Below are 273,033 nucleotides of genomic sequence, written 5' to 3' on the forward strand. Positions count from 1 at the left end.
GTGATGGTGCAGGACAATGTTGGTAGGGGCAGAGCTGTGTTCTATGCCATGGTGAGGAATGAGATGGCTCAGATGCTGGACGAGATTGTGGGTGTTTTTGTCGATTTCATGGGATCCAGCGCCTGCCGCGTGAGATCAGCCATTGTGGATAAAGACATCAATGAGATCAATGCGATCAGGAAGCATCTCCCAGCTGCACCCATCCTGCACCCATCAGAGCACTGCACGTGGACACACTGCCACCTGTTCCCTCACCCATCAGAGCACTGCACATGGACACACTGCCACCTGTTCCCTCACCCATCAGAGCAGTGCACATGGACACACTGCCACCTGTTCCCCATCTGCCCTTGAAACAACCATGCAGAGCCTTGTGAGACTCCGCAATTGCCAGCTGCTGCCTGTCAAAAAGAGAGGGTGTCCAAAGGGGTCAAGCACTTGGGGAACATTCAGCAAGAAGAGACTGAGCACTAAAAGAAACAAGCATGCCGTGTCCAGTGGTAGCACGAATGTGAATGCTCTTGCTGCGTACACAACCGGTGAGGTGGGAGTGCAGCCACACCGTTCTCCATCCTCAGTGTTGCTTGAAGGCAAAGGTAGATAAGAGTGAAAGAAATGGAAGATGATGCAGATAGTAGTAGGCAGGATTAAATGGGAGCGTATGGGAAGGCGCAGAAGTAGCATAACCACTAGCAGGGAACAGCTGGGCTAAATGGCCTGCTTTATGTTCATAGTCCAAAAGAAATGTGCTTCATTTTCCAGCACCCTCACATCATTCATGTTTTCCCTGAGAGCAGCATTGAACCATCACGAGATAGGGGCAGTTACATCATCCTGACTCCTACAGCTGAGGTGGGTACTAAGTGATTCATCGGCGGTGTTATCAGTACATGCCTATTCTTTTGGGCCTCCTTATCTCGAGAGACAATGGATACGCGCCTGGAGGTGGTCAGTGGTTTGTGAAGCAGCGCCTGGAGTGCCTATACTGCAGAACATAAAGCATACTCAACGTCATTGGAGAGAGGGAAGCTCTGACACTGATTTGCTTTATTTCTTTTCATGTAAAACATGCCGTCGAGAAAACAATCCTTGAGACTTAAGGTCAGCATTCAAGCAACGAAGGCATCTGGATCATGCTGTGGAGCTTGTCACGATGTGGAAAGGAACATTGCATTTATGGATGAAGTGGGAGCGCACATTGGGATGCGCTTGGGGGACATTCACCAAGAATAGACTGAGCTCAGACTCTTGTGACTTTGCCTTCTTCACATGGACAATACAGTAGTGGAATAGAGGGCCAAGCGTTCATTCACCACAAGGCTCTCCAGGAACAATCTCTTTAGCTGTGCATAGCAGAGACTCGGCCTGTCTGTCTCACGGGAATGCTGGCAACACAACACTCATGTATCCATGCACAGCAGTTCCTCGGATGCTTAATGAACTTAATAAAACTTCTCAATAATTAAACCCAGAATTGTTGAGGTTTTGTTTTGGATGCTATTTCCCCGACTTTGCAACTGCACTTCAGATATTAAACTGTGGTGGAGGGGTGGAGGTAGGGGGGTAGAGGGAGGGGTGGGTGAAGAGGGAGACGGGGGAGGGGTGGGGAGAGGGAGCATGCAAAAGGCAGGGACCAGACAGTTGCAATGCCTGAAGTACTGTTGAGAAGTAGGGGTGAAAGCAACTGGATTGGGATTTGCAGCTGGAGGGAATGGCTGGATGGAGAGGGTCGGAAGCGAGAGGCCGTAGAGAGCCGCGGGGAGCGAGCGGCCGAAGACCTTGGTGTCGCCGGGTGCGGGGACCGGCCGGTAAGTCTTTTGCTGTTGTGTTTATGGTGCATGCACAGAAAAACGCACTCCTCCTCCGCTCCGCTGCTCCTCCCCCCCCCCCCACCCCCCCCCCACGCTTTCCCCCCTCCACCCCCGCTCCCCCCCCCTCTTCCCCCCACACTTTCTCCCCACCTCCCCTTTCTTCCTCCCCTCTCCTCCCCTCCTCCTCCCCCCCCTCCCCTCCCCTCCTCCTCCCCCTCTCCTCCCTCTCCCCTCCTCCTCCCCCTCTCCCCTCCTCCTCCCCCTCTCCTCTCTCTCCCCTCTCCTCCCCCTCCCTCTCCCCTCTCCTCCCCCCTCCCTCTCCCCTCTCCTCCCCCCCTCCCTCTCCCCTCTCCTCCCCCCTCCCTCTCCTCCCCCCTCCCCTCTCTCCTCTCCCTCTTCCCCCTCCCTCTCCCTCTTCCCCCTCCCTCTCCCCCCTCCACCGCCGCTGCTCTCCCCGCCCCCCCTTGCGCTGCTCTCCCCGCCTCCTTCCCTGCGCTGCTCTCCCCGCCCCTCCCCTGCGCTGCTCTCCCTGCCCCTCCCCTGCGCTGCTCTCCCCGCCCCCCGCTGCTCTCTCCGGCCCGCTCCACTCTCTCACTCCGGCCATGTATGCTGCCACGTGTTTGTCAGGTTGCCTCTGTGTGATTCTTTGAGCAGCGCCATCTTTAGTCCTGGCAGCTGCTCCAGTCGCAAGCTGTGACGTTTTAGTGGCACATGCTGTATTTGCGCATGTGCCACTACAGCGCCACCTACCGATAGCGTTGTCAACAAATGCAGTCTTGAAATTTTCACCCCAGTCCTGGGTAGCTGCAATATTCAACAATACAGGCAGAAATTTTACACAGTTTTTTTCAATGTTTTATACTATATTAAATAAAATCTCTCCGCTATGGTGCTGTTTGGGATGAGGCTTTTGTTTTTGCTAGCACTGATATTTGTGTTAGGCCCAAGAAGAATAAATATGCAGTATTTTAATGCTGTCCTTGGACACTGCAGCTGGAGCCAGTCAGGGCCGATCATGGTAATGATTATTCAATCAGATGCTGTTCATTGGAGATTTGACACTGGAAAACTCTTCCACTGGCAATGCGACAGCAACAACTATCAAGCCTGCCATGGGATGTATGGGGGAGAGAAGATATTTTATAATCATTTTTAAAATTTTCCTGTCTATTTCTGTAATTGTTTTGAATATTTTTGCTTTCAAACATAGTAGACTTACTGGGTTAATGATCTGTTTATGTGCTGTAACATTCTAAGACCTTAAATTATTGCCAGACTTCAATAATACATGCTGCTTATAAAATGATCTGTTGAGATGAATGGTTAAAATGACTCATTCCTAGGTTTCATTAGTTCCTTGAATACTTGTCTTCTACCTTATTAGTTAATGTTGATTCATCTCCCTTACACTGTCAATCACCAACCTCCAATCATATCATTAGTACTTAAGTTTTTAAAATCAAAATAACTGCAGGAATAGACGGAGAAACAATCACATTTAAATTAAGACTGCATTTGCTGACAACGCTACCGCTAGGGGGCGCTGTTGTGGCACATGCGCAAATGCAGCATGTGCCACTAAAACGTCACAGACTGCGACTTTAGGCAGCTGCCAGGACTAAAGATGGCGCTGCTCAAATAATCACATGGAGGCAACCTAACAAACATATGTCAGCACACAATGGCGGAGTGAGAGGCACAATTCGTCCCTCTCCTGGTAAGACTGGTCCATTTTCTCTATGGGGGTGTTAGCTTTTTCTCTGAAAAGTCAGTTCACAACCTAACATATATACTTACAAACAATTACATATTCTCTTCTTAGGCAGTGCTCCGGGAACGAGGATGACTTTCTTCCGCTCCAGGGTTGCGGGTCTTTAGGTGACTGAAAAGTCCAATTTTGGATCCGCACACTCTGCCACAGATGGGGCAGGTGGTGTTTGGTGAGGCGAGTGAATGGGATGCTCGAATTTCTGAACGTTCCTTCCACTGTTTGCATTTGGTCACTGCCTGGGCATGTCGACATTTATCGAACTGGCTGGCACCTTCACGGATGCTTCTCCATTTGGGGCAGTCTCAAGATTCCCACAAATCAGTGGAGATGTCACATTTTTTTAGGGAGGCTTTAAGGACCTCCTTGTAGCGTTTCCTCTGCCCTCCTGGTAGCCTCTTGCACTGACGGAGCTCAGAGTAGAAAGTTTGTTGCGGGAGTTTTGTGTCAGGCATGTGGACGATGTGGCCCGCCCAACATAACTGACTAACCATGACCAATGTCTCGATACAGGGGATGTTGGCCTGAGAGAGGACACTGATATTGGAGCGCCTGTCCTGCCACTGAATTTGTAGGATCCTGGGGAGGCACCGCTGGTGATATCTCTCCAGGGCTTTGAGAGATCTGCTGTACAGTGTCCATGTTTCCGACATACAGGAGGGCAGGTAACATGGTGGCCCTGTTGACCATGAGCTTGGTGTCAGGTTTGAGGTCTTTGTCATCAAACACTCTTTTCCTCAGACGACCGAAGGCTGCGCTGGCACACTGGAGGCGATGCTAAGTTTCGCCGTTGATGTTTACCTTTGCTAAGAGGAGGCTCCCAAGGTATGAGATGTGATCCACATTGTCCAGTGATTCGCTGTGGATCTTGATAATCGGAGATCACTGTTGTTCTGTGGGAGCAGTCTGGTAGATGACCTTTGTCTTCTGGATTTTTAGCTTAAAGCCCAATCTTTCATACGCCTCCATGAATGCATCTACAATGGTTTGAAGCTCGGCCTCTGTGTGTGTGCATACGCAAGTGTTGTCAGCACACTGCAGCTCGATGTCAGAGGTTGGCGTGGCCTTGGTTTTGGACTGGAGGCGATGTAGGTTAAATAGCTTCCCCTTCGTCCTGTAGAGTAGATCTACTTCCACAGGGAGCATCAAGGAGATGAGGTGGAGTGTTGCGGTGAGAAAGATGGAAAAGAGCGTTGACGCGATGAGACAGCCTTGCTTGACCCCAGTTTGCACTCAGATTGGGTCAGTGGCAGAGCTGTTGGCAAGGATTACAGCTTGCATGTCATCGTGCAGCAGGGGGAGGATGGTGATGAATTTCTCTGGGCAGCCAAATTTGAGGAGGATGATAGAGTCGAAGGCCTTTGATGTCAAAGACGGCCATGTATAAAGGTTGTTGCTCCCTACATTTTTCTTGGAGTTGTCTTGCTGTGAAGATCATGTCCACTGTGCTTCGATGGATAGAATCCACATTGTGATTCCGGTAGGAGCTCTTCAGCCACAGGGAGGAGGCGGTTGAGAAGGACTCTTGCGATGACTTTCCCTGTGGTGGACAGCAGGATACCTCTCTGTAGTTACCACAGTCGGTCTTGTCCTCTTTTTTGTAGATGGTCACAATTACGGCGTCTCGGCACTCTCCTGGCACGCTCTCCTCCTTCCAGATGAGGGAGACCATGTATTTGTGTCGAGTGCCTCTCTGCTATATTTTAGAATTTTGGCGGGAATTCCGTCTACGCCGGCAGCCTTTTTTAAAAAATTCATTCATGGGATGTGGGCATTGCTAGCTAGGCCAGCATTTATTGCCCATCGCTAATTGCCCTTGAGAACATAGGAACATAACACTGAGAAGGTGGTGGTGAGCTGCCTTCTTGAACCGCTGCAGTCCATGTGAGGTAGGTACACCTACAGTGCTGTTAGGAAGGAAGTTCCAGGATTTTGACCCAGTGACAGTGAAGGAACAACAATATAATTCCAAGTCAGGATGGTGTGTGACTTGGAGGGGAACTTGCAGGTGGTGGTGTTCCCATGCATTTGCTGCCCATGTCCTTCTAGTTGGTAGAGGCCGTGGGTTTGGAAGGTGCTGTCTAAGGAGCCTTGGTGCATTGCTGCAGTGCATCTTGTAGATGGTACACACTGCTGCCACTGTGTGTCGGTGGTGGAGGGAGTGAATGTTTGTGGATGGGGTGCCAATCAAGCGAGCTGCTTTGTCCTGAATGATGTCGAGCTTGAGTGTTGTTGGAGCTGCACCCATCCAGGGAAGTGGAGAGTATTCCATCACACTCCTGACTTATGCCTTGTGGACAGGATTTGGGGAGTCAGGAGGCGAGTTACTCGCCACAGGGTTCCTAGCCTCTGACCTGCTCTTGTAGCCACGATATTTATATGGTTACTGCAGTTCAGTTTCTGGTCAGAGGTAACCTCTAGGATGTTGATAGTGGGGGTTTCAGCGATTGTAATGCCATTGAATATCATGGGGAGATGGTTAGATTCTGTCTTGTTGGAGATGGTCATTGCCTGGCACTTGTGTGGCGCAAATGTTACTTGCCACTTATCAGCCCACGCCTGGATATTGTTCAGGTCTTGCTGCATTTTTACACGGACTGCTTCAGTTGTGAATGGTGCATTGTGCAATCATCAGCGAGCATCCCCACTTCTGACCTTATGATTGAATGAAGGTCATTGATGAAGCAGCTGAAAATGGTTGAGTTTAGGACACTACCCTGAGGAACTCTTGCAGAGATGTCCTGGAGCTCAGATGATTGACCTCCAACAACCACAACCATCTTCCTTTGCGCTAGGTATGACTCCAACCAGCGGAGAGTTTTCCCCCTGATTCCCATTGACTTCAGTTTCGCTAGGGCTCCTTGATGTCATACTCGGACAAATGCTACCTTGATATCAAGGGCAGTCACTCTCACCTCACCTCTTGAGTTCAGCTCTTTTGTCCATGTTTGAACCAAGGCTGTAATGAGGTCAGGAGCTGAATGGCCCTGGTGGAACCCAAACTGAGCGTCACTGAACGGGTTATTGCTAAGCAAGTGCCATTTGATAGCACTGTCGATGACATCTTCCATCACTTTACTGATGATTGAGAGTAGATTGATGGGGCAGTATTTGGCCGGGTTGTACTTGTCCTGCTTTTTATGTACAGGACATACCTGGCAATTTTCCACATTGCCGGGTAGATGCTGGTGTTGTAGCTGTACTGGAACAGCTTGGCTAGGGGTGCAGCAGGTTCTGGAGCACTGGTCTTCAGTACTATTGCCGGAATACTGTCAGGGCCCATAGTCTTTGCATTATCCAGTGTCTTCAGTCGTTTCTTGATATCATGCGAAGTGAATCGAATTGACTGAAGTCTGGTATCTGTGATGCTTCAGGAGAAGTCCCAGAGGGATCATCCACTCGGCACTTTGGCTGAAGATTGTTGCTAATGCTTCAGCCTTATCGTTTGCACTGATGTACTAGGCTCCCCCATCATTGAAGATGGGGATATTTGTGGAGCCACCTCCTCCAGTTAGTTGTTTAATTGTCCACCACCATTCACGGCTGGATCTGGCAGGACTGCAGAGCTTAGATCTGATCCGTTGGTTATGGGGTCGCTTTGCTCTGTCTATCGCATGCTACTTACACAGTTTAGCATAGAAGTAGTCCCTGTGTTGTAGCTTCACCAGGTTGACACCGCATTTTGAGGTGTGCCTGGTGCTGCTCCTGGCATGCCCTCCTGCATTCTTCATTGAACCAGGGTTGGTCTCCTGGCTTGGTGGGAACAGTAGAGTGGGGAACACACTGGGCCATGAGGTTACAGATTGTGGTTGAGTACAGTTCTGCTGCTGCTGATGGCCCACAGCACCTCATGGATGCCCAGTTTTGCACTGCTAGATCTGTTTGAAATCTATCCCATTTAGCACGGTAGTAGTACCGCACAACACGATGGAGGGTATATTCAATGTGAAGACGGGACTTCATCTCCACAAGGACTGTGCAGTCCTCATTCCTACCAATACTATCATGGACAGATGCATCTGCGGCAGGCAGATTGGTGAGGATGAGGTCAAGTATGTTTTTCCCTCACCACCTGCCGCATACCCAGTCCAGCAGCTATGTCCTTTAGGACTCGGCCAGTAGTGGTGCTACCGAGCCACTCTTGGAGATGGACATTGAAGCCCCCGCCCCAGAGTATATTCTGCGCCCTTGCCACCCTCAGTGCTTCCGCCAAGTGGTGATCAACATGGAGGAGTACTGATTCATCAGCTCAGGGACGGCAGTAGGTGATAATCAGGAGGTTTCCTTGCCCTTGTTTGACCTGATGCCATGAGACTTCATGGGGTCCGCAGTCAATGTTGAGGACTTCCAGGGCAACTCCGTTCTGACTGTATACCACTGTGCCGCTACCTCTGCTGGGACAGGACATACCCGGGGATGAGGTCTAGGACATTATTTGTAAGGTATGATTCCATGAGTACGACTATGTCAGACTGTTGCTTGACTAGTCTGTGGGACAGCTCTCCCAACTTTGGCACAAGCCCCCAGATGTTAGTAAGAAGGACTTTGCAGGGTTGACAGGGCTGGGTTTGCTGTTGTTGTTTCCAGTGCCTAGGTCGATGCTGGGTGGTCCATCCGGTTTTGTTCTTTTTTATTAACTTCATAGCGGTTAGATACAACTGAGCGGCTTGTTTGTCCATATCAGAGGGCATGTAAGAGTCAACCACATCACTGTGGGTCTGGAGTCACACATAGGCCCGACAGGTAAGGACAGCAGATTTCCTTCCCTAAAGGGCATTAGTGAACCAGATGGTTTTTGACAACAATCAACAATGGTTTCATGGCCATCATTAGACTAGCTTTTAATTCCAGATTTATTAATTGAATTCAAATTCCACCTTCTGCTGCGGTGGGATTCAAACCCATGTACCCAGAGAAATACCCTGGGTGTCTGGGTTATTAGTCCAGTGACGATACCATTACACCACCATCTTTCTTTTGATCTCATGTCAGGCTGGGGTTGTGCTGTGGTCGTGGCGGGTAGCATGCTGTGGCAAGTGGTCGAGGGCACTCACATCAAGGACTGAGTCGAGATTGAGGAGATCTTTGAATTATATATTTAGCACAATGTTGAACAACCAAAATGATATATAAAGACAAATGAATAAAGGGGGTTGATTTCTTAGGGGCCTCACATAATTATAATGCTGTATAATTTCATCATTTTAAAAGCATTCATGAAAAAACTCAGTCTGTAAGAAGGAATTTATCATTTTTAAGCTATATATGTATTGCTTGATTATTGACACCAGGTGGAACTACAGAGCAACACCATGTTACTTTACTGTAGTACCCGAGTCCTCCCACTAAGTGGTGTGCTGAAGTAATTCACTTGAATTTTTTGAATTACAAGAGCTGGTAGATGATGGCCAGATAATGGATATTCATCTTGAAAAATATACTGTAATGCTATGAACTTGGTACAGAAATTATTCCATTATCAGTGTGAATTAATTGTTAAGTTTGTAATACAATCCTGCTAAATTGTAGTTTGGTGTCCTATACTGCTGCTGGTCAAATCCGCAGAAAGTGGATTACATACAATACCCTGGAGATTAATGCCACATCATATGTCACAAAGGCATACAGAAGTCAATGTACTTATTGGCATGAGTCAGACCTGGTTTAGGCAGTAAATTCAAACCAATGGATAGACTTCAGAGAATGGGTCTGGGTGAAATTTGCAACATACACTAGACACTATTCAACTACGATTGTGTTTGTATCTGTGCATATACAATAGTTTCCTGAATGTTGTAGGGAAGGAAAGCAGCAGAACTACAGCCATGTAAAGCACTGTCAGCTCAAGTGAAGCAGTATTGTTTAAATAACCTCACTCGCACTGATACAGCTTGGGCAAATATGGTAGAACAGTAATATTAGGAAACATCTGATGCAGTTGCTTGCAAGAGAACTGTGTCCAATGTGAAGGCAGACAGAATCCGAAATGAAGTTGTAAATTATTATTATTTGGCATACGAACATACGAATTAAGAGCAGAAATAGGCCATTTGGCCCCTCTAGTCTGCTCCGCCATTCAATAAAATCGCGGCTGATCTGTTTGTGTCTCGAATTCCACACTCCCATCTACCCCCAATAACCTTTGATTCCCTTGCCTAACAAGAATCTATCTACCTCCGCCTTAAAAATATTCAATGACCCTGCCTCCACCACCTTCTGAGGCAGAGAGTTCCAAAGTCGCACAACTCTGAGAAAAGAAAATCTCCTCATCTCTGTCTTAAAAGGGCTCCCCCTAATTTTAAAACAGTGTCCCCTAGTTCTGTACTCACCCACAAGAGGAAACATCCTGTCCACGTTCACCTTGTCAAGACCGTTCAATGTCTTATAAACTTCAATCAAGCCTCCCTTCTCTCTTCTAAACTCCAGTGAAAAACAAGTCCAGTTTGTCCAACCTTTCCTCATAAGACAACCCGCTCATTCCAAGTATCAATCGAGTAAAGCTCATGATGTGGTCTCACCAATGACCTGTTATAACTGAAGCATGACATCCTTACTTTTATTTTCAATTCCTCGCATAATAAAGGATAGTATTCCATTAGCCTGCTTTATTACTTATTGTACCTGCGTACTAACTTTTTGTGACTCATGCACCAAAACACCTAGATCTCTCTGCACCTCGGAATTCTGCAGCCGTTCTCCATTTAAGTAATACTCTGTTTTTATTCTTCCTGCAAAAAGTGAACAACTTTACATTTTCCCACATTATACTCCATCTGCCAGATTTTTACCCACTCACTAACCTATCTATACGGGCTGCAACTTCCTTATATCCTCTTCACAACATACTTTCCTACCTATCTTTGTGTCATCTCCACATTTAGCTACCATGCCATCACTCCCCTCATCTAAGTCATTGATATGATGGTAATAGGAAACTGGAGTATAGTTACCAGTTGCAAAAGCTGTAACTTGATAACTGTGCCAAAGAAGTCTCCCAGGAATCTTACCCGAGATGCTCTTGGCTGCCACAAATTTCTGTGGTATGCATGCTGTTCTAAGGAGATAAATCAACTATTGCTTAATAATATCACTTTTTTGGATACTGAACATGTGATGTTAAAAATTATTTAAAGTGAGGACTAATGCCCATATGTATAAGAAATATTTCATTATTAATCAGTCATTTTTGATACATATCAGTGTTATAATTTTTGGAACTAGTGTAAATCATTAACAATGAACATGATGCAATCACAGGTAAATTTTAGGATTTAGAAGCATGTAATTTTTAAAAATGAACTGAAAACTTCGTCAATTGCTTAATTGGCAATGGCAGCATGAAATTGAGATAATAGAACAGTCAGTGCCCTGTTTGGGTCTTAGTCTGCGTTGAGTTAGCTCATCACATTTAAGACTGAGATGAGGAAGAATTTCTTTACTGGTGGTGAATCTGTGGAATTCTCTACCCCAGAGGGCTGTGGAAGCTCAATCGTGAGCATGTTCAAGACAGATATTGATAGGGGATATGGGGATAGTGGGGAAAAATGGCCTAGAGGTAAATGATCAGCCATGACCTTTGAATGGCGGAGCAAACTCGATGAGCCGAATGGCCTACTCCTGCTCTTATTTCCTATGATCCTATCACAAAATAAAGAGCAGTGGCAGTGCTATAATTAGCCTCACTGTTCCTGGATTATGGAAGTAAAAATCAGCTAAAGTTCATGTTTTTGCTCCCATGACCTGTGCTGGAAAGTGGATTTGTGAACATCAGATAAGGATGGGATGAGACTGTCGGTTGAGGTCAAATATTCTGCTGGCAGTCATTGCCGAGGTTCACTTATGAAGTTTACCTGGTTACTCGAGGCATTAGAGCAGGAATGTCAAACGTACAGCTAGTGGGCCCGATCCAACTCGCAATACTGTTTCATCTGGCTGACGGGCTGCATGTTTGACACCCCTGCACTAAGGCCACGAGAATCCAGCAGGATGTCAGTGAAACACTGCAACCAGAAAGCACAACTACTTCTTCCATAAGAAAGTCACTTTGAAGGAGTGACAGGCTAAATGTCACTATTTGGAACAAAGCACAAGCCTAAAGGGACAGCAGTGTGTTAAATCAAACCAACAACATTCACAATCTATATTGTAAATGGAACAAGTGCCCTGATGCCTAACCGGAAAATTGTGTTCAGTATTCATTTGTCATTGGATATAATATAGCAGGAGCCTAGTAAGACATGGCAACAGATGGTATTTGAACAACTGAGTCCAGACTTATGAAGTGCTGTTTCAAGATATCAATAAGATGCTTGATAATAATCCTGGTTGTGGCATGAGAAATGTTCTGTTTTATTTGCAGTGGAAAATGGGTGTCACAAGCCACAGCTGTCTCGGGTAGCCTTGGTTTCTGGGGAATCTACTTCTATTTTACATTACTCTTTAAATAGGGCCTGCAAAAATAAAGGCATCGCAAGAGTTTTCTCAAACCAAAGAAAGAACTTGCATTTATTTACCACCTTTCATGACCTCATAACATCCCAAGCCACTTCACAGCCAATTAAGTACTTTTCAAGCATAGTCACTGCTTTAATATAGTGAAAGAAGGGATTCATCTGCATAAATCTGTGCAGATGATTGCATGTCACACTGAGATTTTAAAAAATCCCATTTGGGTCATTTGAGAAACAGCAATATGCACAGGAACCCAAATGCCAACATGGCTCCAGTCAATAACCTTCTAACTAGAAGTTAGTAGTTCCATGTTGCAGCTGTTAATGATAAAAATAATAATGTTGGCCTTACGAAATAATGCAACCATGACCTCCTTGCCCAGTCTAATCAGCAAACTGGCTGACAATGTTATTGTCCTCAGTGCTATTCTGGAAGGAGTCCGGTTCATAAAAATTGCCATGATGTATTTGAAAACCACGAGCAGTGTTGTGCAGCTCTGTCAGCATCTCCCTGCTAAACCTCAGGGTTCTTGGGCATATTACTACTGTTGTTACTGTGCCCAGTACATAGGAATAACAGCAGGTCATTTAGCCCCTCGAGCCTTTTCCGCCATTCAATGAGATCATGGCTGATCTCTACAACAATCGAGTGGCGGGGCTTCAGTAGTACACCTCACCTGCCACCTGGGATCAAGGGCTGTCTTTTCCTGCCCTTGCTGTTCACCTCTGCCAAGTATGATAAACACTGAATGCACACTGCAAAATGAGCAAAAACCTGAAATATGGAAAGAGGAAATTTGCAGCTGCTTACCTTTTAATGAAGACTCAAATTTTCATATTGCAGCCACAATTGGAACTGCAAGATGGGGCACTTCATTACAGAGTGCCTGATCTGTCAAGCCTACCACATCTATCGCATTGGCACTCAACCAAATAGTCTTAAAACATCAATATTTTAATGGGCAGTAAGCAAGCACAGGACCACATTCCAACATTGCTGGGTGCTCTTGCACATATTTTCACTAACAAATTTTAAGCCCTGCAGGAATTTCCAGAATGCATGATACATGATACATAAAGTAACAGTAATAAATATTCCAAGATGGAAATTATTATCTATTCAACTGATTTGTAAAAATAGCTGGAACAAGGTAACTCATCTACTTATTACATTTAGGAAATGATGACCTAACGGGTACTGCACATTTCAGAAGATGCTAGAAGATTTCAGGAGGCACCATGACAGGAATACCAACCCTGATAAGAAACATTTTACACTGAAGGGAAGTTATTAATCATACGTGACTAAAGAGGTCTGAGTCACATTTTGCAGATGTATTAAGGTTGCCAACCCTCCAGGATATTAAAGATTAATCATCTGGGCACTTCGACAAACAAACTAGTAGGAAAATCATGAGGGCATTAAAAAAATTGTTCTTTTTTCATTTTCTTTGAACATTTTAATTTATATATTGGAGACAGAGGGCTGAAAAGGCTATTTGAGTGGGTGGGGCAGTTGCAGGCAGGAGGTAATTTGATGAAACCTCCAGCAATACATCCGTCCAGAATTGGCAACCCTATGGTGGGCATCAGTCACTGAATAGTGATCAGAAGCAGGGACTTTGGTCAATTATTCTCCCCTTGATGGATGAAGATTGTTGACACCATTTTCAATCATTTTTTCCACCCAACCGGCATTTGTTTAAACCAGGCCACATACCTGGGACCTTTCTAGCTTCGTGTCATTTACCCCTGAGCCACTGGACAGGCGCGATTCTTTAATATGTTATCACCAACGCAAATACTCTATGCTTTTGCAGTAACATAAGATGCAGTTTATTTATTCATTCAGAGTTGCAAAATGCATGCTGCACAACCCTGTAAATATATAAAAAGGTAATTATGTCTCCCTCTTCCAAGGCTGAAGGTGGTACAGTTCCACATGCACCAGCAGTCCTTCAGTATTTCATCCAAGTGGCAACTGATTATATGCGAGCTCAGACAGTGGGGGTTGACAGGTATAGCAGAGTTGATTCTGCCCAGAAGACTTGCATTAACATAGCACATTTCACAAGCTCATGAGGTCCCAAAGCATTTTACAGCCAATTAAGTATTTTTGAAGTGTAGTCACTGTCGGATTGTTGGAAATGCTGGAGTGCGAATGGAATCCACCGCATTCTGACTCAGTGGCCATAATTTTACCAGGCCTTTGGGGATGAGTTAGGAGGCGGGAGGGTGGCAAAATGACACAGGAAGATGTCAGGGTGGTGCCCGACGTCTTCCCAATACCAGGCAATTTTGCCAGTGCGGGAAAGGTGGTAGATCAGCTGCCCACCTGGAGCCCAGTTGAGCCACTTAAGTGGTCAAATAAAGGCCACTTCCTGTCTTTGCGGGCATTTTGCCTGCTTCACAGGGCCCTGTCAGTGCATGGGTAGACTGTTCAGTGAAACATGGGGTTCCAGGGTGTTGTCCTCCTTTTTGGGTACTCTATGGTCCATGGAGGGACCCACTGCCCCCCAAGCAACAGCACTGCCTTCCCTCAGTGACCCCCCCCCCACCCCTACCCTGGTTATCAGGGCCTGTATGACTGGCTGGCATCCCCAACCCCAGTTACCCCTCTTCAAGGGTGCTTTGGCTAGTGGTGGTGCTCTGAGGCTGCTGAGCTGCTGGCCCTCCGATTGGGCCAGCACTTCTTTGTGGCAGGCTGCCACCTTGAATTGGTACGGCAGCCCTGGTGGCGGCCACGTAATTGATCAAGAATATGCCTCCCCGGCTCCCACCACCGGCTGAAGCAGGGCCACCTCCAGGGATAGGCACCGACATGTTGCACCATGGAAGTTTGACAAAATTATTGACTCAGCCGCAAACATGGCAGCAATTAAGCTGTATATAAAGTGTATAACTAATCTAATGCCATCAAAAACACAGTCTGATTTAAAACACATTCTTCCTTTAAATAATGTAGCTAAGCATACAAACATCAATGGAGGGCAGCACAAGTGTATTAACTAGCTAGTAAGCAAAATGTGAATTACTGTCATTGACAGAATAAAACTAGCTACACCATGTTGTGGGGTAGTAGATCACAGAATCACAGAATTGTTACAGTGCAGAAGGAGGCCATTTGGCCCTTCATATCCACACCAGCTCTTCGAAAGAGCAATTTACTCAGTTCCATTCCCCCACCTTCTCCCCGTAACCCTGCACATTCTTTCTTTTCATAGAACAGTCAAATTCCCTTTTGAATGCTTCAATTGAACCTGCCTCCACCACACTTTCAGGCAACGCATTCCAGATCTTAACCACTCTTTGCGTGAAAAAGTTTTTTCTCATGTCACTTTTGCTTCTCTTACCAAATACTTTAAATCTGTGCCCTCTCGTTCTCAATCCTTTCACGAGTGGGAGCAGTTTCTCTCTATCTTCTCTGTCCAGACACCTCATGATTTTGAAAACCTCTTATCAAATCAGCTCTCAGCCTTCTCTAAGGAAAACAGCCTAACTTCTCCAATCTACCTTCCTAACTGAAGTTCTTCATCCCTGGAACCATTCTCATGAATCTTTTCTGTACTCTCTCCAATGCCCTCACATCTTTTCTAAAGTGTGGAGCCCAGAACTGGAAGCAATACTCCAGCTGAGGCTGAATGAGTGTCTTATAACTTCCTTGCTCTTGTACTCTATGCCCCTATTAATAAAGCCCAGGATTTTGTATGCTTTATTAACCACTTTATTAACCACCTTCAATAACTTATACACCCAGGTCCCTCTGCTCCAGCACCCCCTTTAGAATTGTATCCTTTATATTATATTGTCTCTCCATGTTCTTCCTACCAAAATGAATCACTTCACATTTCTCTGCATTGAACTTCACTTGCCACCTGTCTGCCCATCCCACCAACTTGTCCAAGTCCTTTTGCAGTTCTACAATATCATCCTCACAGTTCACAATGCTTCCAAGTTTTGTATCATCTGCAAACATTGAAATTGTGCCCTGTATACCAAGGTCATTAATATATATCAGGAAAAGCAAGGTCCCAACACTGACCCCTGGGGAATTCCACTACAAACCTTCCTCCAGCCCAAAAAACATCCATTAACCACAACTCTTTGTTTCTTGTCACTCAGCCAATTCCGTATCCATGTTACTACCGTCCCTTTTATTCCATGAGCTATAACTTTGCTCACAAGTCTATTGTGTGGCACTGTGTCAAAAGCCTTTTGAAAGTCCATGTACACCATGTACAGCATCGACCTGAACAACCCTCTCTGTTACCTCTTCAAAAAACTCCAGTAAGTTAGTTAAACATGATTTTCCCTTACGAAATCCATGCTGGCTTTCCTTAACTAACCCACATTTGTCCATGTGATTATTAATTTTGTCCCAAATTATTTTTTCTAGAAGTTTCCCCACCACCGAAGTTAAACTGACTGGCCTATAATTGCTGGGCTTATCTTTACACCCTTTTTTGAACAAGGGTGTAATGTTTTCAATGCTGCAGTCCTCTGGCACCACCCCTGAGTCTGAGGAAGACTGAAAAATTATGGCCAGTGCCTCTATGATTTACACCCTCACATCGCTCAGTATCCTTGGATGCATCTCATCTGATCCTGGTGCCTTGTCCACTTTATGTACAGACAGCCTATCAAATACATCATCTTTATCAATTTTAAACCCTTCTAGTGTCTGAATTATCTCTTCTTTCACCATTGCCTGGGTTGCATTGTCTTTCTTGGTAAAGACAGATGCAAAGTATTCATTTAATACCTCCGCTATGCCGTCTGCCTCCATGTGTAAATCCCATCTGGTCCCTAATAGGCCCCACTCCTCCTCTTACCACCCTTTTACTATTTATATGTCTATAGAAAACTTTGGGATTTTCTTTAATGTTGGCTGCCAGTCTCTTTTCATTCTCTTTTTGCTTCTCTTATTTGCTTTTTCACTTGCCTTCTGTACCTTCGATGTTCAGCCTTGTTCTCAATAGTATTTTCTACCTGGCATCCGCCTTAAGCATACTTTTTCTTCTTTATCTTAATCTCTACCTCTTTTGTCATCCAGGGAGCTCTGAATTTGTTTGCCCTACCTTTCCCCTTCGAGGGAACATACGTTGACTGTGCCCGAACTATCTCTTCTTTGAAGCCCATTATTCATCTACCAGTTTTGCTACCAACTTTTGACTCCAATTTATTCATCCCACCTCCATTCTCTACCGATTGAAGTTGGCTTTCCCCCAGTTAATTGTTCTGTGTCATTTTCCATAGTCATCATAGTCCAAACCTTATGATACAATGATCACTGTCCTCTAAATGCTCTCCTACTGATACTTGATCCACTTGGCTCACCTCATTCCCAAGAACCAGGTCCAGCAGTGTCTCCTTTCTTGTTGGACTAGAAAAATACTGCTGTAGAAAATTTTCTTGAACACACTCTAGGAACTCTTGCCCCTCACTGCCCTTTGCACTGCTACTTTCCCAGTCTATGTTTGGATAATTAAAGTCCCCCATTATAACTGTCCTATAAGTTTTGCATCTCTGTAATTTTCTTGCAAATTTGATCCTCCACGTTCTTTCCACTAGCTGGTGGCCAATAGACAACACCGAACAATGCAGCTGCACCTTTTTTGTTCCTTAGCTCTAGCCAAATTGATTCTGTCCTCGACCCCTCTGGGACATCCTTTTTCTCCAGAACTGCAATGTTCTCCTTAATCAATACTGCTACTCCTCCCCCTTTTTTCCCATTCCTATCTTTCCTGAACTCCTTGTATCCAGGAATATTTAACATCCAGTCCTGCCCTTCTTTGAGCCAGGTCTCTGTTATAGCCACAACATCATATTTCCACATGGCAATCTGCACCTCACCAATCTTATTCACCACACTCCATGCATTCACATACATGCACATTAACCCTGATTTAGACTTTACTACTTTCTCCCTTACTCTGTCCCGACCTAAAAACTTACTATTCCCTACTCTAGTGCTATCTATCTCGCCCAGTATTCTGTTCACCTTAGTATTCCTCTCTGATATTTGCTCCTGTTTCCCACACACCTGACAAGTTACCAGTTTTGCTTCCCTCCAATCTGAGCACCCTCTCAGGTTCTCATCCCCCTGGCAATCTTGTTGAAACCCTCCCCAACAGCACTAGCAAATCTGCCTGCATGGATATTAGTCCCAGTCCTGCTAAGATGCAACCCGTCCATCATGCAGCCTCATTACAGCCTTGGTTCAAACACGGACAAAAGAGCTGAACTCGAGAGGTGAAGTGAGAGCGACTGCCCTTGACATCAAGGTAGCATTTGACCGAATATGACATCAAGGAGCCCTAGCAAAACTGAAGTCAATGGGAATCAGGGGGAAAACCCTCCGCTGGTTGGAGTCATACCTAGCGCAAGGAAGAGGGTTGTGGTTGTTGGAGGTCAATCATCTGAGCTCCAGGACATCACTGCAGGAGTTCCTCAGGGTAGTGTCCTCGGCCCAATCATCTTCAGCTGCTTCATCAATGACCTTCCTTCAGTCATAAGGTCAGAAGTGGGGATGTTCGCTGATGATTGCACAATGTTCAGCACCATTCGTGACTCCTCAGATGCTGAAGGAGTCCATGTAGAAACGCAGCAAGACTTGGACAATATCCAGGCTTGGGATGATAAGTGGCAAGTAACATTCGGGCCACACAAGTGCCAGGCAATGACCATCTCCAACAAGAGAGAATCTAACCATCTCCCCTTGACGTTCAATGGCATTACCATCACTGAATCCCCCACTATCAACATCCTAGGGGCTACCATTGACCAGAAACTGAACTGGAGTAGCCATATAAATACCGTGGCTAAAACAGCAGATCAGAGGCTAGGAATCCTGTGGCGAGTAACTCACCTCCTGACTCCCCAAAGCCTGTCCACCATCTACAAGGCACAAGTCAGGAGTGTGATGGAATACTCTCCACTTGCCTGGATGGGTGCAGCTCCAACAACACTCAAGAAGCTCAACACCATCCGGGTCAAAGCATCCTGCTTGATTGGCTCCTCATTCACAAACATTCACTCCCTCCACCGCAGATGCACAGTGGCAGCAGTGTGTACCATCTACAAGATGCACTGCAGCAATGCACCAAGGCTCCTTAGACAGCACCTTCCAAACCCACGACCTCTACCAACTAGAAGGACATGGGCAGCAAATGCATGGGAACACCACCACCTGCAAGTTCCCCTCCAAGTCACACACCATCCTGACTTGGAACTATGTCACCGTTCCTTCACTGTCGCTGGGTCAAAATCCTAGAACTTCCTTCCTAACAGCACTATGGGTATACCTACACCACATGGACTGCAGCGGTTCAAGAAGGCAGCTCACCATCACCTTCTCAAGGGCAATTAGGGATGGGCAAAAAATGCTGGCCTGGCCAGCGATGCCCACATCCCATGAATGAATAAAATAAATGCATAGGTCCCAGCTGCCTCAGAACTGTTCCCAATACCTCAGAAATGTGATGCCCTCCCTCCTACACCAGTTCTCCAGCTATTTGTTCAATCGCTCAATTCTCCTATTCCTATGCTCACTCGCACGTGGTACTGGGAGTAATCCTGATATTACTGCTTTAGAGGTCCTGCTTCTCAATCTCTTTCCTTTTTGTTTATTCCCCAGCTTATACACACTACTGAGTCAGCAGCACTTGAGATGGCTTGGCCATGTGAGCCACATGGAAGATGGCAGGATCCCCAAGGACACATCGTACAGCGAGCTCGCCACAGGTATCAGACCCATCAGCCATCCATGTGTCCGCTTTAAAGACGTCTGCAAACGCAACATGAAGTCCTGTAACATTGATCACAAGTCGTTGGAGTCAGTTGCCAGCGATCACTAGAGCTGGCGGGCAGCCATAAAGGCGGGGCTGAAGTGTGGCGAGTGGAAGAGACTTAGCAGTTGGCAGGAAAAAAGACAGTAGCGCAAGGGGAGAGCCAACTGTGTAACAGCCCCGACAACCAATTTTTTCTGCAGCACCTGTGGAAGAGTCTGTCACTCTAGTATTGGCCTTTATAGCCACTCCAAGCGCTGCTCCACAAACCACTGACCACCTCCAGGCGCTTACCCATTGTCTCCCGAGACAAGGAGGCCAAAGTAGAAGACGAATATCTCAGTCTATCACTGTTGATTCCAAATCCATTCTGACATGATAATTGTTAACAAAAAGCTTTTCTGCAAAAAGTTGTGCAGTTGTTACTGTAGTCCAGACTAACCAATTTAAGCCCAAGCCAAATCTGTTACCTGTTAGCAAAGGTGCACTTTAAACATAATGTAATTATATGATACAGACAACTTTCAAATAACATTGGCCACTCAGGTTATATGCCCTCAAACTAGATAGTAAATGATGCACATTGCAGTTACTGATCTTTGACATGCTTGTAAAACTTGTCCTTTAATCCAATTTGCAGCCAAAAAAAAAGTTATTGACTGTTTCGAACATGGTCATTGAAACATAATAAATTTTTACTATGTCTTCCCCAACAGTTTTTAAAACTACATTTTGTTAAGGAATCATAGACAGTTCATCACAGATTAAAGTTTATTAAAGCTATCCATTTCATTGTATTTACTAACTATTGTATGTCGGTCAGCTGCACTCTGTTTTTGCCAATATCACTCAGCCCAATTATACCATACTCTTCTATTCATGAGGAACTTAGTGTTAACTTCTGGAGATTCCTTGTTATTTCTTGCCTTTTTCCCTTCAAAACAAGTTCTGGAACAATGTGATTCCAAATGGATAGCAACAGAATTGTGACATCTATATAGAAGTAAAAGTCCAGCAACTTTTAACATATCACTGAGCTTGTGTCCCAAGTGAAAGTAATGCATGCCAAAGCATAAAAATTGAGACATTCCCTAAGTGGCTTTTGCTATTTTAAAATGGGTTTACATAAGACAAGCCTTTACATTTGTGTTTTAAAATAACTTAGCTGCTTGGAGGAGGGGTGTCCAACCTTTTTGCATGGGGGGGGGGGGGGAGTGGTGGTCACATTACAGTTTTTGTCTTACCTCGGGGGCCAGGGACATAACTTCAGAAAGATAAAGACATTAAAAATGTATCTTACTATTAATCAAAACAACAAATGTGCATTTTTGTGAAGAAGCTTTAAATGAGAAGACTAATTTATTGACTAACTTTCTCATCACTATGTTGGACACTGATTTTGTGATATACCTGGCATTTTTTCTTTGCTTGTACAAGTGGTCAATATCTGCCCGCACACTATTTGTGGTATTGCAGAGTATTCTGAATAGATGTCCATCTGTCAGGAGTGATCTTGATTGCTCTCTTTCCCTCCTATCTCTCTCTCACTTTCTCTCTCTCTGTCTCTCTGCTTCTCTCTCTTCCCCTCCCTTTCTATATCCCCCCTCTGTTCCCCTCCCGCCCATGTTTCCCACTCCCGCCCATGTTTCCCACTCCCTTTGTTGTCCACATCTCTGTGTTGTTCCCCCCTCTCTCTGTTGCCCCCATGTTGTTCCCTCCCCTCTCTGTCATTCCCCCCCGTGTCATTCCCCCCCCCCCCGTGTCATCTCCTCCTCTCTCTGTACCCCACTCTCTGTCCCCCACTCTCTGTCCTTCCTCTCTGTCCTCCCACTTTCTCTCTGTCCTCCCTCTCTGTGTTCCCACTTTCTCTGTCCTCCCCCTCTTTTCCCCCTCTTTTCCCCCTCTTTTCCCCCTCTTTTCCCCCTCTTTTCCCCCTCTTTTCCCCCTCTTTTCCCCCTCTTTTCCCCCTCTCAGTCCACACCCTCTCTCTGACCCCACTCTCTCTGTTTCTCCTCTCTCTCTTTTTTCTCTGTCTCCCTCTACTCTACTCTCTCTTTTTTCTCTGTCCCCCTACTCTCTCCCTCCCTCTACTCTCTCTCTTTTTTCTCTGTCCCCCTACTCTCTCTCTCCCCCTACTCTCTCTCTCTCCCCCTACTCTCTCTCTCCCTCTCTGCTCCTCCTTCTCTGTGTCACCCCCTCTGTGTTGTTCCCCCCTCTCTATTATCCCCCCTTCTCCGTGATATCCCCACTCTCCCTGTCCCCACTCTCTCTCTCTCTCTCTGCCCCCTCTCTCTGTTCCCTCTCTCTGTTCCCCACCCCCCTCTCAGTCTCCCCCATTCTCTCTCTCTGTCCCTCTCTATGCCCCCTCTCTCTCTCTCTCTCTCTCTCTTTGTCCCCTCTCTGTCCTCCCATTCTCTCTCTCTATCTCTCTTTCTCCCCTCTATCTGTCCCCCTCTCTCCCCTCTCTTTCTGTCTCACTCCCCTCTCTGTGTCCCCCACTCTTTCCCCACCTCTCTCTTTCTGTCCCCCTCTCTCTCTGTGCCTTTTCTCTGGCCCCCCTCTCTCTCTCTGACAGTTGCTGAGTTTTAGTTTTAGTTTTAGAGATACAGCACTGAAACAGGCCCTTCAGCCCACCGAGTCTTTGCCGACCATCAACCACCCATATATACTAATCCTACACTAATCCCATATTCCTACCACATCCCCACCTGTCTCTATATTTTCCCTACTACCTACCTATATTAGGGGCAATTTATAATGGCCAATTTACCTACCAACCTGCAAGTCTTTTGGCTTGTGGGAGGAAACCGGAGCACCCGGAGAAACCCCACGCAGACACAGGGAGAACTTGCAAACTCCACACAGGCAGTACCCAGAATTGAACCCGGGTCGCTGGAGCTGTGAGGCTGCAGTGCTAACCACTGCGCCACTGTGCTGAGAGCGGGAACTGTCAGCAGAGCAGCTTTGTGGTTGGCCAACTTTTAAAAAAAATCATAACTGTCAGTTTCACAGCTGACAGGTACTAAGAGCAGAACAGTGGCTTTTTAACTAACTGTGGTTTTCCGGTGGACATTTAAAAAAAAAAATTGGAACCCGCCAGAAAACCACAAAGTAGTCTGAACTTCGGAAGCCGCTATTCTGCTCTCAGCACCAGTCAGCTGTGAAACTGACAGTTAAATTTTTTTTTAAAAGCCAGTCTGGTCGGAAAGAAGAAGCCAATGACGGATTTCCGAAATCCCAATGATGGAATTCTGCCATTTGGCAGAAATTTGTCATCCCTAAAATTACCAGTCACGGACCTCAAAGTCTTTTCCCATAGACACTGGTGTCCGTTTGCAGACACTTTGCTGAGCCCTGGTCACCTCCTGCTTTCAACCCCATCAGTGGGACCTCAGCTGCAACGGAAACAACTCAGCCAACTCAACCCAGCTATTTACTCATGGCTTGCCTGAATTTGATGTCCATAGATACATAGGCCGTAATTTTATCCCGGCGACAGGGGTCCTGGTGGTGGGCTGGAAGGCAGGGGGTCGACCCCGTCTTGGCTCTCTGTCAGACCCTTGGTGGAATTCCATGGTGGGCAGCCAATTAACTGCCCCCCCCCCCCCCTATCAGGGATGCAGTCCCTTGAAGGGATAAGCTCCAGCCTTCAGAGCTGCCAGCCAATTGGAGGGGGCGGCAGCTCTGTGGTACCTGCAGCGCCATTAGGGCCAGTGCCCATTGCAGGTACTGCAGGAGGCCCACAGAGGCAAGGATGGAGGATACCCTAGACTGCAGGTAAGTGACGTCAGGGCCTCAGGCAGGACCCAGCGAGGGTGTGTGGGTGGGGGAGATTGATGAGGGTGGTGGGGATCTTGTTGCAGGGGTGGCCATCGCTGTCAGGGATTGCCCCCAGAGGAGGGACCACCCCAACACCTCCCGAGCCTGCTAGGCGGGCCCCTCTGATGTTTTTGAAATGTAAGTGGACACATGAAGCTGCCCTTGTGGTCATTAATTGGCTACTTAAGAGCCTCAATTGGCCTCTGGGCTGGAAGGCCACTCTTAGCCTTACATGGCGTCAGGAAGACGATGGGCACCCCGCCTAATGCCACCTCATGTCATTTTGTGTGCCCCCTCTGCCTCTGTTCCTGTCTGCAAGGCAAGGATAAAATCCAGCCCATACTTTCAGTGGGGGTTCCTGGGTACCACCTGTCTAAATCTTCTCTCCCTACCCAGTAGATACTGAGAACAATTTTCATGTCCTCAATTTCAATATTTCTGGGCTGCCTCTGTGTAGAGATGGCAGAGATTTGTAGGAATGATAAAAAGGAAATAATTTCACATGGCATAACAAAGATTCAGAATCCATTTCTTCTTATTATAATAGGGATAATGCTGAACTACAGGGGGAAAGAACGAGGCAATAAGATGTTTTGGAACCTGTCACAGAAAGCTTTATGAAAAGAAATAATTGTATTTATGAACCTGAAGTTCTGTTCTTCTCTCTACAGTATTAAACAGAGAAGTACAGAACCAAAGACTATGTTACGCCAATGTGTTTTGTTGAATTATAATTTTCTTTGGTCCACTGGATGGCGATCTGAATTTGTATTTTTTTAAAAGACATTTAAAATAGGATTACTGCTTTCAATTTAAGATGATCAGCTAGTTTGCTACACTGTATGATACACTGCAATGCTTGTGAGGAGAGGGACGAAATGTCTCCTAAGTCCTCAGCAAGAACCAAGATCCAGGAGTTATAGACGAACCGCCTGTTCTCTCAGCAAGAAGAAATGCTGCTAAGTGCTATGTTTGAATCACTGAGTGACTGTCGTGTGACAAGCCCCTCCCCATCTATGGTTTTTAAGCTGGTGTTTTCTCTGCAGCAGAGGAGAAGCAACTGAACTCTGACATGAGCAGACCCCAAGTGGGGTCCCTCACTCTCTCTCTCCATTTCAGCTTGAAAGCTTTTAAATACTGCTTGCTGATTTACCACCTTTGCATACTCTGGCTACAATCAGAAACACTGTTGGAGGAATTCATCCACATTGCTGTCTCCAAGAGACCTACTGGACCAGTCATCTACCTTTTCAAACTAAAAGGCTTAGGACCACTGAATTCAGCTAGAAGCCAGCCGAATCACCAAACTTCACTGACTGTATTGTTAAACTCCAGAAAGCTTGTCATGGAAGGATAATGCTGGAGCCGATCTTTACTCAGTTTCACATTTATTGTATAGAATGAAAGGATTACAAACATGTAGCTCCTCACTCAAACCCTCCACCAGTCTCAGTAAGTGCCTGCTTATAAGTGCTCAAGACCCCAATTAACACCCTCCACCTGCATATTGTTACGACCGGCCACTCCAGTCAAAGCCCCCAATCAAAATATACAATTCTGATCGTGGTGGGAGAAACGCATTGTTAATTCAATCCTGTCCCTCCACAGATTGCCTAGCGTATCGTTTTAAACTTTCCAAATTAATAAAAGACCCAGCCAATTTGGGTGGCGCAGTGGCGCAGTGGTTGGCATCACAGTTCCAGCAACCCGGGTTCAGTTCTGGGTACTACCTGTGCGGAGTTTGCAAGTTCTCCCTGTGACCGTGTGGGTTTCCGCTGGGTGTTCCGGTTTCCTCCCACAGCCAAAGACTTGCAGGTTGATAGGTAAATTGGCCATTGGAAATTGCCCCTAGTGTAGGTAGGTGGTAGGAGAATTGAGGGAAGGTGGGGATGTGGTAGGGAATATGGGATTAATGTAGGATTAGTATAAATGGGTGGTTGTTGGTCAGCACAGACTCGGTGGGCTGAAGGGCCTGTTTCAGTGCTGTATCTCTAAATAAAAATAACAATATAATCAAACAATTGATACACAACTAACACATTAATGTGTATACCTTTTTTATGGACTCTAACTCAACCAATCTACCTTTCCCCACTCTTTAACCTATTTGTGTGTGTGTAAACCTCGAGTGTTGCGTGAGAGTGAAAGTTGCCGTGTTGTTTATTATTTTATTTGTTTGGTTTAGGTACAATAAATTTAACTTCTTTATTTGTTAACTCAAGAAAACTGTCCGATTGGTTCTTATGATCGTAGCAGGGGTGGGCAACGTGTCTCCACATGGACACCAGTGTCCGTTGTAAAAGTTTCGAGGTCCGTGACTGGTAATTTCACAGACGAGAAATTTTCTATTGGCTTTCATCAAGTGGCTTTTTAAAAAATCGCATGTGTCAGTTTCACAGCTGACAGGTGCTCAGAGTGGGATCAGCGCTTCCACTCTTCAGACAAGTTTCGCGTTTTCCGGCAGCTTCTGATCTTTTTTAAAAGCCTGCCGGAAAACCCTGAACTTGTCTGAAGAGTGGAAGTGCTGATCCCACTCTGAGCACCTGTCAACTGTGAAACTGACACATGCGATTTAAAAAAAAATTGACCTGCCACAAAGCTGAGAGTTCCTGCTCTCTGCAACTACAGAGAGAGAGAGAGAGGGGGAGGGAGGAGGGAAGCGAGAGGGAGGGGGAAGAGGGAGGGGGAGAGGGAAAGGGGGGAGGAAGGGAAGAGGGAGGTGGAAAGGGAGGGAGGGAGGGTGGGAGAGAGAGAGAAGGAGGGAGGTGGAAAGGGAGGGAGGGAGGGTGGGAGAGAGAGAGAAGGAGGGAGGGGGAGAGAGAGGGAGGGACGGGAAGAGAGAGGGAGGGGAGAGGGAGGGGAGAGGGAGGGAGTAGGGAGGAGGAGACAGAGGGAGGGGGAGAGGGAGAGAGGAGTGGAGAGGAGGGAGGGAGGGGGAGAGAGGGAGGAGGCATGAGAGAGAGGCAGGCGGAGAGTGACGGAGGGGTGGGGAGAGAAAGGGAGGGATGGGGAGAGAGGGGGAGGGAGAGAGGGGAGGGAGAGAGAGTGGAGAGAGAGAGAGGAGAGAGAGAGGGGAGAGAGAGAGAGGAGAGAGAGAGGAGAGAGAGCAAGGGTGCGCGACACAGAAAGGGGGACACAGAGAGGGATCAGCATAGAGCGACAGAGAGAGACAGACAGACAGAGAGAGAGACAAGTGGGAGAGAGCAATCTGGATCACTCCTGACAATGGCCATCTATCCAGAATACTCCATATTGCTACAAGTGTGCAGGCAAACATTGACTTGTGCAAGCAAAAATTGCCAGGTGTCTCATTAAATCAGTGTCCAACATAGTGACCAGAAAGTAAGTCAATAAATTGATCTTCTCATTTAAAGCTTCTTCACAAAAATGCACCTTTGTTGTTGTTTTGATTAATGGCAAGATAAATTTTTAATGCCTTTATCTGTCCAAAACTGTCTCACTGGCCCCCTATGTAAGACAAAAATTGTAATGTGGGCCCTCCATGTGAAAATTTTGGGCACCCCTGCTTCAAGCCTTTAATCTTGTGTTTTAACATAACCTAGCAGCAAAGGTAATTGCAAATGTAATTCACATTGGCATTGCATGCAACTTTGCTTGCTAGCTAATACAGTTGCACTGCTCTCCATTGATATCTGTATACTTAGCTACTTTATATATAGGGAAAAATGTGTTTTAAATTGGACTGTGTTTCGATGGCATTAGATTGGATATATACTTTATATACAGATTAATCACCCCATGTCTGTGGTTGAGTCCATAATTTCATCAACTATCCATGGTGCAACATGTTGGTGTTTATCCCTGGATCATAGCAAGTAAGTAATCAAACACCTACTGAATTGGCCAATACATCCACTTTAAGAAAGAATTAAACCTGCTGTGGTCAAACAAGGAGAGGGATAAGAGGGAAGCCCTACAACCCCTCCTCACTTGACCATAACAGAAATTTGGGGGCTCACGTCTGGGATCAAACCCTAAGACAAATGGGAAATTGCAAGTGGGAAACCAAATAGATCCCTAACAATAATTTAAAAACTTCAATACAGGTTTTCTTGTGGTTTTCAGTGCTAGAGTACGAAAATGTCTATATTCAAGGCCCATACTTTCCTCGAACAGAGTGAAGTAACTTAGGCCAGGTTAAAAGCCCTCTCTGTTGAAGAGTTGAGGAATGTAGCTGTGCAATTAAAGATTACTATCTGTCCAAAAGCTAGGAAGCCTGAAATCCTAAAACTTGCTGCCAACCATTTTAAAATTGACACTGAAGAACTGGAGACAGGCATAGAATCTGAAACAGACAAAGTAGCATTAGCTAAGGTACAACTAGAACAGAGAAGGCTAGAATTAGAATTCCAGAAGGAGAAAGAGCAGAGAACGTTTCAGGAAAGGGAGAAAGAAAGAGCTTTCCAGAAAAGGGAGAAAGAAAGACAATTCCAGGAAAGGGAAAAAGAAGGAGCTTTCCAAAAGGTGAAGGAGGAAAGGGAGTTAAGGCAGCTCAAACTAGCTAGGGGAAGAACCAATACAACCAGTGAAGGCACCGCTTGTGAGGGAGTTACCCCAGCTCAGGACTGGGTGCTGAGCTCTTAAAGTTCTCTCATTTGATGCCAAAGTTCAATGAGGGGGATGTAGAAGCATCTTTCATCTCTTTTGAAAAGCTTGCACAACAGTTGAAGTGGCCAGTAGACAGCTGGATACTGTTATTGCAAAGTAAACTAACAAGAAAAGCCCATGACATTTATTCACTGTTGCCTGATGAGAGTTCATCAGATCATGAGATGACTAAAAATGCTATCCTGAGTGCATATGTGCAAGTACCAGAGGCTTACCATCAAAAGTTTTGAATTCTCTTAAATCAGCCAGAAGAAACTTACATCAAGTTTGAACGTGTTAAGCAATTCACTTTCGACTGATGGATAAAGGCACTTAAGATAGATTCCATCTATGAAAACCTCAGAGAGGTGATCCTCGAGGAGTCCAAAAACTCGCTTCCCCTTTCCATAAGAAACCACATGAAGGGACGAAAGGTTCCAAGAGCCAGGCAGGCAGCAAATCTGGCTGATGATTATACACTTATTCACAAGTCCTTGCGCCAAGAGAAACCCTTCCCTAGTCACTACAAAAACCTGAAAAGGATAGAAGGTGGGAGGGTGATAGAAGGATGAACAACTATGAGTGAGAAGGGAAAGCTGAAAACACAGGGGGCCCTCCTCAGGTGAAAAAGGAAGACGCTGAGAACAGGAGTAACGCCCGGAAGCCTGTATGTTTCCATGGTAACAAGGCAGGTCACCTTCGAACTGATTGCTGGAAGTTACGGAAAAACCTATAGGTTTAGTCAGGGTACACCAGACCAGTGCAGGAAAAGGGGCCCTGATGGAAAGCACAGCAGACCAGGCTGTGGCTTTAACTGTGGCAATAAAACCCAATGAACCTACCGCTGAGAGCGCGGAAAAAACTTTACAAAATCCCTGAGAGTTACCAGGGTTTTGTGCCCAGAGGAAAAGTGACCCCATACCCCTCAAGTGAGGCAAGTAAGCCCAAGTCATACGTAGGGATATAGGAGCCATCCAAATCCTTTTGCTGGGAAAAGGCATGCCCTTTCCTCTAGAGAGCACATTGAATGCTACTGTGCTAGTAAACAGTATCGGAGGAAAGTATATCGGAGGAAAGCACATAACTTTATACAGGACGTACCTGAAGTGCAATCTTGTTTCAGGACCGGTAACTGTAGGGATTGTCCCTAGTTTACCTTTGGACGGTGTCGACCTGCTCCTGGGTAATGATCTGACGGGGGCGAAGATGGTAGCTTCCCCAGTGGTTTTAGAGAGCCCGAAAGAGGTCAGGGAGACAGAGCAGTTACAGGAAAAGCTCTTTGGCATTTTCCTGACTGTGTGGTGACCCAGTCCATGGCCAAACAAGCTCTGTTAGAGGAGGCTGAACTGGCACTGCACACAGATGATCCTACTGTCTGGTTATCTGAAACCTTCTTTGGGAAGCTAGAGGACACAAAGGATGGGTTAAACAGGTCTTCCTTGGTCAAGGCTCAGCAAGCTGACCCAGGGTTAAAAAAAATATGCACAGACTGCCCAAACTGAAGCTGAAGCAGAGGGAGTTCCAGAGTGCTACTATTTAAAGGATGAGGTGCTGATGAGGAAGTGGAGACCGCCTCACAGACCTGCGGATGAAGAGTGGACAGTGGTTCACCAGGTAGTGGTGCCGCCATGGTACTGTAGGGAAATATTGAGAATAGCCCACGAACATAAGAACATAAGAAATAGGAGCAGGAGTAGACCATTCGGCCCCTCAAGCCTGCCCCACTATTCAAAAAGATCATGGCTGATCTGCCCCAGACTTCAACTCCTCTTTTGTGCCAGCTCCTCATAGCCCTCAACTCCCCGATATTTCAAAAATCTATCTACATCCTCTTTAAATACTTTCAGTGATCTAGCCTCCACAACTCTCTGGGGTAGAGAATTCACTACCCTCTGAGAGAAGAAATTCCTTTGCATCTCAGTTTTAAATGAGTGTCCCCTTATTCTGTAACTATGTCCCCTAGTTTGAGATTCCCCCACGAGTGGAAACATCTTCTCAACATCTACCCTGTCAAGCCCCCTCAGAATCTTCTATGTTTCAATAAGATCACCCCTCATTCTTCTAAACTCTAATGAATAAAGGCATAACCTGTTTAGCCATTCTTGATAAATCAACACCTTCATCCCAGGAATCAGCCTAGTGAATCTCTTTTGAACTGCCTCCAATGCCAGTATATCCTTTCTTAAATATGGGGACCAAAACTGTACACAGTACTCCAGTGCGGCCTCACCAACACCCTGTACAGTTGTAACAAGACTTCCCTATTTTTAAACTCCAACCCCCTGGCAATAAAGTCCAAAATTCCCTTTGCCTTCCTAATTACTTGTTGCACCTGCATGCTAACTTTTTGTGTTTCATGCACAAGAACACCCAGATCCCTCTGTGCTGCACTTTTTTGGAGTCTCTCTCCATTTAAATAATAGTCTGCCTTTTGATTCTTCCTACCAAAGTGCATAAGCTTACACTTTCCTACATTAAATTCCATCTGCCAAGTTTTTGTCCATTCACTCAACCTATCTATATCCCCATGCAGATTCCTATGTCCTCATCACAACATACCCTCCCAGCTATATTTGATGCGTCAGCAAATTTGGATATATTACACTCTGCCCCCTCCTCCAAGTCATTAATATAGATAGTAAATAAATGAGACCCTAGGACTGATCCTTGTGGCATTCCACTAGTTACGTCTTTCCAACCTGAAAAAGACCAATTAATCCCGACTCTCTGTCTTCTGTGTGTTAACCAGTCCTCAATCTATGCTAATACTTTGCCCTCAATACTGTGAACTCCTATCTTGTGCAATAATCATTTATGTGGCACCTTATCAAATGCCTTCTGGAAATCTAAAGTTCTTTTGGGCCTCCTTATCTCGAGAGACAATGGATACGCGCCTGGAGGTGGTCAGTGGTTTGTGAAGCAGCGCCTGGAGTGGCTATAAAGGCCAATTCTGGAGTGACAGGCTCTTCCACAGGTGCTGCAGAGAAATTTGTTTGTTGGGGCTGTCGCACAGTTGGCTCTCCCCTTGCGCCTCTGTCTTTTTTCCTGCCAACTACTAAGTCTCTTCGACTCGCCACAATTTAGCCCTGTCTTTATGGCTGCCCGCCAGCTCTGGCGAATGCTGGCAACTGACTCCCACGACTTGTGATCAATGTCACACGATTTCATGTCGCGTTTGCAGACGTCTTTATAACGGAGACATGGACGGCCGGTGGGTCTGATACCAGTGGCGAGCTCGCTGTACAATGTGTCTTTGGGGATCCTGCCATCTTCCATGCGGCTCACATGGCCAAGCCATCTCAAGCGCCGCTGACTCAGTAGTGTGTATAAGCTGGGGGTGTTGGCCGCTTCAAGGACTTCTGTGTTGGAGATATAGTCCTGCCACCTGATGCCAAGTATTCTCCGAAGGCAGCGAAGATGGAATGAATTGAGACGTCGCTCTTGGCTGGCATACGTTGTCCAGGCCTCGCTGCCGTAGAGCAAGGTACTGAGGACACAGGCCTGATACACTCGGACTTTTGTGTTCCGTGTCAGTGCGCCATTTTCCCACACTCTCTTGGCCAGTCTGGACATAGCAGTGGAAGCCTTACCCATGCGCTTGTTGATTTCTGCATCTAGAGACAGGTTACTGGTGATAGTTGAGCCTAGGTAGGTGAACTCTTGAACCACTTCCAGAGCGTGGTCGCCAATATTGATGGATGGAGCATTTCTGACATCCTGCCCCATGATGTTCGTTTTCTTGAGGCTGATGGTTAGGCCAAATTCATTGCAGGCAGACGCAAACCTGTCGATGAGACTCTGCAGGCATTCTTCAGTGTGAGATGTTAAAGCAGCATCGTCAGCAAAGAGGAGTTCTCTGATGAGGACTTTCCGTACTTTGGACTTCGCTCTTAGACGGGCAAGGTTGAACAACCTGCCCCCTGATCTTGTGTGGAGGAAAATTCCTTCTTCAGAGGATTTGAACGCATGTGAAAGCAGCAGGGAGAAGAAAATCCCAAAAAGTGTGGGTGCGAGAACACAGCCCTGTTTCACACCACTCAGGATAGGAAAGGGCTCTGATGAGGAGCCACCATGTCGAATTGTGCCTTTCATATTGTCATGGAATGAGGTGATGATACTTAGTAGCTTTGGTGGACATCCGATCTTTTCTAGTAGTCTGAAGAGACCACGTCTGCTGACGAGGTCAAAGGCTTTGGTGAGATCAATGAAAGCAATGTAGAGGGGCATCTGTTGTTCACGGCATTTCTCCTGTATCTGACGAAGGGAGAACAGCATGTCTGGAAATCTAAAGTTATCCACTATAAACAGGAAGACAGATTATTATCTGAATGGCTATAAAGAGGGGAATGTGCAGCGAGACCTGGGTGTTCTCATATACCAGTCGCTGAAGGTAGCATGCAGGTGCAACAGTCGGTAAAAAAGGCAAATGGTATGTTGGCCTTCATAGCGAGAGGATTTGAGTGCAGAAGTAGGGATGTCTTGCTACAATTATACAGGGCCTTGGTGAGGCCACACCTGGAATATTGTGTGCAGTTTTGGTCTCCTTTTCTGAGGAAAGATGTTCTTGCTATAGAGGGAGTGCAGTGAAGGTTTACCAGACTGATTCCTGGGATGGCGGGACTGACATATGAGAAGAGATTGAGTTGGTTAGGATTATATTCGCTGAAGTTCAGAAGAGTGAGGGGAATCTCATAGAAACCTATAAAATTCTAACAGGACTTGACAGGGTAGATGCAGGAAAGATGTTCCCGATGGTGGGGGAGTCCAGAACCAGGGGTCACAGTCTAAGGATAAGGGGTAAACCTTTCAGGACTGAGATGAGGAGAAATTTCTTCACCCAGAGAGTGGTGAGCCTGTGGAATTCGCTACCACAGAAAGCAGTTGAGGCCAAAACATTGAATATTTTCAAAAAGGAGTTAGATATAGTTCTTGGGTCTAGAGGGATCAAAGGGAATGGGGCGAAAGCCGGAACAGGCTACTGAGTTGGATGATCAGCCGTGATCCTAACGAATGGCGGAGCGGGCTCGAAGGGCCAAATGGCCTACTCCTGCTCCTATTTTCTATGTTTCTATGTATGTTACACTACATCTACCAGTTCACCTTTATCAACTCAGCTTGTTATATCCTCAAAGAACTCTAGCAAATTTGTCAGACATAGTTTCCCTTTCACAAAACCATGTTGACTGTGATTGTGTTAAGCTTTTCTAAATGTCCTGCAATTTCTTCCTTAATAATGGACTCTAGCATTTTCCAAACGACCGATGTTAGGCTGACTGGCCTATAGTTTCCAATTTTTTGTCTCCCTCCCTTCTTGAACAGGGACATCACATTAGCGGTTTTCCGATCTGCTGGGACCCTCCTGGAATCCAGTGAGTTCTGGAATATTTCGACCAATGCCTTCACTATCTTTGCAGCCGCTTCCTTTAAAACCCTTGGACATAGGCCAACAGGTCCTGGCGACTTGTCTGCCTTTAGTCCCATTAGTTTGTCAAATACTTTGTCCCTAGTGATAGAGACTGTTACAAGATCTTTCCTCCCATTAGCTCCTTGCTTATCTGTTATCTGTGGGATGTTTATAGTGTCTTCCACCATGAAGACTGATGAAAAATATTGGTTTAAATTATCTGCCATTTCCCTGTTCCCCGTTATCAATTCTCCAGTTGCATCCGCCAAGGGTCCCACGCTCACTTTAGCTACTCTTTTTTTTAATATACCTGTAGAAACTCTTGCTGTTTGTTTTTATATTTCTTACCAATTTACTTTCATAATCAATTTTCTTCCTGTTTATTAGCATTTTAGTCATCCGCTGCTGGTTCCTAAAAAATTCCCAATTCTCTGGCCTACCACTAGTTTTTACTGTTTTATACGCCTTAGTTTTTGATTGGATACTCTCCTTGACTGCCTTTGTCAACCAGGGGTGGTTCAACATTCTCATCGAGTCCTTCTTTTTGACTGGGATAAATTTTTGCTGAGCAATATGAAAGATCTGCTTAAATGTCTGTCACTGCTCAACCACTGGCCTTCCCCTTTGTCTATTTTCCCAGCCCGCTTTAGACAACTTTTTCTTCATACCTCTGTAATTGCCCTTGTTTAAGTTGAAGACATTGGTTTGAGACCCGAGTTGCTCGCCATCAAACTGAATTTGAAATTCTACCTTGTTGTGATCACCACCCCTACAGGATCCTTAACTACGATATCTCTTATTAATCCTACCTCATTACACATTACTAGATTTAAAATACAAAGGTGACCGCGGTGACTGCAACAACTACCGTGGAATCTCCCTGCTCAGCATAGTGGGGAAAGTCTTTGCTCGAGTCGCTCTGAACAGGCTCCAGAAGCTGGCCGAGCGCGTCTACCCTGAGGCACAGTGTGGCTTTCGTGCAGAGAGATCGACTATTGACATGCTGTTCTCCCTTCGTCAGATACAGGAGAAATGCCGTGAACAACAGATGCCCCTCTACATTGCTTTCATTGATCTCACCAAAGCCTTTGACCTCGTCAGCAGACGTGGTCTCTTCAGACTACTAGAAAAGATCGGATGTCCACCAAAGCTACTAAGTATCATCACCTCATTCCATGACAATATGAAAGGCACAATTCAACATGGTGGCTCCTCATCAGAGCCCTTTCCTATCCTGAGTGGTGTGAAACAGGGCTGTGTTCTCGCACCCACACTTTTTGGGATTTTCTTCTCCCTGCTGCTTTCACATGCGTTCAAATCCTCTGAAGAAGGAATTTTCCTCCACACAAGATCAGGGGGCAGGTTGTTCACCCTTGCCCGTCTAAGAGCGAAGTCCAAAGTACGGAAAGTCCTCATCAGAGAACTCCTCTTTGCTGACGATGCTGCTTTAACATCTCACACTGAAGAATGCCTGCAGAGTCTCATCGACAGGTTTGCGTCTGCCTGCAATGAATTTGGCCTAACCATCAGCCTCAAGAAAACGAACATCATGGGGCAGGATGTCAGAAATGCTCCATCCATCAATATTGGCGACCACGCTCTGGAAGTGGTTCAAGAGTTCACCTACCTAGGCTCAACTATCACCAGTAACCTGTCTCTAGATGCAGAAATCAACAAGCGCATGGGTAAGGCTTCCACTGCTATGTCCAGACTGGCCAAGAGAGTGTGGGAAAATGGCACACTGACACGGAACACAAAAGTCCGAGTGTATCAGGCCTGTGTCCTCAGTACCTTGCTCTACGGCAGCGAGGCCTGGACAACGTATGCCAGCCAAGAGCGACGTCTCAATTCATTCCATCTTCGCTGCCTTCGGAGAATACTTGGCATCAGGTGGCAGGACTATATCTCCAACACAGAAGTCCTTGAAGCGGCCAACACCCCCAGCTTATACACACTACTGAGTCAGCGGCGCTTGAGATGGCTTGGCCATGTGAGCCGCATGGAAGATGGCAGGATCCCCAAAGACACATTGTACAGCGAGCTCGCCACTGGTATCAGACCCACCGGCCGTCCATGTCTCCGTTATAAAGACGTCTGCAAACGTGACATGAAATCGTGTGACATTGATCACAAGTCGTGGGAGTCAGTTGCCAGCATTCGCCAGAGCTGGCGGGCAGCCATAAAGACAGGACTAAATTGTGGCGAGTCGAAGAGACTTAGTAGTTGGCAGGAAAAAAGACAGAGGCGCAAGGGGAGAGCCAACTGTGCAACAGCCCCAACAAACAAATTTCTCTGCAGCACCTGTGGAAGAGCCTGTCACTCCAGAATTGGCCTTTATAGCCACTCCAGGCGCTGCTTCACAAACCACTGACCACCTCCAGGCGCGTATCCATTGTCTCTCGAGATAAGGAGGCCCAAAAGAAAGAAAGAAAGAGATTTAAAATAGCCTGTTCCTGGGTAGGTTCTGCAATGTATTGTTCTAAGTAACAATCCCTGATGCACTCTACAAATTCTTCTTCCATGTTATCTCTGCCAATCTGATTTGTCCAGTCAATATGCAGATTAAAATCACCCATGACAATTGTAGCACCCTTATTACACATCTCCATTATTTCCTGATTTATACTTTGTCCTACAGTGAGGCAACTCTTCGGGAGCCTATAGACGACTCCCACCCGTGACTTCTTCCCCTTGCTATTCCTTATTTCCACCCAAACTGATTCCACATCAGTTTGCACCTATATCATTACTTACCACCGCACTGATACCTTCCTTTATTAACAAAGCTACCCCACCTCCTTTTCCTTTTTGCCTATTTTACCGGAACGTCGAATGCTCTTGAATATTGAGTTCCCAGTCTTGGTCACCCTGCAACCATATCTCTATTAGCTATCAAGTCATATTCATTTATTTCTATTTGTGCCATCAACTCATCTATCTTGTTACAAATGCTGTGTGCATTCAGATAAGGAGCCTTAAGCTTTGACTTTGTACCATTATTACTCATTCTGGTTCTAATTTCTGCTGCACTCTTCTGCTTCTGTTTTCTGTCCCTTCCTGTCACACTTTGATTACTGTTCGCCTCTTCACTACCCTGCACCTCTGCTCTCTCATTTCTTTTTGATTTTTTTAAACTTCCCTTCAACTGAACCCTTGCCCCCCACTAATTAGTTTAAAGTTATACGATTCGCCAGGACACTGATCCCAGAATGGTTCAAATGAAGCCCGTCCCAATGGAACAGCTCTCTCCTTCCCCAGTACTGGTGCCAGTGCCCCATGAATCGGAACCCATTTTTCCTGCACCAATCTTTGAGCCATGCGTTTACCTCTCTAATCTTATTTATCCTACGCCAATTTGCACGTGGCTCAGGTAGTAATCTAGAGATTATTACCTTTGTGGTTCTGCTTTTTAATTTAGCTGCTCAGAATCCCTCAGCAGAACCTCTTTCCTAGTCCTACCTATGTCATTGGTACCTCCATGGACCACGACAACTGAATCCTTCCCCTCCCACTCCAAGTTCCTCTCCAGCCCAGAAGAGTTGTCCTTAGCCTTGGCACCAGAGGCAACACAGCCTTTGGGACTCCCTGTCTTTGCTGCAGAGAGTGTTATCTATTCCCCCCTAACTATGCTATCCCCTATTACTACTACTACATTTCTCTTTTTTCTCCCCACTTGAATGGCACTCTGAACCATGGTGCTGTGGTCAGTTTGATCATCCTCCCTGCTGTCTGTGCCCTCATCCACACCAGGAGCAAGAACCTTGTACCTATTGGATATGGGCACTGGCTGAGGCTCCTCCAAAGCTAAATTCTGGATCCCCATACCTGCCTCACTCACAGGCACACCCTCCTGTCCCTGATTACAGTCCAAATTTGATGTAGTTAATCTAAGGGGGGGTGACTGTCTCCTGAAATACAGTGTCCAGGTAACTCTCCCCCTCCCTGGTGTGTTGCAGTGTCTGCAGCTCGGACTCCTGCTCATCAACTCTGAACTGAAGGTCCTCAAGCAGCAAACACTTGCCGCAGATGTGACCACCGTGGATCGCACCAGCGTCCACCACCTCCCACATACTACAGCTGCAACACATCACCTGCCCAGCCATCTCTACTCCATTTAATTAATTAATTTGGATGTTAAATATTTTAAAAGTGAATTTCTTAACTGTACTCGACAGTTGTCATAACGTCTCTTGATTTAAACCACTTGGCCAATCAAAAGAGACACGGAAGAGATACCGACCAATCACCTACCTATTTACCTGTGACGTCACACTTCGGATTTGACAGGTAGAAACTGGCAGAATGGGCTCTCCACTGCTGGTTTTTATCTCCTGCTGCCACTGCCCTTCTCATGCAGGCCTGCTGTCTGTGTGCTGGGCCTCCCTCTCTGCTGCTGGTTTTTATCTCCTGCTGCCACTGCCCTTCTCATGCAGGCCTGCTGTCTGTGTGCTGGGCCTCCCTCTCTGCCGCTGGTTTTTATCTCCTGCCGCCGCTGCCCTTCTCACACAGGTCCGCTCTCCGTGAGATTCCAATGGCTGGACATGTCGGTATCAGAAAAACCCAAGCCCGCAACAGACAGCATTTTTACTGACCACAACTCCACAAGGATGTGGTGAGTTCTGTAAGACTTGCCACATGTGCCAGGTAGTGGGAAGCCTCAACCTGCAATAAAAACTGCACCCCTAATTCCCAAACCGGGAACCATTCAGCAGAGTGCTGGTTGATTGTGTGGGATGCCTGCTGAAAACAAAAGGGGGCTACCAGTATCTTGTCACCATTATGGATGTGGCTACCCAATTTCCAGATGCTATCCCTCTAAGAACTATCTCTGCCAAAGCAGTTGTGGAGGGGCTAACCCAATACTTCACCTGATATGGGCTGCCTGCTGAGATCCAGTCAGATCAGGGCACAAATTTTACGTCCAGTACTTTTCAGAAGGTCATGTGTAATCTGGGCATAAGCCAGCTAAAGTCGTCAGCCTACCACCCACAGTCACAAGGGGCTTTGAAGCAGTACCACCAGACCTTAAAGACAATGATCAGGGTATACTGCTAAGGCTACCTCCATGACTGTGACAAAAGATTGGGATTTCTTCTCTTTGCTACCAGAGACTCACCCAACGAGTCCATTGGCATTAGTCCCTTTGAGTTAGTTTATGGACACGAGGTGAGAGGTCCCCTAATATTAATCAAAGAGAGGTTTTTGGGACACAGGGACAAATCTTCCCTGTTAGATTACATCTCCATGTTCCGAGAACGGCTCACGAGTGCCTATGCGGTGGCTCAGGAACACCTAAAAACCTTCCAGACAACTCCCAGGCAGATAAACATGCCAAAGGCAGAACATTTCAGCCCGGAGACCATGTCTTAGTGCTTTTACAAATTCACAGAGAACCATTGAAAGTCCGGTTCAGTGGCCATACAGCGTAATAAAGAGAATTAGTCAGGTGAATTATATAATTGACACCTCAGATCATAGGAAAAAGCAAAGGCTGTGCCACATCAATATGTTAAAACGGTATCACAGCCGGGAAGGGGCCAAACAAGCACAGGTCTGTCAGGCAGTCAGGAAAGATGAGGGCGAAAGGGACAGTGAGGATGAGTTAGAGGGAGGCCTGGAGGATTCCCAAACCGAACCCCCTACCGTTTGGTTAGCTAGCAGTGAAATGTTAGGGAAATTATACACCGTACTCTCCCATTTAAATGCAGAACAGAGAGGAGACCTAACAAGGCTGCTCACAGCATTTAAAGGGACCTGCAGGGACAAACAAGGGTGCACATCCCTAACCCTATGCGATATGGATGTAGGAGAGACCCCTCCCATAAAACAAAATCCCTATCGCCTAGGTCCCAGGAAACTGACCCAGGTTTGGGAAGAAATTCAGACTGAAGACCTAGAAATTAAAGATTTAAATTCTGAAGGGAGACACAGAAAAGATCATAAGCCAAAGGAAAACCTTAAGATCAAAAAGGTTTTAGTGGCAGATTTGGAGGGTGGTGATCGTGGTGGTGACTGCAAGTCGTGTATCCTAACTGAGGAGGAATTGTGGGCCAGGCTGGATGAGCACAGTAAAAAAAAATGTACAAAAACCACTGGATGATTTTCACAAAGTTATGAACAACTTTGAATGAATCCAGGGTTGAGTTCACTGATATAGAGAAACTGGAAAAGTTAGATATTGTAGAAATACATGAGGAAATTCAGTGTATGATGGAGCACAACCTGATTGAGTCCAGTCTAAGTAGTTGGAGTTCCCCAGTTGTGCTCGTGCATAATCCCAGATCAAAAAAAAATGTAGAGTATGGCCATGACTGAGAGAATGATGAGTGTGTGTGAACAATTTTTGTTTAATTTATGGCCTTATAATGAAATGTTCCTTTTGTCACATTTAATTTCACATGATGGGGAGCTATTATGCCAATGTGTTTTGTTGAATGATAATTTTCTTTGGTCCACTGGCTGGAGATCTGAATTTGTATTATTTTAAAAGACATTTTTAAAAGACATTTAAAACAGGATTACTGCTTTCAGCTTAAGATGATCACCTAGTTTGCTACACTGTAAACTACACTGCACTGCTTGTGAGGAGAGAGACGAAATGTCTGCTAAGTCCTCAGCGAGAAACACAACCCATGAAGTTTAAAGGAACTACCTGTTCTCTCAGCAAGAAGAAGAAATATTGCTAAATGCTATGTTTGAATCACGGAGTGACTGTCATGTGACAAGCCCCTCCCAATCTGTGGTTTTTAAGCTGGTGTTTTCTCTGCAGCAGAGGAGAAGCAACTGAACTTTGACATGAGCAGACCCTAAGTGAGGGTCTCTGTCTCTCTCTCTCTTTCCATTCCAGCTTGAAAGCTTTCAAATCCTGCTTGTTGACTGATCATCTTTGCATACTCCAGCTACAATCAAAAACCCCGTTGGAGGAAATCATCGCTATCTCCAAGAGACTCACTGAACCAGGTATCTATCTCTTCAAACTAAAAGCTTCAGGACCACTGAATTCAGCTAGAAGCCAGCCGCATCACCAAATGCAACAGACTATATACCTTTTTTATGGAGTATAACTCAACCAATCTACCCTTCCCCTCTCTGTAACCTATTTACATGTGTGTAAACTCTATTGTGCGTGTGAGAGTGAAAGTTGGCGCATTGTTTATTATTTTATTAGTTCAGTTTAGGTACAATAAAGTTAACCTCTTTCTTTGTTAACTGAAGAAAACCTGTCCGATTGGTTCTTGTTATGATCATAGCAAGTAAGTAATCAAACACCTACTGAATTGGCCAGTACATCCACTTTGAGAAAGAATTAAACCTGTTGTGGTCAAACAAGGAGAAGGAAAAGAGGGAAGCCCTTCAACCCCTCCTCACTTGACTGTAGCAACTAATAAAATGTTGAACACCATTGCCTCAGGCGCTACATTAACATTACCCTTTGTTCTGTTCTTGGAGTAAGGGAGGTGACAAACATGATAAAATGCAGTTACATCTCACAACATAAAGCAAACAGATTGTTGCTGTTGCTCATATTTAATAGAATCCAGCTCAGAGTACCTTTATGAAAAGCAAAATGACCCTGGTTGTTTAATTATTAATTATAATGTCCTACACCTGTCTTAGTCTTTTATGGGAATGCACACTAACTCCAAATTATTTATCAGTACTGTAAATTAAATGGCCTTTTAATATGTTCCAGGTCATAACTGTTCAGAACAGTACCTTTGTCTCTGTCCCATATGGTGAATATTTTTTATCACACAGCAGGAGTCGTACATAATTGTGTAACAGTGGAAGCTGTGTGTAATTGTTAACAGTAATTAAATTATCCGTCAGCTATTTTTAATTGGGCAATGATGTTCAAAGCCAAGAAGTGTTTCTCTACAATTTGAAATGCCAGTTGCTATGCACTGTTGACTGAATCATCTTTTAATGGTAACATCTTCAGTGCGGAATACATTGAGAATACTCCTTAACTCTTCAGCAGATTTCACCGACCAAACCTTTTTCTATGTGATGATTTTATAATGCTCTGTTCTTGCAATGATCCTGTCACTCACTATATCATGGAATTACTTACACCATCATCAAAGTATCTTCTCAGGATTTCCCATTACATTACAAAGCTGTCAGGCTTTAGACCTTGCAGTGTGGAAGTACATCTATGTACCATTATAAAAATGTTGCAACTTTTAAATACATCTTCCACATTTAAATTACATCAAGCATCTTCCAAAACTGAATTTCTAGAACTAGCTGTGATATATCAGACCGTGGCTCAGGTCATCCCCACCTAATGGCCGGGTGTTTGTCTGGGCAACAGGGGTCTTGGCCACCGGCTAACGCGTCAGCGAGAGCCCCACATCACCTCCTCTGGGGAAGGCCCACCGTATGATGTGCCAATGAGGCACTTAAGTGGCCTTCCCCAGGATTAAGGTCCCTGGCGATGTAAGTCCCACCTGCTAAGAGCTGCCGGCGAATCAGAGGCCGAGACCTCTTACACTGAGCAGCGCCACTGTGTAGGCAGTGGCTGCTGTCAGTACTGGACTCATCAGAGGCCCTGGACCCAGGCCACAGGTGAGTTAGGGCGGGAGGGGTTTCGCATGGTGGGGGTAGTGGGGTTTAGGAGGGTCAGCAGCGAGGGCAGGGGTGGCTCTCAGCCACCCACACAGGTTTGACTGGCATACTCCCAGTGTGTGACAGGCTTTCCCGCTGTTGGGCTAATAATGGTGGCGGCGGGATGAGACCCTTAGTTGGACATTAATTACCCACATAAGGGGCCTTAATTGGTGCCAGGGCAGGAAGGTCGTCCACGGGTCTTCCCACCCCGGCCTTAATTTGGGTGGAGGTGGAAATGTGACAGGGTCCCCCCTCCACCATCATCCCACTCAATTATATGCTCTCCACGCCTCCAAAGTCGCCGCGGGGGAAGAGCATAAAATTTCCCACAATCAGTCCAATCTGAAGCTTGAGTTACGATGAAAGGTCATCAGCCTGAAATGTTAACTGTTTCTCTCTCACAGATGCAGCCAGACCTGCTGAATATTTCCAGCATTTTCTGTTTTTATTTCAGATTTCCAGCATCCATAGTATTTTGCTTTTGTATTGCTGAAGCTCGAGTGTGCTGGCTGAATTTGTTTCTTCATTTATATTCCAACAACGGTTGAACGCAGTTCTGACTGGTGGCAATGTGTAATGGAAACATAACAGACAGTTCTGATGAACAGTTATACCCTAAACATCAACCATTCTTCTCTCAAATGGTGATTGACCTGCTGTGTATTTCCCACACCTCCTATTTATATCACATACAATTACATTACCACAGTGCCCTTTATATTAAATACAAAAAACAGTAATTACTATCGCTAACCATAGAGCTAAAATTGTGAATTATTACACCTGTTGGCAGAAAAATAATGATTACTATTGTAACTGATGAGTGAGGTGTTGTGGTCAGAGGATAAGGATTTAACCTGAATTGTCCTCTGAATAGCACAGTAGTGAAATCCATCAATCACACTTGGTGTTCATATGCATATTACTTTTGGTCGACTGGCAGTATGTGTGTAAAGAGCCTTGTTAGTGTCCTCAGCCTGATGCTGAAGACTGAGGAGGCCCCCAGGGGGATTAAAATGATAGGCATGACAGGTTGGTAAGTGCTTCTAAATAATCCATCCAGATTGCTTGTCATCAGAGGGAAATGGGTTACCTTCAGTCTCCCCTATATCCTCCCTTTCCAGAAGCATTCTCACATTGTCATCTGATTGCAGGAGGTATTGTGCTGTCATTAAGCCCAGGTCAAGGAGACACATGGTTGCCATGTGACTTCCAAGTAAAAGATGATCACACAAAAGTCAAAGAAGCTCCACAAACCTCTTTGGTGCCTGTTTTATACCAGTTCCCTGCCTTTTGCTCAGTAAAATGAGCTGTTTATGGAACCATTTACATCTCAGATAATGGAAAAGGATTACAGATAATGGAAACAGTAATTATGCAGATACCATGGGTATAAAAAGAATGGGAATGAAGGTAATGGAAGAAGTAAAAGAATAAAAGATACAGGAAGAAGGAATTTGAAATAATTAGGTAATTGCAAAAAAATTAGAAAAAACATAAAGCGAAAAATGAAACGAAGACCCTTTATATGGAAAAAAATTGAAGGTATAAACTTTGGATCAGAAGCGCCACTGAAACTAATTGCCCTCCTGGGGGCATGCACTGCACTGCCACCCGCTTTCAGTGCGGCCCACACAGTGTGCCACTTTGAGAAAGATGCTCATGCATCCATCCCATGAGCTCTGGAAGCAACGGAATGCATTCTCTCATGACATCGCACAGCCCTACCAACTGATGTGACACCCATTTGCCAATTTTGGAACACGCTAGTCCATTCAATGAATTTGCATGTCACTCACAAAAGATCAAGCGTTTCCTCAGATGGACGCTGCACTCATGCTACTTAATGAATCAGGCACCGAACTTGCAGGTAAGGTAATGTTGAAGAACCTCTGCTATGGCAAAGTGCCTGAAAGTACTCTGAAGTATTTTTGGAGATGTTGTGGTGAGTTCCTGCATTGGCCTGGGAGCGCAGCTGCATTCTTACAGGGAGGGCAGAGGTGTAGGTGACCTGTCCACGCCAAGACTGCAACAGCTAAGGGGACTATATTTGCATTCTCTCTGTATCTGCAACAGCACGAGGAAATGAAGCAGAGGCTGTGGAGAGGGCAAGTTCTGCGCGATGCCCCCTGCCAATTTGGAGCCGGACTCCTCCATGCTCCTTAACAGTAACAGGAGACTGTCTAACAGGCCAACCAATGCATCCAGCATTTCGGTGTGTACAGCCATCAGCGTTCTCCGTATGCCACCCCACTGAGATCCTCATCTGCGACCTCGCTCTCTGGTGAGTTGGCACATGAACCATTCTCTATCCCTGCCCTAGCTGCAGCCCACTGGTGCCCAGAGACTCACCATGTGCTGATCCTAACTCTATACCAGCTTCTAAAGTTCATACCGTGTCAGTATTTGAGCTGGTGGCTGCAAGTGTCAGATCAAGTGATGGTGCTTCTTCTTCAATATTGTGCTGTGGAACTCTCTCCTTCATCTGGGGCTGCTGTGGCTGGGCGGGCAGCAGTTTTTGGGTGTCTAAAAGCATAAAAATCAGAAGGGGAAGGTTGGTGTAAAAGAAGGAGGGGTGGGGTGAAAAGCAAAAGATCCATGGTGTTATGAAAGTGCTTCTATTCCAGTTGGTGTATTTTGTTCTGGGATAAAGAGTAGAGTCTATGATTGACCATATCAGTACCTGGATAAACATTTAAATATATGTTGTGACCTGTGCAGAAGTGGAACTAGAAAAGACAGTGCACTACTCTCAACTCGGTCATAACAATGGTAACACCATCAGCAGCTTGCTCAGCATCCCAGATAGCAGGATGAGGGTGAGTTGGGAGTGGAGAAGGGACATAGGTAGGAATATACTGTCATCCTCAGTGTTCTCAGTGATGTCGGATGCCATGGGCTTGGTTGCAGCTGGCCCCATGATTTGCAGAACCATCTCCTCCATAGGGCTTAGGAGATGCAGGCGGCTTTGTTCCCCACTAGCTCTGCTCTGCTCCCTTCTATTGTGTGCCACCTTGTCCTGCAAAAGAGAGGGCAGAATGTCTGTAATTGTGTAACACTGTGTTTGGGCAATGTGCCTGCCATATCTGAACACGGAGATGTGTGAGGAAGCAAGAGATGGATGTGAGACTGGCAGTATTGGAAGGGTGAGCTGGAATATCTGGGTGTTAGGTCTGAGTCCTGAGTGCCAGAGAGTGCTGGGTGAGTGATGGGGATATGGTGCATTGAGCAGCATGAGATGTTGGTGTTGGTGTGGGTGTGGGTAGGAGATGTCATGTGAAGATGCATTCACTGACTTGACCACCCGTGTGAAGTCATAGAACTTCTTGTGGCACTGCTGTCAGGTCTTTTGGGTCCAGATGCAGGGAATTGACCTCCCTAGTCACCTACTCCCAATCCCTTCTGAGGGTTGTCCTTTGAGGGCCTCCTGGCCCCCTGCGGAGATATGGTTGATCAAGGTAATGCAGTAGATGTTTTATATATATGGGCTTTTAAAAGGCATTCACCAAAGTGCCACACCGGAGTCTTGTTAAAAAGATGAAATTCCATAGAATTAAGGGAAAAGTGGAGGTATAGATACAGAATTGTCTCAGTGAGAAAAAACAGAGCGTGATGATGGATGGATGATTTTCAGACTGGCAGGTGGTTTGCACTGGTGTTCCCCAAGGATCAGTTTTGGATCCACTAGTCTTTTCAATTTTTATAAATTTCCTAGACTTGGGTGTAGGGAGCAGCATTGTAAAGTTTGTAGATGATACAAAGCTTGGCAATGTAGTAGATAGTGATGAGGATAGTTGTAGACTTCAGGATGACAAGATGGTGAAATGGGCAGAAACATAGCACATGAGGTTTAATGTGGAGCAGTGTGAAGTGATGCACTTCAGGGGAAACTAATACAGAAAGACTAATACTATAAATGGCACAAATTTGTAAAGTGCAGATGAGCAGAGAAACCTTCGTGTCCATATACACAAATCCTTAAAGGTGGCAGGGCAAGTTGATAAGGTGGTTAAAAAAGCATATGGGTTACTTAGTTTTATAAATAGACGAATGGAATAGAAAAGCAAAGCGATCATGCTGGAACTTTATTAATTCCTGGTTAGGCCTCAGCTGGAATATTGTAGACAATTCTGGACTCCACACTTCAGGAAACATGTAAACGCCTTAGAAAGAGTCCAGGGGAGGTTCGCCAGGATGTTAGCAGGGATGAGGGGCTTCAGATATGAGAAGTTGGAAATGTTAAGACTGTTTTCCTTGGAACAGAGAAGGTTAAGGGATGATCTAATAGAGGTTTTCAAAATAATGAAAGGTTTTGATAAAGTAGAAGAAGAAAACTATTCCCTCTGGCAAGTTACTCCATAACTAGAAGTTAGAGATTTAAAATCATTGACAAAAGATCTAGAGAGGTGATGAGGAGAAATGTTTTCACTCAGAGAGTTGTCAGGATCTGGAACACTCGACCTGAAAATGTGACGGAAGCTGATTCCATAAATCATTTTAAAAGTACTTGAGGATGAGGAACTTAGTGTATTAGGGACAAAAAGTGGGGATTGTGGGACTAAATACAACTATTCTTTCAAAAAGCCAGCACAGTCATGATGGGCCAAATGGCCTCCTTCCCTCCAGTAAGATTCTGTGAAACCTAGGAAACTCAATTGCTTCCCCACTGGTTCTCACTCTGAGAAATGAGGCCATTGCAGTATTGACTGCGGATTGCGGGAACAATTAATACGCACAGGAAATTCAGAGAAAGTGTTTTAAAGATGCCCAAAAGGCAAAAATGATTTCTACTCAAATTTCCTTGCCAAACAAAATTTCTGTGCTTTATACACTGCTAATGAGCTGAGCTGAAAACAGCAAGATAATTCACCCCTAAAGGTTGTTTTAATTTATTCACTTAAGGAAGGGCCATTTGGAAAGAAAACAATTTACAGTTTCCTAATCGAAATGGATGGCGCTTCGATTTTGAATGTAAATCACGATCTTGGAATCAATAATTAAGTTATATTTCAGCCTACTCACACATAAAGTTAAAAGCAGTTGGTTGATTGAAAATGGTAATATGATTAATGCACAATAAAACCACTGATCTAAGAGAAATATATTCTACTCTTCAGAATCAATTTCTTCATTCCATATAAATATCAAGATAACCTTTGCACACAAAATAAGTTGAATACATAGCACCAGAGCCCAACAGTACAATTCTAGTTTTTTCTTGTTTTCTTGCTCAAAGGAGTGAAATATAAATTTGCAAACGAATGGTTTTTGGTACTCAGAATTAAAACAATGACTAGAATTTCTGGTGTTCATAACATCAATTTGTAATGCATCTTCAACATTCCAAGGCACATCACTGAAACAAAATGAACCCTGCACATTAGTACAACAGTTCAGAGAGAAAGCAAGGGAGAAATGTTACATTTCAAGGAACCTTTTAAATGTGGGTGACAAATAAGATGTTCCTCAGAGTAGGCCTAAGACAGTTCAAGCTCTCCTGAAGGAGAGGGGTTGCACAGGAGGATGGAGTCAGAAGCTGAGGGCATGGACTGGAAAAGTTGCAGAGCTAGGATGGGATGAATCCTGGAGGGATTTGTAAATGAGAATGTGGATTTTAACTTTAATATATTGTGGGACTGGGAGCCAATGGAGTTCAATGGGGACAGAGGTGATAGGCGAGGAGCACCAGGTGCAGGACAGAATGTGGGTGGGAAGTTTTGGACAAGTTCAACTTTGTTGTAAGGTGCAACTATGGAGGTCAGTGAGGAGATCACTGCAGAAGTTGAGTCTGAAGAGAACATAATAATGGATGGGTGTTTTAGCCATGGTGGGAGTGAAGTATATAATATTAGTTAGTTCTTCTTTTGGGCCTCCTTATCTCGAGAGACAATGGATACGCGCCTGGAGGTGGTCAGTGGTTTGTGAAGCAGCGCCTGGAGTGGCTATAAAGGCCAATTCTGGAGTGACAGGCTCTTCCACAGGTGCTGCAGAGAAATTTGTTTGTTGGGGCTGTCGCACAGTTGGCTCTCCCCTTGCGCCTCTGTCTTTTTTCCTGCCAACTACTAAGTCTCTTCGACTCGCCACAATTTAGCCCTGTCTTTATGGCTGCCCGCCAGCTCTGGCGAATGCTGGCAACTGACTCCCACGACTTGTGATCAATGTCACACGATTTCATGTCGCGTTTGCAGACGTCTTTATAACGGAGACATGGGCGGCCGGTGGGTCTGATACCAGTGGCGAGCTCGCTGTACAATGTGTCTTTGGGGATCCTGCCATCTTCCATGCGGCTCACATGGCCAAGCCATCTCAAGCGCCGCTGACTCAGTAGTGTGTATAAGCTGGGGATGTTGGCCGCTTCAAGGACTTCTGTGTTGGAGATATAGTCCTGCCACCTGATGCCAAGTATTCTCCGAAGGCAGCGAAGATGGAATGAATTGAGACGTCGCTCTTGGCTGGCATACGTTGACCAGGCCTCGCTGCCGTAGAGCAAGGTACTGAGGACCTTAGTTAGTATACATATGAAAACCGATACATGCCTATGGATTATGTCATTAAAGGGAAACATACAAATGAGGAAAACAAAAACACCAAGAATGGAATCTAGAGAATACGCTCAAGGTGTAACCTTTGAAATTTTTGAACACATTTATTAGATCCCCTTAACCTTCTCCATTCCATGGAATATTGCCCTAGTTTTTCAATTCTCTCATCAAAACTATATCCTCTCATATCAGGTATCATCATTGCAAATTTATGTATTATTTCCATAGTGTTTGTAACATTTCTATAATGGGGTGCTGAAAACCGCACACAGTACTTCAATCAATATCTTGCACAGGTTCATCATAATCTACTTCCATGCCTTTGTATTCAATACCCCTAAATAAATTCAAAGTCCTATTTACCTCATTCCACTCAAAATCCTGCTTTTAAACATCCGTCTTCCACTTTGAAATTTTACCATTGAAGGTATATTTCCATGTCAAGTGCAAATAGCAGTGGCTATGCCATGGCGTCTAATTGCAACATTACATTATGCCAAACTGGAAGTCACAAGTAACTGACTAAAATTAAAACCCAAACTGAATATATCCCTGATCGTCACATGGAAGATTACACCTAAGGTTGTACAGGACAAAGTTATAGAAAACTGAAGAAAAAATCCAAAAGGCTCTTAAGATATGTTATTTTAGAGAAACTAGTATGAATAGCCTTGACAACCTATGGAAGATTCAGCTGGAGGATGGAGGGATGCTCCCTGCTCAGCAACAGCTTCAGTCAGCAGCTTCAAGAGAGAAGGGGATGTAAGTGGCACAAGGTAAAGTTTCCTCACACAGAAGTCTAATGACAAAAATCAAGAAGAAAGGATTCAAGACATTTTACACAAACAAGGAAACTAGACTTTCAACCTGTGTGACAAATGCATCAAGGAATTCTAGTCAGTGTGGTATATTGTGAAAACTGTGGGCACTGTCACAAATGAAACTGTTCTGAATTTAGAAATTTCAGGTGTAATTCGAGTCTTATTTTCTACTGCCCAGGCAGAAATCCCTGCGCAATGTTTCTTTTCAAATAAATAGTTGATTAACAATGACTGAGTTTATCAATACAAAACTGGAACCACTTTGCATGTGTGCACAATGTACAATGTAACTGGCAGATAAAGGTATGATTTGTTTCTAGTTCAAGAGAAATCATGAAGCAAAGAAGATAAAACAGAAAAACATGAACGTTGAAAATTGGAATTGTTGAAGAAACAGAAGACACTGGAAATACAGAGCAGTTTAGTTGCTTCTGGAGAAGGAGGATGGGTTAATATATCTACCAGGAGTTTTAATGTAACTTAAATAGTGATTTTGAAAAGTCATAAATTGTAGATTTGGCAAAATCTCCACTTCTGTAAAGCTGTTGTCTTTGTCGAAGGTTAGTTTTGATTTGACAATTAAAGTGTTGGATATTAGCATGAAAATTTAGGGAGGAATATGGAATAGTTCTGAATTTTTTTCTCATACTGGGGAGGCTGTTGCCCCTCATCCCTGAAGGAGTACAAAACACAATGTATCTTCATTGAACATTAATGGCTATATTTCCCCCACTAGACTGCCTGAAATTGGGTAGCTTAGTGGAGAAAAATGAAGCAGGGAACCAATTGTTCCAGATAAAATGTTGGGGTTGAGTTCTCTTTGGCAGTTCACTTTTCTCTTTCCACTATACGTGAGATGGTATAGCCACAAAAGTTTTGGTAGTCTCCCAGGACAATGTTGGCTAAAGCTTCTGTTTTGAGACTTGGGGAACACATGTTCCCCAAGCTGCTTGAGCTCGAGCTCAGGATTTCTGAGCTTGAGGGGCAGTTGCAGTCACTGCGGACCATCAGGGAGCAGGATAGTTTCCTGGATCGTACATTCCAGGAGGTGGTCACCCCAGACGCAGTGAGAGTTCAGGATAGTCGATGGGTGGCCATCTGGAAGAGTAGGAAAGGCAGGAAGTGCAGGAGTCTTCGGGGTGTGTGCCACTTTCAAATCAGTACTCAGCTTTGGAGACTGTTGGGAGTGACAACACCTTGAAGGACTCCGGTTTGGACCATGGCACCATTGGGCAAGGGACTGCACAGGAGGGAACAGTAAAGAGCAGCAATGCAGTTGTTATAGGAGATTCCATAGTTAGGGGGACTAACAGGCATTTCTGTAATCGTCATCATGAGTCCAGCATGGTGTGTTGCCTCTGTGGTGCCAGGGTAAAAGACATCATGGAGAGGGTGCAGAATATTCTGCAGGAGGAAGGGAGTGAGCCAGGAGTTGTGGTACATATTGGTACCAACGATACAGACAGAGCAGGTATTGCTGTCCTATGGTCAAAGCTTCAGGAGCTAGGGAGGAAGTTAAAAATTAGGACCTCAAAGGTTGTAATCTCTGGATTACTCCTAGTGCCAAGTGCTAACAAGAGTAGAAATAGGAAGATAGGAAAGATCAATGCATGACTTGAGGCATGGTGCAGGAAAGAGGGCTTCAGATTCTTGGTTCATTGAACCAGTTCTGGGCCAGGAGGCACCTATTCAAAACGAAAGGATTGCACCTCAAAAAGACTGGGACCAAAGTCCTCGTGGGGAGGTTCACGAGTGTGGTTGGGGAAGGTTGAAACTAAATTGGCAGGGGATGGGCACCAGCATATAGGATCATAGGAAATAGGAGCAGGAGTAGGCCATTTGGCCCATCGAGCCTGTGCCGCCATTCAAACAGATCATGGCTGATCATCAACTTCTACGCCATTTTTCCCCACTATCCCCATGTCCCCTTGATGTCATTAGCATCCGGAAATCCATCAATTTCTGTCTTGAACATACTCAATGATTGAGCTTCCACAGCCCCTGGGGGAGCAAATTCCACAGATTCATCACCTACTGAGTAAAAAAATTACTCCTCATCTCAGTCTTAAATGGCCTACCCCTTATTCTGAGACTGTGTCCTCTGGTTCTAGACTCACCATCCAGGGAAACAAAAGATGAATAAGGTACATAAAGGCTTGAGTGTTGGATAGTTCTAGAGAAGGAAGTGGTAGTTCTGGAGAAGGAAGTAGTACCATATTAGAAAGGAGCAGACAAAGAAAGACTACGAGGAATACAAAAACAGGTTTACAATGCATGTATATAAATATACAAAGTGTGGTGAATAATATTGGTGAGCTACAAGTGCAAATAGCCATGTATTTAGGTGTTAACTGAGTGATAAATATTGGCCAAAATACTTATCATTTATGATTTGTTTACAAGCATGACACAATTGCAATGCATCATGTAAACTCCATATAGTTTTATTCTAACAAAAATTACATAAAGCTCTTTCTTCCCCCAATTAATTTAATCAATTTTTTTTTCAAGACATTGCATTTGATGCCATGATTATAATCTGCTGTAATCTATTCCCAATCAGAGGTTTCAGAATCATTGGCTGAATTTTATCGGAAGTGGCGGCCTTCTGATACGAAAGTGTCGCCGCCGAGGCCCCCGATATTAAGTGTGGGGGCACATTTATGTAGAGGATGTAGAGGGGGCGGCTGCCACATCCCAGGCAACGGTTTCCGGCGCCACTGCGCAGGTGCCGGTTCCATTTTTAAAGGGCTTCAAGCCCTTCAGGGGTTTAATTAAAATTTTTAAAGGTTCAGTTGTTTCAAAAATTGCAATAAAATGTTAATTCAACTTTAAATCCCGTCTCCCACCCGCCAATAGGTAATCTATATATAAATTGCCCTCCCCCCCAGAAAAACTTTTATTGATATCCTGAACTTTCCCCCCCAAAATTTGTTACCTTTGACCCTCAACCCCTTCCCACCATCCCTGCAACCAATAAGTGTTTTCCCCACTCCCCCCTCCCCTCCCTGATAATTTTACTCCTCTCCCCTCCCGAGCAGTCTCTCGCCTCGGAACTCCATATGGAGTTGCGATCGACAGTGGTAAAATCGACGTGGGACAGTCGCCGCCAATGGGTAAGGTCATTTACATCTTATTAATGTGAATTTGAATATTTAGATGAAGGCCCCCGCACCAAGGTACCCCGCTGTCGGTAATATGCGGTGCACCTTTCTCGACATCGGGGGTTGAGGCGGGCCTCTCCTGGCACAATTTTACGGGCCCCCCCACTGTGAACCATGGCGTCCAGGGGCTGGTAAAATTCAGCCTATTGAAAAACATGTGTGAAAAACCCCGTCAATTATGAAAAATATGAAATTTACAAAAATCATTAAGGACAAAGGTTCCTCTGAGCGTAATATGCTTTAATATGAAGCCATAGCAACACATGTACTTTCTACTTTTGTGCGAAATACTGCCTGGTATTTTTAAACTCCCTGCTTTGGCATATTGTGCTCTGAGCAATGGATTGGTGCTTGCTTCCTGCTAACTGTTTTCCTGCTGTCTGAAAACACAGCACAATGTGCCTTCTCCTTGATGTTCTCTAATCTTGCTACCCAGCTACATTTTAGAATCATATGAGTTATTCTAACCCCAGAAATGTTAAGAACTAATGAACACCAAGGCCGGAATTTTACCAGCCCCTTGGCAATGGGCTGGGAGGCCGTTTTGCCAGCAGCGGGAAAGCTAGCAGGTTGCTGCCTGTCGGGAGCCAAATTGAGCCACTTAAGTGGCCAATTAAGGGCAGCTTCCCACCTCTGTGGACATTATGCCAACGGTGGGGGGTTGCCGCGATGTGGGGCGACCTTCCAGTTCAACCTGGCAGCCTCCCAGTGGGCTCCGGGGTGGGCACCCCTCCTTTTTGGGCACTCCATGACCCACAGAGGGGTCCCCGGCATCAATAGCCACCCCTATGCCAATGGTCCTGCCTGCCCTCAGTGAGACACCCCCACCCCACCCCCCACAATGGCCAGGGCCCCGGCATCAATAGCCACCCCAGCAGCAACAGTTCTGCCTGCCGTGAGCCCTCCCCGCAATCGCCGGGGCCCCAGACTTGTCTTCGAAGGCGCATGGCCATCGATGTGTCCTCATCCTGCAGGTGTAGCCCCAGCAATGGCCACCGCTAGCAGTGGCGCTGGTGAGGTTACGGAGTTGCCTGCCTTCTGATTGGGCCAGCAGTTCTTGGGGGTGGGCAACAATCCTTATTAGGGACACCAGCCTGGCAGCAGACACTTAATTGGCCATTGCCGCGAATATGCCTCCCCGAGTTCCACCAGCGGCAGAAGTGATTTCACCTTCCACTTTCAACCCTAGCAGCGAGACTTCAGCCGCTGTCATAAAATTCAGCCCCAAGACTCATAAAGAGTGAGCAAAGCACAGACAAGTGAAGGTGGTATCTTTTTTCTCTGCTTAAGCCATGAACTAATCTGTCATATGGGTTTACAAAGATTTATAAGCTGTATGTTTCATAAGGATGCACAATAATCCAATATTTATGTCCCCGTGGTGTTCTATGAGTGATCATGCAGTGATTAACCACCAATATGCTGAACTTATCACTAAAACCTCTTGTAATGTGCACACTGATACTGCTTCAGGAGGTAAACTATCTGCTGGATTATCTTGCTTCTAATTTTAATGTCAATCTCCTTCTCCTTTGTCTCATGGACTCAGTCATCCTCTTCAGATTAGTGCTTTTATAGTCCATTAATAGGAACTGAAGTGACATTGATTCAGTCACCTTATTTATGATGCTGATGTTAATATTAATTAGGTATTTTACTGCACTTTTGCGCAAGGCAGAATTTCATTAGTGCCATCCGATAATGCATGGATAACACAGAGGCAGCAAGGAATGGGGGTAAGGCAATCCAATTGTGAATTAACAAAAAACACTAGATCGTATTATATCAAAATATTTTTTGTGTTTTGTAACTGACATTTTCCCTAGCACATTGTAATCAGTATTTCTTTCAGACAATCGATTAATTCTTTTTATTGATAAGTAGACATATCAAGGTAGGTCTTAACTTTAGGCAAAAGTGTTAAACAGGAGATAGTGAATTTATATCTCTCCCTATTTTTATTTCCATTGAGTGGTAGCTCACTGCAGGTGCAAGCGAAGAAATTGGAAACTTGGCATTAGCTAGACTTCCACTACCAACAAGGTTAAAAATTCTTAAATTTCAGGTATTGCATGGCGCTCAGCTACTGCCAATATGAAAATCCAGCCCAGCGACTGCCCTCTTGATGTTGTGACACTGAAAGAATTTTTTACTGTTAAGCAGAGATGCTAAGCATTTTCCAAGGTCTTTTTTTGCCTCTCTAATGACCTTTTTTTTTTAATGTATTCATCCCAGTGAGACCGTTCATTTTCCTCCATGGGGGATTTGTACATGCCATTTTCCACTTTGGCTCACTTTTAATTTTCGTTCTTTCTAATCTTTCCTTTGATTTATTTTCCTTACTCCTCCTCTCCTAACAGCTGTGACTCATGCCAGTTATAATTCCACAGGCTCTGGCAGCCCTGCAGTTGTGTGATATTCCTGTCCTCATGGGGGTTCACATCCACTGCCAACAGAGTCACTTAGTAACAACCAAGAGGAGAAATCTTGGATAGATGTTTCCCATTCTTAGCCCACGCCTATTATGGTTACTATAGCTCCTCAACAAACTATCTCAGCCCAGCATCACTGAGTCATACAATTCTTATATAAAATTTTTGCAAAAGGTTTTACAAAATTGTCATCAGAGGAACATACCTAGAGATGTCTCTTCCTCTCTTTCACTTGGGCATTAAATAGGGGCTTGGGCAGAGTGCAGAGAAAAATTAGAAGGGGAGATCTCATGCTCATAACAGACTGTTTGACTTTCCATTAATTAATTTAAATAGGAAAATCAGGCAGCTTAAGGGCATGTTTTCCCACTGCCCTATTCTTTTCCATGCATTTCGTCCAAGCAATTATTTAATGCAGAAGTACACATGGAATCAAAGAATAGAATCATAGAATGATTACAGCACAGAAGGAGGCCATTCGGCCCATCATGTCCGTGCCTGCTCTCTGCAAGAGCAACTCACTTAGTCTCACTCCCCTGCCTCTTCCCCATAATCCTGCAAATGCTTTCTCTTCAGATAATTATCCAAACCTTTTTTCAAGGCCTCGATTGAACCTGCTTCCATCACACTCTCAGGCAATGCTTTCCAGATCCTAAACACTCGCTTCATTAAAAAAAATTTCCTCATATCACTGTTGCTTTTTTTTCCCATTCTTAGATCAGTGTCCTCTGGTTCTCAACCCTTCTGTCAATGGGAACAGTTTCTCCCTAACTATTCTTCCCAGACCCTTCATGATTTTGAACTCCTCTATCAAATCTCCTCTCAGCCTTCTCTTCTTTAAGGACAACCTCAGCTTCTCCAATCTAGCCATCTAACTGAAGTCCCTCATCCCAGGAACTATTCTTGTAAATCTTTTCGCACCCTCTCTTCTGCCTTCACATCCTTCCTGAAGTGTGGTGTCTACAAATGGATACAATATTCCAGCTGAGGCCAAACCAATGTTTTATAAAGGTTCACCATAACCTCCTTGCTTGTGTACTATATGCTCCTATTTATAAAGCCCAGGATCCCTTATGCTTGATTAACCACTTTCACAACTTGCCCTGCTACCTTCAGTGATTTGTGCACATATACCCCCAGATCCCTCTGTTCCTGCATCCACTTTGAATTGCATCCTTTATTTTATATGAAGTCTCCTCTTTCTTCCAACCAAAATAAATCACTTCACACATCTCTGCATTAAATTTCATCTGCCACATGCCCTTCCATTCCATCAGCCTGTCTATGTCCTCTTGAAATCTATCACTATCCTCCCTACAGTTCAGAATACTTCCAAGTTTTGTGTCATCAGCAAATTTTGAAATTGTGCCCTATACACCCAAGACTAGGTCATTAATATAGACCAAGCAAAGCAGGGGTCCTAACACTGACTCCTGGGGAACCCCACTATATACCTTTCTCCAGTGCACAAAACAAATGTTCACCACTACTCTCTGGGCTGAATTTTACGCTCCCCCAAAGACCGGGATAATGGCGGGGGGGGGGGGGGGGGCGGTGGCCTAAAATGGAGCGGGAGGCTCCCGGGGCCCTTCCCGACCCACTCCCACCGTCACTTTATACAGGCGACGGCGACAAAACATGGCCCTCCTGCCCCATGCCAATCAAGGCCCTTAAGTGGCCCCAGGCCAATCAAGGCCACTTAATGGCCTTTGCCCACCTCCAAGCGGATTTTATGTGTGGCAAATGCGTGTCCTAGACCTGAGAAAAGCCGCCTGACAAAAGCAGGTGACTTTCTGATGGCCTGGGGGGGTGGGGGGGGGGGGGGAAGCCGTCACGATTAGGCACCCTGTGCCCGACAGAGGGCCGCCCTCGATGCCCCTGTCCTCAAAATTGACCACCCTTGCCTCACCGGGGCCCGACCGATCGCCCCGGTGAGGCAACAAAAGCTTACTGGGGTTCCCCACACTGCTGGGTGCAGTCCCAGCAGTGACCACCGCTCCTGGTGACGCTGTTGGGACAGAGAGCTGCCGGCCTGCTGATTGGCTGGCAGCTCCTACCTCAAGCAGATAGAAGTCCCGCCTCACACTAATTAAAGTCTGGCGACCTGCAAAATATGGGTTAGATCCCCAGGCGAGGCTGAAACGGGTTCGCCACCAACTATTCAATCGGTGGCCGACTCCCTTCCGCCTAGGGTAAAATACTAACCTCTGTTTCTTGTCAGTCAGCCAGCTTAGCATCCATGCTGCCATTGTCCCTTTTATTTCCATGGGCTTTAAGTTTGCACATCAACTGTGCTACCCTCATCAACCCTCTCTGTTGCCTCATCAAAATACTCAATCAACTTAGGGTTAAGCCAATTTGCCCTTAACAAATCCATGCTGGCTTTCCTTAATTAATCCATCTTTGTCCAAGTGACTGTTAATTTTGTCCCGAGTTAACATTTCTAAAAGCTTTCTCACCACTGGAGGTTAAACTGACTGGCCTGTGGTTGCAAGGCTTATCCTTACATCCTTTTTTGAACAAGGGTGTAACATTTGCAATTCTCCAGTCCTCTTGTATCACCCCTGTATCTTAGGAGGATTGGAAGATTATGGCCAGTGCCTTCTTAATTGCTATGCTTACTTCCCTGAATATCCTCGAATGCAGCTCATCTAGTCCTGGTGGCTTACCAACTTTAAGTACAGCCAGCCTAATACCTCCTTTTTATTAATTTTTAGCCCATCCAGTGTTTCAACTACCTCCTCTTTCACTATGACTTGGGCAGCATCTTCTTCCTTGGTTAGTACCTCAGCCATGCCTTCTGCCTCCATGTGTAAATCCCCTTTTTGGTCCCTAATTGGCACTACTCCTCCTTTTACCACCCTTTTGCTATTTATATGCCTATAGAAGACTTTAGTATTTGGCTTTTATGTTAACTGCCAGTCTCTTCTCATACTCTCTTTGCTGCTCTTATTTGTTTTTCTCTTCCCCTCCCAACTTTCTATATTTAGGCTGGTTCTTACATATTATCAACCTGACGTCTGTCATATGCACCCTTTTTCTGCTTCACCTTATTCTAAATCTCTTTCGCCATCCAGTGAACACTAGCTTTGTTTGTCCGAACTGTTCTCCTCATGGGAATCTACCTCGACTTTATCTGAATTATCTCCTCTTTAAAGGCAGTCCATTGTTCAGTTACAGTTTGGCCTGCCAATGTTTAATTCCAATTTACCTGAGGCAGATTAGTTTTCACTCCATTGAATTTGGGCCTCCCTAATTAATAATTTTTACTCTGGATTGCTCCTTGTCCTTTTCCATAGCTGACCTAAACCTTATAATACTATGATCTCTGCCCCCTAAATGCTTCACTACTGACACTTGATCCACTTAACCCACTTCATTCCCCAGAACCAGATCCAGCAATTCCTCCTCCCTCATTGGGCCAGAAACATACTTATCTAGAAAATTCTCCTTAACATACTTGATCAACTCTTTCCTTTACACTATCACCATCCCACTCTATATTAGGATAATTATAGTCTCTCATTATAACTACTCTATAATTCTTGCACCTCTCTGTAATTTCCTTGCAAATGTGTTCCTCTATATCGTTCTCACTGATTACTGGGTGTATTCTATAGATCACCAGTGTAATGGTACCTCTATTATTTCTTAGCTCTGACCAAATAGATTTTGTCCTTGAGCCCTGTAGGATATCCTCTCTCTCCAGCACTGTAAGGTTCTATGTAATCCTTTCTCCTTTCTTTCCTTCCCCATCTTTTCTGAACACCTTGTATCCAGAAATATTTAGCATCCAGTCCTGCACTTTGAGCTTTAATGGCTCTAAAGTCCTCCACTATAGAACATGCTGCATGATTATATTTTTCCACTGTCTTCCAAGTTACAGCAATCAAAAAGTAATTAACATCTTCTATGACAACTAAGGGGAAAGATTTCCTCTGTGTACATGTCACAAAATCATAATCCCATTCTTTATAACTTTTGAATTTATGAACTTTGTAACATATAATGTACAGACAAAATCCTAGCCTTGGTTCAATTGATAGTACACTCACCTCTGAGTCAAGAAGTTCTGGGTGCAAGCCCCACTCTAGAGACCTGAACACAAAATCCAGGCTGACATGTTCAGTTCCTTACAGGAAGAGTGTTGCACTGTCAGACGTGCCATTTTTCAAATGAGATATTAAATCGAGGCTCTGCCTACCCTCTCAGATGGACATACTGTTATGAAAGTGATAGTGTTTTTTTTGCTAAAATATTTTTTGAGGAATTCAGCGTCAAACTGAAGAAATGTTAGGCCAGTTTTTTTTTTCAAGAGAGTCATCAAGGGGACATTGAAAGAACTGGCTTGGCATAATGTTTACTAGTTGTCACATAACACAAGTTAAAAATCAAAAAGAAACCCTGGTAACAGGTGAAGAAGTGCCAGGCACGCCCCTTGATAGGACAAGCCCGGGGGCAACAGAGTGTACATGAAAGGCAGCAAACTCACAAACCTTTGGTTGTAGTGTCAGTGTGTTTTACCTTCTGGAAGGAGATAAAGTTAGCTCCTGTTGCTGCTGAAGAAGTGTCAAGGAAGGAGTTGCTTTCCAGCAACTCTGTAAATGACCCTGAGAAATCCACTGTGTCAATTCATCTCGTCTCCTGTCTTTGAAGAAAGCCTGCTAAATTACTTCTCAATACTGCCAGAAAAGAACTGTTCTAAAAGATCTGTGACCCATCTGCATGTACTCAGAAGTTAGACTGTATGCCAGTTTTGGAGCAACATATCTCATCTGCTGTTTTCTTCAAAAAATGAGCAAGTAATCAACCCAACTGTTTTTTGTCTGTAACAGAGCTCTGGGTGTTAAAAATCCCTTTTATTTTTCCGGTTAACTGGTATGGGTGGGTGGGTGCGTGCATGCACAAATTTAAATTTGTATGTTTATGCTTTATTTCATTACTAGTTAAGATTTGTTCTCTAATAGACTGATTAAGGAAAACTGGTTAGTGTGTACTATTCTGGGGAAAAGAGAGTATATGATGGACTGCATTAGTAAGTGGGAAAATTTAAAATATATGTTGCGACCTGTAGAGAAGGGAGACTAGAATAAACAATGCATTTTTCCAGCCTCAGTCGTAGCAATACAACTTTGAAGAGCAGGGGAGTTCTCTACAGTGCTCTGGGCCAAAATTTATCCCTCAACCAACATCACTAAAACAATGTTGTTACCACATTCTGTTGTGGCAGCTTGCAGTGTTCAAATTGGCTGCTGTGTTTCCTACATTCCAACAGTGACTATACTTCAAATGTACTGCATTTGCTGTAAGTGTCTTGGAGCATCCTGGGCTTGTAAAAGACATTATAGGAATACAAGTCCTTTTGGATTTGTTTAAATATCCAAAATCATTTGCAACAGGCTACTACTTCTCCCTATTACTTACTTTAACTCCTAGAATTGTAGTGATCGCACCTAATAAGTGAACATTTTACAATAAGATTACTATAGCTGTTTAGAAATTACCACATCACCCTGCCACGTTTCAAAATGCAGAGGCCCATCTCATGAGAGGGCAGTCTCAATAGCATTGGCTGCATGTTTTATCACTTAACAATCTGCAGACTGTCTCAAGTCCTTAAACTGCAGCTTTAGAATGATCACTTTGTCACCTAGAATGCTTGATGGCTTTTTAATAGGAAAATCCTGGTATGTTGGGAAGGAAGTTAGTACCATTAAAGTGACAATGATTTTTGAAAAAAAATACATTTGAGTTGAGGGAATTCTTTACTTTTAAGACTTTAGTTTCTTGAGCATTTCAAATACTACACTGCTGCTTGGCTGATGCTGCAGTTCAGTGAGTTTGAAAGAGACAGTACTCTCAAAAATCCCAAAAAATCTGAATACTATATGATGATAATTTACCACATCTGTTATTTGACTGTGAACCCTTTGCAGATATGATGACTTTTTGTTTCATTCCGACAGCTGTAAAATATTTATTTCCCCCAACTTTTCAATCCTGCCTTCTTCCCGCCAGCATAGTGTTGCTCCAGAATTTTCATGGAAAGACTACTCCTCTGCAGGAACATTTTATTTTACATTTTCATTCACTGTGGACTTTTCTCTCATTTTCCAGAGGTTTGGGCCCCTTTATAAAATGTCTAGGGTTGTCTGTGCCTCAGATTACTATCGCTGTGTGAAAACAATTTGCTGGTATGGCAGATGCTGTGATATCCCTGATATCATCCCCCAAGCTTTTTTTCAAAAAGATATGAAAAAGGTAATAGAAAGAAAAGAAAAAAGACTTGTGTTTAGATAGTGCCTTTCTTGACCTCAGGATGTCCCAAAGTGCTTTACAGCCAATGAAATAACTTTTGAAGCATAGTCAGTGTTGTAATGTGGGGAAATACAGCAGCTAATTTTCAATGGGAAAGTTGGTATATGTTGTCAGGTAAGTTTTTTCCTCAGCATCTTTGGCAACGCACAATGAAATAACATTGTTCATGTTGTCACAACAACATTAACTTACATTGATATAGCATCTTTAGTGTAGTAAAATGTCCCAAGGCACTTCACAAAGGCATTATAAAATAAAAATTGACACTGAGCCACGTAAAAATATATTAGGGAGGATGACCAAAAGCTTGGTTAAAGAGGAAGATTTTAAGCTGAATCTCAAAAGGAGGAAAGAACACTTTGAAGGCTGACCTGAAAAACAAAACAAAACAAAACTGCAGAACTAGAGAAGAAGCTGTGAAAAAGCTCCAGAGCTGCTCCGTGAATGAAGGAGGCATGGATTGCAGGGAATCAGCTTGTAGAGGTATTCAGGCTGCACCACAGAGGTGGGTAGTCAGTGAAAAAAAATCTGGTCCAGCAATCGCAGGCTTTAGGTCAGAGAACCAAGCAAAGATCGGGGATTTGGTGAGCAACCCGTAAAGAAGGCAAAAAATGGTCTTCCTAACTGCACTAGGCAGGCCGCACCAGGAAAAGCAAAAGTCCTGAGTGATGGCGGATCGGAGGTTGGCGCCATTACACATGGCGAACAGAGCGAGCAAAAAAAAAAAACCAGAGGCTGCAACACTTGATACTCCAAGTGAAGGAAATGAAAACAAAAAAGTATAGTGGAAACACACCAAAACTGCATGTAAAACAAGGAGGAAATAAATCCAAAGTCTAGCGGCGAGATTTCACAGGGAGAAACGGTGACCATAGCGGGAGCCAGCTTGAGGCTGGAAAGCGCGGGAAACTTCCGAGATGGGAGGGGAAAAAATTTAAAAAGAAGGTCAACTGCATATAAAGCCATGGATCTTAAATTCACAACACCAGACAGGTTTTGGACACATGGAAGGACCAAACCAAACTCAAAACTAGTCACTCTGGCAAAAAAAAGTTATGAGATATAGAGTTATCTCAAATGGCAAGTTCAAATTAGACAGCCAGTCTGAAGCACAGCATGTTGCTGTATTCCATTGGAGCAACAGCAGAAAATGTTATTGCAAGTGTTATGACCAGGTGAGAAATGTATATTGGCGTCTCTTTTAGTCTTCACCTGGTCTTGTTGTAACAGGGCTTTGTTTAAACACACTGTGCTTTGAGCTCCCCCTTGGTGAATCCTTGTTCACCACTTTCCAATTATATGGCAAAGAAATGAGCATAAACAGGCTTTCTTAGGTTTAAAGAAGAAAAGTGAAACTTATTAAAACTTAAACTCTAATTCGGTTAATGTCTACGAATACATGCCATGCCCCACGCTAGAATGCATATGCGATATGCACATGCAAATAGCGACAGAAAAGAGCAGAAGAAAAATAGTGGAGAGGTTTGAAGCAATATCAGAAGAGGTTTTTTTTTTTTAAATAAAATGTGTGCTTTGAGCACGCAGTAGAGTCCTTGATTGTAGGTAGTCTTGCTTTTCATTAGGGCCCAGTATTCTTCTTAAACCTGGTTCACTGTAGGAGACTTTTTGCTCTTGGGGTTCATGTGTCTTCAATGGTTTCTGAAGCTGGTGAGAGCAGACAGGAGAGAGTTGTTTTCAGTCCAGGAGTCAAGAGCTTTCTCAGTTCAAATTCTCTGTGGCAAGTTCAAATTCACAAAAAACCAACAGTCATGTGACTAAACTGGTCTGACCACATTTGTGTATTCAGCCATCTTAGCAGTTAACCTGGAATGCTAGCCTCTCCACCTTCAATGTCTGGTAATCAAAAGTCCATTGTGTATTAAATTGGACAGGGAGTGGTCCCTTTGTCCTTTCCAAGCACTGTTACTATGTAAATGTCTTTTAAATCAGGGGCTTGGCAACCCCTTGTAATAGGCCTTCTTTTCTTCCCAGCAACGATTTTAAAATTTAATGTCCATGTGGCAAAATATCTGTCAGGTGGGGGCCTGCATGACACAAGACACTGCATTAATGAGACATCAGGTAAATTTTATGAAGTTTTAAAAGTCTTTGATAGCTATTTCAACCTGAGGAGCAATAAGATTCTGGAAAGGACAAGATTTAACAGAAGGGTCGAAAAACCAGACGAAACATTTGATGTTTTTATGAATGATCTATACAGATTACCTGAAGGATGTGCATTGTAGAAGGTATTGCCAGAGAAATCTCCAAGCTTGTTTGTGAAGACACTGAGACTTGGATGCTTTAGTGTAGATTGTTTATTGCTTGTTGCAGAGCTTTATCTATCGCTTCTATCAGTGCAAGTGTCTCAGCAGCTAAGGTGCTTTTAACTATCCTCTTTATTTTCTTCATTTCCCAGGCTAATGGACAACATTTGTCATTTCTTCCCACCAAAAATATAATGAACACTGCTGCGCTGGAATAACCATTGGGAAGATTAGCGTATGAGGCATCACTAAAAAATGACCAATTTCATCTCTTCTGGGTCACCCAATGCTGGAACATAGAACATAGAACAGTACAGGCCCTTCGGCCCACAATGTTGTGCCGAACCTTTAACCTACTCTAAGATCAAACTGCCTACATACCCTTCATTCTACTATAATCCATGTACCTATCCAAGAGTCTCTTAAATGTCCCTAATGTATCTGCTTCTACTACCACCGCTGGCAGCGCATTCTACGCACCCACCACTCCCTGTAAAGAACCTACTTCTGACATCTCCCCAAAACCTTCCTCCAATCACCTTAAAATTATGCCCCCTGGTGATAGCCCTTTCCACCCTGGGAAAAAGTCTCTGGCTATCCACTCTATCTATGCCCCTCATCATCTTGTACCCCTCTATCAAGTCACCTCTCATCCTTCTGCGCTCCAATGAGAAAAGCCCTAGCTCCCTCAATCTTTCTTCGTAGGACATGCCCTCCAGTCCAGGCAGCATCCTGGTAAATCTCCTCTGCACCCTCTCTAAAGCTTCCACATCCTTCCTATAATGAGGCGACCAGAACTGAACACAATATTCCAAGTGTGGTCGAACCAGGGCCTTATAGAGCTGCAGCATAACCTCGCGGCTCTTAAACTCAATCCCCCTGTTAATGAAAGCTAACACACCATACGCCTTCTTAACAACCCTATCAACTTGGGTGGCAACTTTGAGCGACCTATGGACATGGACCCCAAGATCCCCCTGTTCCTCCACACTACCAAGAATCCTGTCTTTAAGTCTGCATTCAAATTCGACCTTCCAAAATGAATCACTTGAATGTACATTTATCAAAACTCAATCTTTTCAATGTCTTATTTGCTTTCAGCACTTCCCCAACAGTAGCATGTTTCAGCATGGTGCTCAATTCTAATACATCATAGCAAGCATCTGGCCTAGTTTGTGTGCACAACCAGTTCAACTGCCCAGTTAAGCTCCTTAATTGGTCTAGTCTTCATTGGTTGCAGATTCTTCCTTTTGGGAGGTTCTGGCCTGATTTGTTGGGATCCTATTAACATTCTCTAGGTAAGACTATTGATTTCGGGTTACTCCCAATTTTAAATTCCTGCAGAACGTTATCCACCACAAATTTCTAAAATGCCTCAGATCCTCCCCACAGAAAATTGTCCACATGCATCAAGAAAATGCCTGCTAGTTTTTCTTCATAGTACCAGTAAAACATTGCCGGATCCACCTTTGATTGAATACAACCAGCTTTTAGTAGGACAGATCTAACTGAAAAATACCACACCCTGGATGCATCATTTAGCCCATAAACACACTTGTTTAGCTTCCAAAATTCCCTTTCTCTCTAGCTTCTTTTGGTGGCTTTAAAAATACTTCCCTTTGAAATTTTTCCCCTTGCAAAAATGCTGCCTTGATGTCAGTGGACTTACATTCCCATGAGTGTCACTAAAAGGGCTAGGAAAATCCTCAAACTTGCTTTTCTTTGTGTTGGGGAGTCCGCCGTAACTTCCTGGTCGCCTAGTCGTTCCTCAAATCCCCGAGCGAAAAGTCTGGCTTTCACCTTATATGTACCATCGGGAAGTATTTTCTCTGTACAGACTCATCTATGGGGCAATGCTGGTTGTTCTCTATCTAGCACCTCTGTGCATACGTCAAACTCTCTCCAACTGTCAAGCTCTTTTTGCTTGGCATCCTTTATCAATTTGCATCTAACTTGTTAGTAACCACTAGAGCTATGGTAAGAGCCCCTACTTCTTGTGGCCCCTTGCCTGTTCTCTGGTCCTTGCTGTAGTGAAGCCACATCCCCTACTAGAGTTCCTATCCCTTTCTGGACAACTACTACTCGACCTGTCCCTCCTACAACCAGACTTCCTTTTACAAGTTTGTGACCTTTTCCTTGGACTATGATCATCTTCAGGCCCACTGTCTGAACTTGTACTATGTTTTCTGGCCTTCTACATTTTCACTTCCTTCTGCCAATCTATAGGTCTGACATTCTGTTCCTTATATTGCACATTCAACCAAAGTTTGTATTTCCCTGTGGCCTTTCCTGCCCTTCCTGTAATGGTGGCTTCCCTCCATTCACTAGTCCCTTCTGGCCTAAATGTAACTCTAGCCACAACTTTCAGTAGTTGACCTTTGGTATAAATGGCCTTATATGGATCTTCATCACTTGGTCCATTCTCAGTCAGTCCATTATCTGCCACAATCTGTTTCTCGCAAAGGTTCGACATATATGCATGTGAAGTACATGGTCCAGTGTCCATCATTTGTTCAGATTCTATGAATATTCAGTGCCAATAAGTCACGAGGAATGTACTCCAACAGTTTGGTTGTCATGTTGCAAAATCACCGTTTTACCATCAGTGCCTATAACCTTTCCTGGGCCTCTCCATTCTTTCTGCCCTTCTCTTTTGTAATACACCATATCCCCGGTATCAAAATTCTTTTCTGATGGCCGGATCCGATACCTCAAAGCTCTCCTGATTTTTTGAAACCTCCACCTTAATAAATGCTTTTCTCCCCACATACATGGCATTCAAATGTTTCGCAAAAATTGAACTAATTGTAATCCACACAAAAGCCGGGGGATGGTCCCACATTACCGAAGGTATTTTCGGATTCCTGCCAAAAGCCAATTGATATGGGCTGTAGCCCCCCAACCCTCCGAAGCGTGTTTTTCGCACGTACTGCCTATGCCAGACCAGCAGTCAATTTACAATTTGGCTGGTCTGCTAAAAAAATTTTGGGAGCATTTAGTCAATCACAGCATGATTTCTTTCACAAATCCCATTACTAAGGATTTTCTGCTGCTGTGTGCATTGCTACAATATTTATATTTTCACATATGCTCCTGAAATCATTGGCAAATTCTCCTCCATTGTCAGTTAGAAACCTAGCCGTTGCTCCCAATCTTGTTCCTATCCACCTTTCCATTATCTTGTCCACTATTAGTTTTTGTCTTTAGTATAAATTATCGTCGACAGACTGAATCTAGTCGCCATGTCTAAAGTGTAGAATAAAAATGTTTTTCTTTATCTGAAAACTTCAATTCCATTGCTACGGTTTCATGAAAGTTCCTTGCTAATGGGTTGCGATGGCGTCTCCTGTATTTTTTTTTACAGATATCACATTTTCCACTGATATCTGCGATACGTTTAGTGTAGTCATCATCTATTACCCCTGCATCTTTTAATAGAATCTTCCACCGATAACAAGATGCATGCACAAGCTGTCTATGTAATTTTGAAATAATTTGCCTTTTCTCCTTTAAATCCCTACCCTCGGATGCCATTAATACTTTAACATCCTGCTTAGAAAGGTTAGGTCTCGCTAAAGGAATACAATAATGTCCTGACTGTAAACCGCAAAGCTACAGATTTCCCAAAGACAATCTCATCATGTTCCGTATCCAATTTCATCCAAGCCTTTTTCAGAGACGGTTTACTTAACAGAAAAAGGTATATCACTGGATACTACATCCGTACTAATAAAATGGTTTACCCCTGCTATTTTATACGGAATTACCACTCTTTTTAGTGATTTCAATGTGTTGTCATCAAACCTGAAACAGGTAGAACAGTCATATTCCTTGACCTTATTTCAGTCTTCCTTACTTAAAGAATCCATGTAACACCTTAACCAGTCCACTCCACATACTGGAGGCATACACTTACTGTCTAGTACTGCGCGATTGAACGAATCTGTGACTAGACATTCATTACCGGACTGAAGTTTCTCGTGACCAGTACAATTCCTTCTGATTGATCAGTAGCGTCATCCTTGCTTTCTGAACCTTTGACGTCATGTGTCATCTCAAAAACCCGTTATTCCTTTTTGGACAATGTAATGCATAGTGATACTTTGTGTCACATTGGAAACACCTGTTGACCACCCCTTGGTTATTCCTGGAGTTCATCCTTCTGCCATAATTACCCAATTCCTGCCATCTGTTATAGCTGCCAAAAGGGTCTCTATCTTCATTCGTTTTGTGTATGCTTCTCCTTTCGTACAGATGTCTGGGCCCCATACTTAAACGGCCTCGAAATGCTGCTAGCATTGTATCCTCCACCTTCGGCGTCACCGCTGAAGAGCCTGTCTGCACCATGAAAGCAGCCAGAAAGGAATGTTTTCCCAAAAAATTTTTTAGGGAGTCAGATATCTGAACAAACAGCATATCTTTTTCATTGAATCTAACTCTGGTTAATACCAAGAGCCTATCCATGTTCGATATCCTAGCACAATACAACAATTTGAAGGCAAGTACTGATCTAGGTATTTCCAAGCAGAATCGCTGCAACCTTGCATACAGTCAGCTAAACTCCATAATATATTCTTCTATGGAAGCACCATCTGTTTTTCTAAATTTATCAAAGTCCGACCATGCCTCATATGCACTCTAAGTCATCTTTCACATAAATTTTAATCCGTATATTTCATGAGTTTGTCCAAACCTTCCTCATCACCCAAATGATGAGCCTCTAGCTCCAAGAACCCTTTACTCCTGAACTTGCTTCTGGCAGGAAGTGAAAGTACAAGGGCCATTCCTCGCTTCCTTTTAGGTAAAGACATAACCTGTGTCCATATATCAACTTCATTCTTCCATTGATCGGAAAGATCGGCTTCACAAAACAGCAGTGGAAAATCATATCCCGACATCTTACACTTGGTTTCAGTCATCTTTCTTCAAAAAAACTCCCAACACAGCTTTCGCAACAAAAAAAAAACTCAAATTCTAATCTCCTGTCTGAAAACAAATCTTAGTCTCCAATCTTCACTTTCAGGCAACCATTCTCTGCTATCAATGCTAGAGAAATCTCCAAGCCTGTTTATGAAGACGCTGAGATTAGGATGCTTTGGTGTAGATTGTTTATTGCTTATCACAGAGCTTACTTCTACTCTCCAAACAACACCACCAACCAGTGCTAGCTGGCTCTTCTTAAATATACACACTTGAATACAATTAACTAATTAACACCCAACACCTGTTCACTCTATTATCTTGAACGACCAGGTATTTATCATCCATTAATAGAACTTCAGACCCTAACTGGTATCACTGATGAATCCCTATCAGATTAATTGCAGTGTAAAGAAGACCTTCTAGACAAAGCAATTCAGCTAGCGAGACAAGCTTCCAGAAGAAGAACAGAGCAATCCTGAGAGGTGAAGGAAGAACTTGGTTCAGGAAACTGCCAGCCACCATACAGTTCCTTAATCAGAGGGCTGTAAAAGAAACAACAGAAAAGAAAGTAGACTGAGTGGGTGGGGGGAGTTGGGGAGATGGGGGTGAGTGCAAGACTCCATGAAACCCTGGCAGTTGCTGTGATGCCAAAAAGACACAGTGTCCTGCAAACAAAGCAGAATGCTTCCATTGCAAGAAAATAGGCCATTTTGGGAAGATGTGCCAAAGGAAAATCTCTCCTCCCACAAGTTTGAAAGAAAAAGTCTTCAAGCATAGAATTATTAATGAAGTTGAAACTTTCCATCTGGAGATAAGTCAGAAGACTTCCTTGGCAAGATAAATGATCCTAATCATGCATTCTGGACTGCAGATATATGTGTCAATGGACATATCACCAAGTACAAACTAGACACTGCAACATGTGTAATGGTCTTATCAGACAAAGAACCATGTTTAACAACGCATTACCTGCAATCAACAGAAACTCAGTTACATGGCCCAGGAGGGATTGAACTGAAAGTCAAGGGAAAGTTACAGGCAACGTTCCAGTACAAGGGAATGCAGATACTGGAAACACTGTATGTTCTAAGGAATCAGGAATTCTCTCTCTTAAGTAGAAGAACTTGTATTGACCTTCATCTTATAAGAAAAGTGGAAGAAGTTAAGCAACAAGAATCCCGGAGTCACTTCCAAAAAGACTTCATGAAATTATTTACTGGTCTAGGAAGACTGAAGACTGAATATAGTATTACTTTGTGAAAAGATGCTTAACCAGTGTGTCTTTTCATGCCTAGGAAGATACCACACCCACTAATGGAGCAAGTCTAACATCAGTTAGAAAAATGACCAGGACTGGAGTCAATTCTCCTGAGAGTAGTAGTACAGAGTAGTGTTCGGGAATGGTTACAGTTCCTAAACCAAACAGTAATCTTCGCATTTGTGGGGACTTAATAAGGCTGTGGCAAGAGAAGTTCTTTCAATGTCCTCAGTAGGCGAAAGCTTGGCAAAGTTATCCAAAAGTACCATGTTCACAAAACTTGATATAAATAGTGGTTTTTGGCAAGTTCCGTTGCTTAAGAAGTCAAGGTTATTGACAACCTTCCTTACTCTGTTCAGATGATTTTGCTTTAATCATCTACCATTTGGTAGCACCAGAAGTATTCCAAAGAACTATGTTGAACATTCCACAGGGATCCATATGGATGACATCTTAGTCCATCGTGAATCCATTGAAGAACAAGACCTGAGGGTTAGAGTGGTTTTGAATCGTCTACAAGAAGAAGGCCTCACACTTAATGAAAAGTGTGAAATTTCAAAAACGTCTATTTATTTTTTAGAATACATTGTCAGCAGCAACAGCATAATGGCAGACCCGCAAAAGATGAGAGCCAGGAGAGAATTCCCACTTCCTACTTCTGTCCAAGATCACCAACGATTCCTTGGCATGGTCAATCAGTTAGCAAATTTTTTACCCTATCTAGCACAAGCTACTGAGCCCTTACGACAACTATTAAGGAAAGCTCAAGCATGGGGTTAGGATGCATATCAGCAGCAAGCATTTCAAAGGATCAGGGAAATGTTGATTTTGTTGGATATCTTAGCACATTATAATCCCTCACTGCCAATCACAATTGCAGCAGATGTCACATCTACAGGGATGGGGCAGTCCTTTTTCAAGAACAGCCAGACAAAGTCGAAGACCGGTTTATTATGTGTCAAGAGCATTGTCTGACACTGAGACGAGTTAAGTTGTCATAGAGAAAGAAGTTCTCGCAGTCACGTGGGCTTGTGAGTAATTCTCATATTATATCATTGGCTTAAAGATTGTCATAGAGGCAGACCACAAATCCCAGATTCCTTACCTGATGAAAAGCAACTTGCTAGGATGCCTCCGTGAATCCAGGGATTATGGTTGAGGCAAATGAGGTTCACGTATGAAACGGTATACACACAGGGCAAGCAACAAATGACAGCAGATGCATTGTCCAGAGGTACTGTTGGCCATCTTACACAATAGGACGTTAACTTTATTAATGAAATTCAATCATATTCTCAGTTCACTTCATCACAATGGTCGGCAAGTTCAAAAAAGCTGCAAGAAATTTGTCATGCTCAGATGCAAGATGAAGAATGGACCTATATCCATCAATATTGCAAACAAGGCTGGCTGCAGCAGCATCCCAGTGGTAAGAGGATGAAAATCTTCTTCAAACACAGAAGGCACTTTACAATTGTGGATGATTTGCTGATATATGATGAGAAGCTGGTGATTCCAGATCGACTCCAGGTAGACATCTTGGTGAAAATATACCAGGACCACATGGGTATAACGGAATGTAGAGCACAGGCTCAGTCGTCTGTATGGTGGCCGGGAATAGTGAGAGATATAGAAGTAATTATTTATAATTGCCAGGTATGCACAGTGCACAGACAGAATGAGAGGGAACCTCTTATCTTGACCTAATTCCCAACCAGACCATGGGAAAATCTGGCAATGGATCTGTTCATATTTAATGTAAAGTCCTACCTGATTGTCGCTGACTGTTTCTCAAGGTGGATCGAGGTCAAACGCAGTAGACAATGACAACTGAGACAGTCATTCGAGTGTTACAAGAAATCTTTGCAACACATGGTATACCTGACCAGGTAGTGTCCGATAGTGGACCACAATTTTCAAACGACTACTTCACGCACTTTGCGGAAAACTGTGGATTTGTACATTTTACAATTTCCCCTAGATATCCACAATCTAATGGAGAAGCTGAAAGAGAAGTCAGAACTATTAAAGCACATTTAAAGAAAAATGAAGATTTTCAAACGGCGCTTCTGAAATACAGAACTGCTCCATTGCTATGTGGATTATCACATTCAGAACTGTTGATGGGAAGGACACTTAGAACACAACTTCCCATCCTACCCAAAAAGTTATTTCCAGGGCTAGAAGTCCAGGATTATCAGAGTTCAAGATAGAGAAAAGTCTTATTGAAAGCAACAAGCCTATCATTATAACAGGAAATACCACACCAGGAACCTACCTAAGTTGGGTGAAGGACAAAAGGTATGGGTATGAGACCAAGGCAGAAAAGGAGTAATTCTCCAGAGAGAGGAGAATCAACAGCAATCTTATTTAGTGCAAACTTCAGAAGGTACTATAAGAAGAAACAGGAAGAATCTTATTCCTATTCATCAAAGATGTCAATCAGTCATACGTTTGGATGAATCAGATGTTGAACCTAAAATTCACAAAGCATCGGATACTACAAACCTCAATGAAGGCCATCCAAGTCAAGAATCAAAAGTTCAGAGAAAGATTTCTAATCTTCCGCGATCAAGGAGAGTTGTGAAACCTCCTGACAGATTGAATTTGTGATGGCAGAGACTTGGGGGGAGATGGGTGGCATGTAAAGATAAAAACAATGAATGTATAAATATATATATATGGATAAAGACTTGGGAGGAGATGTAGTATGAGGGTCTGAAAGGGTTAATGATTAAGACCGTGTAAGGAATACCTCCCATCATAACGATGTACGAGATCACATGTGAGAGAGACTGGAGGAAGATGCAGTGTGTCTTCAGAGAAGTCACACAGATTGGTGTGATGCTGTATAGTGAGAATGTAATAAAGAGTTAATGTTCAAAGTACAGAAGACTCTGTAATATCTCTAAACTAGACTAAGTATATTAAGGTGGCAGCAGACAAACCAAACATACAACAGTTTAAAGAGGGAATTCCAGAGCTTAGGGCCTTGGGAGCTGAAGGTATGGCTGCTGATGGTGGAGCGATTATAATCAGGGATGCGCAAGAGGTCTTTTGCATCAGAAAACCTAAATGTTTTACAAAGTAACATAGGAATGTACAGGACCGGCTAAATCCATTCTGATCCATCTGGGCAATCTCAAAGATTAAGGAATACCAAATTCTATTTCTTATATCCCTAAATCACTTTTGGCAAAAAATTCCAGTCCCCATGAATTTGCCAATGAAATGTATCTCCCCACATAGTCCCTTGCATATATTTCCTACTCTCTGTGTGAAATAGTTAAATCTAAATGTTCTTTTTGCCTTCTCTCTTCTAACCCAGTTTTTGTGGTTATGTCTAACAAGTTTGTATTGTTCAATTTATCTTTACATCTTAAGAACTTGAAAACTTTGTTAAGGTAACCCCCAAGTCTGCTTTAAACACTCCCGGTATCTTTAGTTCTGTGTGATAAAACAACACATTTCTACATTCTCTGCTTTCCAAACCCATTTCCTGCTGCAAGTATAAAGAAATAAATTGGCATTTATATAGCACCTTTCACATCCTCAGGATGCCACCAAACCATTCTGGCCATCTGGCTATTCATCTAACTGCTATTTATGGATCTTTGCTGTGAAAAATTTGGTGTTTGGAGGCATCCTGAGGATATGAAAGGTTCTCTGTAAATGCAATTTCTTTCTTTCTGTTATACATTGCAACATCATCTACTTTTTTTAACAAGTTACTTCTTATCCTTATTGACCACATGTAGTAAGGGTTTGCATTCAATTTTTTGTGCAATAACTAATCTTCACTTCGCCCTAACACACACAATGGGAAAAAATCACTAAAACAGTTGCCCAAGTTGTCTTAATGGTGCTTACAGCCCCGCCCTGAATTTTGTGGTCTAATTAAATAAATAAGGATTTCCTGTGTGTAGTTATTCATGATATAGTCATGTTTGTACTTGTGACTAAAAAGTGCCTATCCCAAACTTAAGTGTAATTAGGCAGGAAGAGTTGCTGGGAAGTTTTGAGGCTGAAGCCTGTGGATCTTGACTGCCCGTTGTATGTCAAGATCCTGCAGTGAATCCTAACTGTTTTTATGCAACTTTTCTAAATTGAGCCAGCAATATTTATATAAGTGGACTCAATTAAATGACATACATGCAATACAGTACAACACTCCTATTTTTCCATTTCTCATCTTATGCTACTTTATTGGATTGCTAACGATATAGATGTTTGAACTTCCAAACATGCATTCAGTTTTACTGTCAAGAGATGCCATAGATTTTTGGAGGGATAATTACATGGCCCTTCCTCCTGCCACAACTTTCGCCACAGAGAATTCCCAAAGGGTCTTTCAAGGGATAGAGCTTCTGTCATAGATGGGGCAGAACCAGAGGGACTGAAAGTGCCCATGACCTTAGCTTCACAGATGGTCGAGGCATCCGATAGCAGAAGGAAGAGACATTCAATCTAAGGAGCAGCGGATGTGGGTCGCACCTTTTGGGTCCAGGCTGCTTTACAGGGATTATTTTTTCTGTATGTTGATGCGATTGGCCCTGTAACAAAGAGGGCAAAGGGGCAAATGAAATATTCTTTTTGGGAGGGAGAATTCAGCACACCAGGTAATATCAGATGATGTATTTTTCAGCCTGTTTATCCTTGCTGGCACCTGGGAAACACCCCAGCAGCATGGAAACTTACAAAGACTACTGAAATTACTGGACTCTCACTGATGCTTCATGGAGGTCTCTGATGGATGTGATACAACATAATTGCTTACCAAGGATTTTTGGGGCATTTGGTGATAAAACAAATCATCCAAACTATAAATAATATTTCACTGATGTTGATGTTCACTGCAGGGATTTTAATTATCCAGCTAAGTAGCAGACAGCCAAAGCTTTTCTGTCTGTCATCAGAGCAAAAAACCTACTCTTTACATGTGAAAACTCTGACAACATGAAATTTTCGAAAGAACAGAAACAATGGGCCCAATGGTGCCAGAATTTCTACCCACCTTCACTACCCTGTCATAAATCGCTGGTTCAGCCAATTTAAATAGTTATGCAGACTGTGTAAATACAATCTGCAACATCTCAGATATTGTGCTAAAAGTTGGAAAATAATAAAGGGATGGAAAGTAGGCCCAAAATTGGCTGAGATTCAATTGAAAGAGGGGGGCAGGAAATATCTCAAGTGGAGCAGGAGGAAGGAACAAGGGGTGACTGGCCAGAAAAATATGTGGCAGGGACGGGGGGGACGTAACCTGGTGCTGCTTAAAGAATGCAGTGCAGGAGAAGGTAGACAATTGGGTAGGCAGGATGGCATCATCAAAAAAGTTGAGTAGCAAACTTTAGGCATTCTGACCTGCATGTCCTCATAATAGAGATAGAGAGCAGGAGTAATGGACAGTTTGGAGTCAGAAAGAAAGAAAGAAAGCCACACTTGCACTTATATAGTGCCTTTCATGACCATTGGACATCTCAAAGCGCTTTACAACCCATGAATTACATTTGAAGTGTAGTCACTGTTGTAATGGAGGGCACGTGGCAGCCAATTTACACACAGCAAGCTCCCACAAACAACACTGTGATAATGACCAGATAATCTGTTTTTGTGATGTAGTTTGAGGGATAAATATTGGTGAGGACACTGGGGATAATACCCCTGTTCTTCTTTGAAATAGTGCCATGGGATCTTTTACATATACCTGAGAGGGAAAACAGGGCCATGGTTTAATGGCTCATCTGAAAGACAGCACCTTTAAAAGTGCAGAAATCCCTCAGTAATGCACTTGACTGTCTACCATATTTTTGTACTTAAGTTCTGGAGTGGGACTTGAACCCAAAACCTTCAGCCTTAAAGGTGAGGGTGCTAACAACCACGCTATGGCTGATACCTCAAATGAAAGGCCCACAAAGAATGTCATGCATACTTTGGGGAGTGCGTGTCTTGAACTTGTTTGCATTTGCACTTTCTTGAACCCTGGGACTCCTTTGCCATGCAGGAAGAATTTTAATGACTTCATCAGAAAAGACAAGGTAAGCCATCGGTTCTCCCTAACCCTTCCTTGCAGCCTCATAATATGCGTTGTAGAGGAGTCACAGGAGAAAATGGGGACTGCAACTGGGGAGCAGTACAAAACCAAGCACAACAGCTTACAGAGTCATAGAGTAATACAGCACAGAAACAGGCCCTTTCGGCCCATCATGTCTGTGCCGACCATCATATTTATACAGTGCCTTTAACGTAATAAAATGTCCCAAGGCGCTTCACAGAAACAATAAAAAGCAAAGTATGACACCAAGCCACAAAAGGAGATATTAGGTCAGATGACCAAATGCTTGGTCAAAGAGGTAAGTTTTAAGGAGTATCTTAAAGGAGGAAAGTGAGGCAGAGATGTGTAGGGAGGGTATTCCAGAGCACAGGGTCGAGGCAACTGAAGGCACGGCCAACAAAGATGGAGCGATTAAAATCAAGTACTATGCATGACTAGACTCCACCATCATGATGCCATTCTTTTTCCTGGTGACAACTTATGTGACCTTTAAAGCCAGCCTCCACAGGTGCCTGCTAATGTAGATGTCAGGATATAGGATCAGGCTGCATTTAGAACATTAGAACATTAGAACATTACAGCGCAGTACAGGCCCTTCGGCCCTCGATGTTGCGCCGACCATCTGACCTACACTATTCCATTTTCATCCATATGTCTATCCAATGACCACTTAAATGCCCTTAAAGTTGGCGAGTCTACTACTGTTGCAGGCAGGGCGTTCCACGCCCCTACTACTCTCTGCGTAAAGAAACTACCTCTGACATCTGTCCTATATCTTTCACCCCTCAACTTAAAGCTATGTCCCCTCGTGTTTGCCATCATCATCCGAGGAAAAAGACTCTCACTATCCACCCTATCTAACCCTCTGATTATCTTGTATGTCTCTATTAAGTCACCTCTCCTCCTCCTTCTCTCTAACGAAAACAACCCCAAGTCCCTCAGCCTTTCCTCGTAAGACCTTCCTTCCATACCAGGCAACATCCTAGTAAATCTCCTCTGCACCCTTTCCAAAGCTTCCACATCCTTCCTATAATGCGGTGACCAGAACTGCACGCAATACTCAAGGTGCGGCCTCACCAGAGTTTTGTACAGCTGCATCATGACCTCGTGGCTCCGAAACTCGATCCCCCTACTAATAAAAGCTAACACACCATATGCCTTCTTAACAGCCCTATTAACCTGGGTAGCAACTTTCAGGGATTTATGTACCTGGACACCAAGATCTCTCTGCTCATCTACACTACCAAGAATCTTCCCATTAGCCCAGTACTCTGCATTGCTGTTACTCCTTCCAAAGTGAATCACCTCACACTTCTCTGCATTAAACTCCATTTGCCATCTCTCAGCCCAGCTCTGCAGCCTATCTATGTCCCTCTGTACCCTACAACACCCTTCGACACTATCCACAACTCCACCGACCTTCGTGTCATCCGCAAATTTACTAACCCACCCTTCTACACCCTCATCCAGGTCATTTATAAAAATGACAAACAGCAGTGGCCCCAAAACAGAACCTTGCGGTACACCACTAGTAACTAAACTCCAGGATGAACATTTGCCATCAACCACCACCCTCTGTCTTCTTTCAGCTAGCCAATTTCTGATCCAAAGCTCTAAATCACCTCCAACCCCATACTTCCGTATTTTCTGCAATAGCCTACCGTGGGGAACCTTATCAAACGCCTTACTGAAATCCATATACACCACATCCACTGCTTTACCCTCATCCACCTGTTTGGTCACCTTCTCGAAAAACTCAATAAGGTTTGTGAGGCACGACCTACCTTTCACAAAACCGTGCTGACTATCGCAAATGAACTTATTCTTTTCAATATGATTATAAATCCTATCTCTTATAACCCTTTCCAACATTTTACCCACAACCGAAGTAAGGCTCACAGGTCTATAATTACCAGGGCTGTCTCTACTCCCCTTCTTGAACAAGGGGACAACATTTGCTATCCTCCAGTCCTCCGGCACTACTCCTGTCGACAATGACGACATAAAGATCAACAACAACGGCTCTGCAATCTCCTCCCTGGCTTCCCAGAGAATCCTAGGATAAATCCCATCTGGCCCAGGGGACTTATCTATTTTCACTCTTTCCAAAATTGCTAACACCTCCTCCTTGTGAATCTCAATCCCATCTAGCCTAGTAGTCTGTATCTCAGTAATCTCCTCGGCAACATTTTCTTTCTCTACTGTAAATACTGACGAAAAATATTCATTTAACGCTTCCCCTATCTCCTCTGATTCCGCACACAACTTCCCACTACTATCCTTGATTGGCCCTGTTCTGCGCCCTAACTGAGCCTTCACGTCTCATCCTAACATAAGCCGCCCTCTTCCTCTTGACAAGCGCTTCAACTTCTTGAGTAAACCACGGCTCCGTCGCTCGACAACTTCCTCCCTGCCTGACAGGTACATACTTATCAAGGACACGCATTAGCTGCTCCTTGAATAAGCTCCACATTTCGTTTGTGCCCATCCCCTGCAGTTTCCTTCCCCATCCGACACATCCTAAATCTTGCCTAATCGCGTCATAATTTCCTTTCCCCCAGCTATAATTCTTGCCCTGCGGTATATACCTGTCCCTGCCCATCGCTAAGGTAAACCTAACCGAATTGTGATCACTATCACCAAAGTGCTCACCTACATCTAAATCGAACACCTGGCCGGGTTCATTACCCAGTACCAAATCCAATGTGGCATCGCCCCTGGTTGGCCTGTCCACATACTGTGTCAGAAAACCCTCCTGCACACACTGGACAAAAACAGACCCATCTAAAGTACTCGAACTATAGTATTTCCAGTCGATATTTGGAAAGTTAAAGTCCCCCATAACCACTACCCTGTTACTCTCGCTCCTGTCGAGAATCATCTTCGCTATCCTTTCCTCTACATCTCTGGAACTATTCGGAGGTCTATAGAAAACTCCCAACAGGGTGACCTCTCCTCTCCTGTTTCTAAACTCGGCCCATACTACCTCAGTAGATGAGTCCTCAAACGTCCTTTCTGCCGCTGTAATACTTTCCTTGATTAACAATGCCACACCCCCCCCTCTTTTACCCTCTTCTCTGTTCTTACTGAAATATCTAAATCCCGGAACCTGCAACATCCATTCCTGCCCCTGCTCTACCCATGTCTCTGAAATGGCCACAACATCAGGATCCCAGGTACCAACCCATGCTGCAAGCTCACCCACCTTATTCCGGATGCTCCTGGCGTTGAAGTAGACACACTTTAAACCAAGTTCTTGCTTGCCAGTGCCCTCTTGCGTCCCTGTAACCTTATCCCCTACTTCACTACTCTCAACAGCCTGTACACTGGAACTACAATTTAGGTTCCCATTCCCCTGCTGATTTAGTTTAAACCCCCCCGAAGAGCACTAACAAATCTCCCCCCCAGGATATTGGTACCCCTCTGGTTCAGGTGAAGACCATCCTGTTTGTAGAGGTCCCACCTACCCCAGAAAGAGCCCCAATTATCCAGGAAACCAAAATCCTCCCTCCTACACCATCCCTGCAGCCACGTGTTCAACTCCTCTCTCTCCCTATTCCTCTCTTCGCTAGCACGTGGCACGGGCAACAACCCAGAGATAACAACTCTGGTTGTTCTCGCTCTAAGCTTCCACCCTAGCTCCCTGAATTTCTGCCTTAAATCCCCATCTCTCTTCCTACCTATGTCGTTGGTGCCTATGTGGACCACGACTTGGGGGTGCTCCCCCTCCCCCTTAAGGATCCCAAAAACACGATCAGAGACATCACGTACCCTGGCACCTGGGAGGCAACACACCAACCGTGAGTCTCTCTCGTTCCCACAGAACCTCCTATCTGTTCCCCTAACTATGGAGTCCCCAATGACTAATGTTCTGCTCCTCTTCCCCTTTCCCTTCTGAGCAACAGGGACAGACTCTGTGCCAGAGACCTGCACCCCATTGCTTACCCCTGGTAAGTTGTCCCCCCCAACAGTATCCAAAACGGTATACCTGTTGTTGAGGGAAACGGCCACAGGGGATCCCTGCACTGCCTGCTGGTTCCCTTTCCTTCCCCTGACGGTAACCCATCTACCTACTTCTTTTACCTGAGGTGTGACTGCCTCCTTATAACTCCTGTCAATAATCCCCTCCGCCTCCCGAATGATCCGAAGTTCATCCAGCTCCAGCTCCAGTTCCCTAACGCGGTCTGCGAGGAGCTGGAGTTGGGTGCACTTCCCGCAGATGCAGTCAGCAGGGACACTCTTGGCGACCCCTACCTCCCACATTCTGCAGGAGGAACATACAACTGCCTTTACCTCCATTCCCACTATTCTAGATTCCCAACAAATCTACTGAAAAACCAAACGAAAAAAAAAAAGTCAAAACTTGTTCGCTTAGCAATCCGACGGACTGAACTTTTTAAATAAAAAGCTTACCTTATCAACACACCAGAGTCCTTTTTTTTTGGTTAGAGGAGGAGGGTGGGTGGGAGACACTACACCTGCAGTTGCAAGACAGCCTGCATGAAAATTCTCCTGGGGCTCAGAAGCTCTGAGACAAAGGCCACCTCAATTTCTATGATGTTTATGAGACCACAGGGCAGCCAAGCACAGGTGTTCCTAAGATATTACCTTCACACAGCAGCAGGATACGTTTAAGGACAGCAAAGAGAAGAACCAGGGATAGACATGTGGTAATAAGAAGTGAACTGTGAAGATATGTGTGGCATCACTGCATGATTGGTTCAATGGTTATCTGCTCTGCAAATTGCTCTTGATTGGCAAACAGTAGTAGTGACCTACAGGGAAGATCTTGAGTACGCAGGTGTTGAACACAGTTGGAGCATCTTTCCAGAATGCTCCCAATAGTGACATTTCTAATGGCTCCACTGCAGTTTGGCCATAATACATCATGAACTCTAGCCCCATGAGTTGCCTCAGCATTATGTCTCTAAAAAATGTAAATGATAAACTTAAACATAGATAGTTCATTTCGTAACATAGGCACTTAAGTATGGTGGGCATTTTCTCTCACAAGTAGGATGTCGTCTGACATCAGATGTAGTCTCATACAACTCAGGTTCTTCATCTGAGGTGTTGATGTCGGAATCGGATTCAATGCTTATGAGTGGTGTTTACAGTGCTTTGAAGAATGATGCATTTCTTGTGATGATTTGTGAACCATGCTTAGCAGGGATCATTGATCCTTTTATGCTGGTCACAACAAATGGTTGGCTGTCATAAGGGGTTCTTTGTTTCTCAATATCGTCATCACATTTCACAAGCTCTTTATCTTCGGGCTTTAGCAGTGTAGCTCTAAATTTCATGCTTCGCTCTGCATTTACCTTCATTCGATCCTTCTGTTCTCAATTGCGTTTGCGTACATATTGATCGTTAGTTCCGCGGGGTAGCTGAGGTAAACATATGCCTATAGGATGTGCAAAGAGGAGTGTAGCTGGAGGTTTTTCAGTAGTCGAGTGAGGTGTCGCTCTGTAATTATAAAGAAAGTGATGTAACTCTTGCTTCCATGAATTGTTCTCAGCTGTAACCTTTTCAAGGTTTTCATAAATCTCTCGACTTCTCCACTAGCTGCGTGATTTTCCTCTGAGTGAACCCGAGGTAGGTTGCGAATTTACTGAACCCATCACTGTTGAATGTCCTAGCATTTGATGGATTCCAAACAAAGCGAAGATCTGGTCAAGCTTTGTGATGACTGCTTTCGTTCAAGTTGACATATCTAATTTCACGATTGGGAATCTGCTGTAGTTGTTAGTGACAATGAATAAGTGTTCACTTGTGGGGAAATCTGTGAAATCAACGCTGACTTCAATCCATGGTCCTGGAGGCAGTTTGGACACTTTAGAAGATCATGAAAATTTGACATTGTGGTTGCTTGACATGGCAAACAATGATTGATTTTGTGCTCTACCACAAAGTCAATTCCTGGGAACCATACCTTTTCCCTAAGGAGTTGTTTGGTCTTGACAATACCTTGGTGTCCTTCATGTGCTATATTGACAATACATTCCCTCAATAAATGTGGAATGACAATGCAGTTGTTGCATAATACAAGATCAGATGTGGTAATAGCTCATTTCGAACATTATGAAGACCTTATGTGTGAGCAATTTCCCTTGTAGATGGCTTCTCGATCACACCTTTCCAGTTTTGTGATTCCATAACCTTCATACATAGTTGCAAAGCCTCATCTTGTTTTGTTGCTGCTTTGATGTTGGCTACCTGTAGCGACTTTAGCACCGCATTTAGGCTTATGTAGTTAAGATGTTGTTCAGCAACCTTTCCCTCACGACTAGTAGGACTGACTGTTGGCAGCAGATGTCATGAAAGGTAGTCCACTGGGCTGAGCTTGTCCCACTGATGCTCAACTTGGAACTCAGACTCTTGTAGTTTGAGTATCCAACATTCTATTCGAGTGGATGGTTTGCTATGTGGATTGTTGAACAAGCTCACTCACAGTCTATGATCATTATTATTTTTAATTCACTTCCATATGGGTAGAGATGAAAGTGTAAGATACCCCATGTGATTGAGAGCACTTCTCTCTCTTTGTGAATAATGTTACTCTACAGGTGCCAGAGACTGCTTGAGTTGTGTACCTATCATAACCTCTGCATCACCAACTCGTTCTTTCACACTAAACCCTGTCACCAGGTTTCATGGAGGCACCCAAGATCACGTCGTTGGCACCAGCTAGACCTCATCGTCACAAGGCGAGCCTCCTTAAACTGTGTTCAAATCGCACGCAGCTTCCACAGTGCGGACTGCGACACTGACCACTCCTTGGTGTGCAGCAAGGTTAGACTCAGACCAAAGAAGTTGCATCATTCCAAGCAGAAGGGCCACCCGCGCATCAACACGAGCAGAATTTCTCATCCACAGTTGTTAAAAAAATTCTAAATTCACTTGTAACAGCCCTTCAAAACACTCCTACAGGGGATGCTGAGACCAAGTGGGCCCACATCAGAGACGCCATCTATGAGTCAGCTTTGACCACCTACGGCAAACGTGCGAAGAGGAATGCAGACTGGTTTCAATCTCATATTGAAGAGCTGGAACCTGTCATAGCCGCTAAGCGCATTGCACTGTTGAACTACAAGAAAGCCCCCGGCAAGTTAACATCCGTAGCACTTAAAGCAGCCAGAAGCACTGCACAAAGAACAGTCAGGCACTGCGCAAATGACTACTGGCAACACCTATGCAGGCATATTCAGCTGGCCTCAGACACCGGAAACATCAGAGGAATATCTGATGGCATTAAGAGAGCTTTTGGGCCAACCATCAAGAAGATTGTCCCCCTCAAATCTAAATCAGGGGACATAATCACTGACCAACGCAAGCAAATGGACTGCTGGGTTGAGCACTACCTAGAACTGTACTCCAGGGAGAATGTTGTCACTGAGACCGCCCTCAATGCAGCCCAGCCTCTACCAGTCATGGATGAGCTGGACGTACAGCCAACAAAATCGGAACTCAGGGATGCCATTGATTCTCTAGCCAGCGGAAAAGCCCTTGGGAAGGACAGCATTACCCCTGAAATAATCAAGAGGGCCAAGCCTGCTATACTGTCAGCACTACATGATCTGCTTTGCCTGTGCTGGGACGAGGGAGCAGTACCTCAGGACATGCGCGATGCCAATATCATCACCCTCTATAAAAACAAAGGTGACTGCGGTGACAGCAACAACTACTGTGGAATCTCCCTGCTCAGCATAGTGGGGAAAGTCTTTGCTCGAGTCGCTTTAAACAGGCTTTAGAAGCTGGCCGAGCGCGTCTACCCTGAGGCACAGTGTGGCTTTCGTGTAGAGAGAGCGACCATTGACATGCTGTTCTCCCTTCGTCAGATACAGGAGAAATGCCGCGAACAACAGATGCCCCTCTACGTTGCTTTCATTGATCTCATCAAAGCCTTTGACCTCATGAGCAGACGTTGTCACTTCAGACTACTAGATAAGATTGGATGTCCACCAAAGCTACTAAGTATCATCACCTCATTCCATGACAATATGAAAGGCACAATTCAACATAGCGGCACCTCATCAGACCCTTTTCCTATCCTGAGTGGCGTGAAACAGGGCTGTGTTCTCGCACCCACACTTTTTGGGATTTTCTTCTCCCTGCTGCTCTCACATGTGTTCAAGTCTTCAGAAGAAGGAATTTTCCTCCACACAAGATCAGGGGGCAGGTTGTTCAACCTTGCCTGTCTAACAGCGAAGTCCAAAGTACGGAAAGTCCTCATCAGGGAACTCCTCTTTGCTGACGATGCTGCTTTAACATCTCACACTGAAGAGTGGCTGCAGAGTCTCATCGACAGGTTTGCGGCTGCCTGCAATGAATTTGGCCTAACCATCAGCCTCAAGAAAACGAACATCATGGGACAGGACGTCAGAAATGCTCCATCCATCAATATTGGCGACCACGCTCTGGAAGTGGTTCAAGAGTTCACCTACCTAGGCTCAACTATCACCAGTAACCTGTCTCTAGATGTAGAAATCAACAAGCGCATGGGTAAGGCTTCCACTGCAATGTCCAGACTGGCCAAGAGAGTGTGGGAAAATGGCGCACTGACACGGAACACAAAAGTCCAAGTGTATCAGGCCTGTGTCCTCAGTACCTTGCTCTATGGCATCGAGGCCTGGACAACGTATGTCAGCCGAGAGCGACATCTCAATTCATTCCATCTTCGCTGCCTCCGGAGAATACTTGGCATCAGGTGGCAGGACTGTATCTCCAACACAGAAGTCCTCGAGGCGGCCAACACCCCCAGCTTATACACACTACTGAGTCAGCGGCGCTTGAGATGGCTTGGCCATGTGAGCCGCATGGAAGATGGCAGGATCCCCAAAGACACATTGTACAGCGAGCTCGCCACTGGTATCAGACCCACCGGCCGTCCATGTCTCCGCTTTAAAGACGTCTGCAAATGCGACATGAAGTCCTGTGACATTGATCACAAGTCGTGGGAGTCAGTTGCCAGCGTTCGCCAGAGCTGGCGGGCAGCCATAAAAGCGGGGCTAAAGTGTGGCGAGTTGAAGAGACTTAGCAGTTGGCAGGAAAAAAGACAGAAGCACAAGGGGAGAGCCAACTGTGTAACAGCCCCGACAAACACATTTTTCTGCAGCACCTGTGGAAGAGCCTGTCACTCTAGAATTGGCCTTTATAGCCACTCCATGTGCTGCTCCACACACCACTGTCCTCCTCCAGGCGCTTACCCATTGTCTCTCGAGATAAGGAGGCCAAAGAGACAGGTGCTAATGATCTGCTTGCCATCGCAGTGATTGATGGGTTACCTGTCTTGGCTTTCTGTACAAGAACTACACCTAAGCCAACACAGTAGCCTCTGGAGTACTCAATGCACAGTGCAATTTCAAAACTTTACAACGCTACAATTCCCATGAAAGAAGTTGCTGTATCTCTGCCTTGCTGTAACCTCAATGTGATGGAAATACCCTGGCGAGTGGAGGAAAGTTCAGCACATCTCAACTGCTGTCCCCATGTGATTGAAATCAGCATCTATAGAGACATAGGTAATCATAGAATCTCCTCACCCCAACAAACACAGAGAACAAAAAAGAAATCCAGGGCTAGTAGAGGCAAAGGCAGCTGAATACAACTCCTCCAAACAAATAAGCAACCGAGTATCGTGGTGTTTACCCAGCGGTAGATTGGCTTCACCAGCATTCTCATGGGAAAATGGCGCCTCTGATAAAACAGTGCTATTGAAACAATCATGTGAGCAATTTTGAGCTCTCTCCCTTTCCCATATGACCAGTTTACCCCTGCAATTACCCACCCCTCCCCAGTGAGATTAGGTCATTCACTGTAAAACACCATCCCTCCAGCTGAGAGAGTTTTCTGGCCTTTCCCCTACCCATGCCTCCCGACTGCTCCACCCTTCCCTTTTATCAACTGCCTCCACACCCCATGTCCACTCCCACCTTTCTACCTTCCCCTCATCTCTTACCCTCCTCTTTCTTCCCTCCTCTTTATCTCTTCATTTCTATCTCCTTCTTCCTCTTCTCCTGGTTTACCTGGATCCAATTATCCTTTACCCTCTATCTCGTTTGACCAGAATACTGCACTTCAGGGGTACAGCCATGAAATAAGATACTGCAGGTGCTGAACCAGCATCATAAACTGTAGCATTAAAAATATTCAAACCATGCAGTTAATTCTTGTATGGTCTGGTTTGGAACAATTCTTTTCTGGCAGTCCAACAAGGGTGTGGCTTCCCGACATTCAGTAATGATGCAGAGCTTGTCAGATCATGTTGATCACTTGATGTCCATAATCCACATTTTTCAAAATTTGTGTAGCTTAATCATAGCATGGTAATAATAATGAATGGCTCCTATAGTTTGGTGCTAGAAAGGAGAGCTAACAGCTGATTGGAACATGGGCAAGAGCTTTGCCTGAAGTGCCTCAACTTCCCACATAGAGAATTCTAGATTATTCCTCATAACCATTAGCAGATAAAAATTCTTATAATTTTTCTCCCCCTCTTTTATGATTCATATCATGAAGCATTTGCCTGTTGAAAAATGACTAGTACTCCATTCTAAACATTGAACTATGACATGTAAAAGTAGCCTAGCTTGACTAGGTCTCCAACTTTAATGTTGGAAAATGCTCCTTACCTGCCCTAAGGCTGGCTCATGCTGATAATTTGCCATGCTGGTGGTTGGCTTGGGTTTGGAAGAAAGAACATATGTCTATATGGCGAGGGTATTACATCATCAGTACACCAAAAGCACTTCATATCCATTTAAAAAGAAATGTAGTCATTCTTGTCCAGCAGGTAAACAAAGCAGCCATTTGGCACACTGTAGGGTTTCACAAACATCAAAGGAGAGGAATGACTAATTAAAATATTTTTGATGATTTTGGCTGAGGGAAGAATGTTGTTTAGGTCACCAAGAATCTTTTGACCAGTGCTATGGATCTTTCATGTCTGCCTGAACAAGTTCAATATCTCATCTGAGATGGTAGTTCCAACAATGCAGAACTCCTTCAGTGCTGCAGTCTTCAAATCCTAGATTGGGGCGTGTGGCGAGAACCTTTTGATTCAGAGATAAAAGTACCAGCAACTGAATGAAACCACAATTTTATGCAAGATAGGATTGGAAAAAAAACATCTTTATGAACCTGTGTCCTACCAGAGTGATGTTGCTCTTCACACAAAATTTCCATAAATGTTATTATTCATTTGAACACAATTATCATTTTTAGCCATACCCATCTAGCATTGATGGGAATGATATCACATCCGAAGATCTAATGTCAGCAGATTAGATTAGGTGTAAAAGCAGTTTTGGAGAATGTACAAAGGAAGCCAGCAATTTCAAGGCATGAAACAAAAACAGAAAATGCTGGATATACTCAGCAGATCAGGCAACATATGTGGAGAGAAAAACAGAGCTAACATTTCAGGTCTGTGACCTTTTGTCAGAACTGAATTCAGAGTTTCAGATTTCCAGCATCTGCAGTATTTTGCTTTTGTAATTTCAAGGCATTACCACTTTATCTACTTCAACCTGAGGTGCTGCCTTTAATGTTCTGTAACACTGTATTGCCAAGTGTCTCTATTCTTCCACAGTACTGAGCCTACTTCCATTCTCAATGCAATTACTGTTAAGTTTCAACTGTAACCATGGAGTATAAGTGACACAATTTTGCCAGATATTAGTGCATGCTCTTTCCAACAATTTGGATGCAATCATTGGAGCACTCAATCTGTCAATTTAACTATATTTAAGTAGCAACCTGAGCAGCAACATAAAGATAAGGAACGGTTGGTTCATTCGAACATCCTAGTGAACTGCAGCCATCAAGATTACTTGAACTGGTGCAATGTATTTCCTTCTATTTTAAATGAGAAAGGTAAACCCATTGCAGTGGTTCAAATAAATTACATCTTTTTTTATTCTTTCTTGGGACGTGGGCATCGCTGGCAAGGTCAGCATTTATTGCCCATCCCTAATTGCCCTTGAGCAGGTGATGGTGAGCTGCTGCCTTGAACCGCTGCAGTCCATGTGCTGTAGGTACACCCACAGTGTTTTTAGGGAGGGAGTTCCAGGATTTTGACCCAGCAACAGTGAAGGAAGGGTGCTATATTTCCAAGTCAGGATGGTGTGTGTCTTGGAAGGAAACTTACAGGTGGTGGTATTCCCATGTGCCTGCCGCCCTGTCCTTCTATGTAAGGACAGTGATATAAGGAGTACAATAAGTTCTGAATAGAAACAATTCTTTAATAGAAAAATTTGGGGCCACTGATTGTTTAATCAACACTGAGGGCATATTGACTTGCGGTAATGGCGGCAATGGACTGACCGCTGTGACACCAAGGGTGTATTTCTTGATCAGAAATTATAACCAGCGCTTCCACTGATTACTCAACTCCTGTTGGGATCTTGATGTAGTCTTGTAAAATGCTTTGGGGCATCCTGAAGATGTGACAGTCACTATGTGAATGAAAATTCTTTCTTTGTGAAGGTACTAGTGAGTATAATTTATTCCAAAAAAAAAGTCCATATGGATTTGTGAAGAAGACAAATAGGCGCATACTTTTAATGTATTTTTTATTTGGGTGGATAAAAGAATGAAAGCCAAGTACACACGGATATAAATCTAAATTTATATGACTCCCCAAAATAAGTTTTCTATTTGCTTTGAGCAAATTAAAGTTCAATCCACAATACTTTAATGTTATTTACTAATCTCTAAAGAGATCTGAGTGTGACATTTAGGGTCCTGAGCCAACTCAAACTGGACTTGTTTATTTTGTGTGGTCTGTCCGCCACATGTTTTCTATCATTTCTGTTTTGGTAGAGTTATTGTTCCCATGGAGTGCGATGATGTCTCACTCACTTCCTGTAGGTGTCTGTTGTGGAGCTGAACTGGTCACGTTACTCTCCCCTTCAGTTCATTTCAGTTTCCCGGAGCAGTCAGTGCACAAATCCAGGGCTTGCAGAGAGGGTTTTCAACCTGTGTCTGCCTGTCTCAGTGTCTGCAAGTGCGGGAGAAGAGTTTGCGTTGAGGAGCCTGATCTTCCCAGACGATGGTAAGTGTAAGTGTTAGATCATCTTACAAGATGAAAAGGCTAATATGAACTGTTGCAGAGATGGCGTTATATTGTATCCGCCTGCGTTGCGATTCTCCTCCTGTACATTATTGAGTGAGCCATTCAATGAAGTATGTTGGGGGTCGGGCAATCCCGGCAACAGTAGCACAGGTTCCCAGCCGAGCAATGGCCAGGTACATGCTGTTCTTGCACCTTTAGAGACATGCATTGTGCCTAAGAATTGGCTGCCTGTTGATTGAGCAGGGTACTTGTGTGTGTATACGAAATGCTGTATTGTCATAGGGCCAACAGCCGACAGAATGATGGTCCCTGCACCGCCTACCTTCACACTGGTAAGCATCGATGAAGGAAGCTATTCGGCATATGTAGTCCACCCTTCCACAGCAATCCACTATTTCCCCCCACTCTTCTTCATCACAGCATCCAGCATCTCGAATGATTGCAGAGACTTTGCCTCCCAAACTCTACTTCGACCATTCCAGACATTGGTCAGTCTTTATGTGGAGAAGAGCTGCCTAACATCTGTTCTGAATTTGCCCTTTTATCAAATTGTCCTTATATCTCCTGGTTCTGCGGTCATGGTTTAACTTGAATTAGTGCAAAGGATGAACCTTTTCTATTCCATTTATATAACTGTTAAGTCCACTCTTGTTTGCCTCCTTTCTCAAGACCCAAGAGCCTAAGTTTTTCTAATCTTTCCTCATAACTCCGTGTGTTGACACCCGGGATCAGCCTTATGACTCAAATACTACCTCCAGGGCTGATCCTTCCCAGCATCGGCTTTGAACCATTATTTTAGCCACTTCATTAGTGTCCTGCCCAAGTGTTTGTTCTGTGGTCAAGATGAAATGATATTTGTATACTTTTATAGTGGCCAAGATTAATAGAATCATAGAATCATACAGCACAGTAGGAGGCCATTCAGCACATTGTAGAGCTATTTCAGGCAGCGCATTCTAGATCACAACAATTCACTGTGTAAAAAAAAGTCCTCATATCACCTCTCATTGCAGCCTCTTTTACGTTATTTAAATAGCAGCTTGATCTTTGGTTAGATTTTTCTCATGGTGTACCATGAGCAGGTTGGATATCCTCCTGAAGGATCTGCTCCTGGATCTAGTGAAAGCCACAGTGTACACTGGTCCAAGATGCATAGGATCACCAGGGGTGTCGCTACTTAAATAAAAGCAAAATACTGCAGATGCTGTAAATCTGAAATAAAAACAAGAAACACTGGAAATACTCAGCACGTCTGTGGAGAGAGAATCAGAGTTAACGTTTCAGGTCAGTGGCCCTTGAAAGGTCACTGACCTGAAACGTTAACTCTGCTTCTCTCTCCACAGATGCTGCCAGACTTGCTGAGTATTTCCTATGGTGTCTCTACTTGTTTGCTTATGTTTAGAGCCATGACTGTATGACTATGGAATATGAGTGCAGTTTCCATGGCTCCTTGGCATTGCATGATGACATGAATATTGATGTTGGGAGATTCAGCAATGGTAATGCTGTTGAATGTCAAGGGGAGGTGATTAGACTCTCTTGTTGGAGATGCTCATTGCCTGGCACCTGTGTGGCACAGATGGTTACTTGCCACTTATCAGCTGAAGCCTGAATGTTGTCCAGGTCTTGCTGCATGGGGTCATGGACTGCTTTATTATCTGAACAGTTGTGCATGGAATTGAACATTGTGCAATCATCAGCAAACATCCACCATTTCTGACCTTATGATGGAGGGAGGGTCATTGATGAAGCAGCTGAAGATGGACAGTGCCCTGAGGAACTCCCGCAGCAATGTCCTGTGGCTGAGATAATTTGGCTCCAGTGATCACAAGCATCTTCCTTTGTACTAGGTATGACTCCAACTAGATGGAACAGAAACTGTTGTTGCAAACTTAGCTTTAAAATCATCCATTTTAAATCACTTGTGCACAGAGTAAAAATCACCAGCACCAACAACCAAGTTGGCATCTGATCTCAATGGCAAGTAATTGCCAGGCAACATCCAGAATAACAGCCTAAATCACCACCTGTTGGAATGGCGATAGAGTTTGTTCCATGCTTCCCAAATTATACCTAGAAAGGATTCTTTTAGAATAGGAATATAGTGTACCTATGGAACTGGTCTAATTTGTGATGGGGAAAAGGAAGGATTTTTATCCTTAGCCAGCATTCTCCATGCACTGAACAGTAGCATGGTATGGGTAGGGGGTGAAGACATAAGCTAGGGGATCAGATAATCATTGGCAGGTCAGTACCACTTCTCACACCAGTGCTTGTCTCTTCTCCCCAGCTGATGGCCCATTCCCCAAACAGTATAAAGACTGAATAGATCCTCTCTGCCAGTGGTGTGTTCAGTTTATGCTGTCCCTAATTCCCCAACCCTGTTTCTTTCCATCACTATGCCTCAACTCTTTATATTCCTGCAGTTCAGGTGGATGTTGAAGATCCCCTGGATTAGAGTTTACCTGATGTTCTGGCCAACATCCCTCCCTCAACCAACAGCACCAAAAATAGATCAACTGATCGTTCATTTTGTTGTTTTTGTGGGATCTATACAGAAATTGGATGCCATGTTTATGTACATCCCAGTCATTCCTGTTCAAAGTAATTCATTGTTTTGAGAGTCATGTTAAAGTATTATATGAATGCAAGCTTCCCTTTCTTCCTTCTTACATTGCTTCTGGTTTCTCTGCCCCAATTACTCACTATCTCCTTTTCATGTTTCTTAAGTAAATAACCACACAATGTTTTGGTGTCCTGTTGGTCTCTAACACAGAGAGATGTTTCAATGCCTGCTGCCCCCTGCACAGCCTCTGCCACATCAACTTTCCCTGGTGGAGTTCAACATTCCTCTTTCGGCCAATGCCACCAAAATGCTGGGTGTCATTTTATTGCTGTTGGTTGCATATTGCTAATGTAGAAAGGCTGCCATCCCTAACTTTCTAATTCAGAAGTTACTGTATGTGAAGTGTTTTGAGACATCCATGAGAACTGTGACCATGTGCTAGCCAGTTAAATGAAAATATATTTTCACCAAAGAGATGTTTTTCATTCAGAGCACAGTATTAAAGAAATGTGATAAACAGAGTCACTGGTTCCCATCAACTGAATAAATTGAATTCCATTTTCCTTATGAAACTACCAGTGAAACTACTGGGTTATTTTAACGATTTTTTGGCGGCCACATTACGCAATCCTGCACTTTTTTTTTAACATGAAAACTGCAAATCTGTGACCATGGTGAGAAGTTGCAGGGTTTCCACTTTCCAAGCTGAGCTCTCTAGTTAATTTATAGTATTAGTTTCCGCAGACAATGGAATAATACTTGATGCCTTTGGGGACTGATTGCTGTGCCAATGGATCTTCACTGGAAGTAAATACAGAAGTGGAAGGCGTTCACTTGCTCTGTTTTTTTCATGTGTATTGTTTTTAAACTTTTTAAATGATTTCCTACATTGAACTGTTGTTGGTCATTTTTCTTTTTCATGTAATTGATATTGTGACAGACTGCTGCGTTTACAGTTACCCTTTAGCCCCAGCTGGGAAAAGCCATAACTTTTATTTCCAGAAACTGTTGATTTTTGACAGCGCATCTCCCTACAATGAGGAGCACCCCCACAATTATATAGGGCCTGACTGCAGTGAAGGATTTTCTATGAACGTTGCAGCTTCAAAGAAACTAAACGCAGCGACGATGCTATTTTTAATTCTTAAATGATATGCTACTGTGATGTGGCTTTTGGGTGTTTATGCGAATCTGCTAGTGTAATTGCTGCTTAGTCCTATCGGAGGGCGATCACACTGCCCAACATCCAAGCCAGTTTTATTTGGGACAGAAATATAATTAATTCATTTCCCATAATGTAGAAAAAATGGTAGCAGGTTTAGGGCGCCCAGCAGGTCATTGGTGTCATCCTGTTCGCCCAGCCGCAGGCGCTGCCTCGTAACCAAAGTCCAGTGAAGTGACCAAATGCAGTGACAAGCTGACCATACTCAGCCGCCTGACATTGTTCGTCTTTTGCATCTTCAAAGGAAGCGATTTGACCTATTGTGCCTGCGCCGGCTTTCAGAAAAGTCCCATTCCCCCGCTGTTTCCCCATACCCCCTTTTTTATTACCTTTCAAATATTTATTCATTTCCCTTTTAAAAGCTGTTATAGATTCTGCCTGTAATCCTACTTCTGGTAAAGCTTTCAATGTCCTAAGAATCTTTTGCATAAAAAAAGTATCATTGTCTTCCACTTGACTCTTTTGCTGATGGTCTTTAACTTATACCCTTTAGTTACTGACTCACTAGCCAGTATCAAAACGCCTTATAATTATGCAGACCTGTAACAGACCTACTCCAGGACAGCTGTGCTGCTGCCAACTGCTTTGTCAGCTTCAGTTCCTGGCTTCCTTCAATGAAAACTAGACTAAATTATGGAATTTAACTTCCCTTCAACACCAAACAGTGGTTAAAATGACCCCAATGTAAAATGTAATAACAGCCTAAATATGATTTCTTCTGTCCCAACACATTAATAGCCCAGCAAATAACTCGCCATTGTTTATTCTGGGAGCAAATAAATCCACCACAATCAAGCAAGCATTCAGAGTGAGAGGCGGAGCTGGTCCCCACTGATTGGCGTCCCTTTGCAGTGGCACATGTGCTGAAATGTTGGTGTTGGATATTGCAGGCGCTGGCTGTTACTCATTTATTGTGCCTGCGAGTGGAAGGCGGGCACAGGCAGTTAGTCCCCTGCCTTTGGAAGCCGCACCGGTCTCCTGCGCTGCTGTGAAGGCATTGTCTGTTTCCCGTAACCGTTAATGCAGACTTTAAGGGAATTAACTCAGCCCTGACCCCGAAGCAGCAGGAAGCTTACCAGTTGGAGAAGAGAGTTTTGTTTGGCGGGTTAGGCAAAATCTAAAGAATTGTCGCTCCCTTACCGTTGTGGTTTGTTTTCATTGATAGTCCTGGTCAGTTTCACGTACTGGATGTAGGGAGTAGGTAAGAACCAGTGATTGTTTATTATGGTGCCTGATACAATTCGGTGTGACTGCAGTTAAAACGTGTGCATGCATCTGGATCTGGCTGAAGTTGTTCTGGAATTATAAACCACTGCACTTCAATTGCCCCAAAGCAGGAAGTTTTGGTTCCTGTTGAAAGCCACATGTGAGACGCACTGGCTCACTCGCTGCATGTTATTATATAACCACGCTGATGCCGTGTTTGTCTTGGGAAGAAAACACAAAACTGGACAGGGGCAGCAGCAACGTTTATGTAGATGGTAGAACGAGCAGCCCAGCAGACTGTCTGATCTACCATTGTATTAAAAAAACAAAAACAACACCCGGCGGCGATAAATAATGGCTGGATTTAGCACTGTTTTGCTTTTGGCTTTTGTGAAATAGCAACATTTTACTTTTCACTTGGATTTAGATCAACATTTACTTTTATACGATTCATTTAAGAACATCTCTTTCGACTGGAGGGATTGAACGGGGGAGAGAATGACTTCTGAAGATGTGATGTTTGAATGAGCGAGAGGGGAACCTGCAGCAGTTGCAGAATGAATATCTCTTCATCAAACAGGCTGGCAGGTTGTGCCAGCTGGAGTGCCTTTCTCATTGTAAAGTTGTCCTTTCGGACGGCAGATGCTGCTATGAGTAACTGCCAAGCTGGAAAATCTCAGCCGTTGTTAGCATTCCCCCCACCCCCCACACACATTTAGGATTTCCTGCGAGAAACTACTTGCAGTCTGTCGCTTCGTGTCACTGAATAAACGAGTTTGTCCACAGCGCCAAATCCATTGTCCCAGCTTATATTCTTCTCATGAAGACTTTGTCTCGTGTTATGTTTGTACAGGTCTGGCTATCATATGTTGCCATTCTCCGTATGTTGCTAGATAGTGACCGACTGTTCGGGCACTGGCGGCATCGCAGTCAAGCCCCACCTTGTCTTCCCTGGTTGTGGCGACACTTGTGCACTGATATCAGCTTGTGTGGTGGAGGGGGCACCACTATTGGCCTGTATGTCTATGGGCTAACAGAGGGTCGGGGGGACGGGATGGTGGGGGGAGTGTGGGGGGCGGTGGGGAGAGAAGGACATCCATAAGGGTTTTGTCTCCTGATTGCTTTCTGATGGCTACACTTGTATTTGTGTGGTCTAGGCTGCTGTGAAAAATGGTAATTTCCAGTGCCCATCGGACTATACTCCAACATGAGTCAGTCCCTTTAGGGAGGACAGGAGAAAAATAGAAATTAAACAAATATAAAAATCACTTTGAAGCTCAAGATGCAACGCCATGAGATATTTCCATCACTAATCCCATTCTTAAAATATATTTCACAGTGCCTATTATTAGGGACCTGATAACAGGGCACTTAGAAAATCATAATGTCATTGGGCAATATCAACACGGATTTATGAAAGGGAAATCATGTTTGACAAATCTGTTAAGAGTTTTTTTGAGAATTTTAAGGATTGTATTTATATTTAACTAGTAGGGTGGACAAGGGGGAACCAGTGAATGTAATGTACTTGGATTTTCAAAAAGGATTCAATAAGGCCCCACACAAGGTTATTACACAAAATTAGGGCTCATGTGATGGGGTAAAATATTAGCATGAATTATGGATTATTTTCGAGTTGGCAGGCCATAACTAGTGGGGTACTGCAAGGATCAGTGCTTGGGCCTCAGCTATTTACAATCTGTATTAATAAATTAGATGAGGGGACTAAGTGTAATGCATGCAAGTTAGCTGATGATACAAAGTTAGTTTCAAAAGGAAGTGGTAAGTAGGACACAAAGAGGCTGCAAAAATATATAGACAGAGTAAATGAGCAGGAAGGAACATGGCAGATGGAATATATTATGGGGAAGTGTGAAGCTAGGTAGGAAAAATGGAAAAGAAGAATATTTTTTAAATGGTGAGAGACAGGGAAATGTTGGGAGTCAGAGGAACCTGAGTGTGCTTGTACACAAATCAGAGAAAGTCAACATGCAGGTACAGCAAGCAATTAGGAAGACCAATGTCTTGGGATGAGGGGATTGTCTTATGAGGAGAGATTGAGTCGGTAGGTTCATATTCTCTAGCGTTTAGAAGAATGAGAGGTGATCTCATTAAAATGTATCAGATTCTTAAGGGACTTGCAGGCTAGATGCTGGAAGGATGATTCCCCTGGCAAGAGAGTCTAGAACTAGTCTCAGATTAAGGAGTTGCCCATTTTGGACTGAGATGAGGAGAAATTTCTTCACTCAAAGGGTTGTGAATCTCTGGAATTCTATACCCCAGAAAGTTGTGGATGCTCAATCCTTGAGTATATTGAGACTGAGATCGCTAGATTTCAGGATACTAAGGTAATCAAAGGATTATGGGATACTGGGGGCTGGGGGGTGGATTTTAGGTGGAACATCAACCAGGATGTTATTGAATAGTGGAGCAGGCTCAAAGGGTCAAGTGGCCTACTCTTGCTTCTATTTCTTATGGTCTTATCACCATTCTTTTAAATATTACTATGTGCAAGACTATGAGTGATTTCATTGCCTACAGAGCTGTAACTTTACATATGTGAAAAGCCAGTGTGAATTAAATTGAAATTAAGATTGACCCAGAATGAAATAAACAGCAAAATAAAAGCAAAATACTGTGGATGCTGGAAATCTTAAATAAAAACAGGAAGTGCTGGAAATACTCAGCTGGTCCGGCAGAATCTGTGGAGAGAGAAACAGAGTTCACATTTCAGGTCTGTAACTTTTCATCAGAACTGGACTTTATGAAATAAACAGCGTGTGCCTTTACTGACCTAATGTATCAATAGCGAAAATGTGCTGGGCAAACTATTAGAACTAAAGGCTGACATGTCCCCTGGACCTGATGGCCTGCATCCTAGGGTCTTAAAAGAAGAGGTAGAGATAGAAGATGCATTGGTTGTGATCTCCCAAAATTCCCTAGATTCTGGAAAGGTCCCAGCAGATTGGAAAATCGCAAATGTAACACCTCTATTCAAGAAAGGAAGGAGACAAAAAGAAGGAAACCATAGGCCAGTTAGTCTAACATCTGACGTAGGGAAAATGCTCGATTAAGTGAATGGGCAAAAATTTGACAGTATAATCTGGGAAAATGTGAACTTGTCCACTTTGACAGGAAGAGTAGAAAAGCAGCATATTATTTGAATAGAGAGAGACTGCAGAGGGATCTGGGTGTCCTGGTACATGAATCACAAAAAGTTAGTATTCACGTACAGCAAGTGATTAGGAAGCCAGATGGAATGTTAGTGTTTATTGCAAGGGGAATCAAGTATAAAAGTAGGGAAGTGTTGCTACAGCTGCACAGGGCCTTAGTTAGATCATATCTGGAGTACCGTGTTCAGTTTTGGTCTCCTTACTTAAGAAAGGATATAACTGCATTAGAAGCAATTCAGAGAAGGTTCACTCGACTGATTCCTGAGTTGAAGGGAGTTATTTTATGAGCAGGTTGGGCCAAACCCATTGGAGTTAGAAGAATAGGAGGTGATCTTATTGGAACATATAAGGTCCTGAGGGGGCTTGACAGGATGAATGCTGAGAGGATGTTTTCTCTTGTGGGGGAGTCTAGAACTAGGGACACAGTTTAAAAATTAGGGGTCTCCCATTTAATACTGAGATGAGGAGAAATTTTTCTCTCAGAGGGTTGTTAATCTCTTCCCCAGAGAGCAGTGAAGGCTGAGTCATTGAATATATTCAGGCTGAGTTAGATTTTTGATCGACTAGGGAGTCAAGGGTTATGTGGGGAAGACAGGAAACTGGAGTTAAGGCATAATCAGATCAGCCATGATCTTTGTTATGACTGAGGCGGGAGCAATGCACTGTCAATTCAGTCCCACCTCTCCACAGGTCAAAGCATATTATTAAAGTTTTCCCACCTAACCAGACCACAGCCAAATAAAACACTTTATTAGCCCCCAGAATAAAATACACCAAACCAGGTATCTTTAGACAACAACAAATTAACTATTTATTAAAAAACTAAATCTTAAACACTATTAAGATAAAGCTATGTCCAAAAGAATTTATAACTTCTTATTTATCCAAACCCCCATGCATACACACATACATTCAAAAATCAACAGTTAACCTGATTTAAAAATTGCTGTTTCTTAGGAATAAAATAAGTAGCTGGGTTGTAAGTTCTGGTGGGTTATGTTCCCGGTTGATGAGGTGTCCCAGAGTAGAATAATCAGATGCCATTCAAAGTCTCCAGGTGAATTCGACGAAACAGTCTTTAATAGATAGGCATTCAAAATACATCAGCTGCAGCAGGCATAACACAGTTCTTTCAACGAAGAGTATAATGACCGGTCTACTTGGATCTTCAAATTGGCAGTCCTTCAGTAGAAAATTTCCTGAGAATTCCGGCAAACACAAACAGGCAATAGAGGGAGTCACTTCTGTAACAAAGACTTCTTAGTGTTTCGAATTAAAATGGAATTTATTACCTCCAACAAAGAAAATGTTCTTTCCAGGGTTTTTTCTCCTTAGGCAAAGGAGAGTCCGCACTCGATATAGATTTTCTGCTGAGATATAGACAGCTTCTTTTTTAATAAGCACACTTTGTTGTGTTCTAGTTCAGACTGGTTTCAGCCAGTCCCTGCACACAGTCAAATTGAAAAATGACAGCACATCTCCTGTTGTTGTCTAGGAAACAGGCTTGCTGTGACACACTGTTCTCAAAGAATCCAGAAACTTCTCTCCCTGTCTTAAAGGTACACTGTTTTTTGACAGAGTCTTAAAGGTACACTGTTTTAAACAGAGGAGCAAAAAAAAGTTCCATGACATCTTATTGAACGGCAGAGCAGGCTTGAGGGGCTGAATGACTTAACCCCTGCTCCTAATTCTTGTGTTTTTGTGATGTAATTGTTCTACTTGTGTGTTTTTTCTATAATCACAAAAGCTATCAGTTTTTAAAAAATATCTACCTAGCAATATCGTCCCACAATGTATTTCACTAGGTCAGAGTTTTCCTGTGTGAAATACAATGATAACCAGGCACAGTGAAAATTGAAAAAAATATTGGTTAAAAAGTAACATAATATCTGTGGGAGATTACTCCTAAACCCTTTATGATGGCTGAAAACTAGTTAACTGCCTCATTGTAGTATTTTGATGGGTAATGTTTAAGAAAACTCATATTAACAATTTCAGACCATAATCTCTGCCCTCACATTGTTTTCTTTTTCTTTGCAGGTTTTTTGGTTTTAGTCTTGTTTTTCTCTTGTTTTTACTTTTGGACAGCACCTGTGCAAGATTCTTCCATTCAAACCTCCTCTTGACACATCTTTTGTTTCTTTACTTGTCCCTTTGGCCCTGCATCATCAACTCTTTTGTCATTTAATCCCTTATGTTCTTTTTCCACTCTCCCCTCTTTCACTTGCTTAAAACCTTGTACATTTCTAACTGTTCCCAGTTCTGGTGGAAGGTCATCGATCTGAAACATTAACTCTGTTCCTTTCTCCAGAGATGCTGCCTGCCCTGCTGAGTATTTCCAGCAGTTTCTGTTTTTATTTCAGATTTCCAGCATCTGCAGTATTTTGCTTTCACATCTTTAATGTTTGTATTCATATTAATTGAGGCAACAGAAAGTGTGTTTTTCCACTAGACTGCAGTTCAGGTTCCAGCCAGACAGAATCACATTTACATTACCTGGCTAGGAGTATTATTGTTGTCCGGGAGTGAGCTGTGCGCTTACTCAGAAACAGAGATGAACAGAGCTCTATTTAAACAGTTTAAAGATGTCAATGTTGAGAAAACAGGCATTGGAGAATCTCGGCTTGCTAAACACCTAAATTCAGATCAGGTGCAATTACAAAGTGCTGGAGTTTAATAGACTCCTACGTACTTTGTAATCCAACTTTGAAACCACATTAGCTTTATACTCCGTGTGGTGTCATACCAAAGAGTGTTTGCTCCAGGAAATCTTGATTTGAGGCCATTAGGCCCTGGCTCCAGATTTACAATATTACTTCAGTGTTGGTGCAAGCCAAAACCATTTTGTGCCAATACTGAACTTGTAGTGTGAATACGCAGTGATTTTAATGATTAAATGTTAATACGTGAACTCAGATTAAATATGACCTTTAAAGCCCAGAAACATACCAATAACTGGAGAAGGCAGCAGGAATATAGGTTCAAATTAAAAATCCGAGCACCGAAGTGCAATAGTGATTTTATTTGCTGTGTGACCACCCTTCCCGAATGGCAAAGTGGTGATTGGCAGCATGACATCCCATGTTGTAACACTTTGTGGCAGAATGATTGGGATTAGCAAAGTGACAAACTACCCTGCTATACCAGGAAGGCAGAGATTTCAGCACCTCTTGTCACCGCTTAGCCAGAGTGCAAATGTGGAAACTGATTGACATTCACTCCCCCTCCACCCACTGAACACAGATCACACTCTCATTGAGCACAATTTACCCCATGCCCATTGGGAGAAAAAGCAGGATTCAATTCTCCCGTGCATAACCACCCCTGACCAGAAATCAGACAACCCATACCCCACCCATCATGCATGAGCAGAAATTGACAGCTAATCCCCCTGCCTGAGTGAAGTACAGCCATCAATTTCCACCTACTGAGCAGAAACAAGCATAAAAAACCCTCCGCAACTAAACCAGCAATGAGACCACGACCATGCAATCCTACCCCGCCCCCTCTCCTGGCCATTGAGCTCAAATCAGGGAACAGCCAGCACGGAGCGAAAATCAGAACACAAAGAAACCCCATTCCGAGGAGAAGTCCAGAGTCCTGCAACCCTCCACCCACCACGCCCCAAACTTGCAAATCCTCCCTCAGTCCACCTGCTGTGAAACAAATTTTACCTCATCCAGAAGTATCTCAGCACAATTCCCCCAACCCCACACTGAAAGCCTAAACTCGGACCATTTGAGTAGCAACGATAATGAAGGGTCACTGACCCGAAACGTTAACTCTGCTTCTCTTTCCACAGATGCTGCCAGACCTGCTGAGTGGTTCCAGCATTTCTTGTTTTTATTTCAGATTTCCAGCATCCGCAGTATTTTGTTTTTATATGAGTAGCAAAGATACTTCATCCCTGAGGTCTGAAGTAGGGGTGTTCATGGTGGGGTCAGGGGTGGGGGAACAGCAAGTGTTCCATGAGCCCTTGGATCAGAGGGGGACAATAATGAAATAATGCTTTTTATTTTTGATTACATAATTTAATTGAGAAAAGGTTAAGTGAATTAGGAATGGGGTAAAACTAGTTCAGAGAAGTGGAGGGGGGGGGGGTGGTGGGGGGGTGGTCGCGGGGTGGGCTTTTCCAAGACTTTGGAGAAGGGAGGGTTGGGTGGGAGGGGAACCCTTGGATTGAAGCCACTTTCCTTGAATGAATAACCCCCACTCCACAGAAACTAAGCAGTTGATGTTTTTACAGCAATCTCAATAAAACTGATTTTTTTTTTACATTTATTTTTCCTTAAGTTATTTCACTTTCAGAAGCATGCTATATAATTTGGATTTTGGGAACTCAGAAGCAGCAGGTGTATAGCCTTTCTGAGAGGTTGATGGGGCTGTTAATCATCCTTGGTCTAAAAACAGAGGAAGGAGACTGATAGTCTGTGGAATGTAGCCAGGAGCCATTGTGGATAAGAATTGTTTGATGGTTTTTGTGATATCGCTGTATTGATCTGACAGATGAGGCACGATAGATGTGTAAACTGTAACTGTTGCTGAGGGCAGTTGTGCTAAAAATAAATGAGCTCCTGAAATTATAGGGAGCTTGTTGATGGGGTCCACGTCATGATATGTGTCTTTCTTTCATTAATGTGTAAAAGAAGTCACTTTTGTAACCTGAGGTGAAAAATGACATGGCTGCCACAAAGACATTGCAGTGTTGTTTTTGGGCCTAACTGACTGTGGGGGAAGAATGTGTGAATGCCCCTGGCCACATCTAAAAGCACATCATAGCTGTTGTACATTCATTTGGTGATTATAGGTTACTGCCAATTCGATTGCATTGTTACTTTTTACTGTAATTAGTTCCTTTTAAAATCTTCATTCATTTTGTTAGGTTGTGAGTAGTTTTATCTGCTAACTGTGAATTATTATAGTTGTCAAGATGTTTCTGTACCTTTTTGCATATGGTGCTAATTTGATCACACCAGGATGTGAAAATGCCTAGAAAAGACTGACTGATCCATGTAGTGTGTTCCACACAGTGGTTATACCTTACGCTTCACAATACATACCTCCTCCCCCACCTGGAGTCATGGAATCTCCTGGGAGAGGCAAAAAACTAGATGTTAAAAATCCAGGCCAACTGAGCTGGAAGAAACTGGGAAATTCCTCTCTGACCCCCTTAGGCGATCGAAACTAGTCCAGGAAGTCACCCTAGCTATGAATTCCCTGCAGAGGAAATTGCCGCCTCAACCAGAAACAGGTCCAGCTCTCGCTTGAAGGAATTCAGCACATCAGTGTCCACTGCACAGGATGGCAGCCTGTTCCAGAGACCCACTATTCTCTGGGAAGAGAAGAAACACCAAACATTCAACCTAGTTCTTCCCATCACATAACATGCACTTGTGACTCCTGGTCCTGCCTAACCTATTTAGTTGATATAATTGGTCTCCACAAACACAATCACTGCATCATGAAGTGTGACTCAGTGAGTAGCACTCTCATATCTGAGTCAGAAGATTGTGGTTTCAAGTCCCACTCTGGAAATTTGAGCATAAAAATCTAGGCTGACACTCCCAGTACAATACTGAGGGAATACTGCACTGTCAGAGGGGCCATCTTTCAGATGGGGCATTAAACCTATGCACAGTCTGTCCTCTCAGGTGAATGCAAAAAATCCATGCTACTATTTTGATGAAAAAAAGAGGAGTTCTCCCCAGTGTTCGGGACCAATACTTGTCCCTTAACCAATGTCACTAAAGCAGATTATCTGGTCATTATCACATTGCTGTTTGTGCGAACTTGGCTGTACAATGATAAACCAGTTAGATCATCAGAAGCAGGAACTTTAAGTGCTCATCAAGAGTGGATTTGGTAGCATGTGGGGTGATTTAATTAGGCGAGAGGTGTTTTCTCGGATTCCCGACAGCGGGATATTTTAGAGGAATTAAGTCGGCAGTGTGTTTACGGTGTTCCGGGGTACCCCAGCACGGTGGCGGATTGCAGCTTTGCATTCATTTAAATACATGAATACTCATTATCCTATGCATAGTTACAATTCAGTCCTACCTTCCAGATTAAGTGAATGGTGAGCAATATTCCCAGTTCACAATTGTTTTACCATGACGTACAGCAGTCGGATTTGTGCAGTTGAGGCTTAGATCCATGCTGTTCTCTCTTTAACTCATTCGCAAAACTAATGCCATCATTGGAATGGATGTTTGCCTCCAGGCTCGGCACCAGCAAGGGTGAATCTTCTCAGGGAATGGTGGCGAAGGCATGGGTGGTGTGTACAAGGAGGAGCAGGGAAGGGTACTCAGGAATTAAAGGGTAGGGTTGATCGGGTCCATAGAGGAGCAGGGGAGGGTACTCAGGGAGGGAAGGGTGGGGTTGATAGAGTGCATGGAGGAGCAGGGGAGGGTGGAGTGGAGCATCCAGGTTGTTGAATGGTTGATGTTAATGCTGAAGGTGCATTTTGTCGGCTGCGAGGGTGGTGGGTGGATTAGACCAGTACTGTGTGAAGATATTTGGCAAGGGACTAAAGGGAGGGATGAGTGCTGTCAACGTCGGGGATCTGTGGGGAAATTGAGGGTACTGGCTAGCAGAGGGACCGGTCACAGTCAATGGAGGCAAATGGATTCTGTAGGGGGGAAGGTCAAGACTAATGGGTGGGTATTTGACAACTTCATATGGAGGGGAACAGGACACGGCAACGATGGTCAGGTCGATTTGAGGAGGATCAAGGGTAAGAGTCGGCATGTTGACAGTAACAGGACTAGGAACGGAGGAGGGATGGCATGAATACATTGATGATAACACTGTGCACGGTAATGGGAGGAGGCTCAATGGTAATGAGGGAAGGGTAACGGTAACATTGGGTGGGTCAAGGGTGATGGGCTCAAGCTGGAAGGCTGCAAGAGGAGGTTGGAAGGTGGGGAGATTTGCTCTGAATTCCACACACACCATTTTCTCCAACAATAATGCAAATCCCCTGGCCACTCAAGGATTGCAGGGAGAGTGGGAGGAAACAAACGACAATGGGTGTGTCTTCTACCTGGCTGCAATTTGAAGGCAGATATAAGGGAGCTATTCATTGCTTTGATGCTTCAGCTCACTGGCAAAAGAGGGATGAATTGCCACACTCTGCTTATTTATTGTTTAGAAAAGCTGCAGCGACATGGGTCTCATACACCCAATTTGTTTGGTACCATGGGAAGAACAGCAAAGAGAGAGACTAAGGAGGACTCTTTTCCCTCAACTCATGATGCTTGAGCCAGCAACAGGCAGAGCAAGAAGGTGAGGATGCTCCAAATGATAACATCCAGGAACAACATTATTGAAGACGGGCACTGGCACATCATTGCATCCTCAGGACAAGGACAAATTACCTTCAAATGTCAGAGAGGCAATGCCAGAGACACCTAAGGATATCACATAAAATGGTCACAAAAATTTGTAAGATCCTGCAGCATGACATATAGCTGCTCGGCTTTGGTGGGAATCCCATACCAGTTGCCCTCAAGGTGACTACTGCACTCAATTTTTTTGCTAGTGGGTCCTTCCAGGGATCCACAGGTGACATATGTGGTATATCACAGTCTGCGACCCATAGGTGCATCAAAGAGGTGACCAATGCCCTTTTTCGATGTGCCAATAATTCATCTACTTACGTGTAGACGAGGATAGCCAGGCAGCAAGGTCTGCGGCCTTCGCCGCCATTGCTGGGTTCCTTAGAGTGCAAGGGGTAATGGACTGTACTCATATGACCATTAGAGCTCCCTGGGACCAGCCTGCTGTCTTTGTGAATCGCAAAGGCTTCCATTCTTTAAAAATACAGCTGGTTTGCAACCACAGGAGAAGATTCATGCATGTTTGCACATGTTTCCCAGGGAGCTGTCATGACTCATACATTTTGAGGAACTCCCAGCTGCCCGGAGTTTTCGAGGAACCAGCTGAGGTGGATGGATGGGTGCTGGGTGACAAGGGTTACCCACTTTGTACATGGTTGATGACACCAGGACGTCATCCCCAAAGTGCTGCTGAAGAGAAGTGCAATGCTGCTCATGCATCCACCAGAGCCATCATTGAACACACCATTGGCTTGCTGAAGATGTGATTCCATTGCCTTGACCAGTTTGGAGGGGCTCTTCAGTATGCACCACAGAAGGTGTCACGAATAATCGTTGTCTGCTGTGCCCTGCACAACCTGGCAAATAGACGTGGCAACATTCTGTAGATGGAGGAACAGGAGGAACACCAGTCCTCCTCAGATGAGGATGACTATGAAGAGGCTGAGGAGGAGGACTACAGTGTCATTGATGCAGTCATCGATATGAGGGCCATGGAGGGACATGAAAGGGACATCAGGGAGAACTTAATTTATGCACATTTCAGCCAACCATAAGCCACATCACCAAGGAACATTGGGAGGAGAAATATAACAATTCCCCACAGAAATTCACATAGGCTGAGGTCTTATTCATCACTGCAATCTTAACAAAGTGTTGCTACACTTTCATGTGATTGGGAGTTGAAATCTTCTATGGCTACACACCACTGCAAGCAGTATTAAGTTAAAACTGCAGAAACCCAAAAGTAGGGCATGACAGTAGTGGAAAAAGTAACTAATCATCAATAGGAAAACAGCCATCATTGAAGACTGAAGGCTCAAATAGCAATGAGAAACGGACACTGGACATTTTCTGAGATGCTTTGCATGCATCAATGTGTTCCTGCCATAGGCCTCTAATGAACAACTTTGTTTTCATCCGAAACCAAGCAAAAGGTTTACAAGAGTCAATCAAGTGTTAAGTTAAATAAAGATGCATAGAAAATTATTGACTAGTTGCACAATAGTACATCACCTGTGTCAGCTTCATGCTCAAAACTGTTTCATTTTTCTCTTTCTGCCATTGCTACCCTGACATTAGCAGCTGAGGTGGAGACAGTTTGCTCAGTGCGCTGCCCCGTTGCTGTGGATGACCATGGCAGGCGTCCTCTGGAGGAACGAGGCCTCGATGGCTCCATCCTACAGGGGGTGTGCAGCAATGGTGCTTAACTATCCCCCTTGTGCTGGAGGTAAGTGGATCAATGTCGGGGGGTGGGGGGGGGAGGAAGACAAGACACTGCTTACCCTGGGGGTGTCCTGAGAGGAAGGCCCCAGGGCAGCTGGCATGCGCTGCTCCTCCAGCTGGGTGCACGATGGCATCTGCCTGTCTCCATAAGGGGAAGGGGCACTTGGAGGGAGGTTCAGGTTCCTCATCCCCCCTCTCGCTTAGACTCTGCTGCATGGAGCCCACAGCAACAGTGATGGAGAGCAGATCAGATCGCATATGGCTCGAGTGCTCAACCAAACTCACCATGGAGCTTGCCAGATTCTCGACTGAGGAAGCCATATGCTCAAATGCCTGGGACATGGCAGACGTCATAATTTGCATGGACTCTTCCATGGCACACGCAAAGCCATGCATGACCTCAGGCATCTCCGACATATATTCCACATGGCTTTGCTGCACATCAGCAAACTTCTCATAGCAACAAATATGATCATGGGGCTGAGCAGGGGCCTGGGTCTTGGGTCTTGCGGCTTTCAGACACACAAGTGTGGGTACCTGCAGTGCAGACGCAAACTGAGGCACTTTAAGCATCAGCTGTGCATGAGTCCACACACTTTCATGTGCACGCATGGCTGCAAGACTGAACATGACACTTCATCCTTACACCTTGAGGATCCTGCTTCATCATCTGATATGGCCCTGTCTCCCTCCTCTCTCGCTATTTGGGCAGCCTTCTCTTCAGCCAGTGTCAACACTCTAATGACTGTTACACCTCCTCCTGTATTTCATAAGCTCACTCAGGCTGTTTGCGTATGTGTTAGTCCTGCAGGAGACAATACAGATGGAATAAGAATTCTTTTGTTAAGAATCACAACCATTGTAAACATGCATTGACATCACTCATTCAGGACTGGCTTTCGCACGACACATGAAAGCATATCAACAATGACAATCGTGAACTTTGTGCAAAATCATTCCGTGCATGGCACCAAGGCTGCTCAAGCAATCCAATGCATGCTTTTATTTCCTTCGTTCTTAAAGAGATGGAGCCAGGATGACAAACAGTGGAATAAAGACAGAAAGTGCTGGAAATACTCAGCGGGTCAGGCAGCATCTGTCGAAAGAGAAGCAGAGTTAACGTTTCAGGTCCGTGACTTGTTAGATTTCCAGCATCTGCAGTATTTTGCTTTTACTTTAGTGACAAACAGTGGAGCAGCTTTGGAAAGATCATTACCCTCGCCGATCTGAGCAAGTTATTGATACGCTTGCGACACTGTGCCCCGGTTCTGCGTGTCACCCCATGGTTCGAGATCTCCTCTGCTACTTCTATCCAGGCTGCCTTGGTCAGGAGGAAGGGTCTTCACATTCCATCTGCAGGGAAGAGGAGCTCCTGCCTTTCCCTGACGGCCTGGAGGAGAACCTACAGGGAGGCATCACTGAACCGTGGAGCGGGATGCTGCCTGCTGGCTGACATCTTCTTCAGTGTGGCCGCAGAGATAAAGTACATGACTTGAATTTGGTGCTGGATTACAAGCTTGATTTCAGGCTCCTATTCAGGCACTTATATGAAAGGAAGGCTGCTGACCCTTGAGGCTGGAAACACAGAATGTTTTATATCTATGGCGATCATGGTGCTTGGCCCAGTGATGACAGGTTCCACCAGTGAAAGGCCGTCCCCGGCGCCGAATCCCACGTGTCCCCTGTGCCCATCGCCACATGCTTCATTTACATATAAAATCATGTGGGAAACGGGAAACCTGGCGGATGCGGAAGTTTTGCTGACTCCCAGTTCCGCTGTCGGGATTGCTGCGGGACTATGAAATTCCGCCCATTATCTTTAAAGTTTGTCACTAGGGTGAGACATAGCAAATACAAACACTACATCACAGCATTAAAAAATGAAAGTTGAAATTTTATTTAAAAAGGCACTCTAGTATTAATTATTCTTGGTCACTACCAGTTGAAACTTCAGCAGATTTGTCTGTTCTATTTTTAATTTAGCCAACTTACTAATAGACTTGTAACCAAGGAAATTTGTGAGTAATGTCCATCTTCTTCCAAATGGACTGTAATTACCAGCATGCAAATGATTTTCTTCAAAGTAGAACAACGATGGTTATTATATATTAAAATCATTGGCCGGAATTTTACTAGTCAATTGGTGACAGGCTGGGAGGCAGAAAGGCTGGCAAAATAGCGTGGGAAGGTGTGGGGGGTGTCTTCCTGCTGCTATGCCATTTTGCCAGCGGCAGGAAAGCTCACAGACGTGCCACCTGCCGGGAGCTCGATTGAGCCACTGAGGTCCAATGTTTTGTCAGTGGCAGGAGGGCAAGCCACCTCTGGGGGCGACTGTACTGTGCAATCTGACAGCCTCCCCAGTGTGCTCCGGGGCTGGGGGAGGAGCCTCTTTTTGGGCACTGCATGGCCCACGGAGGGGCCCCCCAGCGACAACGTGCCGCCTGTCCTTGGTGGCCCCCAGCCTTCTAATTGGCTGCCTCTGGGAATATGAGAGAAGGAAATCTACCTACATGTCTCTCCTGACCCACTGTAATGTGGTTGACTTTTACATTTCCTCTGAAATCACTGAGCAAGCCACTCAGTTGTATATGAAAAAGAATGAAACCAAATGGACCACCCAACATCGACCTAGGCACTGGAAATGACAATGGCAAACCCAGCAATAAAAGAAAGTGCTGGAAATGCTCAACAGGCCTGGCAGCATTGGTGGAGAGAGAAGCAGAGTTAATGTTTCAGGTCATACGCACGGAATCATACCTTACAATGTCCCACACACCACCATCACCAGAGGTGGCAGCACAGTGGTATACAGGTGGGAGGGAGTTGCTCTGGGAGTCCACAACATGGACTCTGGACCCCATGAAGTCTCATGGCGTCAGGTCAAACACAGGCAATGAAACCTCTTGCTGATTACCACCTACTGTCGCCTCCCCCCTCAGCTGATGAATCAGTACTCCTCCATGTTGAACACCAATTGGAAGAAGCACTAAGGGTAGCAAGGTCACAGAATATATTCTGGGTGGGGGACTTCAATGTCCATCACCAAGAGTGGCTCAGTAGCACCATTATGGGCCAAGTCCAAAAGGACATACATAGCTGCTAGACTGGGTCTGCGGCAGGTAGTGAAGGTACCAACAAGAGGGAAAAATCTACTTGATCCCATCCTCACCAATCTACCCGTCGCAGATGCATCTGTCCATGACAGTATTGGTAGGAGTGAACACCGCACAGTCCTTGTGGAGACTAAGTCCCGTCTTCACATTGAGGATACCCTCCATTGTGTTGTGTGGCACTACCACCATGCTAAATGGGATAGATTTCAAACAGACCTAGTAACACAGAACTGGGCATCCATGAGGCGCTGTGGGCCATCAGCAACAGCAGAATTGTATTCAACCATAATCTGTAACCCCAAGGCCCAGCATATCCCCCACTCTACTATTACCATCAAGCCGGTGGACCAACCCTGGTTCAATAAAGAGTTCAGGAGGCCATGCCAGGAGCAGCACCAGGCATACCTCAAAATGAGATATCAACCTGGTGAAGCTACATGCATGCCAAACAGCGGAAGCAGCATGTGATAGTCAGGGCTAAATAATCCGACAAACAAATGGATCAGATCTAACCTCTCCAGTCATGCCACATCCATTAGTGAAGGAGGAGGCTCCACAAATACCCTCATCCTCAACAATGGGGCAGCCCAGCACATCAGTGCAAAAGACAAGGCTGAAGCATTTGCATCCTTCTTCAGCCAGAAGTGCTGAGTGGATGATCCATCTTGGCCTCGTCCTGAGGTCCCCAGCGTCACAGTCTTCAACCAATCCGATTCACTGCACGTGATATGCACTGACTGCACTGAAGGCACTGGATACTGCAAAAGCTATGGGCCCTGACAACATTCCGGCAATAGCACTAAAGACTTGTGTTCCAGAGCTATCAGTGACCCTGGCCAAGCTGTTCCAGTACAGTCACAACACTGGCATCTACCCAGCAATGGGGAAAATTGCCCAAGTATGTCCTGTACACAAAAAGCAGCATAAATCGAACCCGGCAAATTACTGCCCTATAAGTCTATTCTCGATCATCAGCAAAGTGATGGAAGGGGTCGTCGATAGTGCTATTAAGTGGCACTTGCACAGCAATAACATGCTCAGATACGCTCAATTTGGATTCCGCCAGGGCCACTCAGCTTCTGACATCATTACAACATTTGTCCTAAGATGGATAAAAGAGCTGAACTCCAGAGGTGAGGTGAGAGTGACAGCTCTTGACATCAAGGCAGCATTTGACTGAGTATGACATCAAGGAGCCCTAGCAAAACTGGAGTCAATGGGAATCAGGGAGAAAACTCTCCACTGGTTGGAGTCATAGCTAGCACAAAGGAAGATGGTCGTGGTTTTTGGATCTCCGTCCCAGGACATCACTGCAGGGGTTCCTCAGGGTAGTGTCCGAGAACCAACCATCTTCAGCTGCTTCATCAATGACCTTCCCGTGCATCATAAGGTCAGAATTGGGAATGTTCGCTGATGATTGCACAATGTTCAGTCCCATTCATGGCTCCTCAGATAATGAAGCAGCCTGCGTCCAGATGCAACAAGACCTGAACAACATCCAGGCTTGGGCTGATAAGTGGCAAGTAACATTTGCGCCACACCAGTGCCAGGCAATGACCATCTCCAACAGGAGAGAATCTAACCATCTCCCCTTGACATTCAATGGCATTACCATCACTGAATCCCCCACTATCACCATCCTGGGGGTTACCATTGACCAGAAACTGAACTTGACCAGCTACATAAATACTATGGCTAAGAGTAAGTCAGAAGCTGGGAATTCTGCGATATGTAGCTCACATTCTGACTCCCCAATGCCCATCCACCATCTACAAGGCACAAGTCTCCACTTCCCTGGATGGGTGCAGCTCCAGAAACACTCAAGAAGCTCAACACCATCCAGGACAAAGCAGCCCGCTTGATTGACACCCCATCCACCACCTTCAATATTCACTCCCTTCACCACTGATGCACAGTGGCATCTAGAAGATGCATTGCAGCAACTCACCAAGGTTCCTTCGACAGCATCTTCCAAATTTGCGACCTCTACCACCTAGAAGGAAAAGGACAGCAGATGCATGTGAACACCACTACCTGCAAGTTCCCCTCCAAGCCACACACCATCCTGACTTGGAACTATATCACTGTTCCCTCACTGTCGCTGGGTCAAAATCCTGGAACTCCCTTCCTAATAGCACTGTGGGTGTACTTACACCCCAAGGACTGCAGCGGTTCAAGAAGGGAGCTCACCATCACCTTCTCAGGGGCAATTAGGGATGGGCACGAAATGCTGGCCTAGCCAGCGATGCCCACATCCCATGAACGAATAAAAAAAACTGAATAAGAGTTTGAGGCAGCAGCCATGTTGGTATCAGTAAGTAAGCAAATAAATGTTCAAGGCTGTCATGAAAATTTAAAGTGCTTAAAAAAAATTCAGACTGTCAGATCCCTGAACTGCATCCCACCTCACTCCGTTTACTGAAGTTGTTTGTGTATCCCTGCACGCTTTAGAATGATCCACCAACCCACTGGCAACTCAGAAATTGGGAGGCTGATTCCCCACCCGGGGGAATCTCAGTGATAATCTGCACAACCATCTCACGCAGCCTTACCAAGGCAGGCTAGCTGCTTCGGTGGGCCTCCCGCACTACACCCTACACCTCACCAACACCGCTTCTCAGATGTTCCTCTACTTGGCTGTGCATTTAGATGCCCTCTTCAAGCAGCTCCAGTATGTTCCCAAATCTGCTGTAAGTCCTTTTCCTCCTTCCTCTTATAGCAGCATCATGTTAACTCACCTGTGGCCATTAGCCACGATAAAGGGTTTGTGGACACACCCTCTAACTGTGTAGTGCATTGGCCTGCTCGATGCAGTAAGCAGCATATCAAAACAGCCCTGCTCTACCCACTGAGCACCATATCCAAACCTCTCTGCCCCTCTCACTGAGCAGCATATCCAAACCTTCCTGCCCTTCCCACTGAGCACCATATCCAAACCTCCCTGCTCTACCCACTGAGCAGCATATCCAAACCTTCCTGCCCTTCCCACTGAGCACCATATCCAAACCTCCCTGCTCTACCCACTGAGCACCATATCCAAACCTCCCTGCTCTACCCACTGAGCACCATATCCAAACCTTCCTGCCCTTCCCACTGAGCACCATATCCAAACCTCCCTGCTCTACCCACTGAGCACCATATCCAAACCTTCCTGGCCTTCCCACTGAGCACCATATCCAAACCTCCCTGCCCTTCCCACTGAGCAGCTCATCGAAACCTTCCTGCCCCTCTCACTGAGCAGCATATCCAAACCTCCCTGCCCCTTCCCACTGAGCACCATATCCAAACCTTCCTGCTCTACCCACTGAGCAGCATATCCAAACCTTCCTGCCCCTCCCACTGAGCAGCACATCAAAACCTTCCTGCCCCTCTCACCGAGCACCATATCCAAACCTCCCTGCTCTACCCACTGAGCAGCATATCCAAACCTTCCTGCCCCTCCCACTGAGCAGCACATCAAAACCTTCCTGCCCCTCTCACCGAGCACCATATCCAAACCTCCCTGCTCTACCCACCAAGCACCATATCCAAACCACCCTGCCCCTCTCACCGAGCACCATATCCAAACCTCCCTGCTCTACCCACCAAGCATCATATCCAAACCTCCCTGCTCTACCCACTGAGCACCATATCCAAACCTCCCTGCTCTACCCACTGAGCACCATATCCAAACCTCCCTGCCCCTCCCACCGAGCACCATATACAAACTTCCCTGCTCTACCCACCAAGCACCATATCCAAACCTTCCTGCCTTTCCCACTGAGCAACACATCCAAACCTCTCTGCCCCTCTCACTGAGCAGCATATCCTAACCTTCCTGCCTGCCTGTGCAGCATTTCGCACTCACACTGATACTTCTGATTTAAACAGCACTCGCTTTCCCTCCCCTCCCCCACACTATCTTCACATCATTCCCCAAGCATTATGAACCATCCCCCCCACTCCACAACTTCCTCTCCTGCTGCTGATCCTTTCTCATCTCCACCTCCACTAAAAATCACTTGGTGATCCTTTACTCTCACGCCAACAACGGATGGAATATTGGAAGCCTCTTTTAAAAAAGAAAAAAACACTTGCATTTATATAACACCTTTCACGACCTCAGGTCATTGCCAATACAACACTTTGCCCTCTGTACTGTACTTCAGCTACTGTTTCTCCCTTCCCCACCACCCCCCCATTTTCCCAGTATGCTTTGTCACTGTTACCTCTTTTCTCCCAACCCCTACTCCTGTCCCATCTGGGCTCATTTATCCACCAGCTCTCTAATGCAACTTGACTTGACTCCTGCATCTAGTCCTGAATTCCCCTGTGCAACGACATTGTAGTAAAATATAATTGTCCAGGCCAAGTGATAGTTTGGTAGCATTTTCTTTTACAGTTGGGAAAAGCAGTGTGTGGGTGAAATATTTTCACTTTATCCAGTGGCTACTTTAGACCACTTGTATTCAGCAGTGTTTAATATAGTCTCCTGTACTAACAGTCACATAACAGCTCACACAATGACTGATTGATTACATTTTCCGTGAATAACGGTTTGATATATTTACGCAACAAGTGGATCCAAAAAAAGTTCTGAATTTAATATGGCACGTCCACGGCTTGTGAAAATATTTCATTGTGTTGGAGATGGGAAATATATATCCATCCAAGAAATGAGAGATGCCAGTACTTTTTATTTTAGAAAACTATTTTAAAAATGTTTAGGTAAAGTTTCTTTTGTAATATTTTAAGGCGAATACTTGTGATGGTTCACTCCAAGACTACTGTATCGTGCCTGCCATTGCAAAGTGTCTTTTTTTTGTGGCCCTTGTGAGCTACTTATGCGCTTGGTGCTTTCATTATACTGTCTAAACGATTACTTGGTAGTTCCAGTAATAAGAGGTCATTTTTTATACTTCACTGTTTATTTTGTTTGGAGATTGTTGCCCAAACCAATTTATATTAAAGTGTTAAGTCACAGTTGACTTGCTTCCCATTCAATCCATCAAGTTTGCACCTGCATTTTCCTCCACATAAGGCACCTATTCTATTCCTACATGTTCCTCCCCATACCCTTTTGTATTTCTCTTTTTAAGTAACAGTAACAGCATTGTGGGAGTACTTTCGCCATATGTACTACAGTGGTTCAAGAAGCAGGCTCATAATCACCTTCTCAAGGGCGACTAGTGGTGGGCATTAAATACTGGCCTTGCCCACAATGCCCACATCCTGAAAATGCATTTTAAAAACCTATCCAATCTACTTTTAAATGACACTTATGGACTGTCCCTCAACAAGTTTGTGGTAGAAAATTATTTTTGTGTCAAGGCATTTTTCGCTAACCTCCCTTAGAAATTGCTGCTCCTGATTAACTCTCATTCCTTCAAGTGTTTAGTAATTTGACCTGATATCACAGACTCCAGTAGTTTACCAACAGCTGAAATAAGGCTAGTTGAGTTATAATTTTCAGATTTGACCCTGTCTCTTGTCATTTTTCAAAGACAGCTGTCATATTTGCAACATTCCTGTCCCTTGCACAGTTTCCTAGCCACACAATTTTAATGATTTATAGTTAAAGCTTACACTATTTCTTCTGGAGCTGCCCCCCCCCCCCCACCCCCACCACCCCCTGCAGGATCCTTAGATGTAAATAATCGAGTCCTTGTGACTTACCTACCTTTATTTTCAGTAACTTCTTTTCATACAACTTTTCTTTGAATAGTAACCTCAACTAACTGCTCTGTAACAGATCTGGCAGTTTTACATCTCGATATCTATTATTTGCTGAATATTTTGCTATTTCTCAAGAGTACAAATAATTTTTGCTAAATTTAGAAATAAATTAGTATATAAGTGTGAGGTTGCAGCTCACTGAGTTTCACTTTTTTGAGGAAGATTTTTTGTTGACTGAGTAAATGAGGAAATATCAAAGAAAAAAAACTTTCCCATTTTACATATTAGAGTGCCTGCCATGGGTTTTTGCACTTTTGCCAATCTGTCTATTTTCAGTGGGCCTTGAAAGTGCAGCAATCTGCCTGTTGGATACAGGATTACTTTTAATTGTGAGCAAATGTGGGCGAGTTAAAGGAATTCTGCAAATGTGTACGCTGAATGATGGGTATTTAATTTTTTAAGTGCTCTGTAATGTTATTTTGTAATTCTCTGTTTAGAAATTGCTACTTGTCCTGGCTACGTTAGAATATTAGTAGAGTAAATTAGAACTGGAATCACTCCCCACTTCTGATCGGAGCCACACCAACCAAACAAACACTGGGCTGGATTTTGTGCTGAAGGCGGGGCTCCACACGCAAGGCAAAAAGACGGGGGAAGCCTGTTTCTGCATTTTTGTGCCCCCCTCCCCCACCCCCACTCCCCCAGAGTGATCCTTCGGTCTTTTTAAATGAAAGTTTCAGAAAGCGGGATCCTTGTCCCTTTAAAGACGGGGATCCCACCTCTATGAGCTGCCGGCCAATCTGAGGGCCGGCAGCTCAGCAGTATCGGCAACGCCACTGGGAGCGGTGACGACTGCAGAGGCCTCAGACCCAGGCCCAGTCGTGGAACCCTGGACAAGAGGTAGGTGAAGTGGAGTCATCGGGGCCAGTCCAGAAGGCCTTGGCGAGGGGCTTGGGGGGTGGTCTTGCAGTCAGGGAGAGGGGTCCCAGGATGTGAATTGGTTCCCAGTGGAGGTCCTCCGTGGGCCACAAATTTCCCGCTGCTGGTAATATCCCAGCGGTGGTGGAAAGAGGCCATAATTGGCTGTTAATAGGCCACTTAAGCGCCTCAATTTGCCTCTGGGTGGGAAGGCTGTCGTCGGCCTATCCCACCCCCAGGAAGATCGCTGGGCAACGGGAAGGCGATTGGCCCTCCATCCTGCTGCCCTGCTGCCTCCCCCCCCACTCGTCATGATACTCCGCACCCCCCACCGCATCTGATCCCGCCTTGGGTGGTGGGGGGGGGGGCCGTAAAATTCAGCCCACTGAGTGGAGACTGCAGCATCTCCCTGGAGGGAGAAGGGAATTGGGTGTGTCATACCTGCTGCCCCTGTTGTCATCTGCATTGCTGGCTTGGGAGCAACTGCCAATCTCTCCTACAGACTGCACAAGAGTGAAGGGCAGGTGCACCAAAGAAATCAGCGTGATCAATTGCATTAAAAGTTGTAAAACAATGCCCTACAACACTCAGCCAGAGCCACCATGCACAAGTCCAGGATGAGTAGGATCTACAGTGAGGGTGCTCTGGCTGCTGCTATTTTGAGGTCCTGTGCACACTCCAGGTGATGAGAGAAAGAGAGCATGTAGTGTCCACTTTGTGCTTGAGGCCAGATTGCACTAAAGCACTTGCAATGTGATGCTAGTTCAAGGGCATCCTGGTGAGAGTGTCTTATGAACATGGTGGGATTGTTCACCAATCAAGAACAGAGTGTCTGTTTTACAAAAAATGTGAACAGAGACAAACCAAGAACATTGAGTAGTGGACTACTCGCACCCCTTGTTAATTGTGTGATTATATGCAGGTGAATGGAGTTAGTTGGAGTTTTAGTTGAGCACTTAAAAGCAGACACTCACTGGGATTGGGCGAGGGGATTTGTGTGAAGAGCTACATGTTTGTAATCCTTTTATTCTGCACAATAAATGAAACTGAGTAAATATAGGCTACAGCCTTATCCTTCTATAACAAGCTTTCTGGAGTTTAACACCCCTCATTCTCCTCCACTCCAATAAAGATACAATGATTTCAGAACTTCTACTGTAACCCTATAAAAAGTGGCTGTCCCACAGCTGTTTACTCGCAATTAAATGGGTAAATGTTAAGTTTGCGTTGCTCCTTATGTGATAAACTAAAGGAACTACCAGTGGTGCTGAAAGTCACATGCACTTTCTCATCATTGGAATCTATCAGAAAATGCGCATTGTTTAAAAATGGAGGAGTTACCAGGAAACATTCGCCCATATTGATCCTTTCAACCATATATCTTTTTATATTTTTTGTCCAAATAATACATTTTGGCAGGACTGTTATCTTGTAAGAATTTAGTGAATGCAGTGTTTGTGCCAAACCTAAACACACTCTTCCTGTAGTAAACTGTGGTTTGACTTTAACAGTTTAAATGACATTAGATTTCAGCAAGACTTCTGTGCATAGTCTATTCTGGGATCTCTTGATAATTCCCCACGGCCTCATTCATGGTATTTCCAACTATTCGCTGTTTACAAGGCAGTATTGGTGGTAAGAGAAAATGAGGTGGAAGGCAACTTCTCTTCATTTTAACCCCAAATGTGGGAATAGGATGTCAATGTAAGTGTTGTCAGGAGTACAAGACTGTCCTGCATCAGTTTGGCTGGTTGCATTGTTTGGTTTAAATTAAAAGGGACTGTTTCTGAAGTTCAAATGCAAACAGTCCCGCAGGGAGAACAAAATAGAGGATCTGATTTCAGATTTTCACAACACACACTCACTTTTTTGACATTCAGCATGAATTTGGATTGACTCCTGAGAACTATATATCCAATCAAATTTTTGTTTTTAAACATTTTCCTCCAAGGGAATATAAATAAAACACTTATGGTATTATTAAATTACCTGAACTATAAATCATGGTATTTTAAAAAAAGTGTCAGAAACAGAACTCTTAATTGGTTGGTGTTCATAGTGTACAGTGCCAGAGAAATGGGTTTGGGCTCCAGTTCTTCACAAAGTTAACACCTAATCCCATTGTATCAGGGACGATGCTGAATAATTTCAAGATGTTTCCTCGTAAGAATAGAAACATCAGAGGATGAGTCAACCAGGGTCAAACTTACACACTTCCTAACAGCTGCTCTATAGAGCTGGGAAGACCTGGCAACAGGTTGCCCACCTATCCTGAGTACAAATGGTGCCAAGCTTTTTTTGTCCTTTCTGAAGGTGGGATTCTTGATGGGCTATAGTTCTGGAGACACCAAGAGCCTGTCAGTCCCTTAGCCTATTGGCTGTTCTTCAGGTATGAGTCTAAACGGCGAGGCTAGACAGTGAGTGTTGTCTGACTATTTGAACATTGGGGATATCACTGCTGAGGCCAGTTATAACATTCTGACTGACACTCAGGCTGAAATCAGCAAACTCTGCGTAGATCAGTGATTAAACCAGAAACATTCCTGGTCTATATCCTTCAGTGGTACACCAAGATACTTTGCAGTTGAACTTTCTCTTACTAGTTTTGCTTTAATGAAAGGTATAGAAACATAAAATGCTTAAGATTGGCAAAGATCAACCAGAGGTCCATCTACTGTGCATGCCTGCTGTTCGACAGTTGTATGCAAGAATGTGTTCCTTTTCAAGATATTTGTCCAATTTTGCCTTGAAGATATCTAAACTACTTGCTTCAACACCCTCTCTTGGTTAAGCTGTTCAGATAAACAATTCTCAGTAATGTTTCCTTACCTCTAGACTGAGTCTGCCTCTTCTCCATTTCAACTCATTTCCCCTCATTTTGGCCTCTCATAGCGATTAAAATAGCTCTCATTGACCTGTGTTTTTAAGCCTTAATATTTTGAATACCTCAGTTGTAGCTTTCCTCAATCTATTCTCCTTTCATTTACTCTTCAACTTCTTTATCTTAATGTCTTTTTGAAACTTTTCCACAACATACTTTTTGTAATGTAGTTTAGTAAACTGCACAAAGTACTATGATGGGGCTAGGCCAATGCTCTATATTTATGGGATAATGGTATGATTAATTCCTTTCATATGCGGTCTATTCTTCCTCTGCTCAATTCCCTAGATGATCAAGTTCCTCTCGTAACTTCTCCCCATCCTCTACTGGACTAAGTAACACCTACTGTTTTGGTGTTGTTATGAAAGTGCCTCTGTGTTTTGTTAAATATATTTTTTTGGATCTATTTTTGAAAGATTGAAGAAATGTTAAACTTTGGGGTTTTCAAAGGGGGTCATGTAAAGGCTACTTGATTTTGAAAAACAGTCCCTGGAAATGTTTTTTAAAAGGGGTGCTGAGAGGTCTTGTGAGGAAAACAAGCCTTTTTGGGAAACCACCTGACTTCCATCTTAATAAACAACAGATAACTTTGGACACCTGGAGAAGTTGTTTACAAAGAAGTGACAGGTCAAGATTGATGGAGGTCAAAAGGTTGATCTCCTGTTGTCTGTTTTGCTTTTGAATTGTTTTGAGTTGGGGTTGAACTGTATAAAAAGGGAGAGAACTCCAAGGAGAAAAGAGAGTTCCCAAGGAAGGAGAGAAGACCACAACCCAGCTCAGCTTTCCAGCACCTCTCTAAAAGACCCTGAGAAGTTCACTGTGACAACTCATCTCGTCTCCTGTCTTTGAAGAAAATCCTGCTAAATTAATTCTGAATGCCACCTGAAAAGAACTGTTCTAAAAGATCCCAGTGGCCCATCTACGTGTACTCGGAGGCCAGGCTGTTTGCCAGTTTTGGAACACAACGTATCTCATCTGCTGTTTCTTCAAGAATGAGCAAGTATTCAGCCCAATTGGGGTTTTTTTTGGCATTAATAGAGCTCTAAAAACAAAAATCCCTTTATTTTTCCGGTTAACCAGTGTATGTGTGTGTGTATGTGAGTGTGAGGGGCTAAGTTAAAAATAGAACTTTAATATTTCAATCTGTGTGTTAATGCTTTACTTCATTACTGGTTAAGGCTTGTTTTATAATAAACTGATAATTTTGTTTTTTATTAAATAAACCCAGTTGGTGTGTTTTATTCTGGGAAAAGTAGAGTATATGATTGACCCAATCAGTAAATGGCAAAATTTAAATATATGTAGTGACCCATGGAAAAGTGGACCTAGAATAAATAGTGCACTCCTCCTGCCTCGGTTGTAACAATGTTAAATGATTATTTTCAGCTTCATCTATTGTAAAAATCACTTATAAAAATGTTGGAGCACCAATCCTGCAACAAGCCCTGGGCGATTTCACTTGTCAAACCTCCCCATCCAAAATATTTGATTCACACAGACCACCCATCATCTTCAAATACGCCCACAAATGGTTGTGTACTAGTTTCTTGGCAATGCCTTATGAAATGTGGAATTAAGTTTCAAGCATATCATATCTACATTCTAAATGTTACGCATACTGGACTTAGTAACATGATTAAATTGTGATTATTTAAAGTTTAAGTTGAAGTTTTGAATGTTAAGTGACTTCACATCCACTCTGTTAAAGGACAAGACAGAAATCTTGGTTACTAGTACAAGAGAGAACACAGATCAAAGCCTTTTATTTGGCAAAACCAGAGATTGCAGGGTAACTCCTGAGAAACAATGGGTTTCACCCTCCAGGACGTTGGGGTTCTAAACAAGTAGTCAGTGATCCTGAAGATGCAAATGTACCAAGCAGCTGTTAATACCTAGGAACAATGGAAGACCCAGGTGGCTCTGTGAAACCAGACTTCTGGACTTTGCATATTGGAACAGGACAATAAGCTATTGACTTTTGAGTCCAGATAAATTTAACAGATTTTCTGAAGGTAGACATGTTGTAGGAAAGGAATCCAGTGGTTGCAGCCTCAAAGCAGGCTGTAAGGAAGACAACCAGCGGTGGTGGCCTAGAGAGAGAGAAAGCGAGAGAGGGCACATCTGCTCTCGGAAGCCTGAGACAACGAAAGGTTGCGAAGACTTGAACCTGTTTTGAAAGTTGAAGCTTGTGGAGAAGTAGAAGATCAGCAGGATCACCAGGAATCACCTTATTCATGGACATCCAGGTCAGAAGTCTTGTAGAAGTGAGCGAAGACGACATTAATTTTTGAAAAGGTCTGGGAGATCCAACCCATTGAAACTGGGAGGAGTTTGGGACTTTTAACCACAAAGGATTTTGCTATCAAAAAGGGCTGTGTAATGTATAAGTGTGGTGTGAGATTTTCAAGTATATTAATAAGTAAAGAAAATACCTTTCCTTGTAATTTGGGGTATCAGCTACTTATAAAGTACTATTTAGTTAATAAGGATTTATTTTAGTTTAGTTATAATTAATGTCTTAAAACATGAAATCTTGTTGTGTAATTTTTTACATTGTTCTGGGGGTTCATATCTCGTATTTTTCATGTAATCAATCTCACTGAGGTTGTAGCACTCTTATCCATCTGTTTTGTTGCTCTATCAACAAAGCTATTAAATTGCCCTGCTATAAATTTCCTTCTTGCAAATTCTTGCTAGCTCTTCCCAATTAGTTATCGAAAATATCGAGAACTCATGAAGCATGTAAAGGTTCATCACAGTGATGGCATTGAGGCCAAATCATTTCTACTATTTAACTTAAATAGTGTCAACAGATTTATGAGCTATTACAGCCATAATTAAATATTTGAAGTCTTTAAAGGACCTGGTAAATGATAAACGTCAAGTTGTTAAGTTGTGGTGTCAATGGTAAGCTCATTTTCTGGAACTCTCCTGTACACTTGTTATATTTTCAGTGCCTCACCAGATGTCCTGTGCTCCATGCCAGGGATCAAACTTATAAGTGAGCTCTTCTTGCCTAAAATTTCAAGTATCAACTTATGCACACAATATTTCATAATGTAACTTTGCCCAATTGTTGCATGAAACAGTTTTGTTACTTTAACTCACTTAATTCAAGTCCTTTGTGTTCTCCAAGTCTTGATAGGCTCCATTAGACCATGTGACTCAGGCTCTAAACAGGTAAAAGTGGTTAATTAAAAGTAAAAATTAAACAACAGAAAATCAGTACAACAGCGATCACTGATGACAAAACTTTGAACTTAAACCTCTTCCAATACAGTCCTCACATGCAGAAATAATAAAACACTATGATCCAGAAATTCAGGCATGCCATCTTTGGAGTTGGGTTGTTGTGGGGGGAGGGGGGGTGGTGGTGGGGGAGTGGGTGGTTGGGGGTGTGGGATGGGGGTGGTGGTTGGACGGTTGTGCAGGTATGTTCCCTGTGCCTGTTGGGTGAATATTGGACCTCCGGCCTTATTATTACAGACACAGCAAGGCACAACAGCCAGCCAGCAATGAGGAGTCAAACGATTGGGTCATGACTAGAATCCAACCAGTCCTCAGATAAGTGGGGATGGAGTCAGCGGCTGAGGGTTTGGGATTGGGGCCAATGGTTTGGGGGGTCGTGTGGCCCAGAGGTTGAGGGAACTCAAAATGTATGCCACTTTCTGTCCGCCATATTGGAGGCTTAATAGAGTGGTTTGTGTCCAAAAAATGGACGCTGTGCAGCCGCATTTATAGGCCCATATTTCAATGACTTTCAATACCTGCATCAGTAAACCGATGAGCAACTTGCACATGGTTTTAATCTACCTCCATGGAGTCTTTACATGCACATCCATATAACAGCCCATGTAGAGAAGAACATAAAGAATAGCAATGATGTAGGCTGCCCATCATTCCCTTTAATCTAGGACAGAGGCAAACACTAAGATATCTTTCACAATTGAATGAAGCTATCAATCATCTGTAAGATTTAAACCAGGCAACAACTGCCCTGGACATTTGCCTCCTACTGAGTCAATTCTCTGAAATGATTTCCTTCCCTTCCTGTGATCAGAGTTAGCTGTTTCGAACACCTGAATGGATGGAGGGATTTGCTAGACAATTAATTACCTTATCAAGTCAAACAAGTGACTTGTCTCCACATAATCTACAAAGAGGCTACATCCTGAATTTTCACCCAACCCAGAATGTGTGTAGCATTATTTTTAAAAGAACATATGTTAACTCTACAAATATAGTAAAATATAGCATTGGTAAAATATTCAATTTTTTTGTCATTCCTTTCTCTGGTCTCAACCTTATATTCAATTTCCTCCATGGCCTCACCCCTCTGTATTGCTGTAACCTCCAACAGTCCCTGCAGGATCTCTGCATTCCTCCAATTCTGGCCTCTTGCACTTCCTCGATTTTCTTCGCTCCATCATTGGTGGCCCTGCATTCAGCTGCCTAGGTCTTAAAACTCTGGAATTCCCTCCTCAAACTACTCCGCCCCTCTACCTCTCTCTCCTCCTTTAAGATGCTCCTTGAAACCTACCTCTTTGAAAAAAGCTTTTGGTCACCTGTCTTATCTGGCTCAGTGTCAAATTTTGTTTGGCAACTCTCCTGTGGAACGCCTTAGGACGTTTTACTACATTAAAGATGCTATATAAATGCAAGTTGTTGAAATTAAAGTTCATTTAAGTTTTAGCTGTTAATGTTTATAGATCAGGATTCACCTACCACTCAGTAAACAGAGTTACTCTCAATATGAGTATGTGGCCTGTGCAACATCAACAAGATAGGCGCTTTTCCCAGAACTGGGCAGGCCTGTAACCATGGTAAAGTTCTTACACGGTCCTTTTATAAGGACAAAAGGTCAAGACCCTTTTATTTTCTGTTTAAAAGAGCATTGTCCGAAAGAGTGAGAAGAGGGGGTGGTTAATACTACTGCTTGCAATAGCCTGACTAATTAATAGTGACAGCTTTATCCAAGAGTGATCAACTGGAAATCTGCTGTTTTATCAGAGTTTGTTTGGAGGGTTTTTGCTGTCTTTGGCACATTTTGAATACTTTGGCAGTTATGGTGGTGGAAGGATTATGAGAGCTTCACTGTTAGCCAGCTAGGCAGTAGTGTAACAGTTAAAACAAGCACTCACTGCTTTTAGTATCTCAAGTTGTGAGTCACTTTTGAAGGCAACATTCAAACATTTCAACCGATAGAGATTAGTCAATTTGATTTAATCAGCTACTAGATGGAACAGTTTGTTGATGCATTTTACTGTTGTGCATTTCCTGGCCAAGAATTTAAGAATAGCACTGACAGATGGTTGACAGCCTACTGCCTCCCAGCACCTCTTGGGAGAGGGAATAGCACAGAAAAGGTACCTGGAAAAGGAGTGTAGGAAAGAGGAAATTATGAACTAGCACTTAAGTGCATTCCTTTATGGTAAGGCCAGAACCTTGCCCACACTGCATTAAATTCTATCAAGTGGAATACCGATTGCGATATCTGGTGTAGCCCTAGTTTATAACCTGGGGCTCAGGGTCAGTACAATCAAAATTGTGGTTTTTTAAAATTGTTATTGTTAATGTTTTGCTTGAGGATTTGAAAATGGATTTCAAGAAGAGTAAATCTAATTCACTCTTTTCTTATGTCGGATCACAACGTATAGTGCTGTTTTGCCTTTTACTTCAACAAGCTCTTAAATGAGGTACAATTTCCCCAAGCAATTAGGCCATTATTTTTACCTAAAATTGACATTAATCTTTGGGGCGGGGGTGGGAAAATATTAAGCAAATCATGAGTCTTAGATATTCCTTGACACCCTCCCCTAATAATAAAGTCAGCAAATGTAAAAAATTGCTTATTGAATTCAGCAAAGTTTGCACACTTTGATATATGGTACACTATAGGTTTTACTAAATGATACTTCAAACACAATGATAGGAATCTTGTTTGGTAATGTACATTTTGGTAGCATTGCATATTCAAGCTTGACAGAGTTAAAGGGCTGAATTTCCCTGCAGGCGTCGGGACCTCGACATATATATGGGTCTGCGACCCCAGTGGTGTCCCAGTCCCTCCCACCTGCATGATCTACCCGGAGGCGGCCACCTCAGAGAGCCCTGTCTAATTAGTGTTGGGTCAATCGGAGTGCCCGAGGCTGTGAGCAGCCGGCAGCCCCTCTGGGAGAGGTGGGTGCTGCCCATGTAAGTGGGAGATTAAAAGGGTGCCTTACGATGGGGGCATCCTCTGAAGGCTTCTAAAATTGTCAAAAGTAGGTGTGGCCACAGCTGCCAGGCCAACAGTGTGGAGAAGGATCCCCTGCACAGTGGCGGTGACTTAATGATCAGCGCAGCTCCGGGAAGGGGGTTTAAAGGAGGCATCGATGGCCCCTGGCCTGACGCCCAGCCCCAGAGGCGATCTGACCTGTACTTTGATTTATATTAGAGGATATGTGCCGGGATTCTTGGCCTGCCATGTTGCTCGACCCCTGGGTGCAGGCCACTGACATTGTGACTGACGGCTGAAGTGCAAAAACAACAGAAATAAAACTCAATCACTTCGATTCAGTTAACTTCACTTTAGCAAAGTCAAAAATGACAAACAAAAATCTAAGGATTAGCCAGTGGTGATTGTGAATGGTGAATTCCAATGCTCTGTTGCTGCATTGGTAGGGGCTGGTAGAACATTAGTAGATTTTTGAACTATTGTGGTCCTATTGGTTGAAATGGCCAGTATTAATGTATAGCTGAAGTCCACATTTCTAGAGCACTCTCAAGTATCATCCACTCAGTAGTTGCATCCTCATTAAATACCAATGAAGGCAAATGCTTCGCATGGTTTATATTGCAGTTTGGGACATCCAGCTGATTGCATTGCATGTCTTTAATTGGCCTTCTGCCGTGTTTATCATCAGTACGGACAATGTGCAAGTGTTTTAAGTTGTAATTTGTTATTCTCAGGAAGAAGCATTGTAAAAGTATATGGTAAGTTGCTACTGAACATGTTTGCATCTAAAGTCTTACTTAATCCCATAGAGATGAACCTAGAGTCAATGTGATTTTCTTCCCAATGTTTGTGTAGGGTCAGTTCCTACACAAGGAGGTAACTCCCTCACTACTGTCTGCTATCCTGCATGGGAGAATGTTGTGTGAAAACAGTATCCAAATCTGTTGTAATGCCTTCTGATTTTTAAGAAGTCTGCTGACATATGTCTAAAGTTGTACTTAAAGAATGGTCACCGATGCGAGGTTTTGGGGCTTGTGGAAGGAGGATGAGAACAAATATTCCTGTAGACATAGAGAAATCAACAGCAATATATAAGGGGATGTGCCAATATAATACAGTTAGAAGATTGTTGGGCTTTGTGGAGCCAATTGTGGGCAGCACCTATAATAGCACTATGGATGTATCGGACTCAGTTATGCTCCTGTCACCTTGGGCTGTATTTTACCATAGGCTTCAGGACCCTGACATCGGGACCAAATGGGCGTCCTGAGCCTGCACTTGCTGCGAGCCAGACTGACAATCAGAGGGCTGGCAACTCTGAAGCCTTGGCAGCCACGCTGGCAGAGGTCGGTGCCCTCAGAGAGGTAAGTTTAAAAATAAACATTCAGAGGGGCAAAGTAGAGAGGCCCCTCAGATCGAAGGGAGGGAAAGCCTCTCCTGATGTCCCATTGGGGCCACAGTACAGTGTTTCCTGCCTTGGGCCCCCTCTTTGGAGATGGAAAATCCTGCTCCAATAGCCCCCTGAATTGGTGTTGGGAGGCCGCCTCCATGAAGCTGGCAGCCTCTGCAGGTGTCGGAGGTGTGGCTCCACCAGTGGCAAAATGCCAGAGTGTGTGCAAAATTGCCCCTAATGGGTTCTTAAATGCTTCATTTAGCTGCCCGCCCCTGTGTCTACTTGGAATTGGACTAATTTCATTTGCGATTTGGCCATTGGAGTTGGGGATTGTGTTCAAACCACACTGCATGTCTTGTTACTTTTTTGTGTATTTCAAAATTATCAATGTAAACACAAATGAGCTACTTTTTGAGAATCTAGTCCTAGTTATTTGGGAAAGAGAACATGTAGTGAAGCCTGATTGATCTGCTGATGGAAGGTAGATGGTCACAAAGTCAATTCCCAGCATATAGCTTGCAAAGTTTTGGCAATGCCACCTGTTGAACTATACAACCAAGTTGTGCTGTGGCAGTGTTCTGCCCAAGGGTAGGTCCTGTGCTCTTTTTCTCCAAGCTGGAGAGATGAGCATGACCAAGGAAGAGAGTGTATGAGGTGATCTCTCATTGCCTTCCTCAGACTGGAATGGGAATTGAACCTATGCTTTTAATGCTCTTCTAAACTACATCCTAGACATCTAGGCAACTGAGCTACCTGCTCCTCTCTCTCACCACCATCACCACCCCCACCCACATTAAGTTGTAGAATAATAGAAAATGTGGCAAGACTCTTACAGCATCCACAACACAAACACATCTCTTGTCAGAAAGTCACCTCTTACAGTGCCCATGGTCTCTGCTCTGTGAAATCAGTAACTGAATTCTAATAAAGATTACTATTGACAATGTTGCTATTTTTAATGCACAGTGTCTTTTCAATGATTAATGTTTGGGTGCAAAGGGATTCTGCCAGTTATATGATTGATAAATTTGTAATGATTGCTGTATAGCAGAGTGAAAAACTCTTGGGGAATGCATGGGGAAAATGTTGCAGTTTTCAAAGGCGTAATTCAGTCTACTAAACTTTTTTTGCACCTGTGACTTGGTTGTGTGGCTGCTTTATGACTTGTGAAAGTAGTCTTGTGTTTGTGTGTTTTTTTAATATATGGAATGTATGTCAAAAATCTTCCAATTATCTGCACTTTGACAACTTCTTCCATTTGTTACAAGATTCAGGTTTTCCTTTGATAATCTCTTGGGTATGGCGCTGCTGATCATTCCCCAAGAGATATGAGCATCCTGTGCTCAGAAATACTGCTCAATATCAAATTACACAATAATGAACCCCAGGGTGTAACAAACAATAGGACTCCATTGTCATCTGAAAGCCACAGGAGATTATTTATTCACTTTTCATCTGGCGCAAAGGAAGATAGTTGTGGTTGTTGGAGGTCAATCATCTGAGCTCCAGGACATCACTGCAGGAGTTCCTCAGGGTAGTGTCCTAGGCCCAACCATCTTCAGCTGTTTCATCAATGACCTTCCTTCAATCATAAGGTCAGAAGTGGGATGTTCGCTGCTGATTGCACAATGTTCAGCACCATTCATAACTCCTCAGATGCTGAAGCAGTCCGTGTAGAAATGCAGCAGGACCTGGACAATATCAGGCTTGGGCTGATAAGAGGCAAGTAACATTCGCGCCACACACGTGCCAGGCAATGACCATTTCTAACAAGACAGAATCTAACCATCTCCCCTTGACATTCAATGGCATTACGATCGCTGAATCCCCCACTATCAACATCCTGGGGGTTACCATTGACCAGAAACTGAATTGGAGTAGCCAAATAAATACTGTGGCTACAAGAGCAGGTCAGAGGCTAGGAATCCTGAGGTGAGTAACTCACCTCCTGACTCCCCAAAGCCTGTCCATCATCTACAAGGCACAAGTCAGGAGTGTAATGGAATACTCTCCACTTGCTTGGATGGGTGCAGCTCCAACAACACTCAAGAAACTCGACACCATCCGGGACAAAGCAGCCGGCTTGATTGGCACCCTATCCACAAACATTCACTCCCTCCACCACCAACGCACAATGGCAGCAGTGTGTACCATCTACAAGATCCATTGCAGCAATGCACCAAGGCTCCTTAGACAGCACCTTCCAAACCCACGATCTCTACCACTTATAAGGACAAGGGCAACAGTCGCATGGAAACACCACCACCTGCAAGCTCCCCTCCAAGTCACACATCATCCTGACTTGGAACTATATCGCCGTTCCTTCACTGTCACTGGGTCAAAATCCCAGAACTCCCTTCCCAACAGCACTGTAGGTGTACCTACCCCACATGGACTGCAGCAGTTTAAGAAGGCAGCTGACCACCACCTTCTCAAGGGCAATTAGGGATGGGCAATAAATGCTGACCTAGCCAGCGACGCCCACATCCAAGGAACGAATAAAAAAAAACTTTTTGTTGGTCGAATATTTTCCTCCAAGTCATCTTGTTCCTTGGACAAGAGGGTGGCAGTCAAGCTGTACCCAACTACTGCCAGTGTCTCAGCTAACATATGCATTGTCAGTCTGATTCAGGATAATGCAGGCTCAATTTATCCCATTTTCCTTAGCCCTACAGGAAAATATCTAGCTTTTATTCAGTGCCTTCACTGGAAAATACAGCTGAGACTAAGAATTTTATATGGAATTATGTCATGTCCCACTTCAAATGAACATTGTTGTGTTCAGTTGCAATGAATACATTTCAATGCAGGTTTGCAAAAATCTCATTTATAAATAAAACAATATAACATTGCTAGGACCTTTTTCCTCCTTCCAAAGAGATTTCTTTCTTCCATTATAGATGCTGCTGCTGTTTACCACACCATATTTTGAAGTCAAACCTCCAACGTTTTAATGTAATATCTCGGGAATGACACACAAAGTTGAATCTCCTACAGAAAATATAAAATACCTCATGCGACAGGCATGTGGGGTTTTAATACTTACTGCCCAGCATTACAGACTGAATCTGGGCAGCCTTGGGAATTGCATTCTGTCCAGGTCAACCTGACATAAAGTCAGTGTAGTTTGTATAAACTCTATATTATAAACTGGGACCGAAGCATGATACCTTCTTTTGTCTGCATTGCACTGAGCCAGGTTTCTGAATGCAGAATGTCATTTAGCCTTTATCGCCCTTCCCACTCTCCATTCTCACTGTGTGGGTTTGTTGCATTTTGGAGCTGGAAGCGACAGTTTTGCTGGTAAGGTTGGAAGGTCAAAGATTTATGGACTAATCTAATCCCACCGGACTTTGAATATTCTGTCAAACGGAAAGACGGCACCAGGGTCACTCCCCAGCCTGAAAGTACTGCCTGATCTTTGGCCATTAGAGGACCTGTAATCAACTGTCAGAAAGGATTTAGAAGTCAGGCTTTTGCAGATTTAAATCAAAACAACGAGGGCAGGATGAACAGAGGGGATGGAGAGGGAGAGCAGGGAAATCACTGGGAAAGCAGTAAATGCTTTTAGATGGCAAATCGGTCACTGTGACTGATACCATTGGAACAGAAGAGCAAATCAAATAGTCGGGTGTTACTGGGGAACAGGTTACACATCATTTACATGGAGCTTCAAACTATACAGAGTTAATAAAGTATGAAGCTCATCGTTGTTCCTTTTCAAAAACTATTTGGAGCACCTTATAGTCTGCAACAAAATGAATCTGCTGAAGGTTCTTAAATCTTCATGGCAGGCAGATTTTCAATAGTTAGGCTTGCGTTGTCAAATTTCTCACAATGTATTTCTTTCACTGCAGTATTCAGAAAGTTTGTGACCAACAATTGGGCCTCTTTTATCTTCATGTAAATGTTTACAAATGTAGAGATTCGCAAATGATGATGACATTTGCCTTAGCATTTCAAGTAGATCTCTTAATTCAAAGCTTGCTTTGTCCAATACAAAAACAGCTTGGATAACTCTCTGCTATTTGGTCAACTGTTCAGAAAGTTCACACCAGGCCCCAGTCTCCTTCAGCATTTGGATACAGGAGTACATTTCAAAGGATCTATATTGTAATTGGGAATTCCTTGGCAGGCAGATCTCCTGGAACAATCTTCCCTAAAGATGAACAGTTGGCATGTTGGCTGCTGAGTGAAATTCATGTGATAAACATGGCATTGCTGTAGTTTTATTGTTGCAAGTGTAGTTATTGTCTGAACCGGCAGACAGCAAGGTGATGCCATTGTCACTTTTGATGTGAAGTGCCTTGGGATGTTTTACCACATTTTGGAGGTGCTATATAAATTGAAGTTGTTGTCATTTTGTAAATAAATGCTATCATGGCAGTGGCTTGCAAGCAACTTGACTTCAATAATGATGACCCTTTAACAGACGGAACTGTTAATTGTATATTAATTGAGTTTAATTGCATTCAGGTGGAAGGCATCAATTGGGGATTCACCTGTGCTCCTATAAATAGGAACAGACTGAAACTGTGGTTGTTGGGTTTGGAGGTGCATGTTTGTAAGCTGTAAATAAAAGCTTATAAGTATGTAAAGATTGGTTCCAGTTCTATCCTTCACCATCTAGCTTTCTGGAATAGAACATGAACCTCCATTGTAATGCCACACACTGTTACTGAAGTATTCAGAATAAATTAAGTATCTTTTACCTTTATTTCAAACTGATCGCACTCTTGAAAATGATCCAGCTGAATATTAACTGAGAGCCTTTAGTTGAAGGGATGTAAAAACAGACATTGACACTGGCATGGTTAACTGTAATGGTAAGTTAACTTAGACAGTTCAAAGATGCGAGAACGGAGTCATGATAATATTAGAACATTACAGCGCTGTACAGGCCCTTCGGCCCTCGATGTTGCGCCGACCATCTGACCTACACTATTCCATTTTCATCCATATGTCTATCCAATGACCACTTAAATGCCCTTAAAGTTGGCGAGTCTACTACTGTTGCAGACAGGGCGTTCCACGCCCCTGCTACTCTCTGCGTAAAGAAACTACCTCTGACATCTGTCCTATATCTTTCACCCCTCAACTTAAAGCTATGTCCCCTCGTGTTTGCCATCATCATCCGAGGAAAAAGACTCTCACTATCCACCCTATCTAACCCTCTGATTATCTTGTATGTCTCTATTAAGTCACCTCTCCTCCTCCTTCTCTCTAACGAAAACAACCCCAAGTCCCTCAGCCTTTCCTCGTAAGACCTTCCTTCCATACCAGGCAACATCCTAGTAAATCTCCTCTGCACCCTTTCCAAAGCTTCCACATCCTTCCTATAATGCGGTGACCAGAACTGCATGCAATACTCAAGGTGCGGCCTCACCAGAGTTTTGTACAGCTGCATCATGACCTCGTGGCTCCGAAACTCGATCCCCCTACTAATAAAAGCTAACACACCATATGCCTTCTTAACAGCCCTATTAACCTGGGTAGCAACTTTCAGGGATTTATGTACCTGGACACCAAGATCTCTCTGCTCATCTACACTACCAAGAATCTTCCCATTAGCCCAGTACTCTGCATTGCTGTTACTCCTTCCAAAGTGAATCACCTCACACTTCTCTGCATTAAACTCCATTTGCCATCTCTCAGCCCAGCTCTGCAGCCTATCTATGTCCCTCTGTACCCTACAACACCCTTCGACACTATCCACAACTCCACCGACCTTCGTGTCATCCGCAAATTTACTAACCCACCCTTCTACACCCTCATCCAGGTCATTTATAAAAATGACAAACAGCAGTGGCCCCAAAACAGAACCTTGCGGTACACCACTAGTAACTAAACTCCAGGATGAACATTTGCCATCAACCACCACCCTCTGTCTTCTTTCAGCTAGCCAATTTCTGATCCAAAGCTCTAAATCACCTTCAACCCCATACGTCCGTATTTTCTGCAATAGCCTACCGTGGGGAACTTTATCAAACGCCTTACTGAAATCCATATACACCACATCCACGGCTTTACCCTCATCCACCTGTTTGGTCACCTTCTCGAAAAACTCAATAAGGTTTGTGAGGCACGACCTACCTTTCACAAAACCGTGCTGACTATCGCAAATATGGCTTACATAGAATTTTACAGAAGAGAAAGAGGAACTGGTCCATGTCGGTGTTTAGGCTCCACATGAGCTCCTTCTACCCTACTTCATCTAATGCTATCAACATATTATTGTATCAACTTATCATTATAGAGTTATTTTTATAGAGTCATTACAGCACAGAAGGAAGCCATTCAACCCATTGAGTCCATGCCTTATTTCAAAATTTTGTTTAAATTCTTTCCAATTTTAGAATGAAATACACATAGGATGAGCTGAAAGTACAGGATCGTAGCTTGTATGTGCTCTCATCTTGATCGAAGCCTGCTTGTGCTTTCCCCTACAACCAGTTACTATAGAAACAATATTACAGTGGTATCTTTCCCCATTTCCTTCATTCTAAAGCACTGTAACATCTTTGTTATGATTTCTGGATGCCATGAAGATCAGAGTTATTTTTAGAAAAAGGTTCCAGCAATGATAGGCTTCTAACCCCACTAGACAATTGCCCTCATTGACATTATTCTGCAAGCAAAGAGGTTGATGTCTTTCCAACAACAGATGATGCATTGTGCGAGCATTTTGAAATTTATGTCAATATTATTCAGCAGTCACGCGGCTGCTTTCTGTAATTTAATTCTTCTGTCTCCCTCTGTTTGATTTATAAGTAAATGTCTTTTCCCATCCTGGAGCATATCATCAGATTCTGAGTCCCTGTTCCCACCCCCGCACCTATAGTCAAGCAGAAACTCATTATTTCTGTGGCTGTCAGATGGTCTCTCCATGGGAAGCAAGATGAAAAGGAGAGAGTAAAGGAGGTGTAGAAAAGAATGAATGTGTGAAAGAGGTATGAGAATGGGAGGACTGCAAGCCAGGTGAACAAGACATAATACATAACAGACTAATAAACAAGGTCAGTGCATGCAGAGTCAGGGAACAGGTAGAATGGATAGCGAGATGGCTGCAAGATAGAAAACAGTGTGTAGTGGTAAAGGGTAGCCATTTAGAGTGGCAGAAAAAGCAAAAAGGACTTGCATTTATATAGCAAGTTTCACGGCCAAAGCGCTTTACAGCCAATGTCGTACTTTTTTGAAGTATAGTCACCATTGTAAAGTAGAAGGTGGAAAATGAGGTCCCACAAGAATCAGTGCTGGGTTGACTGTTCACAATTTATATTAATGATTTAGACATTGGAATCAAAACCTATATTTCTAAATTTGAGGATGACAATGAATTGGGGTTGGGGTGATGGGGAGAGGGCTCGTCAATACTGAGGAGGACTCCAACAAGTTACAAGAAGACATGAATAAGCTTGCAGAATGGGGAATTTCAATACCGATCAGTGTGAGGTTTACATTTTGATAAGAAAAATAAGGAAGCCACATATTACTTGGAAAGGAAGAATCTAAATCGGGTAGAGAAGCAAAGGGATCGAGGGTACAGATACACAGATCACTAAAAGTAGCGACGCAGGTTAATAAGACGATAACAAAAGGAAACCAAACACTCAGGTTTATTTCTAGAGAACTAGAATTGAAAAGTAGAGAAGTTGTGCTAAACTTGTATCGAACCTTGGTTACATCGCACTTGAAGTACTGTGTACAGTTCATGTCGCCATATTATAAAAAGGATATTGAGGCACTAGAGAGGGTGCCAAAAAGATTTACAAGGATAATACCTGTAATGCAAGGTTATACCTATCAGGAGAGGATGGGTCTGTTTTGAGATTGGCAAGTGGTTAAGAGGAACAGGCTACCACCCAAACCAGTTGCAAGAGGAGGCTCATGTCTGAAACGGACTACAGCGGCTGCTCCTCATCGGATGAGGAAGGGCAAGAAAGACAACACCAGCAAAAGAAGTGGCAGATTGCAAAGGAACTGGGGGAGAAGGTCCCCCCCCCAGCTCTGAAACTCTGGAAGTAGTGAAGGGCCCAGCGCACCCCAACCCCAAAGCGCCAAACGCAGTGAGATGCCCAGTGTACCTCAGCTCCAGGAAATCAGGAGCAATAATGAGGAACAGAGGGAAAAGACAGCAGCAGCAGAGGACAGTCCAACCCTCCCTGCTTGGAAGAACCTCCCGATGCCAACCTGATGGAACAGGGCGGCACAGTGGCGCAGTGGTTAGCACCGCAGCCTCACAGCTCCAGCAACCCGGGTTCGATTCTGGGTATTACCTGTGTGGAGTTTGCAAGTTCTCCCTGTGACTGTGTGGGTTTTCGCCGGGTGCTCTGGTTTCCTCCCAAAGCCAAAGACTTGCAGGTTGATAGGTAAATAGCCATTATAAATTGCCCCTAGTATAGGTAGGGGAATTGAGGGAAGGTGGGGATGTGAGAGGGTAATGGGATTAATGTAGGATTAGTATAAATGGGTGGTTGATGGTCGGCACAGACTCGGTGGGCCTAAGGGCCTGTTTCAGTGCTGTATCTCTAAATAAAATCAATAAATAAAACCTCTCACGGAGACCAGGATGGTTTTCTCTGTCCAAAAACAGTGCAACAGTTTGCAAACACTCTGGGTATGCAGGAACATACCCAAGGACTGGAACTCGCACAGACACCTGGAGTGGTAAGCAACATACAGGTTTAATGGGTCTAAAGATTGCCTCCATTAACATGCATAGCATTAATTCCACTACGTGATGTTTTTCGACCTTGGGGTACCTTACCAAGATCAAAGGTAACCTGCTGTTTCTGCAGGAGTGTGGAATACCGCACCTCAGCACCTGCAGGCAATGGTCACGGTGGTGGTCCCACAGGCCAATGGTTGGGTCAGGAGGAAATGATTCCTGTTCCTCTGGCCTGGGTATTCTGCTCCCCGGAGGCAACTTCACCATTTCCAAAGTTAAGGAGGTGGTGGGCCGTTGCCTCCTCGCAGCAGATGTAATGTACAACAATTCTCCTCTCCGGTTAATCAACGTGTACGTCCCGGTTCAATAAATTGAGCGGCTGACCATCCTCCAGCAGCTTCCACTGCTGCTGGCGACATCCAGGCGGGTCATTCTAGATGGTAACTTCAATTGCATCATTGATACAGCTGGATGATCCAGCAGGATCAACAGCTGGATTCCTGACGAAAATGGTAAAAGACGCTAAGCTGCACAACATCTTGAGCAAGCCTGCGGATGGAACGCAGGCTTGTTGAGGCCAGATGGGTCTGTCCGTTTTAGGATTGACTTCCTGTTTGTATCCCGAGTGTTCAGTCACATCCACCGACGTCAAGCTGGTGTTCTTCTCTGACCACTGCCTCCTATTGTCTGACTATCACTTACCAGAAGGTTGGCAGGGATTCATGGAAATGAAATGTGGTACAGCTGACCCCAGAAAACATTAAGAATTTCAAAAGGGATAACAAAGGTTGGAGAACTGTGAAACCCCTCTTTGAGTCCCCGATACACTGGTGGGAAGAGATCAAGGTGCACATCAAGAGGTTCTTCATCCTCAAAGGTGTTCAGAGGGCGGGAGAGAGACAGAGGAAAATGTCCCGACTCCAGAAAAGCATGCAGAATCTGCTCCTGCTGCAGTCGATGGGGGTCGATGTCAAGGAGGGTCTCCAAGAGGTGAAGAGCCAGCAGGCCTCAGTCTTTGCTACGGAGGCCTCTGAGATCATCTTCCGGTCCAGAGTCTGCTCCCTGGAGCAGGATGAGAAGTGCTCGTGTTTCTTCTTCCAAAAGGCACACAGAGAGAACTCTGTGATCAGCAGCCTGAAGGAAGAGGACAGCTCGGTAACATCATCGCAGCCTGACATACTAAGGATCAGCAAATCCTTTTATGTCAGGCTGTACGATGTGAAGCCCATGGAAAGCACGAACTCCCAGTTCTTCCTGTCCTCTTATTGCAGGAGAGTCTGGACAAACCGCTAACTCTGGACGAGCAGACAAAAGCTGTCACTTCCTTCAGGATGAGTAAAACCCCCGGAAGCGATGGCTTACTGATTGATATATATTCGACTCTGTGGGACTGGATCGGCCCAGATCTGCTGGAAGTGTGGAGAGTATTCTTCTGGCCGGCAGCATGTCAGAATCCATGAGGAAAGGCATCATCACTCTCATCTACAAGCGGAAGGGGGAGAGGGAGGAAATCAGAAATTGGTGCCCCATTTCACTGCTTAATGTGGACTACAAAATTCTGTTCAAGGTCATCACCAATTGGGTCAAGTCTGCTCTGAAGTTGGTGATTGTCTCCCAATTAGACCTGCACTGTACCCGGCAGGAAGATCTCTGATAGCCTCACACTACTCAGTGATATGATTGCCTATGTAAAGGACAGGGCTGTGTACACCTGCCTCATCAGCTTGCAACAGGAAAACACCTTTGACAGGATATCGTACACCTACATGATGGACGTGCTCTCCAAAACGGGGTTTGGGGAGGGACTGGATCTAACTGCTCTTCACAAACATCAATAGTGCAGTTTCAATCAATGGGTGAGAATTGGAAAGTATTCTGATCAAATCTGGAGTCAGGGACAGTTGTCCTCTCTCACCTGTCCTGTTCGTTTGTTGTATCGAACCCTTTGCTGAGTCCATCAGGAAGGATGCAGGCATAAGAGGGTGACAATCCCAGGCAGGGGAGGCACTCGGGTCAAAGTCTCCCTGTACATGGATCACGTCGCTGTCTTCTGCTTGGATCCACTGTCAGTTCACAGACTGATGAACATCTGTGACCAATTCGAACTGGCCTCGGGAGCCAAAGCAAGGCCATGTTCTTTGGGAACTGGGCCAACCAGTCCTTTGTCCCCTAACCCTCCCTATTGTGGGTAAGAACCTGGTCCTCAGGTGCGAGATGCTCTTGGTGTTGTGTACGTGGCGTTGATTTGGCCCATCCTCACTCTGTGCCGTAGCAGTCAGATGAGCCATCTTCCACTTTATCTGGAGATTGAAAATGGACAGCGTCCGCAGGGACACGATGTTCAAACCTCTAGATAAAGGGGGAGGAAATGTACCCAACGTCGCCCTCATCCTGATGGCTACCTTTGTTTGCACCTGCATCAAGCTATGCGTCGATTCCCCAGAACATAAACACCAAGTATCACTGTGTGCTGAGGTTCTATCTGTCTTTGGTGTTACAAAGGATAGGTCTAGCCACGTTGTTGCTGAATGCTCCATTCAGTTGGACCGTGCCGTACCACCTGCCCCTTGTGGAAAGGTTTGTGCAGTAAAACACCTTCGCATAAGTCCATCGGGTAGTGGCCCATACGTAACATCCTTAAGGCCCTGCAGGAAAAGCAGAAGGTGGAGCCTGTTGGATGATTCCCCAAACAGACTATCAAACTCATTTGGCAGAATGCCTCATTGCAGGAACTTTCAAACAAGCACCAAGACATAGCTTGGAGGGTAGTGAGATGGGCCCTCCCCATCAGATCCTTCCTGCATACCCGGAGTCTCACCGCCTTTGCGTGCTGCCCTCGAGGCAGGCTATGGTGGGGAAGAGATCATCGCCCACCTCCTTCTGGATTGCGCCTTTGCAAAACAAGTCTGGAAGGAGATGCAGTGGTTTTTGTCGCAGTTCATCCCAAACAGCTCCATAATGCAGGGCTCTGTGCTCTATGGGCTGTTCCCAGGGATGCACAATGAGATAAGCGTCAACTGCTGCTGGAGGACCATCAACTCGGTGAAAGGCGCACTTTGGTCTGCACAAAACATGCTGGTCTTCCAGAGCAAAAAGCTGTCCACGACCAGGGTGTTGCAGACTGGTACATTCCAAGGTCCAGAACTACGTGCTGAGGGACGCACTAAAGTTTGGGGCAGCTGCCTCAAATGCACAATGGGGAAAGGCCAGTGTGCAAGACCCTCCTGCCATAGTATACCGAGGGGCTTGAAACTGTATAAAACCCCTCAGGCTGTGTTCATCAGGGAATGTTTTGACATGAAATGCAAATGTACATTGTAAATTTAACCAGTAATGGCAAGTGTAGTGCATTGAAAGAAACTGATCTGTATTGCACTTTATATCATGTCCAATTTGAATTGTTATGTAATGTACTTTTACAAATTTTATGAATAAAGTATATTTTTGGGAAAAAAGGGGTCTGTTTCCTCTTAAAAAGAGGAGGGTGAGGTGTGACTTACTTGAAGTCTTAAAAATTATGAAAGGTTTTGATAGGGTAGACACACACTGGGCTGGATTTTGAGCTGGAGGCGGGGCTCCTGGCTCCGGGCCAAAAAGGTGGGGTGGGAGGGGGGGGGGACCCTGCCTCTGCCTCTGCCTTGTCGTGTCCACCCGGAGCGATCCTCCAGGCTCTTTGATTCAAAGTTTTAGGAGGTGGGATCGCTGTCCCCTGGGATGATCGCTGGGCGATGGGCCCTCCACCTTGCTGCTCCAACCCCCCCGTCACCCATTGCAATACTCCATGCCTCCCCACCTCCATCAAATCTTGACCACAGAGTGTTATCACTTGTGGGGGAAGAGTATAACTAGAGGCATCCATACAAGATAGTCACCAAGAAATCAAATCAGGAATTCAGAAAAAACCTCTTTACTTAGAGAGTGGTGGATATGCGGAACTCACTACCACAAGGAGTGGTTGAGTCAAATAGTTTAGATACATTTAAGGGGAAGTTGGATAAGCACATGAGGGAAAAGGGAATAGAGGGTTACGATTACAGAGTTAGATGAGGAAGCATGGAGGAGGCTTGGGTGGAGCGTAAATTGGTTGGGCCAAATGGCCTATTTCTGTGCTTTAAATTCTATGTAATTCTATGTAAATGACAACGCGGAGAAGGAGAAACTTTGAGAGTGAGAATTTAAGGCAAACTAGGAGACAACAGAAAGCATGAGAGCCATAGAGAGATAGACAGTCAAATGGAAAGAGGGAGTTGCAAAGAATTACAGGACAAGTCCAACAGAGATGTGATCACTGGACAAGAAGGACAAAAATGCACTTATTTAACTTCTGCCTGTGAGCAATGTCACGTGTCACGGGAGATTAACTAGTAACACTTGCCTGAAATAATTTCCCTACATTACAATGATTATACTTCAAACAGAATTCATTGGCTGTGAAGCACTTTAGGACATCCTGTGGTTGTGGAAGGCATGATGTAAATGCAAATCTTCCTTCCTTTGCTGAAGTAATGTTTTTGGTTGGTTTTGGTCTTGGTTTTATTTCTAGTATATCCAGCTAAGCTGAACAACTTAGACAGGTCCTTACAGGTTCTTACACTATAGAAGAGAGTGAAACAAAATTCCTCTATTCATCATGTGGGGTGCACAAAGGTAATTAATGTGCACACAGGCCACCACCAGAGTTAAACATTTCCCATTTGGCTCATAGGAAACATAGGAAAAGGAGGAGGCCTTTCAGCCCCTCAAGGCTGTTCTGCCAGTATTCAATGAGATCATGGGTGATCTGTATCTTAATTCCATTTATCCCCAGTGATTCCGTAACCCTTAATGCCCTTGCTTAACAAAAATCTATCAATCTTAGTTTTGAAATTTTCAATTGACCCCCAGCCTCAATAGCTCTTTGGGGGAGAGAGTTCCAGATTTCCACTACTCTTTGGGTGAATAAGTGCTTCCAGGCATTACCCCTGAATGGCCTAGCTCTAATTTTAAGGTTATGCCTCCCTTGGTCTGGACTCTCCCACCACAGGAAGTAATTTCTCTCTACCTACCCTATCAAGTCATTTAATCATCTTAAAACACTTCACCTCGCAATCTTTTATATTCACTGCCGAATTCATGAATGGTTTATGGTTCAATACATGAAGCAACTACACCAATTCAAATTCAGTATTATTTTGGTAACTTACTGATGAGGATGCAGTAAGTTTACAAACATGCCACACTCTCAAAATGTGAAGGCTTTGAAGGCTGAGTAATGTAACAATGCAACACACTTTGCAAGAAGCAGGTTTGTACCCATTATTTCCTCACAAGGTGAATTGCTGATCACAATCATGCCTTCAGGGAAAGACATGGAGTCTAGGCAATCACTCGCAGTAAGGGAGGTATGCTTGTTGTCTGGGAAATGCTGGGTTGTGCTCATGTACCTATTGCTGTTCATTGGGAGAGTGACATTAGCAGCAGGCTATCTGACTCCTTGCCTCCTCAGCCAGCATTGGAGGAGATTTGTTGTTCATGTTGGAAACAAATTAAAGAGAGAAAAATGAATTAACAGTAGTGAGGGGTGAGGAAAGGGGTGAAAGCCAGTTGATCATTCCACATCTACTTGTTCTTTAAAGATTAGTGCAGCATTACATACAGAATAAAATCAGAAATTATAACATGTCGAATGTTTACACAGACCATCAAAAGGAATTTGATTTGGTGCTTAACATGTTTATCATAAGAAGTTTGAAAACTCCATTAGTAAATTAAATGCTGAGTGAAGCAGACTGCTGATACTTTGATAAACATGCCAATCTAAAGGAAAGTGTGATAAAACGTTGAAACATTTGAGAGGGGGTTCTTACCTCACTTGTTATGTTATTAGTAAATAAGAAGGCTTCCAATTTCTGATGCATTTGATTATAATTGACAGTATAAACAGGGCCAGCGAAGGTGCTGAGCAGTAATTATGGAGTTAGGGTATGCCATTAAAGACACAGTTACTCACTCAACAAGGTGTAACTTTTTCAAGGGTTCTTACAGCGAGCAAAAAGCTGAAGAGTGGAAGTTCTCATCAGTTCAGTTGATTTCCATTGATTACAGCCAGGGGTGACCTCAACAGCAGACCTTCTGGAGAAGCATCAAATCACTGTCTGCAATTTCTGGATTTCTGCGCCTGTGCAGGCTCCTAAAGTTGCTGTCAATTTCAGTGGAGCAATATTGGCGAATGGTGACAGTTTCGCCATCATTACCATCGCAAAATCTGGGTCAATATCATATGCACTGGTCCACTAATGCTCAGGCTTGGGAGACCCACCCCTTCCTTTTTAGTGAACCATTTGAGGGTAGATAGAAAGAGATGCTTGCTCTCTACACACCTAAGCTCAGTTCATTTGGTCCATGCATCCTGGGTACTGTTGGACATGTGGAGCTCACTTTTTATATTTCACCTTGTGCAGAACTGCCACACTTTTGCCATCAATGGCATCATCTCAATATACAAATGGCATTACAAATTGACGGTCCTGTAGTTACCATGTTGGAATCTTATTCAGCTCTGTGATGGAGTGTTGGAATACAAACTATTTGACTCCTAACCAACAGAAGCCTTTGAAGCTGGCTTGCACTCTGCCAGTTTGTAAAGTGGTTTTTGAAGTGCAGGCAGTCTGTCACAATTGCTATCTGTTCTAACAAACTTTGGAATTTTAAATTAAAAGAAAGAAGAAAACAAATTAAAAAAATTATGCAAAAGTTGGCACAGCAGTGGATCCAGCATTGACTGTAGAGTCAACTGACTCCAGTGGATAGCATAGGAGTGATGGGGGGCTGGGGGGTGGAGGGAAGGGTGGTGGTGGTGGTGGCAAGAACTGCTCTAATCACTAAATGCTGGTGACATCCGAAGCATAATGGGAAGATATCCTCAGTTTGCTATTTCTGGCAAAATCATAATTTTTGCCCAAGATTGGGTTGCAGCAGAATTCTCAGAGTAGATATTTATTGACTGCTTGAGACTATGTGAACAATTCTCTTTAAAAGATGATCAACTTAGATTGTTAATCTGTAAACTTGTGTCACATCATAGCCTCTGTCACAATTAAGGTGGTTTGCATCCAAAATCACTCTTTTGTCATAAGAATATCACATCACTTGGTTGCAGTGTCATTATGAGTATTTTGCAGTCCCTAAATTGCTGAGAATCCTCTTTTAACTGGTAGCTGGGAATGCCCCATGTGGCGATGTGTTATGGAGCAGTCTAGCCTCTCTCCACATATTGACGTCGATATTGCTCATCTTTCCTCTACACCTGCAGCAGCAATGTGACTCAATAGCACTGAGTTTCCCAAAATGCTGTTTAAAAAAATAATCTTCATTGAACAGGGTACTTAAGTTACAAATACTCCAGAGACTTAACCTGTTATCAAATTAGTTATGGCAAAGTTTGCAACCATTTGCTGTGCACAGTGTATCCCATCTGGGACTGTAGGAAGCTTGGGCACCAACTGAGGTAAATCTGCTTTCTGAGCACAGCAGGAAGAATAGGAAATGTGAAGGAAACTCGCATTATAAGCTCTGTCTCTCCATAGCAACAGTACTCACAGTGAACATATTTTAACCAAAGATTATGTTTGTCAGTAAATTACTCGAGCAAGTCAATTGCTTGAGTTTGAAATTTAGCCTCAGTAGAGATGGGAAATTGGAAATCTGCCCTGTTTAATGTTGTGGAACTTTATACTACTTATAATCTTATAACCGTATGATACTATTTAAGGTACGTCAATGAGTTTACTGAACTGGAGTAGAACGGGTAATAAATACTTGCCTTGTCAGTGCCGCTCACATCCCATGAACAAATATAAAAAAAAACAGAATGCACATTTATTCATCGCTGCAGTGCAGCCATAGAAACCATGTGAAGGATTAAAACATTTTGATGTGCTAATACAATGAACTTGCAAAGATGTTTTGACAAAAGTACTTTTCAGAGAAGTTGTCCCATGGATTTGGGGGAGAAGTGAGGGAACCGGCTGCTTGCTTTTGTCATGGAAATAACTAGTTAACGTAAAAGCATTTGCAATCACAGATTGACCATTGACTAGTCAGCCAAATGATTTTTCCGTGCTGTAGATTCTCTGTGATGTAACATAGTAGGTTAAATATACTTGTTTTTAGTCCATTTTAACCTTGAAACAAACTAATGCTTGTACTGGCTTGGTTGACAATCATCTTACCTGTTGGCTTTTCTTTTCTGTCAACTGAGCATCAACATGTGTGTCTTTATTTTCATGCTATCCCTTGTCTTGGACAGGAAATTAGCAGTTGATCTCCAGGCTTCCCCCTATTTCAGAATTGGCCAGTGGGGTTGGCAATTAAACCAGCTCCTGCACCCCTCTTCCCCTTTGGCTGTTGTGTATTGCCTGTGGCTCAATTGGCAGCATTTGTACCTCTGCATTAAAAGGTTGTGGGTTCAGGTCCCAATCTAAGACTTGAGCACAATAATCTAGGCTGATGCTGGAAAACTGCACAGATGGAGGGCTAGTACTGAGGGAGTGCTGCACATTCTGACTTGGCTGCATTGTTGGAGAGAGGACATTGTTGGAGGTACTATCTTTTGAATGGGATCATTAAATCGAGGCCCGATCTGCGCTCTTCGGTGAATATAAAAGATCCCATGGCATTATTTTGAAGAAGAGCAGGGGAGCTATCCCTAGTATAAAACAAGAAATGCTGGAACCACTCAGCAGGTCTGGCAGCATCTGTGGAAAGAGAAGCAGAGTTAACGTTTCGGGTCAGTGACCCTTCTTCGGAGCTATCCCTAGTATCTTGACCAATATTTATCCCTCAACCAACATCAATGAAACAAATTATCTGGTGATTATCACATTGCTGTTTGTGGGATATTGCTGTGTGCAAATTGACTGCTGCATTTCCTACATTACAACAGTAACTACACTTCATAGACACTTGATTGGCTGCAAAGTCCAGAGATCGTGAAAGGCGCAATATAAATGCAAGTCTTTCATTTCTTTCTTTTGTTATCCATAGAAATCATTCCCTGCTCTTCTGAATAGGACCATTTTGACAGACGTTGAGTCTGGGATGAGTTGATTGACCATTATTGTTTCAGTTTGAAGTGGTATTTGAGCATCAGTGTTTCACAAACTGCTCCATTCAGGCTTTAAGAGACACCTGTCTCCTTGATGTCTGCAACATTGGTTGTAAAGACAATTTTAAACCTTGCATCAACTCGGTTTAATTTTAAAACACAACATGAAAACATGATTCATTTTCAAATGCATTTTCTAGAAAAATGGACACAAATCCTAAAACATGACACCCAAGCCCAAGAGGAAATAAAGGACTTGCTCCTGACATGGGCGGCACAGTGGCGCAGTGGTTAGCACTGCAGCCTCACAGCTCCAGGGACCCGGGTTCGATTCTGGGTACTGCCTGTGTGGAGTTTGCAAGTTCTCCCTGTGTCTGCGTGGGTTTTCTCTGGGTGCTCCGGTTTCCTCCCACAAGCCAAAAGACTTGCAGGTTGGTAGGTAAATTGACCATTATAAATTGTCACTAGTATAGGTAGGTGGTAGGGAAATATAGGGACAGGTGGGGATGTTTGGTAGGAATATGGGATTAGTGTAGGATTAGTATAAATGGGTGGTTGATGGTCGGCACAGACTCGGTGGGCCGAAGGGCCTGTTTCAGTGCTGTATCTCTAATCTAATCTAATCATTAGTACTTACTATGCCACCAATCCATGTGACATCGGCAAACTTGGATATATGGCTCTTTTCACAGAATCACAGAATTGTTACTGCGCAGAAGGAGGCCATTTGGCCCATCGTGTCTGCACCAGCTCTCCAAATGAGCAATGCACCTAGTGCTACGCTCCCGTCTTCTCCCCGTAACCCTGCACATTATTGCTTTTCATCTCACAGTCTAATTCCCTTTTGAATGCTTCAATGGAACTTGCCTCCACCACACTCTCTGGGAGTGCATTTCAGAGCTTAACTCCTCTCTGTGTGAAAAGCATTTTCCTTGTCACTTTTGCTTCTTTTGCCAATCACTTTAAATCTGTGCCCTTTCTTTCTCAAACCTTTCACGATTGGGAAAAAATTCACGCTATCTACTCTGTCCAGATGCCTCATGATTTTGAATACCTCTATCAAATCTCCTCTCATCCTTTTCTTCTCCAAGGAAAACAATCCCAACTTCTCCAATCTTATTTTCATAACTGAAGTTCCTCATTCCTGGAACCATTCTTGTTAATCTTTTCTGTACTCTCTCTAACGCCTTCACATCCTTCCTAAAGCGCGGTGCCTAGAACTGGATGCAATACTCTAGCTGAGGCCGAACTAATGTCTTATACAAGTTCAACATAACCTCCTTGCTCTTGTACGCTATGCCCCTATTAATAGAGCACATGATACTGTATGCTGTATTAACTGCTCTCTCAACCTGTCCTGCCACCTTCAATGACTTATGCACATATACACCCAGGTCCCTCTGCTTCTGCGCTCCCTTTAAAATTGTACCCTTTATTTCATATTGCCTCTCCATATTGCCTCATCTTCCTACCAAAATGTATCACTTCACATTTCTCTACATTGAACTTCATCTGCCACCTGTCCACCTACCCCATGAAGTTGTCTATGTCCTTTGCTACGTCAGTGTACTTTGTTGAATGATAATTATCTTTAATCCACTGACTGGAGATCTGAATTTATATTTCTTTTAAAAGACATTTTAAAAAGACCAGCTAAAAGGATGACTTTGCTGGCAGCTACCTAATTTGCAACACTGTATTCTAAACTGCAACGTGGGTGAGGAAGGAGATGAAATGTCTGCTTATATCCCAGCAAGAGCCAAGACCCAGGAAGTTTAAGGGAACTGCTTGTTGTTTTTCTTTTTAGCAAGAGAGAAATACTGCTAACTGCTAGGTTTTGAGTCACTGAGTGACTGTCATGTGACAAGCCCCTCCCCATCTGTGGTTTTAAGCTTGTGTCTTTCTGCAGCAGAGAGAAGGAGAAGCATCTTAACTCTGACACCTGCAGATCCAATTGGGAGTCTCCCTTTCTCTCTCCATTCCAGCTTGAAAGATTTGAAATTCTGCCGGTTGACTGACCACCTTTGCATACTTTGGCTACAATCAGAAACCCTGTTGGAGGAAATCATCCGCTTTGCTGTCTCCAAGAGACCCACTGAACCAGTCATCTACCTCTTCAAACTAAAAGCCTCAGGACTACCGAATTCAGCTAGAAGCCAGCCGAATCACCAAACCCCACAGACTGCACATCCTTTTTTTATGGACTCTAACTCAACCAAACTACTTTTCCCTACTCTGTAACCTATTTGTGTGTGTAAACCACTAGAGTGTGTGTGTGAGTGAAAGTTGGCATGTTGTTTATTATTTTTATTAGTTCGGTTTAGATACAATAAAGTTAACCTCTTTCTTTGTTAAACTCAAGAAAACCTGTCCGATTGGTACTTGTTATCACCATAGCAAGTAAGTAATCAAACCCCTACTGAATTGGCCAGTACATCCACTTTAAGAAAGAATTAAACCTGTTGTGGTCAAACAAGGAGAGGGAAAAGAGGGAAGCCCTTCGACCCCTCCTCACTTGACCTTAACACTTTCGATTGTGTTATCTAAGTTATTAATAAATATAATGAATAGTTGATGGCCCAGCACAGATCCTAATTACTTCTTTCCAATTCAAATACATACCCATTATCCCTGCCCTCTGCCTTTGCCACCTAACCAATCTCCTAAAGTGGCCAATAATTTGCCTCAATTCTATGAGTTTTAATTTTCGCTAACAGTCTGTAATGTGGAACCTTATCAAATCCCTCTGGAAGACCATATAAACTACATCCATAGACATTGCTCTGTCTACTGGTTTACTTGCATCCTCAAAATATTCAGTTAGGTTTGTTAGACGTGACATACCCTTTACAAATCCATGTTGGCTCTAGTCAGCTCAAATTTTTCTAAGTGCTCAGTCACTCTGCCCTTAATTATAGATTCCAATAATTCCCCACAACAGATGTTAAATGAACAGCCCTATAATTTCCTGGTTTCTTTCTGCTGACTTTCTTAAATAATGGAGCTACATTTGTTTTGAGCATGTACTTTTGTTTCGAAAAGTAGTCACTGTTGTGGGAACACTGTAGCTAATTTGTGCACAGCAAGTTGCTATTAACAGCTATGAGATGACCAGTTAATCAGTTTTAGTGATGTTGATCGAGCGATAAATATTGGCCAGGACAGTGGGAGAACTCCCCTACTCTCCTTTGAATTGTGCCATGGGATCTTTTACATCTCAGATGAGAGATGGATGGGGCTTCAGTTTAATGCTTCATTCAAAGGGTAGCACCTCTGACAGTGCAGCACTCGCTCAATACTGCACTGATGTGTAAGCCTAGATTATTCAAGTCTAGCAAGGATGCTACCCACTGAGCCAAGGCTGACACTTTGACCGCTTCCATTTCTTCTTTCCCTTTTTCCCCCACTTTCTCAGTTGAGATCAGCTAACCTTTGCCCATTGAAAGGCACCACAGACATGATCTTCACTGCACGGCAAATCCAGGAAAAATGCAGGGAACAATGGCCTTTTCTGACCTCACAAAAGCCTTTGACTCTGTCAATCATGAAGGCTTATGGAGCATCCTGCTCAAATTTGGCTGCCCTCAGAAGTTTGTCACCATCCTCCAGCTACTCTAAATGACATGTAAGCTGTGATCCTCACCAACAGAACCACCACAGACCCTATCTCAATCAAGACCAGGGTCATCGCACCAACCCTCTTTTCCATTTTCCTTACTGCAATGCTACATCTCACCTCAGCAAACTACCCACAGGCACGGAGAAAATCTACAGAACAGACAGGAGACTGCTCAACCTACGCCGCCTTCAATCCAAAACCAAAATCACTCCAACCTCAGTCATCGAGGTTCAATATGCAGATGATGCTTGTGTGTGCACTCACTCTGAAACTGAGCTCCAGATCATTGTCAGCTCCTTCTCCGAAGCATATGATAAAATGGGTCTTTCACTAAACACTTGGAAAATGAAGGTCCTCCTTCAACCAGCATCCACAGCACAACACTGTCAATCAAGATCACTGGCGAGATCCTGGAAAATGTGGACCATTTTACATATCTTGGGAGCCTCCTGATGGTGAAGGCGGACATAGATGATGAGGTTCATCATTGCTTCCAATCTGCCAGCTCAGCCTTTCGTCGACTGAGGAAGAGAGTATTTGAGGGTCAGGATCTCAAACCCGAGACTAAGATCATGGTTTACGGGCAGCAGTGATCCCTGTGCTCTTATGTGCTTCAGAGACTTGGACAACGTACAGCAGGCACTTCAAAGCACTGGAGAAGTTCCACTAGAGGTGTCTTCGCAAGATACTTCTAATCCAGTGGCAAGAAAGGCTGTCCCACAGCAATGCCCTCTCCCAAGCCAACCTGCCCAGCATCGGGACGCTAAACACCCAAAACCAGTTCCACTGAGCGGGATATGTTGTTTGAATGCCTGACACCATACTCCCGAAGCAGCTGTTCTACTCGGAACTTGGTCACGGCAAGGGACTTCCAAGAGGACAGCGGAAGTGCTTTAGTGATGTCTGTGAAGAGATCAAACAACCCTGCTGACTCGTGGGAGTCCCTGTCCCGTGACTGTCCTTTGGGAAGGCATCGACCGTACACCCCGAGGGACTTTGTCGGGAACATGCGGAGATGAAGTCGAGACATCGGAGGGAGCGCCAAAACCTCCAAACTACACATCTACTTGCCCCTTCAAGTACCACCTGCCTCTCATGTGGCAGAGTTTGCAGATCATGCATTGGACTTATCAGCCAGCTCAGAACCTATCGAACCGAAGCAAGTCATCCTTGATCCTGTTTTGACCAAAGCGGGAGGAGTACACTATCATTTTCTAGTTCCACTTCTCCACAGGGCACAACATATATTTAAATGTGTACCCAGTTACCATTGTGGCTAATGAAATGCTCTACCTCTTTTAGTTTCAGAATAAAATCCACCAACCAGGTTTCTTTAATAAACAACAAAAGTATTAATGTATTATAAAACAAGACTTAGTCAATAAACATGCAAAGCTTTAACACACAGATTGAAATATGACAGTAAATATATACATTCCCTTCTAAATACCCAACACACACACACACGCACACATACACCAGTTAAAGGAAAAATAAAGATATTTTGGCCAAAGTACTTGTTAATTATGGAAGAAAAAGAATAAAATATGTTATGGTGGTATACAGTCTGGCGTTGAGTACACATAGATGAGTCAGTGGGATCTTTTCAGAAGCAGTTCGTTCAGGAGATGCCAAGAGGAAGTCTTCCAAAAACTTCTCAGGAGAAATGCTGCCTCGGTTTCTCTGTTTCTTACACTTGAGTCTCAGGGTTTCTCAGAGAGGTGGAGAAAAGATGAGTTGGGTGCTTCTCTCTTAGCAGGCTGACCTCCAACCGACTCAAAACAGTATTCAAAAATGAAACCCACTCTAAAGCACCATAAATCTTGACATGTCACTTCTCTTGTAAACAATTCCCATAGTCGTTTACTGTTGTTTACTTAGCTGAAGACATGTGACATCCAGTAAATGTTGTTTTTAAATAGAGTCCTTCCAGTGATCCTTTAAAAAAACAAAGTCCAGCATCTATGGAATCACTTCAGTCCTCCAATTAATCCATCTCCACAATTCTAAAACACGAGTCCTCAAAAAATATTTAAAAAATAGAGGCACTTTCATAACAGTCCTGAGGAACTGCCTAAGAAGAAGAAATCGGGGGTCAAACTCTTTACTTTCCTTATCCATGTGGGACTGTAACAGCCAACATGATATAGTTGCCCATTGAGCAATAAAGGGAACCCAAGTGAGGTAGACTTTGTTTATTGTGAATGGTGTAAATTCACAATGGTGTGGAAATTATGTTAGCTTTGGGTTAACAGCACTGTTAAAATAGCAGAGAAGGATTTCAGCCAAATGTGTTAATTGTTTGTGTATTCCACAGCCTCTGTTTGTAATGTAAATAGAAGTCAAATCGTGTATGGTTATTCACAGCCATTTGGCTTCTGTTTGCCACCACAGACACTTAAGGCTTCCTAGTGGCAGATTACAAGAACGACCTTTGGAGCAGATTGAATCCTCCCAACAACTGAGAGTGATGCAGGGATAGAATGGCAGGAGATAAAGAGGGATTGAGAAGGAGAGACAGGGATTGAGTTTAAACTATCTCCGATTTAGCTTATCCTTTGCAACGAATAGTACGGGATCAATGCCTCATTGTGGATGCATGATAGAGGCCCATATGACGAAACAAAAAAGTAATTCTATAAAACATCAAACCTATAATTAAGTAATCCAATCAGTAGAGCAGCAAAGATAAGCTAATCATCACATGTCAGGCCTCTCGAGTGCATTTTATTTTTACAGTTTGCTTGTAACTGAGGAACTAATGGATTATGTGTGCTTTAAACAAAGATTTTTGAGCAGTGCTTAATAATGGACATGATTATTTGTGCTGATGGTGTGAACATGTGAAGTTTCTGGCCAGTAATATTAAAGATGAGGCTGGAATACACCAAAAACTAGCACGTTTGGCTGAAATCCTTCTTTGTTATTTTAACAGCGCTGCTAACCCAAAGATAACATCATTTCCACACCATTGTGCATGCCTGCTATAAAAATGGCTACTAGTGTATTGCGCACTTAACTAAAAGACCCACATATGAGGCCTAGATCTCAATTTTAACTCCCCACCCCTGCTCACTCACCAGCAAGATTGGTGCCTGGAAAATTCTGCCTTGCAACAAGAATGATGGCAGTAAGTCTGGTAAATGTTTATTATTGGCAGCAAAAGAAGATGGAAAGTAGGTGGATGTTAAGGTCAGACAAGTATTGGCTATTGAATTGAGGGGAGTTTTACAACTTTATAATAAAGAAGTACATGAAGTCCTGTTTCTCTTACTCAACACACTGAAGCCAACTGCCTGATGCTATATCCTGATTTAAACATTAGTCACGAGAAATCCATTCACTTAGACAGAGTTAAAATCGACCCCACTGCTCTAATTCTATTTAACGCTAGAAGTTCTCTCCTTCCCCAATCCAATGCCCTGAAACATGCATCAGTGGCTAGAAAGGCAGGTGCAGTAGTATCGTGGTTATGTCACTGGACTAGTAATCTAGAAGCCTGGGGTAATAATCTGAAAAAAGGAGTTTAAATCCCACCACCACAGATGGTGAGTTTGAAAACTGTTAATTCAATAAATCTGGAGTAAAAGGCAAGTGTCAGTAATGATGATCATAAAGCTATTGGATTGCTATAAAAACACATCTGGTTTGCAAATACCCTTTAGGGAAGGAAATCTGCTGTCCTTTCCTAGTCTGGCCAATATGAGACTCCAGAGCCATAGCAATGAGACTGATTATTAACTGCCCTCTGAAATGGCCTAACAAGCCACTCAGTTGTCTAGAAGATAGCTTGCTACCACCTTATTGAGGGAAATTAGGGATGGGCAATAAATGCTGGCCTTACCTGTGCCATCCACATCCTGTGAATGAATAGAAAAATGATATCCTGTCTGACCAGAACTGATTGCCATCCAAATATGTTAGTCCAGGATTATATGGCTTCCTTAAGTATGTTGAAGTACCTGGCTTCCCCAGTGATGTTGCTGAGATGAGAATCAATCCTACCCTGTCCCTTCACTAACATGGGATGGTACTGTGCATTGGTGCTTGATTGAGGCACTTCACCACACTACCCACCTTTTAAAATTTTTGAAAAAACATTTGCTCAACCTTTGCCTCACTATTGGCCTTCACATGCTAAAAACCATCCACGACTGACCTACTTTTCAGCACATCTCTGAAGCGAGCTACTGGAGCTGGTGTGAATGTGTCCTTGGATGATTGATTTCTGTCTTTCACACTTGTAAGGAAAAATTTAATCTTCACTTAGCACCCACATTGGCATGACGGAGTGACTAGTGCACCATGTAGGAATTACAAACGTCACACCATTTTAGAGGAATGTATTGGTGCTCCAACATACTGCAGCATCATTCACACCCTTTCCCATTGACTTGAGAAGGCACTATGTTTAATTTCATCTTTACTATTGGTTTTGTGCCATTTTAAAAAGGTTGTTTTTAGCATGGGGAAACTAGGCCCAGAGGGTTGTGGATGCACCATCATTGAATACATTTAAGGCTGGGATAGATATATATTTGATCTTGCAGGGAATCAAGGGATATGGGGAGTGGGCAGGAAACTGGAATTGAAGCCCAAAATCAGCTATGATTGTATTGAATGGTGGAGCAGGCTCGATGGGCCATATGGTCTACTTCTGCTCCTACATGTTGTGATCTTGTCTGGAGTTGTCTGGTATAGGCCCACCTTACTACTTGATCAAGGAACGCTCCTGGTGGGGAGGTTTATTTATCCATGTAGCAAACGTGTGGGGAGTACTGAACATGATTCTTAGAAATGTGAAAAATGAAACAGCAGTGAGATAACTATCAGTGTTGGTGATCGTCACCTTCACATCACTGCTTCCAAAATTGTGAAAATAGCAATTGACAAGCTATTTTGTTCAGGAAGCAAGTGAATTAGTGTGTGTGTGTGAGCTCTCAAATTCTGTTGTGTTCAGTATGATTCTGGATACACTTTTCTGCAGAGTTTGCTGCCTTGGGGCAGTGGGAACAATGTCAATATTAGGGGTGAGGCAGTGACACTTGAATGGACTGAAATCTTCAGGGAGCGACTTCGGCTCAGAGTCTTTGAGACTCATTTCTGGCATCAATTTACACTTTGGGTCTCAACTATCTGAGCTGTGAGGCTGTTCAAGATTTTAAATTTTATTATGCTGTTTCATTGACAAAATAAAACAATGATCAGTAAGGATTTTTAAAGGAAGTCAACCGTGCAATTTTCTTGTAGCAGCAGGACTCTGAGGAACATTCTTGGACTAAAACAGTTTCATTTCCTTAAGACATTTTCAACTCCATTTCTGGCGTTAAGGTCGCAAGCTTCAAAGTTGAGCCGTGCAGCAATTTCAGCCGCTGTATGGAAAATTTAATACCTCACAGATGTGCTCTGCACTGCTACTCAGATTCTTTAACTGCAGAAATCAGCAACTACCGAAATTTCCACTTGTGATGTTAGAGCTATGCAAATAATACGGGACTAATTAAACAAATGAATAGAAATGAACAGTGAAGCCATGAATATCGGAAATGTGTCAGTGGAAGAGCAACAGCAAAAGCTGGTGATATATAGCAGGTTGGTCAGCATATGAAAGGGAAAGACTGATCAATGCTTTTTGTGGGACACTATGTTGTCCTGAAATGCAATAGATGACACAATTAAAAACTGGCTGAGGTATGTAATCTGCAATCAATTGGTCTGTGTTCCAATTCATACGACAGTCTTTCTGGACAGGTTTCATAAGTTACTGAAATGCTACCTAGTATTCTTGTTGAATAAAGTTTAAATTTGGTGTAACTTATTGTTTTTACTTGGATCCCTCAACATTCAATGTGTCAGTGCTTCAGAGCAATGTTACTGTGTATGTTGAAATGTAGCAAAAGAGAGAAAGAAAGAAAAAATGACAGACTTGCATTTATGTAGAACCTCAGGACATCCCAAAGCACTTTACAATCAATAGAGGGCTTTGAAATGTAGTCAGTGTTGTAATGTAGGAAACACAGCAGCCAATTTGTGCACAGTAAACTCCCACAAACAGCAATGTGATAATGACCCCCCAGATAATGTCATTTAGTGATGGTAAGGGATAAATATTGGCCAGGACACCAGGAAAAACTCCCCTGTTCTCCTTTGAATAGTGCCATAGGATCTTTTACACCCACCTGAGTAGACAGGGTCTGTTATAATTGTTTTATATTAAATGCCTGTAATTTTTATGTCTGAGCATGTTGTGCAACTGTTTCCCCCTGGGGTGACATTTTCTACAGGTCTCTTGCACACAGTGTGTCTGGAGATATTAAGGGAAGACATCTGCTGTTAGTTATGTAGCAAAAGACTATTTACAATTTTACTACAAAAGCGAATGGAAGAAATCTACTCTATAATAAGCTGGAATTTTCCAGCTGTCTAGTCTGAATCTTCAAAGCTCTTGGCTACTGCTTTATTGAAGAAGACTATCTTCACTTCTTTTGACTTCTTTTTCTTGGAATTGAGAGATTTTGTGATTCAAAAAAAGCAAGGATATTAGTTTCGTTTTGCTGTTGGTCCTTCAAGTGGGCTTAAGAAGTAATGTTTGCTGATACCCATGTAATTAAGTGTGGATGGAAATATTTGTTCTCTCTCTGGCACTTCTTGCCTTTGTTTTTATAATACAGTGCATTGAGTGTTGCCTAATATCCCAGAGGAGAGAGGGAATTTGACACAATGCCAGTTCCCAATCTGTCTCTAAGCACTGCTTTGAGTGTAAAACAAAGGGGAGAGGATTGTGAGACACCAATAAATGTAAAGACATCATCATAACACTAATTATTAATTGTATAGTAATTAAGTGTTTAATTCAGGTAGTGTGCATTAACTGGGGAATTCACTTGTGTTCCTATATATAGGAGCAGACTGAAACTGTGGTTGTTGAGTTTGGAGGTGCATGTTTGTAATGTGTGTCTCTGTAAATAAAAGCTTATAAGGTGTGCAAAAAATAGGCTCCAGATCTATCCTTCACTGCCTGGCTTTCTGGATTGAAACATTAGCGATTTGTCTCAAATCAGATTATCTTTCATGAAACAATTCATCTAAATCGGTGTAAAACCCAACATGGCATCAGCATTTTGGGGGCACAGACCTCGTGGGTCAGCATTAACTAACAAAAGTTCAGTTACGAATGGATCTGATCCCAGCTGTCGCACAATGTACCACTCAATTCTGCCCTGAACAGCACTTCCATTAGCAACAACATTGAGTGGCATCATGAGAAAAAGGGATTATAGATTCCAACGAAGAGGAGAAAGAAGGAGGAAGAGAAAAGCAGGAACCTGGCAAACAAGAGGAGAAAAGCTTGGATTGGTGAGTTAGGGAGCAATGAGAGTGCTAGCAAGAACTGATGGGTGGGCATAAGGGAGGTAGAAAGATTGCATTAGTTTGAACTGCCTGGGACAGAAGGAGGAAAGCGAGCTTGAGCTGGATTGTAAAAGGGAAAGAAAACAGTAGCAAGTCAAAATGAAGGAGATAGAATGAGAAAAGAACCTGCATGAAATTGCAGGCTTGGGAGAGGAGGGAGACAGGGAGTAGAGAGGTTTCCTTGAAGGAGAATTGGTAGCAATAGAGTGCCTTTTATTTGAATGCAGAGAGGGATAGGAGTGCCAAAGTGAAGAGTTTTGAATGTGGAAGAGTTCCTGTTGAGATGATTTTTGATGAAGGGATAGCTTGGTTGGTCTGATGAAAATCCAAATGCCACCATGATTCTACTTTCTTTTAAGATTAGGTATCAATTGCAAAGTTTAAAAGTGCATTAAGCATACTGCATCATTTTTAATGTAAAAATTCTAAATTTCTCATTGGGAACATCACCACCAACTTTAACTTCAGCACTGGACTTCCTTCTTCGGACTGTCATGTATTATAATCAAAGTGAAGGAATGTTAATAATGCCTACAACTTCAGTTACAAAGCCCATGTAACTACTCATTTTCACATTTCAAGCTTATAAATCAGGACTGTTTGGGGAGTGTTAGCTTTTTTACAACTATTTATCGACTTTTATTAGTTATTTTAGGTCGGCATGCAGACAAGACGCACAATAAGGGAAATTATAAATGCCAAAAATGGGAGGATTTGTGTCAGGTGTGAGAATAAAAAGTTTAATATTTGCAACAGGAAACCAACCTGCCTTGGACCCACCCACATCTGGTTTTAACAGAAGCTGGACTGGGGGTGGGGGGGACTGGGGTGGCTGGGGGTGTGGGGGATGTGGAGATTGATGGGGGTGAGTGATCAGTCAATATCCAGAAGTAGAGCACTCCTTGAAAAGTTGTATGGAGGCTGTGTGCATCTATTTTCACAGGGATTTAATTTTTAACCCATGTTACCCAGCAGATGAAAGGTGAGACAGGCCTGATCCATTTGGTAAATGCCTTCATGGCACTGCCTGTGGGCCAGGAGAAACAGGAGTGTTTCTTCCTGACCCAACAAGAAAACCTCTAAACACCCTGCACCACAACTCCACAATCTCTTCCCACCAGCCCCCACCAATCACCGACACCAGACCCCCTCCTGTGATCACCAGACACCCCACCACTGGCCTAAGAGCTGCCTTGTGATCTTCATCTCTGACTCCCACTATGATCAACCCCGATTCCCACCCCAACCATGCTCCACCCACCCCTTCCGATCTTTAACTGCAGAACTTACTTGATCCTCAGCTCTGACTTTTGCTGGAGTGTTCCCTGCCTATTAGGGAGCCAAGCTTCTCAGTCAGGCTGGTTTCTGAGTGGGGAATCAGTTTAAAAATAAACATTCACACCCTGGAATTAAAACTCCACTGAGTTTGGGAAAAGCAGGACTTTGGGGTTTCCAGACCACAACTCCTCCCTTTGCTCTGAAACCCTCTCCAGTAAATATCAGAGCCAATAAAGGAGTGGAACTCTGGGAAAACAATTGCCATATGCAGCATTCTCCTTATTTTCTCAGGGTATAGAATGTACCACTTCTGCAGAGTCTCATCGACAGTTTTGCGGCTGCCTGCAATGAATTTGGCCTAACCATCAGCCTCAAGAAAACGAACATCATGGGGCAGGACATCAGAAATGCTCCATCCATCAATATTGGTGACCACACTCTGGAAGTGGTTCAAGAGTTCACCTACCTAGGCTCAACTATCACCAGTAACCTGTCTCTAGATGCAGAAATCAACAAGCGCATGGGAAAGGCTTCCACTGCTATGTCCAGACTGGCCAAGAGAGTGTGGGAAAATGGCACACATACACGGAACACAAAAGTCCGAGTGTATCAGGCCTGTGTCCTCAGTACCTTGGTCTATGGCAGCGAGGCTTGGACAACGTATGTCAGCCAAGTGCGACGTCTCAATTCATTCCATCTTCGCTGCCTCCGGAGAATACTTGGCATCAGGTGGCAGGACCATATCTCAAACACAGAAGTCCTTGAGGCGGCCAACATCCCCAGCTTGTACACACTACTGAATCAGCGGCGCTTGAGATGGCTTGGCCATGTGAGCCGCATGGAAGATGGCAGGATCCCCAAAGACACATTGTACAGTGAGCTCGCCACTGGTATCAGACCCACCGGCCGTCCATGTCTCCGCTTTAAAGACGTCTGCAAACGCGACGTGAAATCCTGTGACATTGATCACAAGTCGTGGGAGTCAGTTGCCAGTGTTCGCCAGAGCTGGCGGGAAGCCATAAAGACAGGGCTAAAATGTGGCGAGTCGAAGAGACTTAGTAGTCGGCAGGAAAAAAGACAGAGGCGCAAGGGGAGAGCCAACTGTGCAACAGCCCCGACAAACAAATTTCTCTGCAGCACCTGTGGAAGAGCCTGTCACTCTAGAATTGGCCTTTATAGCCACTCCAGGCGCTGCTTCACACACCACTGACCACCTCCAGGCGCTTACCCATTGTCTCTCGAGATAAGGAGGCCAAAGAAAAGTGTCCAAAAAGCTTTATTCACTAGACTGACTATATTTAGCTGTCAGGTACTTTAACACGAATAACGATGTGCAATTGTTTCTATAACAGAAATGTTTTTCTAGTTCTCTGCATTCACTTGAAGTACCAGATTTTTAATTTTAATTTTTACCTGTGCCCCTTCGTATTAGCTCCTTGAGTGGGTTCCAAATGAAATGTGGCCCACCCCCATCACTAATTTGATATTTCGAAAGAGATTCCCTTTACAATTAAGAACTCGGGCATCTGCAGGAAGTTCTTTTGTGTGCAGTTAAAGATCATTATAGCAGTTAAAGCTTGTATTTGCATTTGTAAAAGCAAGATTACAAAGAGAACTCAGTGTTGGCACTTAGTGTTATGACATTACATTTACTCCTCCTCCTGTTCTCTTGTGCTTACTTGGCAAAGACACGCTGGGGCATGGAACAGATCAATCATGCTGTTGGAAGTTCTGCTTCCAGTGGAAATCTGAATGCTAGAGGGATCATTTTATAATTTGATGGAATGATTAAGCTTTTTTGAAGTTTTCCTTCTGCAAAGATTTAACTAAAGCTCCTCTTCTTGTGTATAATAGCATTAACACAATAAAGGGCTGAACATTGAGGATGCATAACTCAACTCGCTCTCTGCAGACAGATATTTGATTATTTACCCTGTGTACTGCTCTGGATTCTGAGCAGCATGTAAATGGAGAGAGCAGGTGATCTAAAACACAATGGATTTTGCAGGACCCTATGTGAAAGGTGAAGCAGTTTGGCGTGTTTTCAACAGGAATGCTGCTTGCAGGTTCCACCACAGAGACAGGACAGTTACAATCACAGAGTCACAGAGTTATACAGCACAGAAACAGGCCCTTCGGCCCATCATGTCTGTGCCCGATAGTGTACAATAAAAGACACCAACATCCCTGGCAAGAAATCTATTCCTTTTTAAAAATGTGAGGAAGGTTGGAGTATGATTTTGTAAATATGAAGTTAAATAAAGGGATTAATATTGCTGTAAAGTTATAACATTTTCAGGTGCTGTAAAGTGGTATTAGATTGGGCGGCTAGATTTTTCGGCCGGCGCAGACATGATGGGCTGAATGGCGTTCTTCTGTGTCATAATTTTTCTATGGTTCTATAATTTGCTCTCTTGAAATATGAAAATATACTGCTGTATAGATTTTTTTCTTTCAGACAGGTTTATTTGGAGAAAGTATGGGGTGAATTTTAACACCTAAAAATGGTTGGGTTGGGTTGGGTTGGATCAGATGGTAAAACTTTCAAAATCTCAAACTGGCCCATTTCCAAGTTTAATGGAGATGGGAGAAGGGGCTGACTCGCTCCCAGGTGGTGGCTTGGCAATTTTCATATTTTAATGAGGTTGACAGTCACTGATTTAGCCTACATTCAGGTTTTGCATTGGCCAGCTGGGTATCGGGAAAGCCAACAGCTAAAAGGAGGCAAGGACAGCCTTGGGGAGAAGGTAAGAGCCTTTACAGCACTGCTTGTGGTCCATGAGGAGTAGTAGTGCTTCCCTCTGGCCCACCAAGCTTCTCCAACATCAGACTCACCACCCCACCCCCCCACCCCCGCTAAAGAGATACCACTGGTTGAGGATCAGATTCCCCACCACTACCAGAGTCAGACCCCTCCAGGATTGGACCCTCCCCTGGGTTGAGGTTTGGACCCCTGGGATTACCCCACCTCCCTCCACACGCCCCCCCCCCCCCCACCCCCCCAGATCTGACCTCCCCTCCAGGGTCAGGGATCAGACACCCCAGGATCAGACCTCCCCACAGGTTGGGGATTGACCCCCACCGTGGAATCGGGCACCCCTCCACCCCTCTCCCCTCCCACTTGCACCTGCATCATGCTCTGGAGTCCTCCCTGACTGACTGGGGGCCAAACCTATCAATCAGGCTGACTTCCGGGCAGGGAAACTGTGAAGGACAAAAGACACAGACTGTGGTATTTCCCATCCAAACTCTGCCTGTTAATATCTAGGTCTATGTCTCCAATCTCTCCAATAGCTGTTTGATGCCATTTTTAGAATCATAATTTTCCTCAAATTCCTATCTATCCCTGGAACTCCAGCCTTTGATTCCTAGTCAGGATGTATTTAAACTGTGTCTTATGAATTTCATATTGGTGGCATCTGTTTGAGAAAAATTAATCCCAGAGGATTAAAGATGTAGTATCAAAATGTAATGTTTTTTCCCTCCAGTTCTGGTGGTGCTGTCTAAAACTGGTGTGATTTGTCATGAAGTATAGGGAGTCACTGTGGTCAAGGCTGGAGAGGAAATAGTTTGAGACTGCCCTAGTGCTGTTTTGCTCTGCCAGACTTGCATTACAGATACAGATCTCTTAAAACAAAGTCTAAATTTAAAATACACAAAATCACACACATTACTGAGGTCATGTTATACTTAGTGGGAAAGCAAGAGATGAAAATAATAATTGGAATTTTGCAGAAAACCAAATATTGTCAGAGTGAATGGTTTATGTCGGATGTAATGTCAATGGCTGAAAAAGCATTCGCTCTCACCAATGAACCAATGGACAAACTATTTACTCAGGAGGACCTATCCCCCATTTCTTTTTTTTTAAATTGAGAAATAATTCTACAATTTTGTGCAAGCAGTTAGAAATTATTTTCTTTGTCCCCTTCTCTGATACATGTAAATGTTTTGCACCACTGACCAGTGATTGGTGTCAGTCATTTGCTTTGAGTGAAGCCAATGAACTGTAGAGTTTTTGTAGAGCTGTTTTTGTGAATCCAAGGAAATTGCCAAAACCCATACTGTAGATAACATCAAAATTTAAAATAAATAAGGTCAACCAAGAGAATTGTTTTAAAGGGACGGGGGAGCTGCTAGAACATGGGAGATGTTTGCATGTATTAGTGCCCATTGGAGGTGAATCTACTATTACTTCAAAGCGCTTCACAAGCAATTAAGTACTTTTGAATTGTAGTCATGGTTGCAATGTAGGAAAACATGGCAGGCAATTTATGCACAGCAAGTTCTTGGACAAGTCACTTGGACAAATGTAGATTAATTAAGGAAAGCGAGCATGGATTTGTTAAGGGCAAATTGTGTTTAACTTGATTGAGTTTTTTGATGAAGTAACAGAGAGGATTGATAAGGGTAATGTGGTTTATTGGGTGTACATAGATTTCCAAAAGGTATTTGATAAAGTGCCACATAACAGGCTTGTCAGCTAAGTTAAAGCCCATGGAATAAAGGGGACAGTGGCAGCATGGATACAAAGTTGGCTGAGTGACAGGAGAGAGTGTGGTCAATGGTTGTTTTTTGAACTGGAGGAGTTCCCCAGGGGTTGGTATTAGGACTACTGCTTTTCTTGATCTATATTAATGACCTAGACTTGGGTGTGAAGGGCACAATTTCAAAATTTGCAGATGACACAAAACTTAGAAGTATTGTGAACTGTGAGGAGAATAGTGATAAACATCAAGAGGACATAGACAAGGCTGGTAGAATGGGCAGACACACGGCAGATGAAATTTAATGCAGAGAAGTGTGAAGTGATACATTTTGGTAGGAAGAACAAGGAAAGGCAATATAAGTTATAGGATACAATTCTAAAGGGGGTGCAGAAGCAGAGGGACCTGGGGGTATATGTGCACAAAGTGTTGAAGGTGGTAGGGCAATAAGGCATATGGGATCCTGGGTTTTATAAATACAAGCATAAAGTACAAAAGCAAGAAAGTTATGGTGAACCTTTGTAAAATCCTGGTTTGACCTCAGCTGGAGTATTGTGTCCAATTCTGGGCACCACACTTTAGGAAAGATGTGCAGGCATCAGGAAAAATGCAGAAAAGAAAATGCACATTTCCCACCTTGACGTCCTGAATGTCCATTTGAAGATTACTTCCCGGAGCAGGGCAGCATTGTCCACGTCCAGCCCGACTCCGCACACTACAGTAAAGCCTGGCTACCCGACCAAACCCGACTACATGTGTCGGATTCGGGTCGGGTCGGGCATTTAAAAAAATTAAAGGAGTTAGGCCCGGGTCGGGTTTGGGTTGGCTGTTGTCGGGTTGGGCCCGGGTCAGGTTTTAATTTTATACCTGAGCCAGGCTTTAATCCCTGGTAACATCCTAAGAAACATCCTCTCGACCCTTTCTAAGGCTTTTACATCTTTTCTGAAGTGTGGAGCCTATTGTCCACAATACTCCAACTGAGGCCTAACCAGGAATTTATAAAGTTCCAGCATGATCTCTTTACTTTTATTTTCTATGCCTACATTTATAAACCCAAGTAACCCATGTGCTTTTTTAACCACCTTATCAACTTTCCCTGACACCTGCAAGGAGTCAATGCATCACCCTTGACAACACAGTTGTTTGAAGAAACATTGCCTGAGGGTGTAGGTTTAATTTTGGTTACTCTGATAGCCCAAGGATTAGTGTAAATTTATTTTAACACTGGCAACTTGAATTTATTTTCACAGTTTAAAGGGGTTGGATTGTGAATATTTGGCATACATAGTCTTTAATGTATAATGGGAAAGATAATAAACAATGGCTGGGAATGTATTTTAACACTGTTTGGATTACTTGATGGACTGCGAAAGCAAACACAGTCACCTAATCCCAGACACTGATACAGCTTTGAACATTCCCCAAATCCAATTAATGCACTCTAGTTTAATTTTTCTGGTCATCTTAAAAAGCAGATAGCGTCGTGGTCTAACATCTTATCCAAAAATATAATATCTCCAACAAAATAGCACTCCCTCAGTACTCCCTGATCCCTTGTCCTGCTTTAGTTTCTTTCCTATCTCTGGTACCAACCTCCTGCTCCCTTGACCTCATTCCCACTAAACTGCTGACCATCCAACTTTCTCTCCTGGCCCCTACGTTAGCTGATTCTAAATGGTTCCCTCTCCTTAGGTATTGTTAACCTCACTTTAAAAACAGCTGCATCACTCCCATTCTCAAAAGACCATTCCCAACTGCTTTGACCTTGCCCCATCTCCAAACTCCCTCTCCTGTCTAAAGTCCTTGCACGTGTTGTCAGGTCTCAAATCCATGCCCACCTTACATGTAGCAAAATGTTTGAATCTCTCCAATCAGGATCCTGCCATTGCTGCAGCAGGAAAATGCCACTCTTTGTGATTGTGGCCATGGTGCATTTTCCATCCATAACCACATTACAGCCTTTAACACAGTCAACCACAGCATCTTCATCCAATGCCTCTCCTCCAGTGTCTGGCTCAGTGGGACTTGATTCCATTCTTACCTATCAAATCATAGCCAGAGCATCTCCAGTAATGGCTTCTGTTCCTATCCCAGCATCAGTTTTTCTGGACACCCCCAAGGATCTATCCTTGGCCCCTCCTCCTCCATCTACATGCTTCCCTTTGGTGACATCATTTGAAGACATGTGGTCAGGTTCTAAACATACGCTGACAACACCCAGTTCAATTTCTTGCCCAATTCACTCAATCCCTCCCCTACCTCTGTGCCGTTAGATTGTTTGTCTGGTGCACGTGCAGTATTTAGCCAAGAACCAGGCATTAGTGGTCCGCGGCTGCGGACACGTGCAATTTGGTGGGCACACTCTGAACTTTCACATTTCACCAACTGTGACCTCTCGTGTATCCTTCCTTCACTTTGGCCCACCAAAGGGACTACTTAAAGTAAATAAATCCCCTGGACCTTATTATCTACAACCCAGAGTGTTGACAGAGGTGGCTGTAGCGATATTAAATGCATTGGTGGTCATCTTTCAAATTTCTATAGACTCTAGAATGGTTCCTGCAGATTGGGAGGTGGAAAATGTAACTGCACAATTTAAGAAAGGAGGGAGAGAGAAAACAGGGAACTACAGACCTGTTAGCTTAACATCAGTCATAGGGAAAATGCTAGAATCTTCTCAAATTATAACAAAAAAAGGAAACTTGTGTAACAATCTATGACAAAGGATGTGATAACAGGACACTTAGAAAATAATCGTGGGATTGGGCAGAGTCAATATGGATTTATGAAAGGGAAATCATGTTTAACAAACCTGTTGGAATTTTTTGAGGATGTAACTAGCAGAATAGATAAGAGGGAACTGGTGGATGTGGTATATTTAGATTTTCAGAAAGATCTTGATAAGTTCCCACACAAGAGGTAAGTAAACAAAATTAAAGCATATGGGGTTGAGGGGAATATACTGGCATAGGTTGAGAACTGAGGACAGAAAACAGAGTAGGAATAAATGGGTCATTTTCGGACTGGCAAGCTGTGACTAGTGGGGTACCACAAGGGTCAGTGCTTGGGCCCCAGCTATTCACAATCTATATCAATGATTTAGATGTGGGGATTAAATATAATATTTCCAAGTTTGTAGATGACACAAAACTAGGTGGAAGTGTGAGTTGTGAGGAGGATCAAAGACGCTTCAAGGAGAGAGTCTAAGAGAGTGGGCAAAAATTTGGCAGTTGGAATACAATGTGGAGCAATGTGAGATTGTCCATTTTGATAGGAAAAACAGAAATACAGAGTATTTCTTAAATGGTAAGAGGCTGGGTAATGTTGAACTTCAAAGGGACCTGGATGTCCTTCATGAGTCACTGAAAGCTAACATGCAGGTACAGCAAGCAATTAAGAGGCAAATGGTATGTTGGCCTTCATTACAAGAGGATTTGAGTATAGGAGTGAAGATGTCTTATTGCAATTATATAGCGCCTTGGTGAGACTGCACCTGGAGTATTGTGTGCAGTTTTGGTCTCCTTACCTAAGGAAAGATATACTTGCCATAGAGGGAGTACAACAAAGGTTCACCAAACTAATTCCTGGGATGGAGAGATGTTCCTATGAGGAAAGATTGAATAGACTGGGCCTTTATTCTCTGGAATTTAGAAGAATGAGAGGTGATCTCATTCAAACATACAACATTCTTACAGGGCTTGACAGAGTTGATGCAGTAAGGATGTTTCCCCTGGCTGGGGAGTCCAGAACTAGGGGACACAGTCTCAGAATAAGGGGCAGGCCATTTAGGACTGAGATGAGGAGGAATTTCTTCACTCAGAGAATGTGAATCTTTGGAGTTCCTTGCCCTAGAGGGCTGTGGAGGCTCAGTTATTGAGTATGTTCAAGACTGAGACCTAAAAATTTCTGCATATTAAAAACATCAAGGGATATAGGGATAGTGCAGGAAAATGGTGTTGAAGTAGAAGATCAGCCATGATCTCATTGAATGGTGGAGCGGACTCGAAGGGCTGAATGGCCTACTTCTGCTCCTATTTGTTATGTTTTTTCTGGCAGCAAGGCTGCATATAAATATATGTTGACCTATCTGAAAGACAACACCTCAGTCAGTGCAGCACTCCCTCAGTACTGCTGGTTGAACTTTAGCCTGGCTGTTGTGCTCAGGTTCCTGGAGTGGTACGCTGAACCCACAACCTTCTGATTTAGAGACAAGAGTGCTACTCACTGAGCCACAGCTGACACCTCAAACTCTCTATACTCCTCTCCTCATTTTAAGATAGACTCTCCTTCAAACCCATCAAACTTTTAGTCACAGCTTCTCTTACTTTCCCCTTTAATTATGCCTCTGAGAAGCACTTTAGGATGTTTTTCTCCATTAAACACATTACATTAAATGCAAGTTGTTATTGCTGATGATGAAATCTGTAGTGGGGCTTCAGGTCCAGGACTTGAGCCAAGCTGACACATTAGAGAGTGGAAGATGGAGGGATTGACTATTTGCATCATTCCAAGCCTCTGGTTATATAGATTGACACTTACTTTGCACTTTAAAAGTATTGCTGCATGCAAGGAAATTTAGGTTCAATTAATTGCAGTAAGTGCTAAATGAAATTTCAATGCTAATGAAATTGGCTTAGGCTACAAGTTACTGACTCCTAAATGAATCAATGTGTTGACTTGCACCCAGTAGACAGGCTTGGCAGCATGACAAAATCCAGAGTTAACTGTGCTGGGCCAAAAATTACACATATAGAGTATCTGCTGCACGAAGTTTGGTGACTGAACATTCACATAAATTAAATATGATAACAAATGGGCACAAATCTAAATTTGAATTTGATGCATATTTTGTTCTGGACTTGCTTTCACTTTTGAAAAATTTTTCATTAAAATGGATGGAAAGCACAGATTGGCAGTGAAAAATGTTGACTGTCTGGCATTTGCTGTGTCTAAATTCTTTGTGACTAATTGTAGCTTCAGCATTTTTTGGCAGTATTTTCAATTCCATTCTCCAATGGAGAGTCCAAACGAAGATTCCATGATGCATTTTTGAGTTTGTTTTTGCCTAGTGATTATAGATAACTTTGAAAAAATTCTCTTTGTAGAGAATTTATCTGCTTTCTGAGGCCGTGGTAGGCTATAAATTAAATGGTAGCAGCAGTTGGTATTTTTAACGGTTTAATAATAATTGGTACATTGAGTAGTGTCACTTGAAGGTTGAGGACATTTCATGGCATGAGGCATGGATTTAGCAGTGACCTTTCAGATGCTGATTTTGGACAGTGCTTGGTTGCTATGGGAGTTTAGAAAGTTGGTGGGATGCTGAGAACTACCCATTCAGCTCTGTTTTGTGGCAATGCTACAGGTGGGTTCTGAGAGACGAGGGTATGGTTGAATTGAGTTGAGTTGAGTATGCTACAAGATTGGGGGTCCCATAGATCCTTGCACCTCCTGAACTTGAAGCATAGCCAGTGCAAATGTTGCTATTGTACAACATCAATTTTGGATCTAGATCTTTTGCTAAGAGTGAGAACTGCACCTCTCAACAACGGGGACAGATAGGCTACTCCTGTTCCTAATTTATAATAATTTGAAAGATGAAACTTTCCCACCTTTCTACTCGATTCCCAGTTGTTCTCTAAGCTCCTCTTTCATTCTGGGTTACACTCTCAGCTATTGACTCAGGAGGATCGAGGATTCAAGCCCCATTCCTGGACTTGTGCACATAATTAAGACTGACATCTCAGTGCCGGTCTAAAGAGCGCTCCCTGCCTTGTTGGAGGCACTGTCTGCAGAAGTGATTTTAAACCAAAATCCTATCTGCTTGATCAGTTGGACATAAAAGATCCCCTGAGGCTATTTGAAGAGCATATGTTCTGGGCAACACTTATCCTATGACCAACACCATCAAAAAAAAATTAACTGGTCGTTTATCTCATTGCTGTTGTGGGACCTTGCTGTGCACAAATTGGGTGATATGTTTTACTATACTTAATGTAATTAATTGGCTGTACCACTTTGGGACTTCCCGAGGGTCTGAAAGGTACAATATAAATGCATGATTTTTTCCCAGTTCTTTTCTTTCTTTCATACCACAGATGGCGCTCATCTTCAGTTGTGGAGCCTGCCAAAAAAATCAAATAAGAGTGAGTCAGCTCCATGATTCAAAACAAATAAATTTATTGCAAAATTAAAGGACCTACTTGTTCCGATTGCGATGCAGCAATAAGCAATTTTAATGCTTTAGAAAACACAGACAATGATGATTCCACCAATCCCCCGCCAGTAGAACTTACGCTGCTTTCAGTATTTCTTCTTAAAGTTCTTATTTCTGCCTTTTGCTGGCAGTGTTAAGAATTTTCTGGTCAGATAGACTGGAGCAATTACTGATTACTGCATTGCTGTAAGTGCTGTTTATCTTTCGCACTAGGTCAACAGGACACCAACTTCTGAAGAAAGGGCGAACCTGAAAATGTTCTTTTTCTCCATTTCCTGTCACATGCTCCACTCTTATCAATTCCACCTTCGTACAGTATATTCAAGCAAAGAATACACATCAGCAGAATATAATTTTCTGTTTCATTTCCAGAAAATAAGGAGCTAGAAATGTCCTGTGAGAGACTATTCACTGTGTTACACACATAAGAATACGTTTCTGACAAGTCTGTTACTTTCATCATTTGAATCCAAACTAAGATTTAAATAAAAGAAAGTTGCATTAATAACAATTAATGGAAGAATCTAATACACATGCTAAATAATGTAAGATTTTGAGCAGGCAAATAATAAATTGTTCCCATTTGTTGGAGAATGGATAACAACAGGACATAAAGTTGAGATTGGTACTTGAAGCATAAAGGGTAATTTTTTCACTTCTACTTTAATATAGAATGCACTAACTTAAGTAGCTGTTGAAGCTGAGTTAATCATTAGGTGACAGAATTAGATAAACACTTGAATTTGTGAAAGGTTACAGGGAAAGAGCCGGGAAATGTGATTGGATAGCTCCATTGGGGGAACCAGCATTGGCACAGGCTAGATGGACTGAATGACCTTGGCCTCATTTATGATTTGCTTTGCAATATATCTGGTGTCGGTGGAACCACAAAACCTGACTTGGCAAGTCTGCAGCAAAGTCCTCACAATAGAACCTGCCCAACTCAGCCTCCCTTAAAGTAGAAGTTGAGGCAGTGCAGTTGTACTAAATGAGAGAGACATTTGTCGAACTAATTCCAAAGGTAATTCTCATGACCTGTATGGCTCTTTGTCTCTGAGCTGTCCCTTCTGTGTGGAACCAAAGCTGATTGGCAAGCTGTCTGGGAAAAATACTTTGTGCTTTTGGACATTTGGAGAAGGAAACGAGAAGCACGTTATTTGGAGGGCCAGTGGAATCCTCACATTGGTGCCAATGTGTTGGTTTAATTTTGTGTGGGGTGCTGCAGTATTGGTAAGCTGTGCCCTAAAGTTCACGTGGGTTTGAACTGCTATTTTAAGATAAATCATAGTTTTTGTGTAATTGGCACTTCATTGATTATCTGTCAGGAGTTTAAAAGCAGCTTTTACCTAATGACTAGTGTAAATACATTGATTATTATTTTATTACGTTTCAAACCCGTTTCAGAATCTGTTCTTATGGTGCATCAGACGTGTAATTTATCCTTTACAATAGTTAAATAACGATCGAGAAATCCTTCAAAGTTTTGACTGCAGAAATGTGTGGCTGATAATTGAAAGTTACGGCCTTTTAATTCCTGTATATTATTGGCTTTTCTTACTAATGATATAAGTTTTCTTCCTTGGCCAACTCGCCTTCTGTCTTGAAGGTGTTGATCCTCACTCGGGGAAGTGTTGCACAGGGTGTCCTCCGATATGGCCATTATTAGCCTTGACTGAGTGTCAGCATAGGACAATGTGTGGATGTGGTGGCCCAGCCAAATTCAGTGCTGCCCTGATGTGACAGTCACTTGAGGGGTTGAAGGGATATGCAGAACAGGGCAGGAGAATGTGATTAGGACTATTTGCTAATGTGGAGGGTAAACACCTGTAAGACTGGTTGGGCTGAATGGGCGGCTTCTGTGATGTCTCTTCTATGTGATTCTGTGTAAATATAAAAGAAGCTCCCTGATAGCTCAGTGAGTTTTTTCAGTGAGTATCCCAATTACACGGACCAGGAAGATCCCAGATTGATCTCAGGTCTTTGAATTGGTAGGTTACAGCCAGGGTGGCAGAGGTCCTACAATTACTCTCAGCATTTTTGAGTTAGGGACAAGATCATTAGCCAGAGCTCCTGCTCCAGGTTGCTATCCACTGACCCTTGCTGCCATTGCATATTGAAGGAGGACAGAAATTGCTTTTGCTGTCATTGCCCCTCATAGTTTATTTGCCTGATCTGTACTATCAAGCTACTAAGTATCATCACCTCATTCCATGACAATATGAAAGACACAATTCAACATAGCGGCACCTCATCAGACCCCTTTCCTATCCTGAGTGGCGTGAAACAGGGCTGTGTTCTCGCACCCACACTTTTTGGGATTTTCTTCTCCCTGCTGCTCTCACATGCGTTCAAGTCTTCAGAAGAAGGAATTTTCCTCCACACAAGATCAGGGGGCAGGTTGTTCAACCTTGCCCGTCTAAGAGCGAAGTCCAAAGTACGGAAAGTCCTCATCAGGGAACTCCTCTTTGCTGACGATGCTGCTTTAACATCTCACACTGAAGAGTGGCTGCAGAGTCTCATCGACAGGTTTGCGGCTGCCTGCAATGAATTTGGCCTAACCATCAGCCTCAAGAAAACGAATATCATGGGACAGGACGTCAGAAATGCTCCATCCATCAATATCGGCGACCACGCTCTGGAAGTGGTTCAAGAGTTCACCTACCTAGGCTCAACTATCACCAGTAACCTGTCTCTAGATGCAGAAATCAACAAGCGCATGGGAAAGGCTTCCACTGCTATGTCCAGACTGGCCAAGAGAGTGTGGGAAAATGGCACACTGACACGGAACACAAAAGTCCGAGTGTATCAGGCCTGTGTCCTCAGTACCTTGCTCTATAGCAGCGAGGCCTGGACAACGTATGTCAGCCAAGAGCGACGTCTCAATTCATTCCATCTTCGCTGCCTCCGGAGAATACTTGGCATCAGGTGGCAGGACCGTATCTCCAACGCAGAAGTCCTCGAGGCGGCCAACATCCCCAGCTTATACACACTACTGAGTCAGCGGCGCTTGAGATGGCTTGGCCATGTGAGCTGCATGGAAGATGGCAGGATCCCCAAAGACACATTGTACAACGAGCTCGCCACTGGTATCAGACCCACCGGCCGTCCATGTCTCCGCTTTAAAGACGTCTGCAAACACGACATGAAGTCCTGTGACATTGATCACAAGTCGTGGGAGTCAGTTGCCAGCATTCGCCAGAGCTGGCGAGCAGCCATAAAAGCGGGGCTCAAGTGTGGCGAGTCGAAGAGACTTAGCAGTTGGCAGGAAAAAAGACAGAAGCGCAAGGGGAGAGCCAACTGTGTAACAGCCCCGACAAACAAATTGTTCTGCAGCACCTGTGGAAGAGCCTGTCACTCTAGAATTGGCCTTTATAGCCACTCCAGGCGCTGCTTCACACACTACTGACCACCTCCAGGCGCTTACCCATTGTCTCTCGAGATAAGGAGGCCAAAGAAAGAACTATCAAGAGTGGTGCGTGAATAATGATCACTTGAGCACCTATGGAGCTGTACCCCTGTGAAGAGTCAACATACAACGTGCTATAAAACAGTTCACCTATCGACTTTGTGCACATCCCCAGTGACTCTGCTCCCTTGGTACTTTTGTACCACACTTGGCATTCCTTTGTTCATGTTCCTTCATAAGCAGCATAACAATCTGTCCTACAGAGCAGGAGCAGAAGCAGAAGCCTGAAGCACTTGCACAGCTTTGGGGCTTTCAGATTAGCCAAATTCCCAAACAGGGACTCTGCTGCTTTTCAACACAGGGGATTACTTTATTGTTGCCAAATGATGTGTGGGACAACAAATTGGTGTTCAAAGCTGACACAGAACAAACTTATGGGTTGAAGTGGCAAAGTGTGACTTTTATCAACCAATGCGTTAACAATTTCATTTAAAATTCCTTTGCTCACCCTCTTAACAGAGGACTTAAAATAAATGGATTCATTGCTAATGCAGGAGCACAACTTAACACTGGAGAGCTACAATAAAAGAAGGAAGCAAGACGTAGATGGACTATTGTTCTTCAAATGTATGTATTAACTAGTAATGAGCTTGATTTTGGTGATGTAAGATTAAATTTCTTCATGGGAACATAGACTTTCAGTTGGTATACAGCGCAAAATGCTGTGAAGGTTCTTACTTTGTGTGTGGCCCTTTGATTTTGTTCAAAGATGCTAAACGTCTGAAGTCGGCACGTTAGTGCTTCAGGAGCAGCAGCAAGTACTTCAGCAACATATTTTGTGTAAGGGTACAAAAATTCTTCAATTCAGAAAGCACTGAGTTGATTGGCAGCCTCCACCGCCACTTTTAATCTGATAATGCCCTTTTACAGGCCAGTTGGTCGGAAGTGGGCATTTGCCAGTATCTGGGTCAAAGTTTGACATGGCAGGTGGACCAGGCTGAGTCCCATTGTTTTCCTATTATCCACACAATAGTCCTGTTTTTAATTCTGCATTATTTCATGCTAGAATATATAGCATTGCATTTTCTGCAGAATGATATAGAGCAGAATATCTGGCATAAAACCCAAACACCAAACTGTCTTTTCTGACTATATATAGGTGAATGGTATTCCTTTTAAAAAATATTTTCACCCTACACCTTATCCCTGAACATGACAAGTTACTTCACAGACCTCTTTCTGCTGCTATCTAACCAGCTGTCAAAGGGCACGGATTGCATGAATTAATTGCATCATTTTTATTCTCTTTTATTCTCTCGGGGATTGTGGCTAATTGAAAAACCAAGGTGAAAGGCCAAGGTCCATAGTGCAGGCCACCATCGAGTTGGAAAAAATAAAAGTGATGAGATAAATCATGGAATAGTGATTTAAGTATTGTCCAACCTGTGTTTAAAAGGCTTGAAGAGAAAGGATAATCTGAAGAAAGTGAGGAGGCTGACAGATTAAACGCTTTTGGAAAGTACACATAGATGACAGGCAGCAGCATTTGAAACAATCAGCATTCAGGATAAAAACAGAAAATGCTGGAAATACTGAGCAGGTCGGACAGCATCTGTGGAGAGAAACAGAATTGACATTGCAGGTTGGTGGCCTTTCATCACCCTCACCAGTTCTGTTTACAAACTCATTTTTTAAAGTAGAATGATGGTTCTAAACTGATTTATCTAAAAAAAAACTAAATGCTCCCTGAATCTCTCTTTCACTAATTTTTTGGGGGGATTTTGTTTTACTTGAATCTGATTCACTTCACTGAGTTATCTGGTTTGATTTTTTTGTTGTGTTATAAGGGAACTGGGTAAGTTACTGTCAGAAAACATTTTGTATTTAAGAAAAGCATGTTCTAACTCACATACCTTCCCTTTACTGTACGGCCACTGAATCGTGACTGCCATTCTATTTTATGTTCTGTCTTTTAGCACTTTCACTGTAATATGCAGATCTGGTTGTGGGCTGTGTAATGAGAAGGTTTTTATGTTGTCTGATGCAACATAAATGAGTTGCGTGGAGTTCAGTTGATTGAAGATCTCAAACAGGTTTATTAGCTAACAAGTATATATAATGCAGAGCTAACTATGTACATGACTTGCCTCTTGGTGTTACAGTAGCAGAGTGAGACTGGCATTTAGTCACAAGACTGCATCCTGGAACTCAGGTCGTTAGCATACTAAGATCCTAAAGGGATATCACTCTTAAAGGCAATCACACAACATCCCCCTTCTTTCCAAAGATATGTCTTGTACGCTAAAAATAAAAACACATGAAATTAGATAATATCAAAATTATTTACATAGGTATAGAGATTATGAACTTTACAAATATAATGGCTCAAAAGTCCATATATTGTCTCAGTGGTTTGAGAACTCTTGCTTGGGGTGTTTGCATCTCATCTGTTGCTGTTCTTCCTGAAGTTTCTCCCTCTCTGCATTCAGTTTCTGTTGCTCTGCCTTCAGCCTGCTAAGATACTCTTGCTTTTCTCAAGATGGTTACCTTTGAGGCCTTGTAATTCTTGGAAAGTTCCAGCACCTCATCTCCAAGATTCAACAGATGATGCTTCAACTCATTCCTCCTCTGCCTCCTCAGGACATTGCACGTCCTTTGCCTCTCATCATCCTCTGTGTCTGAAAGCTTGGGGCTTCAGATTGAGGACTTGTTGGGGGAAGAGTACTTGGTCTCATGGAGCTATCTGTCCGTTCTGGCTCATGGTGGTGCTGGCAGTTCTCTAGAGAGTAGATGTGAAGGCGCGGCATAGTTGTGCTCTTGCTGGGTTTCCAGACTGTACCATTTGATGCTGGTCAGAGTCTGCGAGCGAGTTCCGGTCCTTGGAGATTTCCTCTTGGCAATGCTCTCATGGATAGTTATGATGTTCAGGTCCTTACATCCTGGTAGTCCTGCCACTGCTGGTCTGCTTGTGTCTACTCGACAAGAACACTTGTGATTTCCATGCCAACTTGTCACTGACTGCAAGGGATGGGTGACCTGTTGTATGCAGATAAGTTGGCAATTGTCAGTTGTATCATTGATTTCCAATGACTCCGGTACATATCTTTGAGGATTCGGACTGGTAGGGTATTTTCACTGGCGTCGGTGTCAGACTTGACCTTGAGTGTATGCTTTCCAGCTTTCTTTGGGTGTGTGATGTTAACAGTGGTGAAAGCTTCCAGTTGTTCGACTTTGCCAACGTGATTTTTCAGGTTCACAATGTGGAATGTCCTTTCGTCTTCTGTCTGAGAACTGCTTCTCTCTGAGCCTTTTCTCAGACCTGGTTCACTGTGGACCTCATGTATTGGCTTGTATTTCTGCAAGTCTCTGGCACTTTCCTTGCTGATGTTGCCCTATTGCTGCACCTGTCTTCTGTTGGCTCGTATCCTACCATGGCTTCTGGCTGCGTCTTTGGAGCCAGAATTCCTGCATAGGCGGGCCCAGTGTCCTCTTGCAACTCACGCCTTGCACAGGTCACGAAATGCAGGGCGCTTTCTTCATGAGTGGGACAGACCGCATTTACCACACAGTTTACTTGCTCTTTTCAACCTGGTTATGATGCCGGTACTGTTGGTTGCACCTAATGCTTGTAGGTGCTGTTGTCCAGCCACAATGGCTTTGTATTTCCTGGCATCTTCCAGCAGTGCATTGATGCTGTGAGCTTTCTTTTTCCCCAAGAGGTCTTTCTGAAATGCTTCAGTGGGTGTTGATACAATCACCAGATCCATTATTCGGTCTGACAGCTCAGTTTCTGAGAAGTCGCATTCATTGCCTTTGCTACGGCATCTACTGATGAACTAGTCTATTGATTCCTGTAGCTGTTGCCTGTAGGATATCAATTCTAGGTGGTGAATTCTAAATTTCACTCTTAATCTGAGTTGATCTTCCAGCATTTTCTATATCTTTGTGGGATCTTTCTGGCCTTGTTCAGATAATCCAGAGGTATTGATTCTGTGCAATCCCTCATTTCCAATTTACAGCCTGTTTTTCTGGTTCTATAATTACTTGGTCTGTAAAGCATAATTGCATTCTCTGTTGGAACAGTTTGAATTCGGATAGGATATCCAAGGCTTTCCAGTTCATGTTGGGAAATAATTTGGTTTCCATTTATCTGCTTTCCTTTTGCTTTAAATGTTGCTTTAAGTCCTGCTTCTGCGACTCTGTACTGTATTCCCTATTTAAAAAATTCTCAGTTCTGTAGACTGGCTGGTTTGATTGACAGAAGCAGCTTGGCTGTTTAAATAACTTTCAGGACTTTAAGTTTGTCTGTTTATGCAGTTGTGCAATAGGCATTTCAAGTGCTTTTTTAAACCAGAATTTGCTTATACAGCCATTCAATAGGCAATTCTTCACACTTGAGTGGTTTTATGAGATTTTTAAAACTTCGACTGAGTGAATGAAGGCTCTGCATGGCTGAGTGATTTAATGGGTTTCTTTTTCCATCTCTAGCTGTGAGCTGCGTGAATGGAGGATTCCCACGCTTTTCACTGTCAGATGTCTCCTGTAATGGCGCAGACCTGATCAGTCTGGGGGAGCATTTGAAAGCAAACGATCAGCCTGTTTCTTTCCTTTACTGAGCCTTTAAAAAAAATCAACTTTGCAAGCACCTCAAAACTTTTTTATTAACTGGGGTTCCTGTACCAACGGCAGACTGACTCACCCGCTCACAGTGATTGATTTGCAGCCTGTCATTCAGCTCTGTCTTCTACAGCTGGAGGTGAGTTTTTCTTTCAGTGTTTGAGCCAGTATTTCTTTGAAACTTTCTCTTTTTTACCTGTAGGTAGTTTTTAAAGCTATTTTCCTGTGGTCTTCAATCTTGGATCTTGTCATCTCACCACAGCTGCCACCATGTAATGAGAAGCTTTTTACGTTGTCTGATGCAATACAAATGAGAAGCATGGAGTTCAGTTGATTGAAGATCTCAAACAGGTTTATTAACAGCTAACAAATATATATAGTGCAGTGCTAACTATTTACATGACTTGCCTCTTGGTGTTGCAGTAGCAGAGTGAGACTGGCATGCAGTCACATGACTGCATTCTAGTACTCAGCTCATTAGCATACTAAGATCTTAAAGGGAGATCAAGTTTATAGATAATCACTGATAAATATACAAACTGGGTGGTTTTATTTTATTTAAAAAAAGTCAACATATGAAACTCTCCGCCGAACAAAGGCGGTGGAGGGGTGCCACCACTACCCGGTAAACGGGACCTGGAACAAGCAGAGATTAGCAGATTGCTGGTTGCCCAGGGATAGCATGTGATGAAACTGCAATGTAGTCTGTTTGATGTAAGCTGACATCTGACTGCCTCTTTGGTTTTGAATTACCTTAATGTGGCTTGACAGAGAACACCTCAGCTTCACAGATGCTGTGACTCAGCGCCTGCGAAGACTGGCATTGAGTTGAAATCGAATCGCGTTCCCCTCATAGAAAAATCTACACGCTGTGAGTTTTGGGTAATCATATATATTGAATACCTCTAACTTGGCCTAAATAGTGCAGGATGTCGATAATACAGAACAAAGTGCTGCTTTCAGACAATTCAGAAGGGGGAATTGTGATGAAATTAAGTGAAGCTGCTTACCTTAAATATCAGTTACAAATTGTAACAGTTCAGGCAGCGTGAGCTCAACCGAGCAAAGGATAACCATACCAAAGCTTTGTCCACCTAAGGTATTCACCAAGTGATAGGTGAGGCACATTACTGTGAAGCTTCAATTATAAGAAAAGTTATACAGAGTAAAACCGAGCATCCTTTCTCAAAGATTAGTGCAGCTGATCTGCTATAATATAACAGTTTTTTCTAGATTTGTTGAATACATCTTGACTAGTGGAAGTTCAAACTATGAGAACCAAGACCATTGTTTATTTATATCTTAGGTTAGGCATGAGAAGCCAGATTCATGTGACTGAAGTAGGTCCAACTTTTTCTCTCCCCCACCCCATCCTATCAACCAGTTTGTAGTCTGGGCATGACTTCTGGAATTTCACCAACATTAAACTCTAAGTGATGCTTGTGCAAAAACTGGCAAAGATCCGTGCTATTCATTCCATTAATAGATTTAGTCCGAAGTGTTTTGTATAGGGTTTAACAAGGCCTTTTTAAAAATCCTATGTCTTAAATACTATTTTGAATAGTAAAATGTAAGCTCTCATCTTTTCATTAAAACAATATTTGCATATTAAATTTTGAATCTTTTTGTTAATTGTTCAAATATTGTTCCTGGTGCTACCTCAGTTTTAATAAGTTTGCTTGCTGTTTGAATCTCATTGAATGTTGCACAAGATTGTGATGGCTTGAAAATTTCAGCTGATGTTCCAATTCTTTTTGATTTGAAAGATGCTCCTGGTTTTTATATTTAAAAGGAACACAATTGCTCCCCATCCATGAAGTAGTAAGCGGGAATTTAAACATGTGCTTAAAATAACTTGTACTTTTAATAACGTTTTTATCTTAAACTATTTCCCCCTGTCCCCACCCCCACTCCTTAAACAGGAAAAGACAGCCTCCTTAAAAAGCTAGTGGAAGGAAAAGACAGAAGTGATTTGGGGACTTACTGAAAACTGGACGGAAAAATCATAGAAGACGTAAAGTTGCTGAAGTGTGGCTGTTCTGAGTTTATCGGGTGAGACAACTGACATCTGACCATGTCAACAGCTTTGAAGCAGGTGTTCAATAAGGACAAGACATTTCGGCCAAAGAGGAAATTTGAACCCGGCACTCAGAGGTTTGAACTCCATAAGAAAGCACAGGCCTCCTTAAGCTCAGGAGTGGACCTGAAGGGAGCAGTACAACTACCTAATGGTGAAGACCTTAATGATTGGATTGCTGTTCATGTGGTGGACTTCTTTAATCGCATTAATCTGATCTATGGGACGATATGTGAGTTCTGTACTGACAGGAGTTGCCCTATCATGTCAGGAGGACAGAAGTATGAGTACAGGTGGCAGGATGATCACAAATACAAAAGACCCACTGCGCTTCCAGCTCCCCAGTACATGAGCCTCTTGATGGATTGGATTGAGGTCCAAATCAACAATGAAGAAATCTTCCCAACAAGCATTGGTGAGTCATCTTTCACTTCAAGGGAAGGAATGTGTTATACCAGAAATCTTAACCTAACCTGCCAATCAAGAAACTGATGAGATTGTGTGTAAAGGTGGAGAATGGGAGCACCCTCAGATGCATAAAAATAATTCAATATTTTAGAAGGGGGAAGGTGGCAGGCACATTGGTTCAGAGGAGAACCCCCTGCAGTTGAATTGCTGGGGTTGTAGGAGTATCTTTCATGCTCCAGCTCTGATGGCACCCAGAATGCCACAGGGCAGCCATCTCCAATGAGCTGGCAGTCTAACCACATGGTGAAGAACCACTCTGCTGCTGGCAAAATGCCAACAGTGCTGCAAAATCGCTCCTAATTAGGGTCTTGACTATTTAAATTACCTGCCCGCCTCCATTCAGAAGGTAGGCGATCCGCTTCAAAGCTTGCCCCTGTGAAATTTCCTCGGAGGCGGGAATGCGTCAGGGGACTGTCCCAACATGGCTTCCCCCTATTTTCCCAGTCCTCCCTGCCTCCATGCCTGCCATCATGGAGCTGGTAAAATTCAACCCATTAACTCTGTTTCTACTCCACAGAAGCTGCCTCACCTGTTGAGTGTTTCCAGCATTTTCTGTTTTTATGTCAGATTTCCAGCTTCCATAGTTCTTTGCTCTTACATTGATTCAAGTTATTTGATAAAATTTAAAAATTGTTCCAAATCCTGTGCTGTGCTTGATGCAGAGGGTTTCTTAAATGCTGTAAGCAAATTCAGAAATTAATTTCAAATAAATAAATGCATGTGGCACACAGTACAATAGTGAAAGGATCGAAATTTGACTTCACTGCCGATGAAATCATAATTGGAAAAGTAATGGAAGATTTCCGATATGGCCATTCTGAATACTGATTGATTCTTTCATGTCTGTCTTGGTTGTGAGAGATAGGAGCAGTGTCACTACACACAGTGACCTAACTGTGTGATAATTGTGTTCAATTTTTAAAAGTTCTCTTCAATTGAACATGAAGGACACTTGGCAATACAGGAATTGTATAAGATGGGGTTTGGCAAATTAATGGTTGTGTTGTAGTGCGACCTGTTGTGTTATCAGCATTCTCAGAATGAGTCGTTGGCCAATTAGGACTGAGATGAGGAGAAGTTCCTTCATTCAAAGGTGGTGAATCTTTAGAATTCTCTATGTGAGAGAGCTGGGGATGCTCAGTCATTGAGTATAGTCAAGACAGAGGTCGATAGATTTCCAGGTATTAAGGGAGTTAAGGGATGTGGGGATTGTGCGGGAAGGTGGAGTTGAGATAGAAGATCAGCCATCTTGTTGAATGACGGAGCAGGCTCGAAGGGCCAAATGGCTTACTCCAGCTCCTATTTCTTGTTTCTTATGTTCTTACTCTAACATAAAGTTTGTCTTTCAGCCATGGCGTACCAAGCTTCCTATTAGTATGTTTAAACATTGTACTACTTTATGTACAAGCTGTTGAGAATAAATTTGAATGCTTTATAATCCTCTGCAACAACTTGTTTATTCCCAATCAGCTGGTCACTGTTAGAAGAGGGTGTTTGGTCAAGCACTTTTCACCAAAATGCCAGGCAGCCTTGTTCATGAACCTAGCAGGCAATTTAAATGGCAGTCAGCCCCTTAACAATCACCAGGCAGCTGTTCCTCATGTGAGCTTCAACTCCTTTACCAAGATGGCGTCTTGTGCTAAATGTGGGCAAAACTAATGTTTCAGCTTAAGATCCCGCCTTGACCACCTTGGAGGCTGTTCAGCGTCTGAAGTATCTGGGGTAAATTGCCCCCTAGGTCTTAGTCCAAGGGTTCTAGGATGATACTGGGTGCGTGTGGAATTCAGTAAGCATTCCTTCACTCTGTGAATTTTCATTTCAGTCTCCTTCTGAGGCACAACTAGGGAAGTAGGAGTCTGTGTCCTTTGCCTGTGGTTTTGCACAATCCTCTTGCCAGTGTGTTAATAAACAGTGATGATGAGGCCCTGTCCCACAGCACTGTTTTGTGGGAACACATGATATGTATTCTGCACTAACCATCAAACGCAGCATTGTTCTTAGATTTAAAAATGAAGCTGTTTGGGCAATGTGAGGACATTTGTTCAACGGAGTACAAGCATTGAAGCTTGAAAAATAAATATCATAGCAGATTAAAGCTGCAAGACCTACCCATTGTGCACAGTGTACTTTAGACTTGTCTATAAGTTCGGCACTGATTATTTACTGCCTCTACCTAAGTAAATCATTCAAATACTTAAGCTCTTTTCAAATAAGAAAATGTACCTGGATTGATCCTTCCTATAGATAGGAGGCATCATTTTTCAATTTAAATTGGAACTATTAATCACTGATATAGGGAGAGTTGAGATGTTTTGAAGCTTTCTTTATCATAGTTGCTTTACTGAGTCAATTAATTTGATAGTCAACTCTGTACTCCAGATTTTTGATACTGGTATTCTTTATTGTTTAAAGGGGCAGTGTTTACAAACTTAGTAAGGTAGAAAAATAAACAGTTGTAAAATGGGCTAGTGTGTGATGCACACTTTCTCCCTTGGACCTGGGTTGGTGGAGCCCAAAGTGATTGGATGAAAATTGATCTTGATCGGCTATAAGAGTCCTGCATGAATTGCATTCAACAACAACAGCTTCCATTTATACAGCTCCTCTAATGTTTGTAAAAAATGTCGCAAAGTACTTCACAGAGAAGTAATCAGACAAAAGTCAATACCAACCCAATGAAGGAGATGGTAGGACCTGTGACTAAATGTTTGGTCACAGAGGTGGTTTTTAAGGTGTGTCTTAAAGGAGGAGAGAGGCGGAGAGGTTTGGCAAGGGAATTCCAGAGTATGGGACCTGCATGGCTGAAGACATGGCTGCCAAATGTGGGGTGGAGGGACATCCAAACGTACGAACATAAGAACTAGGAGCAGAAGTAGGCCACTGAGCCTTTCAAGCCTGCTCCGCCATTTAATAAGTTCATGGCTGAACTGATTACTCCACATTTCCACCTAGCCTCCATAACCTTCCAGCCCCTTGCTTATCAAGAATCTATCTGCCTCTGCCTTAAAAATATTCAAAGACTGCTTCCACTGCCTTTTGAGGAAGAGAATTCCAAAGACTCACGACCCTCTGAGAAAAAAATTTCTCCTCATCTCTGTCTTAAATGGGTGACCCGTTATTTTTAAACAGTGACCCCTAGTTCTAGATTCTCCCACAGGGGGAAACGTCCTTTCCACATCCACCTGTCAAGACCCCTCAGGATCTTATATGTTTTAATCAAGTCACCTCTTACACTTCTAAATTCCAGCAGATACAAGCCTAGCCTGTCCAACCTTTTCTCAAAAGACCGCCCGCCCATTCCAGGCATTTGTCTAGTAAACCTTCTCTGTACTGCCTCCAACGCCTTTACATCCTTCCTTACATAAGGAGACCAGTACTGTACACAGTACTCCAGATGAGATGGTCTCACCAATGCCCTGTATAGCTGAAGCATAACCTCCCTACTTTTGTATTCAATTCCCCTCGCAATAAACGATAACATTCTATTAGTTTTCCTAATAACATGCTGTACCTGCATACTAACCTTTTGCGATTCATGCACTAGAACCCCCAGATCCCTCTGCATCTCAGAGCTCTGCATCTCTTCACTATTCAGATAATATGCTTCTTTTTTATTCTTCCTGCCAAAGTGGACAATTTCCCACTTTCCCACATTATACTCTATTTGCCAGGTCTTTGCCCACTCACTTAACCTATCTATATCCCTTTGTAGCCTCCTTATGTCCTCTTCACAACTTACTTTCCTACCTATCTTTGTGTCATCAGCAAATTTAGCAACCATACCTTCGGTCCCTTCATCCAAGTCATTTATATAAATTGTAAAAAGTTGAGGCCCCAGCACAAATCCCTGTGGCACACCGCTCGTTACATCTTGCCAACCAGAAAATGATCCATTTATGCCTGCTCTCTGTTTTCTGTTAGCTAACCAATCTTCTATCCCTGCCAATATGTTACCCCCCCTACACCATGAGCTTTTATTTTCTGTAATGACCTTTGATGTGGCACCTTATCAAATGCCTTCTGGAAATCTAAGTACAGTACACCCACTGGTTCCCCTTTATCCACAGCACATGTAATGGGTTACTGACGAGGGTGGAGACAGGGACAGAGCCCAGTGCGAAGGCTGGGGGGTGCTGGGGAGTGGGGGTGCTTGGGGAGGTTACAGAAATTGGAAGAGGCAAGACCATGAAGGGAGTTAAATATGAACATGAGAAATTTAAACTGGAAGCTAACATAGATCCACAAAGACAAGGGTAATGGATGAATAGGACTTAGTGCAGGTTTTTATGCGGGCAGCAGAGTTTGGATGAGCTGAAGAGCGTGTGAGTATGTCAGTCTGACTTGGCCCTGGGATGGAAGAGAAAACAAATGTAAAAATATGGGGCTGGATTTTCAAAGGGCCTTGGGGTTGGAACCCAGTGTGTGCGCCATTTGAAAATCACAGTCCTGGAGATCATCTCGGGATCCCACTGCCTCCGAAACAGTTTCAAAGTTCTGGCGGTGGGCAGGGAACGGGACCAAGCACGCTGCCAATTGAGAGCCCAGTAAGCTGCTTCAGGTGCTTGTTAAGGAGCTGGAGTGCTTGGGAAGGTAATTTTTAAAATCCGATTTCAGAAATCCTGACCAGTCTGGTGCATGTTAGTACACAACTGTCGGGGTTGCCATGAGGCAAAAGAAAGTTTGTTTCCATATGTGGTGAGATTAAATTTGAGGGGCCACGTAGCGCCAAGTCGAGTGCTTTACCTCCACTTGGCGTCCATGGCCACTTTCTGCTGTTGTTGCCAACCCGACCCTTTTGTGAGCTGCCTGTTCTCCTCCACCAACATGGCTGCTGCCTGCCCCTGCTGCTGGCGCCAGGCAGGCTGCTCCCGCCTCCTGGAGGCGGAATTCATCAGTGTGTCGGGTTCCTGACCCTGCTTTGAAAATCCGGCCCATGGAATCAGCCTTCTGTATCCCTATATTTTTCCATATGGGCACGATCCACCCATTTAAACACCTGATGGAAAATTCTGCATAAATAATCTTCAAAAGGCAATCGAGTACAACTGCATAATATTATTTTTTAATCGTACCTCAACTTTTTAGCACTGACCTACTGCTCGCCACTGATCTTCTCTTCCTTGCTCCCACCCTCACAGCAAATGCAGTAGTAGGAGGTCGATTGTGCTCTGTGTTTCTGTATTTCAGGTTTCTTCCACCTTCCTCAAAGATGTTGGTGTGCAGTCCATGAGTGCTTGTTGACCTCTGGATGTCACCCACATGTAATTAGTCATGTGTGAGCTTTAACAGTGAGTGTTTTCCTGCAGGCTATGTATCCGCATGAGGTTGTGTGCAGGGCTGGGCGGGGGGGTGGGGGGGGTGGTGTGGGTGCGGGGGTCAGCACAGCCAAAGCCCAAAGCTTTTCTGAGCCAATATCTATGCACTCCAGACATCCACCAGGGGTTACCGGATAATGGTCGGGGCAGAAGCGCAAATCGCGTTTTATCCCCCCTTCCCTAACCCAGGGCACTGAGACCAGCTGTGTTGCCTCCACAACCGGTTCCACATCTGAGATCAACTTGCTTTGGTTGGACTGCCAACTGAATCTATGAGTCCCACCACCACCTCCACCTTCACCTTCAGTGGATAGAGCTCTGCTTCTCATCTAATAAATTCAATAAAAGCCATAAGGCGAGCTGTGAAATAGTATTTCATCACCTCTGTCTATAACTTCCCATCTTCTTCCAGATATTTATCCAGGTAGGGAGCTGGAGATAAGTGACAAGGGACCCGCCTTGAACTGGGTGGATTAGCAAGTGTTTACAAAAGGCATTCTGTACATTCTTTTCTAGCCAAAGTGCCAGATATTGAATTGCTGTAGAGAGGAGGCCAGCTCAATGTGTTTATAATCTCTATAAGGAAAATCACTGTTTCCAGTTTACTGTGAGAATTCTGGCATTTCTGGGCAGCAGATTGTTAATATCATATGCTCATTTCTGAAATATGAAATTATTTTTAGAAGTTCTTTTTTGAACTTTGTGACACTTCAGTGCAAGTTTTGTAATGTACAATCCAAGAGCTGCTTGTTGAAGCCCAAAGTGAGGGAGGGTGACTTGGATGTGATGCCTTCCGTAATTCAATATCGTGATGACACTAATACCTAGGCTTGACATGGAGAATGGCCACTTGGGTAAGGTATCCAAGAGCTGTCAATAGTTCAGGTATGGTTCCCCAATATGATATAGGAGAAAGGAAAGGAGAAATGAGGAAAATATTTCATGGAGAGGCGGTAGAATTGAAATGAGTAGCGTTAGTGACATTGGTGCCCATTGCTGGCTTAGCTTTCGCTGGTCTACAGCTTATGGTGACTGGGAAGTGAAGACATTGCCAGTTTAGCTGCCCTTCTTTTGAAACACACCAGTAAAAGGTGTGATTTAATGTGATTTATTTTTGCATTTCAGGGGCAAATGGGTGAACATCATCTGTGAATTCATATTACTGTAACTTAGTTGCTGGGGTGGAAGAGCATACCTGAATCTCCAGACACTGAATAGACCATGGAAATGGTGCCGATATCCTGACTGCCTAATGTAGTGATTTTTATTTCCACAGCTGCCAGACCATAGGAGGTTTATATATCTGTCATTTTGCAAGGTGAAAATTCAACGTACAACAAAATCAAATCTCTCCAGTGAGGAGCTGATCCATATCCAAACAAGTGCTGTCAACTCCAGTCCCAGCCAGCCCCTTCTCTTATTTAAAACACTTGCACTTTGGCTAGGAACAGCAAGGCTGTGAATCATTATTCCGAGGAAACACCCACTCAACAGTAATGCATTCCAATTGTGGTTGAAATTGGATCATAGTTCACTGTGCACCTTTGAACTATTTATCGGCATTAATCCAACAAAATTGGCAGTTGTCTTTGACGTTGCAATATGATCAGCTTGGAGCAGTGGACATTTCTGAATATCTTCTTCCCCATGCATTGTAAATGAAAAATGTGTCTCAAGCTGAAGCAATTCTAGAACATGATCAATGGTGTAGTATGTGCATGTTCATACTAGACTATGGAACTACTTTAATGAGCGGGAAATTGCATAGGTCACGTTGAATCTACTATGCTCAGCACTTAAACATTGCGGATAGAGTTTCGGCTTTGGGCACAGTCGACAGTCCGGATGTAAATTGCACTCAATGTTGCACTCGTTTTCAGAAGTGATTTTTGAATGGATCCTGAGCCAAAGAATACAATACCAGGAAGGGTGAATAAAAGCATAGTTAAAGAGGTGGTTTTAAGGAGGAGAGGGAGGTGGTAGGGGAGAGGGACTTAGAAAAGTAATCCCACTGCATGGGGTTTCGCAGTCTGAAGGCATGACCACCAATACTGGGGGGGAAAAAACTGGTGGAAAAGGAACAGAGAGTTTGGGGCAGAAAGTTGTAACAAGGGAGGTGGTTGCAGAGATGGGGAGGGTGCAGGCATAAAGGGATTTAAATGTGAGGATCAGAATTTTAAATTTGCTTTTGATTGAATAGGATGTCAAAGTTATGAACAGTCTGCTTCAGAATGAGTGTGTGGCTGGGGTGGGGGTTGGTGTCAGAGGTGAGGGTACAGAGTATAACTTTGGACATCAGCATGTTTAGAAACTGGACATCTCAAAGCGCTTTACAGCCAATGAAGTACATTTTGAAGTGTAGTGACTGTTGTAATGGAGGAAATGCAGCAGTCAACTTGCACACAGCAAGATTCCACAACAGCAATGTGATAATGACCAGATAATCTGTTGATTGAGGGATAAATATTGGTCAAGACACCAGGGATATAACTCCACTGCTCTTCTTCGAAATACTGCCATGGGATTGTTTACATCCATCACAGCAGGCATAAGGGCCTCGGTTTAACCTCTCATCCAAAAGATGGCCTCCAACAGTGCAGCACTCCCTTGATACTGCTTTGGAGTGCCAGCCTTGATCTGGAGTGGGAGTTGAGCCTGAAATCATGATTTAGAGGCAAGAGGGTTACCAACTGAGCCACAGCTGAAGGCAATTGTGGCTCATCGAAGATTTTGGACAAACAGTTTGATAGCACAGAGGCAGCGAAGGATTGAGAGAGGTGGAAAGGTAGGGCTGAATGCTGTTAGCATACAGGTTGAAGCTGACAGCACGGGCAGGATTTTCTGAACCCTGCCTTCAGGCTCAAATGTGGGTCAGAAGCCGGCATCGTGTGGAAAACAGTCACTCAAAGTGATTTTCCCCCAGTTGGCCAAATAATGACCAGAGTGTGGGCTTGCCATCAAATTAAGGATGGCGGGCAGGCTCTTGAAGCTGGAGGGCCAATCAGAAGCCTTCCAGCTTGAAAACAGCAGCAGGATGCAATGGAAGGTAAGTGAGAGAGAGGGCACTTCAAAATGGAGGGACCCTCGCTCCAATTTTTTTAAACTTTAAATAAATATGACTTTTGCAGCCATGCAACCACTGCTTGAGGGGGAGGGGAGCCCATCCTACAGCGCAGCCTGCGGCCTGCAACTGGCTGCACCCAGTCAGGCAGGGAAGGCCTCTAAGCCTGTCTGGAGTACTGGCCCCACAGTCTGCCACTGGGATGCCATGCCATCTCCAGGCAGCTAAACTGGCCCCTGCCTCCTACGGGAACCTGGAGGCTGACTGGAAAATCCCAGTTGGCCTCTGTTAACAGGCCTTTATAGGCCTTTAATTGGTTTAATTGATTACCCACCACATGCAGGCGGGTAGCCCAGCCGCCCCCCATCCCATCTTCGGGAAAATGGCCAGGAGCATGATAGAGCCGGGGAACTGGCCGCAGGCCAGCGACGCTATTTTTAGCGCATACCCGCTTCAGTTCCCAGCTCCAGAGGGGGCTCAAACTTCAGCCCCTTGTCAGCAAATAATATCACTCAGTATCAGCATGTAGATAAAGAGGAGAAGCTGTCCAAGGATGGATGCATGGAATACTGTCAAGGTGATGCATTGGTGAGAAGAGAACCCATTGGTAGAGATGCTCTGATCAAATTCAGCTGCCTAGGCCCTAAGCTCTGGAATTCCCTCCCTAAACCTCTCTACCTCTCTCTCCTCCTTTAAGATGCTCCTTCAAATCTATTTCTTTGATCAAGCTGTCCTAATACTTCTTTATGTGCCTCAGTGTCAAATTTTGTTTGTTAATACTTCTATGATGTTCCATGGGATGTTTTACTATGTTAGAGGCATTATATAAATGCGAGTTGTTGTTTTTGTAAAGCTGGGGACTTGGTGAGAGCTGTCTTACAGAGCTGAACAATGGATGATGGACATTGGAGGAGGAATGTGTGCTGTACCAGGTCAAAGGCTGTAGAGAGGTTAAGGAGAAATAATGCACTATGGTCACAGTCACAGTGGATGTTACTCGTGGCTTTGGTTAGGGCTGTTTTGGTGCTGTGGGACAGAGCAAAATGTAACTGGAGGATTCAGAGTTGGAGGAGAGATAGGCACAGCTTTGGGAGACATGTTCAACATTGGCAGGAAAAGCAAATTAGAAAGAAGGGCAGTTGTTTGCAAGAATGGAGATGCTGAGGGTGATTTTTTTTTGAAAATTGATAGATCTGTGTTAGATAAGGCACAGTGGCGCAGTGGTTAGCACCGCAGCCTCACAGCTCCAGGGACCCGGGTTCAATTCTGGGTACTGCCTGCGCGGCGTTTGCAAGTTCTCCCTGTGACTGCGTGGGTTTTCGCCGGGTGCTCCGGTTTCCTCCCACCGCCAAAGACTTGCAGGTGATAGGTAAATTGGCCATTGTAAATTGCCCCTAGTGTAGGTAGGTGGTAGGGAATATGGGATTACAGTAGGGTTAGTATAAATGGGTGGTTCTTGGACGGCACAGACTCAGTGGGCCAAAGGGCCTGTTTCAGTGCTGTATCTCTAAATAAGGGTTTCAAAGATAAGTAAATGGAGTTGAGGTACAGATCAGCTGTGAACGAATAGAATGGCAAACAAGCTTGAGGGGCTAAGTGTCCTACTATGTTTCTATGTTCCTAAGAAAAGTAATGGGGGGAGGAGAGGAAGAATTGTAAAGTCAGCAAGCATGACAGCCAGGAAGGAAAATTGGGTTGTAAACAGTTTAATGGGAATAGGGTCAAGGAAGCAGGAGGTTGGCACTCTGGATAGGATGTGCTAGGTGAGCACATAGGAATATAGTAGAGAAATTAAAGAGAGACTGGTGTTCAGGGATATGGTGGCAACAAGGCACCTGGGAGAGGTTTAGCTTGGTGGGCAATGGGTAGGGGAGGGAGCAGTGGAACTGGATAAAAGGATGGTCTGTATCGTGGTGATAAAGAAATCTGTGAGCTCCTCATATTTATTGTTAATGCTGGAGCGGGAAAGACAGAGGGATTTAGGGAGATAATTGGTGTTGGAGGGTTATCTTTGCTCTTCAATATGTTCCTAGAATATTAGGTGGCTTTGGCAGAGGATAGAGAGGCCTGGTAGAGCTTCAGCCAGATCTAACCATGGATGGCTGAGCCAGCTGTGCATGGATGCACTCAAGTCTGCACCCCATGGACTCAAGGGAGAGAAGATAGGGGCCGTTGAAAGTGGGAGTGACCAGGTTGGGAGGCAATGCAAGTTTTGCTGAGGACAAGAACATCAAAGTTTGAGGTGAGAGTGACCTTGAACAAATCAACAATTGTAGAGGTATCATGCTGATTGGGAGTTTCAAAATGTAATTGTAAGAAACTTGGAAGAGTTTTTTACAGGGGCAGACATTGCTGGAAGTGGAGTGGAATGAGTTAGAAAAACGTACGCAGTGAGCGATAGAAGGAAGTACTCAGGGACTTTGATCCAGATCACAGGACATAGCAAGGCCCAGGGGCTGGTCATAAATAGATTTAAGCATTCCTAGGATTAATGAAGCTTGAGAGCTTTATCATAGTCTTAGTAATGTTTTTGAATGATGTGCTAAATCGTTAAAACACTTACTAGCTCTGATTCTGGCGAAGGTTAATCATGCACTATTCATAGTCTTGTTTTCTGTGGAAATACTGGACTGACTGGTTGAAATGCAAAACTTTAGCCTCATGAATTGGCATTGGATCAGGCCACAAACATTATTACGAAATGTACCTAGATAACGTCGTCACATGCTTAATGTGGTTTGAACAAAATGCCCACATCCTGAACAAATCCGTTCTTGATTAGATAGCTATCCATGTAAAAATTGCACATTTGAATCGCACATATTAGTCCCCAACAAAGACTTAAATTGTAATTTTGTAAAGCTTTTATTTATGTTCCAAATCCAATTAACTATTTGGGAGTAGGAATGGCAATCTTCCACTGGAATTTCCATGCAAAAATGGCTATAAACCTTTCAAAAAATAAATTGCAGAAGTTTTTATTTTTCAAAGCTGAAGCTCATGCCAACATCAGTTAGGTCCAACATGAAATCCGTAATGCATGACCACTAATTTTTTAATTTTAAAAATTTGATGCTGCAAGTGTGAGGTGTTGCATTTTGGTAGGAAGAATAATACTGATTGGATAATGTGTCTAAATGGGGTAGAAGAACAAAAGGCTCTGGGATACAGATACACAAATGATGCAGGTTAATAAACAAGAGCAAGCCAAGCACTATGGTTCATTTCTAGGGAGATGGAATTGAAAAGTAGAGATGTTGGGCTGAATTTTACCAACCCCTCAACACCGTGGATCACAGTGGGGGGTCTGTAAAATTCTGCGGGGAGAGGCCCGCCTTGACTCCCAACATCGAGAAGGGCCCACCGCATATTACCACTGGCAGGGGGACCTTGGTGCGGAACCCCCCCCCCCCCCCCCCACCACCGCTTGGCGGTGGGGCCTTCATCTAAATAATCAAATTAACATAAATTAGATGTAAATGATCTTACCTGCTGGCGGCAGCCATCCCACACTGATCGCAACTCACCTGCCTTCAGAACTCCATACGGATTTCCGAGGTGAGATACTGATGGGGAGGGGGGAAGAGTAAAATTATCAGGGCAATTAGGGTGGGAGGAAGCATTGAAAACGTTTTGCATTGGGTGTGGGGATGGTGGGAAGGGATTTAGGGGGTCAAAGGGAATAAAGTTCGGTGGGGGAAAGGTCCTTACTGCTAACTAATTTTTTTGGGCGGATATGCCAAAAGAATGACTGTATGTGCATTGGGAGGTGGGGGGGGGGGGGGTGGGGGTGGTTGGTGGGAGGTGGGGGGAAGTGGTGGTGTGGTTGGAGAGGGGATTGCAGGTGTGGACAAAGCTTTATGTAAATTATTAAACAACCCGTCCCTTTAATCATTTAAATGTCCTCTGAGGGCAGGAAGCCCTTTAAAAATGGCACCAGCACCTGCGCGACTGATGCTGGACACCGTTGCCGGGGACGTGGTGTCCGCCCCCCTACATCAGTGGGTAGGGTGGGAGGCAGCCGCTCCGCCCCCTCTATTTAAATGAGCCCCCGCGCATAATATCATGGGGGCTCGGCGGCAGCACTTCCATGTCGGAAGGCTGCTGTGTTGAAAGCGGCACACTAATAAAATTCAGTTGTTATGTTAACTTTGTATAGAATCTTGGTTAGACCACACTTGGAATACTGTGTATAGTTGTGGTCTCCATATTACAAAAAGGATATAGAGGCACTGGCGAAGGCGCTAAAAAAATCACAAGGATGTTACCAGAACTGAGAAGATATGCTTATCAGGAAAGGCTGAACAGGGTGGGGCTTCTTTCTCCAGAAAAGAGAGGCTGAAGGTGACCTGTTAGAGGTCTTTATGATTATGAAAATATTTGATGGAGTAGATGCAGACAAGGTCAAGTTTCCACTTGTGAAAAGTCCAAAACTAAAGACCATAAACATTCGATAATCACTAATCAATCCAAAACAGAATTCAGGAGCAACTTCTTTCCCCAGAGACTGGGGAAAATGTGTACGACATGGAGTAGTTGGGACGAATCTCATAGATGAATTTAAAGGGAAGCTAGTTATGCACATGGTAAAGAGGAGTGGAAGGAAGTTTGTGTGGAGCATGGACTAGTAGGGCTGAGTAGCCTGTTTCTGTGCTCTAGACTTTATGTACAGTAGGGGTGGGAGTTTATATGGATGAAGAGCTTTAGGGAACATAAGAACATAACAGAAGCAGGAGTAGACCATTTGGCCTCATGAGCAGGCTCCGCCATTCAATTCAATTCTGCCTCAACTCCACTTTCCCAGTTGCTCCCCATATCTCTTGATTCCCTGAGAGATCAAAAATCTATCTATCCTAGCCTTGAATATATTCTAAGATGGAGCAGCTACAATCCTCCGGGGTAGAGAATTCCAAAGATTCACAACCTTCTCAGTGAAGAAATCTCTCCTCATTTTAGACCTAAATGATTGACCCCTTACCCTGAGTCTGTGCCTCCATGTTCTAGATTCCCCAACCAGGGGAATCAGCCTCTCAATGTCCACTCTGTCAAGCTCCTTCAGAATCTTGTATGTTTCAATTAGATCACAGCGGAATTTTATGCCTCCCGCATCACCTACTCACCTCCACTGGGCACTTTGCCACCTAGGGACGCCGCCCAGTAAAACCTGACAGCCTTTCTGCGGGCTGGGGGATGATCCCTCCTGATCAGGCAGCCTGTGCACCCAGAGGGCCCCCCTGCCCCCAGCGGCATGGGCCACCCTTGCTGGAAGACACCACCCCCGCTCTCCTCAACTTGCGGGGGCCTGGCTGATTGGCCCTGGTGAGCCCCAAACCCACTTACCTGCACTCTCGGGCCTCCTTGATGGCTGCTGCATTGGGGCCTGCTGCAATCCCAAAAGTAGCCACAGCTCCTGATGGAACTGCTGGGATTGAAGAGCAGCCGGCTCTCTGATTGGCCAGTAGCCCTTGGATGTGGGGCATCCTGTCTCAGAGGGGCGGAAGCCAGGACCCTGACTTTCCAGCCATGGGCAGTGTTGCCGTGGCAACATTAAATCCCGGCTCCGCTGTCACTCTTCTAAACTCCAGAGAGTACAGGCCCAATTTATTCAGCCTTTCATCGTAGGACAACCCTCATCCCAGGAACTAATCTAATGAACCTCTGCTGTACTGACTACAAGGCAAGTATATCCTTCCTTAGATATGGAGACCAAAACTGCACACAGTATTCCATGTGTGGTCTCATTAAATCCCTACAAAATTGTAGCAAGATTTCCTGATTTTTGTACTCCAATCCCCTTGCAAACAGGTCAGCATGCCATTTGCTTTCCGAATTGCTTGCTGTACCTGCATGCTAACTTTTTGTATTCCTTGTATGAACACACCCAAATCCTTCTCAACATTTAAAAGTTTCAAACCTTTTGGAAAATAATCTGCTTTTCTGTTCTTACTACCAAGGTAAATAACCTGACACTTCCCCAACGTTGCCCATTCATATTATCTGTCTATATCTTTTTGCAACCACTTTATGTCCTCCTCACAGCTTACTTTTCCACCTATCTTTGTATCGTCAGCAAACTTGGATACATTACTCTCGGTCTCTTTGTCTAAGTCACTAATATAGATTGTAAGTAGCTGAGGCCCCAGCGCTACAATCACTATGGCAATTTGAGTGTGTTGGTCATAGAATATATGCCAGGCAGAGACCAATTGGATGTGCTATTTATTCAATGGATGAAACCAGGCAGAAAGATTTTGCAAATGGCAGACTTGACATTTCCATTTTTCATTTCAACCATAGACATAAACAGAAATTTGAAAAAAAAGAGTGTTCATGGAGAAATTCTACTTCACTCCTTGAGGAGACCCAGTTCTATTCATAGATTGTATTATTTTAATATATGAATGAATGGAATGAATAAAACTTTTATAGGGATGGCAAACATTTTTTAAATTGATAAGAATCAGAAATGCTTTGGTGACTGACGAACAGCAGTATTAGAATTGCACATGATAGCTTTCTATCCCTGAGGCTTTATCTGTGAAGTTGTGTGGGGTTTTGTTAAGTATCAAAAGAAAACTTGTAGGCTTTTGTACAGAAAAGGTCACAGTTATTCATGCAGTAAATTCCACGAGTATGTTTGAGGGCATCAGCCACTTTTAATGTACCCTCTATTGATGCAGTAAACTCTAATGCTGCATGCTGTGAGGAGTAGGGGTGAAACAGCAGCAATTATTGACATAATTATTTTAATCAATATATTGAGAGGATAATGAAGTGCCCAGCATATATTAGCGTAACTGCTTAACACTGAGAACTCCTTCACTGACATTATTGTTCTGTACAGATTCAGTGCTGTGAACATGAGGATAGTTGAGGATAATGTCAGTGAAGGAGTTCCCAGAACTCTGATGAAGGGTCACTGACCTGAAACGTTAACTCTGCTTCTCTCTCCACAGATGCTGCCCGACCTGCTGAGTATTTCCATATTTATTGTTTTTATTTCAGATTTCCAGCATCTGCGGTGTTTTACTTTTATTATAGCCCCAATCTTACCCCAAGGGCTGGACACTGAAGTCAATCTGTGCTACAAATGTCATTTTAGAATAAACATACTGGTTTTAGTCCATTTTACATGCTTGGTGCAGGAAAAGTATTTAGATTTATTTTCCTGGAGCTGTAGGTTCATACTGGGCTATGCTTCCACAGCCACAGGCCAGCCTCCAGTCTCCCCACCTAACTGTCCATTCTTTATAGGTAAACCTAGGCAGAGAAGCCTAGATTTTACTGGTGCATTAACCAATTCATGTTGAAGCGATTTAACATTAATGGTGGTTGGAAAATCTGGGCCCTTGTACCCTATACACCCATGGCAGCATCACAGCAGATTCTGTCAGCTTATCTAGAGCGGGAACCTTCGCTGATTTTTGTTTCGGCCCTCCCCGCAATCCCTTCTTACACCAAGGCTATTAAAACTGGTCGCAAGCCCCTTTTGCTGCTGTGGCTGAGATCAGTTAACTGGGAGCTTTCTGGTCTGTACCAGTCTGGGCAGTTGAACCTTTAGGAACTTTCCTGTTGGGACAACTCATACATAGTTTTAATGGTGACTAGTATGATTCTAGATGGATTGACTTTTGAAATTTAATGCAAGCACTGTTCCTCCCTCTGCCAAAAATAAATAGAAATATATTGCATTAATGTTGCTATGGAGATGGTTTAAATTTCCAGCTCTGTATCTCATTGGAACGGTAAAGGCTATGTGCAACTATGTTTTAGCATAGGCTAAGTTTATCACCTTCTCTGTTTGCCAGTCTATCTACCCTTGACTATAGTGAGTTTGGTAGATTATTCCACAAGGTCTAGAACAACCAAGACCAATGTTATTGTCAGCCAATGTCCACATTGCCCAACATGCACACACAACAGGGGTCAATAGTTAGCAATCAGGAGTTGGAATGCTGATGAGTTTTAATTCTTTCTGACCCAAGGTGCTGAGGTAAATTGCATTCCTACTGCCAGTGTGTCTGACATTGACAAACCCATGATGGACTAGGCATTGATCCTGGTCTGCATGTCTCACTACTTGCTGCATGAACTTACTGAGCCAACAAGAGAGCCAACTTGGCCTTTGCTGATGAGTGGCCTCATTTCTGCAGGGAGTAAATACTCCTAAATAACATATAGAGAGGAGAAATAGGATTAAGTTAGATCATAAGACATCCACCAAAAGGCCTGTTGTTGTCTGGAGATTGAATTGTTTGGGATTAAATACACAGGAAGCTCAACAAGTTTCCTAAGATTACAGAATTATGTAAAAATAATTTTGCTGCCCTGAAAAGGTTTGTTGGTCTCCAGTTAGTACACAACCAGGAGGGAGAAGGAAATATCAACAGTGGAGCTGTTTCCATTCCCCACCTCATTCCCAAATCCGCATATTCTGCAATTTAAAGGTGGCAAAGAATTGACACTTGGAGGGAGGAAGATGCATCAAGTGCCATCAAGTGGCACTTGTTTAGCAATAACCTGCTCAGTGATGCTCAGTTTGGGTTCCGCCAGGGCCACTCAGCTCCTTACAGCCTTGGTTCAAACATGGACAAAAGGGATGAACTTAAGAGGTGAGGTGAGAGTGACTGCCCTTGACATCAAGGCAGCATTTGACCGAGTATGACATCAAGGAGCCCTAGCAAAACTGAATTAAATGGGAATCGGGGAAAACTCTTCGCTGGTTGGAGTCATACTTAGCACAAAGGAAGATGGTTGTGGTTGTTGGAGGTCAATCATCTGAGCTCCAGCTGCTTCATCCACGACCTTTCTTCAATCATAAGGTGAGAAATGGGGATGTTCGCTGATGATTACACAATGTTCAGTACCATTTGCAACTCCTCAGATGCTGAAGCAGTCCGTGCAGAATGCAGCAAGACCTGGACATTATCCAGGCTTGGGCTGATAAGTGGAAAGTAACATTCGCGCCACACAAGTGCCAGGCAATGACCATTTCCAGCAATAGAGACTGGAACCATCTCCCCTTGACGTTCAATGGTATTACCATCACTGAATCCCGCACTATCAACATCCTAGGGGCTACCATTGACCAGAAACTGAACTGGAGTAGCCATATAAATACCATAGCAACAAGAGCAGGTCAGAGGCTAGGAATCCTGTGGCGAGTAACTCACCTCCTGACTCCCCAAAGCCTTTCCACCAGCTACAAGGCACAAGTCAGAAGTGTGATGGAATACTCTCCACTTTCCTGGATGGGTGCAGCTCCAACAACACTCAAGAAGCTCGACACCATCCAGGACAAAGCAGCCCGCTTGACTGACACCCCATTCACAAACAACACTCCCTCCACCACCGATGCACAGTGGCAGCAGTGTGTACCATCTACAAGATACACTGCAGCAATGCACCAAGGCTGCTTAGACAGCACCTTCCAAACCCGTGACCTCTACCACCTAGAAGGACAAGGGCAGCAAATGCATGGGAACACCACCACCTGCAAGTTCCCCTCCAAGTCACACACCATCCTGACTTGGAACTATATCGCCGTTCCTTCGCTGTCGTTGGGTCAAAATCCTGGAACTCCCTTCCTAACACCACTGTGGGTGTCCCTACCCCAAATGGACTGCAACGGTTCAAGAAGGCAGCTGACCACCACCTTCTCAAGGGCAATTAGGGACGGGCAATAAATGATGGCTTAGCCAGTGACGCCCACATCCCATGAATGAATTTAAAAAAATCAAAGGCAAACCTTCCTCAGCCCCGGATTCATCTATAATTCTGCCACCAATAGCAGCTTTTAGCAATGTAACACACTGAATTGAAGCCCCAATGTAAGGCTCCTATAAAAGTACAAACATTCAATCAGCTGAATGTGCTAAAGATTTCCTTTTTAATACGTTACAAATTTCCCAATATAGGGTGTTTTACAATTCTGAGGTCCTGTTAACGAATGAGTGAGACTAATGTAGAGTATGATGATTCCAAAGCATTGAGGGCAGAAGGAAGAGGGGAGTACCTTTTATTTTCTGAAATAGATTGATTGAAATGTGAACTATGTTGCTGCTGTTGCCCTGCAGTGATTTTATTAATGCTTAAGGAGGCCCTGTGAGATTAGTTAGTTACAGTCTGCACTGTGTGCTTACTGGTTGTGAAGAAGAGTTGAAAGGATTAATGAGGCACACAAGACTGTAGACCAGCCTGTTAAAAGCAGATTAAAGCCAAAAGTGAATGTTTTCAATAATATAAAATGAACTTCACTAAATAGCTATTACATTTTTTTCTCTTTTGATCCTGTGCACACACCATTAACTTTATTCAATTTATATCCTTTTGTAGGAGGTTGAGACTGGTATTAAACTAAATCCCAAGTTCTGCTCATTAGTGTAAAAAGTCATTCGCAAAAGATGTTTGAACAGTCAAGTGCTGCATTTTCTTGCTTGCACCTTCGCAGCAAAGGAAAATGAGTAAGATTTTTGGTTGATGTTTTAATTTTCTTAGCAAATGGAACAGACACAAGATTGCGTTGTTTGCAAAATAAAACATACGCTTTGTTACACATTGGTTATGCTTCCCTGTCACCAGCTGCAAATCATTCATTGGTAAATTTGCTGTACTGATTTCTTAGCCTTCTGTGTGTGTGTGTCATTCTGCATAGGTCTACAAAGGTTTATTACTTGCATAAATTAAAAGCTAAATTTCAGAAATACAATGGTCGGAATTTTATGCCCCACCACAGGAGTGGGCTGATTGGGGGGGGGGTGTCGTAAAATTGAGTGGGGAGGTGGGAGCCCACTGCAAAGCCACAACTTCTCCCACTGAAATAAAGATCCCCCTCCCACACCGACCCCCCCTTGCCAGCCAGGGCCTGGCCGATTGCCCTGGCGAGGCCCCAAAAACTTACCTTGTTTCTGGGGCCGTCATCCCTCTTGCTGCTGCGGCTGGGTGCAGTCCCAGCAGTGGCCACCACTCTCGGTGGCGCTGCTGGGACTGAGAGCTGCCGCCCCACTAATTGTCTGGCACGTCCATTAGGTGGGACTTCCTGCCTCAAAGAGGTGGAAGTCCCACCCAAGGCCAATTAAGCGCCTGGGGAGCATAAAATCCCAGCTTGGCTCCCCAGGTGCAGCGGAAGTGGGCTTGCCGCTGACAATTTAGCCGGTGGACAGGACCTCCTGCCCAATTAGAATTAAGAATTAGAACATTACAGCGCAGTACAGGCCCTTCAGCCCTCGATGTTGCGCCGACCTGTGAAACCATCTGACCTACACTATTCCATTTTCATCCATATGTCTATCCAATGACCACTTAAATGCCCTTAAAGTTGGCGAGTCTACTACTGTTGCAGGCAGGGCGTTCCACACCCCTACTACTCTCTGAGTAAAGAAACTACCTCTGACATCTGTCCTATATCTATCACCCCTCAACTTAAAGCTATGTCCCCTCGTGTTTGCCATTACCATCCGAGGAAAAAGACTCTCACTATCCACCCTATCTAACCCTCTGATTATCTTATATGTCTCTATTAAGTCACCTCTCCTCCTCCTTCTCTCCAACGAAAACAACCTCAAGTCCCTCAGCCTTTCCTCGTAAGACCTTCCCTCCATACCAGGCAACATCCTAGTAAATCTCCTCTGCACCCTTTCCATAGCATCCACATCCTTCCTATAATGCGGTGACCAGAACTGCACGCAATACTCCAGGTGCGGTCTCACCAGAGTTTTGTACAGCTGCAGCATGACATCGTGGCTCCGAAACTCGATCCCCCTACTAATAAAAGCTAACACACCATATGCCTTCTTAACAGCCCTATTAACCTGGGTAGCAACCTTCAGGGATTTATGCACCTGGACACCAAGATCTCTCTGCTCATCAACACTACCAAGAATCTTTCCATTAGCCCAGTACTCTGCATTCCTGTTACTCCTTCCAAAGTGAATCACCTCGCACTTTTCCGCATTAAACTCCATTTGCCATCTCTCAGCCCAGCTCTGCAGCCTATCTATGTCCCTCTGTACCCTACAACATCCTTCGGCACTATCCACAACTCCACCGACCTTAGTGTCATCCGCAAATTTACTAACCCACCCTTCTACACCCTCTTCCAGGTCATTTATAAAAATGACAAACAGCAGTGGCCCCAAAACAGATCCTTGCGGTACACCACTAGTAACTAAACTCCAGGATGAACATTTGCCATCAACCTCCACCCTCTGTCTTCTTTCAGCTAGCCAATTTCTGATCCAAAGCTCTAAATCACCTTCAACCCCATACTTCTGTATTTTCTGCAATAGCCTACCATGGGGAACCTTATCAAACGCCTTACTGAAATCCATATACACCACATCCACTGCTTTACCCTCATCCACCTGTTTGGTCACCTTCTCGAAAAACTCAATAAGGTTTGTGAGGCACGACCTACCCGTCACAAAACCGTGCTGACTATCGCTAATGAACTTATTCTTTTCAAGATGATTATACATCCTGTCTCTTATAACCTTTTCCAACATTTTACCCACAACCGAAGTAAGGCTCACAGGTCTATAATTACCAGGGCTGTCTCCACTCCCCTTCTTGAACAAGGGGACAACATTTGCTATCCTCCAGTCTTCCGGCACTATTCCTGTCGACAATGACGACATAAAGATCAAGGACAAAGGCTCTGTAATCTCCTCCCTAGCTTCCCAGAGAATCCTAGGATAAATCCCATCTGGCCCAGGGGACTTATCTATTTTCACACTTTCCAAAATTGATAACACCTCCTCCTTGTGAACCTCAATCCCATCTAGCCTAGTAGCCTGAATCTCAGTATTCTCCTCGACAACATTTTCTTTCTCTACTGTAAATGCTGAGGCAAAATATTCATTTAACACTTCCCCTATCTCCTCTGATTCCACACACAACTTCCCACTACTATCCTTGATTGGCCCTAATCTAACTCTAGTCATTCTTTTATTCCTGATATACCTATAGAAAGCCTTAGGGTTTTCCTTGATCCTATCCGCCAATGACTTCTCGTGTCCTCTCCTTGCTCTTCTTAGCTCTCCCTTTAGATCCTTCCTGGCTAGCTTGTAACTCTCAAGCGCCCTAACTGAGCCTTCACTTCTCATCCTAACATAAGCCTTCTTCTTCCTCTTGACAAGCGCTTCAACTTCTTTAGTAAACCACGACTCCCTCGCTCGACAACTTCCTCCCTGCCTCACAGGTACATACTTATCAAGGACACGCAGTAGCTGCTCTTTGAATAAGCTCCACATTTCGATTGTTCCCATCCCCTGCAGTTTCCTTCCCCATCCTACGCATCCTAAATCTTGCCTAATCGCATCATAATTTCCTTTCGCCCAGCTATAATTCTTGCCCTGCGGAATATACCTGTCCCTGTCCATCGCTAAGGTAAACCTAACCGAATTGTGATCACTATCACCAAAGTGCTCACCTACATCTAAATCTAACACCTGGCCGGGTTCATTACCCAGTACCAAATCCAATGTGGCATCGCCCCTGGTTGGCCTGTCTACATACTGTGTCAGAAAACCCTCCTGCACACACTGGACAAAAACTGACCCATCTAAAGTACTCGAACTATAGTATTTCCAGTCGATATTTGGAAAGTTAAAGTCCCCCATAACAACTACCCTGTTACTCTCGCCCCTGTCGAGAATCATCTTCACTATCCTTTCCTCTACATCTCTGGAACTATTTGGAGGTCTATTAGATTAGATTAGATTAGAGATACAGCACTGAAACAGGCCCTTCGGCCCACCGAGTCTGTGCCGAACATCAACCACCCATTTATACTAATCCTACACTAATCCCACATTCCTACCAAACATCCCCACCTGTCCCTATATTTCCCTACCATCTACCTATACTAGTGACAATTTATAATGGCCAATTTACCTATCAACCTGCAAGTCATTTGGCTTGTGGGAGGAAACCGGAGCACCCGGAGAAAACCCATGCAGACACAGGGAGAACTTGCAAACTCCACACAGGCAGTACCTGGAATCGAACCCGGGTCCCTGGAGCTGTGAGGCTGCGGTGCTAACCACTGCGCCACTGTGCCGCCCTATAAAAGACTCCCAACAGGGTGACCTCACCTCTCCTGTTTCTAACCTCGGCCCATACTACCTCAGTAGACGAGTCCTCAAACGTCCTTTCTGTCGCTGTAATACTCTCCTTGATTAACAATGCCACACCCCCCCCCCCTCTTTTACCATCTTCTCTGTTCTTACTGAAACATCTAAATCCCGGAACCTGCAACATCCATTCCTGCCCCTGCTCTACCCATGTCTCCGAAATGGCCACTACATCGAGATCCCAGGTACCAACCCATGCTGCAAGCTCACCCACCTTATTCTGGATGCTCCTGGCGTTGAAGTAGACACACTTTAAACCAGGTTCTTGCTTGCTAGTGCCCTCTTGCGCCCTTGTAACCTTATCCCTGACCTCACTACTCTCAACATCCTGTACACTGGAACTACAATTTAGGTTCCCATCCCCCTGCTGAATTAGTTTAAACCCCCCCGAAGAGCACTAGCTAATCTCCCCCCCAGGATATTGGTACCCCTCTGGTTCAGGTGAAGACCAATGTAATATTCCAGCCATTGACAGAGCTTAAAACAAAGCTGTGAAGATTACTGTATATATACTCCTAAAATAAAGGAAAACTGCAGAACGATTTCAAGTCTGTATTCACATTTTAGACTTTAGATAGCAGGATGTAAATAGTTTGTTTTGCTCTCATGACTTGTAAGTCCTCTGAACCCCTTGATCATGGCACTGCCGTGTAATCACTCCCTTGTGTCTATTATTCTCTGTATTCTGTATCACGCACAGTCAATTGGCTTTAGCAGCCAAAACAAACAGGAGATGAAATGGGAATAAATAGAAATGTGTCAAGTAAATCTTTATTTCCAATTAGAGAAAACTTCATTATTAGGTTGAGTTCCATTATATGTTAATCGAAAAGTAAATATAAGTATAAATCTGTCTTCCCCATTGTGCTTATTGTTGTATGATTGCCTTTAAGAGTGATGTCCCTTTATGATTTACTAAGAGCATACTAATGAGCTAAGTGCCAGGATGCAGTCTGTTTATGTTTAGAGATACAGCACTGAAACAGGCCCTTCGGCCCACCGAGTCTGTGCCGACCATCAACCACCCATTTCTACTAATCCTACACTAATCCCATATTCCTACCACATCCCCACCTGTCCCTATATATTCCCCTACCACCTACCTATACTGGGGGCAATTTATAATGGCCAATTAACCTATCAACCTGCAAGTCTTTGGCATGTGGGAGGAAACCGGAGCACCCGGAGGAAACCCACGCAGACACAGGGAGAACTTGCAAACTCCGCACAGGCAGTACCCAGTATCGAACCCGGGTCTCTGGAGCTGTGAAGCTGCGGTGCTAACCACTGCGCCACTGTGCCGCCCTTGAGTCATGCGACACAAAGCCAGAGTCAGTCTGCAATTGTAGCACCCAAAGTAAGGTTCTGCAAATAGTTTTCTCTGTACTGTATAATAGTTTAGCTGTGATAAACCTGTTTGAGATCTTCAGCATAACTGAACTCCACACATCTCATTTATGTTGCATCAGACAACATAAAAGAACTCATTACACTTATGATCGAAAATTAGACGTGATGTAAGCAAACAGGTGAGCAAAACTGGGAGAAGTGGTAAATTCTATCATCACTTTCTCCTGGTCTTTGTCACCTGTTCACTTAACAAAGTGATTCCTGACAACGCACCAGCCCGCTGATGTCATCAGAGTGTGCCAGTCTGCGTGCATACGCAGCAACATCTTGCCAGGACTTATTGGTGCATGTGTGGGATGACATCACTGTGTAACGCTAACGTCATCTTGTATCCGCACCAGGTCCATTTTCACGCATGCGCGATAAAGGGTCATCTAGTTTCCAGCCCCCCACTTGGCTGGAGGAAGCAGCTGAATGGGAGACTGAGGCTGGAGCTCTACCCCCTCGGCAACTCACTCCCGGCCAGAGGAGTGAGGGGGAGAGGGGGAGTAGCGAACCCTGGAGCAAGCGGCTGAGGGGCGGGGGGTGGGGGGGGAGGGGTTGCTGTTGGGGGGGATGCGGCCGGTAGGGAGGAGGGGAGAAAGCGAGTTGTCGAGGGGGGACGGTGGCCAGTGGGACGGGAGCTAATAGTTGCATTCGGGTGAAAGCAGCCTTGGTCAGTCATATAAACGAATCACATAATGAATTGGCAGCACATTTTATACTTGCCCGATTTTCTTTTCCATCAATCGGGGTGCCTATTCACTATCTTCCAATGGAAATTCAATTATAAAATTCCTTTTGTATTTAATAGGATTACTGGAATATTAAATATATCTGAGGATTACAGTTCGTATCCTACAACTACATAGTAGCATATTACTGGGCTTCCATCCAACTTAATGTAAGGTTAGTTTGCTAGAACGATCTAGCCATCAGCATTTCCTGTGATAAATTGAGCAGTGCCATCCTTAATCCTGGCAGCTGCCTGAACGTCACAGACACTGACCTTCCAGTTGAAGAGCCTGCATTTACGCATATGCAAGTACTGCGCCGCCTAGTGGTTTCGTTGTCAGCAAACGCAGCCTTCACTTAATCACGTCTACATTTTTGCAAAACCAACACAATGAGGAACGCTTGTCTACTTCTGTTTTAATGCTGCTCTGGGTTTGTTCCCGTGGCTAAAGAAAAGTAGGTCGAAGGAAAATTGCTCATTAAAGAGTGTTAGCCCTTATTATAGGCCAATCTAAGTAAACCCGCGCAGAATGGGATAAAATCACGAAAGGACTTCATGACTCACATTAAATACTAGTCAATGTACGAAGGAAGGGCTAGATGTGGAAGTTTAACCACAGCAATGGCAGAAGTAAAGAGTACAGCAAGGTTTTCATCCCCACAGCATAGGTGCAACAGCCATTGCCAGTTAAGAACATCACCTATCCTCTATGAAGAGAAGAAATCTGAAATCATAGCACATGAGGAGGCCATTCACCCTGTCGAGTCTGTTCCGACATTCAATTAGATCATAGCTGATTGGTACCTCAATTCCAATTACTTGCCTTTCCTCCATATCCCTTGATACTTTTGCCAATCAAAAATCTATTGACCTCAATTTTGAACACTCCAACTGACTCAGCATCCACAGCCTTTTGGGGAGAGAGAGTTTCAGATTTCCACTAACCTTTGTGTGTAAAAATGCTTCCTGATTTCATTCTCAACTCAATTGACTCGAATTTTGAAATTGACATTGGCTTATTGACATTGGCACAACTCGTGTAGTGCAATGTCTTTATACGAATGCCTTGCTGTGTCATCTGTTCAGGTTCCAATATGCATAAGGCTGGCTGGCTGTTCAGTCTAAAAACATTTAGTATCAACCAGCTGTCCAGATATCAGTCACCACGCTAAGAAATCTGAAATTAATTCCCAGCCTGCTCACTCTGCAAGCTACTAGTGCAGTGTTTTAAGGTTAAGGAGGCCTGGACTGAGAAACAAAAGTGAATGACTGGATACTGTAGGTGGTTTCTGGTTAGAGATTTGTGAGACACCCTTTGATCCCACTTCCTGGAATTTCTGGTTCGGAAGGAAGTGAGAGTGCTGTTTTTTTTCTGCAGTAAATATTGAGCAACATCATTCTATTCAGAAACATTGTGCAACAGATTTTTTGTTCTTGTGCATTCAAATCAGAACAAGAGCTGATGAATTCATGCAGTCCTGGTTTCCATTAGGAAGTGTTTCTGTCAGCTGTGCAGTGGAGATCCTGGGGGAGAAATTACTGTGCTGTTTGATCAGCTTCAACCTATGGGTCAGTTTTTAAAAATTCATTCATGGGATGTGGGCATCACTGGCTATGCCAGCATTTATTGCCCATCCCTAATTGCCCTTGAGAAGGTGGTGGTGAGCTGCCTTCTTGAACCCCTGCAATCCATTTGGGTGTGGCAATAGTGTGGCATTAGTGTGGCATTATCTCCCGTTAGAGCAGAATTGTAACAAGTGAATGAGACTTTAGAACAACATATAATAGATGATAAAACATTGGGTGGAGTGCTGGCATGCCTCACTAGTGTTTCTAACAGACTGTGGCATGGAGTAGTTACATAACAAGTTTGTGTCTATGATTATCCACACAACTATTACGGTCAAATGAGGAGGGGTTGAAGGGCTTCCCTCTTTTCCCTCTTTTCCCTCTCCTTGTTAGACTATAACAGATTTAATTCTTTCTTAAAGTGGATGTACTGGCCAATTCAGTAGGTGTTTAATTACATACTTGCTATGATCATAACAAGAACCAATTGGACAGTGGGAACAGGCTACTGAGTTGGATGATCAGCCATGATCACGATGAATGGCGGAGCAGGCTCGAAGAGCCAAATGGCCTACTCCTGCTCCTATTTTCTATGTTTCTGTGATTCGACAGGTTTTCTTGAGTTAACAAAGAAAGAGATTAACTTTATTGTACCTAAACTGAAGTAATAAAATAATAAACAATACAACGACTTTCACTCACACACATACACATACACACACACACTGGAGGTTTACACACACACAAATAGGTTACAAAGTGGAGAAAGGTAGATTGTTTGAGTTAGAATCCATAAAAAAGGTATACCATCTGTGGCGTTTGGTGAGTCAGCTGGCTTCAAGCTGAATTCAGTGGTCCTGAGGCTTTTATTTTGAAGAGGTCAATTACTGGTCCGCTGAGTCTCTTGGAGATAGCGATGTGGATGATGTACTCCAACGGGGTTTCTGATTGTATGCAAAGGTGGTCAGTAAACAAGCAGGAGTTGAAAGCTTTCACGCTGGAATGGAGAGAGAGAGTGGGACCCCCACTTAAGGTCTGCTCATGTCAGATTCTCTGCTGCAGAGAAAACACCTGCTTAAAAACCACAGATGGGAATGGGCTTGTCACATGACAGTCACTCAGTAATTAAAAACATAGCAGCAGCATTTCTCTCTTGCAAAAATAAAGCAGTTCTTTTAAACTTCCTGGGTCTTGGTTCTTGCTGGGAAATGCACAGCCACTTTGTCTGCCTCCTCACAGTCCTTTACAATATAGTAAATTAGGTCGCCAACTTAAGCTGCCAGCAAAATCATCTTTTTAGCTGGTCTTTTAAAAATGCCTTTTTAATATAAAATATAAATTCAGATCTCCTGTCAGTGATTAAAGAACATTGTCATTCAACAAAGCTTATTGGTGTAACACAACAAACACTGGTTCCTGGCCATGTTGTCAAGGAGAGGTATTAAATGAAGGCTAGGAACTTATCCACAGATAGAGGAGAAAGACAACACAGTCCATCTTGCACATCCTTCAGTGGATGGTTATGGAAAACGTTGGCAGAGGCTGAATGTCCAAAGGAAGTAATACATGGTGTGAAAGGAACATGGAAAGGACAAATGGAAGTGGATGAGTTTTTAACAGTTATAACCTCATTGTTTTATTCATATTTTAAAATTCATTTCGTGTGGTGTTGATGAACATGAATTGTGGAGTAACCTTCAGGTATCTGGTGGACAGAATCCCTTCAAAGCCCTTTACCCGCTACTTGGAAGAGCCAGTTAGTGTTGTGCCAGTAATCGGGACATGCATGTGAATGTTTAGTTACATACATTGCATATTTCTATACTTCTCTACAAATGCTCATTATGAGAGATATTAAGAACTTCTAAAGTGGTGGCCATTCTGGACAAAACTCCACTAAATTCATGAAGTTCATATCTTTAAATTACCTACCCTTCCAACCATGCCTCCCAACACAGTTTTCAGTTGTGCCTTCAGCTGTCAGACTCTTCCTTCAGGTTTGCTAGATTGCTTGGTTTAAAGAGCTCTCCCTACTTTAAGTGATGCTGTAACAACAGGGAGCACACTATTGCCAGGTAAGACAGGTCATACCTGTCATACAGGTCATACCCCACACCTCAGACCTCACTGTCCAACATCCCACTGTCCACACCTCACTGCGCTCACCCCACTGCCCAACACCCCACTGCCCAACACCCCACTGCGCTCACCCCACTGCCCAACACCCCACTGCCCAACACCCCACTGCCCAAGACCACACTGCCCAACACCCCACTGCGCTCACCCCACTGCCCAACACCCCACTGCGCTCACCCCACTGCCCAACACCCCACTGCGCTCACCCCACTGCCCAACACCCCACTGCCCAACACCCCACTTCCCAACACCCCACTGCGCTCACCCCACTGCCCAACACCCCACTGCCCACACCACACTGCCCCACACCCCTCTGCCCACACCCCACTGCCCCACACCCCTCTGCCCACACTGCCCCACACCCCACTGCCCCACACCCCTCTGCCCACTCCCCACTGCCCCACACCCCACTACCCACACTCCACTGCCCACACCCGACTGCCCACACCCCACTGCCCCAAACCCCACTGCCCCACTACCCACTGCCCGACACCCCACTGCCCGACATCCCACTGCCCGACGCCCCACTGCCCGACACCCCACTGCCCACACCCGACTGCCCACACCCAACTGCCCACACCCCACTGCCCACAGCCCACTGACCGACACCCCACTGACCGACACCCAACTGCCCACACCCCACGGCCCCACGCCCCACTGCCCCACACCCCACTGCCCGACCTCCCACTGCCCGACGCCCGACTTGCCACACCCAACTGCCCACACCCCACTGCCCACAGCCCACTGACCGACACCCCGCTGCGACACCCCACTGCCCACACCCCACGGCCCCACACCCCACTGCCCACACCCCACGGCCCCACACCCCACTGCCCCACACCCCACTGCCCGACATCCCACTGCCCAACACCCCACTGCCCCACACCCTACTGCCCACACCCCACTGCCCCAATCCCCACTGCCTGACACCCCACTGCCCGACACCCCACTGCCCACACCCGACTGCCCACACCCAACTGCCCACACCCCACTGCCCGACACCCCACTGCCCAACACCCCACTGCCCCACACCCCATTGCCCGACACCCTACTGCCTCACACCCCACTGCTCCACACCCCACTGCCCGACACCCCACTGCCTGACACCCCACTGCCCCACACACCACTGCCCGACACCCCAATTCCCGACGCCCCACTGCCCGACACACTGCTGCCCACACCCCACTGCCCCACACCCCAATGCCCCACACCCCACTGCCCCACACCCCTCTGCCCGGCACCCCACTGCCCAGATCCCAATGTGCACACCCCACCATCCAAAACCCCACTTCCCCAACACCCCAGTGCTTGACACCCCACTGCCCCACACCCCACTGCCACACACCCCTCTGCCCGACACCCCTCTGCCCACACCCCACTGCCCGACATCCCAATGCCCAACACCCCACTACCCCACACCCCACTGCCAACACCCCACTGCCCACACCCCACGGCATCACACCCCACTACCCCACACCCCACTGCCCGACATCCCACTGCCCAACACCCCACTGCCCCACACCCCACTGCCCACACCACACTGCCCCACACCCCTCTGCCCACACCCCACTGCCCCACACCCCTCTGCCCACACCCCACTGCCCCACACCCCACTGCCCCACACCCCTCTGCCCACTCCCCACTGCCCCACACCCCACTACCCAGACCCCACTGCCCACACCCAACTGCCCCAAACCCCACTGCCCCACGCCCCACTGCCCGACACCCCACTGCCCGACGCCCCACTGCCCGACACCCCACTGCCCACACCCAACTGCCCACACCCAACTGCCCACACCCCACTGCCCACAGCCCACTGACCGACACCCCACTGACCGACACCCAACTGCCCACACCCCATGGCCCCACACCCCACTGCCCCACACCCCACTGCCCGACCTCCCACTGCCCGACGCCCGACTTCCCGACACCCCACTGTCCACACCCGACTACCCACACCCAACTGCCCACACCCCACTGCCCACAGCCTACTGACCGACACCCCACTGCGACACCCCACTGCCCACACCCCACGGCCCCACACCCCACTGCCCACACCCCACGGCCCCACACCCCACTGCCCCACACCCCACTGCCCACACCCCACTGCCCACACCCCACGGCCTCACACCCCACTACCCCACACCCCACTGCCCGACATCCCACTGCCCAACACCCCACTGCCCCACACCCCACTGCCCACACCACACTGCCCCACACTCCTCTGCCCACACCCCACTGCCCCACACCCCACTGCCCGACACCCCACTGCCCGACACCCCACTGCCCGACACCCCACTGCCCCACACCCCATGCCCGACACCCCACTTCCCGACGCCCCACTGCCCGACACACCGCTGCCCACACCCCCTGCCCCACACCCCTCTGCCCACACCCCACTGCCCCACACCCCACTGCCCGACACCCCACTACCCCACACCCCACTGCCCCACACCCCACTGCCCGACACCCCACTTCCCGACGCCCCACTGCCCGACACACCGCTGCCCACACCCCTCTGCCCACAACCCACTGCCCCACTCCCCGCTGCCCCACACCCCACTGCCCCACACCCCACTGCCCACACCCCACTGCTCACACCCTGCTGCCCACACCCCACTGCCCCAAACCCCACTGCCCGACGCACCACTGCCCGACACCCCACTGCCCGACGCACCACTGCCTGACACCCCACTGCCCACTCCCGGCTGCCCACACCTAACTGCCCACACCCCACTGCACGACACCCCACTGCCCGACACCCCACTGCCCCGCACCCCATCGCCCGACGCCCTACTGCCCCACACCCCACTGCCCCACACCCCACTGCCCGACACCCCACTGTCCGACGCCCCACTTCCAACACCCCACTGCCCGACACCCCATTGCCCGATGCCCCACTGCCCCACTCTCCACTGCCCACACCCCACTGCCAGACGCCCCGCTGCCTGACACCCCACTGCCCACACCCCACAACCCACACCCCACTGCCCGACATCCCACTGCCCCACACCTCACTGCCCGACACCCCACTGCCCCACACCCCACTGCCCGACATCCCACTGCCTCACACCCCACTACCTCACACCCCATTGCCCCACACCTCACTGTCCGACACCCCACTGCCCAACACCTCACTGCCCGACATCCCACTGCCCCACACCCCACTGCCCCACATCTCACTGCCCGACACCCCACTGCCCCACACCCCACTGCCCCATACCTCACTGTCCGACACCCCACTGCCCCACATCCCACTACCCCCACACCTCACAGCCCCACACCCCACTGTCCCACACCTCACTGTCCGACACCCCACTGCCCCACACCCCACTGCTCACACTAGTCTGTTCACATACCACTGCTCACACCCGACTGCTCACACTAGTCTGCTCACACCCGACTGCTCACACTCAACTGCTCACTCCCGACTGCTCACACCGCACTGTTCACACTCCACTGCTCACACCTGACTGCTCACACCGCACTGCTCACACTCCACTGCTCACACCACGCTGCTGACACTCCACTAGTCTCACCCGACTGCTCACACCGCACTGCTCACACTCCATTGCTCAATCCTCACAATTCACACCCCAACGATCACAACCCAACGCTCACACCCCAGAGCTCACACCCGACTTGGAGGCGGGCAGCTGATCTATTAATTTTCCAACTGGTCTAAAATGGTGAACAGACTTAACCAATGAAGTGAATTGATATTAAATGTCGCCAAGGTTTGCTTCCAATTTGAAATATAGGAAATTCAAAATACTCCCTTTGTGTCATTGGGAAATTTGAATATAAGGCTTTCTATCCCATCATCTAAGTCATTAATAAATACAGTAAATGGTTGAAGCCCCAACACAGATCCTTGCAGGACACCACGAGTCATATCCTGCCAATTACAGTACCTGCCCATTATCCTTACTGTCTCTTTCCTGTCGCTCAGTCAATTTCCTAACTAGGTCAATAATTTGCTTTCAAGTCCATGAGCTGCAACCTTTGCTCACAGTCTCTTGTGAGAGACTTTATTGAGTGCCTTCTGGAAGTCCATAGAAATAACATCCAGAGACATTATTCCACTGTTCCAGTCACCTGTTCAAAAAACTCAATTAGGTTCATCAGGCATGACCTACCCTTTATAAATCTGCTGGCTTTCTCTGCCAGCTGAAAATTTTCATTAACATCAGAATAAATCTGATCATAAAAATCTCATGCCGACTCAGATGTCTTTTTGTATCTGGCAGCCCAATCTGGAAACAAACTCGAATCCTCCATTCATTCCTTCTCCCAAAGTTTTGTAACCACCTGTGTTAGCTTGCACTGTTTGTGCCCACCTGGCACAGCGCTGTACATGGCACACCTCAGGCATGGCAATCTTGCTAAGTCTGAGCCACACCTCATGAGCTCCTGGAGTGTCATACCCAAGTAGCTAATTGTTGCGGTCTGTTTATTATATCAGTGGGCCTCCTACAACCTCTGCAGTCCTGGGCTGCTCCCATGCTGTATACCAGAAAACTCCCAATTTCAGCTGATATAATGCCAGATGCAATCTGGAGTCTACTTATAGTTATTATTTTTCTTCCTCACTACCCCAATCTCCAATCCATTGAATATCTCAAGATTGGCTTTTAACGTGCGCACGTTTTTTCTTTCTTCTTGCGAACTTCTGTGAAATCATTTTAGGATGATGATGTTTGGACTGCCTCGTGCTGTACAGACAGACGAACTATTCAGTTAGCTTTGTTGTGCTGGTGTTGCATCCCTATTTCCAAATCTAATTTTACATCTACACTCAGGGAAATATGCCTTAATATTGGGAGGAGAAAATGGAGATGTGAGCTCATAGTTTGTGGTTTCAAACTATTTGAATGTTTTGGTAAATTGGCCTTAACGCAAATATTTACCAGGCAAGAAAAGAATAGGTTTGCTCTAACACGTGTCAGCTCATGTCAAAGTGCAGTACACAAAAAACTCAGAGCAGTAGGATGAATCCTTGGAATGCTCAAAGCTCTTCACATCATGTAAAATATGCACTTATTTCCTATCCTGTGGTCTGTAGAAAAATTATTTCTTTTACTGTCCTGAACTGATTATGCTAAACAAGAAAAATGGTAAGAACTATTGAACATTTCATAAATCCCAGGCAAATGCTGAATATTCTCCAATCTTTTTCACTAAACATCCTGGGTTTCCCAAAAGACTAATTGACTTAATTGGGCAGACTCTATCCTTGAAAAGCATGTGCTTAATCATTCACATCACAAACAAATTTCCCTCCAAATCACTCACCATCCTGACATGGACATGTATCGCTGTTCAAGGAGAATGCCCAAAGCCACCTCCTGGCAAATAGGAATGGGCGATGAATGTGACCTTGCCAACATCACCCACATCCAGAGAACAAGCATAAAAAGCTATCTCTGGCAGTACAGCGATGCTGTTGGCAGCAAGTGTTAATATTCACTGCAGTGAGAACTTCCCTAGTACATTTTAGAATTTTTCAAAACAGGAACATAGGAACAGGAGTAGGCATTCAATTAACTCAATTCAATTAGATCATGGCTGATCATCTACCTCAATGCTATTTTCCCACGCTATCCCCATATCCCTTGATGTCATTAATATCCAGATATCTATTGATTTCTATCTTGAACATGCTCAATGATTGAGTTTCCACAGCCCGCTGGGGTAGAGAATTCCAAAGATTCACCACCCTCTGAATAAAGAAGTTCCTCCTCGTCTCAGTCCTAAATGGCCTGCCCCTTATTCTGAGGCTGTGTCCTCTGGTTCTAGACTCAGCAGTCAGGGGAAACATCCCACCTACAATCATCCTGTCATGCCCTGTAAGAATTTTGTAAGTTTCAATGAAATCACCTCTCATTTTTCAAAATTCTAGAGAATACAGGCCCAGTTTCCTCAATCTCTCCTCGTAAAACAATCCCGCCATCCCAAGGATTAGTCGAGTGAACCTCCGCTGCCCTCCTTCTGTGGAGACATGGTCAGTGCAACATTGACCTCATTCCACTCTCCTCCTTGCTTTACTTTTTCTGATGGAATCGCAACCCACCCAATCCTCATTTGCCATCTAACCCACAATAGATGATGTGAACACCAGAAAAAACAGGTTAAGAGCTCTGGTTGAAAATACCACTCATTACTCCCATCTTGCATTATCTCCCAAACTGGGCAGTGTTTTATTGCAGCTGCTGGAGTGGAATAGGTAGGTCACCTTGTAATCTGCTAGTATTTTAAAAGCAGAATTAATTTTCACCTGTTTTTCAAATTATTAGTTTAGAGATTAAACAATGTATCCCTCCAGTCACTTGAAAAATCTTACATATTACCTCTGTTTTGGGAAAGAAGAGCCCTCGCTAGCAGTTCTCAAGTTTAGTTTAGAGATACAGCACTGAAACAGGCCCTTCGGCCCACTGAGTCTGTGCCGACCATCAACCACCCATTTATACTAATCCTACACTAATCCCATATTCCTACCACATCCCCACCTGTCCCTATATTTCCCTACCACCTACCTATACTAGGGGCAATTTTTATAATGGCCAATTTACCTACCAACCTGCAAGTCTTTTGGCTTGTGGGAGGAAACCGGAGCACCCGGAGAAAACCCACGCAGACACAGGGAGAACTTGCAAACTCCACACAGGCAGTACCCAGAACTGAACCTGGGTCGCTGGAGCTGTGAGGCTGCAGTGCTAACCACTGCGCCACTGTGCCGCCCAAGTTACAAGCCGCAGTGGTTGATAGCTGAGACACTTCATTAAACTATAAAAATGAGGCTTTAAATTTAGAGGAATTGCCAGGAGTAAGAGGGTGACTGCTTAATTGAGCATAAATGATGCAGGGAGATTAGTGCAATCATATATAAAAAGCACAGGATTACATTGGATGTGCTTTTGATTTTACTTTTGTGAGAAAATTTTTCGAATACAAGATTTGATGCATTTTGTAATAGGTTCTGTTTTGTGTGTGAATGATCTGCAAACAAAGTAGCTCTACATTGCGATGAACCTTTTCAGTTTTAGCTACTGCAGACACTGAGGGACCATCTGTAATTGTTAACATTTTCACAGAAAATCTCAGGGGGAGGGAGGACAAAAAGTGACGAAGGAGAAAATGTATATAAAATCAATTTTCATTATTATTGACAGCATGCTTATGTAGGGGCTAAGCAAAGTGAAAAACAAACATACTTTGTATTCGTGAAAAAGATGAGAAGTATCATTGGCCTCACAGTATATTAATAGAAATTATTTTCAAGTGCACATCTTACAGGATTGTAGTTGGCTGTTTTTGAGGGAACTAGTGTTGGCAGATTTCTATTCTCCCCAGTAGCTTTTGGCACAATAAAGTTAGATCTTATTTTATATTTTAAAACGTTGTGGCGTAATATGCTGATGTGACAATTGTGTAGTATTGGTGCATATGGGATAATGAGCATCGGTCAGTGGTAACTAGTTTTAGGTTTTGTTTTGCTGGAATAAGCAACAACTGTACACATTTTTGGAGGCATCGTGCCTTTAATCTGAAATACTTCTGTGGAGATGCTCCTTTTGGATGGGTTGTGTGGTGAACACTGAATATTCATCTTGAGAGACACACTTTTCCTGCTAATTTCATAATATTCTACTTCAATTCACAGTACATACCAAAGACCCATTAATAATTACAATGCAGTGATTTAATCAGGAAGTTCAAATAAGACCCTAAAAAGCAACAGAAAATCTAAAATAAAAACAGAAAATGCTGGAAATACTCATCAGGTCAGGCAGCATTTGTGGAGAGAGAAACAGAGTTAACGTTTCAGGTTGATGATTGATCATTGGAACTGGAACATTTTCGATATGTGATAGATTTAAGCAAGTACAGAGGCAGATAAAGTGGGATGGAGGGAAGGAACAAAGGGGAAGGACTGTCAAGGGGTAGAAGGCAGGAGAGATTAAATGACAAAAGGGATGATGGCGGCTCACGACCACTTTCTCAAGGGCAATTAGGGATGGGCAATAAATGCTGGCCTAGTCAGTGATGCCCACATCACATGAATGAATTAAAAAAAAGGCAAAAGGGAATGGTAATGGGACAAGTAAAGAAACAAAAGAAGAGTCCAGAGGAGGTATAAATGGAAACAGCAGAATCATCACTAACAGCTGCCATCCAAAAAAACAGGGGCAGAGGTTATGATCTGAAATTGTTGAACTCAATGTTGAGTCCAGAAGGCTGTAAAGTGCCTAATCGAAAGATGAGGTGCTGTTCCTCAAGTTTCTGTTGAGTTTCATTAGCACAGTGTAGGACGCTGAGGACTGAGAGGTCAGAGTGGGACTGGGCAGAGAATTAAAATGGTGGGCGACTGGAAACTCAGGATCATTTTTGTGGACTGATTTGGTCTCCCCAATTACAGGAGACTGCATCATGAGCAGCAAATACAGTATACTAAATTGAAAGAAGTACAAGTAAAACACTGTTTCACCTGAAAGGAGTTTTTGAGACCTTGGACACTGGGTAAAAGGGCAGGGGTTGCATCTGCTGTATTTGCACAGGAAGGTCCTGTGGGAGGAGAGTGTCTTTTGGGGGTGATTGAAGAGTGGACCATGGTGTCGGGGAAGGAAAAGTCCATTCAGAATGCTGAAAGGGGAGGGAAACGTGTTTGGTGGAGGTTGAAATGTCATTGAATGTGGAAGCTGATAGGATGGAAGGTGAGGTCAAGGGGAACCTTACCATCGTTTGGTTTTGGGGGGAAATTTTATTCAATTTACGATTTTGTTTTGGTGGTAGCAAGTAGGATGTTAGAAGGGGGTTACTCACTTTGTGAATAATGTTTGGTGACATCTGCACTGAACAATTGTCAATTTGTCATCGAATAACCAAGTTTTTTGAGTGCTAGTCACACAATTGATTACATGGAAAGTAACAACCAGTATATATAATCTCTGTTGAATAAGGTAGAGCTATCAAATCTAAATAGAAACCATGCTGCTTGTTCGTAATGGTTTTAATGAATGTCCGTAATGCTGGCAAACAAGCATCAACCCCAAATACAACTCATATTGCCACTTGGAAAATGAAAACTGAGCATGTCACAGGGGTCATCAATTGGTCACGCACCAAACCTTAAATCAGGCAAATGAGTTTGTCCGTGAAGCATTGGCTGCTTCTGTGGCCTGAGAGGTTGCTGAGAACTAGACTGTGATCAGAATCCCATGAAAGCACGCTGCATGCGATTGGTGGCAGCCTGTTACTGCCCCCAGGTTATCCCAAGAGACCACAAAGAGTGGCAGTTCATGAATATTGCTTTTTTTTTGTTGAGTGGCTGAAAAGCTGCTGTTCAATCCCTTACTTGCTTCATATTTACCAACTGGTGATGGACAATCTAGTGATACTCCTGCACCTCAGAACATTGGAGGATTACCTTTGAATCACGTGTCAGGGTCTTGCATTTCTAATTGCTTGGTTCACATTGTTGCCCATTCGAGAAAGTTTCCGGTCAGTTCAGGTCTTTAGAAGAGCGGTCTCCCCAGGGACTAGACTGGGAGAGTTTGTGCTATCACAGTGGTGATATCTGTGACAGCATCATCTATCACAATGGTAGCAGAAATGTCAGTGATTGGTGAGGTCATTGTGCCATTAGCTATGTGTTTATAAAGATCCTGTGATATGGACGATGCTGCCCCTTTAAGTAGCCAAATGGTCTCTAACATTTATACTATCTTGTGTAAGGGAATTGTTTGTCTCTTTCTTATTCAAAAGGCAGTGTCACCAGTCAGTTTTGTAAAACATTTGGGTTGTTTTTTTCCCCAGGCCACACATTCCTAGTTCACAGTGGACTTTTGGATAAATTGCTTACTTAAAGTATAAAGGAACATTATTTCTTCATGGTGTAAACAAGTGAGGAAATCTGTTGATTTTCCTTAATTCCCTTCAATGCCAAGGCCTGAGCAAAGAGCAATGGTAGCTTCCTTAACAAACCAAACCTGCTGGGATCAGGAGACAGTGCCAGGAAAAGGAATCAGTGTCCTTGTGAGCAAGGAGGAACAGGAGTGCTGCTCCCTTCCCCACAAGGAAACCTGTGGCCTCCCCTTTGAAACTAATATATCTGGGGATACTCTGGGTCTAAACTGATGGGGTTGTGAGGAAGCTGCATACTGTATTTACCTTGAATGGTCTCCCAACAGGCCAATGTTTCATCGTACTTTGTTCTTTTCTTTCCCATTTTTGTTTCACAGGAATTCCCTTTCCCAAGAACTTTCTTCAGATCTGCAAGAAGATTCTCTGTCGACTCTTTCGAGTCTTCGTTCATGTTTACATTCATCACTTTGATCGGCTTGGCACCATGGGAGCAGAGGCACACATTAATACGTGTTATAAGCACTTTTATTACTTTGTAACAGAGTTTAACCTCGTAGACCGCAAGGAATTAGAACCTTTGGTATGTACTGCTATAAAGCATCTTCTACATGATCCCTATTCTTTAAGCAAGTATTAATTCATTTCCAAATCAGGTCAAAACAGCACATGTAGACTGTCAGTAGAGTTTACTGCCCTTAAACCATCCCTGTCTGAGTTACCATCCTCAAAATAGTTGCCTGAAACACCTGTGAGCAGCAGTAATGGAAGTAATGGGAAGAACTTTTTTTTTTATTTGTTCGTGGGATGTGGGTGTCACTGGCTAGGCCAGCATTTATCCCTAATTGCCCTTGACAAGGTGGTGGTGAGCTGCATTCTTGAACCGCTGCAGACCTTGGGATGTAGCTATACCCACAGTGCTGTTAGGAAGGGAGTTCCAGGATTTTGACCCAGTGACAGTGAAGGAACGGCGATACAGTTCCAAGTCAGGATGGTGTGCATCTTGGAGGGGAACTTGCAGATCATGGTGTTCCCATGCCTCTGCTGCCCTTGTCCTTCTAGGTGGTGAAGGTTATGGATTTGGAAGGTGCTGTTGAAAGAGCCTTGGTGGGTTGCTGCATTGCATCTTGTAGATGGTACTGCTGCCACTGTGCGTCGGTGGTGGAGGGAGTGAATGTTGAAGATGTTGGATGGGGTGCCAATCAAGTGGGCTGCTTTGTCCTGAATGGTGCTGAGCTTCCTGAGTGGTGTTGGAGTTGCACCCATCCAGGCAAGTAGAAAGTATTCCATCACAATCCTGACGTGTCTTGTAGATGGTGGACAGGCATTGGGGAGACAGGAGGTGAGTTACTTGTTGTAGAATTCCTAGCCTCTGACCTACTCTTGTAGTCACAGCATTTATGTGGCTGGTCCAGTTCAGTTTCTGGTCAATAGTAACCACCAGGGTGTTGATAGTGTAGGGTGTTTAGATTAGATGTTTAGATTCTCTCTTGTTTGAGTTGGTCATTGCCTGGCACTTGTGTGGCATGAATGTTATTTGCCACTTATCAGCCCAAGCCTGGATATTGTCCAGATCTTGCTGTATCGGGACACGGGCTGCTTCTGTATCTGAAGAGTCGCAAATGGCACTGAACATTGTGCAATCATCAGCGAACATCCCTACTTCTGACCTTATGATGGAGGGAAGGTCATTGATGAAGCAGCTGAAGATGGATGGGGCTAGGACAGTACCCTGAGGAACTCCTGCAGTGATGTCTTGGAACTGAGATGATTGACCTCCAACAACCACAACCATCTTCCTTTGTGCTAGGTATGACTTCAACCAGGGGAGAGTTATCCCCCTGATTCCCATTGACTCCAGTTTTGCCAGGGCTCCTTGATGTCATACACAGTTAAATGCTGCCTTGATGTCAAGGGCAGTCACTCCTACCTTACCTGTGGAGTTCAGCTGTTTTGTCCATGTTTGGACCAAGGCTGTAACAAGGTCAGGAGCTGAATGGCCCTGGTGAAACGCAAACTGAGCGCCAGTGATCAGGTTATTGCTGAGCAAGTGCCACTTGATAGCACTGTCGATGACACCTTCCATCACTTTACTGATGATTGAGAGTAGGCTCATGGGGCAGTAATTGGCCAGGCTGAATTTGTCCTGCTTTTTGTGGACAGGACATACCTGGGTAATTTTCCACATTGTCAGATAGATGCCAGTGTTGTAGCTATACTGGAACAGCTTGGCTAGGGGCGCGGCTAGTTCTAGACCACAAGTCTTCAGTACTACTGCCAGAATGTTGTCAGGGCCTATAGCCTTTGTAGTATCCACTGCCTTCAGCCGTTACGATTTCACATGTGAATTGGATTGGCTGAAGACTGGCATCTGTGATGCTGGGAACCTCTGGAGGAGGCCGAGATGGATCATCCCACTCGTCACTTCTGGCTGAATATGGATGACAATGCTTCAGTCTTGTCTTTAGCACTGATGTGCTGGGCTCCCCCATCGTTGAGGATGGGGATATCTGTGGAGCCTCCTCCTCCTGTTAGTTGTTTAACTGTTCACCACAATTCATGACTGGTTGTGGCAGGACTGCAGAGCTTAGATCTGAGTTGATGGTTGTGGGATCACTTAGCCCTCTCTATGGCATGCTGCTTCCGCTGTTTGGCATGCAAGTAGCCCTGTGTTGTAGCTTCACCCGGCTGACACCTCATTTTTAGGAATGCCTGGTGCTGCTCCAGGCATGCCCTCCTACACTTTCATTGAACCAGGGTTGGTACCCCTGCTTGATGGTCATAGTAGAGTCGGGGATATGCTGGGCCATGAGGTTACAGATTGTGGTTGAATACAATTCTGCTACTGCTGATGGCCCACAGTGCCTTATGGATGTCCAGTTTTGAGTTGCTGGATCTGTTCGAAATCTATCCCATTTAGCATGGTGGTAGTGCCTCACAACACGATGGAGGGTTTCCTGAATGAGAAGGCGGGACTTCATCTCCACAAGGACTGTGCGGTGGTCACTCTACCAATACTGTCATCGACAGATGCAGCTGCGACAGCGAGGACAAGATCAAGTAGGTTTTTCCCTCTTGTTGGTTCCCTCACCATGTGCTGCAGACCCAGCCGAGCAGCTATGTCCTTTAGGACTCGGCCAGTAGTGGTGCTACCGAGCCACTCTTGGTGAAGGACATTGAAGTCCCCGCCCAGAGTACATTCTGTGCCCTTGCCACGCTCAGTGCTTCTTCCAATTGCTGTTCAACATGGAGAAGTACTGATTCATCAGACAAGTGGGGGGGGGGGGGCAGGGGGCGGGCGATAGTAATCAGCAGGAGGGTTCCTTGCCCATGTTTGACCTGATGCCATGAGACTTCATGGGGTCTGGAGTCAATGTTGAGAGCTCCCAGGGCAACTCCCTCCCGAATGTATACTACTGTGCCGCCACCTTTGGTGGGCCTGTCCTGCCAGTGGGACAGGACATACCCAGGGATGGTGATGGTGGTGTCAGGGACTTTGTCTGCAAGGTAAGATTTCCTGAGTATGACTATGTCAGGCTGTTGGCTTGACTAGTCTGTGGGACAGCTCTTCCAATTTTGGCACAAGCCTCCAGATGTTAGTAAGAAGGACTTTTCAGGGTTGACAGGGCTGGGTATGCCATTGTCATTTCTCTTGCCTAGGTCGATGCTAGGTGGTTCTTCCAGTTTCACTCCTTTTCTTAGAATTCATAGCGGTTTGATAAGACTGAGTGGCTTGCTAGGCCTTTTCAGAGGGCATTTAAGAGTCAACACATTGCTGTGGGTCTGGAGTCACATGTCGGCCAAACCAGGTTAGGATGGCAGATTTCCAAAAGGACATTAGTGAACCAGATGGGTTTTTACAACGATCGACAAGGGCTTCGTGGTCACCATTAGACTATCTTTTTAATTCCGGATTTATTAATTGAATTTAAATTTCACCATCTGTCATAGTGGGATTCAAACCCATGTCCCCAGAGCATTAGCTTGGCCTACAGATTACTAGTTCAGTGACCTTACCACTAGGCCACCGCCTTCTCTCAATAAAGCAAATATTTTAATCTTACTAACTCAGAAGATGATGTATTCAAAACTGTTAACATCCCATAAGTACAATTTTAATAATAGAAACAAATTGGTTTGGCTAACTAAGAGTGAAAACTAGCTCTGAAGCATTTTGGAATATCCTGAGGAGGTGACTGGGCTTTAAAAAATGCACATTTTCTCTCCTTTTTTTTCAATTCTATCCTTTTTGTTTCAAGAGTTTGTGACCTTGTTTAATTGATGCATGTTAATTTATCTTGGAAACATAGATCTTAACATCTTTGACAATCTAATTCACCCTATCATAAGTTTTATAGACCTGAAAAAGGTAAGAATTGGTAAACAGAGACTGATCATTTATGCTGTGGGTGGAATATTTCTGGTATTTGTAATTTTCCATCTGATTTGTACTATTTGGAATATTGTGTGCTGAACTCCAAGTATTAGTGGAGTTTCTGACAGTTTGAATAATCCATCCTGTGTTAAACTGAGCAGGAACTGTGTTCTGCTATTAGGAAATTCACCAATTACTCATTGCAAAACAGCCAGGAATGTCACATAATTAATTAACATCTTTAATGTACAAAATGTCCCACTGTGCTTTACGAAGAAATAACAAGATGGGCTATTTTTATTCTTTCATGGGATATGGGCATCACTGGCAAGGCTAGCACTTGTTGCCCATCCCTAAATGCCTTTGAGAAGGTTGTGGTGAAAACTGAGTGGCTTGCTAGGCCATTGCAGAGGGCAGTTACGAATCAACCTCATTGCTGTGCGTCTGGAATCACATGTAGGTCAGACTAGGTCGGGATGGCAGATTTCCTTCCCTAAAGGACATTCGTGAACAAGATGGGTTTTTACGCCAATTGATGATAGTTTCATAGCACCATCACTGAGACTAGCGTTAATTCCAGATTTTTATTCATTCATTGAATTTTATTAATTAATTGTATTTAAATTCCACCAGCTACCATGGTGGGATTTGAAGCCATGTCCTCAGAGCATTAGCTTTGTCCTCTAGATTACTAGCCCAGTGTGATTACCACTATCCCACCATCTCCCTGTAGCATCCAGTCTGACATCCAGTCCTGGATGAGCCATTATTCCCTGCATTGGGAAGATCAAAGACACTTTATCCAATCAGAAATTCAATACCTTTACCATCAATTCCACCAAGTTCCTTGGCTCGCACCAAACTCAAATCCTCGGTATCCTGCTCATCTCGAACCGAGCTTCCGACCCCTTATTCACTCCATCACTAAATCTGCCTTTTTCCACCTCTGTAACATTCCATAGCTCCAGCCCTACTTCTGCTCATCCATTACTGAAATGTTTATTCACTCCTTTACCAAACTTGGCTATTCCAATATAAAAACAAGAAATGCTGGAAATACTCAGCAGGTCTGGCAGCATCTGTGGAGAGAGAAGCAGAATTAACATTTCAGGTCAGTGACCCTTCATCAGAACTGGCAAATATTAGAAATGTAATAGGTTTTAAGCAAATAAAGCGGGGGTGGAGCAAGAGATAACAAAAGAGAAGGTGTTGATAGGACAAGGTCACAGAGAATAACTAACCAGAAGGTCTTGGAGCAAAGGAAAAGGTTAATGGTGTGGTGAAAGACAAAGCATTAGTACAGAGAGGGTGTTAATGGACAGAAAACTGAACAGCCTGGCCCCAAGCACAAACATGAAAAAAGTGGGTAGGCACAGTAGAAACAAACTAAAATAAAATAAACACATAAAAAATAAAAAAGAAAACATAACTAAAAATAAAAATAAAAAGGGGGGCCCGTCATGCTCTGAAATTATTGAACTCAGTGTTCAATCTGTTCTTGCCTAATCAGTAAATGAGATGCTGTTCCTCGAGCTTGCATTGATGTTCACTGGAACACTGCAGCAATCCCAGGACAGAGATGTGGGCATGAGAGAGTGTTGAAATGGCCAAGCAACCGGAAGCTTGGGGTCATGCTTTCGGACTGAGTGGAGGTTTTTTTTAAATTTAGAGATACAGCACTGAAGCAGGCCCTTCGGCCCACCGAGTCTGAACCGACCAACAACCCCCCATTTATACTAATCCTACATTAATCCCATATTCCCTACCACATCCCCACCATTCTCCTACCACCTACCTACACTAGGGGCAATTTACAATGGCCAATTTACTTATCAACCTGCAAGTCTTTCGGCTGTGGGAGGAAACCTGAGCACCCGGCAGAAACCCATGCAGTTACAGGGAGAACTTGCAAACTCCGCACAGGCAGTACCCAGAACTGAACCCGGGTCGCTGGAGCTGTGAGGCTGCAGTGCTAACCACTGTGCCACTGTATCACCCCAGGTGTTCTGCAAAGTGGTCACCCAGTCTGCGTTTGGTCTCCCCAATGTAGAGGAGACCACATTGTGAGCAGCGAATACAGTCTACTAAATTGAAGGAAGTACAAGTAAATCGCTGCTTCACCTGAAACGAGTGTTTGGAGCCTTGGACAGTGAAGAGTAAGGAGGTAAATGGGCAGATATTACACCTCCTGCAATTGCAGGGGAATGTGCCGTGGGAAGGAGATGAGGTGGTGGGGGTAATGGAGGAGTGTTGCGGAGGGAATAATCCCTTTAGAATGCTGACAGGGGAAGGGAGGGGAAGATGCATTTGTTAGTGGCATCATGCTAGAGGTGGCAGAAATGGCGGAGGATGATCCTTTGGATGTGGAGGCTGGTGTGGTGTAAAGTGAGGACAAGGGGAACCCTGTTGCTGTTTAGGGAGGGAGGGGAAGGGGTGAGGGTAGAGGTGTGGGAAATGGGCCGGACATGGTTGAGGGCCCTGTCAATCACAGTGGGGGGGAATCCTCAGTTGAGGGAAAAGGAGGACATATCAGAAGCGCTGTCATGGAAGGTAGCATCATCAGAGCAGATGCATCGGAGATGGAGAAACTGGGAGAATGGAATGGAGTCTTTACAGGAGGCAGGGTGTGAAGAAGTGTAGTCGAGGTAGCTGTGGGAGTCGGTGGGCTTATAATGAATATTAGTAGACAGCCTATCCCCAGAGATGGAGACAGAGAAGTCGAGGAAGGGAAGGGAAGTGGACCATGTGAAGGTGAGAGAAGGGTGGAAATTAGAAGCAAAGTTGATAAAGTTTTCCAGTTCCGGGTGGGAGCAAGAAACAGAACCAATACAGTCATCAATGTATCGGAAAGAGTTGGGGGAGGGGGCCTGAGCAGGACTGGAACAAGGAATAGTCGACATATCCCACAAAAAGTCAGGCATAACTAGGACCCATGTGGGTACCCATAGCAACACCTTTTACTTGAAGGAAATGAGTGGAGTTGAAGGAGAAGTTGTTCAATGTGAGAATAAGTTCAGCCAGGCGGAGGAGGGTGGTGGTGGATGGGGACTGGTTGGGCCTCTGTTCAAGGAAGAAGCAGAGAGCCCTCAGACCATCCTGGTGGGGGGTGGAGGTGTAGAGAGATTGGACATCCTTTTGCTTTTATTTTAGCTATTCCAATACTCTCCTGGCCAGCCTCCCAACCCTCACCCTCCCTCTTTTCTTCTTATCCTCCTCAAACCCACCTCTTTGATCAAGTTTCTTCGTCATCCCTCCTAATTTCTTCTTGCATTCAGCACCCATTTTCCTCATGACGTTGTGAAGCACCTTGCAATGTTTCTCTACTCTTAAAGCTGCTGTATTAATGGCTGATGTACTGGTAACTGATGTACTGAGCCATGGAGATTGTGAAAAGATGTTTTTATTTATGATTAGATGTTCATTCCTAAAAATCAATATCATTCTACATTAAAAGCACCATGGAGCTGCTGTTCCTCATCCTCATCGATAGCTTTCATAGAAACAGGAAGAAGCTATTTAGCCTCCCGAGCCTGTTTTGCACCAATGAATGAGATCATTGCTGATCTGCGACCTAACCCCAGATACTTTCTAAAGTAAGGTGGCCAAAGATATGCAGGAAGAACCTGGGATGCCTCTGTTCAACCCTGCGGGGAAGCAGCAGGCTTCCACTTGTGAACTGACGTCACTTCTTGTATCAGAAGTGCTAATATTGGTAATTCAATACCTGCAAAATTGAGTTCCTGTTCATGCTCCTGGCTGTTAAGCAATGAAAATGGAAATCTGTGCGTCACAACAAAACATTTCAAATATATGTCGAATGGCGACTGAATCCATGAGTTAACGTTACTCGCGAACTGTGATTGTGGTCTCAATCTTCACCTTCCCCTGGTACATTATACTATTTTTGAATTACAACGGGACCCCACAGTGTTGAATGAAGAGGATCTTGTTCTATGCCACAAGGTGTGGACCTTTACATAAGATTCTGTAAAAATGAAACTGAAAATCTCTAGGTTGCTGAAAAGAAAACATGACAACAATTGGATTCTTTGATTTATTTAACTAAATGAGGCTGGGTTATTTTAAGGCATGTGATTACACTCAGTGATTTCAGTCAATTTCTGTCTAGCTCACCAGCACAAAATGAGCTTGTGACTCAATCACAGATTTTTCACCCTATTTCAGATTTCTAGCATCCGCAGTATTTTGCTTTTACTCAATCACATCCATCTGGTTCACAATAGACAATTGCTGGATGCTTTTTCAAGAACATTAGACAGTGCAATTCAGTGAGAAACCTCCAAGTAATGCAAAAGAATAAACATATGATGCTCAATTACTCTGATATAATGTGTACAAATTGGGTCGTTTGTCTGCTGTCAGTTCATAAACTTGCTAGTACATCACAATCATTATTTCTTCAGTGTGGAGATTATCGTGCAACAAGGATAGTCAAGATCTCTCTATATGGTTTCACCATTGCTCGTGAATATATGTAAAGAACCATCAACTATTTTGATTTAAATAACTCAGCCTGGCTTCAATTTCCTAATCGGCTTTGGAATGACTGATTCTCTACTCATTGGCTACAAGATTGTACATGAAGGAGCTGATTCTGACAGAGAAAGATAGGTTAATATTTCAGGTAGAACCTTTCAGGTTTCATCTTTAAGTCTTAACCTTTGTTAAGGTTTAATGTAAAGAGAAAATGGGACTACACATGTGATGAGAAGTAGAGAGAGATTGTTCCCTTAATATATTCCTTTAGTCTGTTAAGTGCTGTGCTGAACTTCATTTCCAATGCTTTATGGCTAGTAATAACTTGCTAGTAGCATTCAGGCTGAACTGTAAAGTATTTTAGTGTGTACTATGGCTGTCATTTCAATTTCTGATTAATTTGAATTGTCTCTGTTTGACTTGGCATTTCTCCATTTGCCCCTGGCTGCGAATTCATTTGTAGGGAATCATGGAGATAGAACTCCTGTTTCACTACCACATTGTTAACCATTTTTTAAAAAGTGCTTTTAAGAACCTACTGTACTGCAAATTTATCTCTTACTCTGCTGCATAAACCAAAACTCCTAAACATTAAAGTCAGTAGAGAGTCTAACCATTTTCCCATGGCATTCAATGGCATTATCACCACTGAATTCCCCACCATCAAAATCTCTGGGGGTTATCATTGACAAGAAACTTAACCAGGTGAGCTACATAAATACTATGGACACAAGAGCAGGTCAGAGGCTGGATGTCTGTATAAGTGACTCACCTCCTGGCTTCCCCAAAGACTTTCCACAATCTACAAGGCACAAGTCAGGAGTTTGATAGAATATTCTCCACTTGCCTACATGAGTGCAGCTCCAACAACACTCAAGAAGCTCGACCCCATCCAGAACAAAGCAGCCGGCTTGATTGGCACCCCATCCACCACCTTAAACATTTACTTCCTCCACCACAGGCTCAGTGTGTATCATCTACAAGGTGCACTGCAGCAACTCACCAAGGCTGCTTTGACAGCACCTTCCAAACTCACGAAAGGAAAATCCCAAGGCTTTTTATACATATATAAAGAGCAAGAGGGTAACCAGGGAAAGGGTTGGCCCACTCAAGGACAGAGATGGGAATCTATGTGTGGAGCCAGAGGAAATGGGCGAGGTGCTAAATGAGTACTTTGCATCAATATTCACCAAAGAGAAGGACTTGGTGGATGATAAGCCTAGGGAAGGGAGTGCAGATAGTCTCAGTCATCTCATTATCAAAAAGGAGGAGGTGTTGGGTGTCTTGCAAAGCATTAAGGTAGATAAGTCCCCAGGGCCTGATGGGATCTACCCGAGAATACTGAGGGAGGCAAGGGAAGAAATTGCTGGGGCCTTGACAGAAATCTTTGCATCCTCATTGGCGACAGGTGAGGTCCCAGAGGACTGGAGAATAGCCAATGTTGTTCCTTTGTTTAAGAAGGGTGGCAAGGATAATCCAGGAAATTATAGGCCGGTGAGCCTTACGTCAGTGGTAGGGAAACTATTAGGGAGGATTATTCGGGACAGGATTTACTCCCATTTGGAAACAAACAAACTTATTAGCGAGAGACAGCATGGTTTTGTGAAGGGGAGGTCGTGTCTTACTAATTTGATTGAGTTTTTTGAGGAAGTGACGAAGATAATTGATGAAGGAAGGGCAGTGGATGTTATCTATATGGACTTTAGTAAAGCCTTTGACAAGGTCCCGCATGGCAGACTGGTACAAAAGGTGAAGTCACACGGGATCAGAGGTGAGCTGGCAAGATGGATACAGAACTGGCTCGGTCATAGAAGACAGAGGGTATCAGTGGATGGGTGTTTTTCTGAATGGAGGGATGTGACTAGTGGTGTTCCGCAGGGATCAGTGCTGGGACCTTTGCTGTTTGTAGTATATATAAATTATTTGGAGGAAAATGTAGCTGGTCTGATTAGTAAGTTTGCGGATGACACAAAGGTTGGTGGAGTTGCAGATAATGATGAGGATTGTCAGAGGATACAGCAGGATATAGATCGGTTGGAGACTTGGGCGGAGAAATGACAGATGGAGTTTAATCCGGACAAATCTGAGATAATGCATTTTGGAAGGTCTAATGCAGGTGGGAGGTATACAGTAAATGACAGAACCCTTAAGAGTATTGACAGGCAGAGAGATCTGGGCGTACAGGTCCACAGGTCACTGAAAGTGGCAATGCAGGTGGATAAGGTAGTCAAGAAGGCATACGGCATGCTTGCCTTCATCGGTCGGGGCATAGAGTATAAAAATTGGCAAGTCATGTTGCAGCTGTACAGAACCTTAGTTAGGCCACACTTAGAATATTGCATGCAATTCTGGTCACCACACTACCAGAAGGACGTGGAGGCTTTGGAGAGGGTACAGAGGAGGTTTACCAGGATGTTGCCTGTTCTGGAGGGCATTAGCTATGAGGAGAGGTTGGAAAAACTTGGATTGTTTTCACTGGAACGACGGAGGTGGAGGGGCGACATGATAGAGGTTTACAAAGTTATGAGCGACATGGACAGAGTGGATAGTCAGAAGCTTTTTCCCAGGGTGGAAGAGTCAGTTACTAGGGGACATAGGTTTAAGGTGCGAGGGGCAAAGTTTAGAGGGGATGTGCGAGGCAAGTTTTTTACACAGAGAGTGGTGAGTGCCTGGAACTTGCTGCCGGGGGAGGTGGTGGAAGCAGATACGATAGCGACGTTTAAGAGACATCTTGACAAATACATGAATAGGAAGGGAATAGAGGGATATGGACCCCGGAAGTGCAGAAGGTGTTAGTTTCGGCAGGCATCAAGATCGGCGCAGGCTTGGAGGTCCGAATGGCCTGTCCCTGTGCTGTACTGTTCTTTGTTCTTTGTTCTTTTACCTCTCCCACCTAGAAGGACAAGGGCAGCAGACACGTGAGAACACACCACCTCCAAGTTTCCCTCCAAATCACACATCATCCTGACTTGGAACTATGTCGCTGTCCCTTCCCTGTCACTAGGTCAAAATCCTGGAACTCCCTCCCTAATAGCACTGTGAGTGTCCCTTCACCAGATGGACTACAGCAGTTCAAAAAGGTGACTCACCATCACCTTCTCAAGGGCAATTAGAGATGGACAATAAATGCTGGCCTTGTCAGTGGTGCTCAATACCTGTGAATGAATAAAGAAAAAATGTTACAGAACTTAGTATTAATGGTTAGCTATCCATCCATCTGCTTCCACCACCTCCCCTTGCATCCTACAAATGTTGCATGTTACACTTTAGATTGTTAAAAATATTTTTTTAAGAAAAGAAAGCCAGTCATTTTATACAACCTTAATAACCTGGACTTCTCCTGAACTGCAAGAGGGAGTGATTTACAAAAGTTCCCTCCACAATTGACCTCAGGATAAGTATCGTGGACTAGTTTCCCACAGTCAATACTTTAGTTATGTGGTTCTGACAAAATTTGAAGATGAAAGCACATTAGTAATATCATCGGGTCCACACAGCTGAATTCATTGCCAGGCTAAACACGTGCACCTTAGCACAACCATGCTCCAGAGCCCAGATCACTTGTGAGCAATGTTATCGAGATCAGCAGTTGTTCTTAAAAAAAAGATAAATTAATTCAATTGCACTCGATCAGCATCTAAATAGGTCAAAAAGATTCAGATTCTTATTGATTTTATGTACAATTCTTAGTATTTTTTACTTTAAATTCCTAGAAGCAAGCTGTTACTTGTCAATTATCACATAGAAATTGAACGTCTGTAATATCACGTAATGGTCTGCACTGGCAACTCCATGCACCTCGATGATGGCTTCTTATTCCCTACTGCACACTCCATAATAGTTAATTCTATTTAAGTAGATAATAGTTGGCAGTGAGTGATATGGCAGTAATTCGATCTCATCGTTCTGTTGATCATAAAACATGAGCTTTGCTTTCTCATATTTTGATGATGTTCCAGCCACGCGATTCAATTACTGGCCAGTAGCTCACTGCCAAAGAGCTATTATGTCCTTTCAGGTCCTGTATCATAAAATCAGTAATAGGCTTTCTCTGGTGGCTTGATGTAATTGAACCCTGCATGACATACAGTCTTGCTGTCCTATTGACTTTTTGCTCTACTTAATTATTGGATTACAGATAATAAACAGGATAATGTTTTGGCTTGACCACTTGTTATAACTTCTTCCCAAAAAGGAAAACTGTAAATAAAACTGCCCTTAATCAAAACACTTTTAAACTTGAATTCTCAGTGGTTAGTTATTTGTGAATTGTCTATAGTAATGTAGAAACATGCCTACGTCCTTCCCAAAAGAGGCAGGGTGAGCGGACAGGGGGGTGGGTGGAAAACCAAACGTCAGCAGATGAACTGCCCAGGGCTGTACTTGTATCCCTTCTGGCAGCTGGATTGGAGGGATTTGACCATGGGCTTCAGAACCTGTTGCTTATCCACCTTCTCGGCAGGAGGAAGTCAGACCAGAAAAGAGAGGGGAGGAAGCTAAATTTAAAAGCAGGATGGATTCTTGAGAAGGTACATATTTTATGAAGCCATTGTACAATTTGATTGCACAGAGTTCTTGGGAGGAATGAACTGCAACATCCAAGTTGTAATTATTTCTCACGTCCTCTAACCAAGGATACCGATGATCCTCTCTTCCTTTACGTCCTTCTTTGTGTGCATGGACATATTTTCTGTTTCTCTCTCATAGAATCATAAATGATACAGCACAGAAGGAGGCCATTCAGGCCATCATATCTGTACTGGCTCTTTGAAAGAGCTATCCAATTAGTCAATTTCCCTTCTCTTTCTCTGTCACTTTGTGTGAGGAAAATAAAAGGCTGAGAAATTAGGCTCAATAGTGCCCTCAGAGCTTCAAAATGGGGTTCACAGTGCGTGTGCATACTTGTACCATGAAGCATGCCAGGTGCCATCTTGGTCCAGGCATTAACATGTGTGCAGTGAATTCAGCGCTCCAGCTGGCTCCCTCCCTGAACCTTACACAGCTGAACTCGTGTTCAGCAGCAGGAAGGACTGATGCATGACTAAGGAAGTACATCTGAAACGTTCTGTCATGGTCATGCAATCTGAACTTATGAACTATAAAATGAACTTGTGAAGTAAACCTGAAGCGGCCACTTGTAAACAAAATGGAGTCGGAGCTCAAGTGTCTTTTGCTTTTCTGCCAATACACATAGACCTACAAGAACCGTAAGCTAATTTTCATGTCTGGACCAGTCTTGGAGAAGTCGTTAAATACAAATGACCTTTCTGGACACGTCCCTGAGAAATTATTAAAATGCAAGCGGAGTGGTAATGGCTGCTTCTCTCCAACTGATTGGGTCAACAATACTTTCGCAGACTTTTGGACTCCAAACACAAATTCCAAAGAATGGGTGTGAAAAGCCCCACTTCATCAATGTGAGATGAGGAGGAATGACACCCAGACTCCATTATCTAACGATGGCCTCACCATCAGAAACCATTTATGAGGACAATGGAAAGAGAAACTATGTTCACATGACAGAAATTATGTTTCTGAAAAGGAGCTTCAATAAAGGTATTATCTGGGCAGATAAAGGAGACCCATCTATGCCAGGGGTGTCCAACATTTTGCATGGTGGGGGTGGGGGGTGGGGGGGGTGGGGTCACAATACAATTTTTGTCCTGAATAGGGGGCCAGTGAGAAAATTTCAGAAAGATAAAGACATTAAAAATTTATCTTACTATCAAATGTGCATTTTTGTGAAGAAGCTTTAAATGAAAAGACTAATTTATTGACTTACTTTCTCATCATGATGTTGAACACTGATTTAGTGACATACCTGGCATTGTTTATTTACTTATTTATTTATTCATTCATGGGAATGTGGGTGTCGCTGGTTAGGCCAGCATTTATTGCTCATCCCTAATTGCCCTTGAGAAGGTGGTGGTGAACTGCCTTCTTGAACCGCTGCAGTCCTTGGGGTGTAGGTACACCCACAGTGCTGTTAGGAAGGGAGTTCCAGGATTTTGACCCAGCGACAGTGAAGGAACGATGATATAGTTCCAAGTCAGGATGGTGTGTGGCTTGGAAAGGAACTTGCAGGTGGTAGTGTTTCTATACATCTGCTGCCCTTGTCCTTCTAGGTGGTAGAGGTCATGGGTTTGGAAGGTGCTGTCGAAGGAGCCTTGGTGCATTGCTGCAGTGCATCTTGTAGATGGTACACACTGCTGTCACTGTGCATCAGTAGTGGAGGGAGTGAATGTTTGTGGATGTTTTTGCTTGCATAGTCAATCTCTACCCGCACATGACATAGCGATGCGAAGTATTCCAGATAGATGTCCATCTGTCAGCAGTGATCTTGATCTCTTTCTCTTCCCTCTCTCTCCCCCTCTCTCTCCCCCTCCCTCCCTCTCTCTCTCTCCCCCTCCCTCCCTCTCCTCCCACTCTCTCCCCATCCCTCCCTCTCTATCTCTCTGCCTACCTCTCTCTCCCCCTCCCTCCCTCTCCACCTCCCTCCCTCTCTCTCCCCCTCCCTCCCTCTCTCCTCCCACTCTCTCCCCATCCCTCCCTCTCTATCTCTCTGCCTACCTCTCTCTCCCCCTCCCTCTCTCTCTCTCTCTCCACCTCCCTCCCTCCTTCCCCCTCCCTCCCTCTCCATCCCACTCCCTCCCCCTCCCTCCCCTCCATCCCCCTCCCTCCCTCTCCCGCCCCCTCCCTCCCTCCGTCTCCCTCCCTCCTTCCCTCTCTCCCCATCCCCTTTTCGCTCCCTCCCTGTCTCTCTCTCCCCCCTCTCCCCCCTCTGTCTCTCTCTATTGTGCAAAGTGATAAGATTAATTAATGATCTCAGAGTGAAGGTGCTCCTAGGTAGCAGCGATCATAATATAATTGAATTTTACATTCAGTCTGAGGGATAGACGAATGGGTCTAAGACTAGTATTTTAAACTTAAATAATGGCAATTATGAGAGCATGAAAGCAGAGTTAGCTAAAGTAAACTGGCAAATTAGGCTAAGGGATAGGTCAATAGAGATGCAGTGGTAGACATTTAATGGGATATATCAGAATGCCCAGAATATATACATTCCAATGAGAAAGAAAAATTCTAAGGGGAGGACCCACTGTCTGTGGTTAACTAAAAAAAGATAGTATCAAACTGAAAGAAAATGCACAAAATTGCACAAAGTTGGGTGGCAGGTCAGACGATTGGACAGAATGTAAAGAACAGCAAAGAATTACTAAAAGATGGATAAGGAGGGAAAAATTAGAGTATGAGAGAAAGCTAGCTCGAAATATAAAAACAGATAGTAAGAGTTTCTGTAGATATTTAAAAAAGAAAAGAGTTAACAAAGGGAGCATTGGTCCTATAGAAAGTGAGTCTGGGGAATGAGCAAGGGAAAATGAGGAGATGGCAAATGAATTGAACAGATATTTTGCATTTTGCATTGGTCTTCACTATAGAGAATACAAGTAACATCCCAGAAATAACTGTAAATCAGGAAATGGAAGGGAGGGAGAAACTCAAGAAAATTACAATCACCAGGGAAGTGGTACTAAGCAAATTGTTGGAGCTCCGGGCTAATAAGTCCCCGGGTCCTGATGGACCTCTTCCTAGGGTCTTAAAAGAAGTGGCTAGTGAGATAGTTGATGCGTTGGTTATAATTTTCCAAAATTCCCTAGATTTGAGGAAGGTTCCTTTCGATTGGAAAATAGAAAATGTAACTCCTTTATTCAAAAATGGAGGGAGACAGAAAGCAAGAAACTAGACACCAGTTAGCTTAACATCTGTCTTAGGGAAAATGTTTGAAGCTGTTATTAAAGACGTTACAGCAGGGCACTTAGAAAAATTCAAGGTTAACAGGCAGTGTCCACATGGTTTTGTGAAAGGGAAATCATGTTTAACCAATTTATTGGAGTTCTTTGAAGAAGTAACATGTGCTGTGGATAAAGGGAAACTGGTGGGTGTACTGTACTTAGATTTCCAGAAGGCATTTGATAAGGTGCCACGTCAAAGGTTATTGTGGAAAATAAAACCTCATAGTGTAGGAGATAACATTTTGGCAGGATAGAAGATTGGTTATCTAACAGGAAACAGAGAGTTGGAATAAATGGGTAATTTTCTGGTTGGCAAGATGTAACGAGTGGTGTGCTGCAGGGATCAGCGCTGGGGCCTCAACTTTTTACAATTTATATAAATGACTTGGATGAAGGCAGCAAAGGTATGGTTGCTACATTTGCTGATGACACAAAGCTAGGTAGAAAAGTAAGTTCTGAAGAGGACATAACGAGGCTACAAAGGGATATAGATAGAGTAAGTGAGTAGTCAAAGATCTGGCAAATGGAGAATAATGTGGGAAAATGTGAAATTGTACATTTTGGCAGGAAGAATAAAAAAGAAGCATATTATCTAAATGGTGAGAGATTGCAGAGCTCTGAGATGCAGAGGGATCTGGGTGTCCTGGTGCATGAATCACAAAAGGTTAGTATGCAGGTACAGCAAGTAATTAGGAAAACAACATAGGGCTGGGTTTTACAGCCCCCCGATGTCAGGGATCATGGTGGGGAAGGGCCAGAAAATGCCTCTGGCAGAGGCCTGCCAAGGGCCTCTATGCCGGGAAGGCTTGTCCCAATATTGCTGGCAGCAGCAAGGCCTCATGGCAGCTCCCCCGCCACTCGTTGAGGGGAGCAGAATTTAAATATGTAAAACAATGCAAATTAATGAATTAAGCACTTATCTGCACCTGCCGGCCATCCTGATCCAATATTGGCACCGGAGGCTGATGTCCTGAGCTTTTGGATCTCTTTCCCCCATCTCTCTCTCTCACCCCTTCCCCGCCACCCACCACCACTCTCTTTCTGTGTGTGTCTCTCAGGGAATTGAGGGATGTGGTGAGCAGGCGGGAAAGTGGAGTTGAAGCCTAAGATCAGCCACAATCATATTGATTGGCGGAGCAGGTTCGATGGGCCATATGGTCTACTCCTGCTCTTATTTCTTGTGTTCTTGTGTGACGGGGGAGAATGTTCCTTAAATATTTAATGTGAAGGTTGTGAAGTTGAATTGTACAGAGCAATAGCATGCTTAGATCCGGGTGTTCTATATGTTGATGCAAAAATGCTGGTCCAGTACTCAGTATCATCAGAAATATTCCTTTCTGCTTCCTTTCTCTGTTTCTTTGACTTCAAACCTCCTGATGATTATGAATCCAGGATGAAAGGTGAGTTCCTGGCAGGGCTGGTGAAGTGGGAGAAGGAGAAACAGATGGTGCAAGAGGCAGCCCTGAGAAAGAGGAATGTGCACCAATAACAATGATTTGAACCACTTTGTCTGCTTCAAACCCACCTTAACATCTATTAACTCTGAAGCTGCTTTATATGTTGCACAACCTGTGGTGGCGTCAGTTTATAATTAGTTCTTTCAGCAAAGTCTTAAGCTCTTGCCCATCAAAAGAGGTGATACATTTTCTCAGTAAACAGCTGTGTGGATTTGCATGCTTTGTTTTTTATAATGTACCAAAGACTGATGTACCCCACCATTATAACTTTTAAATATAAGGTCCGTCTCTCTTTAGAAAGTTCAAAAATTGAAAGGCTTGATTGTTTCAGTGGATTAGGTGAACAGAGAATTGTGTAGTTTTTAATTAGAGCCCACAATAATTGTAGTAATTATTTCACAATGTTCACCAAACAATCTTTCTGCATGGCATTGTGTGGGCACAGGTGGTTCATTATTTCAAAGAATCCTGACTTTTTCCATCCCTTGCCCTTTGTCAGTGATCTGACACTGCACATTTGCTGCCTTGTTTATTTTATTAATTGTTTGGGTTCCGCTTAGTCATTGTGTATCAGCTATTGGTGAGTTCAGGACTCAGGCTAGAAGTTGTAGTCTGATGGCTTGCTCCAATGGGCTGAATTTTCCCAGCCCTGTGGTGGGAGGAGTGGAGGCAGGGGGCCAGGAAAATAAGGATGTATCACATTGAGACGACTCCCCGATACATTCCCGCCCCAGGGGAACTTTCCCAGTGTGGACTGGGAGTAGGATCAGCTGCCCACTCCAACGAGGCAGACCCGGGGGCCATAGGAGTAGTTCCATGCCCCAATGACGGGTCCGAGGGCAGGAAAGGCCATATCTGTGGCCCATACGATTCCTCCGGAAAGGCTTCCCCTCCATTCCAAGGGGCCGAAGGGATTCAGCCCTCATAATTTTTGATTTGGATCCATGCCTCCAAGGATGTCTCCATCTTGAGGCACCCTCACAGTCCCCGACTTGCTTCAGCAGCACCCAACTCTCCCAGTGGTGATGCTGAAGCTCCAGAGCTGCTGACTGTCTGATTGGGCCTCCAGCACCACGGGCCTGACTGCTGTCCTTAATATGCTGGGGAGCGCGGAGACGGACAATAAGGAGGTCTGGCAAGTTTGGGCTCGGGACCGCCATTTGGGCTCAACGCCAGAATCCTAAAGTTTGTGGGAAAATTAGCTCAGTAACAGCCATGGCTCTGTGAGTGGCACTCTCACCTCTGAGTCAGAGATTCTGGATTCAGGCCCCACTCCAGGAGTTGAGTGTAAAATTCCAGGCTGACACTTGCAGTACTGAGGGAGCGCTGCACATTCGGAGGGACAGTACTGAGGGAGCGCTGCACATTCGGAGGGACAGTACTGAGGGAGCGCTGCACATTCGGAGAGACAGTACTGAGGGAGCGCTGCACTGTCGGAGGGACAGTACTGAGGGAGCGCTGCACTGTCGGAAGGACCGTACTGAGGGAGCGCTGCACTGTCAGAGGGACAGTACTGAGGGAGCGCTGCACTGTCAGAGGGACAGTACTGAGGGATGCTGCACTGTCGGAGGGACAGTACTGAGGGAGTGCTGCACTGTTGGAGGGACAGTACTGAGGGAGCGCTGCACTGTCAGAGGGGTTGTACTGAGGGAGTAATACACTGTCAGAGGTTCAGTACTAAGGGAGTGTTGCACTGGCAGAGTGCCATTACCATAGGGGTGCAACACAGCTGTGGGAAGTACGAAGGGAGTACTGCACTGTAATGGGTCAGTACTGAGGAAGCATTGCATTGTCAGAGTGTCAGTACTGAAGGAGTGCTGCTCTGTCGAAGGGTCGGTACTGAGAAAGCACTGCACTGGCTGAAATTCAGTATTGAGGGAGCGCTGTACTGTTGAAGCGAAGTTATTGAGGGGGTGCTGCACTTCTAGAGGGTCAGTACTGAGAGAGCACTGCACTGTCGGAGGATCAGTACTGAGGGAGTGCTGCACTGTTGAAGGGGAAATCCTGAGGGAGTGCTGCACTGTCGCAGGGCCGGTACTGAGGGAGCATTGCACTGTTGAAGGGGCAGTAGTGAGCACTGCATTGTAGGAGGCTCGGTACTGAGGGAGTGCTGCACTGTCGGAGGGTCAGCAATGAGGGAGTGCTGCACTGTAGTGGGGCAGAACTGAGAGCGCAGCGCTATTGGAGGGTCAGTACTGAGGGAGTGCTGCACTGTCAGAGGGTCAGTACTGAGGGAGCGCTGTACTGTTGAAGGGGAAGTACTGAGGGAGTGCTGCACTGTTGTAGGGGAAGTACTGAGGGAGTGCTGCATTGTAGGCAGGTCAGTACTGAGGGAGTGCTGCACTGTAGTGGGGCAGTACTGGGAGAGCGCAGCGCCATTGGAGGTGCAGTACTGAGGGAGTGCTGCACTGTCGGAGAGGCAGTACTGAGGGAACTCTGTACTGTTGGAGGGGCAGTACTGAGAGAGTGCTGCATGCTCAGATGGCTAGTACTAAGTGATCTCTGCACTGTTGGAGGGGCAGTACTGAGGGAGTACTGCGCAGTCAGAGGCGAAGTTCTGAGGGAGTGCTGCCCTGTTGGAGGGTCAGTTCTGAGGAAGAGTTGCACAGTTGGGAGAGGGGGGTTCAGTACTAAGGGAGTGCTGCTCTTGCGGAGTGTCATTACCATAAGGGTGCAACACAGTTGAGGGCAGGACTGAGGGTGTACTTCACTGTAGTGGGCCAGTACTGAGGGAGCGCTGTACTGTTGAAGGGGAAGTACTCAGGGAGTGCTGCACAGTCGCAGGGTCGGTACTGAGGGAGCACTGCACTGTCGGAGGGTCAGTACTGAGGGAACGCTGTACTGTTGAAGGGGAAGTACTGAGGGAGTGCTGTACTGTCGCAGGGTTGGTACGGAGGGAGTACTGCATTGTTGAATGGGCAGTAGTGAGGGAGCACTGCACTGTCGGAGGGTCGGTACTGAGGGAGTGCCATACTGTTGAAAGGGCAGCAGTGAGCACTGCACTGTCAGAATGTCAGCATGGAGGAATGCTACACTGTTGGAAGTACTGAGGAAGTGATGCATTGTTGTGAGTCAGTAATGAGGAAGAGCTGCACTGTTGGAGGGTCAGTACTTACGGAGCATCGCACTGTTTAAGGGCAGTACTGAGTACTGCACTATCAGAGGGTCAATACTGAGAGAGAGTGTAGTACTGTTGAAGGGGCAGTACTGAGGGAGTACTGCACTGTCAGAGTGTCAATTTGAAGGAGTGTTGCACTGTCGGAGTGTCAGTACTGAGGGAGCACTGCTCTGTGGAAGGGACAGTACTGAAGGAACTCTGCACTGTAGGAGGGTCAGTACTAAGGGAGCACTGCACTGTCGGAGGGTCAGTACTGAGGGAGCACTGCACTGTCGGAGGGTCAGTACTATTGGAAGGAAAGTATGGAGTGAGCGCTGCACTGTTGGAGGTGCCGTCTCTCAGATGAGATGTTTAGCCGAGGCCCCGTCTGCTCTCAGATGGACGAACAGATCCCATGCCACTATGTCGAAGAAGAGCAGGGGAGTTATGTGCATATTGGCTGCCGTGTTTCTTACATCACAACAGTGACTACACTTCATTGGCTGTAAAACACTTTGGGAAGTTTGGGGGAGTGGTTGTAGCTACACCTCAAGGACCGCAGCACTTCACCATCACCTTCTCAACGATAATTAGAGATGAGCTTCAAATGCTGGCCTTGCCAGCAAATCTCACATCCCATGAATGGATAAAAAATGATTAACTTCAAACATGATCTCCCTTTCCTTTGGCATGACTCAGTGATTCAGACATTCTGTATTCCTTTAATGCATCTTTCCATTGCTTGACCGCGATCTGTTACATCATCCAACAGTCAATCCACTGTTACATCCTCACTTCACTCCCGCATTTCCCTGATTCTACTAATATGATTAAAGCAATAGCAAAATACTGCAAATACTGGAAATGTGACATAAAAACATACATTACTGGAAACACACAGCAGGTCTGACAGTATCTGTGGAGAGAGAGAGAGAGAGAGAACAAGGTTAGGTTAATGTTTCAGATTAACACCCCTTCATTAGAATCATCTTAATTTGCTTGTTCATCTCGATCTCTTCGTTTGAAGGGCCCAGCCCAAAATCTCAACTGTTCTTCCACAACTGCTGTTGAGCCCGCTGTGATCCTCCAGCTTTTGTTTTTTGTTTAACTTGCTATATCTGCACCATTTTCCTTTTCAGGTGTTTACAATATCTAATTTCAACCCACTTCTGGTAAAAGTGCTTGAACTTATTTTTCATTTTTAAAAAAATGTCTTTGAAAGGGGGATTTAAGGTTTTGTAAACACATTTTCTCATTACACAATATTGCCCAAAGATTTAGCTCCACCAGCTGGTAGAAACAGAAATCCACAAACAGCTTTCAACAGTAGGCTTCCTGTGTCGCTTTGGAACAAATCTCCAGGCAGCTTCGACCATTTCATTGTGAGGCGGACCTGCTTTCCTTGCTGTAAATACCTGTAAACACCCTAGCTTCCCTCCACTCCCATTAAAGGGCTAATACAGTCGAGGGAGGGGTTGGGGACACCACAGTGATGTTGAGTGGTTTTGATAGAGTAAATAGAGAAAAAATTATTTGCTGTGGCAAGCGGGCCAATAACTAAAGGCCATATATTCAAAATTATTGGAAAAAGATCTAGTAGGACGATGAGGAGAATTTTTTTCACTCTAAGTTGTCGGGATTTGGAACAATCCGTATGAAAAGGTGGTGGAAGCTGATTCCATAAATAATGTTAAAAGGGGTCTGGACAGGTATGTGAGGATGAGGAGCTTACAGGGTTGTGGACAAAAAGCGGGGATATGGAACTATGCACCACTGCTCTTTCAAAGAGCCAGCACGAGCATGATGGTCGAATGGCCTCCATCCAGACTGTAGGTTTCTATAATTCTATGAAAGAAGTGGAAGTAACAGTGGGAGTTTAACAATTTGGGAGTTGCTTTTACTTTGCAGAGTTATTATTGAAAGACCTCCTCCATAATGTAATTTAAAAAAATGTTCTTTTCTGTTTTCTCCAACTGTTCCCATGCCATTGAGCCCACAGTTACCAGCACCCCTTATGCTTCCAATGACTGTGTATCCATTCTTCATTTCTCGGCCCAAGCTTCCTAAGGTGTGCGCTCAGATCCTGAGATGTTTCAATTCCTACTGCAGAAACCAAGTACATTAGTACTGAGGGAGCACTGCACTGTCAGACATGCCGTCTTTAGGATACAATTTTTAAAAATTCATTAATGGGATCTGGGTGTCGCTGGCAAGGCCAGAATTTATTGCCCATCCCTAATTGAGAAGGCGGTGATGAGCTACCTTAAACCGCTGCAGTCTATGTGTTCTAGGTACACCCACAGTGCTGTTAGGAAGGGAGTTCCAAGATTTTGGCCCAGTGACAGTGAAGGAACGGCGATATAGTTCCAAGTCAGGATGGTGTGTGGCTGGGAGTGGAACTTGCAGGTGGTGGTGTTTCCATGTCTCTGCTGGCCTTGTCCTTCTAGGTGGTAGAGGTCGCGGGGTTGGAAGGCGCTGTCGAAGGAGCATTGGTGAGTTGCTGCAGTGCATCCTGTAGATGGTACACACTTCTGCCACTGTGCTGTGGTGGTGGAGGGAGTGAATGTTTAAAGTGGTGGATGGGGTGCCAATCAAGTGGACTGCTTTGGCCTGGATGGTGTCGAGCTTCTTGAGTATTGTTGAATTGCACTCATGGAGGCTAGTGGGCAGTATTGCATCATATTCTTGACTTGTGCCTTGTAGATACCCTTTGGAGGGTCAGGAGGTTGAGTTACTCACTGCAGAATTCCCAACCTTTGACCTACTCTGGCAGTCACAGTAATTATATGGCTGGTCCAGTTAAGTTTCTGGTCAATGGTAACCCCAGGACAATATTAAATCAAGATCTTGCTTGTAAGTTCTGGTAGTACTTGATGAAGGGCATGGAGTCCTGGACAGCATTCTTCCCTCCACCCAGACCAGTAAGAACAGATTAATTGGTTGTTCATTTCCACACTGAACCCTGAGTGGGAAGCTACCACCCATTAGACTGCACATGTTAGAGCAGGAATCACTGACTAGCAACCTGGTATAGCAACTGTGATTGATTTTTAATTTGTTAATTCAGTGCCTCGCCTACCACTGTAGCGGCTGAAATGATCGAAACCAACACAAACTGGGACTCAAAGCTGGCACCTACTAGGCTGTATGACATCGCTCTGTTCTGTTACTGTGCAGGTGAACGCTGAAAATAAACTCCTTGTTACAGTACAGAATTGAGAGAGCAGCTGCAGATGGGAAAGGAGGAATTTGTGAGCTTACACTGCTAGCACCATAGGGACCATGCCTTGTATTGACTTTATAGACTAATACAGTAAACCGTTTTAATCATCGTTTTCTTGTAATGATCTCGTGCACACTTTTCAATTAAGGTTAGATTGGTTGCCCATAGCTCATTAATTTGGCCACAGTTGGAAATTTTGTCCAGCTTATAAATGTCACAGTATTTTAAAAATTAACATATATTTTCCTTCTTGTTCTCAGAAAGAGATGACATCACAGATATGCCACTGAAAGGCTATGTTACAAAGATTCCAGTTAGCTACAGACTCCTGCAAGTACCTACACGCAACTGATATATCAGCTCTCTGCTTGCATCTGTGTCACTGTGGACTAACGCATCAAAGACAGATCACAGCCCAGCAGCAACCTCAGGCAATTTTGTGCATTTATGTTGGTAAAATAGCTGAATACTAAAACAGTGGCTCAAGCTGGTATTATGAGAAATACTCTGTAATTTTAAACAGTTTCTTGCCTTTTGATTTTGTGATGGTCCAGTGTTGAACTCAAACTGGGTCACTGCCTGAAAGCAGTATTATACAATTCAATCCAACAGTATGTCTCAGTTAACAGAGTTCAGTGTGATAGCTGATATCAATTATTCAGGGCATGGTTAATGGTCCATGCCTTTCGTAACAGAAAAGAATGTCCAGCAAGAGAGGGCTGGGTACTGTAGTGAGCACAAGAGTTCTCCTTTTTATCTCTTGAAGCTGGCTTTAAATCTACCTTACTGATCGGATGAAAGCTTCCTTTCTCAATTGGTTGGAGGGAGTTGAAGATTTGAAGAGAATGGTGATAACAGCGCTCCGAGCTCTGAAGAAATGCCAGTATGCGTCCTTAGTTTCATGGCATCCCTGACTTCCAGAGCCAGTTATACGCACAGTGATGTGAGCTTTCTGTTTGTATAATTTTTTCTCACCAATATTCTTCCCTACCCTGATCTGAAGGCATTGACTGCGTTCTGGCATGTGGTTCCCCACTGCCTTCCCAAGCACTCACCTGATTGCCAGGGACCGTTGATTCGGGCCTCCTGCTGCTAGAATTCCCTCTCCTGCCCACCATCCAGCTAGGGCTTTCCACCGGGTCCAGGCGGGCGTCTCATGGCAGACGAGGTCCATGAATTAAAACAATTTCCAATCCAGCCCAAATAACTCTGCCACCAGTTAAAATCCGGCACTTAAATGTGAGTAGTTAACAACAATCTGCGAATGATCGGTGACCGTGAGTCTGTCCTTTCCACACGCACGCACTTTCCACCAGCGGACACCGGGCAACAATTGGGAGCAGGAATCCTGACATGGTTTTCATTACTTAGCCTGAGGTTAATTGGAGCATCTGTACTTGCTGCAGCTCACTTCAACTAACCCAACATAGCCCAAGGATCAAGCTGAGGAATCTGTTGAAAAGGAAGTTAGACACCAGCACAGCCTCTTCCTTTTTATTCCACCGCAGTCCCGACCCAATGGAGCCCTCTTGGCTTTGCTAGATTTTCCATGCTTCCTTTCTCCCTTTTTCCCTGGATCTGTTTATAGGAACAGGAGGAGGCCATTCGGCCCCCTCGAGCCTATTCCGCCATTCAGTTAGATCATGCCTGATCTGCACCTGAACTCCATCTACCCACCTCAGCTCCATGTCCCCCAATGCCCTTATTCAACAGAAACCAATAGATGTCTGTCTTGAAAGCTCCAATTATGTCCACAGCCTTTTGGGGAGAGAGTTCCAACTTTGCACTACTTTTTGTGAAGAAATGCTTCCTGCTTTCCCTCCTACAGTTTCTCTGTATCTACCCTATTGAATCCTTTTAACATTTTAAACACCTCGAATGGATCGCCACTTACCTTCTGAGCTCAAAGGAATACCAGCCAAGTTAATGCAACCTGTCCTTATAAGCAATACATCTGTCACAGTTTCTGGTTCTGACGCAGGGTCAATGACCTGAAATGTTAACCCTATCTTTCTCTCCCCGTAGATGCTGCCTGACTTGAGTGTTTCCAGCATTTTCTGTTTTTATTTCAGATTTTCAGTATTTTGTTTTCTGATTTAATTCTGTTGGTTCAAAACAAGTTCCTTCCCCATTGTCCCACAGCCACCGTTCCTCATAGTTCCACATCTTAGATGTCAGTTATTCTCCTCACAAGCTACGTACAAGTAGCTTTCAGTGTTAATGGAGTTTTATATACACAATAAAAACCCTTCCATTGTCACTCAGATTGTACAGACGAGAAACAAATAAGGGAAGATACAGGAATTTGAGGGTTGAGCTGCCAGTATTTTGTAGTTTTGGTGAAAAACACATCTCAGAACAGAAGTCACGGACTTTTCACTGCTGCTGATCTTTAAATTCATGCATTAAGCTCAACTGATGCCTATCTTCTATGTGACTGCTTTGTGTTGAATGATTCACTTTTTTAGCACATGGAAGCAACTGGAATGGCACGCTGAAAAGTGGTTCGAAGAAAGCAGCCAGTTGATGGAAATCATTAGCCAAAGATCAGTGTTTCAGAGCATCACTGTCAAATTATTATATCCCAGCCAAAGCTCAGAAAACCACCACCCCCGCCCCCAGCAAGTGCATCATAATAACAAGATATTAGATTATTGCAGTCTGCAAGTATTAAATTTGGTGGCAAGACTTCTTACACGTTGCTTTTCAAGTGACATAGTCTGAAATGGTTTCTAAAAGCAGCTGCGTGGAGACATGATGGTGAACTCAAACTGAACCCATTTTTGGAGACCACGCACAGTCACTTGCAGAGATGGCGGATGTTGCCATTGCCTCATTGCACTCATTGATTTAATAAAGATCCAATCACTAATCAGGAAAACATTCTTTTGGCCCATTCTGTTTGCTCTTTTATTTTAAAGCTGGAGATATTTTTTCAGTGATAAGGAGTAACAGATTCTTTAAGACCAAATTGAGATTCTACCTTATTCACCCAATATAATTGTTATTTATTGAACTTAAGATTGTAGCAGATGACTTATGGATTGTGTCAGGACCTTAATGGTTTCATGATTGAATCTGAGAATGCCAAATGTTGTTATTTTGTCCAGGTCGATGAAATGTTATTTTAAAGAAGCGTGGTGGGGCTGAGAGTCTTTTAATGATAGAAGGGAGAGTGCCTGTTGCTCCTTGTAATTAATAAAGTATTTCATTGGCTGTATAGTGCTTCAGGATGTCCAGAGGTAACAAAGACACTATTTAAGCGGAAGTCCTTCTTTAATGAAAATCACATATTTCAAACTAAAATACTTTGGATGCTGGAAACCTGAAATATAAACAGAAAATTCTGGAAACACTCAGCAGGTCAGACAAAGGCGATTGACCTGAAATGTTAACTCTGTTTCACTCTTCCCAGATGCTGCTTGACTGGCTGAGTATTTCCAGCATTTTCTGTTTCTATTCCACACATTTTAATGTTGTACCTTCCCATGATTTTGATAGCAAGTTGTTAATTATGGAGAAAACTGGGAAGTATTGTGTTTTCATTAAAAAGGAGAATTTCACCCCTTCCATAATCTCTAAAATATTATTGAGGGCTTGTATCGATATGCAGCAAAATCACGGTGCATGTTAGGGAAAATGTGTTTTGCGACTGAATTGTTTGAGGTTACTCTATGATGACATATTGATAGTAATGAACTAGAAATCAATCACCCATTTTATTTTCAAATAATGAAAGATTCACAAAATAGAATATTTCATCCATCATCATTTAATAACAATTTTTTTGTGTGTTTGTTTAGTGTGGTACACTTTTAGGTATAAGCCTTCTGATTTTAGGGTGAAGTCTAATTGAAAGATGAAGTAAAGTTAAACCTGATAAAACGCTAAAACTTCAACATTAGCAAACTGCAGTCTTTCCCTGTTTAGCACAGGGGACACTTCACCTTCTGTCAGTATTAATGGGAAACATTAGTCCCTGGACTACATTGAGACAGCAACAGAATTCTCACGGGGAAGGAGGTGCTGAGGGTGCAGTTACTGATGCACATTACTCCCTTGTAGCAGTATAGTTTGTGATGCTTTGTAAAGTATTGTATCAATTCTTTCAAAAGGTATATTGATGATTAAACCAAAGTTTGATTTGACAAGCATGTTAATGCTCTGAAACTTCGAACAACTTGTGATTCTAGTTCCAGCAAAAATGAAATCCAAAAATCAGGAGGCCTACTCTTAGATAATATTTTAGTTTTGATTAATTGCAATTAAAATCAATATGTTTCAGTAGTTAGAGCAAAAAGGTGTTTGTTGGAATTTTTTTTCATTCAATTCCGTTGAATCACACAAGGATGATTTGTATTTAGTTGAAGTGTTGATGAAGAGGGTTTTATTTAACTTGCTTTCTCAATGTTCAACTTAAATAAAACTTTTAAAAAAAATTTCCCTTGACACTGTGCTCTATTTTGTATATTACCTTTACTATTATGAGCAACACTGCTTTGGAACTGAACTGCCAACACATTGGGCTGAATTTAGTCAGGGCAGCAGGAACCCCAATGACAGGCCCGAAAGGCAGGAGCAACACCGCATCAGCCATTTGTGGGAGTCCCAGCCGAATATTTGGCCCATCCGGCAACTAATTAATTGCCAACAGGCTCCCTTCCACTAATGAGAGCCTGCCTGAGAGCCCACTTCCATGAGCTGCTGGCCCATTGGAAGTCCAGCAGCTCTTCAGTCTTAGCAGCGCCACTGGGAGCAGTGACCACTGTTGGCTCTGCACCCAACTGAGAGGATGTAGCAATTGACGCCACCCTCGCATGAGCTGAGTGGGGTCTGGAGTCACTGGGGCCAGTCAGGCTATCCCTGGCGAGGGGTGGGGTTTGTGTTGGTGAGTGATGGGGGTGCAGTTGGTGAGGGCAGGGGTGGATGTTGCCACCAGGGTCATTGCCACCAGGGGTCCCCTCCATGGGCCACAGAGCCCACACGGGAGAGGGCCCACCTGCAGCTGGTAAAATGCCAGGGTTGATGGGAAGAGGCCCTTAATTGGCCACTTAAGTGGCTCAATTGGCCTCTGGGCAAGAGGGCCATCCTCCACCTTCACCAGCACTGGTAAAATGCCATGGCAGCAAGAAGGCAACGGGCACTCCACCCCTGTCATTTTAAGCCCCACACCCCCCACACCCCCCCCCCCCCCCCCCCCTCCACTTAGTCTGTACCTAGAGGGCTAGAAAAATCCAGTCAATTGTGTGTTACACCCCTGTTATACTCTTAATGCTAAACAGTATAATTCATATCTGGTGAATTAGTATGTTAGAAGGTAAGATTTAACACGTATATTCATTAACAATCTGAAGATTGAAAGCATGTTTATGAGAACACACAACATTTTTTTCCCAAATTTTATTGCTCCCTCATTTGTTTTTCATTATTCATTTCCTGCATATTGTTTATCAGTATTGCCATATTATGAATCACAAGAAGCATCACAGCTGGTGAAGGCCATTCAGCCTATCTCACTTTACCAATCCAGAAATAAAACTAATTCCCCATTGTTGTATGTTTGGTTTTTCTACTGCCACCTTAATATACTTAGCTAGTCTATCTTAGAGAGATTACTGAGTCTTCAGTACTTTGAACATTAACTCTTTATTACATTATAACTATGTACAGTTTCACACCAGTCTGTGTGACTCCTCTGAAGCCGCTGCATCTCCCTCCAGACTCTCTCGCATGTGATCTCTTACATCATCATGGTGGGAGGTATTCTATACACTGTCTCAATCATTAACCCTTTCAGACCCTTATACTACAACCATTACAACAATAATCTAGTTCTTGAATGATTTCATAGAACTAAAGAAGTTTGTAGCTCAAAATGAGACCATTCAATCCATCATGTATATGTTGATTCTTGCTAGAGTAATGCTAGAACTAACCCTCAATGGCCTATATCTTCCTGTGCCTCTAATGTTTGTCCATGTCGGTCACCTATCAAGAGGAACCCTTGATTGGGAACAAAATGAGGCTCAATAAGTTTAATTCCTGTTAATTCCATCACAAGACAGAGCCAGTTTTAGTGTACAATATACCTGCTTTCAGTTGTGTGCCACCTGATTTTGGACCCACTAATCTTTCTGGCTGTGCCTGGGGTGGTATTTGGAGGCTTCTATCCAGAGCGAACCAGAGCTTCATTATCTTATTCAAAAAGGAATATGGATGTCCAGCCTGATCTCCAACCACCCCCACTCTCCTCTGACCACAGAAGTTATTCTGTTGCATTGATTCACACTCCATGCTTTGGCTATGTCAAGCAATGGGCTAACTGGCTAGTTGTTTGGGGAAGACACTTGTTCTATCTTTTAGTTGTCGTCTCCACCCTAGATCAGGTAAGGCCCATTTGGCCATTGAAATTGCGAAAAAAACAGATGGCTACAATAATTTTGGGTACCTTTGTTGAGATATATTATAGTCACCACCCTGACCAGTGAACCTTTCCTTAGGGCTTTGATTGTATGTTCGACCAAGACTCTAATAGTAGCATGGATCTCATTATATCACTCTTTACCTCCTGCCATAGGACTTCTCAATGTGGTATGCAACAGAGGCTGTATTGGATAGCCCTGGGTCCCCCAGAAGCCATCCATCCTTCGGATTTTATGGATCTTTAAATAATGGTGCAATGATGAATTGTTGTAAAATGAATGAACTGTAGCAACTGCCAGGATAATAGGATCAGACCGCACAGAAGTTGCCATACTGCTCATCATGCCTGTTCTGGTTGTTTGGTAGAACTAAGCAACTAATTCCATTCCTCTGCTGTTTCCTCATTTTCCTCATGGCCCTGTAATTTCTTTTACCTTCATGCATAGCATGGTACTTGTGGTCACAACCATTTGAACATGAATGGAGTTATTTGTGAAAGGGATGGCATCGTTATTTGTGACTCAGATGGCTTTATGTGTCCAATTAATAATGCTCTATACTTTAGGGAGAACATTCAGATGATGAAAGTTGCAGGGCTCTCTTGTATTGTACTGTGTTTTTCCTGGAAATGTTGATGAAGAATCTGTCACCTGCATGATGTAACTGTTGCATGGCAGAGTGGGAGGTTTGGCACATATCTCCTAATGTTGCTGGAAGTGACTCAATTAGCATAAAGATTTCAGGCTGCAATCACTTAACTGTGACTGACAGAGCCAGCCTTGTTATTGAAGGAAGGAATTTGTGGGTCTAGCTGGAGGAGTGGAAAAAGCTCAGATGACAGCATGAGGGAGAGACTGGACAAGCCGCTAACTTTGAACGAGCTGACAAAAACTCCCGGAAGCGATGGCTTACCGGTTGAGTTGTATTCGGCCCTGTGGGACTGGGTCGGCCCGGACCTGCTGGAAGTATACGAGAGTATGCTCCTGGCCGGTAGCATGTCAGAATCCATGAGGAAAGGCATCATCACCCTCATCTACAAGCAGAAGGGGGAGAGGGCAGAAATCAGAAATTGGCGGCCCATCTCACTGCTTAATGCTGACTTCAAGATTCTGTCAAAAGTCATAGCCAGTTGAGTCAAGTCTGCTCTGGAGTTGGTGATTCACCCTGATCAGACCTGTACTATACCCGGCAGGAAGATCTCTGATAGTCTCCCGCTAGTCAGGGATACAATTGCCTATATATGAGACAGGAGGGTGGACACCTGCCTCATCAGCCTGGACCAGGAGAAGGCTTTTGACAGGATATCGCACACATACATGATGGACATGCTTTCCAAATGGGGTTTGGGGAGGGAATCTGCAATTGGATCCAACTGCTCTATACGAACATCAGTAGCGCAGTCTCAATTAATGGGTGGGAATCGGAAAGCTTCCCGATCCAATCTGGAGACAGACAGGGCTGTCCTCTCTCCTTGCTGTATTGACCCCTTTGCTGAGTCTATTAGGAAGGATGCGAGCATAAGAGGGGTGACAATCCCAGGCAGTGGAGGCACTCAGGTGAAAACCTCCTTGTACATGGATGACGTCGCCGTCTTCTGCTCGGATCCACTGTCTGTGCGCAGACTGATAAGCATCTGCGACCAGTTCGAACTGGCCTCGGGAGCCAAAGTTAACCACGGCAAGAGCGAGACCATGTTCTTTGGGAACTGGGCTGATCGATCCTTTGTCCCCTTCACTGTCAGGTCAGACTACCTGAAGGTGCTGGGGATATGGTTTGGAAGGGCTGGGGCGAGCACCAAAACCTGGAAGGAGCGAGTTGCCAGGGTACAACACAAGCTGAGCATGTGGGAGCAGCGATCTCTCTCCATTGTGGGTAAGAACCTGGTCATCAGGTGCGAGGCACTCACGTTGTTGCTGTACGTGGCGCAGGTCTGGCCCATACCCCACTCCTGCGCTGTGGCGGTCACTCAAGCCATTTCCCGCTTCATCTGGGGATCCAAAATGGACCGGGTCTGGAGGGACACGATGTTCAAACCTCTGGATAAGGACAGGAAAAATGTACCCAACATCGCCCTCGTCCTGATGACCACCTTTGTGTGTGGCTGCATCAAGCTGTGTGTAAGACCTCCAGTACGCAAACTCCAAGTGTCACTATGTGCTGAGGTTCTATCTGTCCTTGGTGTTGCGAAGGATGGGCCTGGTCACATTGGGCGCTCCATCCAGTTGGACTGTGCCTTACCACCTACCTTTTGTGGAAAAGTTTCTGCGGGAAAACACCTTTGACCACCAATCCATCAGGCAGTGGTCTGCACGGAATGTCCTCAAGGCCCTACGGGAAAAGGAGATGGTGGATCCTGTCGGATGGTTCCCCGAGCAGACTGCAAAAGTCATTTGGCGGAATGCCTCATCACCAGAACTTTCAAACAAGCATCAAGATGTAGCTTGGCTGGTGGTGAGAAGAGCCCTCCCCGTCAGATCCTTCCTGCACGCCCGAAGTCTCACCCCCTCCGCACAATGCCCTCGAGGTGGCTGTGATGGGGAAGAGATGGTTGCCCACCCCCTTCTGGAATATGTCTTTGCAAAGCAGGTGTGGAAAGAGATGCAGTGGTTTTTGTCGAGGTTCATCCCAAGCAGCTCTTTAACACAGGAGTCTGTGCTCTACCTGCTGTTCCCAGGGATGCACAGAGAGATAAACATCAACTGCTGCTGGAGGACTATCAATTCGGTGAAAGACGCCCTTTGGTCTACCCAAAACTTGCTGGTCTTCCAGCGCAAAGAGTTGTCCACGACCGAATGTTGCAGACTGGCACATTCCAAGGTCCAGGACTACGTGCTGAGGGACGCACTAAAGCTTGGGGCAGCCGCAGCAAAGGCTCAATGGGGAAAGACCACTGTGTAAAGTCCCCCCACCAAGCTGAACTGAGGGGCTGGATCCATGGAAAACCTTTGAACTATATCCGGAAAATTTTTGTTCGCTGTAAAATGTATATGGCATGAAAAATGAAATGGAAGGGTTGTGAGGCAACTCACTCCTGTATTGAAGGAAACTGATCGCCTTTGCACTCTTTGTATTTTTTGACTTGGTGCTGTTTGGAACTGTTTTGTCGTGTATTTTTTACAGATTTTTATGAATAAAGTATTTTGGAAAGAAAAAAAAAATCCCAGCTGGAGGACCATCAATTCAGTGAAAGACGCACTTTTGTCTGTCTGAAACCTGCTGGTCTTCCAGTGCCAGGAGCTGTTGATGACCGAGTGTTGCAGACTGGCACAATGCAAGGTCCAGGACTATGTGCGAAGAGATGCACTAAAGAATGCGGCAGCCGCCGCAAAATCTCAATGGAGAAAGGCCACTGTCTAAGGCCCTCCCATCATAGTACACCGAGGGGCTGGAAACTGTGTAAAACCCCTTGGGCTATATGCAGAAGCGTATGTTTGACATGAAATTTAAATGTACATTGTCAATATAACCTGTAATGGCAAATATAGTGAGGCACTTTGTGTACTGTATTGTATTGCAGTTTATTTAATGTCAACTTTGAACTGTTACATAATGTACTTTTAGAAATTTTATGAATAAAGTATATTTTTGGGAAAAAGAAATACACAAGGTACCATATTCTCCACCTGCAGTTTCATCCAACATAGCCAGGTACAAGACCTGGGGTTAGTACCATGACTGGCGATATGAGGATGGATCCTCATTAATCTGCATCTGCTCAGTCTACTTTCCCCTTCTCCTTCACAAGCTGCAGAGATATAAGGATTCCCATTGAGATACATGTAGATCCTCTCAAAGCTGAGCTTCCAGAACACTGCAAATGCATAGAGCAGGCATTCAGTGCCACGGGTGACCGTAGACTGCCTTATCAGATCTTGTAAACAGAAAATCTTATAGGATAATGAAAATGCATTGATTAAACAATCCAACCTAAAGCTTATTAAGGGTCATTGTTTTAACCTATACACATTTTCAATTTTGAACATAATATTTATTCCTTGCATAACAGGAGTAAAAAATATAGATTTTATTTGCACATATATGATCTACATGATCTTATACTCAGCCATACTGTGGCATTCTTAAGTACTTGATGCCTCTTGATTAATACAATATTGTGATCCTGTAATGCTGCCTCATCAACATAATGGAGCAAAGCAGACTTATCGAGTGACTTAAGATTTAGAAAGCAAGGTGTGTAATCCTTTTTGGGTCAGATAGACTAAAACAATAATAATGTATATGTTACGTCTTCAGCAATGCCTGAAAGCATTCTTTTTCAGAGTTGCGAAAATATCTCAACACTTCCAGTCAATTGAATGGTCAATTTTAAAAGATCAGGTGAAAGTGCAAATAGACTGCTGATCTGATTTGAAACCTGAGCTGAGTAGATGCTTAACACCTTGACTTAAAAAGGATAAACCTTGTAATCCTATTCCATTAGCCTAAATAGAATTACTTGTACAGTAGTATAAAAACAGTGCCTTGCAATACTTCACCATCAGCACTGCATCTCATCTGCTATTCCTCTTGCCTTCAATAGTTTTTTTTGGTACAGTGGGAAGTTTCTAGAAGTAACGATTACAAATCACTAATTAATAAGTTACAGAGTCTAAGTGTTAGCTATATTTTACCGTTTCCTGACCAACATGTCTGAGAACCCCCCAGTCTGTGTGCAGATATTCTCACTAATTCTTCTAGTTGTCTTTGGGCTTTACTGCATTTTGAAAGGAGCTTCTTTCACAGCATTCAGTTGGTGGTATATCGTCGGAGCATCCTGCATGGTGGCAGCTGCCTTCACCTCCTTCCGTATTTATGAAGTATGTACATTAGCATCACGCCAAGATGCTGCTTCAGAACTCTCTGCACCGAACACTTAACAGTACTGAGATGGAGACTGGTTTACCAAATCCTAAAACATCAAGCAAGAGAATAACAAGACCGTGTGGACTCCTGATTTGAGTAACGACCTACTGCCCCTTGGCAACTTGTCAACTTATTTTGAACACGAGGTGCTATTCCTTAGAATGGTATATACATAGCATTCAATGTTCTAAAGATTAGATTGGTACAATATGCTGGGTATTCATTTTTTTCCTGTGGGACTAAGCAAATCTCTGGAAACTTTTCCCTCTAATTTATCATCTCCAGCCCTACACCCCTTCCCCGAATCCTCTGTTCCTCTGACTGTAGCCTTTTCTGCATCCTCCCTCACCACCCCTCCCCCACTTCACCCTACTATTGGTGGCCATGCCTTCAGGCACCAGGTGCTTTGGAATTCGCTTGCTAAATCTCTCCACCTCTCCATCTCCCTCTATTACTTTAAGGCCCTGTTTAAAAGCCAGCTCTTTGATTAAATGTTTGACTACCAATTCTGATAACTCCTTCTTTGGCTCAGCATCTATTCCTGTTTGATTACATTCCTATGAAGCACTTTGAGACATTTTTCTATTAAAGGTACTTAAAATCACAAGTTGCTGTAACTTAGATGATCCATTCAGAAGGGATCCTGTCTACTGAGTATCGGTTATTTAACAGTGGGTTGTGTTACATTAGCAATACGGTTTATTGCATATCTGTATCATTCAGCATAATTTCAAATAATTGTTATTCTTCTCTATTATATGGAAACTTTACCGATTATCATTGAACCGTCTCCCAGAAAACAGCCAAGGGTGCACCAAATCTGCCACACACAGGGTTTATTTATCTCACCCTCCCAATCAAGGCATCACACCCTGCTTCTTAAAAAAACACTGCACAATCCATGGGATTGTGAAAAATATGATCATTGCAGTTGTTTAAGCAGAATAGTTCAACACGACATCGCTAAAATCAGATTATCTAGTCATTATCACATTGCTGTTTGTGAGATCTTTCTGTGCACAAACTGGTTGCCCCGTTTCCTACATTATAACAGTGACTACACTTCAAAAGTACTTGATTGTAAACCACTTTGGAATGTCCTGAGGTAGTGTAAGGCACTATATAAATGCAAGCTTTTACTGTTATTGTAGACTGTAAATGATTATGAAAATGGATACTGTGGTTTTGAAAGATTTGACAAAATTTTAATTGCAGTACCACTGCTAGGAGAACTAAGGTGACCTATAAGGAATGCAATAAAATATATCGAACTGATTTGAATTAAGTGGAATAAGCATTGTTGTGATCTTTAATCAAAATGCAAATTAAAGCTAAGATATGCTGCACACAAATCTCTTGTATCTTTTGGACAAGCTTTTTCTCTCTGCAGCTTTCTCCCTTTACCTTTATTCCTTGCTGAAGTAAAGTTCCATGTATGCCAGTCACCCAAGTGGCCATTGTTTCTACATGAGTCTTGATGATGAGTATTGGCAGGCTTAATGAGCTGTAGATAGGAAGTCCTTCTTATTTCTGCAATCTCCTCCAGCCCTACAACCCTCCGAGATCTCGGCACTCCTCCATTTCTGGCCTCTTACGCGTCCCCAATTTTAATCGCTCCTCCATTGGCGGCTGTGCTTTAAGCTAGCTAGACCCTAAGCTCTGGAATTCCCTCCCTAAACCTCTCCACCCCGCTCTCTTTCTTTTCACCTTAAAACCTACCTCTTTGACCAAGCTTTTGGTCACCTGTCCTGATATCTCCTTCTGTCTTTCAGTGTCAAATTTTGATTGATAACGATGTAACTATTATGTGGAATTGGGCTGAATTTTAGTTCCAAGGTCCCAATCCTGACACTGGGCTGAATTCCCATTGGAAATCTGGAGGTCACCCTGGCGGCACCCCGGAGGAGATTTTCGAGGAGGCGGGCAAGTAAGAGGCCGCTTCTGGGAGACCCATCCGATTAAGAACAGCAGGCAGTCTCCGCAGCTGGGAGGGCTAATGTGAGCACACAAAGCTCTGGGTAGCCGGCAGTCCCACTGGGAGAGGTGGGGGCTGCCGCTGTAGATGGGCAACTGAGAGGGCACCTCAAGATGGAGGCGCCCTCTAAGACTTGTAAATTGTACAAATTACATTGTGGCCTCAGCTTCCAGGCCATCATTATGTAGGGGGGTGGCCCTTCACAGGATGGCCTGTGGCAATGGCTATGGACCTCACAGACCAGCGGGTCCATGCTGGGCTGCTTTTCAGGATGTTCCCCTGGCCCCCACCCCTGCACTGCCACCAAGAGGCTGCCAGTACTCTATCAATCGGCTCCAGCCACATCGGGGTGGGGGGTGGGGGGAAATGCCATCCGTCATCTGGAAAATCCAGACGGCGTGTGGAATGCCCTCAACTGGCACTTTAATTGGTTACCTGCTGCTGGCAGAGGCAGGAACATGCTGGTACGCCAGTCGGTAGCAAGAAATTGCCAACACGCCTGCCTCTAAACCCACCTTCACCTTGAGGTGAAAATTCTGCCCATTACGTGTGGATTTGTTCTGGCACATTAGAACTATACTTCAATATCATATGCTCATTTGGTCACCACTTTTTCTAGCCCTGTATGCTAATGGTTTGGGGAGCAGTTTGGCACGGGGGAGGTCTAACCAACAAATGTTGATCAATGCTATCTAGCGCTCAAAACGCTGATGATTGGTATATACATGGCAGCACTCTGAGTGGCAGTGAAAGCCTGGACAGGCTCTCAAGTACTCCCACAGCATTTGCGATGCTCTCTTGCTCTCCAACGACAGAAAGAATGAGAAAATGTGGTTGTACATGTGCACATCAGCAGTCAGGTTTTTTTGGATCACCAGAACAGACAAGAGGGGATAAAAAGGAAAGTTAAAGAGGAAAGTAGAGGAAACAAAGGGGAAAAACAGAAAGGGCACAAGAAAAGAAAAATAGATCATGTTTCTACTATGCTGTAGTAGTCAGCATAGATTCCATTATCATAGTGTAACGGAAATCACACCTGCCAAATGGAAACATATTAACATATTAAACATATTTCGTCATATAGAACACTACTTGAACCCTTTTACTGGACATTCCACATAACTTGTTCAAAAAAAAGACCAGAGAGTTGAACAGCTGAAAACGTGGCTGCACATTTGCATTATGAGAGACAGTTGAATAGAGAAACTATGGGAGTGCTGACTGATTCAATTAACAAGATTGGTCTAGGCAATCATAATAATCAACCTTCTTTGTCTGTGTAAGAGCCAGAGCTCCACACCCCACTGAGTGTGACTGGAGAACTTTGAGAATCAACAAACCTCGCAGAAGATGCTGTTTCAAACAGAGCTAGTCACATGACTTACCTGCTGGCCAGACTGAGAACTGTTAGAATTGTGCCTCACAGAAAGGTTTGGGGCAGACTGCAACTGAACTCAAAGGAGGACGGTCTCCGCTTTATTTGTCTCTCTCTCAAGCAAAGTCCCAGGGACCCACGGCAGCAGCTTAAGCCTCAAGACAAAGGACCCCTTCAGCCTTCTGGTACCAGGGAAGCAAGTTTGAAAGTGTGCATTGGGCCTCAGCGAGAACTCCAAGACTGCAATTTCAACCAAGGACTTTACAGCAAAACAAAAGACAGTGACTGAATTCCATTTACTACTCCAACCTGCCCCCTTAATTCTTTCTCCTCCTCTATATCTATTCGTGTGTGTGTTTATATTGTATGCATGCTAGTGTGGTTGCATCATGTATTTTAGGAATTTTAACCAAGTTAGAGCGATAAGGCTAATAAACTTACATCTTACTTGTTTAAACCTAAGAAAACCTGCCTGATTGATTCATTTGCAATTGCAATTAGAGAGCAGTCAGCATGGACTCACTGAGGTGTTAAGCTAGAAACACTGTGTTTTAAAAGATAAACACTGTTACGGCCAAACCAGGAAAGGGACAAGAGGGGAGCCTGAGACCCCTTCCTTGCCTGGTCGCAACAATAGCAATGCAAGCAACAACCACATTTGATTACCTGCAAGCATCAGTGTGAAGTTGGGGAAAGGAGCAATGCTGGGCCCACAGATGTAGAACAAAATGTTACTCAGTGGCTTTCCACCTCCAGCTTGATTTTTAATGATGACAAAATAGTCAGTTCTTCCTAATTATTAAAAGGCGAACGATTGCAAGGAAGTTCCCAAGAATTATAATTTTAAGGGTGTTTGCCTAAACTGTGACTTTAGCATTGCATCAACACTGGTTGGCATCCTTCCATCTATGAAAGATGATGGACACGCAGAAAACAATCCATTTAGGTGGGGTGTCTTCTCTTGATGCACCTTTGCTGATGGCTGTGAAGGCCAATCCTTGAGAGGCAAGTTCTGCCACAAGTGCTGCACATGAAGTTGCCAAGTGACGCAGTGAGTTGATGTTTATGATGTTGGCGCCTCTTGCTAAGCTTCTGTACCAACTGGTCAGCGTGGTAGTGCACACCAGTCCACAGGATGTGTCGCTATTTCCCTCTTTCGCCAGCTAGTGACTCCCAGGTGCGATAGTTGACATTTAAGGCCTTCATGTCATGCTGGCAAGCATCCTTGAAGCAGAGTTTTGGGTGCCCCACTGGCCCCGGCTACCTCACCTTGGGTTTGCGACTGTCTTTCATCCTGTGGACGTGTCCGATCCACCGAAGCTGCCTCTGTTTGATTAGTGCCAACGTACTTGGGAGCTCTGCCTTTGAGAGGACTGTCGCATTGGTGATTTTGTTCTGCCAGGATATACCCATAATGTGCTACAGACAGAAAGATGGAAATTCAACACTAGAGTGATAATATAAAGAAAGAAGGAACACTTAAGTTCTATGGCACGTTTCACCATATCAGGATGTCCCAAAATGCTTTACAGCAAATCAAATACTCAGTTGTCGGCACTGTCGTAATGTAAGAAATGCAGCAGCCAATTTGCACACAGCAAACTCCCACACACAGCAATGTGATAATGACCTGATAATCAGTTTTAGTGATGTTGGTTGAAGGATGTTGGTTGAGTGCAGCGCTCCATTAGTACTGACCCACCGGCAGTGCAGCAAACCCCCATTACTGATCCTCTGACAGTGCAGCACTCCCTCAGTACTGACCCGCTTGCAGTGCAGCACTCCCTCAATACTGACCGTCCGATAGTGCAGCACTCCCCCAGTACTGCCCCTCTGACAGTGCAGCACTCCCTCAGTACTGACCCTCTGATAGTGTAGCACTCCCTCAGTACTGCCCCTCTGACAGTGCAGCACTCCCTCAGTACTGCCCCTCTGACAGTGCAGCACTCCCTCAGTACTGACCCTCTTACAGTGCAGCACTCCCTCAGTACTGTACTGGATCATCAGCCTAGGTTTTGTGTTCAACTATCTGGAGTTCAGTGCTTGACTGGACTCAGGTGAGAAGCTTGGATATTGTTGTCCCCACTGTTTGAGTTTGACATCACATGAGACATAAATCTGTGATGACACGACAGTGGAATTAGAAATCACTCAGGGGATTAAGTTTATGCCAAACATTACTGCCCCACTCTCAAAATATTTAAAATTTAACTAGTGGACAAGGAGCTCAGCCCATGCATGTAACTACTCAAACACACGGATCTCTCTCTTTCTCTCCTGGGCAGAATAAACAGAGTTCATGTCAGATAATCTCAGTAAAATAGGACCTGGCTGGGACTGACACTGCCTAGCTCCTGTGTAAATGTAGCATAACAGCTTAGTTTTTTTGATTGTGCTTCTCAGCTGCTCATTATATAACACAGCCACCTCTCTCCCCTCAGTGATTTCTGATAGGTAATTTGCTGAAAGTACTTCTTCCAGTAGTCACTGAGGAGTTAAAGGAAGATGCAGGTACATCCAGAACCCCAGCTTCCTCCTGTGGCACCAGAGATGGTGAGAATGGGAAGGGTTCTTCCAGTAATATGCAGGAAGAAATCATAGGGAAAAAATGGGAATGAATTTCAGAGTGAACTGCTATTACATGTTGGGAGAAAGTAATAAAAGTTAAGTAGATTTCTAAAGTTGAACATGAAATTAAAGAACTTACCTGCAACAGCAGGAATCCATGATGGCAAATCAGAGCTTTGAAAATGACTCTTCAGTGTCACCTCTAGGCCAGAACATGAAGCTACAGGCAGATTCAAACTAAAAGAACATAAATAGGAACTGGATTAGGTCATTCGGCCTTTTGAGTCTGCTCCGCCATTCAACAAAATCATGGTTGATCTTTGACATCAACTTTACCTTCCCGCACTATCTTCATGTCCCTTAATTCCCTCAGTACCCATGTGTATGGTGTAGTATGTGAAGAGTAGTCCCTTTGTACCCTTGTCAGCCATACATCCATGATAGCATGGATGTGGACAAGGAGCACCGATCTCCCACTGCTGTGCAACTCATACTTATGCCTCCAAGGAGCTGGTAGTGCACACCAACGGGCACACCCTTGGACCTTGCCTCAGCTGGTGTGCTAGACTAAGTGAGGGGGAACAGCAAACTCACAAGACTCATAAGGGGCGTCACCCGTTTCAAGTGCACGAAGCCTGGGCTGGCAGCTGAGGCAGAAGAACTCACTACTCAGAGTCAATGGCTCAGAAGGCACGACAGCAAAATGTGTGACACATCAAGGGCAGAGTCATGACGCTTAAGTACAAGTGGGCAGTCACCTTGGAAGAGTCATGATACTCAACAAGTATGCACCCATAGTTAGTCATGAAATCTAGTTTAAACAGTAGTCGTGATGTAGGCAGACTTGGGCCCCCCTGCGGAGATGTCTGCTGTAAATAAGAACAGGGAACAGCAGGACTAACTAGAAAGTAGGAATAGCCAGGTGAATGATGAGGGCAGCCCAAACTCGGAAGAAAGGCTACCATCTGATGATGCTACTCTCAAAACCAGACAAGAACTCTTGAAAATTGGAACATGGAATGTGAGGACACTCTACCAGAGTGGTAAAATAGGCATGAAAGAGATGTTAAGTCTCAACATCAACATTTTAGGATTGGCAGAAGTTAGATGGATGGAATCTGGGAAAATAGACAACGGTAAGCAGGTGATGATCTTCTCGAGTGATAGAGAACATAAGAATGGAGCTGGAATAGTGATGACAAAGAAGGTAGCAAGAACAATGCAGGGATATTGACCAATATCAGAGAGAGTGATTATGGCAAAATTTAAAGGGAAACCAATGAACATTGTGTGTTTACAACTGTATGGGCCCACACAGGATCACAGTGATGAAGAATGGAAGTATTCAATGAGGAGGTGCAAAAAGCATTGAAGCATGTGAAGAGTGGAGACATCTTGATAGTCATGGGTGATTTGGACACAAAGGTTGGCGGAGAGAGGCATGGAAATATGGTAGGAGCTTATGTCCGAGGAACAAAGTACAGCAGAGGTGAACGCCTGATATAGTTCTGTGAGGAAAACTACTTGGTCATTTTGAATACACTCTTCAAACAACAGCCAAGAAAACTGTACATCTGGAAGAATCCAGGAGATGTTCACAGAAATCAAATAGATTTTCTGATGATCAATGAAAGATAGAACAGCATCAAGAATGCCTTCACTTACCCAGGTGCAGACATCAGTTCAGAACACTGCCTGCTTGTAATGAAGATGAAGATCAGGCTGAAAATCCCAAAAAAGAATCCCATGAAAGATCAACCCAACTTAGACAGACTGAGAGGATGTGATGTGATGAAGATGTATGCTGTGGTGGTTACTATCAAGTATGAAGCTTTATTTCAGGAAGGGACAATGCAAGATCTTAGTGAGGAGGAAACAACAGAAAGACATTGGGAAAGGTTGAAACAGAGCATGAAATACACAGTAACTTAGACAGTCCCTAAGAGAGGAGGAAACATCAAGAGTGTATGACTGATAAAATACTAGATATGATGAAGAAAAGGAAATAGAATAAGAACAATGAAGAAAAATATGACAGAATAGAAAGGCAGATAAGAAAAGCATGTAGGACGGCCAGGGAAAGGTGGTGTGAAGACTGTTGCAAGGAAATAGAAGAACTGGAGAAAAGGCATAATATGAGAGCATTGCATGAGAAAGTTAAAGCACTGAGTGACAAGAAGAAAATAGCCACAAATAGTGACTGTGTAAGGAACAGGGAAGGTGAACTTCTCTTTGAAGAAGAAAGGGTAGAGAAACTATGGGTGGAGTGCATCAGTGAGCTGGATGATGATGAAGACAGAAGTGAATTGGTACCACCAGAGGGAAGAGAAGGACCAGAGATAATAGAGGCAGAAGTCAGTGCAGCGATCAAAACGATGAATACAAAGGAAGCACCTGGAATCGATGAGATACCAGCAGAATGCCTGAAAGTCCTGAATGAGGTTGGCATTGGGAAACTGACAGATCTTTGCAACTAAATTTACAGAACAGGGTTTATTACTGTGGATCTTATACAGTCAGTGTTCATTAAGCTCCCAAAGAAACCAAAAGCCCTAGAGTGTTTAGAGCGCAGGACAATAAGCCTCATGAGCCATGTGATGAAAATGATTTTAGTAATCATTTTGGAAAGAAATGACCTATCTATAGAAGCAGAGATAGATGATGGTCAGTCAGGATTCAGACCAAAGAAAAGAACAAGGGAGGGCATCTTTAACTTGAGAGTAGTGATTGAAAGATACCTGGAAGTACAAAAACCAGTGTATGTATGCTTTATAGACTGTGAGAAGGCATTTGATAGAGTCTATCATCAGAAAATAATGGAGTCCTTAAACATACTAGAAATTGATAAAAATTATAAAAGGATAATTCAAAATCTATATTGGAATCAATCAGCGCTGATGAGACTCGATGACGGCTTGTTAGATAGTTTCCCAAACAAAAGAAGAGTGCTGCAGGGATGGGTTATATCCCCAAAACTGTTCAACCTGTACACTGAAACTATCTTCAGAGACATAGAACATCTACCAGGTTACAATATTGGTGGGTTGAACATTAACAACTTGAGATACGCAGATGACGCTGCATTGATTGCAGAGTCAGATGAGGCAGTACAGGAAATTGTGAACAAAGTGAATGTAAGGAATGTGGAATATGGATTAAGAATTAATGTGAAGAAAACCAAGACAATGGTGATAAGCAGGGACTTAACCCCGGAAGTGAAAACTGAAGTAAATGGACAGGTCCTGGAACAAGTGAAAATGTTTACATACCTCACAGATGATGTGAGATCTGACTGTGAGAGCCAAAGGAGAATTGAGATAGCCAAGACCAGCTTTGTCAGACTGAACTTGTTAACATTAAAGAAACTGGCCCTGAATTTTAGAAAAAGAATGCCAAGGGGCTACATTTTGTCATCTATGTTATATGCCTCAGAGACATGGACAACAAATAAAGAGACTTTGATAAGCTGAATGCATTCAAGATGTGGACATATCGGAGGATGTTCCGCATATCTTACACAGACAGAAATCTACTTCAACATCTTGAAAACCCCTTAACCTCTAAAGGTCACCTCTAACCCAAAAAAAAGGACTCTTGTGTGGAGGGTTTGGTAAGGTAAGGTTTTCCTTTATTTTTACTTAATCTCTGTCAATTTAGAGCAGAGGGGATGAAAGCTAGGGCAGTTGCATGCTCCTCTTGCAGGATGAGGGAGGTCAGGGTCACCACTTGTGTCCCTGCTGACTTCACCTGTGAGAAGTGCACCCAACTCCAGCTCCTCACAGACCGCGTTAGGGAACTGGAGCTGGAGCTGGATGAACTTTGGATCATTCAGGCAGCTAAGGGGCTGATAGAGAGCAGTTATAGGGAAGTAGTGACACCTAAGTTACAGGATAAAGGTAGCTGGGTGACCGTCAGGGGAGGGAAAGGGAATAGGCGCACAGTGCAGGGATCCCCTGTAGCCGTTCCCCTCAATAATAAGTATACCGTTTTGGATACAGTTTGGGGGGACGACCTACCAGGTGAAAGCCACAGCGGCCAGGTCTTTGGCACTGAGCCTGGCTCTGTGGCTCAGAAGGGAAGGGGGGAGAATAGGAGAGCGATAGTGATAGGAGATTCAATGGTTAGAGGAACAGACAGGAGATTCTGTGGTCGCGAACGAGACTCCCGGATGGTATGTTGCCTCCCGGGTGCCAGGGTCAGGGATGTCTCAGATCGAGTCTACAGGATTCTTAAGGGCGAGGGGGAGCAGCCGGAAGTCGTGGTACACATCGGTACCAATGACATAGCTAGGAAAAGGGATGAGGACCTGAAAAGCGAATATAGGAGTTAGGTTGGAAGCTAAAAGGCAGGACGAGCAGGATAGTAATCTCAGGATTGATACCGGTGCCACGTGCTAGTGAGGCTAGAAATAGAGAGCGAGTGCAGCTGAACACGTGGCTACAGAGCTGGTGTAGGAGGGAGGGCTTCAGATATGTGGATCATTGGGATACCTTCTGGGGAAGGTGGGACCTGTCCAAGAAGGACGGGTTGCATCTGAACTGGAGGGGCACCAATATCCTGGGCAGGAGGTTTGCTAGAGCTCTTCGGGAGGGTTTAAACTAGTTTGGCAGGGGGATGGGAACTGGAGCTACAGATCAGTGGATGGGGTAGCTGTTGAACAGGCAGATACCGAGTGCAGAGAGTCTGTGAGGAAGGTTAGACAGTTGACAGGGCAAAGTTGCAGCCAGTATGATGGGTTGAAGTGTGTCTATTTTAATGCAAGAAGTGTCAGGAATAAGGGTGATGAACTTAGAGCATGGATCAATACTTGGAGCTACGATGTTGTGGCCATTACGGAGACTTGGATATCACAGGGGCTGGAATGGATGTTGGATGTTCTGGGGTTTAGATGTTTCAAAAGGAATAGGGAGGGAAGTAAAAGAGGTGGGAGAGTGGCATTGTTAATCAGGGATAGTATCACAGCTGCAGAAAGGGAGGTCATCGAGGAGGGTTTGTCTACTGAGTCATTATGGGTGGAAGTCAGAAACAGGAAAGGAGTAGTCAATTTATTGGGAGTTTTCTATAAACCCCCCAATAGCAACAGAGACACGGAGGAACAGATTGGGAGGCAGATTTTGGAAAGGTGCAGAAGTAACAGGGTTGTTGTCATGGGTGACTTCAACTTCCCTAATATTGATTGGAACCTCCTTAGTGCAAATAGTTTGGATGGAGCAGTTTTTGTCAGGTGTGTCCAGGAAGGTTTCCTGACTCAATATGTAGATAGGCCGACTAGAGGGGAGGCTATGTTGGATTTGGTGCTTGGCAACGAACCAGGCCAGGTGGCAGATCTCTCGGTGGGAGAGCATTTCGGTGATAATGATCACAACTCCCTGACCTTTACTATAGTCATGGAGAGGGACAGGAGCAGACGGGATGGGAAAATATTTAATTGGGGGAGGGGAAATTACAATGCCATTAGGCAGGAACTGGGGAGCATAAATTGGGAACAGATGTTCTCAGGGAAATGCACGACAGAAATGTGGAGGTTGTTTAGGGAGCACTTGCTGTGACTGCTGGATAGGTTTGTCCCGATGAGGCAAGGAAGGGATGGTAGGGTGAAGGAACCTTGGATGACAAGAGATGTGGAACAGCTAGTCAAGAGGAAGAAGGAAGCTTACTTAAGGTTGAGGAAGCAAGGATCAGACAGGGCTCATGAGGGTTACAAGGTAGCCAGGAAGGAACTGAAGAATGGACTTAGGAGAGCTAGAAGGGGACATGAAAAAGTCTTGGCGGGTAGGATTAAGGAAAATCCCAAGGCGTTCTACACTTATGTGAGGAACAAGAGGATGGCCAGAGTGAGGGTAGGGCCGATCAGGGATAGTGGAGGGAACTTGTGCCTGGAGTCGGAGGAGGTAGGGGAGGTCCTAAATGAATACTTTGCTTCAGTATTCACTAGTGAGAGGGAACTGGTCGTTTGTGAGGACAGCGTGGAACAGGCTAATATGCTCAAACAGGTTGATGTTAAGAGGGAGGATGTGCTGGAAATTTTGAAAGACATGAGGACAGATAAGTCCCCGGGGCCAGACGGGATATACCCAAGGTTATTACGGGAAGCGAGGGAAGAGATTGCCGCGCCTTTGGCGATGATCTTTGTGTCCTCACTGTCCACTGGAGTAGTACCAGATGATTGGAGGGTGGCAAATGTTATTCCCTTGTTCAAGAAAGGGAATAGGGTTAACCCTGGGTATTATAGACCAGTCAGTCTTACGTCGGTAGTGGACAAATTATTGGAGAGGATTCTGAGAGACAGGATTTGAAAATGCATAGTTTGATTAGAGACAGTCAGCATGGCTTTGTGAGGGGCAGGTCATGCCTCACAAGCCTCATTGAATTCTTTGAAGATGTGACAAAACATGTTGATGAAGGAAGAGCAGTGGATGTGGTGTATATGGATTTTTAGCAAGGCATTTGATAAGGTTCCCCACGGTAGGCTCATTCAGAAAGTAAGGAGGCATGGGATACAGGGAAAGTTGGCTGTCTGGATACAGAATTGGCTGGCCCATAGAAGACAGAGGGTGGTAGTAGATGGAAAGTATTCAGCCTGGAGCTCGGTGACCAGTGGTGTTCCGCAGGGATCTGTTCTGGGACCTCTGCTCTTTGTGATTTTTATAAATGACTTGGATGAGGAAGTGGAAGGCTGGGTTAGCAAGTTTGCCGATGACACGAAGGTTGCTGGTGTTGTGGATAGTGTGGAAGGCTGTTGTAGGTTGTAACGGGACATTGACAGGATGCAGAGCTGGGCTGAGAAGTGGCAGGTGGAGATCAACCTGGAAAAGTGTGAAGTGATTCATTTTGGAAGGTCGAATTTGAATGCAGAATACAGGCTTAAAGACAGGATTCTTGGTAGTGTGGAGGAACAGAGGGATCCTGGGGTCCATGTCCATGGATCGCTCAAAGTTGCTATCCAAGTTGATAGGGTTGTTAAGAAAGTGTATGGTGTGTCGGCTTTCATTAACAGGGGGATTGAGTTTAAGAGCCGCGAGGTTATGCTGCAGCTCTATAAAGCCCTGGTTAGACCACACTTGGAATATTGTGTTCAGTTCTGGTCGCCTCATTATAGGAAGGATGTGGAAGCTTTAGAGAGGGTGCAAAGGAGATTTACCAGGATGCTGCCTGGACTGGAGGGCATGTCTTATGAAGAAAGGTTGAGGGAGCTAGGGCTTTTCTCATTGGAGCGAATAAGGATGAGAGGTGACTTGATAGAGGGGTACAAGATGATGAGGGGCATAGATAGAGTGGATAGCCAGAGACTTTTTCCCAGGGTGGAAAGGGCTATCACCAGGGGGCATAATTTTAAGGTGATTGGAGGAAGGTTTAGGGGAGACGTCAGAGGTAGGTTCTTTGCACAGAGAGTGGTGGGCGCGTGGAATGCACTTCCAGCAGTGGTAGTAGAAGCAGATACATTAGGGACATTTAAGCGACTCTTGGATAGGTACATGGATGATAGTAGTATGAAGGGTATGTAGGTAGTTTGATCCTAGAGTAGGTTAAAGGTTCGGCACAACATCGTGGGCCGAAGGGCCTGTACTGTGCTGTACTGTTCTATGTTCTATGTTCCATGTTCTATGGAGAACAGTCCTAGCTTTTCCAACCTCTCCTCATAACTGATGTCCCTCATCCTGGTAAACCTCTTCTGAACCCCTTCTAAGGCCTTTACATCATTCCTGAAATGTGGAGCCCAGAATTTTTTTTTAAAATTTGTTCTTGGGATGTGAGCATCAGTGGCAAGGCATTTACTGTCCATCCCTAATTGCCCTTGAGAAGGTAGTGCTGAATCACGTTCTTGATCCATTACAGTCCATGTGTGTAGGTACACCCACAGTGCTGTTAGGAAGGGAGTTCCAGGATTTTGACCCAGTGACAGTGAAGGAACGGCGATATAGTTCCGAGTCAGGATAGGGAACTTGCAGGTGGTGGTGTTCCCATGCATCTGCTGCCCTTGTCCTTCTAGGTGGTAGATATCATTGGTTGGGAAGATATTGTCAAAGGAGCCTTCTTCACAATACTCCATCTCATGCCTGACCAGTGATTTATAAAGATTTAACTTGATCTCTTTGCTTTTATATTCTATTCCTCTATTTATAAACCCAAGTAACCCATATGCTTCTTTAACCAACTTTTCATCTTGTCCTACGACCTTTAAGGATTTGTCTATATAGACACCAACGTGTCTCTGCTCATCTACACTTTACAAGATCCCACAAGGGATAGAAAGGAAAGTAAAACATTTTAAATTTTACATTTTTAAATTCAGACAGCAACTTTTGGATATCCATGTTTAACTGTGCAACTGTCCTTGCCTGAAGTTGTTGTACCATTTTCACATAACTAACAACAAGCATCATTAGCTTCACCGTTTCTTTGACAGGAAATCATGGGCCAACTTTTTTATGGCGTCGAATAGCATTAGGTAATGCGGAACGCTGGAAACCTCTGTCTCAATGCATCCAACAGGTTTAACAAGTATTGCTTGGAATATAGTAACCCACATGACCATTTTACAATTAACCTTTACTCAGCATAGGATCAGTCAACAAGGAAAGAGGCCATTCAGGCCATTGTGCCTGTGCCAGCTCTTTGAAAGACTTATCCAATTAGTTCCACACACCCCTGCTCTTTCCACATATCCCTGCAAATTTTCCTCTTTCATGTATTGAATCTGCTTCCACTGCCCTTTCAGGCAGTGAATTCCAGATCACAGCAACTCACTGCATAAAAAGATTTTTCCTCATCTCTCTTCTGGATCTTTTGTCCATTATCTTAAATCTGTGACCTTTGGTTACTGACCCTCCTGCCAGTGGAAACAGTTTCTCCCTATCTACTCTATTGAAACCTTTCAATTTAGTTTTCTAATTATCTTTTTGTTTTCTTGAAAAGTACTTTTAAGTTGCTTGGTTAGTTGTGCCCCTTTAAACAGAAGAGGGACAGGTGATTTCCCCCTCTGATGTTAGGATGATTAAAACCAGGCAGAGTGTATTTAAGTTCAATGATCGGGGTAATTGTGGCGGGTGCAGTGATTGGAGTGGGTGTTGTTGTTGGGCGGGGAATTCAGCTGCAGAGTCCCGGGCGGCTCTCAGGAGAATGCTGCGCTCCACTGGCTGCTTTCGCTCGGTTATCTGTCCCTTCTCTGCCCGCGGCTCCTGCCAGCGGAGTTACTGTCATTTTAAACATGATGGGAAACCAGCCGAGACTGTCCCAAGACCGCAGGGTAAGGAACGAGGCGAGCAGGCAGATGGACTGAATGGCAGAGATGAGATTTGCCATTGAACGTCATTTGTGAGAAGCGTGGAAAAGTTCACTTTTATTCCACTTGTTTGGGAGGCGAAGGAACATGCATTTGAATTTAAACTAAATCGATTTCCTTAATTGGTGGATGCAATGCTGCACAAATGGACCTCGACTTTTCTCCACTGTCCCCTCCCACCAATCGGGTGACTAATGGCTCCCCATTTCATAGGTTTCTGGTTGCAGACACTAAATAACTTATGATCATGGAGCATTTTGGCCAAATTATTCCGATCCTGCCATTGTGCACCCTTTCTAGTAGGACATCAGTAAATAGTGAGGTTACCCTCTCTTTTCTTGGACACAGAATTCCCACTGAGATCACCTAATAAGTGTCATCTGTGGCTCAGTGGGTAGCAGAAAATCATGGGTTCAAGTCCCACTCCAAAGAGTTGAGCATGTAATCCAGCTGGACACTCCCAGTGTAGTAATGAGGGACTACACTCCTGGAGGTGTTGTGCTGCCTTTTGGAGTGATAGTAAACTAAGGTCCTGTCTGCCCTATTGGGTGGATATAAAATATTTTGTAGCACTATTTTGAAGAGCAGGGGGGTTCTCTTCAGTGATCTGGTCAGTATTTATTTCTCAACCAACATCATAAATCTGATTGTCACCTGATTGCAGTTTGTGTGCAAATTGACTCTTCCTACATTACAACAGTGACTACATTTCAAAAGTAAAGCATCTTGGGATGTTCTGAGTTCTTGAAAGGTGCTACATAAATGCAAGTTTGTCTTTTCTTTTACTCAATGAGTCATTGAGTCCTGAAACATAATTTTTCATCTTTTAAATCATTTCTTAACAAACAGTTGGATGTGGTTATGTAATTTTTGTCAAAACATGTCATCTTTGGCTCTATCTTACCCCCCCCCCCCCCCCCTCCCTCCCCAATTGCAAGATCTTTGGGGGAAGGAAATTGGGAGATCTTTTTATTAAGTAACTTTTTTGTGATGTGTATAATTGTCTCATTTTAAGTGCTATTGATCCTTTTGCATTCTCTCAGTTAAGGGATGATGCCTTGAAAGATTACTCTCCCTGTTGAAAGTTATGTTCTTATGTGGCCCTTGAACAAATGAGTTTGTTGTATTATCACAGTGCCTGATCTAAGTAATTCCACCTGCACAGTCATGGTTGAAATGATTTTGAATTTTTGTGTCAGTAGGTGAGGGGTTGGTATGGGAGACTGTATAAGCCCAATGATCGGGTTGATGTACCTTGACTTCTAAAAAGTGTTTGCCTGTGCTGGTGGTTAGTATTTCAGGTTAAAGTGGTAGGTTTTGGGGTTAAAAGTTTGGATGCAAACATTTTGTTGAAGTGTAAGGAGCCTTCACTGCTTCCAGTTTACATTCAAGACTTTGATTTGGAAACTGAGCATAAAAGGGACCAATGTACAGATTAAACTAAGAGGATTAATTGAATCTAGTAGGAGTCATGTGAGCCGCATGGAAGATGGCAGGATCCCCAAAGACACATTGTACAGTGAGCTCGCCACTGGTATCAGACCCACCGGCCGTCCATGTCTCCGCTTTAAAGACGTCTGCAAACGCGACATGAAATCCTGTGACATTGATCACAAGTCGTGGGAGTCAGTTGCCAGCGTTCGCCAGAGCTGGCGGGCAGCCATAAAGACGGGGCTAAAGTGTAGCGAGTCAAAGAGACTTAGTGGTTGGCAGGAAAAAAGAGAGGCGCAAGGGGAGAGCCAACTGTGTAACAGCCCCGACAAACAAATTTCTCTGCAGCACCTGTGGAAGAGCCTGTCACTCTAGAATTGGCCTTTATAACCACTCCAGGTGCTGCTTCACAAACCACTGACCACCTCCAGGCGCTTATCCATTGTCTCTCGAGATAAGGAGGCCAAAGAAGAAGTAGGAGGTAGCTTGGGAACTGCAAAATGAATTAGACAAAGTAAATGAGTGGAATAATGGCAGATATCAACACCAGTGAATGTATGCAAGAAGTAAATGTAGGTGACAATTGCTTGAGAATAGTATCAAAATAGCTAATAAAGTTGTAAGTAATTGAATCAAACAAATCTTAAATCATCAACATGTCTGTTGTCCATAGAAAGGTGTAATGGTCTGCCTCAAACATTGCCTGTAGCAAAACATTCCCTGCTCCAACAATTTCTCCTAACATCCTTTTGAACCATTTCCCCAATATCTATATTTGGATGAGATCTAGCTGCAAGACAACTAGAGTTTGGAAGATTAAAGACATCATCTTTGGCTACTGACACACACTCTGATCTTTTTCCACTGTCTGACATCATGCCAACCCCTCCCCTGGGCACTATCAGGCTCAAACAGGAATTCTTTCAATTAAATGTCTACCCCCATTTCTCCTCCATCAAACAAGCTACCTATCTCCACCTCTAGCAGTGCCTGGCTTTGCCCTTATAGTGTATCTGCTGCTAACGTTTGCATGCATGCCTTCATCACATTCATAGTTGATTACTCCAATATTCGGTCTTGACACAGTGGGTAGTACTTTTGCCTCTTAGGCAGAAGGTAGTGGACTTGAACACATAATCCAGGCTGATGTGGGCAGTGTTGAGAGAGCGCAGCACTGTTGGAGGGGCATCTTCTGGCTCAGATAGTAAACTGAGGTCCCAGCGACCTCCTCAGGTACATGTAGAAGATCCCACAGCATTGTTCAAAACAAAAGAGCAGGGGAGTTTTCTCGGTGGTCTGGCCCATATTTATCCCTTTTGTAATTTCTTTCGCTCAGAATTCTGACTGAAAGCTAATTTCAATTTTTTTTGATTCTCTTTTGATATTTTAGATTCTGGGAAGATTCTAGCTTACGTTGGTGAGTATAGAATGTGACATCTGATCCATTCAATTTAGACCATCTGGTAGATTTTCTGCATGCTGTGACCATGTAATAGAAAATTGTAGGCTGGAGATGGCCAATTTCCTTTTCTATTTAAATTAATGGTCTGAAATCGATTTACAATCCTGGCATTTGCTGGAAGCACCATAAATGGCTAATTTATCTCCAGTTTCTTTAAATGCAGGTCTACAATGGCTCTTTGGTTACTGGGTGTCAGATGTGATGATGATAATTATGAATATTGGCTTATTTAATTGTAGATGTCTGCTAAAAATGGGTTTATTACCAAATGCAATAAAGGAGTGATATAAATACTTTTAGTTAAAACTGCAGCATGATTATAATGCATCTCTTTTCTAATACCAATTTTTATACTCTGGCTATTTGACAATGTTGGTGAGTCAAGGAAAAATATCAATTGGTTAGAACTATTTTTACAGTAAACCATTTAATTTTTCCACCAGCTTTTTGCATATGCCTTTTTGGGAAGTTGGTGGGGTGGGTGGGTGGGGTGGAAAGAGGATTTATTTTACTATTTTTCAAATTTTAATATTCCTTCCAGATCATGTGTACAAGTTATCTGATGCTGATGTTCCAACAACTCTGGCTGCTAATGCTTTGGAGCAACTTTGGGATCAGCCATTGTTACCTGAAGCTGCGTGCACAGTACTTGAGTTAGAAAAGGTCAGCAAAGCAATTGAGGTAGTGAAGACTGAGGTAGAACAGCAACAGCACAAGCTTTTGATGTACAAATCTTCCTTGGAATGTGAAAACCGCAACTCTGTAACTTCACTAAGCAGCAAGTTTAGCTGTGCCTCTTCAAGTACCAGCGTAGTAAACTTTTTGGCATCTAAAACACCAAACCCTACCATTGTATTTGAATGTGAGGCACAAGATACTCGCTTGAATAGTGTTGTGTGCAATCCACCAACAATATCTAGCCATTCTTTAAGCGAACATACATTTAATGCCTTAGCTGCGATAAATGCAGAGGATGCATTCCAGTATATTCCCATGGCTAGTCCCAATATCAAAAATGCTTGCTCAGATTTGAATAAGTATGTGATTGACCGGTGCAGGCCAAGTACTGATTTAGAATATGATCCATTGGTAAACTACTCTTCCAACTTGAAGCAAAATATCAAGAAAGAAAACATGGGGCAGCAGGAATTCAAGAGGATGATTGAGGAGAGTCCTGAAAAGAAGTACTCTCTGGCAACCAAAACAGCAAAGAATTCTCAACCCTTCGAAGCAGAAGTGAGCTCTGATGATGATGAGCTGGTCATTGATGTGCCAGAGTTACCTCCGATCGCTCAAAATTCTCAGCTCAACAGGAGATGTCAGAGAAAAGGAAATGATGCTAATGCTTCAAATCTCAGCTTGATTCGTAAAGTAAAGCGACCAAGAGTTGCTGATTCCACTGATCCAATGTTGGATGTGGGAAAATCTGTGGACAATTCGGCTGCTAAAAACCTTATGCCAGAAAGTAGTGAAGAGAATGGACTAAACTCTGGTGCTTTGCAAAGCGAAAAAAAACATTACTCCAGCCAGAGTAGCAAATCTTGCAATGTAACAAATGATCAGATGAATAAAGTTGGCAAGCACCTTGATGTTCCCAAGCATGGTTCTAAAGCCAAAGGTAAAGAAGAACCATTGAAACTAGAACTGGTTAAAAAGGGAAATGCTGCTGCTCACGTCAATGCCAATACAGTTAAATTGTCAAATCAGAAATGTAGAACTGTGTGTGTACCTGCAAAATTGGAAGTGGATGTGCAGAAATGTGAGCGAACTGAAGAGCGAAGTTTAATCCATTTAGACAGTTTGAAAAAGTTAAATGACAAACGGCCTCTGGCTGAAAACAGAAATGCATTGCTGAAAGTTGATCAAGTGCCCTCCTCTGCAATAAAATGTAACAGACCAGGGACTGCAAATGAGAGCAAGTGTATCAGTAAGTTGGGAACTGGACTGGGCACCGATCAGCAAGGACCAAAGATACAGAACCAAGCTGACAATTGTGGCAATGAAAACCAGGTTGAAAGTCTCCAAACCACAAGTGATATAGGTGAAGAATCATCTCTTTCTGATGAAGAATTGAATTCTATAGCTTCTGAGGAGTTGGACTTCTCTGAATCAGACCCAATGGAAGAGTGCTTGAGGATTTTTAATGAATCCTCAAAACAGGAAATTGAAGATAGGGAGACCGATACTGAGCAGGTATTTACTGTATCTTTGCAATGCCTTTTGGGGTGGAGAAGGGATGAGGAACTAAATTAATTGAGCAAATAATTAATGTTGTGTATCTTGATGAGTGGGGCACAAAGCAATGCATTCTGCTTATTTGCCAGTCATATTTTATTTCAAAGTTACTGTTGTGTATAATTGGCCTGAAGTTCTAGTTAAAAATACAAATCTTCAAATATTCCCATGCTGGTGTCCACCATGTCAACCTATATCTGTTACTTAATTTTGCTGCAGCAATTCACAACCTATGCTTTGAGAATATTAATGAGATGACTTTGGGATTTATTTCCATACATTTGCACAATATTTCTGAAACAATTAACTGCACAACCCCATTCTTCTTGCACAAGACAAATATAACTTCTGTCCCCCAGTCTGGACCAGATTTGAGTCTTGATTTTGGAACTGGAAAGCCACAAGTGGAAAAGTTTAGGAGTGAGTATCAAGCTGCCAGGATAGCGATTTAGGAACTTGAATTGAAATTTAGGGGCGATGGTCTACAAATACCAAAGGCGTTGCATCAAATGATTGAGACTTTCATTTTAACAGCAGAATTAACTTTTTTAAGGTTAAGCATTTGTACAATAACATTGGTAACAGTAATGTATGTGGCGTTGAGCTCATCCAAAACTCTACTGCCAGTGTCTTGACTTGCACCAGGTTCTGTTCACCCCTTAAATAAAAGCAAAAAGGTCCGAAGAAGGGTCACTGACCCAAAGCATTAACTCTGCTTCTCTTTCCACAGATGCTGCCAGACCTGCTGAGTGGTTCCAGCATTTCTTGTTTTTATTCCTGTTCACCCCTTACCTCTGTGCTCACTGACCTACATTGGTTCCCAGTCCAGCAACAACACAAGATATAAAATTCTCATCTTTGTGTTCAAATCCTTCCATGGCTTCACCCCTTCCTATCTCTAATCTCCTGCAGCCCTACAGCTCA

The 273,033-nt window shown here is 44.2% G+C and overlaps 2 protein-coding genes across 11 annotated transcripts in view; both read left to right on the top strand.

The window, feature by feature from the left end:
* The first annotated feature begins 88,976 nt into the window (after positions 1–88,976).
* LOC137369378 (MOB kinase activator 3B) lies at positions 88,977–243,483 on the top strand. Of its 10 annotated transcripts, none has more exons than XM_068030514.1 (6): positions 168,165–168,515; positions 171,211–171,318; positions 172,148–172,333; positions 177,231–177,800; positions 216,433–216,635; positions 240,755–243,483. In XM_068030514.1, exons 4-6 carry the CDS (start codon positions 177,383–177,385, stop codon positions 240,782–240,784), a joined length of 651 nt encoding a protein of 216 aa, XP_067886615.1. In that variant the 5' UTR covers positions 168,165–168,515; positions 171,211–171,318; positions 172,148–172,333; positions 177,231–177,382; the 3' UTR covers positions 240,785–243,483. The 10 variants fall into 10 exon arrangements, with proteins under 10 accessions (XP_067886620.1, XP_067886616.1, XP_067886618.1 ...); XM_068030513.1 differs by lacking the exon at positions 171,211–171,318 and adding an exon at positions 175,180–175,447; XM_068030515.1 differs by lacking the exons at positions 168,165–168,515; positions 171,211–171,318 and adding an exon at positions 93,833–94,104.
* A 17,918-nt stretch (positions 243,484–261,401) lies between these two features.
* Positions 261,402–273,033, top strand: part of LOC137368846 (RNA exonuclease 1 homolog) — a 60,650-nt gene continuing 49,018 nt past the window's right edge. The window contains 4 exon segments of the mRNA XM_068029052.1: positions 261,402–261,594; positions 269,803–269,829; positions 270,416–272,067; positions 272,469–272,529. Coding sequence (XP_067885153.1) covers positions 261,402–261,594; positions 269,803–269,829; positions 270,416–272,067; positions 272,469–272,529 — 1,933 coding nt within the window.

The sequence above is a fragment of the Heterodontus francisci genome, chromosome 4 (genome assembly GCF_036365525.1).
Source record: "Heterodontus francisci isolate sHetFra1 chromosome 4, sHetFra1.hap1, whole genome shotgun sequence".
In the NCBI taxonomy this organism is placed as follows: domain Eukaryota; kingdom Metazoa; phylum Chordata; class Chondrichthyes; order Heterodontiformes; family Heterodontidae; genus Heterodontus; species Heterodontus francisci.

Excerpts from the sequence above, each read along its gene's own strand:
- LOC137369378 (XM_068030519.1), top strand. The coding sequence starts at position 177,383 with ATGTCAACAGCTTTGAAGCAGGTGTTCAATAAGGACAAGACATTTCGG. Across the intron at positions 177,801-216,432 it reads AATCTTCCCAACAAGCATTG|GAATTCCCTTTCCCAAGAAC; the intron begins GTGAGTCATCTT and ends TTTGTTTCACAG. Across the intron at positions 216,636-240,754 it reads GCAAGGAATTAGAACCTTTG|AAAGAGATGACATCACAGAT; the intron begins GTATGTACTGCT and ends TCTTGTTCTCAG.